Here is a 288,358-nt window from a genome sequence, read left to right on the forward strand (position 1 = left end):
AATCGTTGTTGGTTGTCGCTGCTCGCTTGCAGCGTCTTTCTCTCCTAGCTTATAAATTATTGTGCATGAATAATAATGGTTGTTTCATGACCTTCTTTGCCATTTCTGTGGTTTAGCCAAAGCTTGTTCGTGTAAAAAAGCGTTTGCTTTGGTAACAAAGAAAAGGTGGGAACGTTTCCCAAAAATAAATTTGTCGCGACACAAACAACAATACATAATAATTTGGTCCAGACAAACATTTCTTTTTAGTTTCTACGCATATATATGAACGTTTCAGCTCTTTTGAGTTCCTGGTCAACGGTGTGCTAGTGCTACCATCATATCACTACTACTTCCATTCTGTCACTGTATTGTGGCTTAAGCAAGCTTACGAAATGAATGGATAGTAGGTTTACGTTCATTCGTAGACTCAAATATAGTGGACATGTTGATTTGGGCAACATTACTTGAAGTGACAAGAGATAACCCTGGACGCAATAACAAGACGACGAGAGCTGGTTATCTTCTTTGACACAGCGCTGCCCTAACTTGCATGCTTAAACTGACACCCGCTCCACACTCGCCCTTTCAAAACCACTGAATATAATGATCGTTGAAACCTGTAGAAGTGCTGGCGTGGTAGTTCCTGGTCGCTCAGCAGAGCCAATCAAGATCGCGCATTTGAAAAGCCGATGGCTATGGACCTTATAAAAACACGGAGCCCTGCTTTGAAGCGTGCGTAACATGCACACTAAGTAGAAGAAGGTAAGCTTTAATTTTGGGAGTGCTGCAATCCCTTGCACGTGAACGTTATCTCACGTGGTATGGAGAAAAGTGTCGCAGGTATCAGTTTTTTTAAAGATAAAAACGCGAAAAAAGCCAAGTTTGCTTTTGACGCTGTTATCAATCATTTCGTGACATCGTATATAACTTTTTGATTTGCACCGTATCGATCATATGAGTAAATAAAGTTAGCTGAATAAACCTAAATTATTGTTATTATTATTGCTTTAAGAAATAAAAAAAAAAATATTCTTGGTAACGCTTAGTCGGGACAGGGACCACCGGCATGTGTGCGACTTGCATTCTGGAATGGTATACAATGATCCTTTGTCTGTGACAGAAAGCCAACTGAGCATGAGTGCCCTTTATGAGTTATAGAACGCGGTGACCTTATTGCAGAGGCCATAGTCAAATCACCAAGCGTTTACAGCAGTAGCTCTTAATACAAAGCAAGAAAGGGTACACACGTGCGCAATCATACTCAGGGTATCTGAGGTTGCAGAACAGGTTGCCATCGCTTTCGCTATCGCTTCTCCCAAATATAGATACATAATTAGCGACTGTCAATCGGCTATACGAACTTACGCCAGAGGACGGATATCAGCTGAGGCTGCGAGAATTGTAAACATTAAAGCCAAACTCATATCATCTGAGGAATTTCGTGACAAGAAAATCATCTGGTTCCCATCCCATGGAGCGTGCGAATCCACCACCACCCTCAACCTTAACGAGTCTGTCCATCGTGTTGCGCGAGGACTGATTAACCGGGACCTGATTGGGGGGGGGGGGGGGGGGGGGAGGGGCACTGATTGAGGAGGAGATGGAACGGAAGGATAGGGATAGACTCTTCTCATTCACTGACACAACTCAATTCTATAGAAAGTCGAGGGGTATATATTCACCTCCTAGCCCAATATTGGACAGGTCTCAGGTGGTTGACTAGAGGCGCCTTCAAACCAGAACTTACATGAACCCGGCACATCTTAACTGCATGTTTCCGGAATTATACCCCGATGCCAAATGTAAAAAAAGTGATGATAGAGGAGCCACCTTAGAGCGTATACTATGGGATTGCGCAATAGTTTAGAGGAGAATTGCAGTGCCCCTGGATGAACTAGAAGCGCGGTGAGGGGCTGTACTGACTACCTCAGGTCTTCAGGACCAAATTTGGGCCATCCAGCAAGCCCGCGAGACTACCGAGAGACAGGGTCTCTCTGCAACCCCCGACGTGGCTGAGACCCAGGCCATCAACTGCAGGTTAATTAATAAAGTTGTCACACACCCAAGAGCACCACTCGAAATAACCTTATCTGCAAGAGTGACAACAGCTACGCTAATTGGGCTCTGAGAATAGTAGGACCTAAATGCGGATTGAACGAATACCATACCAAAATTTCCACGACGATGCAGTAATTTCCTATCAGGTTGCTATGCCGAATTATCGCACAACTGAACCGGCATGCCTGCGGACATAATTTTTTCCTCCCTCATTCATTAGTAAAGAACGCAAACAGCATCGCACTGCCAGAGCCGCTTCTCGTTCTGACCTTATCCAGCACGTTGAAATGAGCACTCTCAGTTTTAGGTGCGGTGGATTTGTTAACAGGCAGTATTTGCAGCATAGCCCGAATTAGAGTAAAAGAAATGCACCAATCACAGGTACAAGGCAAGGTATTACGCAGAGTTCTGAAAGGAGGGATCTAGAAATTTTTCTGCAAGAGCAGCCTGCTTCAAAGTAACCTTTACGGTTGGAAATGTAAAGCCGCAGCGACAATGGAAATACAAAAAGTAAATCAATGGTCATTCAGGCACAATAATGAACGACGTGTATAACGACAAACTAACGATAGGCAGAACTGGTTGTAAGGCTGGTTGTGCAACAAACTAAACAGTGAGAAAGATGGTTGGTACTAATTTTGAATCTTGAATAATAGCGCTAGTGGACAGTAGACAAGAAGCGACCTCTTGTACTCATAGCTACTATGCGGGTCACCGGCTTTTAAACACTATTATGGCGGAAAGATGAACTTAGCCGTCGCCAAATTTTCTCTAACGTGTAGGTAATTGTGATTAGAAACGAACATTGTGAAGTTTGCTGGACGAGGAATTCTATAATTAGGATATTAGGTACTGGCACTTAACACACATGACGATAATGATATGGTGGACTCCAACTTGAAGGTGCTAACTTTCAAAGCACTACCGTATACATCACCGTCGCAACCCTTGTTACTCACTTCGGAAAGCCGTATTTTTTAGGCAAATGGCACGCACGAATAAGAATTCCATAATGAAAAGAAAGAAAGGGCAAGAAAGCACCGGCGGTAAGTTGTTTTTCAATTCCGTTTCAGTTCACTTTAATTTGACATTTCTACAATATAATTAATATATACAAATTGATTCCCCTATGCATTCCTTGGCTTCATAATCAGTTGGCTTCTTGGGACTGTGATAAAAAAAATCGGGACTACATTCCTCCTTCACAATATTTTCGTGGAAAGCAAGGCGTCTGTCCCAAAGCAGGCGATCACGTGGCCGACTACACACGAACTGGAGAAAGATTTTTGAGCTTGAGCGTACATTCATAAATTTCGCAGTATCTCGTCAATGTAAGATGCTAGCATGCCTTGTGGTCCACAGACGCTTGATATGATTAAATACCCGGGTGGCTGTCGACGTTGAATTTTAGATCCTCCACCTCTTCTCTTGTAGTTGCGGTGTTTGATGGCTCCACTTTGCGAAGATTACCGAAGTAACGTGAGGGGTCACTCACGTTGATAATAGGATAAGAGTGAGGGAAGGAAGGTTCTATAGATGGCTAGCCAGAAGATCTACGGGGAATAATTCGCCTTAACTATATGACAAAATACTCGGGAAAAAACACTGAACTTGGCACAGAGGTGCAAGGATTGAATGGCTTCTAACACCTTACTCTTTGCGCGGCAGAAATAGAATCGCAAGAAATGCCGTACTAATAATCGTATGCGAAATAAGGCATTTATTGGGACAAGCGGCCACGGAAACCGAGATAACTATAAATTAAGACAGAACAACGTGTAACTTTCAATTGTTTGTTATCAGATACTTCAAATATCCGCTGTCAAATAAGCAAGGTGGCAACGAAGGAAAAAATAATAATACCGAGAGATAGAGCTTGACGTCAGAGATTGTGGGGTGAGGGACAGATAGCGACAACAGTGATTAAACCACTGCTGACATAAATTTATGGGCTGTTTCTCTGTTCTTTTTTGGGATTTGAGGGAAACGAGATATCTGCAGCCTTTGAGACAATGCCACGTTCAAGCTTTGGACTGTCTTTGAGTTTAAGAACAACAACCGCAGTGTCTTCCGGCTCCAAACCTTCAGTGCATTAGCGTCAATTGCTTACGTTGCCTCTCGTGAGCGTGCCGACAAAAATTCTCCTATATCAGACAAAGTCGACTTGATACAGTCTCGTCGAGGCCAAGAAATAGTAGGCCGTAGTCTACTACGGCAGCAAACGTCGACTGAACGAAAGGGGCGGTGTATCTTTCTGCCATGAATTAAATCTTGTTTTGAAACATCCGTATTTGCAGTGCTTGTAAAACGGCTTCGCAATCTCATAACGTTAGCTTTCTACAAATATCTCGGATGTTTTCTAACTCAAAGTTTATGCGGAATTTACACAAGACATCCCAAGCAAATAATTTGCCATTTTATATGTGTGGGGCGTTTGGACAGTATTAAGCACACATGTGCGTGCGCGGAAAGTGAGGAAGATGACGCAACGTCACGGTCAGGAAAAAAATCCGCCGCAATACCATGCCTGGCCTACAAGACGCATTTCTGGACCGCTATATATTTAGTGTGCCGATCGCTTTCAAGATATCTACTTGCGAGCAACTCCACTCGAAGATGCATTTGGACACGAACCTTTCGAACGACTAAACTTGAAGCGCTTAGGCTACTCTCCATTCCAAGTTAAAGCTAGGCGAACACGACATCGTCCTCGCGTTTCGAGGTTCAAGTCGCAGGAAGTTGAAAGGCAGGATACACTCGTGTCGACAGTAGGGAACTCGTCGACTGCGTCGCCGTATTTCTTTTTTTTTTGTTTCTCTGGATGCATTTCGCAAGAGGAATGAAAGCCTCCGGGATTCAGTCGATTGGCTTCCTTTATTCCCAAGAGCCATTGAGAACATTGCATGCGGGTTGGATTTCCTTTCGTTGCTTTTAAAGTTGGAAGCACAGAATATGAAGGCCTAGAAGATCATTTGTGCTAGCTTTTGTGTGACGCATAGTTGCGTTTGTTGGTCGAGCAATGGGCAACATGCAGTTCAAGATGTTTGAGGTCGAGTGTAGAAAAATTTAACATTGCTTAAACCGAGAAGCAATACACTACGGAAGAAGGTCCTTACATGAAAACCAAAGCCTAAAAAGCAGAAAGAAGAAAGGCCTCCCCCGTCCGCTGCTTTTGTTTTTATTTAACGGCGTTTTCGACATAGTTGGTGCAGGGCATTCTAAGTGGCATGACCTCGTTTTCTAGTTCATTTTTTGACAGAACAAGACGCGTTTTAGGGGAAGCCCTACATCGGTGCCAACTGCAATTTCTCTATTCATAAAATGTCAAACGCAGAAAAGCTGTCATTAGTAAAGTGCGGAAGCGGTCTGAAAGAAATGCCTTGCATAATTTAATGAAGGCGAAGTATACCATCTGTTGAAGGCAGGCGTTTGATTTATAGCCTCATAATAATTATAGGAGGGGCAAAAATTTGTAAAAAAACGAATCACAAAGCTTAGAAATCAATGTCTGTGAACTGAAAGCTTGCGCATCAGTTTTATAAAATGCGCCTGCTAGACCACCTGAAAGAGTAATTTACGCTTATTCCGTGAAACTTTCTGTTAGTCAAGAGCTTGTGCAAACGTACTGATAACAAGTTATAGATGTTTAACAGCGCTAGGTAAGCTGTACGTAATTTTTTTCTTTTGCTGCTTGATCTGTCTGATCATAACTGTAACTGTAAGATTCCTTTTTTTATTTTCGAGTTGGAGTTGTAGCCTCAGTATTTCAGTTATTCAAGATGTGTTTCATTATTTTTTGGTTTTTTCAGTCATGTTTGCAAAGTTTTGATGGCAAGAAATAAACAATCTCCAAACATTACGTGGACATACATTTTATTTTAAGTATAAATAAAAAAATTGATGCAATGGGTGCCGAGAAAAGCAGCTTTAAAAATCTCGCGGGCACCCCACTCCAGAAAAATCGGTTTAAGGGAAGCTTTTATTGCCGTTTTTGAATGACGCTGCTCCTCCTTAGCGACAATCAGCTAGTCGTGATTACACTAATCAGCCGAACAGATTTTAACTGGGAGCCACCTTGATCTACATCAACTTGTTCCGTTCGATCTGTACATGCCACGTACGACGACGATGGACCGATCGCAGCGGTATCAAGATGACTATGACGACGGAACAATAACGATGATGGAAGGACAATGGCATGACTACACTGGAATCTCTAAGAATAACTGACAACGGTGAAATGACAACTACGCCATCACGACGACGTAATGGTGACAACGTGACGAGTACAGAATGGTCTCTACGTTATGAGAGCATTGGAATGACGACGATGTTACGATAACATTAGCGTTGCCGACGGTATGACAACGACGGAGAAAAATCAAACTACCACCCCGGCATGACAACTACATAGTGGCGATAAAATGACGAAAATGGAATAGCAACGACGGAATGAGGATGCGCTGCTGAAACTGGAATGATGCCGATCGCATGACGACAGAGGCATGGTGAAGATGGGTTGGCGACCAGACAACAGGTCTAGAATGATTATGACGGAATGACGACAATGAAATGACGATGCTAAAATGATTGCAATTGTATTTTGACAATAGTATGACGATGCTGCTATTTCAACGACTGTATGATGACGACGGCGTGACAGCGAAGGCATGGCAGACGGTGGGGCGCTTTCGCATTCACTTTTGTCCCCTGTGACACCCCTAATGCTAATGCATCAAAATTCGCTCGGCAGAAGCAGCGCTATTCATAACCAAAAAATATTCCTCAAGAAAGGCCGGTCTCTGGCCGGAACCTCGCTACAGTATATGGTTGTTTTTCTTAAGAAGTGCATCAACTTTGCTTATAAAATCTTGCAGCAACCATACATAAAACCCTGTGACGGGGCTCGGATACTCGCCAAAGAATGCTTCCGCATTGAAAACTATTTGTAAGTCATAACTTGTTTCCCGGAGAAATGAAATATGACGTAAATGGACTGGGAAATTTTGAGGACGCTTACTCTTCGCCTTTAATAGTGGAACGCGATAGCATTGAAAAAACTCTGACTGTTTTGAACGTTACCCGGCATCTCCAGCTTGTGTAAGCGTAATATTAACAAGGAAACGCTGGCGGCGAACGCTATGCCCGAAGGCGAGTTTTTTGGTAGAAGCGCGGCCTATTGCCTGGGTCGTTGATGCGCGGAAGCGAGCGCCTTCTGCATGGTGTTGCAAGGAATCGAGCGGGTCGACCTCTCTGTGAATGCTAGAAATGCCGGAAAAAGGTTTTATGTTAGATTTTTCGCGTAACAGAATTAAGTTTTCTGGCCTATTCAGGCCGCAATCCAGCGCTTTCATGCCTCTAGGTAGTTTGTAAATCGTACTCTACAATTTTTCTGACGCATTTTACTTTGGGAAAATTTAATTTTTTCAGTAACGCCTCTATTCTAATCGGAGGACGTGCGCGGTTCGGAATTATTTTTCGCTCACAAGATGGCCGGCGCCGGACGCTGACACCGTAATTTCTGTGAGACGGGGCCCTTTACGCTTTCGTGTTAATGCACATCGTAGCCTCTCAGAAACTGTCAGGAATTTTAGATTTGAATGACTCATAGCGTTTCTTAAGCTGAAATCAATCTGAAAAAGTGGGTGACTCAGAGGAGCTTCGCCGCGAATTGACTGCTCTGGAAAAAAATTGATGAATATCCCGTAGTTGGATGTGAACACTCTGAATGCGGCATTAGAAGACACGGTAAAGAAGTATCATGTGTCAATTTCTTTTCGCACCGGCTTTGATAAAAAAAGCTACTGCAGAATTATAGAGGGTGTTTCACTTAACTTGAACAGACTTTAAGAATATGCAAATGCTACGTAGCTGGACAGAACCAAGGTAATGTTTGCCGTTGCTTGGAAATACTCACAATAATTTTTTGCACTCCGCCTAATTAGATAGTTATTCTTACTTAAGTATTCACCATCTGAATTATTATAGTTAGATGAAAAGTGTTAATGAGGAAATCGTAAAGCGATATGAGAAACTCCCGATACACCTTTCTGTTGCTCAATACGTGCTGCGTTAAATTGTTTTGCGAGCGTCAAAATATTTTCCGAGCGTGACAGGTGTCCGAAAATTCGCGTAACGTGCCTCCGTGGCCCAGTCGCGCGGCAAATGTATTGCTTATAATTTTCCACCACAAACATTATTTGAAATTCGGCACTGACACTCGACATTTCGTGTAAGAGCAACGTCCACCATCTAGTCCTTGCCCGGAATTCATTCAGGCCATGAAAGGCAGTACTTCTAGTGCCCAGCACAAAAAGCGTGCCTCAACCGTTAACTGGCAGCTCAACGCGTTTTTTTACTGTCATCCTGCATTACCTAGAGTATATCTAACTATGAAAGCACTTTGACACGGTGAATGTGTGCTCCTGAGACGCAGATTTATGCAGGTGAAAATTAGTAGCTTGTTTAAACGAAGGAAAAAAATCACAATGACGAGAATGTGACGACCGTGTCTGCCAAGAAGAGAACGACGAACCCCGCAGATCTTGCGACAAATACATCTGCCGACAAAAACAAAGTGCCATCCAGCTCGGAGACAGCGGCCGGATTATACCGCAGAACTTCTTGGCGCCAGCCCTGGAGGCAGCAGCCCACGATACATGTTTTTTCTTAGTGCTCTGTTAATCTCCGACAAGCCGAAGATGCGCTGCCCAAGTCCAAAGACTTCGAGCCGCCATCTGAGGGCCCCACAACCAAAACTGCCACGGCATTTTTTTTTTCGTAAAGTTTATTTTCTTTTTTTTTTTTGCAACTATTGACGTAGCTAGGTTTAGAGACACGGCGCCGAAACGGGAAAGTGTGTCGACTTCTAACTAGTACATGGCGCCCCAGCATTGCACAGTGCATTGCATGGCAAAACCACAAATGAGGTGGTGCAGGGTGACATGGATTGGGCCCCGTTCGAAGCGAATGAAGCGGAGAGCAAGATTTTTTTTTTTTGTTCAAGAAAGGGTCAGGCAAATGGATTAAAGTTAATGGGCGGCTAAAGTGGAAAAGTATCTGTAATTGAAAAACATTGACTCAAAATGGAGGAAGAGGTCAAGTGAGTTGGCAACCAAGTACTGGGTAACTGAATATGTGAGTAGACAGCCAGGAGTCATCAGAAAGAAAGTGAGCGAAACAGAGGCAGTAAATTAGATGAAAATAATAGAAACAAAAGGACCATGACAATTCACAAGAAAGAAAAGCAAGGAAAATCTGTGCAATAACACGAAGGAACGTGCCTTGCTACTCGAGGCTTAAGCTTGTTGCCTAAGGACAAAACAGACCCGAGCTAATATTCGCAATTAGATGAGGCACGTGTATGCTGCAGCGAAAAGCGGGAGACCACTCAGTACTTTCTTATTAAATGTGAAACGATTCGCCCAGTGAGAGCCGTAGGTAACGTACACCTTCCAGAAGCACTTGGATATAAAGCCGATGCAAGCATCAACCGATCTTCAGGCGAGATAAGCAAGAGACGTTAAGAGTACACTTTTAAAAAAGTGTGCACCCTTTGGGTGGTATCATGTACCTCAATAACAGTCGCCATCTGTCTTGCCCGCATTCCCTTTCTTTACGCTGCGAGCCCGGTACTTCCAAGTCACGAACGGCTTGTGCGTTATCGGCGTGACACCGCATTAAGGCCAGAATACATGGAGCGAATCTGCGACGAATATTCGGCGATCGACGCCCGGCGGCGTACGCGCGACGCGCAGCGGCGGAGAAAACGTCGTTCGCCACCGATCTAGCTGGCGCAGAAAAGTTCGTCGGGCGTCGACGATACCGGAAGCGGCAAACGAGCGGCGCCCCAAAGCGAGCCAATCAGGTCTCACTATCCGCCCCGACTTCCGGCTAGGCTTCCCCGCTTGTCCGTGTATCCCGATCCCGCTCTATCGTTCACGCCGGTCTCCCGCTTTTCGTATTCATGGCATCCAAAGCGGCGCGGCTGGAATTTAACGACAAGTTAATAACAGCCATGGTTAGACAAGCTCACGTGCGCTACTTTCGGGTCTGCTTGCTTCAGCCGCGCGCGCGTTGAGCCACAGAACAGAGCCGCGGAGTTGGAGGAGCCGAAAGTTGTCTACCCGCCCAGTGTTGCCACAACGCATAGCATCAGCGCTTTCTTTAAACTACATCCGCACATCAATGTCTCAAACACATAAAAACACTAGAAATCATTTCTAAACAAAATTTTACGCGTTTTTAGAGTGTTCCGCAATTCAAAAGCGATAATAGTTGTCGTTAAAGTTATTTTTTGTGTCATGTGTTTCACTACAGCGCATTTGCCTCGTCTAGCCACACTGATAACAACGCAGAGAGCTGCCGGCAGCGGCCGCCGTGTCTTCGCTCCATGTAGCGCAGCCCGACGAACATTCGGCGTCGCGCCGCGGAAGATTTTCTGCCGCCGGAACTTCGTCGTGAAAGTTCGCTCCATTTATTCTGGACTTTATCGAGAGGAAAGTAGCGAGCGCGGAGTTTTCAAGTCCCATTTCAAAGGGGATGCCAATAAATCATCATCATCATCATCATCGTCGTCGGGGTAATTACTTTGGTCAGATTCTTACAGGCGGGATTTGTTTTGCCTTTTCACACTTTGTGTATTCCATTTCGCTGGTTGTTCCTCCTGACGATGGTGACCAAAATGATAGTGGTGCGTGCCAAACACGGAGTAATTAGCCAAGAATTTAACGGCGAAACCTTTGGAAATGAAGCTCAAGGCGGCTTTCATTTCTCCTCACATCTGGCACGTTTGCTGGCCTTTAGGTACGACTCCGCAGGTAATAGGTAAACAAACCACATTGCACAACGTCCCATCAAAGTACAGCAGTGAAATGTCAACGACCCCACTTGTAGCACAACGCAACTTCTTACTCGGGAACGCGAGTAAACCAGAGGGAACGCCGCAGTGCAGACAACAAACCGCTAAGTTGAAAATCACTAAGGAAGGTTGACGCGCGCGTCGGGGGGAACACGAACACGTTGGAAGAGCCTACATCTATACACCGACGGACATGTCCTTCGATGCTCAGCGAATACGGTGCGCAAACTGTAGGCGCGTGGGCTCACACAAAGAGCTTTCGGGGTGGTCCGGACGCGCATCGAGCCATAAACGTAAAGATTGGACAACGCGGGTTCGTACAAAGCTGTCACGGGTTGTTTGTCTTCCCAACATCGCTTCGTCGTCTCGTAACAACCGCGGTGCACTTATCGTGGGAACGCATCGCCATTTGTCGAGGTCGTATGGCACCGCACATAGGCAGGCATTACGGGACAGGGAGGAAAGACAATCCGTTGCCGGTCGTTCAACAATGCCCTGTCCAGCGCGTTGGTTGGCAATAAAAGGGGGCCGAATGACGAAGCGAGAGGCGGAGAATGACGGCCGCTAACGGTCGTACGATTCGCGACGCTTTGTTATCAGCGGTGATTCAGGCTTGGTGCACGTGCCCCGCACATAATTTGACGAGCCATTCCCACTGATATCCGAAGCCTTTGTCTCGTTTAGAACCGGAATAGGTATGCATTGATGTGGCGGATCTATTGCAGCCACATGTATATGGAATCGTCTCGGCATGCAAACGGTGTACCTGTCATCATACGAAGTGTTCGAGCCTTTTGAGTAGTCTGCAGGAGAACCTCCTGTTGTCATTACAACACAAAAGTCAGTTTCCGTTTTCACGGAAGGGAAGGTTGTGAAACTGTTCCCAACGCTTTTCTAAAGTATAATAAAAAGAAGAAAGTGAGCAGCCAACACTCCTGCGTAATCTGCAGGAGAGCCTCCTCCTTTATTACTTTTGTTTGGGCGTAATTACGTTCAGTGCAAATCTAGTGGCGACATTGGGCGCGTCGGCTGTGCCTTGCGCAATGGTTTTCCGACTCACAGACAGTAACATATCAAAATGTTTCAAGACACGCGACGTGCCAACTCAACTTATATTTTTAGAAATAAAGAAAGCGCTTATTTACAAGACTTAATATACATATTCTCGGTGCGTACTATCCTCTACGTAATGTATTTGTTGCATAGCCAGAGAGCAGGCATGTTCGCAGTCATCACTTGACTGTCGGATTCCCATAGTTTCGATGACTTCTCCTGTGAATTTGTCCTTGCTCCGCCCTATGATTGAAGCACCATTTGGATTTGGTTTCCAAAGGTGATTCCTGCAATGAATGGCAAGACGATTATCTTCTTTCATTGAACTTTGTAGTTGTGTTCTTTCATACATTTAGTACACCGCGCCGCTTGGCCGACGTACGTTTTCCCAGAAGAAACTGGAAACTGTGCGATGACAGCTTGCTTACATTGAGCACACTTTTATTTCTGTTATTTAAAACATTCTTAGCGCTTATTTTAACATTTACCTTTCATCTTGCCAAGATGTAAAAGTCTCATAGGCGCGGAAAACCGCATTATCTCCTGCTCGTTGCGCTGCATTTTTTTTTACATTTTGTGACAGCCCATGTACTCAGGATCAAATAACCGTGCCTTCCACATTTACCCGGTTGTGTTTCCATCTGAATTCCAGCGCGCGTGTTCCTAAGTTTGTTAATCACGCCTTTGATTACAGACAAAAGCACGTGTTCTTGAAAACCTGCTTGCTTGAGACAGTCTATTTGCTGCAAAAAAGAAACATTAGGCATACGGTCACATGATTTATTCTGAGTGTTTGTGCAAACTAAATTTGTAATGCTGAGCTTGCCGCATTTATAATAGGCTCTATTGTAAGGAAGGAGCGATTTATGAACTCTTGACTCATAACGCCAGCATACGTGATTACTGAAAAGAAATTCTTTATTATCTAAAAACTTCAACGACTCATTGACGGGTCGTTCGAATGCTAGTTTGTGGGGTGTTATAAACTCTTAAAATTTTAATTATCCTTGCTGAAAAGGGAGAGAAGTATTGTCTAAAATTACTAAAAGTCTTCGCTAAGCTTAAAAACATTTACAAGTTTAAAATCCCCTCATTGAAATAAAAGAAGTCAAGCAAACTAGCTTGTAAACAAGTCCTTAAGTATCTGTGCCACGCATGGGCGAATGCAGATTCCTCGTTTCCGCAAACATACGCGGTAGTCCTATACTGAACACATCTCAAGGTCAAATAAAAGGACAGCAGCTCCAAGAAACCGCAGCACCATTACCCTTTTGTAAAGCAACTGCCCCAAATAAATCAATGCTTGCATAAACACAATCTTGCCTGTCTTTTTACGGGCCAAGGAATAACAAAAGTCTTTAATATCTGTAAAAAAGCCTTCGGCTCTACGTTTCGTTGACGTCCAAGTAACAAAGCACCTTTATTTGAACATTTTGCGATATTACCCTGAAAGGATCATTTCTATCAAGGAAATATTTTTATTAACCATGCCCAAGCTTTCTTGCCGCCTGACGTTCGATTTGCCTACCATATCTAAACGTATGCTGAATCGCAGGACGGAGGGAGGCCAGGTGCACCATTGAAATCATCCAAGCTATGCCAATCAGAAAGTTAGGTTATCAATTAGTAGGCATGTCCTTCTTGCTATCTAACAAAAAAATTGATTAACCGTAGAATAGAGAGCACTGAAAAACCATGTCTTGCAGATTATCTCAGGTTCTTTCTTGAAATAAATGAGTAGTACGCAAGATTTCGCATGTAGTACACCGCTTTCTTGATGTCCGTGTCGGCCAGAGCAAGAGCTGGTAAGAATTGGCCAGACGAACATGAAAATTTCAATGGTGCTTTGTCCTTTTCCTGCTGCGAAGATAGTTTAGACCGACATTCAAGGACTGCCTGCTCCAAAGGCAGCCCGTCGTCGAGATTGGCCAACGCAGTTGCGAGCGAATGCCTGTGTGCGCTGTAGCGAAGAGAGTCACGAAGAATATGCTGTCTTTTGAGAAAATAGATGCAGGACTTTGGAATCTGGCATAAATTGCATCAACTATCGTAGAAGTACTCTGCTATCGATTTTCCTCACCCAGAATCGTTTGATAGAGCATGAGAATAAGTGTTGAAACGAGAATATGCAATAATACTCGAAACTATCTGGTCCTTTTTCTCGCTGGTGTTCTTGTCGTACATCCTCACTCTTCCAACTAAATATATATATATATATATATCTATATATATATATATATATATATATATATATATATATATATATATATATTGTACGCAAGGATTAGAACGATTTAGTAGGTCGTCCACTTCAGCGCTTTTTCCCGTGAATGCCGCTCGTTCTGGGAGTCCGCGCATTGCTCTAACAGTCGGTCCCAATCCCTGGTAACTAATGTAGGACTCACGTCGTTACAGTATATATATATATATATATATATATATATATATATTGCCGCCAGCATTGCGAGAAGAAACAGACGATCGACACATCTCAACTGCGTTTCAAAGAGCCGCCACACCGCGAGCGTCAGGCAAAGCACCGCAAGGCAACGCTGGGCCGGTGCTGACAGACCGGCGGCTCGTGCGCGGGAACCGGATGATTGGCACGCGACAGAAGGCGACGAAGAGGAGAGCGACGTTCGAAGAAGCGAAGCTCGAGGGACGTTTTTGTTGTTGTTGAGTATTCAGTCGCTTTTTGTTGACGGGCGCAGGTTCGCCCAGAATAAATTAGTTTTTGTAGAAACGGTTGTCGTAACTGTTGGTTACATATCTGGTGGAGGTGCGGGATGTGATTCCAAGCCCCACACGCGTCAGGGAACGTAGCCCGGATCCCCGAAGTTTGGAGCCAACGGAATTGACGCCTGTCCACCAATGCACGAGCCACCGCATACGAGGTGAGGCCCCCGAGTTTGGTCCTCTCACCGATTCACCAAGGGTAGCGGCGACAGTCAGCCTAGGTACCAGTGCAATGGCTACTCAAGTAACCCCTCCTCACGTCGACGTTGACTCATCCCGGACGCCACAATCCTTTCACGGAGACACATTCGAGGATGCCGAGGACTGGCTCGAAAACTTCGAGCGTGTCGCCAGGTGTAATGGCTGGGACGAGACAAAGAAACTCCGGTATGTGTACTTCGCGCTGGAGGAATCTGCACGCACGTGGTTTCAAAACCACGAAGCGCCGTTATCATCGTGGAACGACTTCCGACGAGAGCTGCTTGCTACGTACCCGAGCACGGACCGCAGAGAGCGCGCAGAAGCCGCTCTTCAGGCGAGGAACCAGCGGAACAACGAAAGCGTGACTATGTACATTGAAGACATGACCCACCTCTTCCACCGAGCCGACCCAAACATGGCTGAGGACAAGAAATTGCGGCACCTAATGCGCGTTGTCAAACAGGAAATCTTTGCCGGCCTGGTTCGTAATCCGCCCCGCACTGTAGCCGAATTTCGATCAGAGTCGGCGACGATGGAGAAGACGCTGCAGCAGCGTGCGAGGCAGTACAACAGAGATTTAAGCGTCGCATCATTTGACGTTGGGTCAGGAGCACCCCCCAACCACATGGACATCCTACGCGAAATGGTGAGGTCCGTCGTAAGGGAAGAGCTGCAGAAACTACAGCTGGCCCAAAGCCCTCCTACGGTGTTCTCACTTGCTGATGTCATACGCGAAGAAGTCCGGCAAGTAATTTGTGAGCCAGAGCCTCAGGTACGGCCCCGCGCACAGCCAGAGCGTCAGCCGCGGATATCGTACGCCCAAGCTTTACGTCAGGACTTAGGGCGCACCGACTTTGGACGAACGGCCGCATTATCCCAGGTACTTCCTCGCAATGGGCCGTACATGCCAGAAGAAAGTCCACGTAAAATCGATGTATGGCGCACTGCAGACCGGCGTCCCCTCTGCTACCACTGTGGAGAGGCTGGTCACCTATACCGGGAATGCCAGTATCGCCGAGTTGGACTGCGTGGCTTCACTGTCAATGCGCCTTGGCCTCGAAATGGTGAGCGGCTCTATGAAATTGAAGCTTTTTATCTACGCGCCAAACTATTCGGAACCCCCAGCAACATGAACCTCGATCGGCAGCGCCTATGCGTCATAAGTCGCCCAGTCCGCGACCCTCTTCCATTTCACCGAGGCGTCGCTCACAAAGTCCGCGACGGGAAAACTAGAGACAGCGACCTGTGGAGGCAAGGCCGCTGACGCCCGGAACACCGAAGGCCCTCCATCGCCAATCCGACAAGACGACGGCAGTGACGAAACGACAAACAAGTGCAGCGATGAAGCCGTTACTTCCGAGTTGCGCGTCATCATCAACGAGTTCGAAGTGACTGCGTTGATAGACACTGGTGCGGACTATTCAGTTATTAGCAGTGTACTCGCCAGAAAATTGAAAAAGGTATTGACCCATTGGACCGGATCTCCAATACGTAAAGCCGGGGGACACTTAGTCGACCCCGTAGGAATGGGCGCAGCAAGAATCAGAATTAGAGGCTTTACATACGTCAGCAGCTTTATTGTTCTCCCCGAGTGTTCCCGTGATCTGATACTGTGCATGAACTTTTTGCGAACGAATGGCGCAATTATCGACTTGCAAGAATCACGCGTGTTGTTTTCCACAGAAAATGCTGTTACCATTTCTGCTACAGAAGAGCCACATATTTCCTCTCTCAGTATTGTGGATGAACCCGTGACGGTGCCGGCACGGTGCAGTGTGACTGTCGTTGTAAGGAGCGACGGATTTCGTGACTATGAGGGATTTGCAGACGGAAATATCGGGCTGCTACTGGAAAAGCAAATATGTGTGGCAAGAGGCCTAGTTCACCTGCGTAACGGAAGTGCGGATGTCCTCTTGACTAACTTTGGCAATGAGGCACAAGTCGTAGCGAAGGGAACAGCCATAGCGTCTCTTCATGACTATGCACAACTTGGGGATGTGTCAACCCTCGATGCAGCATCACCAGCTTCTGTCACTTTAGACGGCGTCCTTACCTCTATCGACATTGACCGAGAGCTGTCATCACTACAAAGAGATAAGATTGTGAACTTGGTCACAGAGTTTGCAAATTGGTTTTCGACTTCATCAAAAGTACGTCGTACTCCCGTCGCAAAACACCGCATTGTGGTTGAAGAACCTGCAAGACCAGTGCGCCAACACCCGTACCGAGTGGCTCTTAAAGAAAGAGAAGCGATAAAAACTCAAGTACAGGAAATGCTCAAAGACGCTGTAATACAGCCATCCAATAGCCCGTGGGCATCTCCGGTAGTACTGGTCAAAAAGAAGGATAACACTACGATTTTGTGTTGATTACAGGAAACTCAACCTCGTCGCGAAGTGGGGTGTTTATCCACTCCCACACATCGACGACACCTTGGACAAACTACGCAATGCTTACTTCTTCTCCTCTTTGCATCTCAAAAGCGGATACTCGCAGATAGAAGTGGACGAGCGAGATCGCGAAAAAACGGCATTTGTGACACCGGATGGTTTATACGAGTTTAAGGTGCTTCCATTTGGTCTGTGTTCTGCGCCAGCCACATTCCAACGGATGATGGACACTGTTCTCTCGGGACTGAAATGGCAGTCGTGCCTCGTCTACCTTGATGATGTGGTAGTCTTCTCCACTGCATTCGAGCAGCACGTGCAGCGACTGAGAGCAGTTCTGGAAGCTATTCGTACGGCGGGATTGACCATAAAACCCGAAAAATGCCACTTCGGCTTTCACGAGCTCCGCTTTCTCGGACACATTGTCAGTGCCGAAGCCGTCCGCCCCGATCCTGAGAAGATCACTGCAGTAGAAATGTTTCCGAAGCCAAGAGACAAAAAAGCTATTAGACGTTTCCTGTAACTGTGTGCCTACTACAGGCGTTTCGTAGAAAATTTTTCTAAAATTGCCGAACCACTCACGCGACTGACAAAAGAAGATGTCCCTTTTGTGTGGGAGAAAGAACAAGAAGACGCCTTCTCCGAGCTACGACGGCGTTTGCAGAGTCCTCCTATACTTGCCCATTTTGAGGAAAACGTCGAAACGGACATCCACACCGACGCGAGTAACGTTGGTCTCGGTGCCATACTTCTTCAGTGGCAGAATGGAGAAGAAAAAGTCATTGCGTACGCAAGCTGTACCTTAGCGAAAGCCGAGACAAATTACTCAGCTACAGAAAAGGAATGCCAGGCGGTTATATGGGCCATCAGTAAGTTCCGGCCATCCTTATATGGCAGACCGTTTCGAGCCATAAGCGGCCATCACTCATTGTGCTGGCTGGCGAACCTTAAGGACCCTTCTGGAAGACAGTATGACATCACGGTCGTTTACAAGTCCGGTCTCAAGCACAATGATGCTGACTGCTTACACGCGCACCAAACGAAGCTACGTCACCTGAATACGAGCAAGATTTCCCATTTCTTGGGGCTGTGAATACGACGGAAATGGCTCGTCATCAGCGTACTGACCCGGAATTACTCCTGCTCATCGAGTACCTGGAGGGTCGACAAATGAAAGTGCCTCGAGTTTTCGCCCGTGGATTGGGTTCGTATGTCCTCCGGAACAACGTCCTCTACAAACGAAACTTCGAGCACAGTGGTGAGACGTTTCTACTTCTCGTACCATCATCGCTGCGAGCTGAGATCTTAGAAGCTTGCCATGATGACCCTGCAGCTGGCCACTTAGGCGTTAGTAGGACTCTGGCGAGAATCCGCCAGAAATATTACTGGGCGAAACTGATGAATTCAGTGCAGCACTATGTCAAATCGTGCCGAGATTGTCAAAGGCGCAAAACACCGCCACTCAAACCAGCAGGTTTTCTGCAACCGATACAGCCACCAGCAGCGCCATTTGAACAAATAGGAATGAATTTACTTGGACCATTTCCCGTTTCAAACTCAGGAAAGCGCTGGATTGTGGTTGCAACCGATTATCTGACCCGGTATGCTGAGACCTCTTCTCTTACAAAAGGAACCGCCATTGAAGTGGCTCAGTTTTTTGTCACACACATAGTGTTTCGACATGGCGCACCTAAGGTACTCATAACAGACCAAGGAACAGCTTTTGTGGCCCGTTTGATGCAGTCTGTTATGAAACTGACACACACTGCTCATAGAAAAACCACAGCGTACCATCCGCAAACAAACGGCCTGACTGAACGGCTCAATAGAACGCTCGCTGACATGATCTCAATGTACGTGGACGTCGAGCATCGGACATGGGACAGTATTCTACCATATGCCACATTTGCGTATAATACTGCAGTACCAGAGACAACACATTTCACGCCATTTGAACTTGTCTACGGTCGGACAGTAACAACGGCACTAGACGCGATGTTACCTGTAAACAAGAGCACCGAAGACGACCCTAATGTTAGTGAGTACATAGCAAGGGCAGAAGAAGCACGGCAGTTAGCAAGGCACCGTATCGTACAACAGCAATACGTCGACGCACACCGGTACAACCTAGGCCGACGAGAGGTACAGTACAACCCCGGAGACAAAGTGTGGGTACGGACGCCTATCCGTACGCCCGGTCTTTCGGAGAAGTTACTGCGCCGTTACTTTGGCCCCTACAGAGTACTTCGCCGGTTAAGTCCCTTAAATTACGAGGTAACTCCTGAAGGGCAAGTCTGCTCTATACGAAGCAGGACTCGCCCAGAGGTCGTACTCGTAGTACGACTGAAACCATATCATGAAAGGCATTAACAGAAGTCGCACGTACGGTCGAGCCTAGCACCGGTCATCATCTGACCACTCTCCTTTCAAAGCAGTTGGCCTCTCTAGGCATTTTCTATGCATCGGGACGATGCTTCTTCGGAGGGGGCTAATGTCGTCAGCATTGCGAGAAGAAACAGACGATCGACACATCTCAACTGCGTTTCAAAGAGCCGCCACACCGCGAGCGTCAGGCAAAGCACCGCAAGGCAACGCTGGGCCGGTGCTGACAGACCGGCGGCTCGTGCGCGGGAACCGGATGATTGGCACGCGACAGAAGGCGACGAAGAGGAGAGCGACGTTCGAAGAAGCGAAGCTCGAGGGACGTTTTTGTTGTTGTTGAGTATTCAGTCGCTTTTTGTTGACGGGCGCAGGTTCGCCCAGAATAAATTAGTTTTTGTAGAAACGGTTGTCGTAACTGTTGGTTACAATATATATATATATATATATATATATACATATATATACATATATATACACAAACACATATGGTGACTAGAAACACTATTCAGGTACTTATTTCTGGTATGCTCCTAACCGGATCACTTTCTAGAAGACGCTTTCCTTGTCTTGAAGCTGTCACGCGGTTGTCCAGCCCTTCTCTCTCAAATGCGTGATTAGCCCGCGATTGTTCTCTTATGCTAGCGTAAAGCACTTTATTGAATTCAGGCCCGTATTTCTGACTGAGATACTAAGTACACCATAACCTACCAATCCATATGCCCCAATAGGAAGGTTTAGGCTGAGACCAACTCGGACTTCCCTATTCGAACAAATGTAGCAAGCAGAATATGCAGATGAACGCTTTCGCCTTCATCCTCTTCAGCGTTTGCTAAAGTGACTCAACTTTTATGCCTAGTGCTTCAAGCTACACTCGGCTGAACAACCAACCACCAACGCAATTTAAATCACGTATGAAGTTCTGTGCTTACCGCCGTTATGTAAGTTCGGGTCGTGTTTCACGCGGGTGTGCGATGAGAAACGCGCAAGATTGCGCCGCCGCCGCGGCTCGGCTCGCCTGCTTGTCGTGCCTCTATGAACTCTGCCATTTCACTTCGCGCCACAGCACGGGAGCTATTGTTGCTGTTATTGTTGCCACAAAACATGGCTCGGTACCCACGAGGGAGATCGGCCATGCTGGATTGATTAAAAGGTGCACCCAACAACTTGCCAAAAGGGTTAAAGCTGGTAGTCTGTTGTGCATTTCACTGTGCGTTTCGCGCCATCTTTCTTCTCCACACTTAGAACGCTGTTAATGCCTTATCAATGTGATTTTACGGTGTTTTATTCGTAAGCTTTAGCAATACGATCGGCGCTGTTTTGAAAGCGCGTAAGGCCAGTTGTCTAAGAAGCCAGCGCGTCGGATCACACCGTTCACTGCATGAAAGGCTTTGGCGTGTTCGATTGTGTTCCGGGAATTTCTAAATTGCTGCAGGTCCAATAGCCATAGCGGCAAGGAAGACGACGCTATTCTCGCTGACACTGGCAAAGGCATAAGCAGTGACAAGGAGTATATTGCGCACGCGCTTGTCCTCTCACTTTATTTTGCGGTGACAGTTCCGAAAAACAGTGAATAAAGGCTAGCCGGTATCCGGTTCTTATGCGTCGTTTTCTGTTTCTTTATGACATCACTTCGTCTTATAATCGTAATACGTTTCGTTTCTTTTTCGAGACGCCAGAAGTCCCCTCCTAGCGTTATATTCGTGGTCACCTCATTTAAGTGCCAATACGATAATTCACACCTTACGCTTACACTATATCGTTACTTTTGCTTTTGAAAGCAACAAATCTCGGAAAAACCGACGTAGTGGTGGACGACGCAGTGGTGGATGATGTAAGCGAGTTCTCCGTTCCCAGGTGTTTAGATCGTAAGTCCTGAGGTAATGTTCCCTCTTAGAGAGAGAGAGAGAGAGAGAGAGAGAGAGAGAGAGAGATGGTAATGTACTGCGGAAGCGCAGTGAGGTCAGTATAAGGTTATACCCCACAGTATTGCAACTGTTCTCAGAAGGAAAAAAAATAAACCGAGGAGTGTAAGAAAAATTATGACGAGGATAGCAGTAGCATGTGATTACGTGCTTCAATAGCACAATGCAGCCAGCCTGCAACTTGCCTATGTGTATGCATTCGCGGACGTTAAATTCCCTGTAAATGATGCGGCTGTTTTTTGCTCAAGTATATTGAATTTGTATGTCGGCACGCAGATGAGAAAAATAAGAAAAACACTGAGGGATTTTTGTTTTTAAAAACTAAAACAAACATATGGGTATAAGTGCTTGTGCACATTCCATTATTCTTCTTATTGATAATGTGTTTTTCTCTATTTCTCTTGATTTTCGAAGAACCTTTTAAGATGCACCCCCTTTCTATTGACAGCTTTGTCGTGGAAATGCTAGTGCTATCGACAAAAAAAAGTGGGATGCTCTTATTTTTGTGTCGCCGCGTTATGCAATGTATATTTTCTTTATTATATACAACAAATGATTTTTTCCCAAGTTTGCCAACCCCTCCTTGAAGGATCTCATATGAATTAGAGCACGAACACTTATTTCCGCCCAAAAATCAAGCTATGTTGTGGTGGCCAACAAGAAAGGACACACAAAGATCACGCAGCGCCCCTTTACATTTAGACTCGGTGCAGTAACAATCCCTGAGGCTTCTGAGGTCCGCATACTGGGTCTCGATATTCACCACTCCGGCAGTGGTGCACGCTGGCTCCGTAAAACCAGACAGAGTTGGACAAAAACACTTCACCTTATTCGTCGCAGTGCAGCAAAAGCAGCTGGAGCTCGTACTGACGTAGCTCGACGGTTGGCGCGTGCAGTATTGCAGCCACAAATTATATATCAGGCACAATTTCAACGACTGGCTTTGGCCCAGCTGGCACAGTTGGAGACGATTAATCGCGATGCTATGCGCACAATCACAGCACTACCCCGCATCACTCCGATACCAACCGTGCGGGAACATGCCCAGCTCAACACAATTGCAGAGCTAATTTTTCAACGTGAAAAAGCACGTGAAATAACAAAGCAACTTATTCCGGCTGTCGCTGCGTTGCATGCTCATTTTCAACGCGGCTCTCGGACTGACAATCAGCCCTATCCAATGCCTTTCTGGGAATTCACCATCATCACAACTAATAAGCCAACGAAGTTACGACGCAGCAATACAACATGTATTATTGACGAACACAATATCGTCGATGCATCATGCGCTAACACCTGCAAAGTCTATACGGATGCGGCCATTCTCCCAGACGGCGGAAGGATATCATTCCTGAGTACTACGCATAATTTCATCAGCGGCCACCAGCGCTATTTATCTACGGAAGCCAGCGCTCTAGTAATGGAACTTCAAGCCATCCACGACGCTGTGCAAGATGCGACATCTAAGCTGCCTACCATCAAGCAACTAGATATCTTCACTGATTCTTTAGCGGCTATTCGGGAACTCAAGAAGGTTGATAAGGCGATGGAAATGTGCGAGACAATACACACTATGAATAGTAAAACAGCTACTTGCGTCAAGGTACACTGGATTCAAGGCCATTCAGCAAACCCTCACAACATTGCTGCTGACCAGCAGGCGCACTTCCCTCCTAATCCTGATCTTCCGCTTATCCCCCTCCCACCTCAACCCCTTAACTCGCTCCGAGCCCGTAAAAAGTTTCTCCGGCAGGACACACGCGCTCTTATCCCACCATGTGTCTGCTCCCTCCCCCTTCACCTTACTAGGGCGAAGGAAGTTGTGCTTACGAGGCTTCGGGCCGGGGTGGCCCTTACACCGGCTGTTATCTCAAGGTGGAACTGGTCGCATATACCACTGGGTGCTACGTGTCCATACTGCTCCGTTCCTGTGATGGAAGCAGATGCATACCACCTAATACGGACATGTACTGGTTTAAAATCTGAACGCTCGCGTCTCCTACTGCAAGCCGGCCTCCGCTACAGTGTGACCATCAGCTATGACCGCTGGATACATGACAACAGATTCCACAAAACACTGCTTCAATTCGTACAAAACACAGGCCTCACAGCACACATATAATACACATATACGCGCCAAAAATTATGCCTTAAGGGCAAGTCTTTATCGTGAAAAAAAAACCACTTATTTAATGGTTGGTTGAGTAACTGCGCTATTATCAAACCGTAGTCGTAACTACCTTGGGGGGACTAAGCCCGAATTCATTACTCAGCGGCAAACGCCCTAATAGCCTCCTTAGCCGCTGTGTTGCCATATCTCATATCTATGTCAACAGCCTGTCAGCCTTAGAAGCCTAGGTCGGTAATTAGAGCACGTTCCGAGATAAACAGACAACCACAGCCCTATGTTGTGTCGTAGCTATTGTATATAAGATGCGAGATTTGGCAGCTTGGCAATGCTGACCATGAAGCTATAGGTTGCCTTCAAACTTTGATCTTTATCCACACTTTGGAAATATCTTAGGCATATGCTCCACGTCCCTCCTACTCTGGTTACTTACAAAAAAAAAAACAGTTCGGTCATTCGTGACATGAGCAACTCTGTTTGCTTTTTCATTAGCTATTTGATTTTGTATCAGTATAAGGAAGATTAGGAATTCTGACGCTTTAAAAGGCAAGATGGTCCAGTGATGCGACGTGTATATTTATCGAAGATTGCGGTTATTATCTCTGTTGCCTTCTTTTTACTCTTTTTTTTTATTTATTGTAAACTTGCCTTCCTCTAATAAACTCAACTATACAGTCCGTAGCAGTCCCAACAACTACGGTAAATTACATCCAACTACGAGAAATTAACTGCACTAATAAGGTTTACATAAGCAACCGAGAGCTCGACGGAAGCCGATAAGTGCATCAGGGGATAGTTATCGATGTTTTACCACGTCTTAAAACGTGGATATTAGCGCAACCATGTGCTTTTCAGCATTGCATTTCTGATAGCAATGTTTATGTCGATAAAATTACTATAAACTGGTTCCGGACAAGTGAAGCCTACATGATTGGCTAGGATGGCACAAATCTGACACTGAAGTGTTTCAGCGTGCGGAGAAATTTTGACAAAGTGGCTAATAAGGTAACCCAGTACATAAGCGTTACCTGTACAATTTCTGACAGTGATCAGCCCGTCCACAAAAATTAAGACATCTCTCCCGATACGACGTCAAACATCCTAAGAAAGCCTTGTTTCAACTACGCTCACACAGAGCAGCAAGCCCCCACAAAAGGTGCTAGTTATTTTAGACCTTTTATGTGGCAGCCGAGAATTTACAGGTATAATAAGCACATTTGTAGTGCAGCAGTTCTTGAAGAATGTTTTCTGTTTCTTTTTTGGTAGAAAGTTGGTGCAGACGAAGTGTCCCATATAGACCCATATGCCCATATGTGTGAAAATGGTAGCAAACATTGTGGAATGTTCTTAAAAAAACTATTTTGTGGTAGGTATCCCTCAAATCCAGCTTGGTGAACTTCTCACTCACTGAAAGCATGGCCTACAGATCCTGAATTCTGTAAATAGGGTACTTTTCGAAAGTAGCACTGGATTAAGGCTCATCTATAAATCTCCAGAAATCCTGATGCGCCCATCTTTCTCAGTCACTGCAAAAATGGGTGCAGCCCAAGCTGAATGCCAGAATGCCCTCCTTCTGTAGGTGCTCAAGCTCTTGTGACACTCTATCTTTTACGGCAAAGGGCATGAGACGTGGTTTGAAAAAACTAGGGTATCGCATCTTGCGGAACATAAATTGTGGGTTTCGGGCCTTTTAACGTTGAGAGGCTCTATTGAAATGTCTCAGGAAATGCTTGAACAAGGTTCTTGACATCTGAAACAGCATGACCATCTGCTTCTCGGACAGCAATGTCAATAGGCAGCTTTCGAATCCAAGTGCGACCTAGGAGTGCTGGTGAACTTTCCCCAGTCAGGAACAAATGCAGTACAGGTTTCCTGTTGGAGAACTACAATGCGACATTTTCTTTGCCTTGAACTCCTATCAGCTCAACCGAATAGCTTATGTATGCTCCCTGCTTATGTAATACCCCGACAGGGGCTTTTAACTGCAAATAAATGATGATGATGATGATGATGATGATGACGGCGGTGGCGACGACGACGACGACGACAATGATGATGATGATGATGATGATGATGATAAAGCGTTTTCTTTCACAATGAAAGAAACGTTCGTTTCTTCATGCGGTTTCTTCACAATGAAGAAACCGCAAGCGCATTGGCGGTGAAGAAAGTTTCAAAGAGTTGAACGTTGCTGGGCTATGCATCTCCCTCTCCTCCGTTGAATGCTTCGAGATTGCCGAACATATACGAACGACGAACTCACGTGCGAAGAAGTGGGTGGAGGGACAACGACATGTTGTGCATGGTAGTGAGTGCTATCAGCATGTATACAGCAGTGCCGAGAGGTAGACCAGCTCTGCAGTCGCCACCAACGCTTACACCCAAGGAACCAACGCAACGTACAACATCTTCGGGCACCTGGCGATCAACATCGAAACTGTATGGCGTTTTTATTGAGGCGAAAGTCTTAAACGGCTCATCGGACGACGTTATGGCGTCCGGCCTTGTGGCACCAAAATTAAATGGCATCATGATTGAGGGTCGAACCCTCGGCCTTTGGTGGAACTCAAACTCCCGGCATTTGGCATTATTTACGGCAAAAGTAAATAAAGCACCGTTCAATAGGGTAGAGTTACTTAAAGCCCTCGAAACCACAGCCTTCGGGGGGAGTCAAGCTCGCGACCTTTAGTGTCAAATGAAGCGAGGTTAATTAATGCGCAGTTAAGTAAGGTAGAGTTAATTAAGGCAATCGGACCCACAGCCTTTGGTGGCAGAAAAGAAGTAATAGGAAGTAACAACGCATATCATGTAATGAATGTCTCGTGGTCGCGCAGGCTTTCGCCTTCCTTCTCTTTAGAGTATCCTAAAGTGACTGACTTTTCTACGCTTTTGAAAGGTGGCGCAGAGTGGCAGCGCTTAATGGATGACCATTTAAAACGAAACCATAACATTGGCCTCGTGCGCTGCTGTAATAATATAGCCCCTCCTCTGGAATATGCTTACAACGCATGGAAGCTATGAGGGCAATAGTAAAGAATAACTTAATAATTAAATAATGAGAAACAACCTAAAGTAAGCGCCTAAACTGGCTCTAACGCGTCAATTTGCTACACCCGGTCGTGCAAACAGACGTTTTCAACAAGCGTGCAATAAAAACTGTACAGAATATCCCGGCCTACACAAGTGAGCCGCGTAGAGCCTTACAGCAGTCCATTTAGTCCAGCTTGCTCCATACCGCTTTACTGTCATTGATGCAGACGCAGGCCTTGTAATAAATGTTACATCTGTGTTCGTGGCAATGCGATTACCATACGTAACCAGCTGGGCTAGCAGTACATCGTCATACAAATAATATGGTGTTAACGTTACTCCCAGCTCCTGACGCACGTTAGCCGCTGTGCAAGTTGAGCAACGTTAACGAGCAAGGACGTTAACATTGCGCAAGATGGTTCGCATTTGCCTTACTACGAGGCAGGCGTGCTAAGAAGGCGAAAAGAAACGAAAATGAGAACACATACACCGGCGTTTGTGCTGCGTGTTTCGTTCCTTCTTGTGCAGTAGTAGCATGATTCTCAGGGACGTGGCAACGCTCCTGCAGTGATAGAGCTTTTCCCTATTGATTTCCAGGTACAGGAGTAAAAAAAAAAAATGCGAAGCCGTCACCTGTGATTATTCGAATAATATTAGAGCAGCGAAAGTACGAAGCTGCATTATACGAAATACTGGCACGGTATAAAAAAAGATTTATGAAATCGCAGCAGCCACACACTGCCCGACGGTGTCTATGTCATTAAACACGTAGACTGCTCTGCTATTTCTCTGCTGTCCCACGCAGTATGCTTCGCCCATGGGGACTGCGATGTCCGCATAATGCGACCAACACGGCACTGACGTTGAACTGAGATACCTGAATCAATCGTGGAGCAAATTCAGTTGCCCACTATAAACGTGTCGCGCACCGTGTTTGCCGAGCTCAAGTAAGGCTGTAGTTTATTCAATCGTGGGGAACAAGGCAAATCTACATTTTTTCAAGAAAAAACGCAGAACTCACCTGCCCAATTCATACCACATTAGACGATATTAAGAAAACATATGGACTGGCGCATTTTACTAGAAGAATGAGTAATATATAAAATAAATGTTCCTACTAAACAGCATGATCAATCTTTCATTACCATAAACAAAGCGCATGCAATATTGGCCTACATAATCATTTAGAACACACTTTGACAGCTCTTGTGCATCTCCATTCGATCTAAAATTCTTTGGAAGTTCTGAAAAATGAGGAAATCCTGAAAGCACGTAGTTAAGCCATGTACTAAGTGCCATTGAAGCAATCGTCATTGTATAATGCGTGAAATGTGCGCGAAGGCTTACACGATGTGTTGAACGTCTGCACGTGCTTTGTAGCCACGAGAGCGGTAAAAAAATCTGCTCTAAACTTATGTGGCAGTGCTTTTGAGCGGCGACGTGCTGTTGGAGCACGGAGCAGCCTCACTAAGGCACATTTTGTCTACCTGTGGGACGTTGGCCAGAAGCAGACGTTCTAGATTCTTATTACTGTGTATACATGCTTGTTTTTGTTTTTCTTAATTGTCAATGGTGTGTGGCGTGTTAATAAGAAATTCCGAAAGCCGGTATCTCTTACCTTAACAAAAGCTGGTCGTCTTGCCGAGACGTGTGAAGAACATACTGCGCTTAACAACGCACATGTACATCGTACTCTGTTCTCTCAGTAGTATTGTACTGGCGCTGGTGTGCTTAGTTTGCCACAGTGTTATATAAATGCATACAAAAAAATAATATATAAGGTTTAAGATGCCAGAGCGACGGTATGATTATGAAGCAGGCCGTAGTGGCGGACTCCAAAATAATTTGAACCACCTAGAGTTATTTAACGTGCACCTAAATCTACGCACACGGGTGTTTTCGTATTTCGCCCCCATCGAAATGCGGCCGACGTGGCCAGGATTGGCTCCCGCGACCTCTTCCTTAGCAACCACGGCGGGCCTGTGTATTCTATATATAAATAGGATGCATGATGCGACATCAGTGCACGGTAATCAACACAACTACAAGACGAACTGGAACGAGAGCATGGGCTCACTTCCAGCAAAACTATATATATATATATATATATATATATATATATATATATATATATATATATATATATATATATATATATATATATATATATATATATATATATAGTTTTGCTGGAAGCTCATTCACATTCGTCTTGTATTGATTTCCGTGCTCTGATTTCGCGTCATACAATATGAACTGCCCCAGTCGTATACCTTGTTAGGTAATCGAACAGCATCAGCATGTCTTTCCACTAAGAAACAGTGCTGAAAAATCGGCAAGTTAGTGATTGGTAAAAAAAGCAATCCGAGGACACCTAAGCACTTATGAGTTGTGAACGCGAGAGGATTAACGTCCAATAGAACGTCCCCGAACGGTCTTTCGAGTTATGAACACGTCGCGAGCAAGCGAGCGCCATAAGGAGCTTGGCGCGTTCGTATTAGGCCTTATACCAAAGCGCAGTTAGAACGCAGGCGAGAGCCTGCACCGGCAAGGAAGGCGCGGATAACATTGGCTTCCGCGAGCGAGAGCGAGGGTGACGTGATGTCGCGGCGATGCACTCTCTCCTCACGCGACAGCTGGCCCCGTAATTGCAGCTGCAGCTGTTCCCTTCCAACCACTGCTGTGCTCCGTAAAATGGCGCTGGTGTCATGACGTCGCAGCCAATAGAAACTCCATCGAGGCGTCCTCGGGATGTAGCAGTGCGCTGCGACCTGGCGCACTGCTACAGACTCCGGCTTTGTCGCTGAATGAGCCCATTGACGCTTTCGCATCAAAAATGGCACTTAAAGGTATGAGAAATCAGAGCTTTCACGGGGGGACAGGGTTCGGAACCTTTCACGTATACGATGCAGAAAGCCAGAAAAATATAAAAGCATGTGCGCATTGACGTCTCACATGCTTTCATTTTTAAAATTTTCAGTAACGTGAACGAATGACCGCATAAAAACACGAGTGGCGTTAAACAAGAAGGCAAACGGCACGTGAGCTCAGCGTGACTCAGGAAGAGCTATAAAGCAGGAACGAATCATAAAAAGATTTAAACTTACGGTTACTCAAAAGCTCGGATGACCTTCATTCTTAATTAACTAAATGTTGTACGGTGTAATACTTCAGACACAATATTTACCCCAAACGGTGTAGCGCGCAAGTATAAAAGAAAAGAAAAATCTTTAATTTCAATACACGCAGCGTGGATGAATGTTGCAAAGACACGTGTAAGAGGAAGAGCTAAGCGCGTGTGATAATCGGCACGACGTGTTACAACGTGCACATGAAAGATAAAAACATTCTTTTTCGCCTTACGCTTAAACACGTCTCGAGGAAAGCATCGTAGACGTTTCGTATAAAACGGCTCATCCCATATTGTATCTCTTTAGGATGGGTGAGCGAAAGGCAGTGTATCCGGAAAAACAAAAAGAAGACACACACACCAAAAATTATCACATGGCAGTTGAGGAACACTAAACTGCATGCGCTAGAAAGTTCCGCATGCATTATGCATCGCAGAGACTTCACAGAACGTTCCTTTAATCCCGTCTCCGTTCCTCTTGAGAAGTGGTTTCCACTTGCGCTTTTACGACCACGCGCGCACCATTTCGAGAGTTGTCACGCAAATTTATGCGTTCATTTAGTGAAGCCCGCTCGGAACTCGTCACCGACACGTTCGTTGCATAGCGATAGCTTTGCCAGAGAAAAACTCAAAATACTTGTTCATGATTGTCGTAGCCTTGTACTAAATTGAAGTTATTATACGAGTGATTGCAGTTGGTAGCACATTCTGGGGAGACGACAACTCAACTGACAGGGAGCGATACGCTGTTTCAAAGAAATGTATTGCACCTAAACAGAGTGGTGTACGTGTCTGTCAAGCCATATACTTGTGGAGGAAATAAGATTGTGAAGTAGACGCAAAGCTATACGTCTTCCTAAAGTAAATAAATAAATGACGGAAGTCGGTTCTTATCAGAAAAAATGACATAGGGCTTCAGAAATCTTCCGACTCCCATTCTCATAACTCCAATACATGTAAAACTAAGAGCGAATGATATAATTCACTGTCACTGCATTTGCCTGTTCGCAATAAATGCGAACTATATGCGTTTCAACGCAACTCATGGTTTTTAAGCCACGATTTATTGGAATGTAAAACGAACTGCCCTCGTATATAAATCACTTTTGTTCCTACGAGCGTACACCATTTGGCATAATTATAGTTCGTGTTGCCTAACTCGTCGATCCGTTATCATTTGCGCCAGTTTATATGCAAATCTAACGAAAGCTTCCTTCATTCAATCTAAGGCATAGACTGAATGCGTCTTCACTTCTTCGCACGGTGTTACACGGTTTGATTTTATAATTAGGGAAAGTTGTTTTGAATAGAAGAAAAAAAACAGTCCGAGAAGATACTAAAAGAAAAGATTCTAACGCACGCGAACAGCGTAGGTGACTTTCATAAAACAGACAGCCCTGCGCTACGGCAAGGCGACGGCAATTTTCGGTTGCCACTGCGAGAAATATACCCGGGCAGGCCATAGTAGCTGGTTGCCTACATCGCGATGTTTTCGATCGTTTTGTGCCGTTTCGCCAGCGTTTCTTCAATGAAATTCCGCATAGCGACCTGCAGCTGCGTCCTGCTATACGAGCAGCGTGTCTACGAGTACCATCATCATCATCATCATCATCATCATCATCATGTTTTATGTCCACTGCAGGACGAAGGCATAGGAGTATAGTTCCGGCCATCAGGTATTAAAAAGCGCGAAATACCATAATGCGTTGCGGTGCACCGACTTCACCTGAGAAACAATTCATTACGAAGTGCGACACAAAATAAACGAGACTAAGTGTGTAGCTTGACAAAAGAGTGGAGTTGGCAGCAACTGTTTTGCTGACGTAATCCCACACACCTCCTCTATTCATGCGTCCAGTTTCGACGGAACCAATCACGCCAGTTGGGAGTGCTGCATCATTGAGTGAACATGGGCAACTGCATTCTGCCGGAAAAATGTCTGATGTAAAAACCGAACAGCGAATCAACATCAAGTTTCTTGTGAAAGTTAAGAAATAAGCCACGGAAACATTTGAAACAATAACCGAGGCTTATGGAGATGTAACTTTGTCTCGTGCACGTGTGTAAGGGACAGTGTGGAAGATGATGAACGTGCTGGGCGCCCAAGGTCAGCGATTACAGACCAAAACATTGCCAAAGTTCGTGATGTGATCAGTGGTGACCGAAGATTAAGTGTTCGTGTAGTGGCGGAGTTGGTTCACTTAGATAAGGAAGCTGTTTGACGCATTTTACGGACGAATTACATATGAAGAAGATTTGTACGAAGGTTGTTCCAAAAGCTCTTTCCGTTGACCAAAAACAGTGCCGTAAAGACGTGTGTGTGGACATGTTAGAACGCACTGCAAACGAGCCAAATTTGTTGGAATCTGTTGTAACATGTGATGAGACATGTATTTTTACCTATCAGCCAGAACGTAAGCGCCAGTCAATGCAGTGGGAGTCTCCAGGATCCCCAAGGCCCAAAAAAAGCACGCATGTCAAAATCAAAATTCGACGCAATGTTAATTGTCTTCTTCGACATTAATGGAATTGTAAAGATTGAGCGAGTTCCCAGTGGTCAGACTGTTAATCAACACTACTACATGGAAGTATTAAAAGGACTTCGTGAAAAAATTTGGAAAAAGAGTTCACAGTTGTGGAGTGAGCTGTTGCACCAGGACAATGCACCCGCTCACACGGCCCTATCTGTCAAGCAGTTTCTGACCACCAAAAACATTACTGTGATGGGGCATCCTCTTTATTCACCTGATTTTGCTCCGTGCGACTTTGTTTTACTTCAGAAAGTGAAATCTTGCTTAAAGGGAACCCATATTACCTCATTTGAAGAGGTTTAGGCAAAAACGGAGAATCTCCTGAAGGGCCTTCTAAAAACCTCGTTCTAAACTGTTACCAGCAATGGCAGCACCGAATAAAGAAGTGTGTGAATGCTGAGGGAGACTACTTTGAAGGTGATAATGTCACATGGAACTGTTTCAGTAAGTACAATAAGTTACAATAGTTACAATGAGCACAATTTTAGCAGTCAATCGCCACAGCTATCATTAATCAGTCGCGCAGTATATTTGGAGGAATGTGTACCGCTCACGTATATGGCTTCACATGGCTTATGAGTTTTTAACCCAGCTACAGCACCGTCTTAATGAACTGCGTCACTCACTTAAGGTAGTGTAGGCGACAACAATCACATTTCTTGAGCCAAGGCCCATATGCGAAGCATTTTTAGATGCGACAAGATGACCAGCACTGTATGACTGAGTATTATATAGCACTTGCAAGGCCACTTAGGCCGCGCAAAGTACCATGCTGGATTTCTGCAACGGTACACACACACACACAATCGTAGCATACTGTGCTTCTTCGTTTGATTCCGTTTTTTTTTTCGCATAATTTACTCTTTTAGAATCTCGAATGACAAAAGTATCGACAAAATTTGTAACTTCTCCAGTCAAGACACGTACCCGCTGCCGCTTTTGATTTCTCGAAGTCAACCATACTCGCGGACAACTTTCTGCCGCAATGAAGGGAAAGCTACGGAGGCGGAGCTTCTGCACGTGTGTTACCACGCCAAGTAGTCCGGCAGCGTTTGACAGTGCTTTTGATTGCTCGGAACAGACGCTGAATCAAAGCAGCGTCAGGTACTATTGCTATTCCTTCACGTACAATTCAATATTTCTTCAATACAATAAACTCTGGTATTTTCTTCACCTACAATTCCTCATGTTACTGTGAGATAAGCTAAACCTGGTTATTATTTGTAATGAATTCCGTATTTTCCTTGTTAACGTTCATTTCCTGTTGCTTGTATAATACCTTATTATATGCTACTGTTGCTTTGAGATGTCAATTATCATAACTATTCTTGTACAGGAGGTCCCGATACAGTCTTTGACTATGGGACCTCCTCCTGCATACTAAATACTTGTAATTTGACCCAACTTCTAACAATAAATTCTGACCATGATTCTGATACTGACTGTTTCGCGTTTGCCCAGATGCGGAAGTCAAAAGCCTCAAAATAAGTAAACTTTTACATTCAGTGGTGGGTTTTATTTTATTGAACTGTCGCTGACAAGCCACTTATGTTTTATCTTCCCCAGCTTAAACTGACGTAGATGAAAACACGGGCCTCCTTTCAGAAACGCTCTCACTTTTGCGCGCTTTGCCTCCGTAGCTTTCCCTTCATTGCCACAGAAAGTTGTCCGCAAGTATACGCTTTTGTGTTGCAAGCATGGGAGTGTGCGTACCGAGATATTTCACTAATCCTGTTGCGAGGAACCAAGTTTTTGTTCGCAAGGCCGTGGTCTGCGGCGACCAGGCTATGTGTGCTCCAGTACGCCAAAGCAAACTCGATTAGTGCTGTTGCAGAGCACGGACAGCTCGCAAGCTTTCTACGCACTTACGGTGCTTGCGCGCATCTGTATTCTTCTCGATGGTGGTGGAAACACTGTGTGCGCACAGGCTTGTCGAGATCTTGTAAAATGTATTTTTATCTTAGAACTTTTCCGGCAGCTTTTTAATACAGAGTGCGACACATTTATAGCACATGAATCATATTCCTGGTGCGCCACCAGTCAATATACTCACAAAAAAAAAAGGGGGAACGAGAAGAAACGGAGTCGTAATTTAGAGTAGTATGCTACGTACGTGCCTGATGCCCTCCGGGAAAGCTCATCCCTTGTTTACGAGCAACGTAAACCGGGATATACGAAATTACGAGGGCGCAGCATTCAGGAACCACCTATTAGTACGGCCACTATTTGCGAAAGCGACAACACGTGGATGTACGGTAGAAAACATGGTAAAATGCACGATGTTGTAAGTCAGATCCTTACACTTCTTTTTTTTTTTTTACTTTTTTGAACATGACATTTTGCAACCCGCTTTGTTACAATGGCTTTCAAATTATTCCTATGATGCATTTATGCACATGCAGCCATATTCAGGAAGCAGCCGCACAGTCTCAATCTACACTTCTGCCTCTTTGGTGCTCCAAGCGGCAACCGCGACAAAAGTACGTTTTCTCAAGCTCGCTACTGATTCTTAAGAAGGTTAACCTTTTATGATTTTTACATACCAGTTTTAAGCGATTTTCATGAAACCCGATGCGGAACGCGTCTAAACGAAACGCAGCGCAGAAGAGCACCAGGTAGAAATAGCACCGAATAGCAAAATGAAAGTGCACTAAATTGTGTCCTGACTAAATCTCCCTGGAAACATTTCCCATCCTTTGACGAAGCCACTTCCGTGAATACACAAGCAGAGGTAACCTAACAAAGCTCAACCTTTCCTGTTTGATATGCTGAATTGTACACTTCTAAATTGTATCTCAAAGCGAAAACTTAATGCGACGCCCACAGTACCTATTTTGAAGTGACGATTCAAGTTTTCAGTTGTGGCTAGTTCAAAATCTAAGAAATCATAAGGTATTTACAAGTGCAAGTGAGCCTTTTGTAGAAAAAGAAAATTTTTATAATTTTTATACGATTTCACTTTTCCTAAGCAGAAATAAATATGAATAAGTTGTCCTAATTCTTGCGTGCATGTGCGTGCCTGTGCGCGTGCGTGCGTGCGTGCGTGTGCGTGTGGTTGTGGGTGTGTGTGTGTGTGTGCGTGTGTGCGTGTGTGTGCGCGTGTGTGTGTGCGTGTGCGTGTGTGTGCATGTGTGTGCGTGTGCGTGCGTGTGCGCGCGTGTGTGTGTTAAGGTACTTAGGCTCGGTGGCGTGTACCAAAAACTATGTAATAAAGAATATGAGCTTGAATACGAGAAGGAACTGCTTGAAAATTTTATGATGTATGGCAATAATAAAACGATTAAACTGGCACTTTATAGCAATGAAACAATGAGACAAGTCCGTGTCGAAAGATCGTGCTCTCAGCCTCCGCGCACCACAAAGAATTGAGGAGCCATTTCAATCTGGGAAGGTGGATGACCAGCGAAGCTCTGGCACGTCCCACAGGGTTAGAGAAGGGTATATGCATTTATTTTGATACTTTGATACAGCTAGTTCTGATAGCTTCGTGATTATTGTGATATACACTTTTTGGTTCGGTTACGACCTTAGACGGAATCTTGGCCAAAGTTAAAGTTCCGTTGTTGAGTACTTGAGTGATTTGGATGGATGTGGTCCTTCAAACCAAGCTCTTCTTGCACACACTCAGTGTATTATTTTTCGTTTGGTTTTTGAATGCACACATTAATGTCTCCAACAATGATCACAGGAGTAGTGTCATGACGACTAACCCATAAAAAGTGCGTGCTGATGAACGTCTCCATTTCACACTTTGGTGTGCCTGGATATATATAAAGTAGATATGACAATCCTTCTTTCGTTGATACGGCACAGGGGCAGCTCCACAGTCGGTGGCATTGTCCTCTTGCGAGTCAAGGAACAGTCTCGCGACTCAAGGCCAGTGTTTCGGCACCCAGCAATGGCCTTTCGGCATTACAGAGGCTGCATTCCTGGCTACACCAGCTTCGACCTACACTCCCAGGAGCCACTGGCGGGCAGCCTGTGTTTAGTTTCCCAGCAACGGATACCACCACGCACGTCTCTCTGCAGCGCGACCATATCAAGCCACCATTGACTCCTTTCTATGAAGGCCCCTTTCGTGTGGCTTCGCGTTCAACTGTTGTTTAATAAATGATCCATGTCAAAAGGAATGCCACCCCCAGATTATCAGGCATACCCACCGTGAAGACCACCAGATGCATTCAATGAAGTTTATCTACCACGTCAAATTCCGTTTTATCAAATAAAACACGGGTGTCACTGATACACACATCACCATTTCGACAAAAAAAAATGTAAGCGTGCGGCCACTCGTGTGTGGCAATATTACCCTTTTTTCAAACACACCAATCGACCCGAAGAATGGCTTGCACGAGCGCTTCATACGATGCGCAAGCATGTGAGTAGGTGTTTTATTTCTTTCAGCTAAACCATCTTCTCGGGTCCTATCTCAAGTGCATCAGCCGGTCTGCCCGGTTTATTTTTTACTGAGATAACTTCAACAAATACTCTTCTACTAACAAATGTAGTTGATACGCACTTCTACTTTCTCGAAAGGCAAGTTGCAGACGACCGTCATTAAATAGATTGGATGGGACCTACTATTCTTAAAATTAAATTTTGCTATCTGATGTATTTCTTCAGTATTAAAACAAACGCAGAGCAAGCTTGAGAAGTAATCGCGGGGAAAGATTGAATTTCAGTTCTTTTTCAATCCCAGAACTTCGGAGTCATCAGCAGCCCTACGTTTCTTGCTTGTGTTTAAGGGGATCCGAAGAAATCCTACGTACCACAGTGTCTCTCGCCCTGATAAAACTTTTTTGTTCGGTCCGCCGATGGGCTGAGGAAGAAAATCACTCTCAATAGATAAAAACAACAGGGTCACGAGCATCCTACAAGATGTAACTTCATACAAAAAGTTTTCGAAGTTCCCCAACTGAAACTAGAAAAGAGAAAGCAAGAACTGAACAGTGTGGCATTCGGTGTTCGTTCTTAGGAAAAGTAAAAAAAAACAATGTAGACGCGAAACAGAAACAAGCGGAGCAGCAAAGCGATGAACTTGTGGTAATTTCAGCCGGACACTAAATTTTGGCAGTAGCAAAATTACCAGCATCGAAACAACTTAAGATGTCATCACCTACGGCAGTGTCGTGGGCGAACCGCGTATTACTATACTTTTGTGGTCTCTGCCTTTGAGGCAGAAACTATAAGTAGTTTTAAGGGGGCCTTATGTTGTCCGAGTGATCACCGTTTTACTCCGCCATTTTTGATGGCGACCTTTCTTTCAGGTTAAGAAAACTTTGCCATATTTCCGTCCATGTCCCTCTGACATAATCGGCACCAATGAACAAGATAAAAGACGGTGCACTGACAATATATCGCCAGCATCACTTTTGCCAAGCGTTTCCGCAAGGCAAAGTTTCCGCAATTTCCGCAAGTTTCCTTTATTGGGATTAGCATTTTTGTCTATTACAAGCTATTTCCGCCTTTCTTTTTATCTATCTATCTATCTATCTATCTATCTATCTATCTATCTATCTATCTATCTATCTATCTATCTATCTATCTATCTATCTATCTATCTATCTATCTATCTATCTATCTATCCATCCATCCATCCATCCATCTATCTATCTATCTATCTATCTATCTATCTATCTATCTATCTATCTATCTATCTATCTATCTATCTATCTATCTATTTCAATCCATCCATCCATCCATCCATCCTCTTACGCCAATCCATTGACCTAAGTTATGTACCAGCTTAGACCTCGTGGTCGGATGCTATCGTGGTCGTTCAATCGCCGTCATTACAGCTACGTGATTCCACTCTCGTCATGCCGTCGTCGCTATGCCTTCTACGCCTACTCGGTGACCGCAGTTGTCACTAGCTTGACCCACAAGGTCGTGATGCCGACGTGCTCGTTATATCGCAGTTCTAGCTTTGCCATAACACGTTCTTCATGCCGCCGTCGTCACAGCGTCGTCGCCAGGCCGTCTTCATCCTACAGGCTTTGTTATACGATTGACGCCCAACCAATGTCGTCACACTCTCGCCATCACACCACTGTCGTGACACCATTGCCATGCCATCGGCGTCATTGCGTCCTCGTCACACAGTTATCATGATGATATTGTTCTCAAGCCATCGTGTTCGTTGCATTGTCCTCGTTATAACTTCGTCACCCAATTCTTGTCAAGCAGTGGTCGACCCACCATTGTCGTCTCACAGACATCGTCATACCACTGCTGTCATGCCATCGGTGTCACGCCGTAATTTTACCACTGCTGTCATTTCAGTAACATCATCCGTTCGTCGTCTTACCACCGTCATCATTGTACCGCTGGCTTCATCGTTTCATCGATGCCATTACTTCTTTTTTATTCTACCGTAATCATGCTGTAATCAAGCAATAGTGATTATTATGCCCCCGTTATCTTGGCATTGTCGGCAGTTTTCAGTGTCAGGCAGTTGCTGTCATGCATCACTTGTCAAGACGTCATCGCCATGCCATCGTGGTCGGTCCATCGTTACCAATCCTGCTTCGTCATCCGGCTCCCGTTATATAACCGTCATTTCATTGTTCACGTGCCGTCGTCGTCACGCTGTCTTTACAAATCGGCATCATATCAGAATTGTCCTGTCATTGTCATGATGCCGTCGTCATGATAAATTCGTCGTCATACCGCGATGCTCATGGACGACCTTGGTAAGTCAGCGCCGTAGCAAAGTGGGACGATAGCGGAGTAGGTTGCGTATAACCGAAGGAGTGGAACTCTCCGGATGGCTACTACAGATGGTGAACCAATGTGGGATTTCCAATATGGCACTTCGCTACCTGGCTAGAATGCTAATCGCCTTACCGTCGACAGTCATCATGAGATGCGTTTTTATTATTTTAGCTCTCTTATGAAATCAGTTCCTCAGAAATTTAGAGAGTAGGTTATTCCTCTGTAAAGCTGGCGACAAATGTATTACTGTATCATCTCATTTCCTATAATACGAAGAAAAAGAAACGTTTTAGAAAGTTGTCAGTGACGTTTCTGGAGTAAGCCATCGCAACCATAGGAGTTGCTATGTTGAAATTGATCACACTTCATTCTCCTCGTTATCTGAAGTTTGCGCATGCATCGCTTCGGACTGGTGACACTTCTTGATATCTACTCCTGGTATTATTCTCCTGTACTTGCCAACGCTTACTTTAGACGGGCAGCGCCGACGCAGCTTGTCGTTGTCTTAACGAAAAAAAGGTATTCCTTCAAAACCAATCTTATCATGAATATCGAAGCTAATGCATATGGCATTGAAACACTGTAGTGACACATGGTATTGCCATGATCCTTTCATCTGTGACGCGAACATTTTCAATTTACTGTGGACGATATTTTTTACACTGCTATATAACACAACCATCTTCGCTCAATGCAAGCTGTGACCACATTCTGTTTATTTTAATAATGGCAGCTTGTGATGCAATGAAAGCTTCGCTTGAAAAGCCAGCCTCTTCTCCCGACTTTCCGGGCACCGTTGCTGCCGTGATCGCCTTGCCGCGCGTGCTGTTGGGTTTTTTTGCAACACCACTGGACGGCGCTCACCTACGCGCATCCCTGAAACTCATAGAAAAAAACTTTACGCATCGCGGCCGCCGCCGACGCCACGGCAGTGTTTAACAGTTTGTGCATAAGGCTGGTGCTGTGCTGTGCTGTTGGCGCAGCACCTGACAAAAATGCAGGTGCTGGGCTGTAGGGGTCGCGTGCTGCGCTATTATAGTGTTGACATTACGATCATCCATAGCCTGAAAAGAGCGCTTGGAGCGGGCGCGTCAACAGCGTACTGGCCGCATAGGGAGAAGGAGCACGTAAACACTCAGCATAAATGGTTCGAAAGCGTGCACTCCGCATCGAGAATGCCCCGGCCCGAAATAAGCTTCGCTGAGAACGGGAGCTTCTTCGCTACGCAGTGAAACGTGGTGTAGGCCACGGATGTATGCATACAATGTATACATACAAGTATAATAATTCGTTGAATTACGTACAGCCTCCTAATTGAATTGAAGTTTAACACTACACTTGATTTTTAACATTGAAGTTTAACACTACACTTGAACTACCCAGAAAAACCGCAGTGATGCACGCAAAGTAACGTTTAAAATAAGCTCACCAATCTCGTACTGCACTAAACGCTGAAAAAAAAATGCACATTCGTCGCCAACATCGCCACTTAGTATCGTCAATGATAGCAAACAGCATACAAGGCTTCCCTTACATCGATTCCAACAGTGCAAAGGATAAGCATTTTTTTTTTCACTTCTCTGTAGCTGAATTCTTGAAATTTCCGTTGAAGAATTCTTTCCTTCTTGGCTCTTTTCTTGCTTGTCGATCCGGGCACGTAATCAGTGGCACATGCCATTCTGGACGATTGGAGAGCAATGTCGACATAACTATTGTCGCATACTAAGTCGCCCATACCCATTGGTCAGCGCTTGTCCTCTTCCAACTTGTCCTTTGTCCTTACTGCTACGTTTTGCGTAGTACGATGGATAGCCAACGCGCCCAAGCCTATTCCTTCCTGAGGCCCAAGTTGTGTAATCAAGCGTGAAGCCGTTGGTAATCGAGCGTAAAGCCAACTAGACCCAGTGGGCCAAGTTAGCAGAGAGGTTAGATGCAGAATACATTTTACATACCGCAATGTCAGTGAAATTTCATAGCAATGATGATCGCCTTAACACAGTCATTAGTGCACGCTACTCCTGCTTGAGAGAGACAATGCTTTACCCCTCATGATCCTGCCTATCCTTTATGCAGCATTGTGTTTGAAGCCTCGAAATTCTGATTTGAGCACTGGAAACAACACATGACCTATGGAAACATTTTTATACGAAAACCTGAGTTCACAGTTGTGCACAGCATAACTAACTGATCACTCACTATTATTTCTCATACAAAAAAGTGAGCCTTAAGGAACGTTTCGTGTTTTATTTGCCATTAGTATTCATTGAAAACTTCCACCATTTTCGCGTATATAACTACTTCTACGCCTAACCTCGTGCACGTGAACCTTGATGTCCATGGTCAGTTAAATAGAGCTTCGAGCTGCTTTGTGAATGGAAGTGGGTTCAAAATTAAACATAAGATCAACTTGGTTACACTGGGTATGTAAGACTTGGGCATGTTCCGCAACTACAATGAACTTGTTTCACACTAACTTGTGTCACTGGTCCTACGGCACTTGGTCTGGGCTGCTCCTAAATGAACCGGTTTATGCCTACTTGGATCAATGGGCTTACGACACGAGGTACGTGCCGCACTTCTCTGTGCATGTTTCGCATCAGCTAAGGTCGCTGGGTATGAGTCCCTGGGTATGCGCCTCTCTTCAATGAACCTCTGTGCTGCGAAGTTTGGCAACAGAGTATGTGCCAATGAATATGTGCCACTCTTCATAAACGTCTCTGGTGTCAATTTGGGTCAGTGGGTATACGTTACTGGTTATGCGCCCCATTTCATGAACATAACACAAAACATATCGTCACCAAACACGCCCATTAGAAGATTGATTTCTAATCGCTTCAAAAACGCTAATTAGCAAAACAGGAGGAATGCGCCACCATTGAAACTTCTCAAGCTTATGCACTTTGAAACTTTTCACTTGGATACTAGGCAGAATACGGGAGGGAAGTTAGTGGCAAAAAAGGTTGCCCAAGAAATTACATCTTAGAGAAATTAGCAAGGAGCGAGAAATTAGAACACCAAGAAAACTACCGCACGTCGCATCTGCACTTCGGCAGTTTTCGCGGGAAAGACCCCCACCACGGCAGCAACATTCCAGATTCATCGCTGGGCCATTAGTGAGAGCACGGTGACAATGGTGGACGCGTTTCATTTCTGCTGCCGAGTAGTCTGAACAAGAATAGAATCGCACCTATGTACACCTTTCTGGAAACCACTTCACCAATGAAAATTAAATTCTCGGGTTTAATTTCAAAAAACATCGATATGATTACAAGGCACGCCGTAGTGGGGGACTGAAGATTATTTTTGACCTCCTAGGATTCATTTTGTGCGCTTCCTACTTTGTTGCGATAGTGATTATATTGACATTCAAGATGCATACCGCCCTCACCACTGCCGTCCCTGTGATGCTCTGTATAAAGGCCAAGCGCGATAAGATCACCCCTCACGCACCGTGTGCTGTGGGTGCGAGAGAAAGCGTGCGAGGGTGAGTGGGAAAGATGGGAGATTCATGGGTACCTTCTTCCCTGTCACTCAATGTTGGATGTCAAATAATCAAGCGTGTGTAAGGGCAGGAGCTAGGAGAGGATCAAGCGTTGCATGAGTTGAGTCGCCGACTCTGGTCATGGCTGCGCATCGCTCTCCACGCGGCTGAGTGTAAACGCGGCCTGCTCACCGCAGAGAGAGAGAGAGAGAGAAAGCAAGGACAGGAAAGGCAGGGAGGTCAACCAGAAGAGTATCCGGTTTGCTACCCTACACTGGGGGTGGGGAAAGCGGAATATAAAAAGGAGAAAGGGAGAGAGTGAGCACTGAGTAGGTGTGGGCGGGACACTATGCAGAGGGACACTATAAACGGTCTCTTAAACCGGTGTACCTCAAGTATTGCAGTAATGCACGATTCGCTTTTCGTGCCAGTGACGGGTGGGGCCACGGTCCAAGTATCTTTGACTCGGTGAAAGGTCGTAAGTCTAGTCAGTGCAAAGTTTCCCGCAGAGGGAGGCGTACATCGTAGCGGGGGCAGGTACACAATAGGTCGCATCTTGGAAGTAATCTACTGTGGGTGAAAAGCCTGATGGCGAGCCGAAATGGCTTGTTTCTTCGTGGCGCTGTCTTCCCGGGTACCTGGTGTTAGAGCTTACATAATCTCAAAGTTCAGAAACATGGTCGAATGAGAGGCAGTGGGAGACGTTCTATCACCGCGGCTGGCCCTCTTGATCACGCAACCATATTGAGAGCTTGCGCTCGCGGTCATGAAATGACATCAGATCATGTTTGCTTGTGCATGCATTATACCATGCTTGTTACTTTACATGGTAGGCGATTACTTACTTCAACTGATACGGCAGATAAAACTACGAAGCTGACCTCAAGTAGGTGTGAAATATTTTTTCATCATTATCAATGCTCGCCCATCAGGCAAAACTGCGACATTCATTTCCAACTGATGTCCCATAATTTATTTTACCGACATTATAGCTGGTTCTTTTTACAGCGAAGCTGTACATGCATAGTTTCTTGTGGATCGATGGCCGTAGAGCAAAAACCGTTGGCCGATCTTGAATATAGTACAATATCTTGGGTCCAAGTACAACCCATATCAGATATTACGCTGATAAGAACTTTGGCCTGCGTCCGCTGGCTGGATGGATGAGTGGATGTTATGAGCGTCCCCTTTGGACCTGGGTGGTTGGCTGCGCCACCAAACTCTTGCCTAATGTCCTACCTAAGTTAAAAAAGAAAGAAAAGAAAAAGAAAAAAAAACTGCACGATGAATTCCCATAACCAAATTTTCTGACCCCCTATTGTGAACCTTTTTTTTGTACATCTCTGTTTTTCGTCGTTTCTCTACTTTTCATCCACCAATCTTCCAATCGCCTCTTAATAATATCCTACTGCGGACACGTTTACTTTCCCCCTGCTCTCGCTGAACCGAAGGGCTTCAAGGAGGCCAGTGGTGCCTAAATCGACTGCTGGGCAGAAGTCTTCATACTCTAACCAAACATGCTCCATCGTTCCCCTAGCTTTACCGCAGCCAAGCGCATGCTTCTTCTTCCTTCTTATATCTCGCTTTATAGGTGCGTTTTCTAAGGCATCCCGACCTCGCTTCGAAAAGCAATGAGCTTCCCTTTGAGTTATCCTAATTGGCTTCTTTGTTGATTTCGTTCTTTCCTCTTGAGTAGTTACTCATGGCAGGTTTCTTTTCCATTGCCGCCACCTGTGAGATTATTTCAGCCTTTCTGACCTTCCGCTTGACGTTCTTTGTTGCTGTGTTGCCCACCCTCTAGGCCGCATACTTGCTGGTAAGCTCCCTAGTTCTTTTCCTTCCCTGTCTACTGGTCATGTCTACGTTCGCACCACCCTCTCTTTGTCGGCGTTCCAAGTGCTCGCGTATCTCCTTTCCTTTCCTTCTGCTCTCCCGTGGTGGCGGTCCCGTGGAAACGTCACTCATATCTTGTTCCCTCCGGCTTTTCGGGGCGGCGGTCCCGTCTTCCACGCAAATGTACATAAAAACCACGTTACATGAGTCCGTACATATGTTCAAAATTCTACTATAGCATCTGTGTCGTATGCTAAACAGCTTCGCTGGTCATGTACCTTCCCAGAGTGAAATGCATGATGATTTCTTGTCGATAAATAACAAAATGTGCAAACATGCAGCTTTCTCAGATCGCAAATTGTACCAGTGGACGCAGATGCCTAATTGAGGCGACCACACTATAAGCAAGCAATAATTTGCACGATTTGAAAGGCTTGTAGGGAACTGAAGTATGCCCAGTGTATGCTTTAACGGCGTAATCATAGCGAAGTGCCAAAACACCCGTGTACTTAGATTTAGGTGCACGGTCAAGAACCCCAGGTGGGCGAAATTTCTGGAGTTCCCCATAATCAGGAGTGCCTCATATTCAGATCGTGCTGTCGGCTTGTAAAACCCCTTAATTTAATTTTTTAATGGCATAACTAGAGAAATAATTTAGGAGTTGTGTTAACACTAATAACACAACTGTTACCTTTTAGCTTTCGTAATAAACACAATTATAGCTTTCTATTTGAATACCTATGTAAAATATATACAATTAAAGTTCATCAGCAGTGCTTGAACAGAGAGTCACAGTGTAGGCCCAACGCTTTGACAAGGGGATCAGTCTCACACACAAATTATGTTTTATCATTGGAATAAATGTATTGAGAAAGTAAAATTCTTTAGAGCAGGCGCACCAATTTTGATGCATTTTGCACTGGCAATCAAACGTTTATTGTGCTTCGGTGGTAATGCTAGAGCAGAGGCAGTCTTTCAAACATTTTCGTTATATGTTCGAAATAACATTAAGCATGACTTGAACACACCGTGTTGTGGTGCGAAATGTGCAGGGATTGTGGAATCACGCTTTTGCACGCTTTCATTACCTTCCTTATATTAGTTTCCAGAATGATACACCTAGAGTGGTGAGCGATTTTCTATGTTAACATTATTCAATGCCGTCAGGAATTCAAGAAATGCAAGAAGCAGTGTTATTAGTCTCATTCTTCTTCTTCTTCTTCTTATTATTATTATTATTATTATTATTGCTTGTGGAAACAAGAAGAAACAAAGGAAACGAGGGAGCAAGCTGACAACTTCCACCGAGAGGGGCACAACGTCTGCCTACTGTGTCGGGAGGAGGGAATCAAAAGAGGAGAAGAAAATAGGAAACGAAGGAATAAGAAAGAATATAGGAAATGAACCAATGGGGGGGACAGAGACGCGGACAAAAGAAAGTAGGAATACGGATAAAAATGCATAGAAATGGGAGGCCAAATCAGTTTTCAGCATGAAAGTTAGCAAGGCTCTATGGGCCTGGTCGCATTGAGCAGCACTCCCTCTCGGAAACAGGCAGTTGTCAACGGTTGCACACTTGAGTCCCATCATACCAACAATATAAATCATAGACGGACTTTTTGAAGAAATGACACATGTGCCAACCGCCCGATTACAAGTTATCAAGGCAACACACATATAAGAAAAACGCTTGTCTGAAAACTGCCAGGGAAGCACGGCAAGACAGGGTAGTTCAGACTCCGCGTACCTTCTAGCGCGAAGAGCACGAGATAATGGCCGGCGCTAGGAGAGGCTGCGCCATAACGTCACACTACAGAGCAAGATGAGTGGTTGTGGTAGAGGGTGGATAGGCGTAAATAAATGGCCCGTAGCGAAAGTACATGGAAAGTGGCCTAAAAAAAGTAGACAGGTGGTACTGGCGTCGTCAGGAATGAGTTTGGCGTCCGGGTTTAAAAGCGGAAAACGAAGCAACCAAGCTGTGCTCCAGCGGCGAGAAAATGCACCGAAGAAAAGGAGAGAGAAGAAAAAAAGGTACAGAGAGAGGCCAGGAATAATAGCCGGAAAAATGGGTCTGTTTGACTAAGGAAAGGAAGTACCTAGGTGTGTACGGAGGTGGAGGCTTGGAATCGTGAAGAGGTCTCGAAAAAGAAGCCCCTCCCGTTGTTGAGGAATAAAATTGGCCCCATCGTCCTGGCAGCAGCCTAGATATGCGCGTTTCGGGCCTCCATTCACTTATACTTATAGCAGACGACTGGCTGCACTTCAGTGTTGCTTGTCCTTCCCTGGTGGTGTGTGCCTGCACGAGGTCCTGTTGGATCGCACTTGAGCACAAAATTATATTCTCCGCGGTAGTTTATCGGGCGTGCCAGTGGTGCTGGTAACCATTAGCAAGCTTGGTACATTTCTTAATATTAATAAAAGGAAAATCAGACATCCACCCGTTCGTAGCAATCGCTACAAAGGAAACCCATACGGTTTCCTCGAAAAAAAAAAGCCTCATAGTTGAAGAAAAATTCGTCCTGATCCGGGACTCGAACCCGGGACCACCGCCTTTCCGGGGCAGCCGCTCTGCCATCTGAGCGAACCAGGCGGCTAGCAGATGGCAGGGCGAAGTCGAATATGTGGCTTCATACGTTTTCTCAGTGCCCTTAATATGTGGCGAATATGGTTTTAATATGTGGCGTCGGCCGCTTCCGGTGCATCTTGATGTAAGTTGCAGCCCTTCCACGTAAAGAATTAGGTTCCTTCCTCAAGACACCGATCAATAACGAGCTTGAGGACGGCCCAAATAATTTACTATAGTGTACGTTTCTGCGAAATGCTCATGATTTCAAGATACACCAGCTCGCTTCATTCTTGCGCTTGATGCGGCTGCCACTCGAAAGTGCAGTCGAATCAAATGCAGCACTCTTGATTTTTCTTTCAAAATAAAGCCATTATCATACCGATTTCCTTATGTGCCACAGAACGTCAGCCAATTTTGTGTCCATGACCCCCTGATAAAGACAAACACGCCACGTCTGGCATCTCGTGACCCACTTTAATATAAGATTAAGGCGTCTTAAGACCCTTTGCCAACGTTTATATTTGGTTTTTATATATAATAAGCAAATGCTGAATTTGAAATGCTGAAGAAAATCTTAGAAGCTTGTGATTGAGCTTCTACAACTTGTAAAATATGCCTCAGTGTTATTTGAATCAGCCGGCAATGACGACTGAGCAAACCTTTCCGTATTTTCTACTTGGCGAGATGATTATGCATACCACTTTAAGCGTTTAAACGGTGAGCATTCTTGCGGCTGGCACATTTGCGTACTTATTGCATGCATATGTGCACGAAACGGGGTTCCTTTTTCATGAATATAAAATTGTAGAGAAAATAAAATTGGCAGGTTTCCCCACCCATAGCAACACGTTTGCTGCGCGGGACTCCATGGTTTACACCTCTGGACTATCCTTAACAAGTTGGAGTTCCTTAAAGTACACGATTATGTTTGCGGGACGCCCCATCGTAACTCAGACTCCAAGGCCTTGAATGGAACCCACGACGTTCCGCGGAGCAGATCGGCGGCTCAACATAATAGTCACTGTGCCACCATCCGAGTAGCTCGTATTTCGATCTGTGTGTTTCTGAGCATGTTTTAAACATGCGCTGCAATGTCGTTAAGCAATATGCGCTTGTCTCCCGTACGCCTAGTTTGTGTTTTGCCGATCGAAGCTTCGTCCAAGAGCGCTGCGCACATCCGCCAACAGTTTGCCGGTCGTTTCGAGGCCTATCGAAGCGCATGTTCCGAGCAGACGGGTGTCCGCTGTCTCTTTGTTTCCGCTGCTTCCTCGACAGCCCGTTAATATTGATTTCCGGCTTAGTGCGGGAGCGGCGTCTGACGCACCCCCTTTCCTTCGGGCCGTAAGCTGACATTGTATGGCATGCTGCTCCTTCATCAGCTTTGATTTGATGGCCCACTGGCGCTCGGGCCTGGCTTTTATGACGCGGCCGTAGCTACTCCGGGCTCAGCACTGTTAGACTTTGGCATTAGTGGCTGCTGGTGCCGGCACATAAAAGCGTGAGAGAGTGATATTAACTGTAGTGGGTGGCATCATGTCGCTGCCATGAATCAAACATGTGCATTTTTGTCTCTATTTGGTTGTTGTGGGGATTGAGCTACGCTGTGGGTTATGATTGGCTGCATAGTGTAGCGCTCCTATATCTTTATCTATGTTTACTCTTATTCTAAGTAGACCAAGGCGTGTGAGGGTATTACACACGCAACACATTTATTTACGATTGCGGCTTGCTTTGAACACTGTCAGTGCCGCTTTGCAGTTCACAGCTACGGAGGTACGATGAGAATCCATTCCTAACCGATGTGTCCGATTCTTTGCTTCCTTCTGTTCGCACTTCGTATTATTCACAAGGATGAGAATGAGCTGTGACGACACTTGAATTGTTTCAAATATTTTCGTGACAGAAATACATTAATGGTTCTGCCTCACACCCCAGCCTAGCCCTTCTGTGTCATTATAAATTTCCCGAATTGTGACAAATAAATCTAAGCAGCGAGACACTTGAAGGAAAGCCACCTACTCCACCTGTAACAGAGAGCATAAAGGCAGCAGGCTAGCGTACCGCACCTCCAACCGAGCTCACTAGCGCTCCTTGCATTTACCCTTCCCTTCTCGTGAATTTCCCGAATATTTCAGCTCATTACGGCAGGATAAAAACCCCGATGAGTTCGTGGTGCAGTCGCACAATCGTCAATCATGAATGCACAATGACCAAAAGAAGTGATTACTTATGGTAATATCGAAGACAAAAGCGGCCAGAACGTCCGAGCCTCGACCAAATTTAATCGCAGCGCCATCTGCCGGGATCAGTCACGCAATTTTCTGTGTTCGAGACGGCCGGAAAGCGCATGCGTAGCCCAAGCTTACAGGTGACCACGAACGAGATGATAGCGCGACTGATCGCGGCAGATAGCGCTGCAATTCAATTTGGTCGACGCTCGGACGTCATGAGCATTTCGGTTCGCGATATAGTACACCGGACTGTTCCTTACCGGTTTCAAGCGTGCTTTTCAGCGTAGCGGAGCCGTCTCGAGAATGCAGCCAGAGAAGGCCTGGCAGAGATGAACGTGGTAACTGCTCCAAAAGCAGAGTAGCCCCGTGATTGAGCTCCTGTCGGATCTTAGTTCAAGGTTGGCGTGCCTTCGAATACTCTGAGATGGAGCACTGCGTTCTGAATGAACGAGGCCGAATTTGAAACCGCATTGTGAGAGTCTTCTAGGCAGCTCTAAAAGAAGCACTCGTTCGTATCATTAGAAAGCATAAACAATGTATTTCAGTGTATTTCTTTGGCTGTTAGCATACCAAATTGGTAAAAACCCACGCATTTCAATATCTGCAGCGTCTGCTTTGGGTGTTTATTACAGTTGTTCAAAATCAACTGTGGCGAGTCAGTTTTTAATGGAACTGGGCAACATTGTTGTTTCGAGGCATTAGAATGTCGAGAAGTAAGGAAGCACCAGTACCATTAAACGTTTTATTATAGATATGTTATGTAGCACTCACGCCGAATTTAAAGCCTCTACTTCGCCCCCTAGGAGAAGCAAAACGACAAACGCCTAACCTTAAAATAGGGAAAGAAAATAACATCCCTTACTGCTCATGTACAGAAAAATCAAGCGAGCTACATAAAAACTGAATGCGCTGTACAAACACAATTTATAATAAATAACTACGTGATAGCCTACTGCGCCTCCTAAACCCATAGGGAAGAAAATTGAGGATGTCTTTATTTTAAAAATTTAGAGTAGCAACATTTAGAAAAGGTGTGAGTCAACATCGCGTAATAACTCTTTTGCTTAGTAAGAAAAATACGGAATCATAGAAGACAATCTAGTAGACGCTTTATGCCTCCCGTGGTAAAAAAAAAAACAATTTCGATTTGTGAATCAATGTTTGATGTTTAATGGCGCAGGGCCCAGGTATGGCCAAAGAGCGCCATGCTAGTGTTAATGAGTTCGCAGTGAACTGATGGGTTCTGTGAATTTATGTGACGTGCCTGTAAAGGGGCCTAAAAGAGTTGATGTAAATTGCATGAAGTCTACGTTTAATATAACTATGCCAATGACTAATCACGTGTACTGTGAACATTAAAACGCAATGTGAAAGAATGATGCAATATGCAAAATATGAGATGCAAAAATTGGCTAGAGCACAACTTCCTCACCAGATCCCTTGAAGCACAAGGGCCTAGAGGCATGTGCTATACAAAGAAAACTACCACAGTGGCCTCCTCTTGAAAGAGGATGCGCTACGAATTTAATGGGCTTATAACCTGTAGCAGATCATTCAAAAAAGCAAGGACTGCTTTGGTCTTAAAAAGCGGTTGTTCACCAAGAAACATAGCCGGATGTAGATGCGTAGGTGTAGATGAATTTTGATTTGTATGTGCGTCTGAGCAAAGCCTTTATTCACAGAAGATTACGTCATGCAAAATAAAATAAACACAATTCTGGGCATGCAAGCCGAAGAGGTGTAAGTGCGCATTTTGTTCATCATTATGTGTAAATTGTTCTCATTTTGACGTTTAATTTTTTTCTCTTCATTAGATTACCAGTGAACAAGTCGTTTCACTCGAATGCACTGTTTTAATACATTACAGACAAAGAAAGAACCATTCGAATAAAGCGGGTAGTTCTTGATTGTTCTATTATTATGGCTCGTTTACTGTACTACATAGTGTAAAATACTACCAAGTAAAATAAAAACAACGGCAGCATTCGATAACTTCAGAAACGGACGAAGATTTAGTCAATGACCTTGATTGACTTACTGCTACTTATAAATTATGTACGAAATCTTAGGTTGTTTACGTAAGCAATGGAAGTCTATTCATATAGTATTCGTAAGAGTTCTTTGCAAACAAAAGGCACCAGTTCATTTGTTAGGACTGTGGACGTAATGCGATTTCGTTAAAACTTATCTTGCTGAGGTGTTTAAACAAACTGCCTGCTTATTTGCATGATCGAGTATTCAGTTTTTAATAATAATTGAAAACTTGTCTTGAGAAACGGAGATGCTTATATTGTGTTCTTTTAACTTCGAGAGAGTTTAGAAGCAAGCAAGCTAATCTTGTTCGTATGTGCTAAGATATGACACAAAAATAACTTGCCAATGTTGAAATATAATACTGTATACAGTTAGTCGTGTGCTTCAATTATTTACAAATCATAGCCTGGATAACAGTTCACTTTTTAAAAAAAACTTTGACCTTGCACAAAAGGGACATGAACGACAGTGATGTAACACTTTCCTTCACCGTATAGATATGGCAAAGAGCTGAAGCAAATTGAATGCTTCAAACAAATATTACAACAGTGCTCGCAATAATAGCGGGATGTTTGCTGCCAGTACATCATAGGACGGCCATCGAGTGGTGAAAGCTCGGGGGTAGTAAGTGAATTGTGATGTATACTTTAGAGAAGCGGTAACCAGATAAAATTATCATTTCGGTAAAAACGAAATGATGTTCGCTTCTTTAAATATTTTAAAACGCTAAAAAGCAACAGACTATAGCAATCTACAAGATGGTGAATTGATATGCTGCGACATAAACCCGTTTTCACAAGCGACACAGCCATCTTTCTAAGAGGAAACTTAAGCTCGTTGACTCCTATCAAAATTCATCGGAACGAAGTAACGACTCCACCAATATTGATTAGGTTGTTGCCTTAAAAATAAAATGTTATAGTGAAATGACTGTAGCAAGTAATTGTTCTTAATTAGGCCATTGATTTTTTTTAAATAAAAGTTGTCAATAATTGCAATGTCTCCTAAGATACAACGGTAAAATAAAACTGTATCTCTATTTCAACCATTAGGCTGTTCACGGACGATCAATCACAAAATAACTAACATTAGTGATTCCGGTACAGGACGACCTGGATAACTCATTCAGCTGGTGCAACAAATGGCTAATGCAGCTTAACACAACTAAATGTAAAAGTATGCGCACCTCCTCTAGCTCTACCCTTTGTGATGTATTCCCATATTCCATTAATGGTGCTATCTTGTCAGTTGTTAACTCCTATAAGTGTCTTGACCTGTATAATATTACTACCAACCTTTCATGAAATATGCACGTTCAATACATCATTAACAATGCTAACCGAGCGTTAGGCTATTTGAGACGAAACTTTGCATCAGCACCCATCTTACTAAAGCTTACTCTTTACAAAACACTCGTCCGTCCAGATTATAATATGCTTGTGCCATATGGGACCCTGCTCATGCCATCCTTGCCGTCTCTCTTGAAACCATTCAGAACCGCGCTGCCCACTTTATTCACGTCATTCTAGCGTCACGTCCATGAAAAGATTTCTAGACCTACCTGACCTCTCGCTACGTCGCAAGTACTCCCGTGTCTGTTTTTTTTTTTTTATAGAATATACTAGTTTAACCCTTCTCTTAAAGAAAATGTTTTCACTACAGCAAGTTACAGCTTCTCTCGCATCGACCATCAACACAAAATTTGAGGCGTCATCTTGCCGAACAAATTTGTACCATTCTTACATTTTTGCTATCAACAACCAATGAATGTAACAGCCTTCTAGCATCCACAGTCTCAATTTGTCACGCCATTAACTTCAAGAACGCCGTTCAAAGTGCTTTACAGCTTGATTTTTAATTCCTGACCGGTATTGCAAATATTGTATATTTTCACCACTCCTTTCTGTTATGCCTATTCGGCCTTGAATGTATGTGCAATGATATAAATAAACTATCAAGTTCACAATTCGGGAACTCGGCAATGAAATGCAATCTCACATTTCTGCGAAATTCGCCGGATGATTCATCTGAAGCGGACCAGCATGCTGCTAATTTTAGGTGAGATACTTGCGAAGCTCTTCTAATACTTTTAAATTCACCTAAGCTGTGAATTCATCGTCAAAACCTTCCCGGTCTAGAAACTCCAACGGTTGCAGTTGACAGAGCTCTAATATTTGTTCTTGGTGCAGGCTTGCGGATATGTAAGCTTAGTGCGCGTATATTTATTAAGAGGAAGGTTTAGCTCGGGCCCAACTCCGACGCGGCCTATTCAAATACATGTAAAATGCGAGAACACTTTTCTGAGATAACCCTTGGACCGATTTTAGACACGTTTCTTGCATTTGAGAGAGAAAGTTGAATTCTATTGACGGTTGGAAGCGAAATTTTCATTTAGGAGTTGAATTTTGTTAAAACAATTTTAAAGAATTCGCAAGTTTGACAACTATAGATGCTCGAAGTTCATAAATTAATAAATCTGCATCAAGAACAGATATAGTTGTTCTGTAAACGGCATCCATTAGATTATTCAAAGCAGACAAATTCAATATCTCAATTTATACCTTGCGTGAATTTGTTACGTTGTGTACAAGGGTTCTGCCAAAGCTATATTTCTATATTACTAATTTTTTTTAGATTCATGTGTAACATATCAATTTTGTCCGCTTTAGATGTGCTATTAGATGTAATTTATGGAATTGTGATATCAGTTTTTCGCTGAATTACACAGTCATAAACTTGATAGTTTTGTTTTCTAAACATTTTTTATTTTTGCCAAAAATCGACACAAACAGTCACTATATATTAAGTTTATCTCTTAAATATAACAAACGTCGTAAAATTTATTGCGGTGGTTGCCGAGAAAAACGAATTCTCCTTTTACATGTATTTAGAAAGCAGTACCCGAGCTAAAGCTTCCTCTTCACAATATTTGGCAAGCTTTGTATTGCCTTTCAGGTTCTAAATTAAGATTTTGGTTCTTAGGTTCCTCAGAACTTGAATTTTGGTCTTATATGCAACAAATGTATTTCGAAACTATCAAGTGGTGGCCTCACGAAAGCATTTGTGCATTTGAGGTATATTTTGAATTGGTGGCATCGGAGTTTACTGCGAGCTAACACTTCGTTTTCAGAAGATTTTTGCCACGCGCATAACGTCATCGGCTGAAATAAATTTGCAGACTCCACCTTTCAAAGTTGTTTCAGTATGCAGAGGCAGTGCTTCAGATGTCACGTCAACTCCCCGCGACTATTTATTGGCTATGGTGCTGATATGTTCAGCTAATGGTTGCGGGTTCGATCCCGCCCACAGCCATGTTTCAACGAGCGCGGAATGTAAAAGCGCTAAGCGAGAGGAACTGGGATGCTCGTATGCGACTCGACGGAGACCTGCGTTCTTGCATTTAAAAATATGAAAACATTGTGCTGGCGAATGCTTTATTATGCTCCGGCTTTGCGAGAATACGGCCAAGTTATGGTTTCTCGTGGTTATACCTAACAAATGACACTGTGGCTCTTTGTAAAGCAATAAGAAAAGCAGCTTGCTTTAGTCGTCGAGCCTCGCAATGTCCGCATTCCATGCCCCCGTCGAATACCTGGAATAACTCTTTAAGGCTGTGATTTGGCATTCTTTCAAACGCCGGAAGTGACAGGCGGCTAGTTGCCATTCCTTAGACGCCATCTATTGTAAAATGTTCTTCTTTTGGGGGGGGAGGTAATTTCGGTCATGTTTTCTTTTTTTTCATTTCTTGAAAATTTTCCTCAAGAATGAGAAGTGTGATACTAAACAATTGGAACCATTAAATGCAACCAGCTTCAAAACCTTACTAGAAAGCAATAAATCGTATAGCTTGAAGATGTTTTAAAATATTTGAAAGAGAAGTACGCAGAGAGCACACATTTGGATTTCTTTATTCATGCTGAATTGCGCCATGATGTGGTCGTACATATAAACATAGCACTCACATTCCATATGGGAGTTGTCAGAACATCGTATAGCGATGTATGTTTGCTAGGGAAGTATAGCAGTAAAACAAAATGCTTAACAGCATGTGTTCATAAGGCCCTGTTTCCTGTTATTTACTAGACTGCAATAATACCCAATTTAAGTTCCTAAGAGTGCCATCACTCTTGAGTTACGCTCTCAACGTTGCATGCACCTCTGAGAGTAAAAAAAAAAAAATTGTTGCTTCGACGCACGTGTATTCTGTGTCTCCCCTTTAGAAGAACACAACATAAAAATGAAAAATTGCAAACCCAACGAGAACAGCATTCAAAAGCTTAGTGAAATCAGTCGAAAACGTCCTCTAAAGGAAAGCGACAAATATTTACTTTGTTTATTTTTGCAAACAAGATACAGGATGTCTCATTCAGAAAGGCAGCGGTACTCGAGAATTTTTCTGGGATTTACAAATTTACATATAATTTCATTGATGTATATTGATTGCATAACTGATTGATTGAGCGTCGGCATTAAATTCCACAAAACAATACGGAGCAGCTAAGACACGTAAAAAAATGGGGAAGAATTATTTTTCAAACCTACTGCGGAAGTATAGTTGCTATGGCGTTTCGCTGCTGAGGTGAAGGTCGAGGGGTCACTCCCGGATTCCGGTTGGGGCAGACTACAAAAAATTCTTATATGTTTCACATTGTGTGTCCCTTGAAGAACTTCAAGCGGGGGAAATCGTTCCGGAGTCCCTTCACTTCGGCGTGCCTCATAAACAGGCCGTTGTTCTGGCTAAGAAAACCCACGAATTTAATGAATAAATAATGAATCTTCATTACCAGGCAGTACTTGCCATGCACCCACAGCTTAGGTGACGCGTTTTTTTGTTATTGCTCCCTTATCAAAATGTGCCATCCGTAGCAGCTACTTCAACCCGGGAACTCGTTCTAGGCAGCAAAACTCCACAGTCACTGTAATAACGTGGTGAACGATATTCATATAAGCGTAAATGTCATATAATCCGTAACAATATTTCATTTATAAATACTGCAATCACCCAAGGTGACTCGAGCAGCGCGGTACAGCTAAGTAATCCATAAATGGCAGGCATGTTGCACAATGCATGTTAACAACAGGAAGAAACGGCTCACAATAGTAACATAACACCCTAGAATGTTGTAGCACGTGCACACAACTTGTTCACTCTAATGCGAGAGAAAATGAACATCCAATAATCCCTGTAAGCAATACAACAGTAACAGTATGTATATTTACGTAGCTGCAGTATACAAAAATTGACAGTAACTTTAGCATAAACCAGAGGGTAAAAGCGAAAGCCTACGTGCTCAAGAGACATTCAATAAATTACTTCACGTTCTCATTCTAATGCGATGTTACTCCTTATTACTTGTTTTGTCCCACCAAAGGTCATGGGTCCTAGTTCCCTTATTAAGTCGATAATAATTAATACAGCCTCAGTTAACTCCGCCTTAAGACCGAAGGTAGAGGGTTCGATTTGAACATAAGCTCGAGGATTCAACTCCCACCGAAGGTCGTGGGTTCGAGTGCCGGAATTAACTGTATCTCAATTAACTGAGCATTTTCTTTTTGGTACGATGAGCGGCATCGGAGCCAGTTCTGGCAGAAGACAACGACGAACGCGCGAGCAGTGGCACGAGCGCGTGCCTGCACCAGGCGAGCTGATGATGATGATCAAAAACATTATTTATCCCTTTTTAAGGGAAGGGGGCAATGGAATAGAGGGTGGGGGGAGGAACTACTTGAAGCTGACAATGACTTTCTATGCCGCAGGTCGCGTTTTCCAGACCATGAGGGTATGAGACACTTAAGGCTTTCGCCTTAATAAATACAGTATGAGATAACTACAGTCCACCAAGACTACGGTGCAGTAACTCAGTAGATCAAAACTAAAGAGGCAATAGAAGAATATTTAGTTCACAAACTTCAAACTTTAATAAGCGCAAATATCTTCAGAGTACAAAATATTCATAAAGAAAGCGGTTCCTTAAAAGAAAAACATTTCTGGGGTTTTTACGTGCCAAAACGACGATCTGGTTATGAGGTCTTCTTTAGTGGGGGGCTCTGGAAATTTGGACCAGGTGGCGTTCTTTAACATGCACCTAAACGTAAGTACGCGTGTGTTTTCGCCTGTCACCTACACGTTTCAAGATAGCAAGAAAAAGCAAATCCTGACTCTGTTCTGACTGTTTTATTGCTAAGCTGATTCCAGTTCACAGTCCAGGGTTTCGTCAGAGAGTGTGCGCGATCATCGAGTCAGAGGTGTTCATGTTTGTTTGTGTGTCCGTGACACCATACTTGTTAATTTAACTAGTAGGCGAATGATTCAAAATTTTATGCGGCCGATAAAACGTATATCCTTACTTCATATAGCTGTCTACTAAATTGCTGACGCAATCAATGCTTCGCCTTTCCGACGAAACTGCGACTTTCTTCTAAAGGCTGAAAATTCGCTTCTGTTTAACAGATTCGTCACTGATGCGTCGGAGAAATTAATAAAGGCAGAGCGTGCAGCCCTTCTTTGTACTTTTTGTAGCTCTTTTTTGTTTCTCTTGGTGAAAGAAATTATGACAATATAATTAACCTGCTTATTCCAACTCAGATCGTTCGAGGTTCAAATACCTAAGTATCTACAAATATTTACTTCGGATAGTATATTGTTTCGGGTGACATATTGAAAGTACAGTGGTTATTTCTGCCGAGTTTATTTCACAAACACTGCTTTCTCGTGATTGATCATCATTTACCATTCCGCCCACTATAAATCAACTTTCTCCAAAGTTTGACTTAACGGCAACTGGTCGCCCTTGCTACCAATTATCTGCATATAGTTTTATTTTGATCGAAATGATTACCGTTATATCCTTAATATATAGACTAAAACACACGTGCCCGGGAAAAGCACATTGGGGAACACCCGATAGGGCTTTCACTGGCCTCGAACCGTGATCACGGTAATATACATACTGCTGTCTTCGTGTCAGGCATGCCGAAATCCATTTTATTAACTTGTTGTTTTGAAATACATTGTGCAATTTAAAAATAATCTATCGTGGCAATCTTTAGCAAAGTCCTACCTAATATCCAAAAAATTACACCATCCTGTTTACCATTATTGATTTCTATTGCCAGATCATGCACCGTTTCCACGAGCTCATTGCTGGCTGACAGGCCTTTTCTAAACCCATGTTGGTATTTATCGAGAAAAAGATAACTGTCCGTTAAGCCTACCATATAATTACGATTTGTGTGCTCAAGAATTTTACAGGTTTTGATGTAAGAGAAATACGTCGGTTACTCGTAACGGCATCTTTCTTGCACGCCTTGCGCATTGGTCAATTTTCACTCTTTACCTATCATTTAGGAGTTCACCTTTATTTATTGGCTAAGTAAAGATAAATTAAAGATACTTGGGTACCAACTCAGCACATCGTTTCAGAATCACATTGGAAATCCCGTCTGGGTCAGGGGTGTCTTTAACCTCTATTTTCAACAGCATGGTGGGGTTCAATATAGGTGGTAAAAAGGCAAAAACTGAGCGAGTGTAAAACAAATACGAAGGGTGACGAGGAGTGATCTCATCGAAGAGGTACAGTGTTTCTAGCTGACGCGGGAAATTCGGGAAAGGGCCGAACGTGCCTTGATTTCCAATCGTGCTGCTTGTGCCCCGTCGTAGAGAACATTGGTCAAGCTACCGAAATGGAATTTCTTTTTGTCTGCTCAACTAGGAATCTCACAAATGTTGGCCAGCAGTCTAAACATAAATTCCGCACATTCCTCGCGTGTACTCAATTTCTGACGCGGAAATTAAAATAAAAAAATATTGGCTTTGTGCAGGGGTCATGTAAGGCAAGTTCTACACAAACATAGAGTTTTCTTTTTTAATTTTTCAAATGGCTTGGTGTTAGTATTTGTTTTCAGAGTAGTATGGCAGCATACGCCTGAGCCTGATTGAGGCAGTGCACGTTGGCAAGAGTGAACTTAGCCCATGCGGTTAGAAAGAAATCGAGAAAGTAGCTTTTCAGACGTCATTCACGTAAACATAGCAAAAAAAAAAAAAACACCACACGCCTTACGCGGAATCCAGTGTCTTCGCAATTTTGTAGTCGTCGTCGATACTTTTATTTCTTGTTTCCTTCTGAACAGCTAAAGTGCCGTACTCAAGATTCCTGTCATGCGCTGCTGTACTGGGGTGTTGTTGGGGAATGCTTGTAGGTTAAACTCTTATGGCAACAACAAAAAATAAAGCTTGTCCTTTAGATTGTAAAGCTGCAACTTCAAGTTTACCTAAACCTGATATGGACGAATTGTACGCCGAGCAACTCGATATACGTATATATTATATGCCGTAAAAGACGGTTAAAAGGTACACAAACACGTGGCTTTTGAATTGAGTTGGTTGAAGACGACGGCAGCAAGACAGAATGCACAAGGCAGTGCTAGATCGAGCTCTCGACCGTGTCTAAGACGTGAGAAGCATAAAAACCCATTGTGAGGAAGTCGTACGGGTTGAAGTTGAGAATTCGCGCCCAAGGGAAAATTCCACCACTATTGGGAAGACATCCAACATTTTGCAGGAACTTTTAGGATAATATTTGATTTTATCGTTTTCAGTAGCGTTCTCCTTCCCTTTTGAAACGGTTTTACAATTTCGTTTTTTTGTGGTTACGAGGTATATGCCTCTACTTGCCCGCGAGTTCTATGTGCCGTCCCACTTTTGTTCTTCAACATCTCTAAAACTCTCATGCTAGAATATCTCTGGATCTTATTATTGGGCAATGATGTCTACTTTTCCTAACCATAATCACTTTGGTATTCTTCAGCTTCATTAATATAAATGAGCCTGGTGAAACGAGTTAACAGAAATTCTATGAACGAGATATTCCACACGTATTTGCATTAAGGGTGAACACTAATAAACATTTGAACAGTTATTTCTGGCTTTCTGCAAGCGCGGATTGCAGAACTTTGATTGGACTCTGCCGTTCACATGGCAGAATCAAAGTGGTTTCTTTTTGAACTATTTCATACTAGCTTAATAAACTGCTGCAGGTTCTTACTGATATTGCGAGAGATACAACAAATGGAGGGCATAATATGTCTGAAATCAACAAATGCCCATACAGTGCCCAGGCTGGTCTCCACAGGAAGTGTATTTTGCGAGAAACACGTGGATACAGTGTGTTAAACGACGCTCAATGTGTAATGGCTCATGTCAAAGTAAACAAAAGCAACCGCAAACGCAAACTTGCGCGAAAAAAAAAAAACAACGAGAACAAACTTGAAGGAAAGAGAAACTGGTAAGTAATTTGTGAATGACAAACGCTTCAATAGGTGCATATTCCGTCGTGTACAGAAGGGAAACTGACAGATGTAGCCAGTGGAATATAGCGAGGGGTGACAGGTGTGACAAGGGTTGCAGCTGTTGGGACCTTGAATATGTTCATTTCCCCCACCTAGTTAGAAGGCACCTGTAGTGTGACCTCCACTGACCCTTGAGATGAACGAAACTACGTTCCATTGCCCTCTTTGCAGACGTGGCATCATTTGTGTATGCGGGCAAGCTGTTTTTTATACAGTCTATGAACGTGTGAATAATAAAACAAAATAAAAAATTACGAGTGCGTTGCGTAATGCGAAGACGTGGGATCGTTCCCCACTTGCGGCAAGTGGTTTTCCATCCACTTTCATGGCCATTATTTTTATTATTTTTTAAGTTCACTTAATAAATACAATTTTCCCTATGTTGTCCGTGGTGTCTTTGGTTGCTGGTATGTTCTGATACGATACATATATGTATATATACCCAAGACGGGTATCCCACAAATCACGTACACTTTTTCCATTTTGACATTCCTAATGCTAAGGCATTAAAATGCACTAGCCTATGCAGCATCTGTCAAGTTAAAGAATGCGCACTCAGATGGAAGGCAATATTGCGTATGGATCGAATCGAGAGTAGTGAATAGACAGTCGGCATGCGAGAACAGAAGACGCACAAGGAGAATGAAGCTACAGAGGCTTGAAGATGGCAATTTTCGTATAACAATATCACTTACGATACTCTAAAATGTTATTCTCTTATCTTAGAGGACCAGAGATGGCAGACGAGCTCATTTCTTATAGTTTATTTTTTATTAAATAAAAGTATGCCGCTACTGAGAAATACAATACAATACGCTCTTTATTGTGCATAAGGAAAACAAAGTACATATAGCAGGCCTACCAAAGCCTCAGAGGGCTTGACTGGCAGTGCCTGACAGTCAGGTCACAGAAAATTGCACAGGGTTAATAGCGGAGTTAGCTATTAGCGGGTCGGAGCAAAATGTTGAACAGTTATACAAAATGTTACATCAAACATCGACAATTCTAAGTTGTTTCTTAATCTCACGTCTTGTGTGTGCTTCTAACACAGGCGCTAGATGGGCGAACATTTGTCAGTGTGCAATTCGTTTTCTGTTTTTCATGTTATTGCTGATGCCAGTAAATGGAGCAGAGCCAAAGATGAAGTGATCGCGAACCTTCCTGAGCCCGGAAAGAATCACCCCTCACGAAAGCAAACGGCGATCAACCTCGAACCGCGCATGGTCCCTGCAGCAAAGAAAGGCATCAGAACACTACCCGGTGGGCACATGTTTCGTCCATGGTGCCGAAGTGAATGGGGTGGTTGCACGTTGCTTTAATGGTAACCATTTCTTTACTAAAAACATTTATTACACGGCAGGAATCAACACCTACGTCTCGCTTCCACTGTTTGCGTCCTAATCTTTCGTGTCCTCCTCATTTCGCTTCTTTTTGAGAACAAATGGCCCCAGCTTTTAGTTCGCGCCCGTCCTTTTTAACTTAACGTTAAAGAGTGTCAATCAATAATCTCACAAAAAGGATATCGCGTAGGGTACTTGTTGCACTGCTATATTTTACTATGTAGACAGATCTTCTCCGCCCCATTGATGACCCGAAAGTGAAAGATTCCTCGTGGCCAAAGACATTGCAGCATGGAGTGTTCTTCGGGCACCCTTAAACTAAAGAAAAGAGACAAAATAAAACGGCAAAAGAACATAGGCATTTCACGATTATGAAGTTCTCCAACAGGACGAGGAATGACATTCCATCTTTTGACTCGATTACCTCTTGAGCTCGCTCCGAGTTTTTTGTAATGCTGCCGAAAGCCCCCTATCGGCTATCATAATTCATGTTTAAAGCAAGTAGCTCGATCCGATGCAACATTTCTTAGTGACCATCGCCTTCTATTGGCTTTTCGAGAAAACAGAAGTGACTGTCAACGACATTCGATAAGCAGTACTCCCTGATTCCATACATATGTCGGTCGCATGAAGTTCAGTGTACAGAAGTTCTTGGTGAAGGAATGACTGCAGGAAACGATAAACGAAAGGGCACTAAGTGGAGTTTCAATTACTTAGATACAGCAAGCGCGTTTACGAGCCAAGGGTGCGGGAAAAAACAATCCTAATTCTTTCTATGCGAGGCATAAAAGTTTGTTTGTACGGTGAGCCGGATAGTATGTTTTGATTTTAACCGACTAAGTAGTGCAACTCAGTGCATCTTTGTTACTCGTAATCAAACAGTAAAGCATGGCATAAACCGTATCATGCTGTATGTTCTTTTAGACTGTACATATTTTTAAAAAATTTATGAGCGTAGCAAACGGGGCACTTTTGCATAGCAGTTGCCAGGTGAAGAGACGAAACTTTTCTGAGAGGGATGTAAATTTCCGAACACTAATGAAAAGAATGATTCGCCGAGCTTTTTCGAAAGCGATGAGCGTTATGGACTTACTCCTCCCGACAATTCGATGTCCATTCATACTCAACACTCAAGCCCCAACCTTCTGCGAGAAAAACATAAAGAAAATAAAAAAAATTGTCATTGTGCCTCGAGTATTTAAACTTGCGACAAACAGATGGGTAGCCTAGGAGTGTGCCTCTCTGCCACTCTGTCGACAGCAGTTGAGCGTACTGATTCTGGAGAGTGCGATAGCGCCAGTAGCTACCGCGGTTCGATCTCTCCGGCTCCATATTTTTGTGCCCAATGGAGCTGGCAGCCAGGCCTTATTCGTGTTTTAGCACGTTACCTTCCCAGTTGCAGAGGCGGGCTTAAACTAATTTCATACCGATAGCAATTATGTGGACAGTCCAAGCGCATTTCTGCCGTTACCGTGAGGTTCCGTGTAAAGTCCAAGGGCGATAACACCGTCGCCGCGTGCCCTACGCTGTACGTGCGAATGAAAGCGCGCGAGGGGAGCCAACGATCACGGCTCAATCTCGTCCGCGCAAAAGGGAGGAAAGCGAAGAGGAAGCGCGCAGTCCACCGTCGCGCGCGAGGCACCCAACGTTGCGAGGTGCCAGGAGGAAGGGATGGAGGGGGGCGGCGTTCTACTCCGGCTGTAGCTGCGCATGTCGTAGCTGCACGCGGTCACGCGGCCGTACCTTGAGAGCGAGTTTCGTTGGTGCGTCGGCGGCTCGTGGCTTTGTGCGTACTGTGCCTTCTCGGCACTGGCTTTGCGTTGAAGCGATAGAGAGCACGAAGGTCACTTCGCTCGCTACAGCTGCCGCACTCGCTCGAGCCAGCGTTTCGACAGCGAGTGTCCACGGTCATCGATTGTGATGTGTTCATGTTTGCTGTGCGCGCTGAGACTATGCTTGTGAATTTTTTTAGCAAGCGAATTTTCAAATGTTGGTTCGGCTGATAAAAGTACTATCCTTAATTTGTATGGGTGTTTGCTAATTTGCTATCGCAATCGATGTTTCGCCTATCCGGTGAAACTGCTTCGTTTTCTTCTTCTACGTGTAACAACAATGTGTGAGTGCGTCTGCTTCGTCTTCACGAGTCTTCTTGAGCTCGGTTTCTTATCATGTTTGCTGTATAGCACTGACGTTGCCTTGTTTCCTTCGAAGATAGTGTGCGGCGTTATAATGAGGCTGCTCAAAAATAAATTTGAGGCAAACCGAACGTGCTGCAGTAAAAAAGCTCCAAAGTTCTTTTTAATAAAAATCACTGGCCAAGTTAGAAAACGTAAATGGAGGAAGAAAAACCGAATCTTTGCACTTTACCGCGGTGAAGTGCAACTTTAACAAAGTAGTAAGACTAACTCGTCGATTACGTTCAAGAGAAGAAGATCGCTTGTCCGCACTCGCAAAATTTTACTTCAAAGAAAACAGCATGTAAGGAGTTTATATTACAGCGCATTATGTTCTGCCGCAAATATTGAGGAAGCTGTAAAAATAGACGCACCCTGACATCAGTGAGAAGAAAACTTGGCGTAAAGCATGGCAAGATGTATGCAATGAAAGATGGGCATAGGAGTCTAATCAGCTATTTGGATGAAATAGCGAAAGCAGCAGAAGAATTTTGTACTGTCCTGTACAGTACTCAGAGAAGTCACGCTACCTTGATTCGAAGTAGTGATGAACAGGATAGAGATGCTACTTCTATAACTAAGTATGAAGTTAGAAGGCCACTGCAAGACATGTACAGGGGCAAACATGGAATAACAGACGATTTATTCAAAGATGGAGGAGATATTACGCTTGAAAACGTTGAGGCAATTTATATGCAATGCCTCACGACTTGAAGTGTATGAGAGAGCTGTAAAAATGCCACCATTAAACTGATCGATAAAAAGGGAGACATAAAGAATTGAAGAATTATAGACCGATTAGCTTTCTCTCACTATTGTGCAAGATATTCAGGAAGATAATGTCTAACATAGTCAGGGCAACACTTCAATCATCTAAGGGATCAGACTCGCTTAAGGAAGGGATATATCTTACAATAATCTAGGTCCATGCCATCGGTCAGGTAATGAAGAAACCTACGACGCACACTCAACCTCTCTATATTGCTTTTAGAGATTATGAAAAGGCATTTCATTAAGTAGAGATACCAGCAGTCATGGAGGCATTGCGCAACCAAGGAGTTCAGGGGCCCTATAACGTGAAACTATTCCAACATGTTCTTATTCCAATGTCCTGACGTCCAATTTGGGTAACCGGCGACGCAAGGATCGGGCGGTCACCCGCAAGGTTATCTGAAGAGACCAATCAAACGCTCATCTCAATCATAGGAGGTCACTTTTGTTTGCTTTAAAAACGAACATTACCTGCACTGAGTGGCTTGTCTATGTAATTGGCTGACGAGAGGCGAGGACCACGCTCAAGTGGAGAGGGATTCGATGGGGCCGAGCCAGTGCACTGAAAATTTACAACCGGATGAAGAGGGCGGTGCCGGCGTCCGCGATTGGTCCGCTTTCCCTTATATAGCTTACGGTGGCTGGTCGAAAATCGCGGCGGCATGCAACGCAAGGTTAAAAATGCTGCTAAAACGCATCCTCAGCAAAAAGAGAGTTGGTAGAGCGAGGACGTAAACGCGCGGAAAGTTCTCAAAAACGTTACACGGCCACGCAAAAAGTTTTATTGTACGAAAATAAACCCATGCTCTCCGGCAGATGTGCATAGCCAGTGCCTCAGCAATTGGCGGCAGCCATCTTTTATTCCTTTCGGAACGGGGCAGCCTGCGGCTATTCAGAAGAAAATTCAGTTTTGTTCGGCATCTTAATGCATCTTTAACACGTAAACGTCACTTTGACGCGGTGAGTTCTCTCGGTTTTTTGACGTCGCGTGACAGGCAGATGAAGTGGGTGCAGCCATAAAACTTTAGACCAATAGCCAAGGTCTAACGACATCAAATCATCATCAAATCATCAAAGACATCAAATCAGAAATAACTGTTTTTTTGTTCGGTCCAATCATGCATAATCAGTGAGTACAAGTTATGTTAGATGGGGAGTTATCGCGGTTTTCGTGACGTCGCGTGACAGAAAGATGAAGGGGGGGTTGTTCAAAGAAGTTTTTGAGCAACGCGGAGGGCTGATTTCAGAATTGGAATACAAAGTTGGGAATTGCTTTACGTTAGGGCACCCCAGGAAGCTCCTCACCATGCTCCTCCACATTAAAAATAGAAAAGCACCTATCAACAAGAGGTTAGAGAGGGAGACAAAATTTCTTTAATGCTTCACTGCGTGCTTAGAAGAATTCAATCCATTAGACTGGCAAGGCTTAGGAATGAGGATCAACGGCGAATATCTCGACAAACGTCGGTTTGTAGATGACATTGTCCTGTTCAGCAACACTGTGTACAAGTTAAAACAAATTATTCAGGCCCTTGACAGAGAGGGTGTACGAGTGGGGTTGAAAATTAATATGCAGCACATTCACAGGGCTCGTTACGTGTGACCATCAGCCATCTACTGTGCGCGCCGACATACGCTCTCCTGTGGAGCATTGCTCACTTTTGCACTGCATCCGTCACCCTACACTGCTCTGCGCCCCTCAGGACCATATATAAGATGCCTGCAGTGCGCAGCGTTTGTCCGATTATTATTCACAGCAGCCCCTAATTTCTCATCCTTCTGCATGGCTTCATTGAGTGCCTTAAATGCATTGTCCCCTGTAAAAAAGCAAGAAGACTTCACAACCCTCAATGACCTGCAAGACTCCGGAAAGAAGCGTGGTTTTGGTCTATGATGCCACCTTAGCATGAGTCCTCCGAGACGGCAACGATGCTCCATGATCGTCCTTCGTTTGTTGTGTGGTACATGCATAGTGCACATCGTTGAATTCGTGCTTGTTTCGTATTTTTTAGTTCTTCGGGTCCCAACCAACCACAACAACAGCCGGGAGAGAGCACGGTCTAGTCAGCGCGGCGGTACAAAACACGGGGACTACACGCAAACCTGCATGTACGACGCCTTTACAACGCTACGAAATGTACGGTGCAGCACGCTTATAAGCACACAACACCATCAAAAAACCGCCACTGTGCCTTGACAACATGGCCGCTACAACGAAAAATACCACGTGACTTCTTCCACACTTTCTTTAGCGCGCGGACTCGGTATAACCTCTCCTCAATTTCTTCCTTGCTCCGTGCTTGATCGCCACTTTAAGTTTTAGCGATGCCTTTACTAAAGCAACCGTTCACAATATTCTATTGTAGAGCACCTATAATGTTTCTACTGTGTCTGAAAGTCCCAACTACTGTGTAGTTGGGACTTTCTTAGGCGTATGACATGTTTATAGTCACAAACGGATGAATAAGTTGGCTAGTTAGTAATGCATTGTTATAAAAACTTAGAGCGCTAAAAAACACACAGGACGTAGACAAAGAAAAACGCAGCACATGTCACAGACATCAGTAGTGAATGAGCGCGTGTGGTGTGCCTTTCTTTGTCTACGTCCTGTGGGTTTTTAGCGCTCTAAGTATTTATAATTATGCCTATCGTTCCCGCGTAGTTTACGTTTCCACATCCGAGCCCCATATGGCGCTCCATGCGGTTGTTGTTTTCTGAAGATGTCGCGTGCGTTAGCTCCGGGGTTAATGACCTGGCTGCTTCTCCTAATACAAGATCGTTTTAATGCAGCATGTTGGATAAACCTTTTAATTGTGATTTTTACAAAAACTGCAAACACAGTCCATTTCACGCGTAAAATGGCTGCGGAGGCGAATGGCAAGTTAGATGTTGGCCTCCGCATTCGCTTAAAAATGTGTTAGGTAACTCATGCACTGCTCGGCCTAGTTACTATAGCGTTGTGTGCCTGCTTTTCTGGTGAATACTTACATACTACTATTAGGTCATACCTGCTCGACATGAGGGTGTTCTGTATCATTCTCACAAGGAAAATATAATGGTTAAATACTATGCTTCTCCAAATTTTCGATGATTGTGCTAGCGAAACATGGTAACCGGGCATCAAAAACACATTGTATAGGCGTTCTTGTAGTAGCATGCTGTTTCGACCTTCCCGTCGTTTCCTGTATAGCTAGTGTCGCCAAACAGACGATGAGCAGGTTAGGTTTTCCTCTGTGGCCCTTCGGGTTTGCCTGTCACATTTATTTACAAATATAATTAGATGTTTTTGTTCATGTGTATAACTATAGTGGAGGTGAATACAGCAGCATTTCATTGCTATGCAGGTTTTCATCACACCAGTGAAAAAAGTAATCAAGTTCGGGTAATTTTTTTTCACATAAGAGAGGCCGTAAGACAGGCACTGGAAATGGGCATTAAAGCTGGGGTGGCAAAACCAACATCATTTACAAAGTTGGTGCCTAGAGCTGTGCTTCTGCTGTTTCGATGTGTCGAAAAAATTTTCATAAATTTTCTAAATATGTGGCGTGGAGTTGCGGGGTATCCTCGAAAGCTGGAACTCCGAAGCTAGGCGCTGTCCAAACCGCTCCCTCTGTTTTCGCTACAATGCTTTTTTTTATGTTGTACATCAACGGTGGCAATTGGTGGTACAGTGCCTTGCTTTCTTTTAGGTTTTCTTGACATTACCTTCCTTGTATTCGATTTACTGCATATGAGGATTACGGGTACAGAAAATTGCCCTTCTAGACAGGACAATTCCGTAGTTTCAAAGGACGATTTATGACTTTCTTGTTTTGGCCTAGTGCGGCGGATATTAGAGACAATACAGGACCGTTTTCGGTGAGTTCTGCGGTCTTCGTCGATGTTTCGAGTCTGCTTCAATATCTTCGTATTGTTTTGAGAAATTTAGGTTAAAAACGGTTATTATAGTTTTTGTGCTACATGGGTATCCACAGCCTCACTATGTTTACTGCGATGAATCAATCGTCTTCACGAATATCACAAACGTGCGGATGGGATGTTTTTGAGTGTTAAATTCAAATCCTAATGTGAAAAAGCCACGTAAGGCTGGATGGGCCCGGATTCGTTTATGCCATTCGCCGAACACTAAAATGCCCTTCGCGGAACACCGTTTGGGAATCCCTGGTATAGTGTAACGTTTCCACTTAATCTGCACCTACAGTGGTTATTGTGTTTATTCTGCATTGCTTCTCTCTTATTTAAAAAAATATTTATATCCTTTACGATTTAGCATTCGTAATGCGTTACATGTGTTACGTTTGTTTCAACGTTGTAGAGCATTGACGCCGATGTGTTAGATGCACTGCTGGTCAGCAAAGGAACAGGCTTCGTCGGGCAATCAGCCTTTAGTCTACTCCCTGACGTGGCTGATGTATGCTGCTTGTGATAATTAACGCAAAGGTTAGTTCAATGTAACTATTCCCGCATTTCATTCCTCTATTGTTTTGTTGATGAAGCGTTCAACAGTGTAATTTATGTTTACGAGAGAAATGTATGTGATTTAAAGCTACGTATTCCGTAGAAATAAGCATATGCGACATATGCCGGCGGCTGCATAGGTTGCTGGAGACTTGTCAACATACGAGAGAATGGCTTTTTCTTTTTGACACATACGCTTGTTCCACAGCGCATTTTGCTGCAATAGAAAGGACTGACTGATCGGTTAATCAATTTATTGACCCATCAGTTTACTTATTCATCCATTAAATGATCATTTTTTTCCAACAGGCATCACTTGATGCGTGAACCTGGGAGAAAGCAACGGGCGATTAAACAGCAAACGATAGGAATCACAGGTTTAATTTAATCGAAATGTAGAAATAATAAAGTATACAGGAAGATGAGAGTTTTCTTACCCAATGCTCTCCTTTCTTTATCATTATTCGTTGTCTTCATTTGATTATGAAAAACAAAAATCGGGCCCTTCTTTTACCTTTCTCGTTCATTAATATCGCTAGAGTGCAATAAACACAACCTCCACGTTTTCCTAAAGGCTGAGGAAAAGATCTGAGACAATGCTGTTTCCATGTGTAAGGTTGTGCTTTTTATTCTTAGGATTCGTAATGAACGTTCTTTTTTTATTTTGTTCAAAAGGGAATTTTGCTGCTTTTGAATTCCAATCCGAAAGGGAGTATACTGAAGCAGAAATGTACTCAGATCATTCGACGCATTAAAGTTGTATTCTCTTTGGATATACATTCGCACGAAGAATAAATCTTCGACTGCTAGTGCACCACCGAACGTAACGACTCGGAATTGTATATGCTCGTACGAACGAAAGTGTTTTGCGAGTGACAGCAGTTCATTTTACGTTCCATTAAATCTGGTTTTCCAAAGCAGTGAATCGCATTCAAACGCTGATAGAGTCGCACTTATTGCGAACACGGAAGCATGGAAAACAGTGAATTATGAAGTTTTGTGCTTAGTCTTGAACTTATTGAATCAATGGCAGTAAAATGAAGTCCGACCTTAGCGGAACGTTGTCTCATTCTATGCTATCTTAACAAAGCTTTATGTTTTTGAGGTAGGCATTCTATAAATTATAAAATCTTGCTGCTTCCACAAATATGCGGTTTAAGAAACACGTATTTGATTTAGCTTAGCACAATATTTTTGCCAGAAACTGCGAATAGCTTCCTTTCGGTTGAGCAGTAATCTTACTGTTTGTATATCTAGCCAGCTGCCCTTAACTCCCTAAATTTATTAGAAATAAAGTTAAACACGAAAGAGTTCCAAATGGAGCTTTCTAGGATATGCATGGGAACGCGCTGGCGAGGCAACGCTGAAAGGTCGCATAAAATTTCGTGACAAGTTTCGAAGCAGTGCGAACTTGCTCGTCGAATCACAAGTGGAAACCACTTTCCATGGGGATGAAGATGGGAGGAAGGGAATTTTCTATGAAGCCTGTGGGATGCATTATGCATGCGGAACTTGACAGCAAATCCAATTTGAGGCGTCTAAGCGGCAATGTGATAATTTCGTGTCTCAGCGGTCGTGTAAGAGTTTTCCTTACTTTTTTCTTACTTTTGCATGAGCAGACTGACCTACGAGGTGAGTTGCTTTTGAGCACAGTCCTTACGAAACTGCCCTTTATATGTGTGCCACCACCTTAAGTAACAGGGAGGGTGCAAATGAGCTTTATTCTTTTTTTATTTTCCTTCGCGTTATAACACTTCGTACTGGTGATTGTATCTGCTTAGTTGCCGATAAAGCGTGGACTCGTACTCCACTTCTGTCTAATAAAGTTATTTCACTCACTCCCTCACTCACTCATCCTCACGGCATGGTTGTGAAGCAGTGCTTTCTTTGTTCTTCTTCTTAATCAGTCTTGCAGATTAGGCTTAAGGGCAAAAAAATTGTTAAAAGGATGGAACGGTGCGATAGCCTGCCGAAATCAGAGTGACGCTTATCCAAGCTTTCCCGTGATGATCAGCACCAAGCGTTTTGTGGTTAGCAGGTGGTTTAGTTCTCTCCGAGTAATGACGAGGTCATTAGTGGCTTGCCCTCTTGTTTCGCTTAAGTCACTCACGTTCTTGACAGTGGTGGTTCCTGCTTGGCATCGTGGAACAAGTTTTGTCTCGGACTGATGTTGGCCGCCGAAAAAAATAATTTATCCTGCACATCTGGTGACTATGGTTCAAATTGTCTCTACTTGGGCCAATGACAAAAAATTGAGACTTCTGCTTTAGTAGCTGCACACATGGTCAGCCGTAGCACAACCGCTGCCAATGTAGCGAGGCCTGCGAAGCGGCTAGAGGCATACTTGGCGCATTACAGCCACTGTATGGTGCCTTCCGACAAGAAATGTGGACTCACTGACCTAACTGTAGCAGCTTTCTTAACAATACTCAAGCCGTCATTCACTCTGCATTATAAAGAAACATGTACCTGTTTTTAAACGCGAGAACGCGACATCAGAAGGGTCATGCTGTGAACCTCATTTAAGAAAGGTAGCTCCGTCTGGCGGGTTAGAAAAAACGTGGTGTTAAACATTTTCTATAACACGAAATCGTTAAGGAGCCCGCGTCACAGGAAATTGAATGTCGACGTCGGACGTTGCTTTGGCGAAGATTTTCGAATTACCTATGCCCAGGCCCTCCACGTGACGCAAGGAACTTACCGAAATAATTGAATTTCTCAAGCTAAAGCACGTAGAAAAATCGTAGGCTGTGACTTACACACAAGCTACAGACATGATAGCTCTCGGATTGTATTTCGACTATACGAGAAAACATAATTCTGCTACACGAAAACTCAAAGAAATCCTTTTTCCAGCGTTTCTACCATTCAGAAACCAGCCGCTGCGTGCGCCATTTGCGCGTGCCGGTGCGCGGGTGTCTCGGGGGCCAAGGAACGGCGCGCCCGGTTCCTTGCAATACCTGCAGTTGGCGCTCACCTTCGTCGCATCACGGCCCACGCAAGAGGTCGTGTTTCTACCACAAAGCCCGTATTCGTGCATAGCGTTCGCGGTGAGCGTTTCCTGGTAACCATTACGTTTACATACGCTCCAGTTGACAGGAAGCGTGAGAAGCAGTCGGCGGCCTTTGAATGATACCGCGTTCCGCTCTTAAGAGGAAGCTTTAGCTCGGGCCCAACTCCGACGCGGCCTATTCAAATACATGTAAAAACGCAAAAACGTTTTTCTGAGATAACCCTTGGACCGATTTTAATGAAATTTGTTGCATTTGAGAGAGAACGTGAAATCCTAGTGACTGTTGGAAGTGGAATTTCGATTTAGGGTTTGAATTTTGGTAAAAGGATTTTCAAAAATTCAGACGTTTGAAAAAAACAGAAGCACTAAGTTTACAAACTAATAGCTCTGCATCAAGAACAGCTATCGCGATTCGGTAAACGGCATCCATTAGACCATTCAAAGCAGAGAAATTTGTATGTCAGTTTACATCTTACGTGAATTTTTTACGTTGTTTACAAAGGTTCTGCAAAAGTTATAATTACACATCACTCCATTTTTCCAAGTTCATGTGTAACATATCAATTTTGTCCGCTTTAGATGTGCTATCAGGTACAATTCACAGAATTGCGATATCATTTTTTCTTGCTGAGTTACAGAGTTGTAAACTTGATAGTTTCGTTTTCTGAACATTGGCGATTTTTGCCAAATTTTTATAAAAAATTGACGGCCTAAATCGGAAATTCGAAACAAACAGACACTAGATTTTACGTTTTTCTTGTAAATGCAGCAAACCCCGTCAAATTTGGTGCAGTGGTTGCCGAGAAAAACGAATTCTACTTTTACATGTATTTAGATAGGAGCACCCGAGCTAAAGCTTCCTCTTAAAGGCGAAGCTTAAGCGTCCTTCAAATTTTTTCGTCATTGAAAACCCATATGAATGACATCTCATTTTGTGTCAGACTTTCAAAGAGGGAGCATGACAAAGAGCTTTGATTTATATTTGCCAGATACTGACAGGGCTTCAGGTTGGTGACCCAAATTCTTTCCAGAATACTCCATCGTTTCTTGTTACCATATAAAAAATAATATTTACAACTGAATTAAAACAGCATTTTCTTTTTTATCAAAGCTGTAGATACTCCCCTTAAATACTAGAGTGTAGGGAAGAGAATATTTCTAAATATGGCGGAGTGGCGTTTAGGAATTCATATGTACCAATGTACGCATTCTTCTGCTTGTTGCACTTGTACCTGACGCGGAAGTTTGTTGGATCTATTGGCCATGTGCTTTTACAGAAGACAGCAATTCGTATTAGGTCATGTATCACGCTTTTTTCGAGTTACCTGTTGCGTATGGGCACAAATATAAAGCCAGTGTTCTTAATTGACATTCCATATATTTGAACAGACGAAGTGGCTTCGATATATATACATATATATACATATATATACATATATATATATATATATATATATATATATATATATATATATATATATATATATATATATTCATTCATTTTATTACCACCTTTGCATTGTAAATGAAGGACGATGCTCTTCCACGAATGCTCAAATATTATTGCAGAGTCTACCGGATGCATTCATTTCACGTGCCTTTCACCTAAATACTACACCCGTCAGTACTACCTTCATCATGAAGTGGTTAACGAAGTCCTAAAACAGTCTTTAAATGAATGTCCCTTCCACCTACTGTTGAGGTGCACTGTTAGGAACTAGACAAAACAACTAACTAAATACAGGAGTGCAGATTTCTCGGTTAGTTGGTTTGTTGCATTACTTGAAGACATAGCGCTGTATTGGCAGGGAGATGAATAAAGATAGGACGTGTGCTATAGTGCACGTCCTATCTTTATATAGCGCACGTCCTGTCTTTTTTCATGTCCCTGTCAATCCAGCGCTATGACTTCAATTGATGTAACTAAATACGTTTTCTTCTGCGCCTGCGATTTCCCTTCGGGCACACTTTTCGTCGTTCTCAGTGATCAAAACTGTGACGTGTAGCAAGCGTAATCTGCGAGACACTTGAAGCCATGACAAATATATCTCAAAGGACATGAATACGAAATAGTTGCTTTACTCCCTTTCAAAGTCGAATATTTCCTAAAACTCTACTTCTTTGACGGCAGCCCGCTTGTTCTGACGATATCATTGTGTTTTAATGTTTACCTTACCCAAAGTAAAGACAATCTTTGAAAAGACAAGGTAAGACAATCATTGCTTTGCTAAAAAGTAAAGACAATGTTCGTCATCAGTTTATGCACAGCCCCCGTGCGTGCAGAACACATGCGAGACATTTAGCTTTAATATTTATTTTCCCATCTTGTTCAAGTCAAAGGACGTTTGCAAACGAACAGGAAGCGTTGCATTATATGCCTAAAGTGTGTAATACAAATGAATACATTGTATTACTAGAAAACGAATAACGGGTCAGCAGCGGCTGCAGCGTTTTGACACAGTCGGTCTAGGATTAAGAAACACGAGCTCCACTCGTGTGGAGGGACGGTGGTCTGGTCGCAGAGCAAGACATTCGTTTTCACTGCAACTGCCTCTCGTGGAAAAATTAGAGAGAGGAAGAAAGCTCTTTATTGATAATGGAAAGTGTTTAGTCAGCGTATTTCCGCCTAGACGCTAATTTAAAGGTAATTCGCTAATTTAAGCGCATCTGTAGCGCTTTCTCTTTCTTTGCGGCACACAACGCGCCGTGTCAAGTTCAATGTAGCGTCCGCGGCCGTGTTCGCACCGTTTCCGTTTGTGCTTCGACGCCGTGGTGCTCGCTGTGCGTGTACGCGGCGTCCACACGCTTGTGCGTAAGCTGCGTTTCACTAAGTGAAACGTCACTGTAACTTCTTTGTTACTTTCATGCCAGATTAAAATGGCTAGGCAAGATACTAGTATGTCACATCCATGAGCATGCTACAAGGGTAATTGTGTTGCCTTTAGAATGTGCCTCTGTTAGACTTCCTTGTTCGTGCTGCAAAAATCACGAAAGAACACAAACTCGCCTGAATTGCAGTACGTCACAATGTTAATGTAAAGGGTTATTTACGGTAGCGTGCATAACATTTTCTAGACATGCTGCTGCTAGAAATTATTGTATGCACTCTCTTTTCCATAGTGCGTATTTCTTCGCACCCTACTGTAAAGAATTTCATTGCATACTTCTCTTTGTCCTAACAGGAAATATGCGCTGGCACCATATTATGCGGGCTGTGACAGAGCGTACTTCACCGTTTGCAGGACTAAACATATGTATCAGCTCTGGAGTGTAGGTTCACAAGGTACATTTCGATTATGAGACAGAGTTCTGAGGGACTCCTGGTGAATGCTGACGACCTAGAGTTTTTTACGTGCATGTATATTTACTATTGAACAATCGAGGTATGCTGTGCTTCCCAAGAATAAATGTACTAAAGCATCATTGGCGCTAGGTAAACACGTATATTGACGTATATATGCAGAGCAAATGAAGTTGCTCCATGATCGATTCCGCCTACCGAGCTGAACGTCACCGGCGCGCTGAACGCATTAAGCTGACACCGCTCCCACCCGGGGCAAGGCACATTGCGTGCGACAGCACAAAAATTGCTGCCTCAGCAGGAACTCGTCGATATAACATCGCGTCGTACAGGCTCTAGAACCTGATGCATTAGTGAGAAACTACATGTTCCACCGTTTTACCGTAGAAAGCACTTTTGTACTTTTGCTGTTGTAAAGTAGTTTTTTTCTTTTTGCATTTTAATGTGACGGAGTAGGTATCCTTGCAGTATTACAACCTAATGAATATAGAGCTCATCAAGGAAGTCTTGTGATGCTTCCGCGTCCCCTAAAGCTTCTTTAAGGTGTCCGGTTGCATCACATTGAACTAGCGTATACAATTCTTGTCGATACCGCAGTGCTTTCTTCGCACTACCTGGCCTCCTTACGCCTTTACCTTTATGATTATTACGTAGCACGGAGCACAGTCACCTTTCCAAAGGAATATGGCGAGTCATATGAACTCGGTTGCTTTATGGACGACTTGAAGCTTTTCGAGATTTGTCAAGTTGTTACATTAGCAAAGATTCGCCTACCTCACTTCAAAGCAAGAAGAACGTGAATATTTTGCTCATTATAAGCTGAAATATTTTTATTATGCAGGCTTTACAACAACACATATGGGGAATAAAAAGAAAGTATAAAAAAAGCTTTCAACTCTACATCCTACAGGAATAGCTGCAACAAAACGTCTTTAGATGCGTACCCAGACATAGCCAAGAGTAATTCAAATTACCTGGTAGATCGATTCCTGATTACATGTCCGTCATTCGTTCATTGTGATGTGTGGGATCAACACGGTTACGCCCCGCAAAGTGAGATTGAGCGATTAATATTCTGGTAAATATTTCTTGATATTTATGCATACTAGCATTCATCGCATACTAGCATTCCTCCAGTGCGTATGATCCGCCGATATTTTTAGATAAGACACATTGGGTGATGAGACCACAGTGGCCATAAACATTCTATCCAATAAAAAAACCTGGTAAATAGGACATATCATCAAAGCTCTTCCTTAAACTAGTAAGACATATGAAGAAACCCCCGCGCCATGTCTTTAACTCCTGCTGGTATGGGGTCATATTAATTTGAGTAGCCAAAGCACTGGGTAGCGTCCCTGTCTCGTAGCACTCACCCCCTCCCCTCGCGTCATTGTAGAAGCAAGTACAAAATATGAGTACGAGCATACGCAAGAATGTATGGCGGAGCACCACCCTGGATTACCTTGATAAGCGTGGTGGCATCGCAACGCATTTCAATGTTAGTTGCTTCGGGAAAAGGAGGACTGACAGGATGGTTACGAGTGAGTACCGCGAATTCTGACGGATAGCTGGAGTGTGGGCTAGGTGTTCTGGCTCTTGCCCATTTGCAAGCCGAATCGCTCGGGCTTCCTGTATGACATTTCAGTGTAAAGGGTGTTTTATAGCGTTCTCGTTTAAATAACAACGCCCTCTCAGACGTTAGACTGCTTGCCGGCTTTCTAAGTGCACACGGGTGCAGCCGTAGGCGGTCTAAGGACAACGGTATGACCACAATATAATGAAGATTATAAAATGATGACAAGCGTAAAACAGTGACAGCGTGACGGCGACGGCGTGAGCACAGCGGGATGACGACGAGTGTCTACAGGAAAGCAGGAACACAACTGTACGACGATGATTGCACGACGATTACGCACGACTACTGTGAAGAGTGAAGTGCCAAGTGCCGTGTTTAGAGAAAAAAAAAAACGCAGTGGTCAACCAAGACAGCGCGCGCGTACGTATTGCATTTATTTATTTATTTATTACAGAACCCACAGCGCCAGTGTGGCATTACAGTGGGGGGGGGGGGGGGGTAAAGTAGTTTACACAGCAAACAGTACAAGTCATTTCATAATAAATGCAAAATAATTTACGTCACAACACCTACATGCTGAGAAACACAACTTCAGAATATGTTATCTTAATGAAGAAAAAGAAAGATACATCGTCAGACAGCATTGGTCCTGAGAGCACAACTTCATTCATCAAAAGAACATGTTATAACAAGGAAGAAAAAAATGCATCATTAGACAGAATTGTTACAGAGTCCTGCGGTAACCCATCCCAGTTTGATATCGTCCTGTGGAAGAAAGACATTCTTAGCATTTCGGTTTTGCATTTTATTTCTCTTACCTTATTCACTTGATAAAAGAGGACGGTGGTGAAGAGCCAGGCACGAGGGAACTTCGCAGAAGAAACTAATATGAATAAAGGAAAACGAGCCAAACGCGGCCAACCAAAAAGCTCAACGAAATCAATAAGTGAAACGACGATGCCCCGAAAGTAGAAAAGGGTGAAGCGCATTAGACAATGCGGCGGTCTTCTAGGAAGTGTTCTATAGGTCAGTCGTAGGACTGGGAGTTCAAAATGTGCCTCCGGGTTCCAGACCTGAGCTACCAGCGGAGCCATTCTGCAAGAGTCCACATAGTGCACATGGCCATTTCGTCTGCTGCTGAATTTCTGATTGGCTGCGCTTGGATGCGCGTCCACAGCAGCCCAGGCGCCGCAGCCAATCAGAACTTCAGCAGCAGAGGAAATGCACGTGTCCACTAGGTGGACTCTTACAGAATACCTCCCATGGACTCCACACGTCCGGAGCTACCAGTCAAGGTCAAGTCAGTGCCTTCCTATGCTTTGTAACTTCGCCAGCCTATGGACACGAGGGCGTCCGGCCTCGAATGCGCCCGCAGACCTCGGGGCCTGTCGACGCTAGGGCCCATTGGCAGGACCTCAGCAATCGGGCAGCGTGTTCGAGCTGGCATGCAGGTGCCTGGCCAGGGTGCCGCGTTTTCCTGCCTCTTCCTCCTGAAGGTTTGCAATGCAGCGCCTGCTTTATCACAACCGGCTGGACACTACATCGAGGCAGTCAACCACAACCGGTCGCCCCGCTACATCTCTGCATGGTGAGATTTTGACCTTTTCCACAATGGCCTTGGCCCATTCGTTGTACAGCGTTGAGTTGTTCTTGATTTGACAGATCTGCATGTTTTGGGTTGCTTTGCTTCTTACCGTTTTTTTTTTTCTTGTAGTCATTGGCTAATGTTTCTTAAATACGCGTACTGTTGTTATATTTTGTTAGTTGATTGCTTTTCAACAATGCAATCAAAAACAAAAATGTAAATAAGAGAATATCGAGATCGTAGCCGGAAGCTTCGGATGAGATCTACGAGGCAGCAGTACGCGGCATATTACACAAGGTATGTCACAATGCGATAAGTGTACCACTTGATATTAATCATGCTCGTAGTCACTAAAAATGATCTTGGTAACAACAAAGTTGACTGGTGTTTATGGAACGTGCTTGGACTGATTTTAGCAGATAACTAACATGACGCCGAGTGCTACTAAAGTATATTGAGAGGGTTCGGAAAGACGAAGGTCTGAAATTAATTTTTTAGACCAGTCAGCATTTTCATATTGCCAAATCTCTCGCTACGATGTCAAATAGAGCAACGGTTGCCTGTTTATCTGAATTCGCACACCAAATTATTGCTAACCGAGACCTCTGACGCTTCGGATTCCTGACATGGAACTTATGTTGGGAAAATCTGTTAACTTAGAGGCAGAAGGTGATGTACACAACGTGGCACGTATCCATAGTGCGTACTATGCGTATCCAGGTATGTAACTACTTCTTGCGGATCCTATCCACAAAAGCACCGCTTTCCATAATTTTTTCTGTTCCTCCAGGAAAGCGCCTGTTGCACGCTGGATTTAGACATCACCTATTAGGACATCGCAGCTGAGTAATGAGTTGGCACTTACTCCTCTCGCAATAGTTCTATTAACTGCGCGATAATAGTGCGATGGACTTTACTACTGTGTACGAACAGAAGTGTTGCTACATGAGCGCGCGCACGAAACTTCCTTTTATAGAGATGCTGGCCGAGTTGAGAGACAGTGCTTCAGCATATAGGAAATGATGTTCCATTTGTACTGCTCCAGATTTGTAGACATGCACTACCCACGCACCTCCCTTTGGTATTTTTTGTGTAGAGGAAAAAAAAAACATTACTCAATTATGCATTGGTCGCACGCACAGAGGGCGCCACTCGCCACCCCTGAGGCAATTTGACCTAAATTTAGCCTCTCGCTCGGTGTCCGAAGAGGTATGTATATCTCGGCACTACGTCTGCCGATCCAAGTTGATGAGATCACCTTTGGAAGAGTGCACTCGGAATAGCTATAATTCATTCAACTCCTCAGTATCCAAGCTGGTGAGATCGCATTTGCAAAGTTCACTCGGAAGATTTATGATCCATCAAACTCAAAACTCAGCTCCTCAGGAGTTATAGGACTTACAGCTATGCAGCTTCTTGCAGAACTTTGACCTTTACTCGGTTATGGCGCCTCCGCGCTCAACACGTAGGGTCTAGAAATAGCATGAATGTACTGTCTAACGTAATGTAATAGCAGAAATAGCATGAAGAAACTCGCGAATCGAGACAGAGCGATGACAATTCGCGCCCACCACTTTTGACCACGCCGGGCCCACTTCTCATATGGAGCGAGCACTGTTGCACTAGACCGTATGCTCCCGGTGCTGTAGCATATATTTAGCAAGTAAGCTTTGCAATGCCAGAATTAATGTCACTTGTATACTTGGTTACAATATTTCAGTACCCTACGGCCCGTACACCCTCGGAAGCACACAGAAGATGTTTCATATACTCTACTGCTACTGCGTCCCAGATACAGCCTACCCGATAAACGTTTGAGGCTCCCACAGGTGCACCATTACCCAACAACCAGATTGACTAAAATCAAAGAGACAGCAAACTTATAAAGTCTGGCAACAAATGTGTTCAAGTCAATAGTGCCTTCTGTGTTGTGGGTGTGGTTCACCTAGTCGTAATTCAGCTGTACGAAAGTACGTTTATCACTCATCATTGCCACGCTTACTTTGTCCAGCCCCTACCACTCGACGTATCTGCTTAGCTATGCCTTCATTTTTAGATGGACATTGAAAAGAGCTCAATACGACGTCATGCCACAGCTCTGAATTTCTTCGAATTTTTTCTGCTAAACCTGGAAGCAGTGCATGCACTGAAGTGCTTCGGACCATTTCAAAATGCTTGATTTCATTGTGTAAGCAGCCATATTCCTTGTCTAAAGAGCATATAAAACTATAATACTTGTCAGAGAGAGTTTCAGTTAATGAAGATATCTGTGCAATATAACATGATGTCACCACAAAGGGAACTACAACATGTGCTGTGAACTGTTATTGCACGCGCAGCAACGACAAAAGATCGCTTCCACTCGGCTACCACCACTGCATTTTTTTTCGCTCTCAAAATCACTAACTTGTTTGCTCATACAGTGCATACGTTGTGTTTTTCTCTCCCCTTAGACAGCAAAAATGATCGGTAGTTCTGAAATGAAGAGTTAGTTTTTAAACCACAGTAAATTATCTAAAGACTGGGCGCAGAACCTAGCCAACAAAGAGAAACTATAGTTTAGCGATCACTTCAGCTTTAAAAATACATTATAGGCCTTAGCGTTTGCGTAACTGTGCAGCGTCTCATGAGAGACGCCGCAGAGAAAGATGGCAGATATTTCTGTCCACCTGGGACATTTTAACACGCACGCAAAGCACAGTACAGGAGCGTTTTCTTGCTTTCCGGCTCCATCCAAGCGCTCCGATCAAGGCCGTCAATTAAATCCGCATCCTGTTTCTAGGCTACACAGCACCACAGCCCCTCAGATACTGTGGTGGGTGACTACTGCTTCACTGTACAATAAAATATGCGTTATTTAACACATCCAATGAAACTGTTCTCTCTAATTTCTTGAATGGAAATGAACCATTGTATGTGTCGGTGTGCAAGAGGAGCCCGACGACGAAGTTCACCTTCCTGATAACAGTGGAGACTGCAGTTGCATTAGAGTGCTAACTCTGCTAGAGTTCAATAAGGATGTGTGCGACATCAGGGGAGGGCTACATGAGCTTGAGCTCAGTCATTGAATTAAGACAATGAACTCTGTCCAGGAAACTACACGAGGAAGCACAGTGCGCGCGCGGACAAATGCACGTGACAGCACTACAGCTGAAAAAAATACTTGAAAATGCTTGTAGAATTGCCGCCGAGGAGTGTCATGTTGACGAAGAGTGCCCAACAGATCCAATAGGTTCGTTTGAATATCCGCTATTCACCGTAAAGTAGAGCAGCTTTGTTCATACATCTTTGAATTGATTTCTCTTTGCAATTTAGGTCATTGCGACGTCATTAGAATAACTTTCTTCTACAAACTGCTCTGCTAAGGCTGGTTTTTGTGGGTTTGTATAGTCAAATCGCATCCTGTGCATCTTCTACATGGCCGGGCACCTGGTCTTATACTACGCAAATTGAATGCGAATTGTGGATGTATCGACGCTACGTGGCGCGCACGTCACATCGTGTGTCTCATCACGCGCTAGGGCGCGCTTATAGGGCATTTTTTTCACTGCGGTCACGCACAAAAATCGAAACGTTCCATAAACACACACACACTCTGCCTAAAAGAGCGGTTTGTACAACCAGGAAATGCAACGTTTACGGCAGCTCACAGGAAGGTTATGAGTATGTAACTCGAGCACTAGTTGTGGTGCGGAATAGACGCCTTCGCTCCTTATCTCCAGTTCACAAAAGTGCTTGGGATTCTGAATGTAAAACGACCACGAAATGTTGGCGGAATTACGATGATCAAATAAACAACAACGATAAAATAGTAACGACGTTGCAAACCTTTCTTGAACATTGCAGGATTTCCAATAATTTCCCCATAAACATATAATTTACAAAAGTGTGCGCTTGAGAAGTTCTACCAAATTCTTTTTAACGAACAACTGCTTGTTTAACGTAGAGGTAGTGACCTTAATGACTCCTGCAATCAATGAGACAAATTTTATTTTCGCCGTTGACAATGCACTGTTACTGCGAAAATAGGACGCCAGAGAAAAAAAAAGCTGCATCTGCGTAGCTTCACTAAGCTCTAGCTACCCGTACAGCAGCCGCTGCATGACGATTTGCTATGGTTCTGCTATACAAACATGTTAGCAAATTTAGAAAGAATCATACAACACTATTAGATATGGGTAATTACAAAACCTTATTTACAGCCATTGCGTTTTAATTATTTAATACTATGAGGTCGCGAATCAAACTTATGCTTTAAAAAAAAGTTAGAATTCAGTCGTATAACGAGAACGTTTCTGCGTTTCAGGCGTACATGAATAAGCAAATTGTAGTTGGCTGCGAGTTATAGCTACCCCTTAACGCCTGAAGCGTCTTTAGTGTATTCAAGATGACTCCCTCTTCATCTTTTTCATACATTTCCTTGTTTTTATTTTTCCTCTTTCCGCAGTCCAAATGTGAAGTAGCCAACCGGCCACGTCCTTGGTTAGCGTCGTTACCTTGCCCTCGTAATTTTTTCACTATCTTTCGTTACAGCAAAGCTAGCAGTGGAAATGCTGTGAGGGCGTTATGAATTCCATCCGCCAGCGACACCGAAGGCAGAGTTATGATTACAGAAATTACGCAGATTGCACGTACTGTGGCAATCGATGCAAGCGAAGCTTTCCGTGCTTTTTGTGTTCATTGACGCTATTACTCGGTGATTTTGACGGTATATGACAGGCATGATGTGGTGTTTAATGTTATCTTGCATGCACGACTTGGCGTTTGTCTACGTAGTGCACAGCGTGCACAGCAAGACGTGTTCGAGGCGCTGTTCGTCATTGTCCGCAGCCCGCGAGAACGTTTGCACGGTCATTCCGTCACACGGCGCATCGCATTGTGGCTCAGAGAGAGAGAGAAAGAGAGAAAGAGAGAAAGATAGATAGATAGATAGATAGATAGATAGATAGATAGATAGATAGATAGATAGATAGATAGATAGATAGATAGATAGATAGATAGATAGATAGATAGATAGATAGATAGATAGATAGATAGATAGATAGATAGATAACTCATTTTATTGGACCACGGCCGTCACGTCGCGTCCCCGACGGTCCAGAGCCGGCCACCCCAGATTCCGTCCCGCAGCAAAACCACCCAGTGTTAAAGGGTGGGGACATCGTGACTGCAGTGTTGATTTACTGGACCGCCTCCCGGCATATAGTCGTTTTGAAGCCGCGGTGCTGCAATGCGGCTTTCAATGTGCACGCCCTGCGTCAGTTGTCCGCACGGAAAAATTTGCGTGCTGTACATTTTTTTATAAAAAGCAAGAACATGGCGTAGCATACCTACAATTATTATTATTATTATTATTAATATTATTTTATCTCTTATTATCTTATTTTGTATTTTTGTGGCAATAAATATTATTATTATTATTATTATTATTACTTATTATTATTATTATTATTATTATTGCTATTATTATTATTATCATCATCATCATCATCAGTGACGTGTGCACTGATAAACCACTTACGCGGTAAAGACATTACCAATTCTAAGCTATCCGACGCTTTCCCATATGATCTTGCACAGACAGCCACAGTCTTCAATCAACAATTTGTAAGCCTTTCGGGAGCGACCTTAACGGTGCCAGCTGGCTGCTCTGGAAAAGAAAAAAATCATATCAGCCTCCGCGTTCTTACCGACGATAACAATTGACGCACTCGCAGGAATAGTTGCTGGGTTTAGGCGGCATAGGCCAGCTGGTATAGACGGTATATCGCTGTGTTTGCTCCAACGAAACTTAAACGCACTATCGGGTATCCTTCTTGTCATACTTGATGGATTCCTAGAGACCGCTACTATGCCGGGGGTATTAAAAGCAGCCATTGTAACGCAATTATTTAAAGGAGGAAAGAAAGGTATCGTGGACAGTTACCGACCTATCTTGAACTTGCCTATCATGTCACAAATAATAGAATATATTCTTTTAGAAACCATGACGTTATTTCTAGATAAGTTTTTAGTCATATCGAGCAGTTAGTTTGGTTTTGTCGCGAGACGGGGCACCATTGCTCTGCTCTAGGAATTTTCAGACGAATTAAACAGATGTTTAAAACAAAACCTGTTTGCTTGTGTATTGTTTCTCGATAGTTCTAAAGCATTCGATACTGTAAATCACGAACTCTTGCTTGACAAACTGTACCTGCTCGGTTTCAGGGTGCCATTTTACCAGTTCCTAAACAACTATTTGCCCAGCCGCTCGCAGGTTATATCTTTAGACTACCAGTTATTCATCAATAGCAAACTACCTTTGAAAGTTCGAGTGCCTCAGGGCTCTATTTTGTCTGCTCTTCTTTTTAACTTATTTATAAATGATTTTCTTCAGCTGTATCGAAGTGTATGATATTACAGTATGCAGATGATACTGTCCTTTTAAATTAATTTTTTAGCTTTTCAAAGCAGTTGCGTTACTTCAAGAGAGTGTGTACGATGCAATGACCTGATCTGCTAACAACTGTTTTTCAATAAACAAAAAAAGAGAAATGCTGTTTTAGAAATCCACTTAAAACAACTGTTACAAATTTGCCCCAGTTTCTGCACTGTCCTACTTGCCAATCACGTCACTGTGCTCCCGTAGAATATGTAAACTCCATTAAATAGCTTGGTGTTTTCTTTGACAGTGACCTCTCTTGAAATGATCACATGACATATATTTGCGGCAGGCTCAGAAGTGTTTCATCCCTGCTTTTTAACATTAAGTGCATTGTTCCGATGCCTGTAAAAATCACTATTACGCATGCCTTAGCATAGAGTGTGTTACGTAATGACATTACATTGTTTGAGTTTAGCTCTTCTCGACGGCAGTGCCGAATTGACAGAATTCTAAAAAGTATGTTGAAGTCCACTGCGTATAACTCTTCCTCGGCCGACAATGTGAACTTGTTTATACGTTTCTTTCTTCCGTCTTTTAAAACTTTGTTGACTCAAACGGTTGTGGCAAGAGATTTTTGGAACCGCGATTTCAAACAGGAATATATTGCTACCCGTTCCCTGCGGAAAACATTGCGTTTTATAGTACCGCACTGCTACACAAGATTTGGTAAAGCTGGTAGGTATGCTTATGTCCCAAGAACATTCAGTGACCTACCTGATCATACATTTTCTGCAACAACGAAACTAAACTTGAAAAAATTGTTGAGAGCACTTTAAGATATGTATATGCCAAATAATGTTCTTTTTTTTTTCTCGTTTCTTGTATTTCTATTGTCACTGGTTTCAGCTGAGTTTCTGCTTAATTTTTTTGTGATGAGTTTCACCAGCTTTTTCATTTCTGTACACGTTGCCATGTTGTCTTTGTTTGCCGACGTGCCGGGCCAAGTCACGCAAGCCACTTCCTAGGCTTTGACGGGCCTGCCGTCTGATGTACGAATATTGTAAGATGGCACCAATAATAATAATAATAATAATAATAATAATAATAATATTTATTGCCACTTTGTAGAGGATACAGAGAGGTTCAGGCCCGTCAAAGCCAACAGGAGGCTTGAAGGACTGGGCCCGGCAGTTTGCGGCAGAGGTTACAAAATGGCAACAACAAGCAAAACATTGAAAGGAACAATAGGTTCAGCTGAAGAAATAGAAAAACAAGGCAATCACAAAGCCAGTACCAAGGACATCCGTACTAACTCCAAGGAAGCAAAGCTTATAATACATAATCTCATACGTCTAAGCATCAACTGCAAAAGAACAAAAGAATCAACTCAATGTTCTCAAGTGGGTTTTTAGGTTCCGCATAGAGTTTATAGCAAAAAGTTCTTCTGGTAGCCCATTAAAAATGTCCGGCACATAAGCACACCGTCGTGCCTTTCCATACCTTGTTACACTCCGTTGTACAACATATCGAATGGTATTTCGCAACTTCCGGTTAGGATCATATTTAATTAAAAATTCTGAATTCCAAAAGTGGCGATGAACAACTGTTTGTACAAAAAGAGAATGGAATGAAGGAAGACGCAAGAAGCTGAAAATGTCGGCCCCGGAAGGGATATGACAATTATATGCAATGCTCTTTGACATGTTTTTTAAGATGCTATCAATTCGGCAATGCCAACGGGAAGGACATGACGCAAATAAGGTAATTCCGTATCTAAGAACACTATACGCAAGTCCATAAATTACAGTTTTTTTTACATACATTGGAGCCAAAGATCTGATATTAAAGAGTAACCATGAAACCTTCCGCAGCCTGGTACAAACGTAAGCCAAGTGATCATGCCATGATAAACTGCTATCGAAAATCACCCCGAGGTATTTGAACGAATTTACATATTCAACGGGTTCGCAACGACAAGAGAGAGAATCATGATCATGTAAAAACACTTGTTTGTCTATAAGGGCTGTCTTTAGCGGATTTCTGAAACATATTATTTTGGTTTTCTGTGTGTTAACTGAAATTCCGTTATCAGCGAACCATTTCATTACATGAATCCCGTTTTCCTGCAACGTATTAACTGCAGTCTCGTAGTTTATATGTCTTGTGAGCAAAACAGTGTCGTCTGCGTACTGAAATATGGAACACTTGGAAGTTATTAAGCTCAAGTCATTTGTGAATATATTAAAGAGTAGTGGGGACAGAATGGATCCTTGTGGTACACCAGCCTTCACAGGCAGCTTGCTACTATATTCTGATTGGTTGTTTAAACTAACAATTTGAGAACGACCACTCAAAAAATTCTTGAGAATGGCATAAAAGGGACCTCGAAAGCCTAGTAAGTACAGTTTTTCTAAAAGAATAGTATGGTTAACAGTATCAAAAGCTTTCTTTACGTCTAGAAAGAGGGCGCAGCTAAACGAGTTTTCCTCAAATGCTGCGTACAATTGGTCTGCAAATTCCTCTAGAAGATGTATGGTGCCCCTTCCTGGGATAAAACCATATTGACAGTTTGAAAGGACAGCAAATTTGTTTAAGAAGGACATCATGCGTTCAAATAGAAATTTCTCCAGTATTTGGGAAAGGATCGGCAAAACAGAGATCGGTCGATAGTTCTCAACTGCGTTCTTTTGACCTCCCTTGAACAGTGGTCTTACAATAGCGGTCTTCAGCTTTTCTGGCAAGACGGCATGTTCTAAGAAGTCGTTAAACAGAAAGAGCATAATGTCCGAAAGAGCGTCAAAATTTCGTTGCAATAGTGCTGCCGATATGCCATCTATTCCAGCAGCCTTACTCCGCTTGAAGCTAAACACTAATCTGGCAAGATCTTCCTTTGATAACTGAGGAAGATATGCAGAAGCTGACAAAGATTCTTTTAAAGTGCATTTAACGCCTTGTCGAGCTGCTGCCGTTTCTGCTGCGAGCGTGAAATACTTATTGAAAGTATCAGCTTTTGAGACAGGCTCTTCTACTGAAATATTAAAACTAGGCGCATTCCCGTCTTGCCCACGAAGATGGTTAATCAGAGACCACATCTTTGCAGGATTTTTAAATGCTCGTTTGAATTGCTGTTGAAAGTACAGGCGTCGAGCTGATCGAATAAGTGCTACAACTTTGTTTCTGGCGGCTCGGTAATCTGAGCGAAGGTCTGCGTTTTTAGGAGCCTGCTTGGAACGTCTCCAAAGCCAGTCTCTGTTCGCGATGGCCCGTAAAATTTCAGGACTAAGCCAATCATGATTCCGCCTTTTTTTACGCGTAATTTGTCGCGTAAAAGCCAACAGGAGGCTTGAAGGACTGGGCCCGGCAGTTTGCGGCAGAGGTTACAAAATGGCAACAACAAGCAAAACATTGAAAGGAACAATAGGTTCAGCTGAAGAAATAGAAAAACAAGGCAATCACAAAGCCAGTACCAAGGACATCCGTACTAACTCCAAGGAAGCAAAGCTTATAATACATAATCTCATACGTCTAAGCATCAACTGCAAAAGAACAAAAGAATCAACTCAATGTTCTCAATAATAATAATAATAATATTAATAATAATAGGAATAATAATATTAATATTATTATTATTATTATTATTATTATTATTATTATTATTATTATTATTATTATTATTATTATTATTATTATTATTATCACTAAAGTTTATAGATTGTCCGCAACTGCCACTATGTCTAGCAGTAGCGTTTCGTTCATTGAAGAGACCTCAAACGAAGCAAGCTTTCTGACCGCGCCTTCCCTTTCTCCCGCGATCCTTCCATGTATGCAGGCTGCCACAAGCGAAGAGTCGTTGTTCATTCGTTTCGTCCCGGCGATGGCTTTACGCAATACCTGTCTCCTTCGTCTACCACACTGTCTCCCCCCTTTGCGTTTGCACGTGAGTACAAAGGTAAGCACTGCAGTCTCTGCAGTTCTGTTGTGGGGCCCTCACGCATAATTACAGCCTAACATCATGTCGACTAACAGGGAACTTCTCACGCATAAAACATCCTTTCGTAGGGCATTGTGTCGACTACCAGAGAACTCCAGAAGGCAGTGTTGCGATGCCCCAGCAGTTCGTTGGAAATGTCTCTTAGGCACGCCTCCCGCGCCCCTACTATGTAAATTACACACGTTCTCAACTAGCCCGCGACGCGGTGCGCAAGACAGCAACAGCAGTAGCAGCCGCAGTGGAAAAGTCGAACTCAGAGGCAAAGAAAGCACAGGGTTCTTAGACGTCTGTTGTCATGAGCGGAAATTTTCTACATACAATGCTCCTTTCTTACTTGCAGAAGTTTCCTGTCTTTCTTTTTTTTTTTATTTGCACTCGGCCTCAAGCCTGTGTTGCTACATGTTGCGAGTTCTTCAACGAAAAAAAAAAAGACACCTGCATTGTACACTGCGAAACTGGATGCACAGCGAAGCTGGTGTGAACTCACGACAAGTGCCACCACCCGCACTGACGCTAGACGACGTTACACGTGCACCGCCACCACAAGCGGTGTACTTCACGCGCGCACGCACGTGTGTGGAAGGGCAGCATGCATCCTTATTCTTCTAGGCCGTCCGCCAAGCGCAAGTGCCTTATTAAACTAAGTGTTTAAAATTAACTTGTGTAAGGAAATGCCTAAAGTGCGACTACCACGCAAGCTGCAGAGCCTCGGATTGTTCTCCGAATATACGAGAAAACAGAAATCTGCTACACAGAAAGTGAAAGATAAAGCCGCTTTTTTTTTTACTTAAAAATTGTAACAGTGCAATTACATGCAACCACAAAGTAACAAGGACGAGACACAAGCGCTGTGTTTCGTCCTTGTTACTTTGTGGTTGCATGTGTTTTCGCTGTTACAATTTTTAAGTCAGTTATGCACCAACTCGCCCAGAAAGAAGTTTTTAAAAGGCCGCTTTTCCAGCTTCCATTTGAGGTCTCTTTTAGTGGCTGCGGCCGCTAGGTTGCGGTATCGTTAGCGCAGCAGATACCGTGTCCTTGTACGCCCTCCGCATAGCGCAAGCGAGGTATTGAAGTAACTGAATTTCTCCGAGTAAAATGTATCGGAAAATTCATAAAGTAGGACTTACATATAACCTACAGACATGATAACAACGGATTGTAATTCTAGTACACGAGAAAACATAATTCTGTTGCGCGGAAATTCAAACACAAACCCCTTTTCCAGCTGCCCTTTTTTGGGTGAGCACGCCACAAAAATTCCGACCAGATATACGCTAACAGCTTCACTGTAACAACAACCACACATTATTACAAGGCTAGCAAAAATCATCGTCGTTATTTCGTATTCCGTGCAAGAAAGTATGGATGCAACGAAAGCAAATCCAACCTACGTGGAATGTTCTGAATGGTAGTTCAGGTAAAGAAAGACGATCGATTGATTCCTAGAGGATTTCATTCTCGTCGCGTGATGGTTGCAGATCCAGTCGCAACGACACCCCGCCAGTTCCCGAATGTCGGCACGCATATCTTCCGCCTTTCGACTCTCTGCGACTCTAAAGTAGAACAGAAAATACGGTGTCGTACCCGTTTATTTTTTACTTGGAATGGAACGCAGCCCGCACGTTTCTTCATTTGCCACTCGATACGCACGGTCGGGTAGAGGTCCTTGCATTCTCTGTGCGAGGTAAGGCAGCAGGGGGAAACGCAGCTTGTTAGGTAAGCCAATTTCTAAGGCCACGTTTCATCGTGCACGTGACGTGGCGTGATCTGCCTTCCTCACTACGCACGCAAAAGCCACCCAGACATCGTCTACGCTGTCGTAGGCTTGCTTGATGTCCCGAAATGCTGTCCATAAGGGTATATTGTGAGCTACTGAAATCTCTGTGCAGTGAATTAGTACAAACACGATGTTCTCTAGGTTTCTGTCTGGCCCGGGCCCCTTCTGTAGTTCCCTCAGTACCACGGTTCTTTCCACCCACTTCGACAGTTCTAATTTTACGGCTTGCATTGCCTTTCTGTATATCACCGACGTTACTGTAACAGGCCTATACGAGCTCATGCTATCCTCATCACATTTACCTTTGTCGATGAAGTTCATCTTGCTAGGCAAGCCATTCAACCGGAATTTTATTATTATAAATGACTTGCTCGATGGCATTAGACAGGATGACTCCTGTCAGGATGCGGAGTCGAGCGCCATCTTGTGGTGGTGCAAGGAACCCAGCGGCGGTGTCACGCAAGTCATCCGCTGTGATTGGTCACCCTGTTCGGCTAGAGAACAGCCACGCAGCACCCACGGTCATGAAAACCGCCAAGCTTCGCAACGAAAGCATCACTTTTAAAACAATAGGTGCGGTGAGTTTCGAGTCCATGACCTCGCGCTCAGAAGCCACGTGCCTTACCCACTGGGCTTAACACCCACCCTTGCAGAAGGTCAATGTGTCTGAACCATATGAATGTGTTGTACCCGAACTCCAAAACAAATATCGAAGAACAGTTTCTGTGGAGGCTTACTTGAAAGAATTGGTGATGGTGGAATAAAATTCATATGTAGGACCACATGTGCAGTCGACTTAGAGCCTCGTAGACATCAGGAGTGTTCGGGTTTTGCCAAAATTTAATGGCAAACACGCGATATCCGCAATGCATTTCGGCAGTCGCGGGAAGGGCCTTGCGTTAGGGCTTTCTTTCACAGACAGAAATGCCACGACCTCTGAGGCCTCAGGCACTTCGCGTCGCACAACACAGAAAGATAAGCAGTCAATGGGATAATAAACATGCTAAGCAGTCATGGCGGTTATATGCGTCTCATAACGGTTGATAATGCTTCGACGCGATTGGATGACGGGCTAATGAGCGGGTAAGGGCTTATAATCGTCGGAACAATTCAACTAAGCTTGATAAGGATCGATAAGGCTTGATAAGGGTCGGTTCTTGTCCGATAACGTTAATAAGGACAGATAAATGTTTATACAAATTTGATCAATAGCGATAAGGTTGATAACGACAGATAAGATTTTGTAAGAGACGGATTGAGTCAGGCAAAGTGGATAACAACCGATAAGTGTTGATAATGGTCGGATCGAGTCCGATAACGTTGATAACGAGCGATAAGGGTTGATAACAGTTTAAGTCGGTCGGTTCAAGTTCGATAAGTTTGATAATGAGACCAGGCTGCGCGGAGATGGGCAACTGGCACAATCCTTACGCACATTTAGACAACTCCAAAGGGCATCTGCACATTTTGTTTTACGCTCCACAAATCGCACACAGCATACTGTCCGATGCCTACAAAGTATCTACTAAGGTAATCGCAAATAGAATCAGGAACACCTTAGACTTCTGTCAACAAAAGGACCAGGCAGGATTCCGTAAAGGCTACTAAACAATGCACCATATTCACACTATCAATCGGGTGATAGAGAAATGTGCGGAATATAACCAACCCTTATATAAAGCTTTCATTGATTACGAGAAAGCGTTTGGTTCAGTCGGAACCTCAGCAGTCATGGAGGCATTACGGAATCAGGATGTAGACGAACCGTGCGTAAAAATACTGAAAGATATCTATAGTGACTCCAGAGCCACCGTCATCATCATCTATCAGCCTGGTTACGCCCACTGCAGGGCAAAGGCCTCTCCCATACTTCTCCAACAACCCCGGTCATGTACTAATTGTGGCCATGTCATCCCTGCAAACTTCTTAATCTCGTCCGCCCACCTAACTTTCTGCCGCCCCCTGCTACGCTTCCCTTCCCTTGGAATCCAGTCCGTAACCCTTAATGACCATCGGTTATCTTCCCTCCTCATTACATGTCCTGCCCATGCCCATTTCTTTTTCTTGATTTTAACTAAGATGTCATTAACTCGCGTTTGTTCCCTCACCCAATCTGCTCTTTTCTTATCCCTTAACGTTACACCCATCATTCGTCTTTCCATTGCTCGTTGCATCGTCCTCAATTTAAGTGGAACCCTCTTCGTAAGCTTCCAGGTTTCTGCCCCGTAGGTGAATACTGGTAAGACACAGCTACTATACACTTTTCGCTTGATGGATAATGGCAACCTCCTGTTCATGATCTGAGAATGCCTTTCAAACGCGCCCCAGCCCATTCTTATTCTTCTGATTATTTCCGTCTCACGATCCGGATCCGCCATCACTTCCTGCCCTAAGTAGATGTATTCCCTTACCACTTCCAGTGCCTCACTACCTATTCTAAATTGCTGTTCCCTTCCGAGACTGTTAAAAATTACTTTAGTTTTCTGCAGATTAATTTTTAGACCCACTCTTCTGCTTTGTCCCTCCAGGTCAGCGATCATGCATTGCAATTGGTCTCCTGAGTTACTAAGCAAGGCAATATCATCCGCGAATCGCAAGTTACTGAGGTATTCTCCCTTAACACTTATCCCCAGTTCTTCCCAATCCAGGTCTCTGAAGACCTCCTGTAAACACGCTGTGAATAGCGTTGGAAAGACCTTATCTCCCTGCCTGACACTTTCTTTATTGAGGGGAGGAAGAAGAAGTGCCTCGGAAGAAGAACGCCTATAGCTGTGGTCTCTTCATTTTCCTGTGTCTCGGACGTTTTTCAACATCAGAGGCTGTACAAAGGGCACAACGACATCCTCCAGGATGGGGGATAGGAATCCCAGCCAAGCGTTTGACCCTGGTCGTCCACCACTGGCTGCATCGAAGACAAGGGACCGTACTGGCCCTTCCGCTGTCGCCCTTGAATCTTCCGACAGCTCAACGGTTGAAGAAATGGAATCGGACAACGATTTCACACTTGCCGTGGGTCGCCGTTTGAAGATAAAACTTAGGAGGACATCAACAGACAGTGAATCGTTGCCCAGGCAGGACAGTGGTAAGCAATCATTCACTGTTGCTTACGTTCCTACCACAGCTACCGACGATCTGAATACTTTGAACAGGCAAAGCTTAACGGAGTATTTTGAGCGAATTGCGCCCGGCCAAGTCAGCGAGATCAGAATTAACGCACGGAGGAACATCCTTTCGGTGGACGTGAACAACAAGTCAATTCTGGATACGCTAAAGGCTGCCACACTACTAGGAAACATCCCAGTGCGCTCCTTCTTTGCGTATGGAAAAGGAACCTCGACTGGCGTTATCTCTGATGTGGACAAAGAAATCGCAGACACTGACCTCCAGAAGCTTTTGAATTCCACCGCACCAATAGTGCAGATTCACCGCTTCGGTCAATCCCGGTGTATTAAAATAGTCTTTGACTCTGAAACATTACCTGACTACGTAAAAGTAGGATACGTAAGACACCGTGTGCGCCCTTACGTGCCAAAACTGGTGTAGTGTCGGAAGTGTTTCAAAATAGGACACGTAAGCGCAGCTTGCAAGGGCGGCGTAACATGCCAACGGTGTGGAGGGGCCCATCAAAATGACAGCTGCGATGCTACTGCCCTAAAATGTCCCAATTGCGCCGGTCCACATGAAGCGACATCAAAAGACTGCCAGAAAATCAAGGACGAAATGTCAGTACTTCGAAAGATGGTGCGGGACAACTCCACTCACAGACAGGCTGCTACATCGATACGCCGCCGCAGACGTCGATCGCGACACAGACGACAGCAAGACAAGAGTACTTCCCGTACAGATGGACCATCGGCCGCATGGCAAACTCCTCGCTTGCCAAGTTTGCTTGTGCGATCAAGATGCGGGCCTGACGTACCTTCTTCGGCAGCAGCACGTGGAACACATGCGCTGCATAAAACGACGCCTCCGCCGACCGACTCTGACATTGACTGGCCGTCGCACCCACCCAAACAAACAGGCTTAAACACGTCGGGTGATGTGTCTGCAAAGGTGGTTGAGAATGATAAGACAGAAAATGAAAATGTACGAAGTATGCTGAAACACCTGATAACAACGATGCGCTCACTTCTCTGCGGACTACAGACGCCGGTTGCTAAGACCGCGCTACATGTTCTAGATGCTTTGGAACCGCTCCTCGCGGCTCTACAATAAGGCATCATGGCGCTATCTTTTGAAAACCAATTACGAAGATCTGCAATAATGCAGTGGAATGCCAGAGGCCTACGAGGCCGCCTCGCAGACTTTCGGCAATGGATGTTCAAATACCAGTTTCCCGTGGCTGTAATATGTGAACCAAACATGACGTCTTCACTACGTGTATCTGGATATGTGCCACTGTGGTCAAAGATTGATCACAATTCAAGCAAAGTGCTCACTTTTGTTCGTCGGATTTTAACGTGCCTTCGTAAAGACATTCCTGCACACGCTTCCAACGAGTACGTTTGCATAACGTTGAAGTACAAGCGGCGCACACTCTCAGTAATTGGCGGGTATATACCCCCAACATCGAGCATAGACTGTTCATATTTGCTGTCCATACTGAAAGCTTGTCCGGGTCCCCACATAGTCATCGGTGACTTTAATGCCCACCATCCCATGTGGGGCTCTGCTTCGACGAACGCCCGCGGTAGAGACTTGGCTGACTTTATGCTTAGTCAAGGCTTGATGGTGATCAATGATGGCTCCCCAACATACCTTCGAGGCTCTTACTACAGCAGTTGTCTTGATATTGCGTTTGTTTCAAAAAGCCTGCTGTCTGCTACACGATGGTGTACTGATCTCGACACCCATGGAAGTGACCATCTACCAACATATGTTCAGTTGAAATGGTTACATCCCCCAGCTCCTCACACTGTGCGTTCTATCGATTGGCCAACATTTCGAGAATCTGTGACCAATGCATGTCAAGCCATCCAAGCACCATCCAATATTGAAGATGTCATCGCGGCAACTTTACGTGACACAACAAAACACCTCAGCGCACCCTCACCGAGATCATCTATTGATGACCAATACGAGCGACTTCGCGCGATACGGCGTCGAGCAGAACGGAAATACAGAAGGACCAAATCACCATTAGACGTCACTGCATCACGCCGGGCTCAGCGTCATGTCCTGCGCCACCTTGACAAGCTTGACAAACAACGCTGGAGATCATTCTGCGGCTCTCTGGATCCGAGAAAACCTCTCTCTAGAATTTGGAAAATTGTACGAAGCCTTCGCTCGCCTCCACAACAGCTTCACCCGTTCAGCGCTGTGGCCATACGGCAAGGCCGACGTGAAGTTGAGGTCGCCGATAACTTCTGCAAATTACTCGTGAGCTCCTCGAACGATATACCAACCCATTCACGACTGACTTTCCCGTCATCTAGTGATCACAGTCTGGACGCACCTTTTACTATGCACGAGCTCGACGCTGCGATATCTTCTTCCCGCCGGTCAACTTGTCCAGGACCAGACGGAATTACATACTCCGCGATCTGTCATCTTGGAGCAGAAGCTCGAGAAATTCTCCTGGCGCTCTACAACTCTACGTGGGACACAGCAACTGTGCCTAATCACTGGAAGTGCAGTCGTCTTGTGGCTTTACTAAAACCTGGGAAATGCCCACATGATCTCTCACATTATCGGCCAATAGCCTTGGCAAGCTGTGTCGGTAAAGTGATGGAGCGGATGGTACTGAGCAGACTGGAATGGCTACTCGAGACAAGTGGTGGACTTCCTGATTTCATCAATGGATTCAGAAGAGGCCGATCATCAATTGACGGTGTGATCGACCTAGTATCTTCTGTTCAACAGGAAAAGAGACGCCGTCGTCTGGTATGCGCAATATTTCTGGACATCAAAAGTGCCTACGACAACGTCTTCCACCATTCGATTCTTCAGGCGCTTGAGGATATTGGTGTTGGTGGCCGGATGTATGCATGGCTGCAGAGTTACCTCAGTGGCCGCACCATTTTCATGTCCACTTCGGATGGCGAGACTGATCGACATGACGTTCGCAGGGGTGTTCCGCAGGGTGGTGTCCTTAGCCCAACATTGTTCAATATCATACTGGTGGGCCTTGCAGACGAGCTACCTGAAACAGCGCGTATCAGTACGTACGCGGATGATATCTGTATTTGGTCATCTGGGGTCACACGTCCACAAGTGCGTGCAAGGCTCCAACGTGCGGCTACCATAACGGCGAAGTACTTGCGCCGTAGAGGCCTGCAACTATCAGCAACTAAGTGTGCAGTCATGGCATTCACGCGCAAATCAATGTCACATTATCCAATCGTTGTCGACGGAACAGCGCTCCCTTTAGTCACCCATCAGAGATATCTTGGCGTGATAATAGACCGCAGCCTTTCCTGGTCCAAACATGTTACTGCTCTTAGGGCTAAACTGACCAACTTTATACACGTTCTTCGTGTAATATCAGGACTGAGATGGGGCCCCTCTGAGCGAAGTTTGCTCCAAGTGTACCAGGCACTTTTTGTGGGCTACATACGCTACAGCATGCCTGTGTTATCTAACATGGGGTCATCTTGTATACGCACGCTGGAGAGCTTTCAGGCACAAGCACTACGAATATGTCTTGGCTTGCCACGCTGCACGTCAACTAAGGGCACAATAGCGGAAGCACGGGCTTGTCCTATCGACATATACAGGTCCTGTGAACCTGTGCGAACCTATCTTCGCCTGCTAACCAGACACTCACACCATCCACTGTCAACACTTCCAAGCACCAACCTTGACTGTGCTTTTTCTAAAGCTATTGCATGTCACGCAAGCATTGTACCTGCAAGATTCCAGGCCACCGACATCCCCGTGACACCTCCATGGACATTGCCAAGACCACTAGTGAGGCTTCAGATACCCGGAATTCGGAAGAAATCTCACGTTTCCTCCATTGGCTTGAAGCAGCTCACCATGTCCCATATATTTACATCATATAGTGGGACTGTACAAGTATATACCGATGGTTCGGTCACGCCATCTGCCACAACGGCCGCATTTGTCATCCCACAACTTGGAATTACTCAACGATTTCGATTAGACCACAAATCGACATCTACGGCTGCAGAACTTGCGGGAATACGAGAGGCTGTCCGTTTTATGAGAACGCAGACACCCCATAAATGGACGATATTGTGCGATGCCAAATCAGCGCTACAGGCACTAAAATACTTTTTAAAGAAAGGACCACACTATCTGCTCGTGCTGGAAATCGTCGAACTTCATCAGAGTGCCGAGTTAAGTGGCCACGTGATCACCTTTCAATGGATACCTAGCCATTGTGGTGTCTTTGGTAATGAACTCGCTGACAGTGAGGCAAGATCGGCCTCCTCTTCCTCTAATGAAGTACGGATTGCCTACTCGCGACCGGTCAGGTCAGGTCAGCCATAATGGATAGATTCAAAGAGAGTTTTCGCATTTGGCAATGGAACTGCAGGGGGTATTCTAACAAAAAAGCCCCTCTGCAGCAGTTTTTCAGGTCTTTCTCTGCGAAACCTCAGGTCATTGCTCTCCAGGAAACATTAATCTCCGCAGCCTCGCTCCAGGGATACAGGGCCGTGTCGGGCCGGCCCGGGGGGCGAGGGATTTGCACCTTGATCGATAAACGGCTAACTCATATCACTCACGACCTCAAGCTGGCGAGTGGTAGAATCGAATATGTCATGGTTGAGATCCTGCACGACGTTCCGCAGCGGAATCAGCGCAGAAACAACGTGTTCATCCTCAATGTATATAGCAAACCCAGAGACTCGCGCCAGCAGTTCAAGACCATTCTCAAGAAGGCGACCGACTTGGCCGGCCCTCGACCCTTCGTCGTCGTCGGCGACTTCAACGCACCATATGGCATCTGGGGTTACGTCTACGACACTACCAAGGGGCGAAACCTGTGGCAAGACGCCAACGAGATGGACCTCACTCTGCTCACTGACAAGAATTTCCCTACGCGCATTGGCAACTCCATCACCCGGGACTCGACACCCGACCTCGCCTTCGTGAGGAACGTCGAGGACGTGGGTTGGGAAAACACCGCTATGGAGTTCGGCAGCGACCACTACATTCTCGAGACCAACTTCAAGTTGTCTCGGAGTAGGGTGAGGGAATTCACGTTCATCGATTGGGACCATTTTCGCGAGATTCGTGACGAACCCGGGAGAGCCAGGGCACCCGCCACTCTCGAAGAATGGTGTGAAGGCATCCGGAACGACGCTTCCGCGGTCACCAAGAAAGTGGAAACAGATCTCGACGTCGAGCGGATGGATAGCAGACTCGCCCACCTGATCGAGGCCAAAACCGCCATGCTCCGCCAATGGAAGGGTCAAAGGCTCAATCGCAGACTCCGAAAGAAGATTTCGGAGCTCAACAAGGTCATCGAAGACCACTGCAAGGCGCTATGCCAGCAGCAGTGGGACGAGCTCTGCGAATCCATCGACGGACAGATGCGCAACGGCAAATCCTGGGGTATGCTGAAGCACCTTCTCGATGAAAGTGGCTCGAAGTCAAATCAAAGGCATACGTTGGCCCGGGCCCTTCACGAAGCTACCAGGTCTAACACGGTCGATGAACTAGTCGCAAAACTCATACAGAAGTACCTGCCTGTCCGTCGCGACGGAGATCCGTCGACACAACTCCCGGACTACCGAGGCCCGCCACGCCCCGAGCTGGATGAAGACTTCTCCATTGCCGAGGAGACAGGCCATTTTCGCGCTCAAACGCAAATCTGCGCCGGGTCCGGACGGAGTCACCAACAGAATGTTGAGAAACCTCGACGACACCTCGATTGTCTTTCTGACCGACAAGATAAACGAGTCCTGGAAGAGCGGCATTGTACCTGCAGAATGGAAGACGGCCTGCACAATGCTCATTCCTAAGCCCGGCAAGGCCCCGAACATCGAAAACTTGAGGCCGATTTCTCTGACCTCCTGCGTCGGCAAGGTCATGGAGCGCGTCGTCCTCAACAGGCTTAACGGGTACCTCGAAGACAACGAGGTTTACACGTACAACATGATCGGCTTCCGCGCCGGACTCTCAACGCACGATGCCATGAAACTAATCAAGCATCAGATTGTGGATGGCCGTTCCAGAGACATCAAGGCTCTGCTCGATCTGGACCTCGATAAGGCTTTCGACAACGTGCTCCACACCTTCATCGTCAAGACCATTTCAGACCTGGGTCTCGGTTCCAGATTCCACAACTACGTCAGCTCTTTTCTAACTGACAGGAAGGCCAAGCTTCGCATTGAAGACTTCCGCTATGAAGATGTGCCCCTCGGAGGGCGGGGGACTCCTCAGGGCGCCGTCATCTCCCCCACATTGTTTACCATCTGTATGATTGGTCTTTCCGAGAGGATGGCGCGCGTGGAGGACGTCAAGCACACCATTTACGCCGATGACATCACCATATGGTGCTCTCGCGGCTGCGAGGGCAGAGTCGAAGAAGCCATGCAGGAGGCGATTGACGTGATCGAGGAGTATCTCCGCCCCACCGGACTTCGATGCTCCCCCGCCAAGTCGGAGCTCCTACTTTACAGAAAAGAGAAGGGAGGCAGACCCAAAGATTGAAAGGCAGTCTCTGAAAGCAGCATCAGACTTCGCACTTTTGACGGGGGGAGGGGGTGATACCCAGGGTCGACGTTATTCGGGTCCTGGGCATGTTTGTCGAATTCAACGGCGGAAACGGAGCTGCTCTCCGCAAGATTATCGCAAAGACGGACAACGCTTTCCGCCTCGTTCGCAGAATCGCAAACCGGCATCGAGGCATGAAGGAAAGCAATCTTCTCAGGCTGATCAATGCCTTCGTACTCTGCCACGTCACGTACACGATTTCTATGCACAACTGGCTCAGCGCAGAGCGAGACAAGCTCAACGTTCTTATCCTCAAAATAGCCAAGAGGGCTCTCGGGCTACCCATCAGGACCCATACCGAGGATCACTTGTAGCTGGGGGTACATAACGCCGCCGAGGAGATTGCCGAAGCCCAAGAACGCACGCAACTCAGTCGCCTGGCCACCACAGCGGCAGGTAAACGCATCCTCGAAGAGCTGGGTTACCACCCTGCGGAATTCTCGATGGACAGTACCCCGATCCCTAGGTGCATTTGAGACAAGTTCGTAGTGGCCCCTGTGCGCCGAAACGTCCATCGCGTCCACAACGAGGGCAGACGCAAGGCCAGAGCAGCAGCCATCCTCAAACAGATCAAGCGACACGACATTAGCGCTAGCTTCGTCGACGCAGCGGAGTACAGTGACGGGAAGACCTTTGCCGTCGTTGTGGTCGACTCGAGTGGAAACATTTCCAATAGCGCCTCGATTCGCACTTCAGACCCCGGAGTCGCCGAGCAAGTCGCCATCGCCCTCGTCCTGCTAGACGGTCGTGGGTCCGAAATCTATAGTGATTCCAAAACGGCAGTTAGGGCTTTTCAAAAGGGTTGCATCGCCAAGGAAGCTGTTCGTCTTCTTAGCCGCTCGAGTCCACATGCTCTCACAAACCATTCAATTCACTGGCTTCCCGCTCATGTAGGATCGGTCGAGGGTGCTCCCCCGAACCTCAATGAGTCTGCCCACGAGGCTGCGCGTAACCTCACCGACCGCGCTTCCTCTATAAGGAGCACTGACTCCCCTCCTCTCTGCGGTCACAGGGACGCTCCCGCTACTCACAACGAAATTATTTAATATTTCTACATGTCCAGAAGGGTCTTTCCACCCCCTCACCCCAAGTTGAATAGGGCGCAAGCCGTTTCGCTTAGGCTCCTACAGACCGGCACATATCCGCGTCTGTCCGCTCTCCACGAGGCTTACCCCGACGTGTATCGCGACGACGCCTGGCCGTCCTGCGGCCAGACCTCCACTCTACCTCACATGCTATGGGAGTGCGGGTCGACATACCCCAAGTTCATCAAGGAGGAGTGGGACTCGCTTTTGCGTAGCCCCGCTCTAGAAAAGCAAATCCTGGCCGTCCGGCGTGCCCGCGACCGGGCCGGTGGGCTAGACCTGCCGGTCCCGACGCGGGACTAGCCAGGTGCGCGACGAGTTCGCGTCCTCACCGGACCTACAATAAAGTTTATTCACTCACTCACTCACTAGGACTCGTGATCAAGAGCTACCTGTGATCTCTCGAACGACCTGCAATAAACCCCATTTCAATAAACCCCATAACTGTGAGACGGTGCTTGTTGCAATAATAATTTTTTTTTTTATTATAGTTTACTTGAAACAATAAGGCAACTTTCAATATTTTTCAATATTATATCAAAGTCTTATGATATTTCTGTTTCCTTGTATTACATGTAATATTACATAATATTTATTTGTTCAAATGTATTTTAATTATGTGTACCGGCTACGTCTCGCACAGAGTTCGATTGTGGGTATGTGCCATATATTTTACATCATGGAAACTGTTGGCTGGCCACGTCACCTAGACCAGCTATGGCGGATGCCGTGAGGGCTTCCGTGGGCGAGGCCATCACCAACACCCGCAACCGCGCAGCGAGAACCTGCATCGAAGCCACGAAGGCGCGGGCGTTGCGTCTTACCGCCACAACTGCAGTAATTACGGTCGTTAATGTTGTCGTGGGCCTATACGAGGGACGCTTTTGTGGAGCAAGAAGCAGGACCCCTGTGAGCAACAACACCCGCGTAGCCTCCACCGTAGCCAGACCAAGTGGGCGTGAGTGGAAATCGACGATAGAATTTGGCCCCGCAGAAGAGCAGGTGTTGCAGCTCAGCCAGTCACTCAATATGCCTCCCAGTCACCCGGGTAATCTTTCGGCCAGTCATCCTACCATTAAACTGCCCGATAAATGGCTCAGTAAGGCGGCCAATCAACCACCCAGTCAACCGCCCAATCGAACATGCACTAAACTGCCAAACCAAGCGCACATCCAACTGCCCAATGAACCGCCAAATCAAACGCTCGCGGACGGGCAATAAAATGCGGATGAACCGGAAAAGGCTGGTGTCGACGAGCTGCAAGCACCAAGGTATCCAGAAAAAGCATGATCAAAGGCCCCAGGGGCAACGCACACCAAACTTCAAAAACGAGCGCGAAGCGATACATAGCTCTCGCTCAATACATATACCGTGCTAGCTCACCGGCAGTGTCCATGCTACTTGTATCTCCTTTCGGATGTGTACGCAATACGAGCAAGTCGGATAATAAGAAAATGTTCAAGCCTTATATTTAGAGGACATAGCCTACAGGATTGGAAAGGGAAGTTCTCGAAGGCCAACCTTTTTGCCGCCTAGTTAATACGCTAGGTAGGAGACCTAGTGTTGTTACGAGTGCAGCTAACAGGGTTTTGCGCAGGGAGAAAGTATCAGGGAGATATTGCTGGAATCATTTTACTCTAACATCAAACCTCCATTAGCTCAATACATTTTGGTGACTATTCACTCCGTTTCTAAGGGGATACCACTGGAAGCCATCATCATTATGGAGCCTCCAACATTCGTCTTCAATAGCGCTTGTCTTCCCTTACAAAAGCCACTACATCCGTAGATCGTGTTTCGGCACTGCTGTTTTGTGGCCCGTGGCCTCGGTGACGGCGGCAACTCTACAGTAGAGCGAGATTACCAAGCCATAGCCGGTCAGCATTACACGGGGAGCAGAGCTTGGATGAAAATCTGTAAAACTCCTAATGCAATGGAAATGGTTCCCTTGCTGTGTCGTGAAAAATGTGCTTAACATTTTATGGCGCAGATAAAACGCGATGTAACGTGACTTAGGCGATGCTGGTTACTCTGAGTGGCTATGGGATCGTGAAACTCACAAATAATATTGATGGACACAGGTGCATATGCATATGTTGTATACGACTTTACCCTGGTGATTCGTGCGCTGACCTGGGCGCGACGTATGGAATGCTCCGACAAGAGCTTTGAAAACAAGTTTATTGAGCCCAATATCTCAGGAAATTATCATATAAAGAATTGCCGCGTAAAACTAATGTTGCAGTGCCCATCTCACGATTACTGTCGACAGCAATGCCTTAGCATTGAATCAGCATGGCGAAGCAACGCATTGCCACCATGGGAACGAGTTATTCACCAGGAATGCACTGCAGCAGGACCACTCTTCTCTGGTGCCCTAAATAAACTCGGTGTCATCTACAGCTGCAACAGCGAAGCCTGACAACGGCCGTTGAAATGGTTGCCATGGTGGTGGGTGCGACCCTCTGAAACTCGTCGTACGGCATCGGTACTCTTATGCTTATTTCTCGATACGCTGCGCCAGCTAGTAGCACTGCTTCGAAGTCGATGCGTGTCCTCCTGAACGAGAATCACCGCTCGCCGGTGCCTGCGAATGCTATAATGCGTGCGCTTGGTTGACCACAGACTAAGTTTCACATACTCAGTTGTACAACTTGGCGAGAGGCTTGCTGAAGAGTGTCACGTGCCCAGTGCTACTGTGCCGCAGCTGCCTGAAGCCTTGGCATAAAAGGCGTTCACTGAAAAGCGGCACATAGCAAATTCATTTCTGGCGCAGCCTGCTAATGCATCGGGCTGCTGTCCTTCAGGAACCCTCAGGACGTGTGCTTGTTTCCTCTCACCATCGCAGAAATATAAGCGATATTTTTTTTTTATCTTTGTAGAGTAGCACATTCTCAGTAGCGCATACCTGGATATCCAACTTGGAGTCAAAGACGTTCGTTGAACCGCGCCAGACACCTACTGGCCCGTACACAATAGTGCACGATGGTTTAACAGGTTCAGATGAGTTCAGCAAACGAGTGACACATATCCAGTACTCCAATTATCAGCGTCGAAGAATTTCTTCAAACAGAACTACCTACCCTGTTCTCCATCTACAGTGGCCCATGTCGGCGGGAAAGAGGTCCGTTCAAGAGCGACACGTGTGTTTACATTGCCACAATCTGTAACCAGAGTTGGTCTGACTGTTAATTTCCAAAACAGTTACGTCAGCACAGCAGCCCAATGTGCTACTCAGTTGATTATTGACTGCCCGGTGACCCTGGTAGGAGCAAAAGTTGTAAGCTACAAACGTGCAAAAATAGAAACCAGATAAGCCGTGAAAATCGCGTTAAGTACCAAATGATTGCTAACACATTTAAAAACTACAGCAGAGCCCATCTTACAACAAGCGTCGATAGTAATGTGAATACCATTTGGGCAATCTAGGGACACTTTTTGATAGTCCACATGTGTAACATCAGTCGTGGCCATTCTGGTACTTCCGTTGCTTTTACCTTATGCGAAATGCACTTTTCCTGCTACCGGCCCACTTTGCTGGCGCATTCGCCAGCCAACGTCAGCCGTGAGCATCATGGTATTACGACTACTGTGCTACGATGACGGAGTGATGGAGACGGAAAGGACGTGAACGCAACGACGAAGGCGATATGACAACTTGGCGATGACATCTCACGTCGATTCTGAATTGAAGACAATGATATAACGAGGACTGGGTAATAACTATATGAAGACCATTATATGATGATGAATGTTTAATAAGGGTGGTATGAAGAAAAGCAGATGACGATGCTGGAATAACGACAAGATCACAGCCACCTTGGTATGATAACGGCGGCAGTGGAAAGGTTTCATAATAGCGATTGCCATACCATCACATAATGACGACGATGGCATGACCACATCCCCATAATTACGATTGAATGACGACAGCATGGTGCAATAGAATGACGAAGGAGCGAAGTGGACGTGAGGTGAAAGGAGGTATGATAATACGACAATGTGGCCACCACAGCTTGGCTAGCTTAATGATCGCGTGACGATGGTGTCATCACGATTGTCCGTTGACCAAGTTCGACTGATGGAGACGTAACCATGGCGAAGAAATCACGACTAAGTATGATAACGGGCGCAGGAAGACGATGTAGTACGACCACACAATGACGGCTTATCTTTGCTTCCAGGCGTAAACATGCCAATATTCCTTTTTGCGATAGCTTTCCCTCCCAGCGGTACTTTTCATTTCACACCAGCCTTCTCACACAACATGGCAATAAATACGACGCATGAAATTATTGCATTCATCCGTTCCCTTCGACGCCAACTGGCGTCCGTCACTCTGTTAGACGTTATGACTGTTACAATCCTCAGTACTTATACATGGTTTATTAACTGTGATAACATCTCGCTGCCAAATACTCGGCCAAGAGCCTAGTTCTTTTTCTATCTTAGAATACTGTTGCTTTGTGTCTGTCAGACCTCTCGACGCGTAAGCTACTGCCCTCCAGCCATCCTTGTAACTCTGCAATAGAGCGGATGCAGTATTGCTTTCGCAGGCGTCTGACGTTATTTTTGTTTGCTTGCCTGGATCAAAAACTGCAAGTAGTGGTTTCTCGGCTAGAGCTTTGCATGTATCTCCACTCTTCTTCATGATTATGCATTCAGTCAAATACTCAGCCCTGACTAAAGAGAGAACGCAAAGCCGCCGTTTTCTGGGATACCGATGGCATGTATTTGCTGAAGTTATTAACCACGCCCAGCAACCTATCAACTTCAAACCTGCTATTGAGCTTGGCATCTGCACTAGACTGGCAACTAAGGTAGGGTTTTCATCGACTCCTTTGTCGCTAGTCATATCGCCCATAAATTCCATCTCTTGAACACCGAACTGGCGTTTTTGTGCATTGAACATGAAGCCTACTGACTGCACTTGTCTCAGCGCGCTACCAAGCCGCCGCTCATGCTCCGCCTTATCACTTCCCTAAATCAGCACCTCAGTCACGAGCACGCGTACGGCCCTGGCCGGCCATCAAAGATATTGTTTAACACTTTCTGAAATACTTCGCTCTCGCATCCAATGCCAAACGGCACTCAGAGTAAATGGTAGCGAACAAAAGATGGTGTAAACGTGCACACTTTTAATAAAGGAAGATATAACGGAACTTGATGTATGCCAGCGTTGGCACAGAGAAGACCGAAAGCCTTCACGCCTAGCAGTTCAGCGTCGATGCCTTCTCGGCGGGGCATTTCATAATTCTCCCTCTCTAGAGATGTATATATACTTCAAGGTTTCCTGCTAACCAGTAGTTTGGCATCTTTCTTCCGAACAGTAACGAGGGTACCTACTCAGTCTGTTCGCTCGCTGACGTTTTGAATGACGTCGTCTCGATCAAAACGCATTAACTTGTTCTAGAAGAGCCCCATCCGTTGCAAGTACGACAAATTTTTCCAAACGCTGAGTACCGTCAAGATGCATGCGATCTTCCACACCAGCAACACCTTAGTGCCTGCTGAGGTGGGCGTCATTTTGTCCGGCTTGTAGTGATAGCTTCAGCTTGGGCGCCATCTATTTTTCCCACGACACGCTCTGGCGCGAAGAAGTGCCCGATCGCTTGCACGTCGAAGTCGCTTTTACAAGAGTTAACTTCTCCTTCAGCAGTTTTTCCCTAACTTCGCCAAGTAGGCGGCAATCACCATGTCGTCCATGAAGCTGCCAGGGTTGTAGTACTCAGCTTCCTTTTCTAGATTCCACAAGACATTCTTCAAGGGCTTTGCTTCAGTCTACTCCGGTACGGAACGCGTCCCCCTTATGAAGCAGGTTTTTTCGCTCAACGTAGTATTGAGCAAACTTGTCGACGACGATGCAGAACTCCTCGTTGTTCTCTCCCTGTGTGAATATGAAGGTAATGAAAACTTCCGTGACGACCTCGTCTGCCATGCTCAAGAACAAAGCTGTATTTGTCGCTTCTCGTCATGGCTTTTTGATGCATTCCGTTGCTTTCAGGTACAGTTCAAACCGCTGCCTGAAAATCTTCAACATTTTTTTTGTCTGCTCCGGTTATGCATACCGACTCAGGTGGCTTGGCACTTTCCACGGCGTTTTGCGTAGTGCGCACTGTCGATGCAATGCCTAAAGGAGACGCCCACTTCTTACACAATCTATCAGTCGTTATTGCCAAAGGAATTCTAAAGAAAATATCTCGGGCTGACGCAGACTTGTGGCTTGGTGTTATGGCTTTCAGGGCAAACCCCCTGGACGACAGTCAGCACCTGGGAGAGCTTCTTTAAAGAGGCGGCCTGCATACCCCACTGCCTGACCTACGAGAAGAGAAAATTGTGGAGGTGAAGAAGCACTAGAACACTAGAAAACTACCTTTCACAAATCCGTGCCGCGCCTCCACAACGATGATGGGGAGCACGGAAAGATGGGCTCATATGGTTATGCAATGCCAGAGCAGCAGAAGCAGCAAGGCCGAGGTCCTAGTATGTTCTTAGAGAAGACGATTGAATGCTACGGCAAAAGCGCGAACTATTTCAGAGTAAGAAAGAATAGTTCCACCACGAGTCATCGGATGATGACTCGAGTGACAACTCTGATGGTGAGGCAAGCACATCGCCTGAACCACACCTGGGCATGAACAAACTTGCTACTGCAGTGATCGCACCCAGCCAATGTCCGCCGATCTTAGGCCACCCCAATGTTTGGGCTACATGGGAAAGTTTCTAGAGTTCAGCAAATGACGGCAAAAGTGTTTTTCAAGTGAACTATTTATTGAGGAAGGAGATGAAGCCTATCTGCTTGTGCGCTGATTTATCTTTGCTTCCGAGCACAAACATGCCAACCTTTTCTTTTGAGATAACCTTCCCTCCATGTGGTACTTTTCTTTCACACTAACCTTCTCGCCTAGCCTGGCTTTAAATACGATGCAATAAACGATTGTTGTCATTTGTTCGCTCCATACGAACTGGCGTCTGTCGCTCTTTCAGTGGCCATGACTGATACAATCGTCATGACGACAAAAGGATAGTGACAAGGCTTGACGGCGACGGGACCACGGAAACGAAGTCACGAAGTATGTATGACAACGAGCGCATGACGGCGATTCTACAAAGACCGCACAATGAAAGCAAGGTTTTGACATCGGTATGAAGGGAATGGGATTAGGATAAGTGGATAGTGTCAAGCCATGATGGTGACTGCATCACGAAGCTTAGATGGCGATGAATGCCTGACGAGGATGTAATTTTGATATGACTGCGACTGCATGACAACTGCAGTATATCAACGGATGGATGATGGCAGCTGTTTGAAGACAACGATATGACCACGATGGCCTGCAAACTGTGGCATCATCATGATTGAATAAGGACAACATGAATTCGATAGAATAATGACTGACTGACGTCGATGGAACGACGGAGTTGGAATCGCCACGACAGCATGACGACAAAGGGATGACACTGTCGGGAACCAACGAGTTGCCGCGGAGCGTCCGACCAAGAAAACCGTCACAGCAGGCTTCTCAAACAAGGCTGCGCGTGCCTGCATGCGCATCGAGCACTCGCCGCCCATCTTTATCCTCCTCGTCTTTCGCATTCGGCAGCAAGGCGCCGGCTATGAGCACCAACCTTTGCTTCCACGCACTGCGGCGTCGGTGAGCGCTACAACGCTATCGAAGTAATGGAAATGGAAAATCATCACCTTGACAATGACGGCATGACGGCAACGGTATGTCTTCCTGACGACGATGAGTGGACGGCCACGATAGGATGAGAGTCCAATGACGTCGTTATAATAAAAATGATCGAGTCATAGCGAGGGCGTCATGACGGCGATGTGACAAGAAAAGTACAGCGAGGACTCCAAGACGACGACGCAATGAAGACGATGGAATGACGCCGGTAGCAGTACAATCGGATGACGAAGAGAATATAATGAGAATGGTGCGACTAGGACTTTATTGTGAAGCTTATCTGCGACGATGGCATGAAGACGACCAAGCGACTAGAGCGCAATGACAAAGCTAAAATGTCAGGGCAACTCGCACAATGGCATTATGACAACGATCATATGCCTAGTAGCCCATGTTATTAAACAACGTGGGCTACTAAGTTGGCGTAGAATACATGACGGCGGTGGCCTCATGAAAATCAGACACGAAGCTACGCGTTTCGTATTTGGAAAGGATCGTTTGGTAGCAGTCATATGCACGAGGTCCTGTCGACAACAAATAAACCCGCACACGGAACACTAAAATCCGACCCTGAAATGAGTTGGTGGTAACACGCATCGATTACTGCAAATGATGAAGTGCCGGACAATGCCATCGCTAGAAACACGCAATGCGCACTCCGCAGTTGGAGAAATGGTGACCCCGTTTCCTCCATGGATGGGAGGAAGAATGTATGGCGCGGATACTTTTTCCAGGCTGAACAAAAGTCGGTGGTAATAGTCAAGATAGAGTAGGTCGAGCTAGTTCCGAAGTGTAATAATATAGCGGTATACGCGCCGGCGGTTATTGTGAAGCAAGAGCTGGCAGGTTTTCTGCTGTTGGCCCAGAGTTGCTCATGGCAGGAGAAAGGGCGGCAATGTCAGTAAGCATAGCAGCGGCAGCGCGCCGGAAACATCTTAACAAGTAGGAGGCGAGGGACAGAGGATCCCATCTTTGATGCTCTCACGCAAGCCACTTTAAGAAGGAGACGTTGTAGTTAGGCGCATATGAAGAGTATTTCCCGTCAAGCTTTGCCTAAACGGTGTCGCGGACTTGTTCTTGACAATCCGGGGCCGAATTGAGAGGAATATGAAAGTCGATGGCACTGGAGTTAATCAAGTCGCTGGCAAAATGTGATAACATCCTGAAAGGTAGGGGGGTTCTGCGCAGCAAAGGTGTTAAATGCGACTGTGTTGATGCGTCTGATGAGATGGAGTATCCGGTCGTTTTGGGACACGATGGAATTGATGAACTCGCAAAGTGCAATCATATTGACACGTGTACTTATCTTTATCGGGCGACCACGTTTCGCCGCTTAAACTGTAATCGCACAGCGAGGGACGTGCCTGCATGTATCCGACGTTTCTGGAAACTTATCGATGCTTCTACCCGGCTGTCTGTTGTCGCCGAACCTTGTGTTATCTGATTTCATCGCGTAACGCGAATGGTGTAGAACTTTGTGGAAGGCACGCGGGTCCGAACGATTAGTCTGGAACATTCGACGACTGCTCTATAAAAGCCGACGCGCTTGACCCGCTGATCAGATTTACGACGATCGCCGACTGTGTTCGCTGCTGTCGTTGTGCTTTAAGTGTAGCCTGTTTTGTGGGCACAGGTTCGCCCAATAAAAGCTAGTTTTTGTCTTTCACAGTAATGCTACTGTGTTCTTTGACGTTACGACCACGTGACAATATTCTAAAATTACAAGGCGTGTGATTGGCCAGTATATTAGATATGCTCAACGAACTTTTCGTTGCCTCGTTAATTCAGCGTGAATTAGGGGCCACCAAAAATTGATGCAGCTTTATCAAAAATGTCGTGCAGGCATGACGATCTGAGTCATTGTTTGAGAACAAGTTTTTCATGACGTCAAAGAATTATAAGGGGGCGTTCCGCAGTTTATGCAAACTCTTCCACCGGTCCAAATTGCTGACTCGGTCGCTGTTGTCAACCAATGCAGGACTTATTGCCCGCGTAGACCAGTGAACTTTAGTGGGTCATGTCGATGACTGACAATGGTCACTCCAGAAGTCAAACAGAACGTAGGAGCTGTAGCATCGGGCACGGCAGATTTATCTTGTATGGCCAGGACAGGTTGTGTTAAGCACTGACCCGAGAGAAGCTCAAGCCAGAAATTTGCTGGACTTGGACGAAAGAGAAACAAACTTTTGCGATGTTTGAGGTACTGCTTTACATTCGCAGAGCTTGACATACGCAAACAAAAAAGAGATGACATACGGAGATGATGATCTCTCAGAGGAAAAAAATTGATGCCTGATGATGATGTTCACAAGTGAGGAAGGAGGAAGTCAGTTGCACATTTCACCTGCAATGCATTATTTTGATAAGTAAAGCTAGTCAAGGCTAGAGCTGTTTCTCGATAGGTTAAGACAAATCTCTCGTTTTTTACCATTATTCTGCAAAATAAGTTTCCTGGTAGTCCACCTAACGTTGCGAACAAATGAATCTTATTTGCCAAACAAGCCTGGCTGTCTGCTCGAAGAATCGAGAAACTTTCAAAGAAAATATTTGTTGCGGCTCTACCTGTGTGGTCGTAATCTGTTTTTTTAGTAAGGTCAATGTTGCAAATTTGCTTCCCAAATGCTGTAGCGTCATCTGAATGGGAGTGAAATGCAAAACACACCAGGCAGCCAATTTACAGAAGAGAAAACTAACGAACCTCTTGTTAATAATTTGTTGTACGTACACCTGCAATGATCTCTCAAAGATCAGCGTACTGTAGCATTAAACAAGACAATAACAAGGATGTAAATATTAAATTAACCATAAAAATGCAGCGTCCGTTATGGTTACTACCTTATCTTTCCCTTATTTTGCGTTACCATACCACACTTCCCTTACCCGCAAAGAAAGGAATTACCCGCAAAGCAGAGGGCTTTGGCTTTTGTGTTTTGCTTGCGCTGCCCTTTCGCACTATTTCGATTCCCGAGTGTACGAGCTACACTGCGTCAATGCTCTATTTCAGCGTATTGTTCTGGCTCGGTGTGCTGTCCAGCAATCAAGGGCGCTCGCATCGCGCTGGGTTTAGAGGAAAGACCACATTTCACGGACGAGCACGCTGTTTCGTGCCTCTTCCGTTTGCGCAAAAATTAGCGCATTTACTCGGCACAAAACGGGTTTATTCAGAAGACACACCGTACTTGACGTTCCAGCAACGCGCCGCGCTGCTATCATGCGATAAGAGGCGCCTATTATTTTCTTGTCCTTGCCGAAACCTAGCACAAAGCCACTTCGGAAGTCGCAAAGAAGGGGCCATTTTACGACTGTTCACACTGATATTGTGACTGAAAGTATACTCAGCGTATCGGAAAGTGTTTCGGGAAAGAACCCGTTCATAAGCTGTATTGTTCATTAGCGTTTGGAAAATGAGTGAGCTTACTTTTTATAAGTGAGTGAGGTATAAAAACGGAATAAGCAAAAAGGAAGCGCGATTTTCATGGCATCAGCGCCTAGGCACGAAAGCCTTTAAGCAAGTTAATTGAAATGTTGCTATGGGACGCGGCCCAACTGCCGCTTACGCGGGTTGATTCTACTACTTAACGGGTGCCTCTTGGTCATAGCTTAGTGAATCAGGCTTCCGTACTGCATTAGCAGGGTTCAAGGCTGGTCGTCAAATATGTGATTTAATTAATCCAGGCGGTGCGTGGAAACTCTTCCAACGTGGAGCTGCGCTTCGAGCTTTGCTTCCTGCAAAAACAGGTCGGCATCCAGCAGAGGGCACTTGCATGCTGCATGGTACAGCACATGGGCCACGGAGATGCCTGCCTCAAGGTCTCCCGTGAGCGGGCCAAGGTAAGCCAAAAAACAACGAAGAATTAACACGAAAACAAACAATTCACAAAAGTGTTACAGACAAAGCGCGTAACACGTACACCCAAGTAAGGTACATGGAAAAAGAGAAGCGCCAAACGAAATATTAATGAAGACATTATTACTCAACTACTCTGAAGTATGTGGCCCCTAACGGCAACCTTCAAAATCATTATGACTTCTAGGCCGGCGATAGACTCAGGAAGGTGGTTTCACTCGGCAATTGTCTTGGGCAAAAAATACTCCAATAATGCATTTGGTTGACTAAAGGGAACGAAGACTTTTTGCGGGTGATTGTTTCTGGAAGACACATAAGCTGTATCTTTCGAAAGTGCTTACTTTAACAGTTGGTCCTGAAAAACAATATTGTGGAATAAACAGAGGCGCAATATTTTCCGTCAAATTTGTAAGTTATCAAGGACTAGGCTTGCATATAAAACTAGCACTCCACGAATCATTAGAAACAATGAAACAATCTGAGCGGTCTTGTACTGATTCGATGCCACACAGATGACGCATATTCTAGATTCGGTCTAATGAGCGTTTTATACAGAAGCTGTTTCAAGTGTTGTGAGACCTGTGAAAAGTTCCTGCATATGTAGCCTACCAATGAATTCACGTTACTGCTGATTTTCGAGATATGTGCATGCCAGGAGAGCTTATTGGCCACATGGGTACCGAGATACTTATGCGAGGGAATTGTTTCAAGAGTAACGTCGTTATTTTGTACTGGAAAGTGTTGGATAGGCTACACTGCCGAGAAACTGCCATTACTTTGCATTTTGTTAGGTTAACCAAGATTAGCCACTTGTAATTTGCCATTTGCCAATTGCCAGGCCGCCACTTTAATCTGCAGCAACGTTTAACGTTAGAACGTTATCTGGTGAGGCGAGACTGGCAGTGTTATAGGAGGAATTATTGGGTAGTAAATGGGATATAATAGGGCTCACTGAGGTTAGGAGGACAAAGGAAGCATATACAGTGCTAAAAAGCGGGCATGTACTGTGTTACCGGGGCTTAACGGAGAGACGAGAACTAGGAGTCGGTTTCCTGATTAATAAGGAAATAGCTGGTAACATACAGGAATTCTATAGCATTAACGAGAGGGTGGCATGTCTTGTTGTGAAACTTAATAAGAGGTACAAAATGAAGGTTGTACAGGTCTACGCTCCTACATCTAGTCATGATGACCAGGAAGTCGAAAGCTTTTATGAAGACGTAGAATCGGCGATGGGTAAAGTCAAAACAAAATACACTATACTGATGGGCGACTTCAATGCCAGGGTAGGCAAGAAGCAGGCTGGAGACAAGTCAGTGGGGGAATATGGCATAGGCTCTAGGAATAGGAGAGGAGAATTATTAGTAGAGTTTGCAGAACAGAATAATATGCGGATAATGAATACCTTTTTCCGCAAGCGGGTTAGCCGAAAGTGGACGTGGAGGAGCCCGAATGGTGAGACTAGAAATGAAATCGACTTCATACTCTGCGTGAACCCTGGCATCATTCAAGATGTAGACGTGCTCGGCAAGGTACGCTGCAGTGACCACAGGATGGTAAGAACTCGAATTAGCCTAGACTTGAGGAGGGAACGGAAGAAACTGGTATATAAGACGCCAAGCAATGAGTTAGCGGTAAAAGGGAAACTAGATGAATTCCCGATCCAGCTACAGAACAGGTATTCGGCTTTAACTCAGGAAGGGGACCTTAGTTTAAAGCAATGAACAACAATCTTATGGGCATCATTAAGGAGTCTGCAACAGAAGTCGGTGGTAACTCCGTTAGACAGGGTACCGGATAGCTATCGCAGGAGACGAAAGATCTGATCAAGAAACGCCAGTGTATGAAACCTTCTAACTCTACAGCTAGAATAGAACTGGCAGAACTTTCTAAGTTAATCAACAAGCGTAAGACAGCTGAATTAAAGAAGTATATTATGGACAGAATTGAATATGCCCTTAGGAACGGAGGAAGCGTAAAAGCAGTGAAGAAGAAACTAGGAATTGGCAAGAATCAGACGTATGCGTTAAGAGAGAAAGCCGGCAATCTCATTACTAATATAGATGAGATAGTTCAAGCGGCTGACGAGTTCTATAGAGATTTATACACTACCAGTGGCACCCCACGACGATAATGGAAGAGAGAATAGTCTAGAGGAATTCGAAATCCCACAGATAACGCCGGAAGAAGTAAAGAAAGCCTTGGGAGCTATGCAAAGGGGGAAGACAGCTGGGGAGGCTCAGGAAACAGCAGATTTGTTGTTGGATGGTGGGCACATTGTTCTAGAGAAAGTGGCCACCCTGTATACACAATGCATCATGACCTCGAGCGTACCGGAATCTTGGAAGAACGCTAAAATAATCCTCATCCATCAGAAAGGGGACGCCAAAGACATGAAAAATTATAGTACGATCAGCTTACTGTCAGTTGCCTACAAACAATTTACTAAGGTAATCGGAAATAGAATCAGGAACACCTTAGACATCTCTTAAGCAAAAGACCAGGCAGGGTTGCGTAAAGGCTCCTCAACAATAGACCATACTCACACCAGGTGATAGGTGATAGAGAAATGTGCGGAATGTAACCAATCCTTATATATAGCTTTAATTTATTGCAAGAAAGCGTTTGATTCTGTCGAAACCTCAGCAGTCATATAGGCCTTACGGAATCAGGGTGTAGACAAGCCGTATGTAAAAATACTGAAAGGTATCTGTAGAGGCTCCACAGCCACCGTCATCATCATCATCAGCCTAGTTACGCCCACTGCAGGGCAAAGGCCTGTCATCCGCCCACCTAACTTTCTGCCGCCCCCTGCTACGCTTCCCTTCCCTTGGAATCCAGTCCGTAACTCTTAGTGACCATCGGTTATCTTCCCTCCTCATTACATGTCCGGCACATGCCCATTTCTTTTTCTTGATTTCAACTAAGATGTCGTTTACCCGCGTTTGTTGCCTCACCCAATCTGCTCTTTTCTTATCCCTTAACGTTACACCCATCATTCTTCTTTCCATAGCTCGTTGCGTCGTCCTCAATTTCAGCAGAACCCTTTTCGTAAGCCTCCAGGTTTCTGCCCCATATGTGAGTACTGGTAACACACACCTGTTGTACACTTTCCTTTTGAGGGATAGTGGCAACCTGCTGTTCATGATTTGAGAATGCCTGCCAAACGCACCCCAACCCATTCTTATTCTTCTGGTTATTTCAGTCTCATGATCCGGATCCGTGGTCACTACCTGCCCTAAGTAGATGTATTCCCTTACCACATCCAGTGCTTCGCTACCTATCGTAAATTGCTGTTCTCTTCCGAGACTGTTAAACAATACTTTAGTTTTCGGCAGGTTAATTTTCAGACCCACCCTTCTGCTTTGCCTCTCCATGTCAGTGAGCGTGCATTGCAATTGGTCTCCTGAGTTACTAAGCAAGGCAATATCATTAGCGAATCGCAAGTTGCTAAGGTATTCTCCATCAACTTTTATCCCCAATTCTTCCCACTCCAGGCCTCTGAATACCTCCTGTAAACATGCTGTGAATAGCATTGGAGATATCGTATCTCCCTGTCTGACGCCTTTCTTTATAGGGATTTTGTTGCTTTCTTTGTGGAGGACTACGGTGGCTGTGGAGCCGCTATAGATATCTTCCAGTATTTTTACATATGGCTCATCTACACCCTGAATCCGTAATGCCTCCATGACTGCTGAGGTTTCGACTTAATCAAACGCTTCCTCGTAATCAATGAAAGCTATATATAATGGTTGGTTATATTCTGCACATTTCTCTATCACTTGATTGATAGTGTGAATATGGTCTATTGTTGAGTAGCCTTTACGGAATCCTGCCTGGTCCTTTGGTTGACAGAAGTCTAAGGTGTTCCTGATTCTATTTGCGGTTACCTTAGTAAATACTTTGTAGGCAACAGACAGTAAGCTGATCGGTCTATAATTTTTCAAGTCTTTGGCGTCCCCTTTCTTATGGATTAGGATTGCGTTAGCGTTCTTCCAAGATTCCGGTACGCTCGAGGTTATGAGGCATTGCGTATACAGGGTGGCCAGTTTCTCTAGAACAATCTGACCACCATCCTTCAATAAATCTGCTGTTACCTGATCCTCCCCAGCTGCCTTCCCCCTTTGCATAGCTCCTAAGGCTTTCTTTACTTCTTCTGGCCTTACCTGTGGGATTTCGAATTCCTCTAGGCTATTCTCTCTTCCACTATCATCGTGGGTGCCAATGGTACTGTATAAATCTCTATAGAACTCCTCAGCCACTTGAACTATCTCATCCATATTAGTAACGATATTGCCGGCTTTGTCTCTTAACGCACACATCTGATTCTTGCCTATTCCTAGTTTCTTCTTCACTGTTTTTTGGCTTCCTCCGTTCCTGAGAGCCTGTTCAATTCTATCCATATTATAGTTCCTGATGTCCGCTGTCTTACGCTTGTTGATTAACTTAGAAAGTTCTGCCAGTTCTATTCTAGCTGTAGGATTAGAGGCTTTCATACATTGGCGTTTCTTGATCAGATCTTTCGTCTCCTGCGATAGCTTACTGGTTTCCTGTCTAACGGCATTACCACCGACTTCTATTGCGCACTCCTTAATGATGCCCATGAGATTGTCGTTCATTGCTTCAACACTAAGGTCCTCTTCCTGAGTTAAAGCCGAATACCTGTTCTGTAGTTTGATCCGGAATTCCTCTAGTTTCCCTCTTAACGCTAACTCATTGATTGGCTTCTTGTGTACCAGTTTCTTTCGTTCCCTCCTCAAGTCTAGGCTAATTCGAGTTCTTACCATCCTGTGGTCACTGCAGCGTACCTTGCCGAGCATGTCTACATCTGGAATGATGCCAGGGTTCGCGCAGAGTATGAAGTCGATTTCATTTCTAGTCTCACCATTCGGGCTCCTCCACGTCCACTTTCGACTAACCCGCTTGCGGAAAAAGGTATTCATTATCCACATATTATTCTGTTCTGCAAACTCTACTAATAATTCTCCTCTGCTATTCCTAGAGCCTATGCCATATTCCTCCACTGACTTGTCTCCAGCCTGCTTCTTGCCTACCCTGGCATTGAAGTCGCCCATCAGTATAGTGTATTTTGTTTTGACTTTACCCATCGCCGATTCTACGTCTTCATAAAAGCTTTCGACTTCCTGGTCATCATGACTAGATGTAGAAGTGTAGACCTGTACAACCTTCATTTTGTACCTCTTATTAAGTTTCACAACAAGACATGCCACCCTCTCGTTAATGCTATAGAATTCCTGTATGTTACCAGCTATTTTTTTATTAATCAGGAATCCGACTCCTAGTTTTCGTCTCTCCGCTAAGCCCCGGTAACACAGTACATGCCCGCTTTTTAGCACTGTATATGCTTCTTTTGTCCTCCTAACCTCACTGAGCCCTATTATATCCCATTTACTACCCTCTAATTCCTCCAATAACACTGCTAGACTCGCCTCACTAGATAGCGTTCTAACGTTAAATGTTGCCAGGTTCAGATTCCAATGGCGGCCTGTCCGGAGCCAGGTATTCTTAGCACCCTCTGCAGCGTCACAGATCTGACCGCCGCCGTGGTCAGTTGCTTCGCGGCTGCTGGGGACTGAGGGCCGGGGTTCGATTGTTGTATTCATATAGGAGGTTGTGGCCAAGTACTGCACCAGGGTGGCCAATCCTGCTCTGGTGAGAGAGTGCGTTACCAGTTCTGGTCACCGGGATCAGGCCGCACTCCAGGCCTGTTTGTGCAATTTTCTCAACACACCGTTTTTTTTTGTATTTTGCGGTGGAGAATAGCGCGGCACCGGGATCGGATACTCTACCGTCCCCGTAGGAGTTAAATTAAAAATTAATTTATGGGGTTTTACGTGACAAAACCACTTTCTGATTATGCACGCCGTAGTGGAGGACTCCGAAAATTTCGACCACCTGGGGTTCTTTAACGTGCACCTAATTCTAAGTACACGGGTGTTTTCGCATTTCGCCCCCATCGAAATGCGGCCGCCGTGGTCGGGGTCCGATCCCGCGACCTCGTGCTCAGGAGTCTAACACCATAACCACGGAGCAACCACGGCGGGTCCCGCAGGAGTTGTACGCCTCATTTAACCTACAGTGGTGCCCTATTTGATCAGTCAAGGTGGACCAATCTGAGCTCGGTTATACCGCATGGATGGCACTCGGCTAGAGAACCTGGTATTTATGACCTGCACATGTGAGGCCATACATATTTGAAGATATATATCTTTCTTTTTTTTTTTAGGATGGTTCCCGTACAGTGATAAAATAAAGGAAAAGACATTAAAAGAAAGAAAAAGAAAGAAAGAAAACATAACAGGTGATTTGAACTCGTGACCCTTCGATGTTGCCCGGAAAGATAGCTCAGTCCGTTGGTTCGTAAGGCCCCAAGCTACTTTCAAGCGCCACAGCTCCTGCTCCGAGCCTCACACTTACGTGGAAAGAGACTCATGATGTCCGCGATAGTCGGTTTTTGGTTGGATAGTGGTTGGAAGGCATACTTTCTAGGAAAAATGGCCGCTCGAGGAGAAGAGCGAACTCGAGCGGCTTTAGAGGCTAGGAAAACTGCCTTAAAATATTTAGACTTGAGGGAAAGCTTCGTTAACAAACTATAACACGGCAATCAGCACTCGAATACGACGAGAGAAATTACTGAGACGTGGAAAATTCCCTTGAAAAAAATCTGGTTTGCGAGACAAATGCTTGTATGTATTGAACCTCTTAAAAGATGAGGGGGGAAATATGCGCTCACCGAGAGGGCATCGTCAGCACGAGACCACCACAAGGCACCTTACAGAGATGTGGAGAGCTTCGCGGCCGGAACGAAGCCTCCCCTCTCCGCCGGCCAAGAGGGGAAAACGCGCTTTCCGATCGCTCAAGGTTGCGCGGACAAAGCATAACTCTAGCGTCTAGGAAAAGCTTAACCAGGTGCGATGGCGGCACGCATAGCGTGGGAAGCTAGCCGCCAGAATAACTATACCAAGGACTGCTGCTGACGAGGGCGAAATACCTTCGTGTAATTATAATAACCCTAATAGGACTACTTTCGAAAGAACAAAAAAGGAAACGGCCCAGAGGGCTATACTACGAGAGCTATGGCTGATAGTTTTCTATATATATATATATATATATATATATATATATATTCATCTCATCTATGGGATCGCATGCGCGCGCTGTTGCTTTGTCTCTGCGTGTAGTAGTTAAGAGAGCCAGTTTAAGGGCGGAGAAGAAGAAAGGAAAGAAAAGCAAAAACTGCAGCGCCGTGGTTTTAAAGCGCACCCGTGGTAGAGAAGCGGAATGCGATATAAGCGTGCGTAGCCATGATACGCACACGACAAACTGCCTTAAAATATTTAGACTTGAGGGAAAGCTTCGGTAACAAACGATAGCACAGCAATCAGCACTCGAATATAATTATAACCCTAATACTAATTGTAAATATTCATCTCATCTATAGGATCTAATGCGCGCGCTGTTGCTTTGTTCTGTGTGTAGTAGTTAAGAGAGCCAGTTTAAGGGCGGAGAAGAGGGAAGAAAAGGAAAGTCTCTGAAGCAAAATTACAGCGCCGTGGTTTTAAAGCGCACCCGTGGTAGAGAAACGGAAGGCGATATAAGCGTGCGTGGCCATGATACGCACACGACAAACTGCCTTAAAATATTTAGACTTGAGGGAAAGCTTCGTTAGCAAACGATAGCACGGCATTCAGCACTCGAATATAATTATAACCCTAATAATAATTGTAAATATTCATCTCATCTATGGGATCTAATGCGCGCGCTGTTGCTTTGTCTCTGCGTGTAGTAGTTGAGAGAGCCAGTTTAAGGGCGGAGAAGTGGGAAGGAAAGGAATGTCTCTGAAGCAAACTTGCAGCGCCGTGGTTTTAAAGCGCAACCGTGGTAGAGAAACGGAAGGCGATATAAGCGTGCGTGGCCATGATACGCACACGACAAACTGCCTTAAAATATTTAGACTTGAGGGAAAGCTTCGTAAACAAACCATAACACGGCAATCAGCACTCGAATACGACGAGAGAAATTACTGAGACGTGGAAAATTCCCTTGAAAAAAATCTTGTTTGCGAGACAAATGCTTGTATGTATTGAACCTCTTAAAAGATGAGGGGGGAAATATGCGCTTACCGAGAGGGCATCGCCAGCACGAGACCACCCCAAGGCACCTTACAGAGATGTTACAGAGGCACCTTACAGCCACCGTAGTCCTCCATAAAGAAAGCAAAAAAAAATCCAAATTAAGAATGGCCTCAGGCAGCGAGATACGATGTCTCCAATGCTATTGACAGCGTGTTTACAGGAGGTATTCAGAGACCTGGATTGGGAAGAATTTGGGATAAAAGGTAATCTAGAATACCTTAGTAACTTGCAATTCACTGATAATATTGCCTCGCTTAGTAACACAGGGGACCAATTGCAATGCATGCTCACTGATCAGGAGGGGCAAAGCAGAAGAATGGGTCTAAAAATTAATCTGCAGAAAACTAAATAATGTTTAACAATCTCGGAAGAGAACAGCAATTTACAATAGGTACCGAGGCACTAGAAGTGGTGAGGGAATACATCTACTTAGTGCAGGTAGTGATGGCGGATCCGGATCATGAGACGGAAATATTCAGAAGAATAACAATCGGCTTGGGTGCGTTTGGCAGGCATTCTCAGAACATGAACAGCAGGTTTGCATTGTCCGTCAAGAGAAAAGTGTATAATAGCTATGTCTTACCAGTACTCACGTACAGGGCAGAATCCTGGAGGCTTACGAATAGGGTTCTACTTAAATTGAGGACGACGCAACGAGCTATGGAAAGAAGAATGATGGGCGTAACGTTAATGGATAAGAAAAAAGCAGATTTGGTGAGGGAACAAACGCGAGTTAATGACATCTTAGTTGAAATCAAGAAAAAAGATATGGGCATGGGCAGGACATGTAATCAGGAGGGAAGGTAACCTATGGTCTATTAAGGGTTACAGAGTGGATTCCAAGGGAAGGCAAACGTAGCAGGGGGCGGCAGAAAGTTTAGTGGGCGGATGAGATTAAGAAGTTCTCAGGGATGACATGGCCACAATTGGTACGTAACCGGGGTTGTTGGAGAAGTATGGGAGAGGCCTTTGCCCTGCAGTGGGCGTAACCAATCTGATGATCATGATGATGGTGTTTATCAAACGTGGACGATTTTCAGTTATCATTTTCATCGGGACATTGTGTCCATCCTAGGACCACAAGGCTCGGAATTTGTTTTCCAAATGAAAAAAGAGAGATTATTGCGATAAGAAAAGGATAGTGTTTGTTATACTTTACTTGAAACTGTGAAGCAACTTTTCCTTTTTTGCAGTAATATTTAGGCCGTTGTACAAGGCTTCTGATTCTTTACATTGCCCATATTATGGCCTAAGATTTGTACGTTTATTTTTTTATTTTATTTCAAATGTATAGAGTGATTCTTGCCTTCTGTCCAATTGTGGGTATATGCCATATATTGAAATGTTCGCAACAGCTGCGCGGCCACGTCGCTGAGACCAACCATGGAGGACGACTGCCACTGCAGATTTTTCCAGAAGCCGGGTGAAGTTCTTTGTGATATTCTTATAGCCATTGTGGCCTCTATGTTACTCTATTACTTATTTAAGCTTCCGATTTGCCATTAAATCTTGCGTCAACCATAGCCACGTCAGTTGCACGTGAGAAGAAATCGATGTCCGCATTAGGCCCGCCCGCAAGCCCAATAGCTCAGCCCAACCAGTTACCCAATATGCCGCCTAATCTGTGAACCAATCAAGCGTCATGCTCTGGACTGATCACCCTACCACCGAACTGCACAATGAACTTCGTTGCAAAACGCCCAATCAACCACCCAGAACTCCGCCCAAAGCACCTAATCAGCCGCCCGTGGAAGTGCCACAAAATGTCCGTGGACACGTAAAGGCTGGTGTCGACTTGCAGCGCCAAGTTTTCCGGAAGATGCGTGAAGATAGATGACCGCAGTAAAGCATGGCTGACCTCGGAACCGGGGAATCGAGAAGCACGGCTCTCGGTGAATAAATGAACAGCTGTAGTTCAGCGGCACCGTGCTGGCCACTTGTTTCTACTTTCGGATGCGTATGCAGTACTAGCAAAACGCCTTAACCTAAAGTATACTAGCCCCCTGTTTTGAGAAAACGGCGTCCTGTACTGGAAGGAACCTTACACCTAGGCCAACCTCTTTGAAATCTCCTTTATACGTAAGGTACAAAATAGAGCTTCAGGCATGCCGAAATGAGAAACACTGGGGATGTTACGAACATAGGTAAGGCGAATTAACAGAGGGACAAAATATCAAGGACATTGAATCCTTTATCGCAAGAGCAATCGCGTATTACCTCGAGAAATCCACAAGGGTATTGGCATAGTTTCTAATGGGATAGTATTAGAAATGAACATGTTTATCCCTCTTACCTTCGCTATCAACAGCAACTTCTACTGCGAAGACCGAGCCCCCAAGTGTTCGAGACTAGACTTCTTCACTTCACTTCACTTTATTACCATAAAGGCCCCCGGGAATGGGGGTGTTACATAAGGGGTGGGTTACATGTATAAATCATAATAAACAAAGAAAAAACGTAATGAACATAAATTATTCGCTGTTAAATATAGTAGTTATACAATTCAGAAATTTGGATGTAGAGATGATTGCGGCGATGTCGTGTGGAAGGCCGTTCCAGTCCGGGGCTGAGCGTGGAAAGAATGAAGATGCGAAAGTAGCAGTGCGCGTACGAAGCCGTGCAACTTGAAGGGGATGACCAATGCGGGGGGAGATACGTGCCGGCGGATTGATGTAGGGCGGATGACGAAGTGAGCTGTAATAAAGTTTATGAAACAAGCACATACTAGTAATACGACGTCTACAAGCTAGAGATGTTCATAAAGCCACTGGAAACGTAGATCCAACTTGGGCCCTGGCCTAAGCAGCGGAAGGAACGCTAGAGTATAAAAAGGTGGCGCCGCCATAGGCGGGCGGCAGAAAACTTGAAAGAAATCATCTTTGAAAAAAGAAAGCTCGCAGCGACACTAATCCCAATGTAATGAGTTTTCCAGAAAAAATGAGTGAACATCTGTACATAATGGTTTTCAACCCTCCGAATTCGTATATCGTATCGAAATTGAGCGAAAGAAAGCGCAAATATATTTTATTTCGACGAAAAATGCAGCAGCGGACACGCCCAGCTCGCGCGTCTCGTTTCCGCCTGCGATTGGTCGGGCGCCTCGTGACGTCAACACTAGTAACCGACTGCTGCCGCTACACATGAAGCGCGGTGCCAGGTAGTTTGGTGCTGTTTTTCTGAGACGGTAATAGAAAATCTAGAGAGACTGCGTTTTTCTGAGCAGTTCGGCGTTACTCCCTACATGTACGAGCCGATTGTGAAGAGCCGGCCTCTCGAAGAAGCAAACGATGTTGGTGCGAGCAGTGCTTTCGACGCGAACGAAAGCAAAGTCTTGGGATCTCCTCGTGTTGGAAATGCTCTTTAGTGAGTATGTTTTTTGCAAAGTGATCTAGTGATGTCGCCGATCTTTCGCCGATCTTGTGAGCTCGTTTCCAGTCAAACAATTGTAGTGTTGTGTTCCTGCATGCCCCCTCGTGGAACGTAAGCGGGGATGCAATCGTCGGCATTTGTGCGCTGGCCAAAGCTGTCGGCAATCTACAAAGACGGTTTAAACGCGTGAAAAGCTTCTGGGTTCATGCAGTACGTGTAGTGACCTTCATCTGTTGACTACCACGTTGACTACCACTCACGTTGATTACCACTCACGTTGACAACCACGCACGTTGACTACCACTCTACATACACGCAGACGCACCAACAAAAGAATGCAGGGTCGATCGAAGCAGATTATGATGGCACGCACGCAGAAACAAGCGCGGTCAGGCACGGCTGCGAAGGAACGAAACACTAGAGTTGACGTCACAACACCGCGGTTTCCGGTCTCCGCTCGCATCGTCAGCGTCAGCAGCAGCGCGCGGCATTCGACGGGGGGGCGGAGCTACAGCGCAATTTCAACCGACGATTACGTCGCTTGTAACTGAAAAAAAAACCCCAAATTTTACCTACATGGTTTATAAGGTTCCCGCATCCGTATATGAGCGTCTTATTGAATTCGACAGACTCTTCAGCTTCCCTTTAAAGCAACATTAAATTTAGGCTCAACAACTTATAGCGCAGATGGTAACCGTAGCTATTTCCCCTGTGTTGTCTTTGGTATCAGTGTTTGTGGGCTTTTTATTGTATCACAAATAAGAATAAGGCCACTCGACTAAACCCCTTTCTTCTCGGTTATTACATAACGAGGGGCTCGAATCCGGCAACATTGTTGCCTTCTGTCATATGTAAGTGCCGCGAGTCGCCCCTAGAAGATCGGAGCGGCCGCCAAGCTCCGTGAACGACGAGGAAGACAACGGGTGCACGAGCACAGCAGCACGAGGGCGCGCTCGCGGTGTTCGATCCAGGCGGGCAGCAGCTCCGAGCTCCTGGGCGGAACGAGGCGAGGGTTCCTGCCAGGCGAGACGTCCGTGGCAAGGCGCGGAGGACCGCGGAGCCGAGCGTGGACGTCCCAGGGCCCCTGCTGCCGGTGCTCGAGACGCTGGCTGACCCGAGGGCCGCCGGTCCCTGAGCTGTCGCACCTGAGCTGTGCTGAGCAGCGTTTCAGTCTGGCACAGATGCTGCTGTGCTAGACGAGGCCCTCACGTGGGACCGCTGTACGTGGATTGCGAGCGGCGCACGAGCTGGGCACCGAGGTCGTGCTGGACGTGCGACTTAGCGCGTCGGTCGCGAGCGGCGTCCGAGCCGGACATCGAGGACGTGTATAACAAGGCGTCCCCTGGCTGCTGCCGCTGCGGCTCCGGAGCGTGCCGAGTCCGAGAACCGTGCTGAACGGGGCCCGAGCATGTGGTCGTCGCGGCCAGCTCCAGCACGGGAGACCGCACAGTGCCGTGACCGGCGAACTGTGAGCCGCGCAACCCGGGACTGTTTCAGCCCGTGGACACACTGACTGCAGTTTCTGTATATATTCTGACTGCAACTCTCTGTATATATTCATATTTTATAGGTTGCCTTGAGTTTTATAAACGCACATAAATGACTCTGTCTTTCTTCCGCATCACTGCGCACTAGCGAAAGTGCCGAACAGTCCTAATCACCACACCTTCTTATAGCATGCGTGGGCTTATTGACCAGTTGCCTTCCACCTCTCCCCGCCCCCCCCCCCCCCCCGAAAAAAAAAGATAACGTTTTCGTGACAGCTCAGAAAGTATGTTCCACATCCGCCGCCATCGTTTGTAAGGGGTTGCGCTGACTAACACTCCGAGCGGTGGCGCTGACTAACACTAGGAATAACATATACCCAAGAAAGTAGATGGGGAAATGGCGCCACGGTAGCTCATTTCGTGGAGCATCGCACGCGTAATGCGAAGGTTGTGGGATCGTTTCCCACCTACGGCAAGTTGTTTTTTCATCCACTTCCATTTTCCAATAACTTGTCGTTTCTTCATTTCATTTATTAGGCGCAAGTAATTTTCCCTGTGTTTTCCTTGGTGTCAGGGTTTGTTGGCTTCTTATGATATGACTAATAAGAAACGGGCCCTCCGGTTAAACCCCTTTCTTCTAGTTTGTTACAAAAGGAGGGTCGCGAATCCAGCATCATTGATGCCTTCAGGTAGCAGGTGTGGGTTTATTGACCGGTTGCCTTCACCGAAAAAGATCACGTTCTGTGTGATGTGATGGGACGTCAGTGCTGACATTTTTCGCGTGATTTTACTCTTTGCAGTGCTGGCCGTTTTTTGTCACGCCGCAGTTTCGCCGACGTCAGCCGCCAACATTGACTCCTAAGGCTTTTGCCGTAATATCTGCTAACCGCTGCGAGAGTCCGGGGGAAGCCGGAACTTCCGGACCGCAAGAAAACCAACGCACTTCTGCCAACTTTCGGACTACTGAGCGGAGCTTTCGAAACTGTCCCAAGAAAACCGAATATAGAACAGCAGACCTAAGCTGTCGGAGGTTCTAAGGGACTAATTATCGAAAAGGCGCAATGCATCACACGCTAGCTTGTGCTCGGTGGTTGGCAGCATGTCGGCCTACAGTTAGGGTGCAACGACCGGAGCGGGCTGAGTTAGGACCTTCCCCAGAAGGAAAAGCGTTCGCTCTCCGCTCACAAGAGTGTACGCTCTGCGGCAGCACAAATAGTGGGGTCTAATCTCCGGTGATTCTGGCCTCACCGGCGTTACGTGTCCGTGCCTGCGGCTACTGCCTTGTACGCTGAATGCACCAGAATATAGATTGACCTTGAGGAATTCACAACAGCAACATCTCGTTTCTAACATCAGTCGACGGTTAAGTGAGGAAATACGAGCGCCCAGGGGTTGCACGCGTTCGACGGGCCACTGAGAATACGGACACGCGTTAGAAGTACGTGCCAGCCACGCCAACCAGACGGCCGAAGTTCGCGAGGCCCGTCTCGGCCAAATACATGATTCGTATCGTTTCCGCCAGGAGCCGTACAACGTCAAGAAGCCTTTGGAGGCGCAAGCGGACAGCCACCTAACAAGCATGCGTGGCTGCCGGGATTTCTAAACAATAAAACGAGCGTATTCTGCATTGTAAGGATGGTCAAGGAGACCCGATGGGCACCATCGTAATTGCAAGTGCAATGCGATGCGATTAGGGCACGAATTAAATGAAAAATTAAGTAAAAAATCAAACATACCATAGACATGTTATCAACATTAAATCATTTAATCATTTTAACATCCATGCACGTCGACCTAATCTCGTTTAGGCTCGACATTTGGTTGGCACTTGCCTTTTTTTATAATCTTTCGGTCAATGCAGATGTGCTTATCTGGCATGTATGTGCTCGGATGGTGACGTTCAGTCTTTTTAAGAATGGGGCACTCAAGTTTTAATCTTAACCGTCGTGGTTGCTTAGTGCCTTTGGAAACGCTAAGCTAAGCGCGAAGTACGCGGAATCCAATGCTGACCATGGCGGCCGCATTTCGTTGGGGACGAAATGGGAAAGCACCCGTGCACATAGATTTAGGTGCAGGTCAAAAAACCCCAAGCGGTCGAAATTAGTCCGGCGCCCCCACTACGGCTTGCCTCATGATCAAATTGTGGTTTTTGTACGCAGGTAAGACTGCAATTTTTATTAAACATTTAGTTTTATTCTTAAGTATTGCACTGAAAGCAAATCCAGGATGTATGTGTTCAGACGGCAGTGCTTATTGTTGCTTGTAACAACCGTGCATCCCGGTTTTATTCTTGAATCATTCAATTATAGGTGTTAAAGGGGATGTACATATGCAGCTTTTCAAGACACATACCAACTAGCGCCCCAAGCGGCCGCGGCAGGAAGTTAGCGCGTTTTCACTGAAACCAACGGATTTTTCGCGAATAATGAAAGCTTCAAGTCGATTATTGAAGAAGGCAGGTGACCCGCATGCTCTAGAGGGCGATCCACATGAGCCAAATGCCGTGATCACGCTGTGGCAAGTTACAATGTGGTTGCTGGAGCTGCTAAATATTCTGCACTGGTAGCCTATGAAAAGGACGGAAATTCGTACTAGATTTGTGAGACAAAAACGGTAGCTAGGATAAAACTAAGGCTCATATCGTACTAGCCGCTACAGCGTGTGTAGTCCAGCGACTGAGCCTTCGATCGATGCCAATCTGAAATCTCTACAAATGGCTTAACACTGTTCCTAGCGTACCTCAGCGTATCAGTCCGGAAGCGTTGGAAGCCGTAGCCGAGTGACTTAATCGCCCGCACCAATAATTGTGCGTCATTCTAGCAGCGCTTCGATACTGTGCTACGTGATATCCTTTTCAACACCACATAGGGTTGAGTTCCACAGTCTCCCCGCAGATGGCAAAAACACAAAACTCAAGTTTAGTTTTCTTTCTTCAAGACCGCTGTTCACATGTCATATTATTTTTACTTCCTACAACGTAGCAATGGGTTGCTCACTTGTTCAATCTTCGCTTTTATTATCACATTTTATTCCTTGCAATACACAAAAAGCACGCGCATGTCTGTATTTCGTTGAAGAAAACAAAAGCTGTCGTGCCCTGTAGCATGGAAGTGGTGTAGACAAAACCGATTGACACTCCATTATCATTCTCTCTTTCTGAAAGCAACATAATACAAAAAATTCAGCGCCTTTGCATTCTTTCCGGCGATGATGTATAGGTGGGCCCGTTATTGGCGAACTCTACCTCCGCCTCGAGGCTGTCCGGAATTGCGCTTTCCTCGAGATCGGCCAACGTATGGGGAGTGCTTAACGCCTACTTCGCCTCCGCCGCAGGTCAGTCCGGTATTGCACTACCCTCGGGAAAGGCTCACGTATCGGGAGTGCTTAACGCCTGCTTCACCTTCGCCGCTTATTGGCGCGGTATTGCACTATCTTCGGGACCGGCCCACGTTTGGGGAGTGCTTAACTTCTCCATCACCACCGCCGCAGGTCGGCCCAGCGTTCGGCCATCTTCGGGATGTGCCTATATATGGGGAGTGCTTAACGCTAGATTCACCTGCACCACGGGTGGGCTAAGCATTGCACATCTTCGGAATCAGCCCCCGTATATGGAGTGCTTAGCGCCTGCTTCACCTACCGCTTGTCGGCCTGGTATTGCACTATCTTTGGGATCGGCCCACGCTTGAAAGATGTCTAACGCCTGAGTGAGTGAGTGAGTCAGTCAGTGAGTGAGTGAGTGAGTGAGTGAGTGAGTGAGTGAGTGAGTGAGTGAGTGAGTGAGTGAGTGAGTGAGTGAGTGAGTGAGTGAGTGAGTGAGTGAGTGAGTGAGTGAGTGAGTGAAATAACTGTAATAGGTCCAGAGAAGACGCAGGGGAGAGCCCGCGCAACCCGGCTAGTCCCACGTAGGCACCGCCAAGCCGAGCTTGACGGCCCGATCACGAGCACTCTGGACGGCCAGGGTTTGGTCGTTGAGTTCGGGGCTGCCCAACAGCGCAGTCCACCTATCCTCGCTGAAGGAGGAGCGATGGATTCGCCCTCCCACAACACATGGCCCAAAGTTGCCGTTAGTCCACAGGCAGGGCAGTCCGCACTGGGATACCTTTCAAGGTATATTGCATGAAGAACCGCAAGGTTAGGATACGCACGGGCTTGTAAATGTCGAAGGGTCACCGCCCGCGCCCTGCATAAGGAGGGGTGTGGGAGGGGGAATGCCCGTCTTGACAGGTAGTAGTGTGAGGTAACCGCATAGAACGTGAGCAAGGGTTCCTCGCAGGGCAGGGTGACTGTGGAGGTGGCGCGGTCAGTGAGTCCTCACGCTACCTAATGCTCACCCTCGTTAGGGTTAGAAGGAGAGCCCTCAGTCGACCACATGTGAACGGGAAACCAAGTGACAATGCGCAGATATACTTTTGGCGCTTTGGAGAATGCGGAGGGACTGGGGGACACCATCCCGGTTTGGTAGGCCTTAATGGCTCCCTTTGAATCACTATATATTGCCTCTCCTCGACCATCAAGCACAGCCAGAGCAATTGCAACCTGTTTGGCTACCACGGGCCTCGAAGTGCGTACCGTAGCGCAGCAAGTGAGCCTGGAATCTGAGTCGACGATGGAGACGGCGAATGCATCTTGATGGGCATATGCCGCAGCATGCACGAAGCTTGCCTCAATGTGGTTGTCGCGGATATGCTGGAGTATTGATGTACTCCTGGCCCGACGTCTGCCGACGTTCTTTGCAGGGTGCATATTGCGGGGAAAGGGCGCGATGTGCAGTTGAGACCTGATGTCGCTGGGAATCCGCATGGCGTCGGGGCACTGGTCGACAAGGTTGAGGCACATCTCGTCGAGTATCTTGCGGCCCGCCGGGGTTCTAGATAGCCTGAGCAGCTGTGAGCGCTCTTGTGCCTCGACCATTTCATCGAGCGTGTTGTGGACTCCGAGCTTGAACAGGTTTTCGGTATGGGTGCTGCCAGGTAAGCCGAAGGCAAGCTTAAAGACCTTTCTGTTGAGAGAATTGAGCTTGTTCCTCTCTGCAACATGCCAATTATGCATGGCCGCCGAGTATGAAAGGTGGCAGAGAAGAAAAGCATGTATAATGCGGATCGTATTCTCTTCCTTGATTCCTCAGTACATGTTGGCGATCCTCCGGATGAGACCGAGAGCACTCTCAGTCTTGGAGATGATCTTTCTGAGTGTGGATTCCATTGGCTCCGTTACACTCGATATACATCGCCAATATTCGTAGCGAGTACACTCTGAGCACCGTGGAACCGTCAATAGTGAAAAGCCGTATTTCACTTTCGGGCGCCGGTTTCCAATCACGATGGCCACCGCCTCTGGTTCTTTTCTTGTAGAGAAGTAGTTCACCTCCACCGCTGATTGGCCCGGTTTTGCACTATCTTCGGGATCGAACCACGTATGGGGAGTGCTTAACGCCTGCTTCACCTCCGCCGCGAGTCGGGCCCGTTTTGCGCTATTTTCGGGATCGGCGAACGTATGAGGAGAGCTTAACGCTTGGTTCACCTCCGCCGCGTGTCGGCCCAGCATCGCACTATTTTCGGGATCCGTCCAGGTATGCAGAGTGCTTAACGGCTGCTTCACATCCACCGCAGATCGGCCCGGTGTTGCACAATCATCGGGGTCGGCCCAGATATTGAGAGTGCTTACCGTTAGATTCACCTCCACCGTGGGTAGAGTGAGCATTGTATATATTCGAGATCCGCCCACGTATGGGTAGTGCATAACGCCTGCTTCCCCTCCGGCGCGGGTCGGCCCGGCATTGGACTATCTTCGGTATAGGCCCACGTATGGGGAGTGCTTAACGCCTGCTTCACTTCCACCGTGGATCTGCCCTGTATTGCACTATCGTCGGGTTCGGTCCACGTATGGGGATCGCTTAACGTCAGATTCATCTCCACCGCGGGTGGACTTAGCAATGCATATCTTCGGGATCCGCCCATGTATGGGTAGTGCATAACGCCTCCTTCACCTCCATCGCGGCTCGGGCCGGTATTTCGCTAACTTCTGGATCCGCCCACGTTTGGAGAGTGCTTAACGCGTGCGTACGCTTCGCCGCTAATCGGCTCGGTATTTCACTATCTTCCGGATCGGCCCACGTATAGGGAGGGCCCAACACCTGCTTAACTTCCACCGCGTATCGGCCCGATATTGCACTATCGGTGGAATCGGCCCAGGTATGGGGAGTGCTTAACGCCTGCTTCACCTCAATAGCGGGTCGGGCCGGTATGTCACTATTTTAGGGATTACCCGCCCCGTATGGGGAGTGCTGAACGCGTGTTTCAACTCCGCCGTGGGCCGGCTGCCATTGCACTATCTTCGGTATCGGCGCACGTAGGGGAGTACTTGACGCTTGCTTCACGTCCGCCGCAGGTTGGCAGCTCATTTCACCATATTGGGGATAGGCCCACATATGGGGAGTTTTTGCTTCGCATGCCAACGGCACGAAAATGTCCTTCGACGGCAGTGGTATACAGCTTCCCTGTAAAAAAGCAAGGAAAACATCTCAGTCGTCAATATCGCCGCCCCAGATTTCGTCACGATGGTACCATCACCGTCGGCAAGGCTCTGTGAGCAGCGGCCTAGCTGTTTACCTTCGTTATCTTCCTTTCCTCGGCGGCAGCTCATTTTCTTGAAGCCAGCCATTCTCTAAACCGCACCATCATTGCCTCATGCATCGCCTCTACGACCAAGCGGTGTTTGGACGACACACGTTCCCTGCTATATCGATATTAAAGGTTTGAACTGCTCTCCTGCCATACGTAGACATCACAAAGGCTAGGTGTGGTTAGGTTGACTTTGCAAAAGTTCGTTTTATGCATCACTTACGCTTACCAAGAACACTTATAATAGAAAATATGGAAAAAGAAGCATGCTTAATCAAAATGTCTTCGCTGAGCTAGATAATCTCGAGGACCGGCTCCAAGCTACAGGTTTTCGTTGGCCATGTAGGATAAGTAATCGAAAATAAAACAACGTACCTGGGTTACTTACGCACAGAATGACTTACTTCGTATCTAGAAGTTACCAATAAGAACATTAGAATGATAAAATGATGTTACCAAGATTGATACTGGCTTAATATTTTATTTGGAGCAGTTACATACAGCCGGCCTATTGATAGTGGCTTCTCATGTACCGAATGTGAAAGCTTGGACATGTTTCCTTGGCGCCAATCAAATTATCGAGCTCAAACGCGCGTGCCTAGCCGTGCAATTCTGCGTTTACAATAGATTCTCTTACAATGTATAAGAAGCACCTTAGCCCTACCGTACATTACAGAAGGTGTGCAGTAACATTGTGCGCGCTCCCAATTAGATTTCTCGAGCGTTCCGGCGTCAGGCTTGATTTCCTGGCGTCAGTAGGAATAAAAAGTCGGGGAACGCTAAAGCTTTGCCTTTAAGAGTGGAACGCGATAGCCTTTAAAGGCCCCTGACTGCTTCTCACGCTTCCCGGACAACTTCTGTAACCGTAATGTTTCATGGAAAACGCTGGCGTCGAATGCTATACACGAAGGCCAGTGTTCTGATAGAAGCGGGGCATCTTGCGCTGGTCGATCCCGCAAGTATGCGCAGCAGAACGAAAAAATTACAACATTGTCAGGTTTCTGTTGTTTAGCACTTTTAATATTTGTGTCTTTGAAGATTAAGCATAAAAGGCATGCACGGTCGGTATTTTGTTTCGCGACGTTTCTTTGTGCGCTGTCAGTCTCGAAATAATGAGGAATAACTTCGTCAAGAATGAAAGACACAGCTTCAGCAACATAGGTGGTAGAATTGTGTGGCAAGATAACCTGCATATATCGTATGTCATCTAGCAAGGAATGGCGCTTACTTATGCCTTACTTACTTAAGTAGCTTCATTAGTTCAAACCTATGGGCTGCGGTAACTCATCTCCGCTCTATCGCTGTCATTTTATTTATTATTTATTTATTTATTTTATTTACGCAATACTGCTGACAAGAAGTCGAAACACGGTGAGCAAAATACAAAAGATTACATACAAAGAAGAGCAAGATAAGACATGGATACGAAATTTAGATTTTAAATTGACGCATCATGAATAAAAAAAGTGCTGCCCGAGACTAGTGCTGCAAGGATCCTTTCATATTGTACTTCGTCATGTGACAGATGAGGCAGGACACCCACAAAAGAAAGTGGAACATGCTAAACGAAAGCACAGGTAATGGAAGAGCGAAAGGCAAGCAATTTAACCGTGTGTGTGACCGATATACATATATTTGTATAATCTTCTGAAGTGTTCGGCAGGCCCGGTACATAGGTAGTTGGAGAAACGAAGGGCCAGACTTACGAAAATTGCATGATTAGTAGTTTAACGTTTTGGTCGTGTTTTCTATGCGAAGGCCATGCGCGACTTCGTTTGGTCAAATATATATATGTATATATATATATCATCATCATCATCATCAGCCTAGTTACGCCCACTGCAGGGCAAAGGCCTCTCCCATACTTCTCCAACTGCCCCGGTCATGTACTAATTGTGGCCATGTTGTCCCTGCAAACGTCTTAATGTCATCTGCCCATCTAACTTTCTGCCGCCCCCTGCTACGCTTCCCTTCTCTTGGAATCCAGTCCGTAGCTCTTAGTGACCATCGGTTATCTTCCCTCCTCATTACATGTCCGGCCCATGCCCATTTCTTTTTCTTGATTTCAACTAAGATGTCGTTTACCCGCGTTTGTTGCCTCACCCAATCTGCTCTTTTCTTATCCCTTAACGTTACACCCATCATTCTTCTTTCCATAGCTCGTTGCGTCGTTCTCAATTTCAGCAGAACCCTTTTCGTAAGCCTCCAGGTTTCTGCCCCATATGTGAGTACTGGTAACACACAGCTGTTGTACACTTTCCTTTTGAGGGATAGTGGCAACCTACTGTTCATGATTTGAGAATGCCTGCCAAACGCACCCCAACCCATTCTTATTCTTCTGGTTATTTCAGTCTCATGATCCGGATCCGTGGTCACTACCTGCCCTAAGTAGATGTATTCCCTTACCACTTCCAGTGTTTCGCTACCTATCGTAAACTGCTGTTCTCTTCCGAGACTGTTAAACAGTACTTTAGTTTTCTGCAGATTAATTTTCAGACCCACCCTTCTGCTTTGTCTCTCCAGGTCAGTGAGCATGCATTGCAATTGGTCTCCTGAGTTACTAAGCAAGGCAATATCATCAGCGAATCGCAAGTTGCTAAGGTATTCTCCATCAACTTTTATCCCCAATTCTTCCCACTCCAGGCCTCTGAATACCTCCTGTAAACATGCTGTGAATAGCATTGGAGATATCGTATCTCCCTGTCTGACGCCTTTCTTTATAGGGATTTTGTTGCTTTCTTTGTGGAGGACTACGGTGGCTGTGGAGCCGCTATAGATATCTTCCAGTATTTTTACATATGGCTCATCTACACCCTGATTCCGTAATGCCTCCATGACTGCTGAGGTTTCGACTGAATCAAACGCTTTCTCGTAATCAATGAAAGCTATATATAAGGGTTGGTTATATTCTGCACATTTCTCTATCACTTGATTGATAGTGTGAATATGGTCTATTGTTGAGTAGCCTTTACGGAATCCTGCCTGGTCCTTTGGTTGACAGAAGTCTAAGGTGTTCCTGATTCTATTTGCGATTACCTTAGTAAATACTTTGTAGGCAACGGACAGTAAGCTGATCGGTCTATAATTTTTCAAGTCTTTGGCGTCCCCTTTCTTATGGATTAGGATTATGTTAGCGTTCTTCCAAGATTCCGGTACGCTCGAGGTTATGAGGCATTGCGTATACAGGGTGGCCAGTTTCTCTAGAACAATCTGACCACCATCCTTCAACAAATCTGCTGTTACCTGATCCTCCCCGGCTGCCTTCCCCCTTTGCATAGCTCCTAAGGCTTTCTTTACTTCTTCTGGCGTTACCTGTGGGATTTCGAATTCCTCTAGGCTATTCTCTCTTCCACTATCGTCGTGGGTGCCACTGGTACTGTATAAATCTCTATAGAACTCCTCAGCCACTTGAACTATCTCGTCCATATTAGTAACGATATTGCCGGCTTTGTCTCTTAACGCACACATCTGATTCTTGCCTATTCCTAGTTTCTTCTTCACTGTTTTTAGGCTTCCTCCTTTCCTGAGAGCCTGTTCAATTCTATCCATATTATAGTTCCTGATGTCCGCTGTCTTACGCTTGTTGATTAACTTAGAAAGTTCTGCCAGTTCTATTCTAGCTGTAGGATTAGAGGCTTTCATACATTGGCGTTTCTTGATCAGATCTTTCGTCTCCTGCGATAGCTTACTGGTTTCCTGCCTAACGGCGTTACCACCGACTTCTATTGCGCACTCCTTGATGATGCCCATGAGATTGTCGTTCATTGCTTCAACACTAAGGTCCTCTTCCTGAGTTAAAGCCGAATACCTGTTCTGTAGTTTGATCCGGAATTCCTCTAGTTTCCCTCTTACCGCTAACTCATTGATTGGCTTCTTGTGTACCAGTTTCTTTCGTTCCCTCCTCAAGTCTAGGCTAATTCGAGTTCTTACCATCCTGTGGTCACTGCAGCGTACCTTGCCGAGCACGTCTACATCTTGAATGATGCCAGGGTTCGCGCAGAGTATGAAGTCGATTTCATTTCTAGTCTCACCATTCGGGCTCCTCCACGTCCACTTTCGGCTAACCCGCTTGCGGAAAAAGGTATTCATTATACGCATATTATTCTGTTCTGCAAACTCTACTAATAATTCTCCTCTGCTATTCCTAGAGCCTATGCCATATTCCCCCACTGACTTGTCTCCAGCCTGCTTCTTGCCTACCCTGGCATTGAAGTCGCCCATCAGTATAGTGTATTTTGTTTTGACTTTACCCATCGCCGATTCTACGTCTTCATAAAAGCTTTCGACTTCCTGGTCATCATGACTAGATGTAGGAGCGTAGACCTGTACAACCTTCATTTTGCACCTCTTATTAAGTTTCACAACAAGACATGCCACCCTCTCGTTAATGCTATAGAATTCCTGTATGTTACCAGCTATTTCCTTATTAATCAGGAATCCGACTCCTAGTTCTCGTCTCTCCGCTAAGCCCCGGTAACACAGTACATGCCCGCTTTTTAGCACTGTATATGCTTCTTTTGTCCTCCTAACCTCACTGAGTCCTATTATATCCCATTTACTACCCTCTAATTCCTCCAATAACACTGCTAGACTCGCCTCACTAGATAGCGTTCTAACGTTAAACGTTGCCAGGTTCAGATTCCAATGGCGGCCTGTCCGGAGCCAGGTATTCTTAGCACCCTCTGCAGCGTCACAGATCTGACCGCCGCCGTGGTCAGTTGCTTCGCGGCTGCTGGGGACTGAGGGCCGGGGTTCGATTGTTGTATTCATATAGGAGGTTGTGGCCAAGTACTGCACCAGGGTGGCCAATCCTGCTCTGGTGAGAGAGTGCGTTACCGGTTCTGGTCACCGGGATCAGGCCGCACTCCAGGCCTGTTTGTGCAATTTTCTCAACACACGGTTTTTTTTTTTTTTGTATTTTCCGGTGGAGAATAGCGCGGCACCGGGATTTGAATCACGGTCCTCTTGCACTGGAGACGGATACTCTACCGTCCCCGTAGGAGTTAAATTAAAAATTAATTTATGGGGTTTTACGTGACAAAACCACTTTCTGATTATGCACGCCGTAGTGGAGGACTCCGAAAATTTCGACCACCTGGGGTTCTTTAACGTGCACTTAATTCTAAGTACACGGGTGTTTTCGCATTTCGCCCCCATCGAAATGCGGCCGCCGTGGTCGGGGTCCGATCCCGCGACCTCGTGCTCAGCAGTCTAACACCATAACCACTGAGCAACCACGGCGGGTCCCGCAGGAGTTGTACGCCTCATTTATATATATATATATATATATATATATATATATATATATATATATATATATATATATATATATATATATATATATATATATATATATATATATATATTGCCACAGTCGGTAATGTGGAAAGAAGACGACGCTGATGATGGTCTTGGAGACGACGACGAAGTGTTTAGCAGGATCGATGCTCTACGCTTGTTGGCTCATCCATTAAAAGCCACCTGTGAATAGACGAACGCTTCTTCCTTCCCGTAACATCATTGGTGGACGTGCGGGGTGATCACTTGAGCCAGACGGAGCACCGCAGCGGGCGTAACATGGCCGCCATGTCATCCGAAGGAGAGAGTTCAACCGCGGCCCCGCAGTCACCACCGACGGTCATCCTGGCCCAGCCTCGCGACCCTGGCATGTTTTCCGGGATTGACAACGTTAATGTCGATGACTGGTTACAGAATTATGAACGTGTCAGCGCACACAACAGGAGGGATAACACGCCTATGCTGGCTAATATAATATTCTACCGCAAGAAAACAGCACGGGTTTGGTTTTAAACACATGAAGAAGAGATTACGAGTTGGCACCACTGCAAACAAAAGCTTAGAGGCTTGTTCGGCAAACCCGTCGGCCGCCAACGTGCTGCGAAGAAAGACCTTGGGACCCGTATACAGACGTTCACAGAATATTACGTGGCGTATATCCAGGACGTCGTCCCTCCTTGCCGCAAAGTAGATAACAATATAGCAGAGGCAGACAAGGTCAGCCACGTCTTAAAGGGCATCGCGGACGACGCGTTAAACCTGCTTGTTTATAGGAACATCACAACGGTCAATGAGATCATTAACGAGTGTCGCCGCTTTGAAGACGCGAAGAGTCGCCGCATAGTTCGATAGTTTACTCGTTTACCTAATACCGCAGCTTTGTCGACGTGCGAAGTCATTTGTCCACCGCGTGAGTCCACCTCTTGCGAGAACGTCGTACGTATCGTTCGGCGAGAAATCGAAGCAGCGTCTCCTTCCACGCCAGTCACGCAGTATTTTGACGATTCCCGGCCGCTTGTGTCCCTCATTCAGTCGGTCATTCGCCAAGAACTTGCCAATGTAGGTCTTCCATCCATCTGCTCCGCCAGCCGTCCTGATTTTGCTTCGTCTGCTGCCTCTGCCCCTGTTCACCGGAGCCAATACGTTCCACATCGGAGCTATCATAACCCGGCCGAATGGCGCACCCACGACTATAGACCCATCTGCTTTTACTGTGGACGTGTGGGCCACATCTCTCGCCACTGTCGAAGTTCATGGCCAGCCCACTCTCGACCAAGCTTTCCCGCCTACCGCCGCTCCCCACTGGATACTCGCCCGCCATCACTCTCCACCGAGGTTGAAGACGCACCTGACAACGCTCGAGCCACCGCCACCAGACGATCGCCATCACCACATAGTCGCCGCTCCCGTTCGCCGCAGCTGCGTTGCTCTCCATCCCCAGCTTACCGTCCCCGCTCTCCTACGTGAAAATACCTGGGGCACCTCCTGAAGGTGACGCTGCTCTAGAACACCGGCCTGAAATTCCTCTGCTCACCCTGCCTACTAATCGGAACCTCCTGGACGTGGACGTAGATGGTTTGTCCGTTACAGCACTCATCGACACTGGAGCCCAAATTTCCATCATGAGTGCGCAGCTTCGAACGCGCTTCACAAAAGTACTTACTCCTGGTCGCCGATGGTGGAACTCCGGCTGTGCTTGGAATGTGTACAGCTCGTGTCAGTGTCGCCGGTCGCCAGACGTCCGTTTTGTTTAGTGTGCTTGAACGTTGCCCTCACAATGTGATCCTCGGACTCGACTTTTTGTCCGCGCATTCGGCTCTGATTCACGGTTCCGCCAGTGTTGTACAACTTGACCTACCCCTACCTGTTCCCATTGACCTTCCTGCTCAAGCTCCAGATCCGCTTTGTTCCACGGATTTTATACGCCTGTCATCTCTTTCAGCAACGTTCATCCCTGTTTTAGCCAGCCCACCTGTACCTGACGGAGACTATATCCTTACTCCCGCGACGTCAGTCTTCTTTCTCAAAATGTCTCCTTCCCACACACCATCGTTTCTGTTGCGGAAAATCAGACATGTCGTCCCATCCTAAATTTCGGACGGTGCCCGCAAGTGCTTCCTCGAGGCATGTCTCTTGCCACGTTGTCCCCAACACACGAGTTCCACATTTCTGCTATATCTGTTGCGCCGTCTTCAAACACTGCTCATTCTGCGCCTTCTACATCAGTCCCGTCCGACAACATTACAAAAATGATTGCACCGGACCTCTCAACCCAACAAGCCGCACAGCTCCGGGGCCTCCTCGAGTCCTACTCCAACATTTTCGATCTGAACGATCGCCCTTTGCGTCAAACTACGGTCGTAACGCATCGGATAAATACCGGCGATGCAGCACCTGTTCGCAGACGCCCATACCGGGTGTAGCCCTCTGAGCGACAAATTATCCAGAGCGAGGTTGAAAAGATGCTTGCCAAAGGGATTATTGAATACTCTTCCAGCCCGTGGGCGTCCCCTGTTGTTCTCGTCAAAATGAAGGATAACAGCTGGCGATTCTGCATGGACTATCATCATCTAAATACGATCACCAAGAAAGATGTATATCCACTTTCCCGCATTGACGATGCTCTGGATTGTCTACACGTACCAGTTAGTTTTCATCTATAGACCTTCGCTCTGGATAATGGCAAATTGCGGTGGAAGAAATGGACCGTGAAAAGACCGCATTCGTCACACCAGATGGCCTATATCAGTTCCGAGTAATCCCATTTTGCTTGTGCAATGCCCCGGTGACCTTTGAACGGATGATGGACATGCTCTTACGTGATTTGAAATGGACCATCTGTTTGTGCTACTTCGATGACGTCATCGTATTCTCTTCAACTTTTGCGACTCATCTTGAAAGACGTTCACTTGTTCTTTCTGTTTTTCGCACTGCTGGCTTGCAGCTCAACTCATCCAAGTGCCACTTGGATGATTGATTGTTACGGAACTAGTTGGTTCATAATTATTACAGTACGAAAGGCACAAGACCATATGAAGAAACGGCCCACCCAAAAATACGCTCTTATCCGGCCGTTTCTTTGCATGGTTTGGCGTCTTTTTCTCCGGTTTACACCACAGCTCCCTAAATGTGACTGAGCTTCTTTTTGTCCCTTCACGAACGCGTAAATGCTTACCTCGCGCCTTGCTTAGCATTTCCTCCAGGTTTAGTTTTTTTTTTTTTTTACGTGAGTGAACGTGCGTAGGAAAGTCTGCTACACATGAGGGTCGAACAAAAAAAAAAACTGGAACACACTCAAACACTGCTCCAGGCTCAGCTGGCACGTCGGGCAGCAGCTCGCAGTTCTTTTGTTCTCTGTGATTGAAGAGCTTTTTATCAAGTAAGACGAAGCCTTCTACTATGTGAGTGGCTCTCTCAGCAAGTAAACTGTCATTTTCTTGCATGTATTTGGGAATGGATTATGCGCTTTCTCTGTAGTAAGCAAGTGAGACTATATAAGAACCGCAGAAAGGTTGTTTCTCCCAGTCATGGAAAAAAAAGACATCATGAAAAAGTGTGAAACGTTATAGGAAGACTTGTGAGACAGCCGCAAAGATAATATTCGACGACTGCAAGAGCAGCTACAGCAATCCGTTCAAGAACACGTGGATACCTCCGAGCGCACTTCTCGGTACTTTGCAAAATACTCTAGTAGTCCTAATAATAAAGAATTCCTATAAATCAAATCAACAAAAATAAGAGCTTATTGCGTGAATCCTGGCTGTTCATTGATTAGTAGCGACATATTCTAAAGCGCAAGTTTAGCACTCATACATCGCATACATATAAAAAGCTGCGTATGTATGCTGTTTCAAAGTGTATGGTCATAGCTATGCAGCCACCACAAGACAACGTCTTTTGAGCAGGACAGAAAGGAAAACACAAGGAAGCAATGCACAAGTCTAACAGTTGCCAGAACATAGTCTAGAAATCGCGAGCGACACCGACATTAAAACTGTAAGCGGGAGAAATACTGCCTCCTAAAATGCCATTAGAAGCTGCGGCGGTGCATAATGTAAGAAGATTTTTGCCCAAGCACATCATTCCGGTCCTAGCTTTCCTATTGGCTCTATGGTCTAACATGTGAGTTGCTTTCTTCTTAGACGTTCGTTGTTGACAGGTCTAGGAGATTCACGAAAACGGTTTACGACGGGGCGCAAGAGATGCAGACTAACTTCGTTTTTCGACCAGATATGCGGCTGAACTGTTTTCATGAATCATAGATGATGTGAGAAAGAAGCGTAGACGGCAACAAAGCGGGAGGTCACAGAGTATTCGTTTGCGTTAAACTTCTTGACTACACGAAAACTGCCTGAGCATATACAGGCAATGGAGGAAAACATATATGAAATCTTAGGGTTATCAAATAAAGGATATATCCTAGTTTTTTTTTTCAAATATGGATCGAACGTTCTTTTCTTTCTTAGTACGTTTTTTTTTTTTCGAATATGAGCTATCGACCTATATTCATCATCATCAACAACAACAGTAGCCTATTTTATGTCTCCTGCCGGACGAAGGCCTCCACCCTGCGATCTCCAAAGACTCCTGTCCTGCGCCATCGATCCCAACTAGAGCCCGCGAATTTCATAATCTCACTACCCCACCCAGTCTTCTGCCGTCATCGACTGCGCTTCCCTTCTCTCGGCACCCATTCTGTAACCCTAGTGGTCGACCGGTTATCTAGCCTACTCATTACATGGCCTGTCCAGCTCTATCTTTTTCTTTGTATGCAAGTTAGAATATCGGCTTTCCCTGTTTGCTCTCTGAACTACACCGCTCTCTTTGTTTCTTAACGTTATGCTTAACATTCTTCGTTCCATCGCTCTTTGCGCGGTCCTTAACTTGCTCCCGAGCTACTTTGTCAATCTCAAAGTTTCTGCCTCATATGGTAGCACCGGTAGAATGCATTGATCGTACGGATTTCTTTTCAATGATAATGGTAAGCTTCCCGTTAGGATCTCACAATGCCGGCCGTATGCACTCCAGCTTATCTTATTCTATAATCGTTAGCAAACAGTGTCGACCTATAATTGTGAACATAGCTAGCAAACGGACCCAGCTAATGAAGGTCCTCCATCGCGCCCACCGTAAATCCAGCCGGGAGATTAGACAGCTTGAAAAAATGGTGCACATTGAAATACGTCGACTGCACTGAGGACAACATCGTTTGGTGCGCTGAGTAGGACTGCCGAGCATCGGACGAGGACGACTTATGTGACAGTTTCGACAGCCACGTCGCTTATGGCGTCGACTAGCATGATTTAGAGTCCCAGCTTGGTGTAAGCAAAGGCGTGTCCTGTGCGAAGTCTTTCGTTTTTTCCAAAACGACAGGGGTTGAGATATATTTCTCTAAGAATTAAATATGTAGAGGTTGACCTATATTCGTGTTCGACCTATTTTCTAGTAAACACTGTAGCTACGCCGAACCAGCAGTGCTTCGCTCTTATGCATTTTTGTCATCAAACAGTCCACTACTGTAAATCTAACCGAGTATTGGATGTGTTTAGAACGAAGGTGTATTGTGATTTTTGCTGAGTGGGCCTGATAGGTTAACGTTATAACGTAAACATTTACATAAGTGCTTCTCGCTGCGCGGTTTCCATTATCTCTGTCGTATTTCTGCTACCGAGTGTTTTTCGAGCAGTAGTAAAAATGTGAGGAAATGTTCAACGGTCTGTATAATAAGTTCTTGATAATAGGAGGACAAAAAATGTTTAATGCTTTATTGGACCACGGCACACACCGATGTCCCGCTCGTGGGCAACGAGGCGGCCCACGCCACGGCTCGAGGTCTCACACGCCGAGCCGCCGCACATTATGTGGCCACCGCCCCCGCCCCCGAGAGCGGGGCATCGGATCTGCCTGATCGGGACACTACAACAGAAATGCGGCAACAAGAATCACAACGGTCGTGGGGCGATCGCCTGACCACGTTCAGAGACCTCACCCAATACTACAGATTCCAAAGACGCACATTCCCGCCACCACACGACAAGTTAAACAGGAATGAGGCCGTAACTTTACGCTTGCTCCAGACACACAGCTATATCACTTCTACCGGTCCTACATCACTTCTACCCAGGTTTATATCCAACAGATGCCTGTAAAGCTTGCGGACAACGAGCAACGCTGCGACACATGCTCTCGGAATGTGCCGGCAACCACGGTAATGGGACCACATCCGTTCGCGACGCGTCCGTAATCGCGGCTGTTACCACAGTTCGGGAAGCCTCGAGCTCGCTTCTCCCCGACGCCGCCTCAGCTGCAGGGGCCGCCGGGGACCTTCTCCATCGGCGTCGCCGCCGCTGGGAGGCGGCTCTCAAAAGTTCCGTGTTGGCAGACCAGCTCTGGGCCGTCCGGCAAGCCAAAGGGGCCGCCCGAGTCCAAGGACTTCGAGCCGCCACCTGAGGCCACCACAACGAAACTGCCGGCCATTCATTAATAAAGTTTCTTCTCTCTCTCTCTCCCCCCAGTGTCATCGATGGCTACAGTGGCTACATCTACGTACTAGGTGCGCGAGTAAAAATTGGCATCCTCACGTTGCTTAGTGGCTATGGTGTTCGGCTGCTAAGCACGAGGTCGCTGGATCGAATCCCGGCCACAGCGGCCGCATTTCGAGGGGGGCGAAATGCGAAAACACCCGTGTACTTAGATTTAGGTGCATGTTAAAGAACCCCAGGCGGTCCTAATTTCCGGAGTCCCCCGCTACGGTGTGCCTCATAACCACATCGTGGTTTTGGCACGCAAAACCGCATAATTTTAATTCGCATCATCACTGGCATCCTATAAATTTAAATTCAGAGCTTCTGTTCTCTTTAAACGAAAGTGAAAAAGTTACGTTAGGCATTTACTGTAAGTTAGTGTATACAAACATGATAAATGCACGGCTAGATAAAAGTGAAAAGCGATCTAATGTATGCTTCTTCATGTGTATTCAATAAGACATGCGCATACGCAAGTTGGGCAAGCATATTACTTTTTGTCCATGGGTATAGCACTGGGTCAATGTGATGAATTTTTTTTGCTTTCAGAAATAAATCCGAAATAATCCGAAAAATAAGTTGACTATATTTTTATTTCACTATATATTGAAGAAGAGAGCCTTAAAGTCGCTGCTGACGCTTTGCTCATATGTAATGAAAATGAAGACTCAAGGTTCGCTGTTGGTACCTTCCTCAATTCATATCTGATCTCCCGTTGTGGGGGACCAATTCCCGAGCTTGAGATAAGTTAGGAGGGTAACTCTGGTTCCACCTTTTGTATGATGATGATGATGATGATACCTCTAACTACAGGACAAGCCAACTGTGGAGAATAGGCCACAAACTGGTTGGCATTCTCAAAAGCTAAATATAAATTAGCACATGTGTAAACAAATATAGGGAAGCAATTAGTCACAAATCCCATAATGCTGCGTATAATATAGACTAGTCATCCTCGCATAAACAGAAAGCAATAACCGTAGCTTGTAAAGGAAAGGGTTGAGGTGAAGGACAGCCAAATTTTTCATTAATGAAAAAAATTGTAGCAGGAATCAGCTCACGATGACTGCCGACGTTAATGTGAAAAGCAATGAGGAGATGTAGCCACAGATTATATTCACACAGTCACGTTTACCTAACAAATGTAGCGGTATTCCGGGACATTGCTTTCTTGGCTAGACCCAACTCATTACGATATTGTCCCACTTTGCTATGGCATTCAATTGCGAATGTCGCACATGAGCATGAACGTTCAAAGACTACTGCCTGACGTCAGCTGAATGACGAAGAATAATATCGACGGAGCAACAACGGCGCTTGCCGCCGCCGGCATGACAAGAATGAGATGTGAATTCTAAAGTTTATGCGACGGTATAAGGATGACAACGTGATGAGGAAGACGTGAGCACAGCGAGGTAACGATGACTGTATGACGACGATGGCGGGATGACGACGGTAGGACGTCCACCGGATGAACCACGAACGACGACGATGACGACACCACGAAAGTTGCGTGGTGATGACGGTGCGACAACGAATATATAATAGTCTGTGGGACGATGACGCTATGACAACAGCGGCGTAATCAATCGTGAGTGAATGACGACAGCATGATTTCGATAGAAGAATGAATGAGGATTTACGTCGGTGGATCGAGAAAGGTGATATGATGACGAGGCATAATGAAATTAAACGAGGACACTGAAGTGATGACAGTGGTGAAACGACAGTGTGATGACGCTGGCATGACGATAACGCTATGACGACATATTAAGCGGAAGGCTTATCTCAGAGGCCACTCCGTTTTTTTCTTCTACTCAAAATTATTTTAAACACAGAAATTCACTTATGAGACAACCGCGGGACCAACTTAAATAAGATTTCTTGCATTTCAAAGAGAACGTTCATTCTAGTGACCGCATAAAGACGAATTTCAGGCAACTTTTGAAAATTGAAGCGTGAAGTTTACAAACTTGTAACTCTGCATGAATAACATCGGGTACATAATCAAAAGTGGACAGATTTGTTCTGTAAATTTTCAGTTGAAGCAAAATGCGTACATTGTTTATGAGGCCTTTACAAAACTCCTACTCACAAATTAGTGGTATATGTTACAGGTGTGCGTAAAGTTTTGTCTCTTTATGCATGTATTACTAGGTTCAGTTCACAGAACTACGATGTCACTTTTTTTTTAATTTCGGGTGAGATCTTCAAACTGTAGACATGACATTTCTTTTTAAAGTATTCATAACTTTTTCCACACATATAAAGGTCAGCATGAAATATCTACTGTCACAGTGATTTCATGTCAACTCCCGTTTTTGTAAATGCAAGAAACCCCACACAATTCAGTGGAGTGGTTCTTGAGAAAGACAAATTCTTCACACCTCGTGTTTATTTGGGATGGCCACTCCGCGAAAACTTTCTTCATTTGATCGATTTTCTTTTTTTTTTTATTCGTAACACGATGTATTTGCTAAAACTATTTTGCCTGCGCGTCGATGACACGGACCAAGAGAATACGACACGACACACCAACGAAGTGTGGTGTCTTGGTTTGTGTGTGTTCCACGCGCTGACTTCCAAGGACACCTATGTTCTAAATGAATAGAAAGCGGAGGGAAACACCTATCCTCCATTTAGGTATGTATCTGTCTCTGGCCAGCGCTAGCATGGGCATTAGACTTTTCTAAAGAGGCAGGATCAAGCCAGAACTTCTGATCGTACGTCCTGCCAGACACTCAAGCACAGCAAAGATTCTAGTATTCTGTGCTAATGTCTGTGAGTAATCTTTGATCAAATACCCGATATAAAGTACGAGGATCGGGGTTTTTTTCGATTCCACACAACGCAACTACAGGTGCTCTAAGATATTTACCTTTTTGTGAGCCAACTAAAGATGGTCAACTGAGTTGTAATCTTGACCATAGCACTAGATGGTATTACAATCAAGGACACTGATCATTTGAAGTCCAGTTCTTACATGCCCAGGTTCACAGGAAAAAGATCTATGTTAGGGCTGAATAAAAATAAAATAAAGTATTAAGAAACCTCGCAAGAAGAGCGCGAAATGACAAATCAATATTCACTCTTCGATAAGTCTTGCTCTCATGTAAAAAGACACAAGATGCACAAACAGACGTTCACGCCTCGTACATATAGGTCTTCTAGCTCATTGCGCATGCAAAAATTATGAGGCAAAAAAAAATACAAAGCAGTGAATGCATGTGACCACTCACCACCTAATATCTCCGGGAGAGAACAGCGCTTTTTTTTTTCGGTGGTTTGCGTGTGTCCCTCCCTATCTTTCTCTTTCTGAAGACAAAAACTGCCCCATTTATCAATTCCTCCGGGGAATCGCCTTCCTCGGATGGGTACCTTCGTTGCCGGGTGGCCTTGCCCTCTCTTTGGCGTCTCAGCCTAACGGCCCGTTGGCGGTGCGGCTCTCGGACCTCGTGGCCGAAGGAAAGCGGGAGATGAACGGCCCACTGTTTATTGGGCAGCGGCCGCGCCTAATGGCCGCCGTCCATCTTTGCCTCTAAGGCGGGCCAGCGTCTGTTGCGAAAGGTCAGTTATGAGCAGCACCGCTCCGCCGTGCGAATTCACGCGTGTTACGAAATAACCGCATTCCCGAATTCACAGACTCTCTGTTACGAAAGTGCATCCCTGATTACCTGACCATCCGCGGTGGGGATTTCGTCATTATTCCAACGACTGCTTCCTTGAGTGGCAGACGTGCGAAGATTGGTCGATGTGAAAGCGTTGTTAGGTTGAGAAGTTTGTTGAATAAAGGTTGAATTGCGAACGAATAAAAGAGACAGACAAGCAGAATTTCCGCTGTAAACCAGTAGTTCCGCTGCAAACGGGTGAACATGCATGCTTAAATTTTCAGTTCGCCTTTTCTAAGACTTGATTTTTCTACAAAAATTTCCGTTTGCCGAAATTCAGAATAAAAGACAGCAGGCAGTTAGCCCACAAAGCGAAGGAATGACGCGCCAGATGGGGCGATATTACTCCTACTCACTCTTGCTCTGTTTTGCGGTTGGTGTTAACATTCGCAGATTTGCGCGAGCGATCTTGCTTCGATACAAAAAAAAAATCACCGACGATTATGATACTCCTTAATGAGAGATTTGAGCTCAGCTGTGTACGTGTTTTCACTTCGCGATATATTGGCTGTTCCGGACAATCTGTGTGCTGCGACACGTACGGAGGCAAGTGTTGGGCGACTGCCTCGCTCATTGGGAGATCACGAGAGGCAGCACGTGGGTGACGCGCGGGCGCGACTCACAGCTGCCGCCGCAGACAGACTTCCACTCGTGCAGAGCTTTGTTTCCATACAGACGGCGAGCGCTACTCCGGTGCAACGTAGTAGCCATCGTCACCGCAGAGCACGCGTCTTACGCGGCACTAGGCTTTTTCTTCTCACGCCTTTCGCCATACCCTCTTCCTCCCCTCTCCGCCTCATGATTTCGTTGCACGTTCCTCCTCCGCTTTCCTTCTCGCGCTCTTTTCGCTATCACCTCCTTTCATCTCCCGCTGCGCTCCGCGTTCGCTTCCATCTTACGCTGTGCTCGTTCGCTCAATTACGAGGGACAACGATGACACTCGCTGCAGGAACGGGCGCCTAGGAGCTGCGCTCTAAATGAAAGCTTTAATCACCGGTGCCTGAGTCGTCTTCGGTTGTGCAGGTGGCACGAAAAGCGGAAAAATGTTAATATAGCCAGGATAAAACATGAATAAGCTGCCTATCACCAGGCAAAAAATAAACAAAAAAACCGAGCACAAAAACCAAATCAGAATAGAAGACCGGCTACCAAAAATATAGCGTTCTGCTAGCCTTTTCGGGCTGATAATTTCACGTATCTTCTCATACATAATATAAAGAAGTAACAGCATAGCAGACTACTCTTGTAAGTAGCCAACGGTCAAGAAAGAATACATGAAGTTCTAAATTGACTGTGGAAGTGGCAAATAGAAAATGGGAAGGGGACAAAGTGCTCGGAAGCAGAAGTATTAGTTACCGAGATACAAACTTCTTCCTCCGGCTAGCCCGAATTTCGACTTTACTACGGTACATTCTGGGACTCTTTTGTGTAATCTGATTCATTTTTTTTGTTTCCTATAATATTGAAAATGTTCGCTACAAATATGTATCTGGATTCTCTGCCTAATTAAATTGTTGCATGAATGAAATGAATAAAACAATGCTGTTAACAGAAATAAGTGCAGACACTTATCAAATTCTAGATCAAACTCACAGCCAAGGAAGTCCCTTGCGGTGGAAAACGGGACACGTAGAGCCTAAAAAAAGAAAAGTCTGTAAAGGAATGGATGCTCTTCAAGTGCGCCTTGTTGTCTTAAGCAACCAAGAGATGAATATTATGAGACTCGTTTTTCGTGCATGATCATCTGTCTGTTTGGCGGGCATACTGCTCTTTGTAATGTTTTTTTTAAGAATATTAAAATGCTGGGTTGCTATTTTTGTTGTTCTTGTAGAAGGGGGACGGCAAGCTACAGTACTACCTGCTATCGCAAGACAAGGGCGATGAACTGACGCTATCTCTTTTCTCTATATAATGCGCCACACGCATACAACCGTCACACTAACATATCAAGTGCCCCAGAAAACGGAACATTGAACATGACAAAAAATTGAGAAAAAGTGACTCATGTGCGTCCACGTTACTAGTAGATGCTAATTCTAAGTGTGCAATGAAAACAATATGCGTGCACATACGAATGTAAAATTTTATCGAGGTAATAAGGTAATGTGATATCAGCTCCGAATGTATGACGTTAAAGGTTATGAACTATGCGAGTGCCTTTCGGGTTTGCGAGACGTGTTATTTTCATACCGTCAAATGTTGCATACGGCTTCTTGTTGCAAAGACCAAGTGTTTCCGTGTATTTTTGTTCTTTATTTTTGTCAATCTGGTGATCTCTACATATTGTAGCAAGCATACTAATTGATAAACTTACGACACAGATCATGGGTGAGCCATATTGCTGTAGCCCAATTGTAATGGTCTGGCACATAGAGCGTTGCGGGTCCTCGCTGGTGAAAGAGAGGGTATGCCGCAGATGACCACACGCTAGGCTGGGAATCAGTAATGAAGACTGGGCAGTGCATTCTGGGCAACAAAAAAAAAGGGGGGGGAGCAACATAAGAGCCGACGTCTATTCGACGACGTGACCGTGGATGCACTGCTATGTACCATGCCGCGCCATCTCTCCGCCAGCCAGCTCACGCAAACAGCTTTCGGGGCATCATGACATTCAATGTGCCGTAAATATGCCTCTGGCGCAGCGTTGCCTTGTACGCAGCTGTCACGCGCTGTTTGTCCTCAGAGATCCTCGCTGTCGTCGCGTAACGGCGGGTTGCACTTATCGTGGAGGCACGTCGCCATTTAGCTAGGAGATATGCCTCCGTGCGCGGAGAGCCATTACGATTTCCTTCGGTAAGAAGATCCACCGTCGATCGTACGCTGCACAACGAGCGAGTTGCACAATGCCCTCTTCGGCTTGTCTAGCCGTACTGCAAAAATGGGGAGCGCCGAAGTGAGAGTTGACAGTTATGCAGACCTACGATTGCAGGGCCCGCAGCGGTTCCCTCTCTTATCAGCGGCGAACTTAAAAAACAAAATTAACTATGGGGTTTTACGTGCCAAAACTACTTTCTGATTATGAGGCACGCCGTAGTGGAAGACTCCGGAAATTTTGAGCACCTGGGGTTCTTTAACGTGCACCAAATCTCAGTACACAGGTGTTTTCGCATTTCGCCCCCATCGAAATGCACCCGCCATGGCCGGGATTCAATCCCGTGACCTCGTGCTCACCTGCCCAACACCATAGACACTGAGCAACCACGGCGTATTCAGCGGCGAATGATGTTCGCAGTAAGTTCCGTCGCAGGTCTGCTCAGATTCGCTTGCGCATAGGCGGTATATTTCATTTCATTCATTTCATTTATTGATACTGTGAATCCCATCAGGGATTGTAACAGGAAGGGCTCTATGTGATACATAGGAAGATGCTATAAGGTGTTACATACTAAATCTTACACAATAAAAAATTTGGGCATATAACTATTTGATTACGTGATTATACAAGAGAATAACTAGAACGAAGAGGATATGACAACAATAATTGCAGTTGCAGAAACCAGTTACAGGGTCAGTATTGACGTAATAACAGTCACGCAACAATCAAGGTTACAATAATGCCAACAAGAAAAGAAATGTATTGCATCATTGCAGTAATTATAGTCAAACACAAACACCGTTGAAATAACAAGGCTACAAGGAACTACGTAAATAATGAGAAGAATTACTGCTGCAATGCGTATAGTTGATCCGCAATCAGCGTGCCGAACGTATGTAAGGATGAGCTGTCAGTGATACCTGTGTTAAGATTATTCTATTCGCGAGTCGCCCTTGGAAAAAATGAGTATTTGAAGATATTAGTGCGGAATGAAAATTCGCTTAATGTGTGTGTGAGTTTATGACGAGGTAATCTATTCGAGGACGTTGATATGTATTTCATAATAGGCAGTTTAAGTTGATTGTGTATTAACTGGTACAAGATTTTCAGTCTAGCAAGCTTGGCTCTGTTATCCATGGTTAGAAGTTCTGCCCGTTTCAGTAATGCTGTTGGTGAGTCTGTGATGGAGTGTTTATTATATATGTATCTCAGCGCTTTTCGCTGTACCCCTTCAAGATATTTAATCAGCTTGTTAGTAAACGGGAACCAAACGGTGTTGGCGTACTCTAGAAACGGCCTTATAAGTGTTTTATATGCGAGTAATTTTGTTTCAGATGGTGCTAGTTTAAGGCGTCTGTTAATGAAGAATGGCTGTCTTATTGCGGTTGATGTGATATTATTAACGTGAGAATCCGAACTGAAATCAGATGTTAGTGTCACACCAAGGTACTTATGCTCATGAGCAGATGCAAGAGTAATGTTGTTAAGGGTGTACTGGAAGGCTGACGTATGTTTTTTTCTGGTTATAGATAATAGAACGGAGTTTTTTTAGATTGATATCCATCTGCCAGTTCTTGCACCACTGGGAAACTGCTGTTATGGCGTTATTTAAAGTTCTATGGTCATCAAGGCAGTTAATTTGCTGGAATAGAACGCAGTCGTCTGCAAAAAGTTTGATATTCTGTGAAGCATATGCTGGTAAGTCATTAATAAAGATTAAGAATTATAAAGGGGAAGTAAAGACGGAAAGAAGAGCGTGACAAAAATAAAAGCGTGAGAAAAAATATGAAAAAGGACGGCATATAGGGTCATTATAGTATTTCCAATAGGCCACTGTCACGTAAAACGATCAACCGACTTTCGCTGCGACGACGGTTCATGTCGGCATTCCAAAACTGACTGTTCTGAAAGTGGCCTGTCGTCAAGGCGTGCCAACGCAGTCGCTAGTGACAGACGGTGCGCGCTGTATTGAGGACAGTGGCAAGGCACGTGTTCGATAGTCTCTTCGCCGCCGCAGTGACTGCAAGCCGCGCTGTCATGCATACCGACTCAGAAGACGAAAGATCTTGTGTAGGCGACGCCAAGCCACAGTCGGCAAAGTACTGCTGTTTCGAGTCGAGAGAGTCCAGATGGGGGTCGAAGTCGAAAGAATGGATCCAGTCGGTGTAGACGTGTATGCTTTAAGCTTGGTATGTTCCATAAAGTTTTGATGGCTTCATTTGCAAGCACATGAATTTTCGTTGCAGCGTCTGTTCTTGAGAGTGGAATGGAGTCTTGCAAGCCCTCCTCATGTGCAGATCGTGCTGCTGCGTCGGCATGTTCATTGCCCATTATGCCACAGTGGCTTGGAATTCACTGTAACGTGACGTCCTGTCCTTGCTCGACTAGGTGGTGAAGCAACAGTCTGATTTCTAGAATTGGTGTTCGTGGGGTCCTCGGCGTAAGGCAGAAACCAAACAATAAAGAGCAGCCTTGGAGTCACTGAACACGTTCGATTTCTTGGATCGTTCTTCAGAAATTACACGAAGTGCACAACGAATAGCAGCAAGCTCCGCGGCAGTCGATGTAGTCTGGTTAGTTAGTCGAACCTCTATGGTGGAGGGTTTTGCAGGAAAGATCACCGATCCGGAAGACCCATTCACCGTCGTTGAAGCATCAGTATATAGATGATAATGCTCGTTGTACGTCTCATACAGCAAGAACAATGAAAGCTGCTTGAGTGCTGGAGACGAGAGTTGGGGTTTTGTTCGTATTCCTGGTACCATTAGTGGAACCTTTGCTTGAGCCAAGCACCATGGTGGAAACGGAACTTTCGCTGGAGCTCTATAACCTGATGGAAGGTATGCACGATATGGCAGGACTGTTCCACAAAAGGAAGCACGTGGTCGATCCTCTGGCAGCGAGGCTAGATGATGGGCAGGGGCTCGAGCAAGGTGTCTTACATGTGCTCTGAGCGCTCCCATCACTATATGGGTCTTGGCTGGGAAATCGTGTGCAATGGCAATTGTTTCAGCCGTTGACGAGCACCGCGGCAATCCAAGACACACTCTAAGTGCCTGGGCCTGGACGCATTCGAGTGTACGGATATTACTTCTGCAGGTGTTGGTCAGCACAGGAGAGCTGTATCGCAAATACCCAAGAAAGAGCGTCCCGTACAGTTGCATCATTGGATGTACTGAAGTACCCCAGACTTTTCCTCCAAGAAACTTAAACACAGAAATGTCCGCCAGGCGCTTCTTTAGGTAGGCCACATGAGGACCCTAGCAGAGGTCACGATCAATGATTACGCCTAAGAATCGGTGCGTCCTTACATAATCTATGCTTTGACCGTCGATGGAGACATCGTATGATCTCATTGGCTTTCGGCTAAACGCGACCGGTGCGCATGTTTCTGGCGAGATCTTGAGGCCTTGTTCATTTAAGTACGCCGATGTTGACGTGGCTGCTTTTTGAAGCCTGGCGCGTACTTGCGGCCGTGTCACACCAGATGCCCCGACGCAGATGTCGGCATACATTGATATTTTAACTGCGTTCGGAAGTCGTTCCACGAGACCAATGAGTACAAGACAGAAAAGCGTGGGACTCAAGACACCCCCTTGTGGAACTCCATGGTGCGTATAATATTGCGAGGTTGGGCCAGCTTCACTGTTAAGAAATAGAGTCCACCTTTGCGAATAACTGCGTGTCCAACGATATAATGGGCCGCCTAGGCACATCGATTCCAATGCTTCAAGTATGGCGTCATGAAGAACGTTGTCGTAGGCTCCCTTTATATCTAAGAACATTGCGACAGATAACCTCTTACACGTCTTTTGGTGTTGAACATAGGTTACGAGATCGATAACGTTGTCGATAGAACATCGGTGACGTCGAAAACCAGCCATTGCATCCGCATAGATTTCGTAATGTTCACGGTTCCACTTATGTCTGGCGAGGATCATTCGCTCCATTACCTTCCCAACACAACTTGCCAGCGCAATTGGTCAGTATGAAGTAATCTGGGAGACTTGCCAGGCTTAAGAAGCGGTACCATGCGGCTGATCTTCCAATCTTGAGGAACTTTGCCCTCCTGCCAGGACTCATCATAGATATTAATGTAAGCGAACATGTGCGAGTTGGTTGAGCCGCAATCATAGCACAGAAGTCTTCCGCCACATCAATGTCTTGTCGGCGCTGGAATAGTGCTAGGGCCTTAAACGGGAAACACTGTTCCGGAACAGAACGTAGACCTTGCACAGTTCTCCATATTTGAGATAGCAGTTTGCGGGGATCTAGCGGCACACAAAATTTCGACCACCACTGAGCCTGTAGTTTATCCATGCGGCGTTGTATCTTCTTTTGCATTCGCCGGGCTGCTCTTAGAGCCTGAATTGACTTAGTGCGTCGATATCATTTTTCAGCATGACGGCAAATCGCACGAAGCCGCTTCAATTCCAGGTCAAATTCAGAATACCTTGGAGAACACGTGAGAGTGCGCGTGGCTGTCTGTGCCGTTTTCTTGATCGCTTGTTGGAGTCCACAAGAGAGACCTTTGTGACAAGCGTCCTCAATCTGGGATTTAAGGACAGTCCAATCTATTCTTCGTATCGTGGTGGACGTATACGGGTGAGACATTCCCTTGATCTTGAGGTAAGTGGGGATGTGGTCACTTCCGTGCGTTTCAACGTCCAAAAACCACTTAACATGTGTGGCGAGGCGGTGAGAGGCGAAAGTCAAATCGAGGCAGCTGCTGTACGTTATTCCCCGCAGAAATGTTGGACTCGTGTCACTCAGCAGGTAGAGACCATTGTTGGAGACTAATGAAGCTACTTCCCCAAATGGTATAGTGTGCGTTTAAGTCCACGGTGATAATCCATGGACGAGGTTGTGTTTTTAAGATGTCTTTTGGTGTCAAATCGAGTTGATAGAGACAGGTACACCCCCAAGAGTGCAAAGGTGACTTTCCTATTTTTAACAGTCATGCACACATAGTAATTGTCGTCATTAGGTTGCACCGGTTGAACGACGTGAGTTCACGGCGAATAATCACGACGACCTTGCTACTTTTGATGTCGCTTGATGAGAATATTGTCTCGTAGCCGGATAGTCTTATTGAATGTGATAATCTTGGTTCACAGATGACAATGATTGGAAATCGGTTACTGAGAACAAATGGACGAAAATCGGCGATGCGAGATCTTAGACCTGTCATGTTCCACTGAAGGATCAACGCTTCTCTGACCTCCTTGCGAAGTGACTGGTGATTGCCAGTCATGGCTTCACTCAAGGCTTGCTAAAACGGGCTCAGCGCGTCGAGCACTTGTAGCCCACTTCGAGCCGATGGAGTGTCAATGGTTGTCAGCATAGCCCTGATGGCATTCACTAATGGATCGCAGCACCGGAATCATTTGGCAGTCGACTGTTGAAGCCTCACCAACAGAAGTTGGCTTTGATGGCAGCATCAACCATGGAGGCTCTTTGGAAGACTGAAAGCTTGCCAGCGCCGGCCACTCTTTCACGGGGGCAGCCTTTTCCGTCTGAGGCCTCCTTGTGCTCTCGGGCATTCTATTTGAAGATGATGGCGTTGGCGCAAGCCTGATTTGGGTATTAGGAAACGTTTGAAGTACGAATTATTTGTAGCCTCGCGGAGGAACAGTAGCTGGCGGTTATGAGGGTGTGTGCAGGGTTTCACTGCAGACTTGAGTTGTGTCCGATTATAGCAGCGTTCTTTGAATTAGCTCTGGAAGAAATATAGAGGAATATACAGTTGCGGATAGTTCTTTTGGATACCTCGTTTACTGCTCCACCAAGATAAGTGTCACAACGGACTCGTATTGTTATTTGGGAAGTTACGTAACGATGCGTGGTCACCAGTCTCGTACAACCATGTAGAGCGCAGGACGCTGCAGTTCTAGACATACTGCACCCACCGCGGAAGTTTAGAAAAACACCTATACACAAGCACAGCAGAGAAGTGGCTACGTCACTCGGCTCCACTGATAACTGTAGAAGTGTCATTCAAAACCCACAGAATTGTTCTCCAGTTCCGGTGGCGTTTTCTCTACTTCCTTTTTAAATGAAGAGGTGTTGATCCATAAATATTTTCATAAACAATCGCTAAATTTGTTATTATTCGCTTTTTCTTCCGATTTGGCTGTTGCCTTGGCTCTCTCCCTTAGTAGATCGCTCAACTTCTCAGCTCCTCGCGACTCTTATTTCCAGTCACCAATTTTCCAATAAAAATGCTGTACAATTAGGAAAAAACCAGACGAGGTAACGGGTGAGAGGAAGCTTTAGCTCGGTTGCTCCTATCTAAACACATGTAAAAGGAAAGTCCTGTTTTCTCGGCAACCACTGCACCAAATTTGACGAGGTTTGTTGCATTCAAAAGAAAAACTTATGGTCTACTCACTGTTGGCTTCCAATTTTCATTTTGATAGACAATCTTTTATTGAAAAACTGGCAAAAGATATAAAATTTTCTAAAAACGAAACTATCATGTTTAAAACTCTGTCACTCAGCAAGGAAAAATAATATCAGAATAGTGTCAATTGCATCTGATGTTACATCTAAAGGGGACAACATTGACATGACACACATAAATCTGAAAAAATTCAGTAATATGGAAATACAGCGTTTGCAGAACCTTTGTACAGAACGTAAAAAAATTGCTTAAGATATAAATTGACGTAAGGAATTCGTCCACTCTGCATTATCTAATGGATGCCGTTACAGAACCACGGTATCTGTTTTTTGAAGCAGAGCTATTAATTTAGAAACTTCCTGCGTCTATTCTTAACGAACTTTCCAATTTTTGAGTCTTTTCCGACAACTCAGGCTATAAGTAGAAATTCCGCTTCCATTAGTCACTAGAATTTAATTTCCTCCCTCAAATTCAACAAATTTCATTAATATTGGTCCAGGGGTTATCTCAGAAAAGCGTTTTTATGTTTTACATGTGTTTAAATAGGCTGCATCAGAGTTGGGCCCGAGCTAACGCTTCCGCTTCAGGGTTATTGCAGTATTTGATTATGGACGCTGTTTCGCGTATGGTTCCGAGGATCTGCCACCGTCGCGGCGAAATGTCACTCGAGGAAATAATGAATCAAAAGCAAAAGTTAAACGCAACTGGTGTTTTGTCCGGCCGCAACTCGTTTCTCGTCCATACAGACCAGCTGAATACAAACGGAATCCCCTTCGTGGTCCCTGGATCAGTCTAAACAAAGAAGGTTGAACTAACGAAGCAACAGCAATTCGCGTGACCGTTCAGTGGGTGGTGACAACTGAACGCATCTCTAGTTAATCGCACGGGCACCGAATCTATGGGAAAAGTGGCCTTCACACCGCAGGAGATGCCGATATCTACCGCCATCCAAAAGGTGTGAAAAAGACAGCAAAATGTTGACCGCCAAATAGCTGTCAAGTCGCAACATTGATTTGGCGGAGCTTTAGGAATGTGTGTAAGGAATGATGGTGTGGGGTGGAGAATAGGGGGGGGGGGGCATGGCGCCTACTCTAGGGGGTGGGGTGCCCCCCCACACCTGACGCGAGCCCACGTACAACACTCTCGTCGTACGTGCGACGAGAGTGTCGCACCTCTCGTCACGTTCACAGACGCTGCTATCATATTAAGTGCACAAGTAAATTGCAAAGCTGGTGGAAGACACCAACACTAAGCAAAGCCTGCTATGTGCGAAGTTCTAATGTCCCTTCTACGTATTTTTAACACCGAAGTAGCTGCAAACTCAATGAAATTACGCCTTCCAAAAACGATTCCTACCTAATGTGTAACATGAAGCACCTAGAAAGCGATCAGTCAACTGAGATTTCAGCCTCTCTCTTTCGAACAGGATTGCATTCCCTTGTTTTTCCAATGACGAAAATGTAATGATGGTATAACGCTGAAAGCGGCAACGACAGCAATGCTATCATGAGAATAATGATGATCCATACCGATCAAAAACAGCAGTAACTGCGATGGCAGCACCACGAAAATGTCACCGTCATCACTGCAATGCGACCAATATACACCTTCCATGCGTTGAACTGAAAATAAAATCTACGCAGGATAAGCAGAAGCAGCTGCGGTCTGTCACTTCTTCGCTCTTCTTCCATCGTGGCATGATGGTAACGTCGTTTAGAACCAAACCTTTGCATAATTACCTGGAAAAACTCACAAATAAGCTACCTTATTTAGGTATACTGTACGGTTTTGTCACAAGGTATAAACACGTGATTCATTGTTCCGAATAGAACCTTCGTTTCTTTTGCCTCCACAATTATTCATTGCGTTGTCAGATTTTCTTTTTTGCAACATATTGTTGCGTAGGAAGACACCGACGAAAAGCTATTTACAAGTATATTTACAAGGCAATACGCCGCAGTTGGCCAAGAGGCAACAGCTCGCGCTAGCTTCCAATCGTCGTCGTCGTCTTCTTACTGCTCGGCTCTTCGTCATTGGAAATACTATCCCGAAGCACTACCCCCGGCGGCAAAAGCGCCGTCCCGGAGCGACTAAAGGCCGGACTCTGAAGCAGTGTAGTAGGTCTTGAGCCTACTGACGTGCACGATATCACTAGATGCCCGAGTAGATGACGAGCTTGAGCTCACAGGAGCAATTTCGTACGTCACAGGCGCCACCTGGTGCAGCACGTCGTAGGGCCCTGTGTATCGCGAAAGGAGCTTTTCTGAAAGTCCGACATGACGAGAGGGCGACCACAGAAGCACGAGTGCACCAGGCGAAAACTGTACGTCATGATGGCGGGCGTTGTACTGAGGCTGCTGCGTGGTTTGCGAGTCCGTCAGTCGAGCACGGGCTAGCTGGCGTGCATGGTCAACGAGGGCGATGGCGTCGCGCGCATACTCGGTTGTTCAGATCGCAGCAGGAGGAAGTACCGTGTCAAGGGGCAAGGTCGGTTCGCCACCGTAGAGTAGATAAAATGGAGAAAATCCGGCGGTGTCGTCCCGCGAAGAATTATAAGCAAATGTGACGTAAGGAAGGGCAACGTCCCAGTCGTGGTGGTGCTTCGAAACTTACTTGGACAGCATGTCGGTAAGAGTACGGTTTAACCGCTCAGTCAGGCCATTGGTTTGAGGATGGTATGAGATAGTCAGCTTGTGTTGAATAGAGCCAGAACGCACAATGTCGGCGATAACTTTCGAGAGGAAGTTACGACCACGGTCAGTAGGCAGCTGTCGCGGAGCGCCATGCACTAAGATAATGTCCCGCAAGAGAAAGTCCGCGACGTCAGTGGCGCAACTGGTAGGGAGAGCCCGCGGGATAGCGTATCGGGTGGCGTAATCAGTTGCGACGGCTACCCATTTGTTCCCAGAGGATGACGTGGGAAAGGGACCGAGGAGGTCTAATCCAACACGAAAGAACGGTTCCACAGGGACGGTGATCGGCTGGACATGACAAGAAGGTAGCACCTGAGGTGTTTTCCGACGCTGGCAGGGAACACAGGCAGCAACATAGCGTCGGACGGAGCGAGCGAGACCAGGCCAAGAGAAGCGGCGGCGGACGCGGTCGTACGTGCGGATTACCCCAAGATGTCCTGCAGTGGGTGCGTCATGCATCTCAAAGAGCACAGTCTGTCGTAGTTGTTTTGGCACGGCAAGAAGAAGATCAGGGCCATCAGGGAGGAAGTTCCTTCGGTACAGAATGCCGCCCTGGAAGACATATCGGCGAACGGATGCGTCGGTAGGTGTAGAGCGCAGACGCTCGATGAGTACTCGCAGCGATAGGTCTCGGTACTGCTCATCGGCGATGTTAGCGAAGGCAGACACAGAGAAAATGCCGTCGGCGGTACTACTGTCGGCGTCGTCAGGCTCGTCTACCGGGGAGCGAGGCAGGCAGTCAGCGTCCTTGTGTACTCGGCCAGATTTGTAGGTGACAGAGAACGAATATTCTTGGAGGCGTAAGGCCCAGCGACCAAGTCTTCCGGTAGGGTCTTTCAATGAGCCTAACCAGGAAAGCGCGTGATGGTCTGTGACAACGGAAAAGGGTCGGCCATATAAGTATGGGCGGAACTTCGCAACGGCCCAAACTAGGGTCAGACACCCACGCTCAGTGCCGGAATAGTTTCGCTCCGCGGGCGAGAGGAGCCTGCTGGCGTAAGCGATAACACGGTGGTGGCCACGCTGGCGTTGTGCCAGTACTGCGCCAATTCCGTGACCGCTGGCATCAGTACGGACTTCGGTAGGCGCAGAAGGATCGAAATGGGCCATAACGGGAGGCGTTGTGAGAAGGTCGATTAGAAGCGAGAATGCAGAGGCTTCGTTATCGCCCCACTGGAAAGGGGCGTCTTTATTCAAAAGCTCGGTTAGTGGTCGTGCTATGGCCGCGAAATTTTTCACGAAACGGCGGAAGTACGAGCAAAGGCCGATGAAGCTGCGAACATCCTTGACACACTTGGGAGCAGGGAAGTGCCTAACAGCATGGATCTTGCCTGGGTCCGGTTGCACTCCGTTCGCATCAACGAGATGTCCGAGCACGGTAATCTGGCGACGGCCGAATTGGCACTTCGATGCGTTGAGTTGCAGACCGGCTCGCCTAAAAACGTCCAGGACTGCTGAGAGGCGCTCGAAGTGCGTAGCGAATGTTGGGGAGAATACTATAACGTCGTCCAAGTAGCCCAGGCACGTGGACCATTTGAAACCGTGAAGAAGGGAGTCCATCATGCGTTCAAAAGTGGCAGGAGCGTTACAGACCGAACGGCATCACTTTGAATTGATAAAGATCGTCGGGTGTTACAAAGGCAGTCTTCTCGCGGTCGAGATCCTCCACGGCAATCTGCCAATAGCCGGAGCGAAGGTAAATAGAGGAGAAATAGCGAGCACCGTGGAGGCAGTCAAGGGGCTCATCAATCCGAGGTAGGAGATACACGTCCTTTCTGGTAACCCTGTTAAGGTGCCGATAATCCACGCAAAAGCGCCATGAGCCATCCTTCTTTTTTACCAGCACAACAGATGACGCCCATGGACTACATGACGGTTCAATAATGATCTTGGCAAGCATTTTGCGAACTTCGTTGTGAATAACTTGACGCTCAGCCGGTGATACTCGATACGGGCGGCGATGAATAGGAGGGGCATAGCCGGTAATAATGCGATGTTTAACAGCTCTTTTTTGGGCCAAAGGACGATCGTTAAAGTCAAAAATATCTTGGTAGGAAATGAGAACGCGGTAGAGCGCACGAGCGTGCTCGGACGGCATGTCGGGGGCAATCATTTTCTGTAAGTTGGCGATGGTACAAGTTGCCGACTGCGACGGTAGAGGAGGATCGGCTGAATTGTCGTCTACTGAAATCGATGCTACAGAGTGATCCTCGAATGAGCAAAGTTGGGCCAGACACATCCCGCGTGGCAGCACTTGTGTCGTCAAGCCAAAATTGACCACTGGCAGGCAGACAGAATTCGCCGTAATAGATAAAACTGTATGAGGTACTGTGATCCCGTGTGTAAGGAGGACGTCTTGCATAGGAGCCGCGATGTAGTGACCGTCGGGGACTGGTGGGGATGACACGAAGTCAACGTAAGTCAGTGCCGAAGGTGGCAAGCGAACGAAGTCGACGGAACTGAGGCGAGTAGGGTGTTGTTTAGCGGGATCCAGAACAGGCAGGTCGAAGCGGACAGTACTGGCGGAGCAATCGATGAGAGCAGAATGTGCAGAGAGGAAGTCTAAGCCGAGGATGATGTCGTGGGGACAGTGAGCGATGACTGCGAATAGCACGGTAGTGGAGCGATCGGCGAAGGAGACGCGGGCGGCACACATACCAATTACAGGGGCTGTTCCGCCATCGGCGACACTGACAACAGGCGTCGTGGCAGGCGTGATTATTTTCCTCAGCCGGTTATGAAGGTCAGCGCTCATTACCGACAAATGCGCCCCAGTGTCTATGAGAGCAGATACAGAAACACCGTCGACTTGCATGTCAAGAAGGTTCAGATGAGTGGGCAACGTCAGTAGAGGATTTGGCAGCGTAGGGAACAATGCAGCGTCACGTCGAGGCGCTGCATCGTCTAGTTTTCCGGCTGGGAACGGCGTCCGAAGGGACTCGGCGAATAGGAGCGACGGGGCTGAGGGGAGCGAGATTGTCGTCGTTGGGGCGAAGGCGAACGAGAATAGAGGCGGTTCGGCGCAGGAGAATTGGTGGCGGCATTGTCTGAGCGGGCAGCATAGGGACGAGAAAGGCCACCTGGGGGGCGAGAGTAGGCAGTATATGTAGACTGGTTCAGGGAACTCCAGCGACTGCGACAGTGCCGAGAAATGTGCCCAATTCGATGGCAGTGAAAACAAATTGGCTTGTCGTCTGCAGTGCGCCATTCAGAGGGGTTGCGGAAACGTGGTGGGTAAGAAGGTGCGGGACGGGGCGGAATCGAAGAAGCCGGCTGGGTATCAGGGCGATGGGCCGAGCAGATGGTGTGAATACCCATGTTGGCGAACTCCTGGCGGACAACTGCTTGGATCAGGGAAACAGTGACTGCAGGTGCATTGGAGGGGCTGGAGTCGAAGGCAGCCAGATAGGCGGCCTCGATCTGACGCCGGACAATCCTGGTAACATCGCCAGTGTTGTTGGGACGAAGAGCGTCGGCACAGGAAGATGTCGCCGGGGTGTTGCGCAGACGGGCAAACTGTTGGTTGATACGTCGGCTTTTAGCGAGTTCCAGGCGGCGGCACTCTTTTATAACTGCATCCACCGTCGCCACGTTGTTAAATACGAGCAAGCTGAAGGCGTCATCGGCAATGCCTTTGAGGATGTGGGAGACCTTGTCGGATTCAGTCATGTGTGCGTCAACTTTGGGGCACAGAGCCAAGACGTCCTGAATGTATGTGACGTAGGGCTCCGTTGCCGTCTGCGCACGACCGGAAAGCGCCTTCTGCACGGCAAGTTGGTGACCGTAGGGGTTGCCGAACAAGTCTCGGAGCTTTTGCTGAAGCGAATCCCAACTGGTGAGCTCATCTTCGTGCGTCCAATACCAAACTCGAGGTGTGCCACCGAGGTAAAAGACTACGTTGGCGAGCATGATAGTAGGGTCCCACCGGTTATTGCGGCTGACGTGTTCGTACAGGCTGATCCAGTCGTCGACGTCTTCCCCATCTTTTCCCGAGAATACGCCAGGATCACGGGGAGCGGGGAGAGTGATGTAGGTCGTCGAAGTGGCAGCAGGTGTCGGAGCCGGCGGAGTCGAGTTGTCGTCGGGAGCCATGAAGGAAGGCTCGACGTACCATCCACTGCGAAGCTCCGTGATGAGGTACAGGGAACGTCCACCTCCACCAGATATGTTACGTAGGAAGACACCGACGAAAAGCTATTTACAAGTATATTTACAAGGCAATACGCCGCAGTTGGCCAATAGGCAACAGCTCGCGCTAGCTTCCAATCGTCGTCATCGTCTTCTTACTGCTCGGCTCTTGTGATTGGAAATACTATCCCGTAGCAATATGAAGTGGACGAAAGGCATAGGATGCAGCCCGCTATCGCAAAACACGGGATAGTGAGGATCCCAGGAATAAGCTGCAGTCCCGTTGCGTAGAGCGGGGGGGGGGGGGAGGGGTTGAGAGCTTTCCCAATCCACTACTTTCATCTCGACCGGCCTTCTTCTGTAGATCCCCCTTCCGAATCATCCCTCAAAAATTTTAAAACGAACACGTGAGTGCGCGCGCGAGAGACGGCTATTGCGCCTGGGATATTCATACGGAGCTGACGAGTTGAAAGCGGCGTGGACAACAGGTTCCACGTGCTGCTCTATGCAAAAGCTGATTACAAGGCGTGCTAATGAGAAGGCTGGTAACTCGCATTAGTATAAAGCCGCATCGAGGTGTTTCGACGGAACAATGGACCTACGCATTATCACCAACCAGCAGTTTCCTTTTTCTCTTAGAATCGGACGACGCCTGACAAGCTGCCGATAGTTGCCTATTTAGGCTCGATGTTTTGATGACTTCTTTAAACGCGATAGTCGATGGAACTTGAGTATTATGTATATTTGCGGTCAATGCGAAGAATCGAGTATAAGTCGGCCATGCGGTGCAACTTTTTACGTCGAATCGCATTTGTGGGCTTTGAATTCAGCCAGCATGACTAACATCGTGCTCGGCGAACAAAAAATATGGAGTGTCCGAAGAAAATCCTCACTTCGGCAAAGCTGGCTTGAAGTAAACTTTCTATCAGAAAATGGAAGAATCGACATTTGGGCGAGTTGGTACTGGTTGAACAACTTGAAGGGGCAGCGCAATACGACATTCAAAAGACACAGGAGATCGCTGAACTCGCCACTGTTGTGAGTTGTGAGTTCGGCGCTCTCCTGTGTGTTTGCTGCCTTTTGTCTTCGTCGTATTACGCTGCTCCTTCAAGTTAGAAAACGTAATTTTAATTTTCAAGGCTGTCAGCTGTTAGAGCTCGCTAGAAAAAAATCTGGAGATTTGACGCACTTTATGATTCTATTTGTTCAGCACCTAACACAGTTTCTGAAAAAAAAAAAAAGGATGGAAGAGGCGTTCGTCGTGTATTTCACTGCACTGCACATGGACAAACAACGATGATGATGCTGACGATGACGATTACCCTGAAGCTGTCTTTAATCTGACTTCGGACTCAATTCAAATAACCCCCAGATGTTCGCCTAACGGGCGATAGACGTCATTTCGTCATATTTTGAATGCAACATCGTGCTGGCGAGCTCTCGGTACTGCTTGCCGATTTGTATTAGTTTATGCAGAATAAACACTACTCATGTTCTATATTTTTCCAGTTTTGGCATTTTACGTGCGTTTTCAAACATATCAGGCAGGCGTGTAAATCGTAACGCAAGGAAAAAAGAGAAGATTTGATAAAAAATCACCCTGAGAGCTCCCATCCAACCCCTCGGCTCCTCGCAAATTTTCGAAGGTTCCCCTCATTATCATCCCCCATTGTGACGCCTTTTCTTCCCCTCTTCCCCTTCCCTTACGTAGAGTAGCAGGCCATATGCACCACTTTCCGGCCGACCTCTCTACATTTTCCAATCATTAAACTACTTCTTCTTCGAAGCAATGACAAGTAGACAGCACAAGAGAAATTTTATAATAGTTAATCAGACTGGGCGACACAGCCGATCCCTCACGTCCTGAGGATAGTCGCGTTACACCATGTACAAAATAGCGCTCGCCGACTGTCTGAAGCAAGCCAGCCACTGCGCTTTGCGGGGAAGTGCTATCACAGAACTATGCTGAGCATGGCGCAGGGGCCAAGTAAAAAAAAAATTCACATCTTACTTAAAACGTAAATGAAAATGAGATAGTGACAAAACTCGAACGCCGCCAACGCTGACGCACAAACTAACCTTGCTTCGTCATGTCTGCCCCCTCTATTTTACAGTGCTTAGTACGACTGCAAAACGAAATTTTTCGTTAGGAACCAACTCTGCATATTCTTGCTGTGTAGTGGCAACCAAAGATAGCGCATGCTTCTAAGTCAAAGAAGAGCTAACAGTATTTTTTTTTCTGCACACAAACACTGGCGGTCAGAGCACATGCATTAGGTGTGCCTTTCCAGGGAACCTTTGTCTAACCTCAATGCAGTCATTTTTCACTACGAGACCAATACCACGGCTAAATATAGCTGCATTTGTTGTACTGCATATCCCCTTGTATGGTTGCCATAGAGGAGGCTACAAGGTCAGTTAGGGCTACAGCTTGACTTTGTATAAAAGTTTATCCAGTAAAATGGCCAAAATAAATGTGCAGTTGGGAGGACGAATAAATTCGGTGAAATTTAATATAGGACCAAGCAGAAAACGTGTAGCAAGCATTTGGTTCAGGGCATTGCGGACAAAGCACAAAACGCGGCGTCATAGGAGGCAGCTGGGGAAGTTGTTCACGACGCAAAAGACAGCTGTTTGATTATAACATATCCTCATTTTCTTTTATTCATACGTATAAAAAATAGCGCTCATCTCGGAGACTGTGGCCATTCACTCAGTTTACGCCCGCACAGAATTTTGGAAGATCACGTCGGCTCACCGTGCAGCATCAAAACCGCTGTACGCTACGGTTTGAAAGCACAAAATCTGGATGTCGGCTCTTAGGTAGGTCCAGTAGTAAAATCACTCAAGAGGTATAGTGCCACAGATGTATGACTGCACCTCCTATTTCTGCTCTTGACGGGAACGTCTTTCGTGGCTTATACCTGATTTTAAAAGACAAATGACCCATCTACACGTCGCCATGACCCGTTGAAAACATTAAACGTCCGCAATCTCATATTTTTGTGGCGATAATTGGAGCATTACAAACAGCCCTCTTATATGCGACGAACTGTAGTCTCCCAACTCCACCGGCCAATATCATAGGGACCAAGATTTGCATGCACGAGCACAAGGAACCTCCGCTGTGGAACAATGCACTCTGCGATCCTATTACCGCACAGTGTAAATAGTCCGACATGTCACGGCAGGACCAACCCCGTGGTCATTACTCAGGCGTAGCGGTTTGGGTCACTACTAACTAGGAACATGCTACAGCACTGTCAGCAACCTGTCGGGGCTCGAGTTCTGGCTCGTTAATCATTCAACTCGCGGGTCCCAACAAGCAGCCCGCCACGAGCTCATTTAGGTTGCACAGATCATAAGCACAATACGAGATTTCAAAAGCTAGAAATGTCCAGGGAAATGTTCAGTGGCGAATTAGCTGTAAATGCGGGAGAAATGTGTTGGGATTACGCCGCAGCTGTGAATTTGAATTGGTGTAAGTTCAATTTGGAGTTGGTGCATGCACAGACCGCATCGTTTACCCGCCTTTACTGAAATGTCGCAAGCGCAAACGGTGGCTGATTTTCCGTGTGTACAAAATAGCATCTCTCACTCATTATTTTTAAATGCCCCACTTTATATAGGAACGAGGAGAATTAGAGCGGGGCGGCAATCAAGCGCCCAAATTTTTTTTTTATTGCCTACCATATGAGGCCAACAGAAGATATAACCAAGCAAAGCTTAGCGACAAACATTTGTAGTTCTTCCTTGAAACAGAAAAATCAAATGTAAAAAAATTCAAGTAACTATCGTTGGTACTATGGTACTGCTATATGTGTGTGTGTGTGTGTGTGTGTCCAGGAGGATGAGATATAAGTCTCGCCCGTAGTTACGCCTGTGGAAGGGGTTCCGGTTCGGCAACAGAGCGAATGACTACTGGGGGCGACATTTGGACGCAGTCGTATATAAATCGGAGGTATGATGTTTTCTCTCAGGCGCATAATTGGCGAAGCTGTAATAGGTGATTTATGAAAACAATAAATGAATAATGTGGTAGTGAGATGAAAATGTGTTCTTATCGCTGTCATTTCCTGGACGAAAATTTACGGAGCTCAAGTTTGCCGGAATAACCTCTCTATCGGTAATATACGTTGAGAGAAATGCAACTAAAGATATCAATCTTCTTTTTTATAATAATGCCAAACACCGCTTTCTTTTTCTATATGTACACAAAATTCTGTCTTCTCACGAAGCATTCCTCTAAGCAAAGAAAAATTACGCCAATATAGGTTGCTAGGAAACTGGTGCCGGATCTCAATATTGAACAGGATGTCACCGTACAGATGTCGCACCAAAATATCACCAATTGCTTAGAACGCTGTCGATTTGCTTGCGAAGCCTTTCTAGAATACAGACATGGCGCGTAGAATTTACTTATATGAAATGTAGTATTCTTTAACGCCTGCCACTGATGTCAGCATTTTTGTGTAACCTAGCTTCGTCGCGTGGTCGATTCATTTCCCAGAAGACGGCGAATGCAATCACTTTTGTATGTACCTGAGAAAGGGGAAAAGAAAGCTTTTGCAGCGTAGGCTGCTATGGGCTCATTTCAGTAGCGGCTTCGGTTGGCGATCTTGCCCGCCGCCACCACCACTGATGTCCGTCGTAGCTATTGCCAGAAATGAGAAAAAATATACCCATTGCCTGCCGGGGTCTAACCCTGGCCCTGTGCGTGGGTTTCAGCTATTCTACCACTGCGCCACACGAGCGTTTGCAGGCTGGAGTGCTTGCCAGTTGCCAAAACTGCGAGGAAGAAAATGCCTCCCAAACAAATGAGGCCGGTAGAGATAAAACCAGCAGCAGCCGGAACCATCTTACGAGATGGTATTTTTGGAAAAATATCGATCAGAGCTCTCGAACTACGAAGCCTAGCGACCTGAAACGGTGAGCAGTCAACTAACCACCAGTGGATCCGTGCGTTGTCCCCAGCTTAAAAGTAATGACAAAGCTTGCAAACATGAAAAAGCAAAGGAGAAAAACAAAACCGGCTCGCTAATTCCTGATGGGTAATAAATATTGGGAGCGAGGAAGTAACAAGCAAAATAATATTTGTTGCGCCAGCCACACCTGCAGTGGGGCAAAACGAAACATATGGTGTTTGGTTGTTTTCTGCTGCGATTTCTTGCCACAGTAGAGATGACCATTTGTATGCGAAGGTGGATGGTGCTGTATATCGTCATTTCTCTACGCTCTCATGACGTTCCGTCATAATTCCGTCCTGCACCCTGTGCCATCATCGGAAACAAAGACAGGACTGGCACATAAGTGTGCCAAATATGTATATATAGAGAGAAAGGTCTTTGATGAAAAAGCAGAGTGATTAGCCAGCGCATTCTTGCTTACGTGCTACTGTGTAGCGATATCTACGAAGGAGAAAAGAAATGGCGCTAGAAGAAGGTGGGCAGAAAAAAACTTTTAAAAATGCAGGTCTTGTGCTGTTATCCGCAGTAGAGTAGCTGTCCTATGCGATAAAGGTAGACAATATTGGTAAAACTCAACGGCCAATACAGACGAAAATAAAACCACAGTATTGGTGTGACGACGCGCATGGGTCACAGTTAAGATATCGAACGAATTGTCTCGATATATAAAAAGCAAGAAGTCCAGCGCTTTGCGCTGTTTTCTTGGGCAAGGCCAGGGACTCAGCAACCTGGTCAATGTCAAGGGGCGTTGCCCAAGCTTTTCCGTGTTCATCTTATATCCGTGTCGCCCTTGTCTGTAAGCTGGGCACTCGAGCAAGATGTACTCTAGGGATTCCACGCCACCGCAGTCATCATAAAAAATGGATATGCGGAGATCGCTAGTGATGCACTGCCCGTAGTTTATTTGCGCCGGTGGTATTTCAAAACGAAGCGCGAAACTAGGTATTCGTACTGGTGGCAGGCTTTGCACAGCCAGACAGCATGCGCTTACCCCAGTACACAAAAGGAGTGGGACTGATGACGATAGCTAAGACACAATCGAGTTATGCTGCGGAGAACATGGTTGCGGGTTCGATACCCGACGGCGGCGGATGCATTTCAATAGAGGCGAAATGCAAGAATGCTGGTGTACTTAGATTTAGATGCGCAATAAAGAACCCCGTGTTTTCAAAATATTGCGGAGCCCTCCACTACAGCCGCTCTCATAGCCGCAGAGTTGCTTTGGCTCGTCGAACCCTTGAATGAATCATTGGTTGAAATCAATCAGTTCAAAGGAATGTAATAAAAGAGTGAGATACGGAATTGTTATCTGTGAGAGCCTAATCACAGCAATAAAACTTTTCTTTCATGTCATCATAAAGTTGGTTAAATAGGTAAACGAAGCAAAAGTACACAAAGCGGACAAATCACTACGCTTTGCTATGTTTAGCGTTATGATAGCGTCCGCGCATCTGCGTACTTTGAGACGTGACTTGGCTTCAATAACGCACTACGGGAAAAATATCAAGAAAAAGAAAAGCGCTACACTGTATAGCTAATTATTCCTTCAGTGCGCATAAACACCAGTAATTTGTACGTCTCAAATACAGTTGCTCAGTTAACGTATGCTTACTCGTTACGAAAATTGCGCATTCTTTTACTTACCCGCCAATAAACAGCAGGATTGTCTTTTAGCTTGTAAGCAACTTCGTTGGTGAGGGGCGCCTGCTGGCGTTCGAGAAAACACGGCATTTCTTAAAGAAAAAAATTTCTGCGTAAGCCTTCCCAAATTGACCTGGTCGCGACTACTGGGTTCTCATGCCATCTTGCCGAATATAGCTCGAACTTCAAGAAAAAAATTAACTGCGTGCCCCATGGTGCGATTGGACATCCGTCTCGCAGAAGAGCCGCTCAAGCTATTCGGCCACAATAGCACGCATACTTCTATCGTGCCAACGCTGACTAGCTGGCTCATGTGACCACCGCGTGTGTCACGCTTTGTAACACGGGCGCGCGAGAGCACATTCCCGCATGCCAGTTCCCGCTTCGTGAAAGATTCCTTTCAAATGCGCTTCCAAGACGTGCGTTGTACATGCATCGCTTTGTACGCGACAATGCAGCCAGCTATTCTCCGATTTACAGCAAACACGGTAGGAAACATTTTCCTCATACTATATATTGCATTGGTCTTAAGCGCTTGGCAGTTCTCCGGTAGAGGTTGAATAATGGGTGCGTTATGTCTACAACTTCCGACGGCTGCGCTAAGCTTGACCGAATGAACACCTCTCCTATCGAGAACATAATGTGTGCAGAGAAGGTGCGTGCGTATTTAAGTTTAACTTCGCGCCTGGCCGATCTGACATAGTCGCGGCCTATCGCTGCATTTTTTTTCACTCACTATAAACACATCGAAGTGGGCTTGATTTTTTAGCACGATCATCTAATACGTTTCGCTTCACGCAGTAGAAAGTGGTTCCTAATAGGCTTGCTTGATTTCTTTTTTTTTCATCTTGAACTGATTCTGCTGTCTGTTTTCATGTTGAACTGATTCTGAAGGCCTCAGCATGCAATTTCCGAGCACTCCTGTCCTGCGCCATGGATTCCAACTAGCGCCCACGAATTTCCTAATTACACCACCCCACCCAGTCTTCTACCTTCATCGACTGCGCTTCCCTTCTCTTGGCACCAATTCCGTAACCCTAATGGTCCACGGGGAATCTAAGCTACTCATTGCATGACATATCCAGCTCTATCTTTTTCTCTTAATACCAGTTAGAATATCGGCTATCCCCATTTGCTCCTTGAGCTACACCGCTCTATTCCTGTTTCTTGACGTTATGCCTAACATTCTTCGTACCATCGCTCTTTGCGCGGTCCCGAACTTGTTCTAGAGGTTCTTTGTAAATCTTCAAGTTTCTGCCTCATATGGTAACACCGGTAGAATGCGTTGATTGTACACCTATCTTTTCAAAGATAATGGTTACCTTCCAGTTAGAATCTGACAATATCTGCCATGTGCAGTCTAGCTTATTTTATTCTATATTCGTTAGCAAAGAATGTCAACCTATAATTGTGAACAAAGCTAGCAAAATTACCTAGGTAACGAAAACCCTCCATCGCGCCCGCCGTAAATCGAGCCGGGATATTATGCAGCTTCACTTACAAAAAAATGGTGCACATCAATATCCCTCCACCGCACTGAGGACAATGTCGTTTGGTGCGCGGAGTATGACTCTGAAGCATCCGACGAGAACGAATTCTCTGGAACTTTCGACGGCGATGGCGCTCATGGCATCGACTAGCGAGATTTAGTATCCGAGCTTGGGTTAAGCAAAGGCGGGTGACGTGCAAAGCTTTTCGTTTTTTCTCAAGCGATAGGGGTAGAGATATATTCGAATATTACTATTTTATTTCTCGAATAATTCATGAATAAATTATTTACTAGAAAATAGGCCTAACATGAATATAGGTCAACGTCCCATACTTACAGGTTGACTGATATTTATGTTGGACCTATTTTCTAGTAAATACTTTATTTACGATGAATCATAAGTGCTCCGCTTTTATGTACCGTCGTCATCGAACCCTCCACTGCTTTAAATCTAACCGAGTACTGGGCGTACTTTGAACGAAGGTGTATATTGATTTTTTTGGCGAGCGGCCCTGATACGTTAACGTTATAGCGTAAATATTTACGTAAGTGGTTATCGCTGCGTGGTTTCCAAGATCTCTGTCGTATTTCTGCTGCCGAATGCACTTCGAGCAGTAGTAAAAAATGTGAGGAAATGCTGAACGTCTGGTCAATAAGTTATTGATTGTAGGAGGACAAAAAATTTTAATGCGTTATTGGGCCATGAATATAAATAAATCATCCCCGTTGTCACTGATGTAGGGGCTACCTCTACATACTAAGTACACGTATAAGAATTGGCATCCTCACGTTGCTTAGAGGGCTATGGTGTTCTGCTGCTAATCACGAGGTCGAGGCATTGAATCCCGGCCACGGCGGCGCATTTAGATGGGCGCGAAATGCGAAAACACCCATGTACTTAGATTTAGGTGAACGTTGAAGAACCACAGGTGGTTCAAAGTTCCAGAGTGCCCCACTACGGCGTGCCTCATAACCAGATCATGGTTGTGGCACGTAAAACTTTATAATTTTAGTTGGCATCATCACTAGCGTCCTGTAAAGTTTCTGTTCTCTTTTAAACGAATGTGAAACAGTGACGGTAGTCATTTAGTGATAGTTAGTATGTACACACACGAGAAATGCACGGCTAGATAAAAGTGAAACTCGGTGTAACTCATATTTCTTCATGTGTATTCAATAGAGAGTTTTAGCCCAGCGGGTTTACGGCCAGCGGAGCGGAGCGGGCGAGCGGAGACGCGACTGCGCATGCGCTCCACGCTGAGGCGGCCAGCGGTTTTACGGAGCAGCGTTTACGCCCGCTGGAAAGCACTCCCCAGCGGAGGGTATACGCAGCGCGCGAGCGTGCGTAAGCGCGCGCGGGCGTGTATGGGAAATGCAAGATGGCAGCCGCGAACATGAACGCCGGCAGTTCTGTATCGACGACGGCGACTGCGGCGCTGACCAGTACAGTAGTACTCAGTATAATATTAACAAATAATGTACTGAGAACATGTAATATATCTTTATTCAACATTTCTTGCATAATAAAGCAAGCGTAATTCAAATTCATTTCTCAGTAACTCCTATTCGGACCACTAGGTGGGGCAGCAGAGCGCCCCGCTCTTTACCCCGCTCGAGTGGGTGAGTGATCCGCCGGGCTAAAACTCTTTTTTTCGCGAGCCGCTCCGCTGGCGCAACGGTGGAGACCGTGAGCGGAGCGAAACGTAAACCCGCTGAGCTAAAAGTCTCTAATAAGAAATGCGCATACGCATCGCTAACGTCGCAGCAGGTACATTCTTGCAACTATTCAGATAAAAGAAACATACTTCAATTCTTCAGTAGTGTATATGTTTTTGGCACAAAAGGTTAATTAGATGTTGCATTAGAACATAGAGAAATGTTGCGGCACTGCCACAGCCAGCTTCTCACAATAGAACAGTGCAAACAAATATTGCCCAAATATCAATACAAATGAACTCAGCACATGTACACATGCAATTCATTCATAACAAGTACACTGTGGTCGTAGCCACAAGGAGGTGCACTGTTACCGCACCTGGTTAACGAAATGGAGGCTTGTGATGTTTTCGCTTCATGGCAAAACATAGAAGAAGCACTAAAAAACGAGAACTCCACGAATTCTCAAACAAACTGTGTGAGTTTACGTATCGCATTTGACAGAATAGCTTGGCGCAGTTCGTTCGTTGTCGAATTTTAAGAAATTCTCACAGCATATGCAGGAACAATAAGATGCTAGGGGATCTATGTTTGTTTCAGGTAAAAACAATGAAGAAAGCTTCGTGACTCGCCAGCGATAATGTGAGATCTCTGAGATGGTACGGTATAATGCTCGTTCACTTAAAGTTACGTGCGCGTTACAGAACCCAGGACGCTCAATATCATTCAGACGCTATCTTTTACGGCGTCTCTCAAGGACCCAATGCTGTTGTGGGACGTTAATCTTTAGCACCAACCAACCTCAAGAAGTGGCTAGATACACGCTGCTCTAATGAACATGTTTCACCTAACTTTAGATAATTAGTCAAGGTTAATTAAGCAACTTCAGAAGCAACAAAGCTAGGGAAAAAATTCGTGCAATGAGAACGCTGCAGAGCTGCTTTCAACACGTCCGAATAAACAGTTTCTGTCTTTCTGTCTATTAAGTATTAGTGTTTTTCAGCTTACTGCGAATGCACACGAAATACAAAAAAAAGCACGACGTCACATGACCGCTGGCGCATCGTAATTGCACTGGTCTCACGCGTTCCGCGCACAAACAAACATAACATATAGCCGGGTGTGCTGCCGCTGCCTCTGCTTATCCCCATCATCAACCCCCGTGAGGGAAGCACATCGCTGGCGTAAACCGCATAGCCAACGCCTTCGTCACTGCCCTGTCGCCTTTTAAGTGGCAGCACGCTCTGCTAGATGCTATGTTCGTTTGTACGCGGACAGTTTGGGAGCGCTGCAATCACGGCGCGAGCGGGTATGTCCCGTGGTATTTGTTTTGTATTTCGCGGGCATCCGCAGTAAGCTCAAAAACACTAATACTTGATAGATAGAAGGTTAGAAACTGTCCAGTCGGACGTCTTGTAAAGCGCTCTAAAACTTCTTAATTTTATGTCTTTCGCTAAGTTTGTTGCTTCAGAAGCTGGGTAATTATTCTTGACTAATCATTTATTTAGGCAAAACAGAATTAATAGCGTGAAACACTACATGCAAAGTGGGCAACATACATTTGGTCACGCCGTCTTTGAGTGCATCGGCATACTTTTAAACTTTGGCTACATTTAGCTGAAATACCCTGTATAGTCACCAACATTGCCTATAAAGCATAAAGCATGTCGGTTATTTTGCTGCTTCCACGGCGTTTCAGAGTTTCACCTAAACAAAAACCATCGACCCCTCCGGTAAGTTGCTGACACAGCAAAATTTTATTTGCGCACAGCATTGTCATCATTTAAGCACCTAAAATGATTAGGTGAGGTTGGGCAAATACATTACTTCTTGTCCACGGGCATAGCACAGGGATAATGTGACGAGTTTGTTGCTTCCACAAAAATATTCCAAATGTAATTGAATCCAATATACTTTTATTTCACTGTGTAACGAAGAAGAGAGCCATAGAGTCGCTGCTAGCGCTTGGCTCCTAAGTATCGAAGATGAAGACCCAAGGCTCACTGTTGCTGCCGTCCTCGATTCATACCTGATCCCCCGTTGTGGCGGCTCAATTCTCGAGCTTGAGCTAGGTAAGGAAGGTAAGCGCTGGTCCCACTTCTTGTATGATGATGATGATACCTTTAACAACAGGACAAACCAACTGTGGGGTATAGGCCATGAACCGGTTGGCACATGCGTAAACAAAAATATGGAAGAAATTATACAGAAATCGCATTATACTGTGTCTAATATATACTAATCATCCGCGCATAAACACGAAGAAATAACCGGTACTTGTGAAGCAAATGGTTGAGGTGAGGGTTAACCAAATTTTTCAATAATGAAATAAAAAAATTACGGCAGGACTCAGCTCATGATGAGCGCCGGCGTTAATGTGAATAGCAATCAAGCAATGTAGCCACAGACCGTATTCCCGAAGTCACGACCTAACAAGTGTGGTGGTAATTCTGGGACTTTTATTTCTTGATTTTGCTTTCCCGCCACACATTTCGATATTGTCCCAATTTGCTTTTAGCATTCACTTGCCAATGTCGCCCATGAGCATGAAGGTTTAACGACTACTGCCTGACGTCAGCTGAATGACGAAGGAATGACGAAGAATAATATCGACGGAACAACAACGAGGTATGCCGCCGACGGCATGACAAGAATGAGATGTGAATTCTAAAATTATGGTGGCGGGATAAGGATGACAACGTGACGAGGACGAAGACATGAGCACAATGAGATAACGACGACTGTATCACGACGACGGCGTGATGACGACAGTATAACGTCTACCGGATGAAGCGCGAATGACGACTATGACGACGACACCACGAAAGTTGGATGATGATGACAGTGTGACAACGGATGCATGAGAGCCTGTGGGACGACGCCGCTATGACAACAGCAGCGTAATCAATCTATATTGAATGGTGACAGCACGATTACGATAGAATGATAAGGAGTGACGTCGGTGGATCGCTTGAGGTGATATGATGACTAAGTATAAACTAGGCATAATGACATTGGACGAGGACACAGAAGTGATGACAGTGGTGAAACGACATTGTGATGACGCTCGTATGACGATAATGGTATGACGACAACGGTATCACGAGAACCGGTTGACGAAGTTACAATGATGACAATGAAACGACCGTGACGGCATCCCGGCGACGGTATGACAACGAACACTTGACGACTGCTCTATGACGACGATGCAGTTGACGACGATCACATGACAACGGCTCCTGGACAATGGCAGGCTGAAGAGTGTGTGATGACAATGACGTGACGATGACTGTATCACGAAAACTGCATGACAACGATGTCATAGAGACAGTCGGATAACGAACCTGTAGTGACGATGATAGCACGACCACGACGGCATTACGACGACATTCCGAAAACGAAGGCATGGTAGCGCGGTTCTTATGATGACCGCATGACAAGGGCGGCATAATCACAACTGAATAACGACAGTATGACTACAACACAATCGCGAGGAAAGATTGGCATCGACGGAACGACGAAGGCTGTATTACGAAGATGGCATGGCGTCGATGGTATGGCGTAACTGAAGTGATGACAATGACAACGGTGGCATGATGAATGCTGGCTGACGACTAAGGCATGAATACGATGCAATAACGAGTGTTATACGACAAAGCTGGAATGACGGCGATGCAACGACCTCGACGGCATCATGATCAAGAGCTCACAGGTAGGCGTCCATGCTACTATACAACAATGCCCACTGGGTCGCGGTAGAAGGCTTAGCGATGAGGGCATGACCGAAAGACCACGAAGCTGGAATGACGACAGTGGAACAACCGCAATGGCTTTACAACCAGGAGCACGTACCTAGTGGCCCAAGCAGGTGGACAACTTGGGCAACTGGGTGATAGATAGCTAGATAGATAGATAGAAGCTAGATAGAATGATCGATAGATAAATGGACAGATAGGCTCAATACGGCGAATGTAGGCAAAGAACGCTATTCTAAATAAAAAAAATGTTATGAGTTGTATAAATTAATAACCGTCGCTTCTTTTGTCATTTTTCGGATGGAAAATACAAATAGCTTTATTTTTTTTTAATGCCAGCATTTTTTTCTTTTATATAATTTTAGGGATGAAATGCTTGTATAACTTTATTATCATTTCCGAGTGAGCATAATACTACTTCAATATGTCTGTAACGGAGTTCGTGCAGAACAGATGTACATCCTAACTGGAAGCTCTATATCCAAAGCATTTCTATTTCGACTAAAGATTATTTTAAACGCAGAAATCTATTTATGAGACAACCGCGGGACCAATGTGAATATGTTGCATTTCAGAGAGAGTGTTCATTCTAGTGACTGCAGAATGCCGAATTTCAGGCAACTTTTGAAAACTGAAGCATGAAGTTTACAAACCATCAACTCTGCATAGAAAACAGATATCGGGCAGATAATCGAAAGCGGACAGATTTGACTACAAATTTACAGTTGAGGCAAAATGTGTACTTCGTTTCGGAGGGCTTAACAAAACTCCTACTCACAAATTACTGGTACCTTAGAGGTATGCGTTATGTTTTGTCACCTTTATGTATGTATCATTAGGTTCAGTTTCCAGACGTGTGATGTCATTTTTTATTTAAGGTTAGATCTGCCAACGTTAGACAATACTTTTTTTATTTTGCAGTTTTCAACACTTTTCCCACACATCTGAAGGTGAAAATAAAATATCTACTGTGACAGTGGCTCGACGTCAACTTTTGTTTTTAAATGCAACAAAACCCATACAGTTTAGTGAAGTGGTTTTTGAGAAAGGCAATTTCTCCGCACTGCGTGTTTATATGGGATGGCTACCTCGCAAAAACTTTATTCCATTTGAGCGAATGTCTATTTTCGATTCGTAACACCGTGTACTTACTAATACTACTTTGCCTGCGCACGGATGACACGGACCAAGAGAAGACGACACGACAGCAGTGAAGTGTGGTGTCTTGGTTTGAGTGTTCCACGCACTGACATCCCTAGGACAGCGATATTCTAAATGAATAGAAAGCTGATGGGAATACCCAGCCACCAATAAGGGATGTATCTGTCTCTTGCAAGCGCTACTGTAGGCATTAGACTTTTTTAAAGAGGCAGGATCAAGCAAGAACTTCCGATCGTCCGCCCTGTCATACTAGAATCAAGCAGAGCAAATATTCTGCTATTTTGTGCTAACCTCCATAGAGAGACCCTTGATGAAAGCCCAGATATAAAGTACGAGGACGGGAGATCTTTTCGATTCCACACAACACAACTAGAGGTGCTCCAAATTTTGACCTTTCTCTGAGGCAATTAAAGATGCCAATTGAGGTCTAATCTCGAACACAGAGCTAGATGTTTTTAGAATCAAGGACACTGATCAATTGAAGTCCGGTCCTTACATTGTCCCGCTCACAGGAAAAATATTTATGTTAAGGCTAAATAAAAATAAAATATTAAGAAGCCTCGCAAGAAACACGCGAAATGATAAATCAATATTCACGTTTCGAGAAGTCTTGCTCTCATGTGAAAACACACAAGGTGTTCAAACACACGTTTACGCCTCGTAGAGATAGGTCTTATAGCTAAACGCGCATGCAAAAATTATAAGGCAAGAAAATACAATAGAGTGAATACATGTAACCACTCACTACTTAATATCTCTGGGTGAGAACAGCGCTTTCCTTCAAGGGCTACCGCGTGTGCCTCTATCTTTCTGTTCTTAAAGGCATAAGCTGCCCCATTTATCAATGCCTCTGGAGAGTCGCCTTTTTCGCATGGGTACCTTCGTTGCTGGGAGGCCTTGCCCTCTCTTTGGCGTTTCAGCGTAACGGCCCGTTGGCGGTGGGGCTGTCGGACCTTGTGGCCCCCGGAAAGCGGGAGATGAACGGCCCACTGTTTATTGGGCAGCGGCCGCGCCTAATGGCCGCCGTCCATCTTTGCCTCTAAGGCGGGCCAGCGTCTGTTGCGAAAGGTCAGTTATGAGCAGCACCGCTCCGCCGTGCGAATTCACGCGTGTTACTAAATAACCGCATTCCCGAATTCACAGACTCTCTGTTACGAAAGTGCATCCCTGATTACCTGACCATCCGCGGTGGGGATTTCGTCATTATTGCGACGACGGCTTCCTTGAATGGCAGACGTGCGAAGGTTGGTCGATGCGAAAGCGTTTTTAGGTAGAGAAATTTGTTGAATAAAGGTTGAATTACAAACAAATAAAAACAAACACAACCAGAATGCCCGCTGTACACCAGTAGTCCAGCTGTAGACGTGTGAACATGCATGCTTAAATTTTCAGTTCGCCCTTTGCAACAGTTGAATTCTCTACAGAAATATCCGTGTGTCGAAATTTAGAATAAGAAACAGCCGGCAATTAACGCAGAAAGCGAAGAAACGGCGCGCCAATTAGGGCGAAATTACGCGCACTCACTCTTGTTTTGTTTTGCCGTTGGTGTAAACATTCGCAGATGTGCGCGAGCGATCTTCCTTTGATAAAAAAGAATATTCACCGACAATTACAATACTCCTTAATGAGGAATTTGAGCTCAGCTCTATAGGTGTTTTCACTTCGCGATATATTGGCTGCTGCGGACAATCTGTGTGCTGCGACACGTACGGACGCAAGTGTTGGGCGACTGCCTCGCTAATTGGGAGATCACGAGAGGCAGCACGTGGGTGACGCGCCGACGCGAATCACAGCAGCCGCCGCAGACAGACTTCCACTCGTGCAGAGCTTTGTTTCCATACAGACGGCGAGCGCTACTCCGGTGCAACCTAGTAGCCATCGTCACCGCAGAGCACGCGTCTTACGCGGCACTAGGCGTTTTCTTCTCACGCCTTTCGCCATACCCTCTTCCTCCCCTCTCCGCCTCATGATTCCGTTGTACCCTCCTCCTCCGATTTTCTCCTCGCGCTCTCTTCACTATCACCTCCTTTCATCTCCCGCTGCGCTCCGCGTTCGCTTCCATCTTACGCTGTGCTCGTTCGCTCAGTTACGAGGGACAACGATGACGCTTACTGCAGGAACGGGCGCCTAGGAGCTGCGCTCTAAAAGAAAGCTTTAATCACCGGTGCCTGAGTCGTCTTCGGTTGTGCAGGTGGCACGAAAAGCGTTTGGAAAATGTTAATATAGCCAGCATAACACATGAATAAGCTGCCTATCACCCGGCAAAAAATAAACAGGAAACCGAGCACAAAAACCAATTCCGAATAGAAGAGCGGATACCAACAATATAGCGTTCTGCTAGCCTTTTCGGGGTGATGATTTCACGTATCTTCTCATACATAAGATAAAGAAGTAACAACATAGCAGACTACTTTTGTAAGTAGCCAACGGTCAAGAAAGAATACATGAAGTTCTAAATTTACTGTGGAAGTGGCAAATAGAAAATGGAAAGGGGACGAACTGCTCGAAAGCAGAACAAGTGTTAGCTACCGAGATACCAGCTTCCTCAACCGGCTAGTCCAAATTTCGACTTTACTACAGTACATTCTGGGAATCCTTTTTCTAATCTGATTAATGTCATTTGCTTCCTATGATAGTGAAAATATTGGCAACAAATATGTGTCTGGATTCTCTGCTAAATTAAGTTGTTGCATGAATGAAATGAATGAAACAGTACTGTTAACAGAAATAAGTGCTCACACTTATTAACCTCATCAAATTCGCACGCAAGGAAGTCACTTGCGATAGAAAACGGCACAATTAGTGCCTAAAAAGGAAAAGTCTGTTAAGGAAGGAATAACCTTCAAGTGCGCCAGGTTGCCTTAAGCAACCAAGAGAGGAAGAAAATGAGGCTCTTTTATCGTTCGTGATCACCTGTCTCTTCGGCGGGAACATTGGTCTTTGTAACGCTTTTTTGTTAGATTATTAAAAGTTTGCTTGTTATTTTTGTTGTTCTTGTAGAAATGGGATGGCACGCTGCAGTGCAACCTGCTACCGCAATACAAGGGCAATCAAGTGAGGCTATCTCTTTTCACCATATAATGCGCCACATGCATACAACAATTCCACTAACACATCAAGTGCCCCAGAAAGCGGAAAATTAAACATGAAAAAGAATGGAGGAACAGTGACTCGTGTGCGTCCACGTTACATAGTAGATGCTAATGTTCAATGTGCAATGAAAACAATATACGTGCACATAAGAATGTAAAGTTGTCTGAACGGACAAATAAGCGAGATTTCAATCTAACTAAAGCTTACGATACACAACAAGTCAGATAAGGTGAATTAGCATCTGCGGCTACTAGAAATACAAGAAATTGCTTGTACGCGCACATTGTTCCCTAGCTGCTCCACTACCTACTAAAGCTATGCATTCGCTCGAGTTCCCAGGAACCCGGTATTACACTGCTGCCACACAGTTGTTTGGGGGATATTGTTGCTAAAGGATATTGATGAAATAGTGCGAAAGTGCGCAGAGGATTCTGCTGGTCGGACAACAAACTTCCCTACAAGAGTGCACCTTCTCAAACAGCCATCCATCTCGCTACATTCCACTCAGGCGCTGCCTGTCGACACTGCGGCTACGAAGCCCATCAGCGAACTCCTTCTCCAGTGGCAGGAATATCGACTCCTGTATAGCAGCGGCTGCTGGTGTCCTACGATTTTATCTTGTAGGTTTATGGTCTATTCTCCTGCTCCACGTATCTTAATGCGGATTCTTACGCTCTCATTGTTTCTTTTGTTCAATTTTCTGCCTGACCAACGACAAAGGCGTAACGTTGCTGCATGCTGAGCTGAAGCCTCGTTCACCGGTGTTATAACCATGATAAGCAGCATATCGATATCTTGCTTGAAGTACCGCCCATTAAGAAACTTGTTGGCAGTCCCTTCTTTCACTTGTGCCGTTATTACACCAGAACAAGCCCTTACTTGGAATATTTCAGCCGAAGAAATTAAAAAGTTTGAATAAGATTACCACGACCTCTACAATATGGACAATTGGCTTTTCAGTAGAAAAAGAAGTGCTGCAAAATTTGTAAGGTCTCCGAAGTCTCGTGCAAGGAATCAGACGAAAGTTGTTCGTTGCCTTTTCGAGCTCCACAACCGTGTTCTGTGTGCATATTACACGTAAAAAATATAAAATAGGGGCACTTCGTTTCTGCAAAGACTGACACAAATCGAATGGGCATCAAAAAACATTGCGGCCCTTTAGTCACCGAAGACGTCAAATTTTCTCATAGGAAATGTTTGTGTTCAGTGACTTGACTTAGCGGAAATATTTTAAACTCTGTAAAAGCTCTACAACATCTGAAGGTCTAGAAAATTTCGAATAAATGCTTAGACGCCACGGATGACTTCTTTATGAGGATCTAAAATACAGATATTGCGCACGATAGTTGGATATTACTTTACCCTCGTAATGTTATATGAGCTCCGATTGCATAACATCACAGGTTAGGAACTATGCGTGTTTTTCTTTAAATAAATAACTGTCTGCCTTTCGGGTTTGCGAGACGTGTTATTTTCATACCGTCATATGTTTTGTGCGGCACGCTGCAAAGAGCAAGTATTACCGTGTCTTTTTTTCTGTTATTTATTTTGGGCATTCTGGGGATCTCTACCTATTGCAGGAAGCATACTAATTAATAAACTTACGTCACAGACCACGGGTCAATCACATTGCTGTAGCTCAATTATGATGGTCTGGCTCGTAGAGCGTCGCCGATTCTCGCTGGTGAAAAAGAGGGAATGCCGCAGATATACGCTAGGCTGGGAACCAGTAATGAAGACTGGGCAGTGCATCCTAGGCAAAAAAAAGAAAAAGAATAGGGGAGCGGCAACATAAGACCCGGCGTCTATTCGACGACGTGACCGTGGATGCAGCGCTATGTACCGTGCCGCGCCATCTCTCCGCAAGCCGGCTCACGCAAACAGCTTTCGGGGCATCGTGACGCTCAATGTGCCATAAACATGCCTGTGGCGCAGCGTTTCCCTGTACGCAGTTGTCACGCGCTGTTTGTCCTCAGAGCTCCGCGCAGTCGTCGCGTAACGACCGTGTGCACTTATCGCGGAGGCACATCGCCATTTGGCGAAGAGACATGCCTCAGTGCGCGGAGGGCCATTACGAACTCTTTCGGTAAGAAGATCCACCGTCGATCGTGCGCTGCACAACGAGCAAGGTGCACTATGCCCTGCTCGGTTTGTGTGACCGTAATGTGCGAATGGCGAGTGCCGAAGTGAGAGTCTACAGTTAAGCAGACCTACGTTTGCAGAACGCGCCACCGTTCGCTCTCTTATCAGCGGCGAGTGGCATTTGCAGTAAGTTCCGTCACACGACGGCTCGGAAGCGCTTGCGCGTAGGCGGTAAATTTATTGCGGATTTCCCAGCAAGGATTCCTGCACAGTAACCTTGGTGCTATAATGCAAGCGCACGTACGACACTCCCGTCGTGCTCACAGACGCGCTCCTAACATATTAAGTGCGCAAGTAGTTTGCAAAGCTGGTGGAAGACACCAACACTAGGCAAAGCCTGCTATGTGCGAAGTTCAATGTCTCTTCTACGTAACTTCTAACACTGACGTATCGGCAAACACAATGCAATTATGCCATCCAAAAACGATTCCTGCCTAATGTGTTATATGAAGCACATACAAATCGATCACAGCCAACTGAGATTTCAGCCTCTCTCTCTCGAACGGGATTGCATTCACTTGTCTTTCTAATGATGAAAATGGAATGATGGTATAACGCTGATAGCGGCAACGACAGCAATGTTATCACGAGGATAATGATGATCCATAACGATCAAAAACAGCGATAACTGATAAGGCGGCACAACGAAAACGACATCGTCATCACGGCAGTGCGAGCGATATACACCTTCCAAGCATTCAGCCAAAAATAAATTCTGTGCAGGATCAGCAGAACGATCTCTAGTCTCTGACTTCCTCGCTCTTATTCCATCATGGCATGATGGTGGCGTCGTTTAGAAGCAAGCCTTTCCATAATCTCCATGCAAAACCCGCAAATAAGCTACCTTAGTTAGGTGTATTGCAGGGTCCTGTCACAAGGTAGCCACGTGATTCACAGTTACGAAAAGAACCTTCGCCTCGTTTTTGCTTCCACACTTATCCATTTTGCTGTCCGATTTTCTTTTCTGCAACACGTCAAGCGGACGAAGGGCATAGGATGCAGCCCGCTAATGCAAAACGCGGGATAGCGAGGATCACAGGGGCAAGCTGCAGTCTCACTGCGTAGAGAGGTGGGGTGGTAGCTCACCGAAATCACTACTTTTATTTCGACCGGCCTCTTTCTGTAGATCCCCCTTCAGAAACCTCCTTCAAAAATTTCAAAACGAACACGTGAGTACGCCTGAGATATTCATACAGAGCTGACCAGTTGAAAGCGACGTGGGCCACAGGTTCCACGTGCTGCTTTATACAAAAGCTGATTATAAGGCTTGCTAATGAGCGGGCCAGTAAATCTCATTAGTATTAAGCCACATCGAGGTGTTTCGACGGAAAAATGGACCTATGCATTATCAGCAACCAGCGGTCCTCTTTTAGAATCGGACGACGCCTGACAGGCTGCCGATAGTGCCTATTTAGGCTCAATGTTTTGATGACAACTACTTTAAGCGAGATAGTCGATGCAAACTGAGTATCATGTATACTTGCTGTCGATGGGAAGAATCTAGTATAAGTCGGCTGTGCAGCGAAACTTCTTGCGCCGTATCGCATTTGTGGGCTTTGAACTCAGCTGGCATGACTAACATCGTGCTCCGGGAACAAAAACATATGGAGTGTCCGAAGAAAATCCTCACTTCGGTAAAGCTCTCTATTAGAACATGGAAGAATCGACATTTGGGCGAGTTGGTACTGGTTGAACAACTTGAAGGGGCAGCGCAAGACGACAGACAAAAGGCAGGAAACACACAGGACAACATCGCTGAACTCACAACTGTTGTGAGTTGTGAGTTCGGCGCTCTCCTGTGCGTTTCCTGTCTTTTGTCTTGGTCGTATTGCGCTACCCCTTCAAAATAGACTATAGAATTTTAATTTTCAAGCCTGTCAGTTGTTGTTCGAGCTGACTAGAAAAAAAATAAGGAAATTTTAGGCACTGCATCATTGCGTTCGTTCAGTACCTAACATAGTTTCTGAGAAAAAAAGCTGGAAGAGGTCTTCGTCGTGCATTTCACTGCACGGCCAACAAAGACAAACAATGATGATGATGCTGACAATGACGATGATCCTGAAGCTGTCTTCAATCTGACTTTGGACTCAATTGAACTAACCCCCAGATGTTTGTCTAACTGGCGACACACGTCATTTCGTCTCATTTTGAATGCAGAATCGTGCTGACGAGCTGACGGCACTGCTTCGTCACTTTCTATTAGTTTATGCAGAATAAACACTACATATGTTCTATATTTTCTTGGTTATGCGCTCTTAAATGCGTTTTCAAACTTCTCAGACAGGCGTGTAAATCGCAACATAGAAAACAAAAGACAAGATATGATAACAGAAATGTCCTGAGGGCTCCCATCCAACCTCGCGGCTCCTTGCAAATTTTCAAAAGGAATGACAATGAGACAGCACAAGCAGAAATTTTATACTAGTTAATGAGTCTGGGCAACACAGCTGATCATTGACGTCTTGGGGATGTTCGCGTTACACTATATACAATATAGCGTGCGCATACTGTCTGAACCAAGCCAGCCACTGCGCTTTGCGGTGAAGTGATAGCACAGAACTATGCTGAGCATGGCCAAGGGGCCAAATTAAAAAATGCACATCCTGTCTAAAACATGAATGCAAATGAGATAGTGACAGAAAACGAACGCCACTAACGCTGGCGCTCTTCGTCATGTCTGCCACCTATATTTATAGTATTTATATTGCTTAGTACGACTTCAAAACAAACTTTTTCTTCAGGAACCTACTCTGCATATTCTTACTGTCTCGTGGCAACCAAAGAAAGCGCATGATTTTCAGTGAAAGAAGAGATAACAGTACTTTTTTTTTCCTTTGCACACACAAACTGGCACTCAGAGCACATGCAACAAGTCTGCTTTTTTAGGGTCTCTTTTTCTAACCTCAGTGCGGTAATTTGACACCACGAGGCCAATAACACGGCTACCTATAGTTGTATTCGTTGTACTGTATTTCCCCTTGTATGGTTGCCATAGCGGAGGCTAAAAGCTCCATTAGAGGTACAGCTCGACTTCGTATAAAAGTTTATGCAGTAATGTGCCCAAAATAAATGGTCATTTGGGATGACAGATGAAATCGATGAAATTGATGATAAGACAAAACAGAAAACGTGTAGCAAACATTTGGTTCAGTGCACTGCGGAAAGTGCACAAAACGCGGCGTTGGAAGAGGTAGATGGCGAAGTTGATCACGATGCAAAAGGCGGCTGTTTTATTATCTCATATCCTCATTTCCTACAATTCATATGCATAAAAAATAGCGCTCATTTCGGACACTGTGGCCGTTCACTTGGTTTACGCCTGCGCAAATTTTGCAAGATCGCGTCGGCTCGCCGTGCAGCATCAAAACCACTTTCCGCTACTGTTTGAGAGCGCAAAATCTGGAGGTCGGCTCTTTGATAGACCAAATAGCAAAATCACTCACGAGATATAGCGCCACGAATGTATCACTGCACCTCCTATTTCTGCTCTTGACGGGAACGTCTTTCCTGGCTTGTACATGATTTTAAAAGATAAATGGCCCATCTGCACCTCGCCGTGTCTCTCCACCATTGTGCCCGTTCAAAACAGTAAACGTCTGCAATCCCACGTTTCCATGGCAATAATTAGAGCATTACAAACAGCCCTCTTATATGCGACGAACTGTTGTCTCCCAACTCAGCCGGCCAATTTTATAAGGAGCCAGATTTGCGCGCACGAGCCCAAGGAACCTCTGCTGTGGAACAATGCATTCTGCGATCCTATTACCGCTCAGTGTAAATAGTCAGGCGTCTCACGGCAGGACCATCCCCGTAGTCATTACTCAGGCGTAGCGGTTTAAGGCACTCCTAACTAGGAACCTGCTACAGCACTGTCAGCAAGCTGTCGGGGCTCGAGGCCTGGCTCGTTAATCATTCAGCTCGCGGGTTCCAACAAGCAGCCCGCCACGAGCTCATTTAGGTTGCATAGATCATAAGCAGAATACGAGATCTGAAAAGCTAGAAATGTTGAGGAAAGCGTCCAGTGGCGACTTGGCGGTATATGCGTGAGAAATGTGTTACCATTACGTCGCACCTGTGAATTCGAATTGACGTAAGTTCAGTTAGGATTTGTTGCATGTAAAAAGCGCATCGTTTAAGCGCCTTACTGAAATATCGCAAACGCATACGGTGGCGGATTTTACGTGTGTTCAAAATAGTAAGCATATTTAACTCGTTATATTTAGAGACCCCAGTCTATAGAGGAACGAAGAGAATGGGGGTGGGGCGGCAACCAAGCGCCTGAATTTTTTTATTCACAACCATACGAGGCCAGCAGAAAACATAACCAAGGAAACCTTAGTGGCAATCATTTGTTGTTCTTAATTGATATTGAAAAATCAAATGGAAAGAAGAGTTTAAGTAACTATGGTCATGGCCTTGGTTAGCACATAGCCAAGGCCACGACTATGGTCACTCGCACTTATCGTTGACTTATCATTGCCACATTTCAATTAGGAAAGACAAGTCATATTTCCTACGATTTTCTTCGTTTCAGTATTGATTAGAGTCACGTGACTGCCAATTGTGAGATATACATTAAAGGTTGCTGTTAAATGAGTATGTCCGGTCGTCCTCCTTCGTACATCGAAAGGGAATGTCATTTATCTATAGTAAATTTCATAAATCGGTCATAGATGCAGTGTCGTTCTGGTCTACTTCTGGATGATCATCGCCTGTACAGCAGTGCGTGAAAAAAATTTAAGAGAGGTTGAGACAAAAGCGCCCCTGAAACAAAAACGCAATCGGTACAGGCACACGCGCAGTGCGAAGACGCGGACTTGGATAACACCTGTGACAAGGTTGTTTTTGTTTTCGTACAATTTTATCGACCTTTATTTCTCATTTCTTCTTTTTAACTAAACCAAGTAATTTACCCAGCGCTACACTTGGTGTTGTCTGTTGGTTTCTTATAAAGTTTACTATATATATATATATATATATATATATATATATATATATATATATATATATATGTGAGTTCTTTTAAAGTTAACATAATTTGTAAACAAATAGCCCTTGGCATTTAGCACAAATCACTTATTTAGCTGGAATACTCAAAGAGGTATACTTTACTGACACTGCCAATCAATACGCATAATCAAATATCTATAAAAATTCCGGAATTGAACTTTTCAACTAGTTACTCTAGCGTACATATCGCAATACGCGAATTGCAGCCAATGATTTTGAAGGTACATCCACGTGGGCGGAATTTTTAAAGTCACATCAGTTTTGAGATAAGCGCAGTGAAACTCGCCATGAAAGTTCAGTGTCGCTGTACTTACATTTTTTTTCTACAAAACACATTTTAGGCGCTCAGGCTTAAAAGTTCCTGGAACCCCGATGCATTTCAACGCAAATTGTGGGAATGTTTATTTCGAAACTGGTGTTATTGTGATCATATGAATTCGTCCCAAGTGGATATGACATTAAAGTTCCCCGGCTACAACTCGTAGGTTACAATATGTGACTTTAAGTAATTAGTAGTAAATTTATTTTGCGAAATTTGTTAATCAAATATTGTGTTTCATTTTCGTACAAATAACCTGTGCCTCTGAGCGCAATATAGCTCAACCTGTAGAACTCTAAGTGTCGTTTATACAGCCTCGACCCATCACTGAAACTTAAATTTCGCGAACCTTTCACGACGTGACGCTACACTGCTTTGTCGGCTGTGTGTAGGAGTAGCATTCACCAACTCCTACAGCTATCGTATTCGTATGGCGGACTCACCAATGTGCGCTAAGTGCAAGTGTGAAGAGACCATCAGTCACCTTCTGTGCCACTGCTCTCGCTTCGATACTCAACGTCAAACTCTCCAGTGTGCCTTGAATAGAGTGGATGACAGGCCATTTACGGAAGCGAAGATCTTGGGTGCCTGGCCTCACAGTTCATTAGCCCAGAAAGAAGTTCGAGCGCTTTTTCACTACCTGAAGGCAACAGACTTTAGTGCCTGGCTATAGACACCCTACGCCTAACTTTTCTCTCTCTCTCTCTTTCACTCTCCATTCCCCTCCCCACGTGTAGGGTAGCAAACTGGACTCGGTCTGGTTAACCTCCTTGTCTTTCCTTCTTCCCTTCTCTCTCTCTCTCTCTCTCTCAAGCCGTAGAATTGTGCTACATAAGACACGCATATACTGCTACATAAGTGCGTATGTCCAGGAAGCTCGGACATAAGTCCCGCCCGTAGTCGATGCCTGTGGAAGGGGCTCCGGTTAGGCAACAGAGGGAGGGACTCCTGGGGCGACGTCCAGACGCAGTTGCATACAAATCGGAGGCATGATGTTTCCTCTCAGGTACATAATTCACAAAGCTTTGCCGTTTGCCGTATGAAAATGGGCGAAGCTCAAGTTTGTCGGAACGCCTCTATCGGTAACCAGCGTTGACGACTATGCAATAAAACATATTCATTTTTTATAATGACCCGAAACACCACTTTTTTCCATTTGTGCACAAGATTATGTCTTTTAAGGTTGTATTTCCCTAACCAAAAAAAATTAAAAAAAAATTACGCCAATGTATGTTGCTGGGAAACTGGTGCCGGATCTCGATATTGAACAGCATGTCACGGTACAGATGTGGCACGAAAATGTCACCAATTGCTTAGGACGCTGTCAAATTGCTTGCGAAGGCTTTTTAGAATACAGCCATGGCGTGTAGAATTCACTGATATTAAACGCAGTATTCTTTAACGCGTGTCGTTGACGCCAGCATTTCTGTATAACCTTGCTTCGTCGCGTGGTCGACTCACTTCTCCCAAGACGGCGAATGCAATCACTTTAGTATGTGACTGAAAAAGGGGAAAAGAAAGTTTTCCAGAGTAGGGTGCTATGGGTTCATTTCAGTAGCGGCTTCGGTTGGCGATCTTGTCCGCCGCCACCACCACTGATGTCCGTCGCAGCTATTGCCAGAAATGAGAAAAAATATACCCATTGCCTGCCGGGGTCTAACCCTGGCCCTCTGCGTGGGATCCAGCTATTCTACCACTGCGCCGCACCAGCGTTTGCTAGCTGGAGGACTTGCCAGCTGCCAAAACTGCGAGGAAGAAAATGCCTCCCAAACAAATGAGGCCGGTAGAGATAAAACCAGCAGCAGCCGGAACCTTCTTACGAGATGGTATTTTTGGAAAAAATATCGATCGGAGCTCTCCAGCAAAGAAGCTAAATGGCCTGAAAAACGGAAGGAGTGAACTAAACACCGGTGCATTCGTGCGTCCTTCCCAGCTTAAAAGTAATGACGAAGCTTGCAAAGATAAAAAAGCAAAGGAGGAAAACAAAACCGGCTCGCTAATTCTTGCCGGGTATTAAATCTTGGGAGCGAGGAAATAACAAGCAAAATGAAATTTGTTGCGCCAGCCACACCTGCAGTGTGGCAAAGTGAAACACATGGTGTTTGGTTGTTTTCTGCTGCGATTTCTTGCTACAGTAGAGATGATCATTTATATGCGAAGTTGGATGGTGTTGTATATAATGCTTTCCCTGCGCTCTAATTACGTTCCGTCATATTTCCATCCTGCACACTCTGCCGTCACCAGGAATAAAGGCGCGACTGGTACGCTTTGTGCCAAATATGTATATATAGAGAGAAAGCTCTTTATTGAAAAAGCAGGCGATTAGCCAGCGTATTTTCGCTTACAGGCTACTCTACAGCGAATGGAACGAAGGATAAAAAGGCCCTAAAAGAAGGTGGGCAGATGAAAACTGATAGATGGATGAAAAGATGGACGATGAATGATGGAGATGAAAAGATGGACAGGTCTTGTGATGTTATCGGCTGCACAGGCTAAGTGTCCTATGCGATAAAGTTATATATTATTGGTAAAACTCAACGGTTAATGGAGAAGAAAATAAAACCACCGTATTGATGTGACTACGCGCATGAGTCACAGTTTAGACAATGAACCAAATTATTTGACGTATAAAAACAAGAAGTCCAGTGCTTTGCGCTAATTTCATGGGCAAGGCCAGAGACCCAGCATCGGTGTTAAGGTCGAGGGGCCTTGGCCGACCTTTTCCGTGTTCATTTTATATCCATGTCGCTCGTCTCTGTAAGCCGGACACTGGAGCAAGATGTGCTCTAAGGATTCCATGACGCCGCAGTTGTCACAAAGATGGATTTGTGGATATCACTAGTGATCGACTGCCCGTAGTTTATTTGCACCGGTGGTGTTTCAAAACGAAGCGTGAAACTAGGTATTCGTACTGGTGGTAGGCTTTGCACAGCCAGACAGGATGCGCTTTCCCCAGTATACAAAAGGAATTAAGCCGGTCATGGTAGCTCAGAGACAATCGAGTTATGCTGCGAAGAAGAAGGTTGCGGGTTCGTTACTCTACGGTGGCATTTGAGTATAGGTGAAATGCAAGAACGCTTGTGTACTTAGATTTAGATGCGCTTCAAAGAACCCGATGTGGTCAGAATAATGCGGAGCCCTGCACTACAGCCTCTTTCATAACCGCAAAGTTGCTTTGGCTCGTCGAACCCCCTCAATTATTTATTGAATGAAATCAATCAATTCAGAGGGACGTAAAAAAAGAGTGAGACGTCGAATTGTTATCTATGAGAGCCTAATCGTAGCAATAAAATTTTTGTTTCATGACATAGTAAAGTTGGCAAAGAGAAACACTTAAACAGGCATATGAAGCAAAACTGCACAAAGTGGACAAATCATAGGCTTTGCTATGTTTAGCCTAACCTAAGAGCACCCACGCATGTGTGTACTTTAAGGCATGACTTGCATTCAATAAAATGTCACGGGGACAACGACAAGAAAAAAGAAAGCGCAACACTAAAGAGCCAATTATTCCTTCAAAGCACACATACACCTGGAATTTCTAGGTTTTAAATTCCGTTTCTCAGCTGACTTATACTGACTCGTCACGAAAATTCCCATTTTTATCGTACCCGCCCATGAATAACAGGATTGTCTTTCAACTTGTAATTAAACTTAGTAGGCGGGTGGTCCCGCCTGGTACTCCAGAACAAGGCGTGCTTTAGATCAACACTTGCCATGAAAACCCTCCCAAAATTTTCTGGCTATGGCTGCTGGCTTCTGCTGCCATCTTGCCGAATATAGCTTGTAGCTTAAAGAACGAATTGCCTTGCCCGATGGTATGATGGAACCTCTGTCTCACAGAAGAACAGCTCAAGCTATTCGGCCACAACAGCACGCATACTTCTACGGTGCCACTGCGTACTAGGTCGCTGATGTGGTCGCCGCGTATGTCACATTTGGTAGCACGATTTGCGCGAGAGCGCATCCGTGTGCTAAAATTTCCTTTACACCAAGACACCAGAATTAAACGGGCTAGTTTACACACTCTGATTACCCGCTTCCTGAAGGAATCGTTTCAAACACGGTTCCAAGACGTGCGTCGGGCGTGCATCATTTTATACGCGACAATGCAAGCAGCACTTTTCCAATTTCGAGAAAACGCGGTAGGAAACTTTGGCCTTAAAGAATATACAGTGCTGGGGTCTTAAGCGGTTGGCAGTTCTCCGGTGGGAGCTGAGTAATGGACGCTTTATTTTAACAGCATCTGATGGCTGCGCTGAGCTTTACCGAAGAACACTTCTTCTATCCAGAACATAATGTGTGCAGAGAAAGTGTGTGCGTATGTATGTTTGAGTTCGCGCTTCGGCGATCTGAAATAGTCGAGGCCGCTTGCTGCATTTTCTTTTCACTCATAATAAACACAATGAAGCGGGCTGGACTTTTTGGCGTGGTCATCTTATATGTTTCGTGGTACACGGTAGAAAATACTTTCGATAGGCTTGCTTGATTCTTTTATTTTTCCTATTGAACTGTTACTGCGGGCAACGTAAAAAAGTTTATGTACCTTTGTTGTTGTTTGAATAGATTGCTTATAGCGTGGAATATATTAAGTTTTGCTGCACTGTGCCTCTGTACGGAAGCGCTCTAACTTATTGCGTTTGTAAACAGTCTAGAGCGGCACCACAGCGAACATATTATGGACAAGTCGCGACGCGCTATAGTTCTGTATAACAAATTAAGTTCTACAGTATCTTCATGATGCGATTTATTAAGTGCTAATAACTATGGTGAACGCCAATTTTGAAAGACGACAATGACTGAACGTACTCAGTCCATCACGCGACAACTGCATTACTATACAAAGCAGTAATCGCACGGTACTGGATAATAAGCGCCAAGCAGTGACGCTAGAGTGCCCAGCAGGGAGTATACAGGGTAGTCATTTTTGTAAAATTTATGGAATATGTAAAAATTGACTGTGGCAGATAGCATAGTTCTTGCCTTGAGCTGGATAATTAGTAGCACAGAAATCGAAACACGTATTCATCTAATTAACGAAAATGCACTAATTCACTTCTTCAATAATTACTTTAGGGCACCTCGTCAATTACGAATTGTACCCGGTGAGCTTGCAAGACATATCCAGTTGAAATCAATTTCCAGAATAACATCAGTTTCTAAATAATATTTGCCAAGTGTGGAACAAAATACATGGGTGTTCCTGTTACTTTTGTGCTTCAATGCATAAAAGAGCGTCTTGTTAAAAAAAAGTAAGCAGAATAACAGTGAGTTTTTGCGACAAGTTTGATGGCCCATACCTCCAAACTGGTGTCATTGTGGAAATTCATTCCATGCGGATACGCCTTACAAACTCACCGGATACTTTAGAAGAGTTAACTGCTGGGCTAGTTGGTGATCTTGCATAGTGAAAAGATTTTGCGCCAAAAAACAACACACAGAAGAAAGACGACGACACCACGGGCGCTACAGCCGATAAAATACCGGACACACCGGATACCGGATACAATATTTAAATAGCAATATGCGCCGTAAAGTAGCCAATTGAAAAGATAATTAGAATATTTTTCCTAATTAGATGAATATGTGTTTCGATTTCTTGTGCAACTAATGTCCACCTCCCTAAATAGTACAGCTCAAGGACTACAATTATGTTAGCTGCAACAGGGGACTTTTCAAAATTCCGCACAATTTAAAAAATATCACCTTGTATATCATCACGGACCGAGCCATGTGTTTGAAAACAACAAACGAGCCCGATTCAAAAGGCAGTTTCACATGGCCCAATTCGCGTGGCAATTCACATGAGATTCAAAGATTGAAATGTTTCTCGCGAGCACATGGAAGTAGGGTGCACACGCGTGTACATCTGAAGCTGTGTCATTTTCCCCAACCGTCCATTTTTGTCGCTAATCACACGCAATTCTATGGACAATTTTCACATCCAATGAGACTGTATGACCATTAAGCTTCTTTGACATACTATTGGTGGCCTTTATGTTCAGGAAATTGACTACATTGAATCGCTGAGGCAATGGCGAACAATTAAAGAATTTCGCAGTACACGAAACGCTTCGCGTCACCTTTGCTGAAGATTGGTATGAGCAATGTTTATTAGGTCAAAATGAAAAGTTCTTTGGGAAATTTTTCGAATACTACCTGCTTGGCAGTATTTTGGTGTCCGTGTTCAAATAACTTTGTATTACATACAAATCAAATTGCACATTCAAAAAGTGCATATTACACACGCATTACTGTTTCGGAGACATACGAGTAGTTTTATGACCTTGATTTGCATACTTCTGTTCCGACCTTCAGCTTCAAGGTGTACTAAGCTGCGCTGCTTTTGAGATTAGTTTAGCTTGCATGGGCAAGTTTCGAAATTTATGTTAGTCTGCTCATCTACAAGAACTGTTGAACTACTAAATACGTTGAATTCGCACTGCTGATAGCTCTGGTAGTTCACACGTCTCATTACCACATCAAGTAACGTTACTTTTAGGATTTGTCACATATAGAATAAATTGATTAGTTGATCCATCGCGTTCATTTTGCGGTTATGCTTCTGATATCTCACGTACACTAAGTAATTACTTAAATGATATTGCGCGACAAAAAAAACGACACGGACGTGAGAGAAGACGACACACCAAGCGCAAACTTTTAACTGAGTTTATTGTACCACTGAATCGATTTCTTATACATGGGAAGCAGTGTAGACTGTGCATGCGCTTACAAGAAAATGAAGTGCGAATTCATGTAACATAGTTATGAATCATGTGATGCCGCCTCCAAGAAACTTAGTTCTTTTTTCTGTGAGAGCCAGAGAAGGGAAGCTAACACACTTATCACCCAATTTCGCGATCATGTGCGCTTCAGATATTTCACGGATGAGCTGCGTGCTGCCACGGGAAACAATCCTTCATTGATCCTCAAGAGGTTTGCATCCATGATCGCGACAAAGAATCGCCAAGAAACCACCGGAGTCGTTTTTTTACATTGTTGCTGTGTTCGCGAAGCCGATCATTGAGGCAACGCCCAGTTTGTCCGATATATTTCTTCCCACATGAAAGCGGGAAGTTGTACACCACCCGGTGGACACACTCGACAAACTTTTTGCGGTGATGGTTTCTGCACCTATCGGAAAGGACGGCATTTGGATCCGTCAACCTGCAAAGCCTGCCGAGCTTGTTGGGAGCAGAAAAAACAACTCTTACATTCGCCCTTTGGGCCGTCTTTTTCAAATTATGGGATATCCCGTGCATGTAAGGTATAACACTTACTTTAGGGCGTATGCCGGGAGGAGCATCGGCAACTGACTTCTGCGGGATGGATCACGCTTCTCTTAAAATGCGTTCCCCGACAGACGCTAGCACCACCCTAGGATATCCAGCCAAGGACAAACGTCGAGTTTGCTTTTCAAAGCTTACGTCCAGTAGATGACAGCAAGACTTGCTAAGGGCATTCTTGAAGCACAAACTGATAATGGCCCGCTTAACAAGCATAGAATGTGCGGACGTATACGGCAGCAGTGGCTTGTTGGCTCGCGGCTCATACGACCAGCACGTGTGGCTGTCCTGAAAGCTCAGGCGAAGATCAAGGAAACGAAGAGACCTATCTACCGGCATCTCATGAGTAGTTTGAAGGGGAACTAAGCACTTCTGAAACGTTTCTAACGCTTTCTTAGCTTCCAGAATTAAGGCATCAGAAGAACAGTCAATGAAAATTAAAAAGTCGTCAACGTATCTAGATATTTTAAAGACTGCAATGTCTTGCACTTGTAGTGAAATGTTACGATCTAAACAGGATCAAAACAAGTCACTAAGAACGGGAGCAATGCAAGAGCCAATACAAACTCCGCTATTCTGTTACATGTTACATGAATGCACACTTCATTTTCTTGTAAGCGCATGCATCGTATACACTGCTTCCCATGTATAAAAAATCAATTCGTGTTACAATAAACTCAGTTGAAAGATTGCGCTTGGTGTGTCGTCTTCTCTCACGTCCGTGTCATTTTCTTTATTTTTTTTTTTGTCGCCCAATACCATTTAAGTAATGGATTGCCAGCTTGCCCGGAATGCTGCTCTCATTACTAAGTAAACTGTACTTCAAGTGACTGGTAGTTTCTTTCGCAGGTTCCTGTACCCTGGACTCCGGAATAATTTTTTTATATTGTGTGTTAAAATACAGCAGTGGTTAGCATTGTGGCCCTAAGCACTTTCCCATATCTGCAGATCCTTTCGAGCTGCGATTACGTTTTTCTCGGTGAGTTTGTCTTGAATATTCCTAGAAAGCCGAGATCATCATCATTCCGGAATAATCAAGCTAGATGAAGTATTTTACGTCCACTGCTCTTTGTTATAATTAGTTAATAAAATCAACAGAGAAATTTAAAACAAAAAGGAACGCCTTACTTATAAAGCTCATAATTCGCATGAGTGACAGAAAAACTTCAGCAATCAATGCTCTAAACTCAGGCGCGGTTTAACAAGAAGGGCGGCACTGAGTTGGGAAAACAGGAGGATAGGGCGAAGGTAGTTCAGTATTTTACAAGGTGTCAGATGTTTTCAAGCACAACAAGTACAGCGTCGCCTTGAAGGCGTCGCTCGCTGACGAACCAACGCGTAAAAGAAAGGCACGATGTACAATAAAGAAAACTGAGCCGAATTCCATGGTTCGGGAGCCTCAAATTGCTTTGTCCGGAAACTTTCACATGCATAATGCATTGCACTCACTTCACAAAACACTCCAGTTGTATGCTTCTACCTTGTCGTCGCCCCGCCCCCTCTCCCTGTCCCAAATGCATTTAGCTTGGCTGCGAGGCGTCATTTTTACGCGAAAGTGCATTCCCCTGCAGCAGTGCTTCTTTGCGTTGCTTGCTGTCTCGTCGACAGACATGCTAACATGCTGGCGCCTTGTTCTTTGCGCTGTGATACCTGCGCGAGATAAAGTGCAGCAACTCTTCATGTTTCCGTTCTTTAACGACCATGCTACCACAAAACTGCGTCTCATGCAGTGATGAGAGGGACAGGCGTTCCCGAATTGGGTTCCCTAAGTTAGTCCTTTTTTGTTGTTGTCGTTAGACTTTTACCTTGTACTCGTTTCATGTTTTTACCCCGCATGCTGAAAAAGACGTTGCTATTTTCATTGCAGGTGGTTTCCACGGAGAACACAATGCGGCAACTCTCTCTAACACTCTGCCAAAGGATGACAGCCTGGCACTAACGGAGATTAAAAAAAAATGCAAGCAGCTATGTTTCCACGGGGATGAAAACATAGAAACAGGTTACACAAAAGGACGGGCCACCAAATGTGTCACAACACACTCACTGTTCTTTGTGCACTATATAGTGCATTCGCTGATTGTAGTAAAAATTGCAATCCATGGTTGACCCTTTCTTTAAGCGACGCTTTATTTCTCTACTTTTTATGGTTCAACGTGGCTGCCTAGGTGCTGGGTGCTGCCAGGTAAATTGGCAGCTTAGCGGTTATATATATATATATATGTGTGTGTGTGTGTGTGGGGGGGGGGGGGGGGGGGTCTGTGTGTAAAGGGTATATATTTGCACAATGGAAGTACCAACCAGCCAACTGGGTGATATATCCCTTGTGTGCTGACTAAGTATGTGCGTCTCTGTTTTGCGTAACAACAACAAAAACGTTTACTGCATAAAACCTGAACATACATATTGCCGACTTACAGGCATCGCTAAGGCACACCCATTTCATAATGCAACGGTAAACCAGATTTATCAAATCCACTTATTTACTTTATACGCTTCAGTTTAGACTCTATACATGTGCCAGAGCCTGTCTGCCCGTTCTTGGCGAATTTTTCAGTGTGGGTATGTCAAACAATGATAAACTACATAAAATCTATACACGCAATGTCGACTCGCAGGTGTCTCCAAGCACGCCGATGTGTTAATAGAACGGTAACTTATATTTGCGAGTTGTTTGATTTATGTTCTTAGCCTTGGCGCCCTTTGGCCACTACTGGAACTTGAGCCAATAAACTCCAATCATCATCATCATCATTATGAGTTTATGTTCTCTAATTAATCGATTTGGTATCTACCCATGGGGGTTGCCCGTTATTGGCGAATCCTCCCAAATGGTTATGCCACACTATGACAAAAAAAGGTGCGTAATCCTGAAATGTTACTTCATATGCGTCGTACCTTCTTGTGCATGCGCCTATCACCGCCATTCTTCCGTCGATAAGCATCATACATCGCCTTCGTCCTTGTGCAATCACGGCGTGTACGCCTCCCAAACTGAAACCACCTAATGTGGAGTTTGAATCGCGGTATAGCTTGCAAACGATGCAGTGGATAAGCATAAATTTCCTAAAGTGGCGACCTTTGTTGCGGACACACCTAAACTTTCTGTGAGTACACTTTGCATAGAATCAAAGTGAACAAAATTGTACGCATTACAGTTAGCGACAAAGCATTCATTAACAGCTTCATTAAGATTTTCGCTTCAAATTGATTCGAACATGTACGTTGTATCTGCATATATTTACAAAAAAAGTTGCTCGTCTTTCCCTGGTTGAACAACGAGTAAAATCAATGAGAACAAGAGGGATCGGAAGGGCTCAATTTTTCGTTAGTTGCAAGCATATTAAGAAAATAAATATCGAAATAGCTGGGTGTGGCTCAATTGGTCCAATCATCAAGGCAGGCAATGTATTGTATAATATCTATATAATGAAGAATTTACACACGACGTTTAGTAACGTGATGCAACGACTCTCTCTTGCGCCGTTACAAGAAGCTAACCTCTTAATCATAGTTTGCTAGTGTATGCGAGCACAGAATGCATCTTTTGGGCTTTATTATCAGTTTTCTTCATACTCTACAATATACTATATACATCAACGTATATAACTGCAGCGAAAAAATATATAATTACATCAAAGCTTTTGTAAAACAACGGACAGCCACAGTGGGGATAGGCAACTTTCTTTCTAAGAAATTTGACATACCGCGAAAGGGAACGCCACAAGGTTCCGTTATTTCGCCGATGCTATTCAATCTGGCGATAAGCTCGCTACCCAAGCAACTGAAGCAAATAGAAGGGACTGGTCACGCATTAAGCACTGACGACCTCACCCTCCGGACTACGGGAGGATCGACAGGTAAACAGCAAAACGCTCTGCAAGAAGTGGTAGACACAACGGAAAAGGTCCTGGACGCATGTGGAATGACGTGCTCACCTGAAACGTCGCAGCTTTTGGTGCTAAGAAAGCGCAGAAGAGGTCGACAACCGCAGCAGATACCAGACCCGGTAGTAAAGGTGGGAGGCATCAAGATTCCGCAGGTTAAGATGCTCCGCATCCTCGGACTCCTGATTTAAAATGACGGGGCCGGGGGGGCAGAGTTGGACAAAATTCAGAGAACAGTGCAACAAATAACCCACCTTATCAATAGAGTGACCAGCAAAAGTCACGGACTCAAGGAAGAAGACTGCACGAGAATGATACAAGCGCTGTTCACGAGCATTGTGACGTACGGGACCCCATACGTTGAAATGAAGAACAGTCAACGAGACAAAGTAAGCGCCCTCATCAGAGAATCCTCCAAAATTGCCTTGCGCCTGTCCCCGTGCACGTCCACAGCGAAACTGCTCAAAATTGGAGTTCACGACATGTGGGAAGAGCTCGTGGAAGCACACAACGTCAACCAACTGGAGAGAGTAAAGCTGACAAAGACGTGAAGAGCCCTGCTCCAAGATCGGGGCTACCAAGTCGAGGATGAGAGCCACCTACCTCAGCGTATCCCACACGAGATCAGAGATAAGCTACGCAAATGTACCATTCCCAGAAGCATGCATCCTGAGTACGACAAAGAAAGGAGAAAGGCGAGAATACAGGCACACAAGCACATACTCGAACGCACCAACAGCAAATAAGAAAATGTGAGATGCACGGACGCAGCTGCGTACAGAAGGAATGACCGCTTTGCTATCAGCGTGGTCGACGAGAAGGGCGAACAACTTAGAGCCACATCCATACGTGCCAAAGACCCGAGCACAGCGGAAGAGCTGGGCGTAGCCCTGGCCATCGCAACGTGCAAAAAGACCCTGGTTACCGTGGTGACGGACTCGCAAGAAGCATGCTGAAGGTACATGAACGGAATGATCGGAAAGGCAGCACTTCAGGTCTTGACCAACACCGAGATAGAAGCAGCAGAAATCCTCTGGACGCCGGGACACGAGTCTCTCGCCGGGAACCAGGCGGCGCATGCCGCGGCTTAAGATCATGCACGCCGAGCCATCTCCGACACGCAGAGAACATGGACCAATGACTGTGACGAGGATGATGATTGGATATCCAAGAAGTACTCGGTTATCCTGGCGCACTACAGGAAGCAGAGGCATCGCTACCCGCCCGCGCATAACACGATGAGTAGCGCACAAGCGGTAACCTGGAGAAGACTCCAGGCTGGAAGCTACCCGCATGGAACACTGCTGCACACCACGTATGCGGGCACCTACGGGCGAGACCGCAAGTTCTGCCCGCCGGACACGCCCAACACCTTGCCCCATATGGTGCTGGGGTGAAGGAAAAATCGAGAAGTACCACCGTCATCATCACCACCAGGTGATAACATGTAGAAAGAAGCGGATTCAAAGGAAGAATTGGAGGACCAGTAAGAGGCTCTGCTGGTGACGCAAGACCCTGACAACCAGCTACGGTTGTTGAACAGGGCTCGGGCGGCGGTAGCGAGCCGTGGCTGCGTGGACTGAGGAGGCCACCCACCTTTCGGCTCAAGAATCCTGCATAACAATAAAGTTTATTTTTCTTATTCTCTCTTCATACTCTTGTAACTAAATTAAATGTGCCATTGAACTCCAGAATTAAATTGCTGTGCACCGATAGGTTGCTTATCCTCAAAGCGTTTTTATATTTCTCATGAAACCGTACTGCACGTCTCTAAAGACATTTTAACCTTTTAACCCCCTGCACGCAGCCCGCGGATGTTCCTTCGACACCAGGACGACATGGTGGCCCTACAACCCCTCAAGGCTTTCTATAAGTTCTATCGCAATAATATTTGGTAATCGGTGCTCGGTGTTCGCCAATAAACTATCATTTAGACGCGATCTTCGTCGAAAGCACACTACAGCATTACTGAATATCCTCCTTAACATTGCATTATTTACACACTAAACAAGCACAACCTTATTCCCGATTCTACGAATTCGTCTACTTCTGTCTTCTTCGCGTTGAATAAGTAGAATCTCCAAGATGGCCCTTTCAGGGTATTTGACGATGTGTTCAAGTTACCCTGTAAAGCATGCACCACCACAACTACTTGCCAATGCGACGAAGCCACTCCGCCTAAAGAAGGTATACAATAATGGGTGTTAGTCAAGTGCTGCGCTATAATTATTTGTTTTAGATTTGGCGGTATAAATATAAATGTAAAAAGCGCGAGACACGTCTCCTTTACCTAATGAAATCTTGGAACACTGGAACTAAAGAAAAATGTTTCAGGACACCTAAGCACTTCTTATCAGTTGTGAATGCGAAATCATTATTCTCTAATTGAACATCGCCGAGCGGTCCTTCGAGTTAATGAGCTCGCGGGAAAGTGAACGCGTTGAGACGCTTGGAGCGTTTTGATTTGGCCTTACCGAAGCGCAGTTGGAACGCTGAAGAAACTTTGCGCGTGACAAGGAAACCCGCCGTGGTTGCTCAGTGGCTATGGTGTTGGGCTGCTGAGCACGAGGTCGCGGGATCGAATCCCGGCTACGGCGGCCGCATTCCGATGGGGGTGAAATGCGAAAACACCCGTGTACTTAGACTTAGGCGCACGTTAAAGAACCCCAGGTGGTCAAAATTTCCGGAGTCCTCTACTACGGCGTGCGTCATAATCAGAAAGTGGTTTTGGCACGTAAAACCCCATGATTTAATAGTGGCAAGGAATACGCCGAGTGTGTGTGTGATTGTGAAGACGAAGAGGCGCTATTTTCTGCAGCTCTTTAGAAACCACGACTCAGTGCCGTAGGGAAGGGGAAGGTGACACAAAGATGAAATAAAAAAGAGACGCGAGAAGGTCGAGGTGATTGCAAAGCGAAACACAGGCTTCGGGGAGCGAGAGCGAGGGTGACGAGACGTCGCGGCGATGCCCTCTCTCCTGACACAACATGGGGCGCGCTGGTGTTCCGTTCCACCAAATGGTTTCGCCCGCTCTCCTTCGCCGAGGCACGCTCATGGCGTAATGCCGAAGCCAACGAGAAATCCGTCGATGCACGCTCACGGCTTGGCATCGCGGCCAATGGGAATTTAGGCTCATACAGACGCCAGACGCCCGCTATAGCGGCTCACTGCGCCTTTTGACACTTTCGCCTAAAACCAAATAGTGTTAGCTGTTTGAAACCACCATGTATATATATATATTGAAATACCACGGTCGAGACGACGCTTTATTCCAAAAAGGAAAAATGGCGCCGATCCCAAAACGAACACGAGCCGATGATTGATGATGAATTTGTACAGATGAAGATGAAGTCCGCATAAATGCTTACACTAATTTCCCCCGTGGACGGAAGCGGCCAGCCTGGCCGCACATTAGACAGTGGAACGGAGATGAAAGGGCTTCAGGCGAGAAACGTGCACGATCTCCGTTCCGCGGCAGCGTCGGTCAGTTGGGGCCTCAACAGGTGTAACGCGATAGTTCACCGGCGAGGTCTGCTCTACGACTTTGTAGGGGCCAATATATCGAGACTCAAGCTTCTCACATAAACCGGGTGTTCGTGCAGGTGTCCATAGGAGTACATCGTCACCAGGGCGGTAGGAAACGACGCGATGAGAGGCATCGTACCGATGTTTGCGATCGTCTTGGCTGGCTACAGTGTTCATACGGGCGCGACGACGACATTGGGCAAGACGAGACACAAACTGGTCGCAAATGAATGGTGAAGCGTTGACGGGGCCAGAGAAGAAAGAAACGTCGAGTGATGAGGTTGGGTGGCGGCCGTATACTAAGAAAAACGGAGAGTATCCGGTGGTCCGTTGAACAGACGTGTTGTACGCAAACGTTACAAATGGGAGAATCGCATCCCAGTTACGATGATCAGGTTGAATATACATGGATAGCATGTCACACAGCGTGCGATGAAATCGCTCTGTTAGGCCGTTGGTTTGAGGGTGGTAGCTAGACGTTGTCTTGTGCACGGTGTTGGACGCTTGCAGCACTTGATTAAGAGTGCTTGAAAGAAATGCCTTGCCTCGGTCGCTCAAAAGAACGTGAGGCGCCCCGTGACGTAGGTAGACAGCCTGCAAGAAGAAGGCCGCTACTTCTGAGGCAGCTCCTGAGCGTATTGAGGCTGTTTCAGCGTACCGGGTCAAATGGTCAACAGCAGTGACGATCCATCTGTTGCCGTCTGGAGTAGGTGGGAGAGGCCCGAAAAGGTCAATGCCGACGACAGAGAAGGGTTGTGCTGGACAAGGAAGTGGTTGTAGGGTCCCGACCGGAGCAGTAGTAGGTCGCTTACGGTGTTGGCAAAGCGTGCACGAGGCAACATATCTAGCTATGCTCGTGGAAAGGCCTGGCCAATAGAATCGGCTGCGTATGCGCTCGTGTGTTTTGTGGTAACCCAAGTGGCCTGACGTAGGGTCATCGTGTGAGGCCTGCAGAACTGCAGCGCGAAGAGAGCGCGGTAGAACGGGAACCCATCGATGGCCTTCCGGGTGAAACATGTACCGGGAGAGCACGTCGTCTTCAAACTTGAACAGTTTCAGCTGTTTCCGTAGCCTGGCATTGGGTGGAGATGAAACACCGCTAAGGCGATTGATGATACCATGGCAGTAGGAATCGGCGTGCTGGTGAGAGGAAAGCACTGAAGGGCGGTTTGATGGAGTCAAGGAAGAAATCGGTGTAATAGACGAAGCGTCCTCCGTGCGGCCAATTTGACACGGTGATGTGATGTGCTCCGATGATGGTAGTAATGGGCATCGTGAAAGAGCATCGGCATCTTTGTGCTTCCGTCCGGACTTATATATGACATCGAAATCATATGCTTGTAATCGGAGTATCCAGCGGCCAAGGCGCCCAGACAAGTTTTTGATCGTCGACAACCAACATAGGGCATGGTGGTCGGTCACAACCGTGAAATGTCGACCGTGGAGATATGGACGAAATTTCTGAATTGACCAGACAACAGCCAAACACTCTTGCTCGGTTATCGAGTACTTCTTTTCCGCGGAAGTGAGAGTGCGGCTTGCATATGCAACAACCTTTTCGCGAAATTCGTGGTCGCGCTGCAGCAGTACGGCACCAATTCCGTGGCCGCTGGCGTCAGTATGCAGTAATGTGGGCGCCTTGTCATCAAAATGACAAAGAACAGGTGGGGATGTTAGTGCGCGCTTGAGTTCTTGGAACGCCTCTTCACATTGATCGTTCCAATCGAAGGAACTGGAACTAGCAAGGAGCTTGTGAAGGGGCGAGGCAATGCTGGCAAAGTTCCGAATAAAACGTCGAAAGTATGAGGCGAGTCCAATGAAGCTGCGCAGTTCTTTTGCACGAAGTGGTCGTGGAAAGTTGAGCACCGCGGCAATTTTATCCGGATCGGGCTGGATGCCGTCTTTGCTAACGAGATGACCCAGGACTTTAATCGTTGTGCTAGCGAAACGGCACTTCTTCGTGTTTAGTTGAAGTCCGGCAGTAGAAAGGCACGTGAGCACTTCATCTAAGCGTTGCAGATGGTCAGTGAAAGTCGAGGAAAACACGACGATGTCGTCGAGGTAACATAGACAAGTTTTCCACTTGAGGCCGCGAAGAACAGTGTCGATCATTCTTTCAAATGTGGCGGGAGCATTGCATAGACCGAAGGGCATTACATTAAACTCGTAAAGACCATCCGGAGTAGAAAAGGCGGTCTTTTCTTTGTCCGCTTCGTGCATTGGAATTTGCCAATATCCGGAGCGAAGATCAAGGCTGGAAAAGTATTGCGCGCCTTGCAACGAATCAAGGGCGTCATCGATACGGGGCATCGGATAGACATCCTTACGGGTGATCTTGTTTAGCGCACGGTAGTCAACACAAAATCGTACCGATCCATCCTTCTTCTGCACTAAAACGACGGGTGATGACCAAGCACTGGCGGAGGGACGTATGACGTTTCGTTTCAGCATATCGGCGACGTTCTCCTCGATGATTTTGCGTTCGGCCAAAGAGACTCGGTAGGGACGACGGCGTGCAATAGTCTGGCCATCGGTGTCGATACGATGGAAGGCAACGGATGTCTGTCCGAGTGACGAAGTATCGATATCAAAGGAGGCCTGGTGCTTCGTAAGCAATTTTAGCAACGCTTCATGTTGAGCAGCAGTAAGGTCAGGACTTATCACAGAAGCAAGGGCAGATGAAGCAGATTTGTCCTGTTGAGGAAAAGCTTGCGAGGCGGCAAGAGGAAGCAGGGAGACTGGTTGCGTATCCACATAACAGGTCACTGCGGAGCCTTGAGGTAGGAGGATTGTTTCATTGGTCGCGTTTAAAGCGATGATTAACGCGGAGCTTTCCTTGAACCGCAGCAGGCAGGAAGCGAAGACAATCCCACGGGCAACACAGCGACCGTAAGGAGTGATGAACACGTCGCCATCGGTGATGTCCGTAGAAGAGAGACTTATGACTTGCTCGTGGCCGGGAGGCAGTACAGAATCGGCAGCAATGAGAAAACGCAGTCGTGGCTCATCGGCACTCCCGCTGCAATGAACTGTCTCGGTCATATGGACTACACGTTGACGGCAAGAGATTAAAGCGGACGCTGACGAGAGAAAGTCCCAACCTAAAATTAATTGATGAGCGCACGGGAATAAAATCGCGAACTTAATGTGATGACGGATACCATCAATGAAGACGCGTGCTGTACATTGGGCTGATGGTCGAATGATTGCTCCATTAGCCCCAATCAGGGATGATCCAGTATAAGGCGTCTTCACTTTCCGCAGACGAGAGCACAGGTCGGCACGCATAACAGATATAGTAGCTCCCGTGTCAATCAGAGCTAACAAAGGCACACCCTCCACAGACACCAATAACATGTTCGAAGGACGTTCAGGAGGACTTGGAGCACTTCGCGGCGATGCAGTTTTCCCTCCAAAAACTTCACTGATTAGTTTTCCGGTCGCTGGACATGGAGTTGGGAGACAGGTCGAAGTGGTGAAACAGAACGTCGGAGCGGCGATGGGGAGCGGCGTCTCGAAGCACGTGTGTTGAGTGCGGTGTTGGAGAAGTCGGCCGGAGATGGAGATCGGCGAACGGGGAGATTATCCTCATAAGTGCGGTAAACGCGAGAAGGTGGCTCATCGCGTTCAAAGGCCGCGTAACCACGACGTTCGTCTTGTTGGCGGCGTCGGCAAAACCGGGATATATGTCCTCGAAAGCCGCAGTAGTAGCAGATAGGTCGCGATGAACGTCAGGCAGAGTAGTAAGGCGGGTTCGGAGCTCGGGTGACTAAAGGTGCCAGGTGATCGTGAACAGGCGCAGGCGGTGTGATTGGAGACGGCGCGGCTGGCATTGCAGCAATCTGGGCGTAAGAAGCCGGTTGTGGGCAAGGAGAAGCGTTGGTATGCTGGGCGTTCTGCAGGGAGGCCAATTCTTCCTTAATAATGCCGCGCAGGTCAGTAGAAGCAGGTTGGACGTGAGCGCTGCTGCAAGGGGGTGAGCCATGCGCTTGCAATTCCTCGCGAATTATGGCTCGTATGATGGACCGGAGCTCAATACTGTTTGCCAGGGGGTTGTCAGAAAAGTCCGGTTGCAAGCGGACTGATTGCAGGGCGTCGAGGCGCTGACAGACGGAGACGACGTCCGACACCGTCGAAGGGTTTTGAGCGGCGAGTGCGTTGAAGGCAGTAGATCCGATGCCCTTAAGAAGGTGTCGCACGCGATCAGGTTCTGGCATGGCACTGTCGACACGGCGGCAAAGCGCGAGGATGTCCTCAATGTACGAGGTATACGACTCGCCATAATGCTGGACGCGCTCAGACAGCCTCTTTTTCGCAACTTCCGAACGAACCGTGGGTGTGCCGAAAATCCGCCGTAGCTGCTCCCTGAAAGACGCCCAATCACGGAAGTCTCTCTCATGATTCAGGAACCATGTCTTGGCTACTTGAGAGACGTAAAATGGCACGTTGGTTAACCTCGATGTCTCGTTCCAGTTGTTGTATTCGCTGACACGATCGTAGTTCTCGAGCCAGTCTTCAACGTCCTTCCCAGGCAACCCAGAGAAGATTTCAGGATCGCGATACCGGTTGTTGGCAGGGCTCGGAGTGGGGGTGGTTGGCACTTGAACCGAGATGGTGGACGCTGCGGTCTGGTCTTGCGACATGGCGGCCTCTTGGCGCAAGCGGCGTCCCGAACGTAGCTCCAGGAGAGATGTTGAAGTAGATTGAGGTCGAAGGGATCTTAAAGCGCCTCCACCACTTGAAATACCACGGTCGAGACGACGCTTTATTCCAAAAAGGAAAAATGGCGCCGATCCCAAAACGAACACGAGCCGATGATTGATGATGAATTTGTACAGATGAAGATGAAGTCCGCATAAATGCTTACAATATATATATGTATATATATATATCAACATCGTCTTCATCTTCAGACATCATAATCTTCCCTGTTCTTCTACTGCTGCGCGCATGAGCTGGGGCGTTTCCTTTTTGGAATAAAAAGCGCTTGACAGCCTAGTCGTTCTCGGTCTTGTAAAGTGGTGGAAATTGTGGTTCCAAGTAGCTCACGACGGACGGACGGACGGATGGATGGACGGATGGATGGACGGACGGACGGATGGATGGATGGATGGATGGATGGATGGATGGATGGATGGATGGATGGATGGATGGACGGACGGACGGACGGATGGACGGACGGACGGACGGACGGACGGACGGACGGACGGACGGTCGGTCGGATGGATGGATGGATGGATGGATGGATGGATGGATGGACGGACGGACGGACGGACGGACGGACGGACGGACGGACGGACGGATGGATGGATGGATGGATGGATGGATGGATGGATGGATGGATGGATGGATGGATGGATGGATGGACGGATGGATGGATGGATGGACGGATAGATGGACGGACGGACGGACGGACGGACGGACGGATGGATGGATGGATGGGAGAGAAACCGAAAAGCGATAAGCGTTAGTAGCGTATTTTGAGAGCATTTTTCACCTAAATATAGTTTGTGTGCGACTGTAATTTTGTTCCGATGCACGGTTAAACATACCACAAGTCCGGGATGGGCGAAGATGCTTTGCAATGCTATCATGATACGATACAAGATACTCGGGGAAGAAGTATTTGAGATACATATCGAAGATACTAGTGTCAACAAGATGAGCCCTCTATTTTGAGCGCGCTGACTAAAAATTGAGCAGATCAAAGTTTTGTAATGTATAAACGAGTGCTAGTCCATGCGTAATGTGCAGCTTTCGTCGCTTATTCATATCTCCCAGACTTCTTATCACGTAACGTAGTTCAAAAAAATTATTTTGTGCTTGCAAGCAACAATCGCGTGCACCCGTGAGCAAAGATATACGGACCACAGGGTCGCCGAAGAAAACTGAATTTCTTCGTAATTAACACGCATAAACGGAAACTGACCATTGCACTTGAAAACTCGTAATGCCAAGTTTGGATTGCAGCCTTTCATTTCAAGTGACATTCACTGGCTGAGGAGAAAGTTAGTTTTATCGCGCAATGCCTGGCCCGTGTAATTTCGCTCAGGTATACTTTTGCTCACTCAAATAGCCGCCTGATGCACAAGCCTCCCGGAAGCAGCGTCATCCACGCTTGATTCGCAACATTCAAACTCACATCCACGGGATCCTTCAGATCGCTGATGTGTCAAAGCAACCAGACGCAAGGCAACCTCATTCTTGCATTCTTCAGACTTTGTAAGAAAGCACCACGCAGGAGAAACTATGATAACGGCCCTATAGCGGCGTCAGAATTCACGCGGAAAACGCCGCACGGATTGGCGTGCTCAGTACAGTACGGTGGCTACGAGCAAGTGTCACGGCACAAATGCAACTAAAGACAAAAAAAGATCAAGAAAAGGTCCGCTGCACGCAAAAGTTCGCGCGCTTGTTTTTTTAGAGATGGCACTAGCTCCACCACGTGACTCTGCTCCACCAATGAGGACGCGCAGACCTCATCGCCTGCCCTCACTTGAGGGCTCTGGCAGAAACGTAAAAAAGTGTCGTAGCCTTTAGTTTTCTTTTTTTATTCAGGTGGCTTAGTGGCAACAGTATCAGTTTGAGAAGAGCGGAGTTCAGCTAACGTTTATAGCTTCGCGCGGTTATACTGAGATAGCAGTATCTTGTATGTTAAGATACACGATATATTCTTTTAGGTATCGCAAATACAGATACTGATACCCATCTTGCCAGACGTATCATGACGCAGATACAAGATACCAAAATAGTATCTAAAATAGAATCTAGGATACATGTGACTTCGATACTGTCCAGCACCTCCACAGGTATCCCCACCAAGTTTATAAATTTTCGAGTAGGACATCTCAATTACCAGGTACTTGGAATGCTTGTTTTTCTCTTGCGATTTGAAACAGGTTTTTACAATTGCCACCTGCGTAATGGCACTGGTTAATTTTTTATACGGCAAAAGTTCAAAAATGGTGTTTGAGTTTTTATGCTCGTGATGGCGTCTCAGATAAAAAAGGACAATTTATTTCATTTGATCAACATGTTACACAATATCCTTATGGACACAAGAGGTGTATTTTTATTATATGTAATGTAGGCGTTACTGAAAGGCCTAATGCCTCCTACATTTGTTTCAGTCATTTCAATCCTGCATATAATTGAAAGTTTTGGTACATATGGTCTGGCCACGATTTGGAGCACTGTATTGACTAAAAGAATCCCACCTTTTTATTACAATGACAGAGATTTCACTTCTATGTTTGCAAAATTTTGCAAACTGATATCACTTCTTGTTTCAAGTGCTTGAGTTTTTCGCACGCACAATATCTTTTTCTAGCTTCATCCCACTCATCTACTGATATATGTAAGAATGAAAACATTGTATCATGGCTTTGTTGGCGCCGCAATAACAAGTTAGGTCACTAAACCAACCATACGAATTGACCTCATCCCGTTATGCGTTGATCATTTTTGTTTGTATCAACGTATGTTTAATAATACTGACTTAGGCTTGTATATATACTGCACGGGCCCTTCTATAAGATCTCGTAATTTATTTCTAAGCTGAAGACGCCTTACATAGAACAAGCCTTACATAGAACCAGCCTTTAAACAGCAAGTCGCTGAGCAAACAAAACAGTTCTAACGAAGGAATGATTATGGATACATTTTGCAATGCACGCCTGTGCGACTTGAAAGACGAGCACACCGTTTCATTTATGAAAAACCTTCGTGATTTGAAATCATAGCTAAAAGCCAAACTGTGACCTCGTGTTTTTCTGCACATGTGCACATGTATCGTAGGTTTCCTTACTTATTCAAATTTATGTCGTTATTTCATTTGCCGCTGTATTACTTCGTTATTTGCTCAATCGCAACTTCGAAGCAGTTGCTTTAAAAAAGGCTAAAGAAAGATAATAGCTGTTATATTGACTTATTTGAGAAATACCTCCCCTTCATCTACTGTACTAAAAATAAGCGTGGGAAAATATGCTTGTTTGTGACTCAAACTTTGAACATTGGACCGATTGAAATGCCTGTTGCAAACGCTGCGTTAATGTTTTATTGCCCCGGCCTAGCGCTTCCCTTATGCAAAACTAATGGTCAATCAAATGTTGGATCTCGCGGAAATGCGGTAGCATGACCCAATCGTAAGCGGCTCGTTGACAATGCCGCCTTCTGTGTTATACTGTGCCTGAAACGTGGACCTCCACAAGTCATACCTGAACCTGTCAAACGCCACATGCAATTTGCTAAGTCCGCCGCAGTACCCCACAGCACGGTTCCCTGCTCTCTCCTTGCACTCTGTCAGCTGTGAGAGCCGAAGAACGACTTCACGCGGCACCTGCATTCCTATTTGCTCCTACGGTGTGTCTGGCGTCCAGATACCCTCTTCTTGTATAGTCACTAACAAATGTCCACCTTCTTTTCCAATGGTGTTTTAAAGCTATCGTACCTATGTTCGATAGAATGGCAACATGGTGTACCCTTCGAGTGTTGTGAGTGCCGCACGCCTGTCACGGTGCAGGTAAATTTTCATTTTCCGCGCTTCACAGAATCGTTTTACCAAAGGTCGACAAAACGCTCCTGAACGCAGTTCCCGCGCTACGGTCAGAGATTCTACATCTTCTCAGAAACTCATAAAATGAAAATGTTAGGTAAAAGTCTTCTTCCAAGTACATCAAGGCCAAAATAAATATGATAAGTGTAGGTACTTACCAGCTCTAGGTAATAGAAATCCTTGAAATAGCAACCGTTATGTTATTCTGACGTACGCAGCTCTGAGCTAAACATTTCGCTACTCACACTGAATTCTATAAAAATGTGGAAAAGGACGAAAAGGAAAACGATGCCCGCTAGGTGTCCATATAACCTTGCAGAGTCCTACCAGGAATCGCTCCGCGGAGCGCCTCCTTGATACCGTGCAGAGATAAACTTGCATATGAATAAGTAGTTCATTGCAGCATTCAGCTCAATCTGCCTCGAATGAGGCTATCAGATACGTTACGCGAATCATAAGGTTCAGCAGTAATTGGTAAAATTCTCCACTCGTTGATAGGAAGGCAGTTTTAATAAAAAGAAATTTCAGTGGGAGGGAAGACACCTCTTTTGTGAATATCCTGTGCACTTTCGGGAAGATGAGTTGCTCCACGGTAGCATACGGAGACGCGTTATGTTTCAATCTGTCGAGTAGAATCTAGCGATCTTCCACAAAGACTGGAAATCCCAGCTAGCAATGTTTTATACATCACTATGGGCGTCGAAAAACGGACACATTGGCGAGGATGACAGTCCTGTTTTGTCTCACCGCACCAGCGTTCTCATTGAGCGGGTGCAAACAGGGTGCAATGAGGGATTCTCTTTGTCACCCAGGACTCATTAGGGGGTGGGTAGTGGGGTGGAGGAATTCAGAGGAGTTATAGTGGTTCATAATGGTCGCCTTTCACGTTTGCCTGGTGTTTCTGGCGCTGTCACCGTCGGCTGTACGACAGAACTTGTCGTGCAAGACGGCCAGCATCTTCATTCCTGGACACGCCGATGTTTGTTGGAAGTCACTGAGAACACATGGGAAATGGGAAAACTGCATAGATGCTGGGTGTCACGTAAAGACCGCTGTAGGCAAATTTCATGTGAAAATGCTCGTGGGAGTACGCGAAGTGATAGTAGTGATATTAGGGATAATATAAGAATGCCTACTCGCAGTCCTATGACAATATTACAGATTCAATTAAGCAAAATATAAGTTTCCGCAAGGCTGCTAAAATCTGGGAATATATACGTAGAATCCTCTACCAAACGAGATTATATTAACTAAGCTCAGTGAACTTGAGCGTGTTACGATGTGTATTCACGTAGATGTTCTGTGCCATAGGGGTCTGCTGTTAGCTTTCTTACGATTTTGATGTATACCACTTCGGTGTTTGTACGTTGTGTTGTCCTCCATTTTATGACCCTCAGTCGAGGGTCACTAAACGATTGTTAAAAATTTTTTTAATGTTAAAAGAAGTAAATGAAAACCCTTACGCCATATGCACCAATCTTCGCTGGCATCTTAGTGCCCTTCTCGATGTCTTCCTGTCGAAGCTGTCGCAATACCTTCGTAGAAAATTCACAACTTCATAGCGTACGGCTTCAGGATGAGGAGGCTTATTTTCCTCACGTCCCAGATTATCTTCAGTGTTCACCTTAGCACTAGGGTGCGCGTCGTCTCACGGTGTTTTCAACCATATCAGTCGTAGTATGTAAACTTTTGTTTTATTTCTAAGCGTATTTGCCCTGCGCTTGATATATGTACGTATATTTCCACCAACAGCTCTCGCTTTGTGCGTCTACGTTTAAAATTCAAATCAGATGCCTAAATTCAAATTTTCAGAGAGAGCTTTATTTTTGGTGTCGCCGTAACGACCAAGCCGTTTTATATTCCCAGCAAGGAACATCAGACTTGGGTCCGTAGTGATCGACAAGGATGTTAAGTCCTACATTCGCTCAGTTTCTGGAGGAAAAGTGAGCTAAGAAAAAGTTGCAGGATTTTGAACAAACGGGCTTCCTAAAAATGCTCGACCTAAATCGCTCGATATTTTCATTCGATCATCATGTGTAACTAAAATAGATTATGACAGTACACGTGTTTAATTCTTTGTTATCTTTCGTGGATCTATTTAGACACAGCGGCTCTGGCGAGCTCAGTCAAGCTGACTCTTTAAAGCTTCTTTAAACTCGCTTTGTTCATTCATTGGCTTCTTTAGAATACAATGCTGTCAGTTTCGACCAATAAAACATTACCTATGCCGGAAACGTCGCGGTCAAATACCTTGAAGTAGCCGCTAGTTGGTGCAAAAACTTCAAGGCGGCGGCACCACCCGTCTTTCGTTCTTGCGGTTTTCATGCCTCTTCTCATGGTTAACCATGAATGTATCGCTATTATGGAACGGTAAATGATTAATGTAGTTAAAGATACCTGTCTTTCTCTTTTAGAGTCCCTTTATTGCACATATAGGAGTTTCCTTGGCTTTCATCTTCACTAATACGCGGCCGCCACTGCTGAGAATGCCACCGACCACGATGTTCTTGTATGCCAAGACGCGACAGATGCCGAACTACACCGCTGGATGAAATTTCGGTTTCAAGAACTTGCACCAAGCGTAAGCAGAACTCGAGAAGAGGAGGAGGAGCTGTAACCGAAGGAGCCATCTGAGGCACGCGTAATAAACGAGGGCATGTGTACCTCTGCTGCTGCGAACAGCCAGGGCAGATTTCTTCCCGCGAAAGCGCACGTCCTCTATCCAAAGCTCTTTTCCCAACTTCCAAGGACACATCTCGCCTAATCATCTGCCTCCTATCTTTGTCGCTTTTCATTTATTTGAATTTTCTTTCTGCTTTTTGTGTGTTTTTCTTTTTCCTTGCAGTTTTTTTCTCGGCAGCACATCTCTAATGGGAGCTCTAGAAATTCAGCGCAGCTTGCTTTTGCCGCTGGCGGCTTTAATAGTTTGGAGAACGAAATGTCTCCACGTTTGCTTTTGACGAAGCCCGTACAATCTTTCTTTTTTCTTCCTTGTCTAGCCTTTGCTAACTTTACTGCATGAAATCTTTTGCTCTATGCCACTTGTTTACCCGCCTCCATACCCTCCCTCGAACGCTCGTGTCTGCCACACTCTCTCTCTCTCTCTCTCTCTCTACAGGGCAAAGCGTCTGCTGCACGTCCGAGCTACACGGTCCCTGTTATCGCGCTTCGTTGGCAGTTAAACAAGAAATAGAAATGTGTGGGTGCTGAGGCAGTGCGTACGGAAAAAAATGAAAATAAAGGAATAAAATTTGTATTGGACGAACCGTGATGCATGCAGGTAGTCACGTGAGGCGCTGGAATTCCTTGACGACCCGGAAGGGTGGGAAAAGTTATCCATTTCCTTTTTCTTTCTTTCTTTTAAAGAATCAAGCGCGCTTGTTTTTTTATTTTATGATTGTCGAAGCGTCTGCTATGCGCAATACTTTTGCCGTGTTTTACATCAGTGAAAAACAGGGCATCATGCGAAGTTACCTTTGTTTGTTGCTCGCAAGCACCAGGGAAGTGAAGTGTGCGACTAAGGTGCTCTAATTGCGTACACCCTGTACGGGATTAGCACAAGTGATCGTATGCGAGCGTAAGTGTTTGTAGCGTGTGCACTGTAATGTCCCGCCTCTCACTGCTAGTCTGCACGTCAAGACACAAATGATTATTGAAAAACACTGAGTACAGTTCTACTAGTTCATCGTTGTTAAGTCAGACAACCACAAAATAACTGGTCTTCTTTATTTTATACACCTTATTCAAATGCATAATGTACTCTTATGATAACAAGGCTTTGACATCTAGCGACTTGGCTTCCTTTCAAGCTCGTCATACAGCGGAATTGATACTTTTCCTGCAGTTAGTAAGTTGAACTAACAGCTTTTTGTTGAAATAACACTTTCTGATATGTTCATATTCTCAGTAATGAATGCGATAAATCGTAATACATTCCAAGTAATGCAATTAATTGTACATCGCATCTTGTGTCGCATCACAGATAATCTTGCAAACGTTACCACTGTATTTCTAGGAACGTGACGACGTCGACTGCGCGCAAAGTCAGCCTTACAGATACGCACCGGCAACTGTTCTGACCTAGTGCCCCATTTCAACCTCTTCTAGCCTGTTGCCTGGCTTTCGCGGCACACCAAATTTGTGCACAGACATTCAAAACAGGACGCTTAAGTGAAAGAAATTCTGATTTTCAGTTCATTTGTGCGCCTTCAGCAGGTACGTGTGAGCGTGTCGCCATATCTGGTCCCTATAAAACAACTCTTTGCACGCTTTGACTGTAATCAGTCAGGTGCACTAATTCAAGACGTCATCTCTGCAAGGCAAACTACTTTACAGTATGACCCAAGATGCGAAAAGGTAGACCTGTAAAGCCTGAACTTGTCCAGTGCAAGAATGTGCGACAAGAAACGCATTGTATGTGCCCGGTGCCCGTTTAATTATTTTTTTCTTTAACTCAATTATCTACAATTTTTTGCCGGGTATCGAACGGTCTGAAAGTAATCGTGAATGTGCTTACGTTCAGTAGAGGTACTTCCAACTGTAATTCGAAAGCCTTTCTTTGGGCTGGAACCGGGTATCGAACGGTCTGAGAGTAATCGTGAATGTGCTTACGTCCAGTAGAGGTACTTCCAACCCTAATTAGAATGTGTTTCTTTGGGCAGGTAAATTCTGGCTACAATAGAAGACATATCTTGCGCTAAGAATTCCACTTCGTTAAAGGTACCACGAAGTGGGTCCGCTTCAGTGAAGTCACCAAGAGAGCTTCACAAGACAACTACACAAAACAGAGGTATGATTGGTGACGTTCACCGAATAGTGATAAACACGTCTACATGCTGAACATACCTGTTTTTTGAAAAACTTCAAGAACAGGGGCAAATACATCCCTTTTAATTTTCTAGAATCCCCGTGTGTTCATTCTCACGCGCCGCTACAAATTTATGCCAACATTTTCGAGAGTCGCCCTTCGCACATCTCGCAGCTCTTCGTCATGTGTCCAACCGTATTTTATAAAGTTGCTTTCCAATTTATTTCGTTCGCAGTACTTTTCTTGCTCTTATAGGCTTTGCGCATTGAATCGTATTCCGAGTAAAACAACTTTACGCTGTTGGAGTTACTTTCATCACCCTGAAGTTGGTACTTCTCTTGGTCACCTCTCTAATTTTTGTAAAACAATGTTGCAGTCACTGAAGAAGACAGAGAAAGTACGACATGAAAGGCCGAGAGGTTAGAGATTGACTTCCGGATTGGATATTCTGAATTGAGGGAAGCAACGAGTTGAAGGCATGATTGGGGAAAGAAGGCGGGGAGTGAGGAAGATCTACTCCCGGCAGTTCCATTTCACTTTCTGTCGAATCAAAAGTTTGATGGTAATGCAAACACAACGCAGGCTACACCTTGGCAATGCGGGCGGTAAGGTTTCATGAATAATTACAGTGACCAGATACACAAGAGCACACCTACTGTAGGGTAAATAAGCAATCAAAATAAAAAAGAACACTTTGATGAGCACTTCCACTTTCTTTCCTTTGAGGGCTATCATCTCGCCTATTAGATAGCTGCTGGTGGCCGTTACTGCGTAAAGCTCAAATGCTCTCAGAGCCACGTGGCCCCTTCAAGTGCAAATTAACATTTTCACACTTAGTGGCAGTTGCACGCAGACTTTAAAGTCTTAACTGCGATCGAAGTTAACAACTCGGATATAAATTGCTTTTGTGTGTGCCTTTTGTTTTCTCAGTATTTTTTGTGAGCCACATCCATAAGGTCAACATCACTAAGAAAATAGGGTGAAAAAATATTTGAGACAACAGCTTTGCGTCTGACCTCCGACAACAGGTGCATAGACCTTTGCGTGGGCGGCTCCTGTATTTCGATAGAGTAATGGGAGTTTGCATATTCGTTCGAGTTGTGCTGCCCAGCGTCCCCGACCCCCCAAAAGAAATAAACAAAAAGTCGGGCGATTACGATACTCCTTAATGCGAAATTTGAGCGCAGTTTCATGAGTGTTTTCCTCTCGCGATTTGTTGAGGCGAAGAGTGTGAGACTGAAATCACAGCACCAACTGGCAGAGTGTGCCAAGGACGTCAGCACCTTCGCAGAAGGACGGTCAATATAGAAACGCTGGCATGATGAGCGGCATCGGAGCCAGTTCTGGAAGAAGACGACGACCAAGGCGGGAGCAGTTGCACGAGCGCGAGGAGCAGTATGGGAACGCGGGCATGATAAGCCGCATCGGAGCCAGTTGTTGAAGACGACGACCAGCAGAGGTGCAGTGACACGAGTGCATTCGCGTGGTTACGCCGAGGGGCACTGTAGCAAGCATGTGACGGCCCCCAGGCATAATTTTCGTTCGCCGCCAGGCTCGGTGGCCTGCTAAAGCTCGGCAGGCAACATTGGCCACTGCACCGCAATAACACCGACGAGCACGGCTGCTCGCCGGGCAGTCATCGTTCAGCACCACCACGCTGCGGAGCGTCCGTCTAACGGAGGGCGCCTCGAGCCCTCCCATGTTCACGAACCCGGGTGGATCGTGACAGGCACCAACTAGCCAGCTCGGGTACAAGATGGGAATTTTTGCAGTGGGACGGAAATAAAACGAGAAAGAACAACATTCCGTTCCGGCGTCCTGATTTTGACTAGCTGGGGCTCTTTAATGCTCCCTTAAATTTAAGGACGCAGGCTATCTTGCATTTTGCCCCCGTAGAAATGCAGCCACCACAGCCGGAATTGTGCCCAAAACCTCGAGTTCAGCAGCCCAAAGCAGTAGTAGCCCGACTGCATGGTTATATAACTAAGTTCAACAGTAACTTCAATATTCCAGTCTACTGGGGCACTAAGAAAACGGAATAAATGAACTTAATTTGATAAAGCAGTCACTCAAAACTATATTTACATCAATTTTGTGGCGAGACTTTGCTTACTAGAAACGCAAATCAATGCTCAACTTTCCTTTTCTTGAGTGTTGCGTTTACAGACTAGATCGCCTCTATGTCAGTGTGATGACACATACATTTCTATCACATTTTGGGCTTTACTGTCCCAATTTATATTCTTGGAACTCATTAAAAACCCTGTCTTTGGCTCTGTCAGAATGCAACGCAGTCCATCCTGTGGTACAGAAAATTACCAAGGCCGGAGGAAACGCCGTCAAAATAACATGGCGTCACGCCGAGTTGCCTTGCAGATTTCAAGGCGGCGTCGGCACCAGTCTTTCGTTTTTGCGCCTTTTCTGGCTTACAAGCCTGCTCTCACAATATAAGTTGTTTTTTTTTTATTGTAAAAACCTATTTTATAAATTTATCTAAAACACTTTGTCTCTTTAAGTCTCCCTCTAATAACCAGTTTTTGTTATCGTGAACACGACATTATATAGAGGACAATGATTGTAAGTTGTGGCTCCGCCACATGGGAATTGTAGTACGATATAAGAAATTAAAAAAAAAGATGACACGGCAGTGCATAATTAACGCCGAGCTATGACGTACCAAGCCAAACTAAAGCGGGGAGTACAAATACCGCCGTGCTGCGACGTGTGTTTAATCTGCCAGAGCATAAAGGTCCTTAACGTTCATTAAAAGTTGCACGACATCTAAAAGTCTGTTACGTTGTCGAACCGTCATTTCTTACGGTCCAATCATTGCCAGTCTAATGAAAAATTTTCCCATGTCACAAGACTAAATGGCTACTAAGCTTCATTAACATATAAGCAGCCGTCATTAGCGATCGATACATCGACTGCACGAAATAGGCTACACTTTTTGCAACGCTTTAAGAAAAATTGGCAACAGACTGTGTTCGGGCAATGTCTCATTTCCAGTGATTTGTGCTAGCCCGCGTAAGAAGCGCAGTGTCACAAGAATCCGCCCTCAAAGCATTGCTCTGCGATCGAACTACTTCAAGATGAATGCGAAACTACACAAGAATAAAATGCTTGGAACGCAAGAGCGGATCAGGAGCCTCAGGTCGCTTTGGCTTGAAACCTTCACATGCAAATGCATCGCAACCACTTCAAAGAGCACTTTTTTTGTACAATGCTACCTTCCTCTCTTCCCCCAACCTTTCTAGGTTGGCTCCTCGGGTGGCATTTTACGAGGAAGTGCACTTGTCTGCAAGTGTTATTGTTTGCATTGCTTCCTTTCGCTGGAGGGCTGTCTACACGGTCATCTTGTTTTCAGCTTAGCGATACCTAAGCCGAACAAACTGCTCTTACTCCGTTTTCGTTTCCTTCCATATTCACCACGCTATGTTAAATTTGCGAGTCGTAGAACAACGGGAGGGATAGGATATCCATATTGAGGTGTATTTGGTGGGGTATTTGTTTAGTTCGTTTACTTCAGTCGACGTTGACATATAGCAGATGATAATCACTCGGAAAACGAGTTTTCACAAGACATGAAATGCAACAGCTCGTTCTCACGTTCTGCCAAGAAGGTTATCTCGGCGGATGCATAGATCTGTGTTTACACTGCCACGGACAAATATAAGCAGTTTGAGAAAATAACCGACCCAACGAACATGCCATAACGCGCTCACATTGTTGTGCATATTGCATTCACTGGTAGTTTTAAAGTATTTCAATTCAAGGATTTATTTTTATAGTTTTAAACGAAATGCTTTATTTATTTTATTTTATGTTGAATGCCAATTTAGGGAAATGAAAAGTTTAAGAAGAAAACGGCCTTTCATCGAACGGGCCTTCAAAGATGCTTAGGTGCTGATTGTTTCAAGGAGACATCAAGCAGATTAAAATATATCTAAACAAACGTAACAGAAATTAAAAGGCACCTTTCCAAGCTTCAAGACAAGCTGCAAGTTGTGGACAACTTGTACTGAGATGCCAAAAGTGTGAACGCTACCCTGCAGGTACCACATGCCCAGCTCAAGAGCATTGAATGAAAACAGTTTGAACAAGCCCACATAGTCGTTTATGGTTTAGATATTCAAATGCGTCACAACTAGTTGATGTTTAAAGGTGTCCCAGAGCAGCAGACACAAAATTGAGATGCGGACAAATTGATTGGCGATTTTGCGGCAAAAAAAACTTGGCATTCAAGCGGGCAACATAGAAAGAGTGCGCCGAATGGAATATTGCAATATTGAATATTGAAGACGGAGTCTTACAAAATAGACGCTTCCGTTTAATGGCGGGCCAGGAGAAGAACGTGCAGCTCACGTACTTCGTCGTCTTTCATGGCACCTACCTTTGCGCGCACCGTCCAGCGGTGCGGGAGCCCCACATCATTGTGTCAATTGCCCCCCCCCCCCCCTCCTATGCGAAAAGCGACCGTCTCTGTCGCGTCAAAAAGTTCTTTCGGTGACAAGAAATGGAGCTCCTCCGGTGCATCTCGGCGTTCACGCACGCGCATAGCAGGGTTTCATGCGCACTACATGAACATCTTCCGCGCCAGGACGACGACGGAGCGAACCGAGTTCAGAACTGAAAGGGGTGACTTCGTAGGTCACGTCACTGAGGCGGCGTGTAACCTTGTAGGGACCAAAGTACCGGCGGAGCAACTTTTCCGAGAGTCCACGGCGACGGATGGGCGTCCAGACCCACACGAAGGCGCCGGTATTGTAATGGACGTCGCGTCGACCCTGCTTGTAGCGAAGGGTGTCGGTATGCTGTTGGCTCCGGATACGATGCTGAGCAAGCTGGCGTGCTTCTTCGGCTCTTTGTACGAATTCTTCCACGTGTTCGCTGGACGGGCTATTATCAACCAGAGGTAGCATGGCGTCAAGTGTTGACGTGACGTGGCGCCCGTATACAAGTTCGAACGGCATAAACTGTGTAGTCTCCTGCACAGCAGTGTTATACGCGAAGGTTACATAGGGTAACATCTCATCCCACGTCTTATGCTCTACGTCGATATACATGGAGAGCATATCAGCTAGCGCTCTGTTCAGACGTTCAGTTAATCCATTGGTTTGAGGGTGATACGCAGTGCTCTTGCGGTGAGAGCAATGGGTCAGCTGGATTACGTCCTCCATAAGTTCGGCTGTAAATGCTGCACCGCGGTGGGTGATGAGAACAGACGGTGCACCATGTCGTAGGACGATGTGGCGTTTTTTCTGGTGGAGGTGCTGGGTGCGTGCTACCACTCCCAGATCGAACACCGCCTAAAAGCCCAGTACGAAGTCCGGTCGAGCTGACTCCAGTTCACGTACGGACAAGCCGTCGACTTCAAGGACTGCCACCTGTGCACGAGGCTCTACCCAATCGAGTCATAAGAAAGAGTACCTCGGTTCCGTCTTCTTTCTCAACCGCATCGACCGAGGTCGTCCTTAACCTGCCGCGAATACCCACATCCTTCCATGGGGACACCTGCGAAGATATTGAGGACTGGCTTGATCACTTTGAGCATGTCGCAGAATTCAACGGGTGGACTCCAGAGCGCAAGCTACGCAACGCCTACTTTGCCCTCGAGGATTATGCGCGGACATGGTTTGAGAACCGTGAGGCGGCCATATCGACATGAGACGAATTCCGTTGGCAGCTAATCAGCACATACGCCAGCCTTGATCGCGAGGAACGAGCTGAATCTGCAATTCAGGTGAGAGTGCAGCGGTCGAACGAAAGCGTCGCAATGTTTGTTGAAGATATGTGCTGCCTTTTCCGACGCGCGGATCCATCCACGCCGGAAAAAAAGAAACTCAGCAACTTGATGTGTGGCGTCAAGCAAGAGTTATTCGGTGGCCTAATACGCAACCCACCAAAGACCTTTGCACAGTTTCTCGCGGAAGCCATATTAATGGAAAAGGCACTGCAGCAGCGAACAAGGCAGTACAACCGTGACTTCTCGACCCTATCGCGTGACCCCCTCGCTATACTCTTGGACAATACCGACGCCTTCCGGGAGCTCATTAGGCTTGTTGTTCGAGAAGAGCTTCAAAAGCTTCAGGTGGCTCCAGCATCGGTACCGCGACTCGCTCTGGCTGAGGTCGTCCGGGAAGAAATCACACAGGCAGTACAAGTCCCGGAGCGAAGCGAGACACCACAGCACGAGGTACGGCAGCCACGGCCTCGCATGTCGTATGCGAAAGCTGCGAGAAGTTGGTTGTCTCCGACTTTTTACGATGTGCGCGACGTCCCGGACTTTCATGGTGTGCGCGCCGTTAAACAAGCAACTGGCGACTTCAGGACTCGCCGCACGCCATTTATGTGTGAAACACGACCACCCCGCAAGAGCGACGTGTGGCGCACTGCAGACCGGAGGCCCTTGTGTTTTCAATATAAAAAGTAAGGCTATGACCGCCCTACCATTGTTAAATTTGTAAGCTTCAAGGACATGATCAACATTTTGAAAAGGGCATTTAAGGTAAAAGACCTAGAATCACCTCGTGTCTGGATCGAGGAAAACTTGTCACGTCGAATTGAACTGTTTAGAAATAAACTCCGAGATTTCGTACGCAGTCAACGGAAACCTGGGGAGAACAATAAACTACTCTGAGAAATGTGTCAATTGGTAGTAAATTCTATACGTTTGATGGTTCAACTGAAGGGGTCGTGTCACTTTCAGTTCGTGAGGGTATCAATAATTCAAATTGACGCACGTAACATTTTACCAATACGAAACTATCATTCAGCGTGTCTAATTTTTTGTAGCTTGCTAAACAAGCAGGACAGCCTTTCCGCGTTCATCGAATGCTGTGAAGCAGACATTGTTCTGGGAACTGAAACATGGTCGCCTCCCAATATCTACAATAGCAAACTTTCTATGTCTCGGAACTTTTCTGTATTTAGGAAGGATAGGTGCACCTCACGAGGCGACGGCGTCATTATAGCTATGAAAAACAGCTACAAGCTAGACTACTTGCCAATTCGCCACGCATAGAAATTATTTGGATTTCATTGCAGCTGCCCTATCTTGTAACCTATATCATCAGCGTCTGTTATTGTCCGCCGAATTTGCGTGGTGAATTAATCGAAAACCTGAACGAATCCCTCAGTTTCTTTCACGATAAGTATCCAGCCTGAGTAAAAATTCCCGCTGGCGACTTTAACTACCCAGGCACAAATTGGCAGACGCGATCAGAAGGCGATACTAAGAAAAATGAACCGATAGAGTTCGTCGATATGCTTTCCCAGTTTGGTTTGTCGCAAATACTTTCTGCTCAGATGCGTGGAAAGTTAAATTTAGACCTCGTGTTCCCACAACCCATCCTGAAAATATTACTGCGCACATTTTAGGTTGTCTTAGTGACCACAGTGATCTACGTCTCGAATAAGTGGTAAATAGTAACAAACCAGAAGCACAAAGAAAAATATTTACAACTACGCACGTGATAATATAGGTCGACTAAACAGTGAATTGTCATCGTTCTGTGAGCAGTTCTTATAACCGTTATCAAGCCGCTGTAAGAACTGTAGCTTGACTCTACTTATTGCCAAACTGACGGAGTTAAAAGAAATAAAAATTCCAAAAATCACACTCACGACGTCATTTCAAGACGCGTGGTTTAGAAGACAGGAAAGCATTACATCAACGAAAAGAAGAGCCTTTGCGCTAAAGGCAAAACGATCAGCCTCCGATGGTGATTGGAATAGTTACTGCGAAAAGTCACAACTATATCAAGCAGAAATTTAAACAGCTAAAGAGAAATTCCTTAACCATAATATTTCAGAGGTTACTGAGAACCGATTCTCAAAAGTTCTGGAAAGTAATCAACCCTAAGTCCTCTACAGATAGTCTTATATCTATAGCAAAGAATGGCGAGATTCTTTCGCCCTCACAGATCACCACAGAATAGAAGCTATCTTTTAGCTCATTGTTTACCGACGAAATCCCATTACACCCAAGTGCACATAGTTGTTCTGGAAGTGTCGTCATGGACGACATTCTGGTTACGCAAGGAGGAATAGAACAAGCTATTGACCGTTTGACAAACAATTCGAGTCCTGCTCCGGCCGGTGTTTGCCCCAAACTACTCAAACTAGCTAAAGCGAGAATAGCCCGCACTTGCACTAGATTATTTCAGCAGTCTATTGACATAGGTCGCGTGCCTGATGCATGGAAATTTGCTCGTGTTATACCTATATCTAAAGAGGGAGACCATTCTGCCCTCACAAAATACAGACTAATTTCGTAAAAAGCATACCCAGCAAGTTACTTTGACTCATGATTTCATCTGGAATAATGAAGTACAAAGATCGGCACTTTTTTTTCCTAACCAGCTTTGGTTCTTGCGTAGACGTTCCTGCGAACCACAGTTATTTGAACTGACGGTTGACCTTCATGACGCTGTACACAACCTAATTATAATAGACGCCGTATTCATCGACTTCGCAAAAACACTTGGTAAGGTGGCGCATAATCATCTGACAATGAAAATGAATAACCTTAAGATAACCAGCAAAGTGATAACTGGATCTTCAGTTTTTTAGATAACCAACAGCACTTTCCTTCCGCAAATGCGTCTTTATCCGCACTAATACCTGTGAAATCTGGTCTGCCTCCGGGATTGGTGCTTGGGCCAGTTCTGTTCCTTATTTAGTGGGCAGTGGAGCAGCGCTTGTGGCAGTATGCTTCATATGCATAATTTCTTCCCTCCTCAGGTGTTGCTGATCCTGGCGATTGTTTCGCCGTTTGCGCCCCTGCATATCTGCCCTCAAGCCGGCGCTTGCACGGTTGCTGATCATGACCATCGTGGTTCTGTTGACAGCACACGTGCTGAGACCTACATGCCGCCTTCATGCACTTGGCTGAAGCTCATCGCTTCCGGGACATCAGCACCGCAAAAAAACGCCAATGCGCGGCTTCTCCATGAGCAACGCGCGGATGGTATACCATTTTAGTGGGCAGTGGAGCAGCGCTTGTGGCTGTATGCTTCATGTGCATCAGTTCTTCGCTCCTCAGGTGCGTAACAATTTGGCTTTGTACATTAGACGGAGTGACAATTGCTCCCTATTGCTGCTTCCCTGCCCACTTGTTTTCTTCGATAGTGTGTGTGACTGCATTGATATGAGTCTGCTGTTGTTACAATGTGGCGATATCGAGGAAAACCTAGGGCCTCCAAAACCTCAAAAATCAATCCAAGATGTCGTTGCTTCTAATAGTGTCAATTAGCTTCAGTGCGAAGAAATTAGTCCTGTCCTACAAATGCTAAAAGACATCAAAAGAACACATGAGCTTGCCAAAGGCCAGGCTCAGGTAAAGAATCGCGTAAAGGACGTCAAAGCAAGCCAACAGGCTATTGAAAGTAAGCTAACTGACATTTACCACCCCCCCCCCCCCCACCTCGAATCACTCGAAAAAAAAATGCGAAACACTTGACAATGTCTCTAGTGATTTGGCCAAAGTGCAACAGTCAGCGGAAAGCTTGGAAAAACAGCAAGTCACCCTTACAGCGCGTCCAGATGATCTGGAAGATGGGAAAAGGCGTAAAAATCTAATTTTGTATGGAATACCTGACTCCCGTGAATCATGGCTACAGACTGAAAAGAAAACAACCACTGCCTTGTCGTCTGCGATGGAACGTGATCTGCCACCGAACCCGGCTGAACGCACGCATCGTATCGGAGACTTTTCAGACGGGAAGTGCCGCCCCCTCCCAATGAAATTAACGAACTTTAAGGTCAAGGAAGCCATACTTCCCTCGCGCAGCAAGCTGAAAGCTAACAACGCTTCTGTGTCTGAGGACTTCTCGCCCGCTACAAGGCACGCATGGAAAAAGCTTATCGAATTTGGTAAGCGTCAGCCCAATTCTCCCCCGTTTCAGATAAGATTTAATAAGATTTTTATTGGTAGGCAATCCTTCCTGTACGGCCCAACGAATGAAAGCATCAAGCAAATCCAGCACGCACTCCCTGATGGCGCAGCCACAGCTGTCAGGTCAGGCAGTCCCTTTGCTACGTAGGAACACTCGAGGGGTACTGGCGTTGCTTCAGCAGCACATGTCCCAGTGCTTCTTGCTAACGTAAGAAGTGTGATAAACAAGCGCGAAACACTTAACTCTCTCGTCGACAACTGCGGTGCCGGTATTATCGCTCTAACTGCAACGTGGTTGCGTCCTGAGGTGTACGACTGCGAAATGTTTGACATATCCCGCTTTCATATCTTCCGTTGTGATCGCATGGCTGGCCATGGCGGAGGCGCACTGCTTCGCATTTCGAAATCTTTGCCTTGTCATCACGCTACCTTTCACAGCAACCTAAAAATGGTGTGCACCTGCGTAGACTTAGGCCATCGAAAATTTATTTTCGCTGTTGTTACCTCGATCCCTCTTACCCGTCTTCTTTCACTGCCGAACTTCATGACGCACTCAACAACCTTTTTGTGCTGCATCCAAAAGCACCCGTTATATTTATGGGGGACTTTAACTTCCGGAATATAATTTGGAACGCTGATCCATCTGCTTGTTATGCATATTCTTCAATGTGTAATGAATTTCTTGATCTTTGTTCTTTATTTTCTTCAACTCAAATAGTATCTGAACCAACAAGAATTTCAAAGGATACTGCCAATATCTTAGACTACATATTATGCTCTCATCCCGACATTGTTACAGATGTTTCATGTATACCTGGTGTAAGCGACCATCTAGTTCTTTCATCTAACGTTACATCTCCTATGTCAAAGCCAGCTGTGAAACAAAGTTAATATATGACTACAACAAGGCAAACTTTAATGATATAAACTTGGAACTTTTTAACTTCCTTGACCTCTTTTTAAGCAACTTTGATGATCGCACGGTAAACGATCACAGGATCACATTCAGAATCAAAGTACATGAACTAACTGGTAAGTTTATTCCGTCGCGCATAATATCACCGAATTCTAAGGCGCCTTGGTTTAATTCCCACCTAAAGAGGCTTTGCTATCTGAAAAAGCGCCTGTACCGCATCGCAAAAAAAGTCATAGGGCATTTAAGTGCGACGCTTACAAGGACGCCAACGAAGCTTGCATAGCTTCTAAAAAACTCGCTAAAAGTATATTTCACGAACACACTTTGCCTACAATACTTACATAAGACCCGAAAAAGTTTTGGCACATCATAAACCCTTCCAAAAATGATACAATAACCTTAGCTGTTTCTAGTGGATCCAAAATGCCCGACGCTGAATGTCCCCGAATCCTGAACTCCGTATTCTGCAGTAATTTCATTCTATGTCCTGATCCTGTGTTTCCCACCCTGGATAGCTGCAATTACCCGGCTATGGATTTTATTATGATCGAGCCACTTGGGGTAGAAAATGTAATTAAAATCTAAAGGTGTTGTCAAGCCCTGGCCCAGACCTGGTTACCGCAAAGTTTTTTTAAAAACACTTCTGTTTACTCATCTTTAATACTCTCAAAAATATTCCAGCAATCGTTGGACACCCATCAGCTCCCTGCAGACTGGAAAATTTGGAAGGTGGTTCCACTTCACAAGTCCAGCGACAAATGCTCACCTCATAACTACCGCTCCATTTCCCTCACAAGCATTCCTTGTAAAGTACTCGAACATATCTTGTTCTCTCATTTAGTTAAGCACTTAGACGATAACTCATTCTTCACACGCGCACACCACGGCTTCCACAAAAGTTTGTCCTGTGAAAGATAGCTGCTTTCGTTCCCTCACGATCTTCATCTTATTCTTGATAAAGGTTCCTGCCCAGACTGTGTCTTCTTCGACATTGCAGAGGCTTTCGACTAGGTATGTCACAAACTACTCAATTTTAAAGGGACACTAAAGCGAAACAATAAATCAGTTTAGACTAATGAAGCATTGTTTGAGAACTCTGCATGCAGTCATTTCAAAAAAATAGTTTGATTGTTAGATGAGAAAATGACGGTTCAAGTATCAGTATTTGAATTTCGCGCCGAAACCCCAGCGCCGGTACGTCAGCGTGACGTCAGGGATACCAAAGTATGTTTTCGCAGTTGGGCCACGTCGGCTGAATAAAGGTTCCCGAAACTTGCTATGTTTAATATCTGGTTCCTTTAGAACACAATGTGGTCAATCTGTGCCGCTATATATATTTAGTAGGCCCTAGAAGATGCCATCAAAATCCCAGACGTCACAGCCCCCAGGTGCGGGAACTTAAGTAGGCGTCGCGCCCCGTATTTCGTTCTTGCGCTTTTTCTGGCTTACCAAACATCTTATCGTTGTAAGAGCGGTGTATTTGTTGTTGTAGAACGGTAATTTGCTGATGCAGAAGAAATTATTTTTCACTTTAGTGTCCCTTTAAGCTTGGTAAACTAAATCTTGACCCTAATCTGTTTGCATGGCTAGAACACTCTCTTCTTAATCGATACCAGTTCGTTGCATTTAATAACCACTTCCGTACATTTAGTCCTGTTGAATCTGGCGTTCCTCAAGGATCAGTGTTAGGCCCTCTCCTTTTTTTTATTTATAGTAACGACATACCCAATGGAATTTCTTCTAACATTTATCTCTTTGCCGACGATTGCGTTATTCTTCATGAAATTTCTGACACCGCTGATACTAACATTCTGCAAAACGACATTAACGCTGTCAGTAACTGGTGCGACTTGTGGTTAATGACACTAAACCCATCTAAGTGCAAAACCATGCGTGTAACTCACCGTGAACTTCCTCTTCCGACCTATTACGTTAATAATACTGCCATGGAAGCAGTCGCATCTTACCAATACCTAGGTGTCCATTTAACCTCTACTCTTTCCTGGTCTTTACACATCGACAGCGTTATCAATAAAAGTCTTCGCATGTTAGGTTATATCCGTCAAGCATACATTATATTCGAGCAAATTAGTTAATTTTGTACAAGACGCTAATTAGGAGTAAAATGGAATAGGCTTCATCAATTTGGGACCCATATGCTCAAACGCTAACCCTCTCTAGAACGTGTACAAAATAATGCCTCGCGTTTCATCCTAAGTAATTATAACCGTACGGCAAGCGCAACGTCTATGAAAAACATCTTGCAACTTCCACAGCTTTGTGATCGTCGCAAATGCGGTCGCCTAGCTCTGTTTTATAAAATATACTTCCATAATGCATATCTGCGCGATAATCTTGTTTCATCCCCCACCTACATATTTCCTCGCATTGATCATCATCACAAAGTTGGAGTTTTGCAGTGCCGCACTAGACCTTGTCATGAGTCTTTTCTTCCTACGACGTGTCAACAATGGAACCACCTTCCTGGCGCGTCGATTGCTATTTAAGACCACGCACAATTTCGTACAGCCATAATCGACACCATCGCTTCGGGCTTCACATGTCTATGACTATGTCACTTGCTGCCTTCTCTGTTTTCTTTGTTTTTGTACAGTGCCAGCTACTTTTCAGATGTCTAATGTACACCGCACTTTCAGGCCTTAAGGGGCGAACGTGCTTGGTATACCTGGACTACGTGATCCTGTTTTCGGCTACATTTGAAGAGCTTGTAACCCGGCTACTGGCTGTTCTCCAAGCCGTACTCTCGGCTGGTCTCTCGGAAAAGTAACAAAAATGCCTTTTTGGCTCTACTCAACTACAAATCCTAGGCTACGTCGTCAGTAACGAAAGTGTCAGCCCCGACCAGAATTATATTGGCTCTGTCACAAAGTTCCTCACACCATCTGACAAGAAGGCAGCGAGACGCTTCGCGGGCCTCTGCGCGTATTACCGACGATTTATTGCACACATTTCATGTACTGCCTCACCATTGACGTGACTAACACGAGATGATTTTCCCTTGAGTGGGTTGAAAGAGCGCAAATGGCATTAAACGGGTCACGTCGTCTGCGAGCGTCCCCCGTTCTTGCACACTTTGACCCGGACTCCCCGACAGCACTTCATGCCGACGCTACCAATGCAGGTCTGGGCGCCGTACCGATGCAGTGGCAAGACGGCTCCAAAAAAGTGATAGCCTACGTCAGTAGAACTCTCTCACGCACTGAGGAAAGCTACTACAATACTGAGAAGGAATACTTTGCCGTAGTGCGGGCTGTTATCAAATTTCGCCTTTAGTTGTACAGCTCCACATGTACGGTCATCAGCGACCATCATGCTGTCTGTTGCCTTACTAACTTAAAAGACCCATCTGGCCGATTGGCGCGCTGGAGCGTTAAAATGTCGACATGACCGTCGCGCACATGTCAGGAAAAAAGCACACTGGCCCTGACTGCTTCTCTCGGCAACGAATAGAACCCTCAGTCACCGAGGGTAAGAACACGGAAGCTGCATTCATGGTAGTCGGCGTTCAATTTACCATTTCACGGCAGAAGCACGATTACCTAGAACCGCTTCGACGTACAGATTATTTATTTTATTTATTCTTTATTTACAATACTGTAAGCCCTTACGGGCTGTTAGAGGGTGGGAACAAACAGAACAATAAGTTCAGAGGAGTAGTTTAAAAATGCACGTCATGCAAGGCTGGAATAACAACAATACATAGACAATTACCATTGAAATGACACGTATACAGGGAAGCACAATTCTTATTTAACACAAGTTTCCAATTTACGCAGAAAATTATCTGCTGATGTAGTGTCAACAAATAATTGCGGTAAAGGTTATTCCAATCTAATTGGAGTTTGGAATTCTTGGAAGGCCAAGCTAAAGACGTACCGTGAGTGTTTTCAAGAACACTGGCGCCATTTCCATTGAAGGACAGTGTTTTAAGAACTTTTCTCCGACGGGCAGTACCTACTTGCTGCTTGTGCCTGCTTCATTTAGCAACAAAATTCTCACAGCGCGTCATGATGAGGTCACCTCAGGTTCAAGGCTACATACGAACATTGACCCGACTTTGGTGCAAGTATTACTGGCCGACGCTCCCAGCCGCTCATAAACATCACGTATACACTTGTCTTGACTGTCAAAGATGCAAAGCGCCAGCCGGCAAGCCGGCTAGTTTCCTACCTCCCGTAGAGGAGCCGGGAATGCCATTCTCTAAAATTGGCATAGATTTTCTTCGACCATTTCCAACTTCTACTACAGGCAAAAGGCGGATCATTGTCGCCACCGATTACCTTACATTTTATGCGGAGACAAAAGCTACCCAGCGTAGCACAGCAATTGAAGCGGCTCAATTTTTCTCTTTTTGAAAACATCGTCCTTAGGCAAGGTGCCGCCGCGCTAGTAATTACTGGCAGAACCGCGTTCGCAGCCGAACTTCTAGACGCAGTTCTCAAACTCAGCGGCACAGCTCACCAGAAAGCGACAGCCTGCCATCCCCAGACGAATGGACTAACGGAGCGTTTGATCACGACACTCGTAGACATGCTTTGTAAGTATGCCGACGTGTAACGTGAGAACTGGGGCGAGATTTTGCCTTATGTAGCCTTTGCATGTAACACTGCTCGACAGGAGACGACTCGTGTGACACCATTCAGCTTGGTACATGGTCGTGGAGCCAGGACGACGTTGCATGAAATGTTTCCTCGCGACTATGAAAACATCTATGCGGATGCTAAAAAGTTCGCTCACCGTGCCCTATTTGCCAGACAGCCTGCATGTGTGCACATCCACCACCAGCAAGACAAGAATGCAACTCGGTAAAATCATCACCACAAATCTCTCGCCTACGCACCCGGCGAGGGAGTGCTGGTTTGTATACCCATACGGCGTCGGGGACTCTCTGAAAAACTGCCAAAGCGACATTTTGGGCCATACATGGTGGTCCGACGCCTTAACGAAGTGAACTACGACGTTGTGCCAGATCGTGAAACTTCTTCGCGGCGCCGCACGCACCTGCCGGAAGTGGTGCATGTGGTGCGCATGAAGCCGTACTTATCAAACTGACTCACATTTTAAGGTTTCGTCCGTGCACACGCTTAAGTTAACATCGGGACGATGCTTGCTTTGGAAGGGAAGCAAATGCCACGTCTATAGTGGGGCAAGGACAATGTCGATAAGAAGACTTATCGGTATTTAAAGGCAGTTCATGTCTAGGGCAGCACATGCTGTTGGCATGATAAGCAAACTTAGCCGACTCTGGGCTACGCAGGAAAACCCTAATAATGATTTACCGCACGTACCTTCAACCGATACTGCAATTTGGGTGCGTGCAATTCTCTGGTGGGCCAGCATACAAGATTAAAGCTCTGGTTCTTCTAGTGCGGGAGGCTCTTCGCTATTGTCTTTGTTTAGAAAATATTGCTGCTAACAATGTTCTATATAAAGAAGCCCGACTGCCTACTCTTCCCTGCTGATTCCGCACTCTAACAGTAACAACGTATTCAAAGATTTATGACTTTTTTGAGACGATCACAATTTGTATTTCTTAGTTAAATGAGGGAATTTTTCGGTGAGCATTGGTCCCGGTGTTGCAGCGCAAGATTGTTAATGCAAGAAACCCGCTGGCTCTGGCAGCCAAGAGGATCAAGGACACCGGCAGCGTCATAATTGCCTTCGGCAGATACCGGGTTCCCAACTACGTCAGGTATGATAATGCATTGGTCAGATGCACTTTATATCGTAAGCAGGTCGGCATCTGCTACGTTTGCGGAATGCTCGGCCATCGTTCCAACGTAGGTCCGACGCCCAGCGAAGCCGTATGCAGAGGATGTGGAGCATCGAACCCAAAACGAGCAGCATCAGTGCATGTCTAAGTGCAAGTTGTGCGGCGAGAGCCATCTCACAGCAAGAAAGGAATGCAGACAACGCTTTAAAGTTCCATACGTCGTTCGACGTCGTCGAAGAGAACGAGCCATAGCCGAAAGTAGCCAGATGAGAAGCCCTACCCCGGATTACCGCAGTGCCGAGCTCCGATGCCCGGAGCTCGACCAGCATCGGCCCCGGCAAACAGCCTCCGAGGGAGGTCGCCGTCGCTCCAGATCGTGGTATGGGGGTCGCCACCGCTACAGAAATTTATCCCGGAGCCGTTCCCATGGTCGCTCCAGGGGACGATCTGCTTCCATCGTTTGCTTCGAGCCCACAAGCCGATCGAGGTCAAGATCCAGAGCCAGGGGACATCATCAGCAGCAACAGGTCGTCCACATGGAGGGCCGCCCCACTTGGGCAGACCGGTTCGTGGAGGACCATAGGAGGTGATGTCGCGGTAGCTGCCAGAGCATGTTGATAGTTTGGAAAAAAACACGTGATTAGAGCGTGAGAACACGCCATGAAAAAGAACATTAATAGGCTGAGGTAGCAGAGATTCTGGGCGCTAGGAACTCGCAACTCACCGCTACCGTCAAAGCGTAAATTGTGGAAGCCCCGATGGCCAAGGGTAGCGACGGGTCACGACCCCCGAAGAAGAGGGAAATAGCTGCGATCAGGAGAACGTGCCACGTAAAGTTCAATCAGAGGTGCGCGAGATGTTAACCGCTCTCAGCGAAAGTATGAAACAGTTAGGTGATAGGATCACTGAGACACAAAGCAAGATGACGACGTTAGAAGCAAACACCAACCAGCGGTTGGCCAAAATGGAATCCTTTCTCGAGTTTGTTGTGGACCCGGTAGCGCCACCGAACCCACTGATACGTCTTTCTGACCCAGCAGCTAGCAATGTAGCGACGATTATAGCCCCTCCTAGGGTCGGTGTCCAGGTCGTAAGAGATGGCTCCGCCCCTTGAGACATTCCGAGCTTGGCAGTGGAACTGTAGGGGCTGCTCTAGGAAGAAGGCGCCCCTACAGCAATATCTACGCAGTTGTGAAAAGATGCCCAAGGTTATCTTATTACAAGAAACCTTCTCGCCTGGCATCTCGATGACTGGGTTTTGCTCAGTCGCCGTGCAGTCGGCGGGAGGGGGGTATGTGCTCTCGTTAATAAGAAACTCACTCATGTGACAGATGATCTCAAATTGGCTGGAAGTAATATTGAGTATGTCATGGTAGAGATCATACCTGGTCGGGTCAACCAAGGCAACATATATGTTTTTAACATTTATAGTAGACCCAATGAAAAAAGGCAACAATTTAAGACCCTGCTCCGCAAGGCCGTAGACCTGGCTGGCTCTAGGCCTCTTATTGTCGCAGGGGACTTTAATGCCCCGCTTCATGTCTCGGGTTAAAAATATGATACAAATAAGGGTAAGCATCTCTGGCAGAATACCATGGATCTGGACCTGACGCTGATCATTGGCCCTAAATTTCCAACCCGAATCGGGCCATCCACGTGCAGAGACTATACCTCTGATCCCATATTTGTCAAGACCGTGACTGGGGCCAAATGGAATAACTTGGCTGAGAACCTTGGTAGTGACCACTATATTTCTGAGGCGCTGCTTCCTATCGTGGGTAAAGAACAGCGCGAATTCTCGTACACGGACTGGGATAAATTCCGCAAGCTTCGGGAGGAGGAGTGGCCTCCCTCAGATTCCCGACCTACCATAGAGCAATGGATGGTTCAGGCCAAAGAGGACGTTCGTTGTGCAACCTCTAAGGTCTGCACCAACCTTCCTGTTGAGAAAATGAACAGCAGGTTAGCCCATCTGCCCAAACAGTCCATTCTCAACAGATTGAAGTGTCAACGACTTAATCGTAGGCTACGCAAAAAGATATCGTAGCTTCACAAGCACATTGAGCTACATTGTGTAACCCTCTCTAAAAAGCAGTGGGACGAGGTTTGCAATTCGATAGACGGCCAAATGCGCAACTATAAAACTTGGAGCTTGCTTAAGCATCTGTTTAACAAGAGCAATACTAATTATAATCATAGGCATGTCATTGGTAGAACCATACATAAGGCCGCACGAATGACCTCTGAGGATGAGGTAATCCGCACGCTTGTTGACAAATATCTCCCAGTCGGCTCAGGGCGGTCCCCTGTACATGTCGATTACCAGGGCCAGGCTAATTCGTACCTGGATGCGGAGTTTGGTGATTGAGGAGGTTCGTAGGATTCTACATGGACTCAATAGTAGAACCGCACCAGGGCCGGATGGCATCTCCAACAAGGCGTTGCGAAATCTGGATGAAAATCAATCGCATACCTCACAGAGGGAATTAATGAAATTCGGAGGAATAGAACCGTCCCATTACCTTGGAAGACTTCTCTAGCAGTACTCGTCCCCTAATTTGGCGAAGCACCTGGCGTTGACAGCTTGAGGCCCATCTCGCTTACATACTGTGTGGGTAAGGTAGCGGAGCACGCGGTCCTGAATCGACTCTCCCGGTTCGCGGAGAGTAACGACATTTACCCCCATAGTATGATAGTATTCAGACCATGCCTATCCACACAAGATACCATGAAACTGATTAAGCATCAAATCATAGACAACGACTCTAGCGACACTCGGGCAGTTTTAGGACTTGATCTTGAGAAGGCCTTCGACAACGTTCTACATTCGCATATCCTAGCCTCAATATGTCGGCTCAATCTGGGTGAGAGATTTCACAACTATGTTAGATGGTTCCTCTCGGATAGGAAGGCTACCCTCCGGGTGGCCGATCACGAATCACAACTGCGGGAACTTGGCGAGAGGGGCACCCCACAGGGATCAGTCATTTCCCCCTGTTTATTCAATAAAGCCATGGTCGACCTAAGCAGAAGGTTTCTCGAGATTGAAGGCATCAAACACACTATGTATTCTGATGATATAAGTATATGGTGCACAGGAGGCAATGACGGTCAGGGCAAGGGTAAGAAGAAGGCGACTTTAAACTGGAGTACCACAACATGCGTTAAATGTTCCAGTATTCTCTTATTTAACTGCATATCTTATGTCACAACCATGTGTGTTTCTGAAAATAATTATTTCCCTAAGCAGAAAACTTCTCGAGATTGAAGGCATCAAACATACTATGTATGCTGACGATATAACTATATGGTGCACAGGAGGCAATGACGGTCAGGTTGAGGGCGCCTTACAGGAGGCCATAGACACTGTCGAAACCTATCTCGAACCCACTTGTCTCAGATGCTTCCCCTTGAAGTCGGAACTCTTATTGTACAGTCCCTAGAAACGTGGTCCAAGGCCCAAGGCCCATCGTTAGAAGACAGAGACATTAACCTATATACAAGAAACGGTTGCCGCATACGCAGAGTCGATTCAATCAAGGTCTAGGGCATGGTCGTTGAGTCAGAGGGTACAAATAGCAAGACTATTCGCAAGCTAATTGCTAAAACTGAAAGTGCTGTTCGTTTAGTTCGGAGAGTATCAAATCGGCATTATGGATTTGAGGAGGATAACCTCATTCGACTCATGCATGCTTTCGTTCTGTGCCACTTTACATACGTGGCAGCCATGCATCGATGGAAACTAGCAGAGCGGGATAGATTGAATGCACAGCTTAGGAAGATTACTAAGCGGGTTCTCGGGTTACCCGTACATACTTGTACAGAGCGCTTAATGGAGCTTGGCATTCGTAATACTCTCGAAGAGAATGCCGAGGCCCAGGAGCGCGCACAGCTAACTCGCCTCACTACAACGAAGGTAGGGAGATCCATCTTGCAGGAACTCGGATATCACTCCAATAGAGTAGCGGAGGTGCTTTCGTCGATTCGTGAGAACACTGCGGTCGCGCCCATGCCTAGGAACATGCACCCCGATCACAAGCGCGGTAAAAGGAGGGCAAGGGGGCCAACCTCCTTAGGCAAATACAGTGATCAGTGACAGATCAGCTTTGTGCATGCCGCTTCTTGTAAGGGACGTCGGGCGTTCACCATCGTCACTTTTGATGGTCGGCAAAGAATCACCAATGCTGCCTCGGTTCGGACGAGGGACTCCGAAATAGCTGAACAAATGGCTATTGCACGAGCCCTGCTGGATAGCTCACGGTATGTCATCTATAGTGATTCAAGATCTGCAGTCAGAGCATTTCAATAAGACACCGTTTCCAAACAGGCCCTCAGACTTCTTGGGGGCAAGACAATCACGCACCACTTTATTTCTTGGTATCCCGCACATCAGGGTCAGATAAAGGGTGCTCCTCCCAACCTCCATGGGTCGGCTCACGGGGCTGCACGTGAACTTGCCCACCACGCTACCATCGACCAATCGGAAGCCGACTCCCCAGAGAACAGGGACACACCCTCCACCTACAACGAGATTACTAAACACTACTATCTCAGCCGTAGAACCTACTTTGTTCTTCATCCGCAGCTCAATAGAGCTCAAGCATTAACGCTCCGTCTACTACAAAGAAATATGTAGCCCAATCCGTCACTCTTACATAAAATCTATCCGGATACTTACACCAATGCTACCTGCCACGATTGTGGAGAAATAGCCACGTTAGACCACATGCTCTGGCGGTGTGCCCGGTCACGCTCTATCATCGATAACAGCTCGGCCAGATGGGAGGCGGTTCTCCGCAGACCTCTTCAGGTTGACCAACTCTGGGCTGTCCAGCGGGCCCACAATGCGGCCGAGAGGCTCGGCCTTCCAGTTTCCACGTGGGAGCGGCCCGCTTCGTGAAGACTCACGATCTGCAGGACTTCATTAAAGTTTTGCCATACCATGTCATTGGTCCCGCTTACATAGACCTCAGGCTTTGTTTTTACAAGCTGAGCCAGATCCATTAAGCGCTAATGTACGCGAGATCATTTGTTCAGACAAGCCCTTGCCTAATAAAGATTGAAGTCAATGATATATTTTTACCGAATGCCGAACTCCTGCCTACCCTAGACATTTAAATGGCATGCTGCAAGATCATTTATCGCAATTAGGAAACGATCATCTGATCGCGACTGTTGCGTCAATGAGCGAGGAGAAAGTGGTTGTGGGCCATCCTGGTCATATGCATAACGCCTTTCGGATTTCACACCCATATTCCTGGCTGAACTCTCAGCTCTTAGCTCTTCGAAAACGTCCTTTAAATTATTCAACAGTGGTTACAGTGACTGATTCACTGTCAGTTTGCACTTCACTTACTTGATCTTAAGGCACTACTGCAGCCAATACAGTTAAATAATTAAGTCCTCCAAACTTAAGCCTAGTGCGGTTGTTATGGGTTCCAGGCCATCGCGGCATATCCTTAAATAAAATGGCAGACACGCTTGCGCGGATATCTCTTGATGGTCCAGCTATGTTCGTTATGCCTACTTCGGCTTATGTCAATGCGGATAGGTTTAGAAAATTTTCTCTTTTCCCGAATTCTACAAAACTGAAAATCTAAAGAGAGGAATTTAATCATACGTCCTTTTCATCAGACAATAAATGGTGTCCCACACGTAAATTAGAAATGGTAATAACAAAGTTACACTGCGGCATGCCACCATAAATTTTTTGCCTATACAGGTCCGGCCTCGCACCTTCCCCTCTGTGTCCTATCAACCAGGAATCTAAGAACGCTGATCAATTTCTACTTGCATGCCGTCGATTTAGAAATCAGAGGAAGAAATTCAGAATATTGTTCCGTAAATTTGGTATTTGTGTAAGTACTCGAAATATCTTCTCCTTCGGGTCTTGTTCATTGCGCTTTAGCCTCAGGAACATATGCGTGGCCATTTTCGACTATCTCTGTGGCACAAGAAGGCTACCTTGTTAATTCTCTGAATCAATATTGGATAGCTCATTTTGCGTGTTCGAAATTATTTTAACACCACCAAAAAGCAACACAAATTTTGATGCTTACATATAATTGCAAATATTTTTATTTCTGTGTTTCGTTAGGGACGAACCTCGCTCGGCTTGCTTCGTAGAAGCCGCCCAGTATGGCCGCTCGACCAGCTTCGCTGCCGTTGTCATCAATCACAACGGTTCAATCCTCAATTTCACATCTTTCAATGATTCTACTCTCTCGAGGGCCGAGCAGGTGGTCATAGCTCTCGTCCTCCTGGACGATAGTAGGTCGCAAATCTATACAGACGCTAGATCGGCAGCCATGGCCTTTGTTTCTGGCTCCATTTTCATCGAAGCCACTAAAATTCTCGGCAATAAGATTATATCCCCGCACACCATTACTTGGTTTCCAGCACATCTCGGTTCTCAGTTAGACTCCCTCACTAGCCTCAATGATATTACTCACTCTCGGGCGCGTGCTCTAACCCTCCGCACCGGGGAGGACGCAGGTCTGCAGGATGGTTCTACGGGGAAATTAAAGACATTTTATTTACTTTCAACGAAGTCACCAAGCACTATCAAATGGGCAGGCGGGCTTTTCCACCTCCGCACGGTAAAATCCCTAGTTCTCAGGCAATGACATTCAGAGTGTTGCAGACTCGGTCATATCCCACTTAGCTTTCCTCAGCATTATTGTCCCGGATGCCTTCGAGTCTACCTGCCGGGACTGCGGGCTGGTTACCAGCTTAGAACACATTCCCTGGCGGTGATCCTGTATACGCGGACCCAATAAAGTCACCGAGGAGGAGTGGAGCTCTGTGTTTAAGAGTTCCGAGCTTCTCCCAGAACTCCGGGCTGTCCAGAGAGCCCACGGTGCGGTGGTGAGGCTAGGCCTCCCCGTCCTCACGTGGTACTGCTCTAAGTGCGGCGCTTCTCATCACCCTATTCAAGTTCTTTGGTCGTCCGTCCGTCTGTCCATCCGTCTGTCAGTCCGTCCGTCCGTCCGTCCGTCCGTCCGTCCGTCCGTCCGTCCGTCCGTCCGTCCGTCCGTCCGTCCGTCCGTCCTTCCGTGTCTGTCACGTAAATCGATTTACTAATTATCATAAAAGGCAATGTATCTATTTAGACAATTTCCCTGAATATATATTTACACAAGCGCCACGCGCGGATATTCCGGCGACGCCTTCAAACGACGCTGCGTCTCTAGAGTTATATACGACAGAGGAGCCCTTTTCTATATACGCCTCGCACATGGCGCGTTTCGACGTTGGCAACACAGTGCGTCGGAACATTTCTTTAATTTTCTCGTATGGCAATGGCGATCCCGAAACTTCAGTATGTCTCCATAGTTTGGGACCCTCACATAAAAATAAACTCAAGAACCTAGAAAGAATTCAAAGAAAAGCAGTACGATTTATTTACAGTAAATTTAAGGCTACTGACTCCCCCACTGCATTAGTAACCGATAACGGTATTGAACTATTACAAATACGAAGAAAAGTCGGCTAGAGTCTCTTTCAACTTAATTAATCATAGGATAGCCTTAGACACCGCAAAATACGTATCCCCCTTGACAAGCAGACCCACTCGGCACCACTACCCTCATTCTCTAACGCCTATTTTCGCAAGGACTGACACTTCTCGGTACTCTTTTTTTCCACAAACATTAGATGACTGGAATAAACTAACTGAAGCATACCCCCAGCGCCCGTGAGCTGTATATCATTTGTGTAAATCTTCTTATTTCGTGTAATAACTATAGTTGTGTTGTAATCCAGTTAAAATTTTTCTTAATCGTCTACCTTACGACCAAACAATTTGTGTGAAAAACGTGTTACACACTTGTTTCATCTTGTTCTTCTCTGTATATCATCTTTATTTTTTGCTCACCCTGCTTGGACTTCCTGTCCCCAGTATTGTATAAATAAAATAAATAAATAAATAACGTCGACACTCATCTTGAGATGTGCACGCGCGGTATTTTACACCGAAGCTGGCAATACCGCGAGAAGGGCCAGGAAACGTAGCGTATATGTTTGAAGAAACCTGATTACTTCAAATGTTTATATTTTGGGGGAAATGCCGCGAAATAAATTAAGTATGAGTGGTCCACTTGAAACTTTTTTTGTATATAGTGATCTCGAGCACTGGATGATAAATTTTTAATTCTAGAACATCTAGAAATTTTAGGAATATTAGAAAGGCCAGTGCATCCAAACGAGCTTTACTTCGCAACAGCATACTACTTACGTCGTATGAAACATGAAAGTAAGGAAGTACCGAAGGTTCAGTAAACGTTTCTGAAGCTTCTTATCAAGTCATGAACGTAAATGTTTTGCGACACGTTTGAACATGCCCCTATGTTCGCCATATTTGGACTTGCTGTCATGTATTTAGTTGCTTTAGGTCTATTGGAAACAATGCGTATAACAGCAGCATGATGTTCTGGAAAGCTTGATTAATTACGTTACTCTAAAGGCTGTAAATAAGCTACGCAAATTAAATATCTGTCCTTCGGCACTCACAATGCAGTCTTCATCAACTAAATAAACAACGTTACTTTCATAGTTGATTGAGGAGGCCGAGAAAAGACACACGTCTCGTATGACGCATAAAAGCTGGTAGTAGACGCGTCGTCAGCAAATATCTTAAAGCACGCATTTAGCCGACACTTTTAACTTGCGGCACAAGTTACCAACACAGTGACCTTTAGTTATGCCGAACTATTAGATCTCTTCCGTTCTAGATCCACCCCGAGACGCTGAAAAGCATTGAAAGCGTTATTTCATAACGCCGCTTAACGGGCTTTAGCAATTTTCATTTACCTAAGATAATCAAACGCACTTCAAAATTTCCCGAATATTGACACTAACATTTGCCGCATTTTTTTCAGAGGCTAGCTTCGTGAGTTATGAAGTTTCTTTTCTTTCTTTTTTTTCGAAAAATTCATAGAAGTGGCAGATAATATTTTTGGCGCTTGTATTCGCAGTGAGAGATTGTTAACTTTGAAAAGTGATCGGAATATGGAGGCAGAGTAAATGAAAAATGAAAGAAACGTCAAATCCGCGGGAAACGCTATGAGTGGTTGTGCCAGGAAATGGAAGCCTGTGGGTGCCGTTCCAGAGGCTTGGATTCTCGACTCGGCAACCTCTCTTTGAATCGCAAATGATCTGGCCCGTCTCTACGGACGCCGAGAGCGTCGATATGCGTGTTTTCTGCTTGCTCCTTCCCATAGACAAGATACAGGAAAACGCTAAAGGAAGCAGCTTTGGTCTCGTATTTTTTCTTCAACTCAGGCACACCCTGTGAACTTCATGCTGGGTGTTTCGAAACCATCTAACGAAAAGTGTTTGGCAATATTGAAGAGAGTGGCATGCCCGAAGTTCGGAAAGAGCTCAGGAATTGAAAAGAGGCAAAGAAAGCACGTGTTGTTGCAATATTTTAGAGTCGCAGTTCCTGCAAGCGAGTTTTATTGCGTCAAATGCAAAACGTTTTCAAAAAGGCATTCACGCTTCCGAACGTCGCAGCGTCTAAATGCGTTGACATGCTTTTTTTTTTTTTCTTGCTGTCAACCAGCGCTATCATTCCGCTTATGTGTGGTTTGAGAAGCCAAATTTGGTGACATGAGCGTGGGGACTCAGTCAACTTTTGCAAAATAAATACGATGATCCACCAAAGTACATTTTCATGTCTGGGCAGACAGTGGTTTTTGAAAAATTTAACACGACTTTCTCGAACCGACTATATTTTCATATGTACGCGTCCTTTTCTTCATTTTCTTTGTTTGTGCAGCTCTTGAGTTTAACTCGTGTGCCATTTATGCAGATGTGCTCTTATGCATGTAAGTCACGAAATTGTTGTTGTTTATTACAGTGCACAAGGGAGAGGGAACGAATGAATTCGAGCGGGACGAATGAACGTATTTACATTCATTGGCGCGTACTTACGTAAATTTTCTTGAAATGTTAGCTTCAATATTCCTCCTAATATGTCCGAGTAGGGGAGGTTCCTTTCAAAGGGCCTTTAATGATGTTCATGCATGTCTTCAGATGTCTTGTAGGGTGACTTTTGAGAAGAGGTTTTAATGCTTGCGAAAACGAGACACCGCTTGCGCGCATCGTTTAATGAGCCATAAAGCACTCAGAATCGTAAAAAGACTTTGTCTTCTGCTGCATTATCTGAACTGCCAGCATGGTGTTGAGGCCACAACAACAAGCGTTTGCATAAATAAGACATTAAAAAAGGCAGGTTGAAATAGTTGACTTTGTAAGGCACTGAGAGGAACGCTGAATCAACTACTGACCGAGCTCACAGACTTCAATGACGCCTCGAAGAAAGCGAGGCAGTTTATGGGCGGCAATAACTTGTAGAAAAGCAAATTCCTTCTCGATCTCTAGCTTGTATAGCAAGGCAGGCCCTGGCGTTGCTTTTCATGTGGGCTGGCACGCGGAGCCTAACGAAACCCGACCCGAGAGCCACTGGGCCATCAAATCACACCCGATGATGTTCAGCGTGCCATGCAATGCGAGCTTACGGATGCATCGAAAGGCTCGTGCATCGCGCATGCCTTCGCACTAACGCGTAGATCGATATTAGGAGGCTGTGGATGAGGCAGCAGAAACAAAAGAACAGCAGCAATCTCTCTGCTCGTAAGGTCCGCTTCAATGGGCGTCCACAAGTCCGGGCAAGCGGGGAACACACGCGCACAGCGTTCTTGAACAAAGTTTCGATCAGGCAGACACAAACCAGCCATAGGGGCTACAAACACACACTGCTTGCCGAAATTACACTGCAGCTGTGAAACTTGCTCATAAGGGCAGACAGCAAAGTACAAACCATATCCAGGATAGTAATGTGGCTATGGTCTTGAGCTACTGAGTACGAGATCATGGGTCGAATTCGAAGAACCAATGCCTGCGTTCCGATGGGGCGAAATGCAAACGTTTCTTATACACATTGCTTCGACTGGGTTGTAAAAAACCTCAGGAATTTAAGAATAATTAGGAGCTGCGGCATCTCTTACAGCCCGTGTGTGTGCTTATGAGGAGAAACCCTTTACAATTTTACTACCAACCTTTTGCTTCGGAAAAAAAAGCTCACGCACATAAGCGTGAAGTCCGTGCATCTTCGAATCGCAAATACGCTCAACAGAGAATCATTTAAATGAGTAGGCTTAAGCATCTGGTTATCTAACTTAGCATAAAGTTCTGATACGCGCCGAATCTTGCTGATCCATCACTACTAATTAAAAGAGCACTGAAACATACTTTCGGAGTCGTAGAAACCGTACCGCTAGCTCCTCGCACGTTGAGGGATAATTAGCAAGCAGGAAGGTTGTGACAAACTCGTGTGCTGCAGCGATGATAACGAGAGCACTGACTCAAACTAACAAAGCCATAAGTACAGGACTGAAAAACAAACAGAAACTAACTTCAGCTGCCGCTGGTTGAACTGCATTTGAGGGAAGCAGCAATGACAACGACAACACAAAAGGAACAACTGCACGTCTATCTTTTCCCAATTTAGGCGTCTGCGCCTAGTCCTTTTCAGAAACGAAATCTAAATCTCATCTAACGTGGGACTCGAAATGCGGGAATTGGCGTAATTTCATCAGAAGTGTATCGTGGCGTGACAACACAGAGCAAATTTTCTTGATAGCCAGTAGCAACAAGGCCAGGTATAATGACGTCTTTCTTCAAACTCTAAGCAACCTCGCGGCGCTCGTTTCTTCGAGCTGCACTCTCAGGTGGTGGCAGCATCAATTGCGAAAACGAAGCGTGCCTGCGCATCATGACGTCCTGCGTAGCGAAACCAAAACTAGTTTCTGGAAAGGAGTACTATTAGAGTAAACAATTCAGAGCGTCTCGATGCAGGCTAGTGAGTGGTGCCTCACAGAATTACCCTAATTGGTTCCGTGAGCGCGCATATTCTGAGAGAAGTTCCTACGTGGGGATATCTTTTCCTGCTGTTTCGTACGGAAAACCTGAGAATTTGTTGATTCCTGCAGTCTACGGGACTTGACGACACGCTTTAAGAACACCACCCCCTACCGCTCTATAGCATACACGGTTTATTTGTCCTCGCCTCTCTTTCTATTTCTCTATATCTCTGTCTCCCTTGCGTTCTCTTTCTCTTTTTATCCCTTTACTCTTTCCCATCGTCCAGGATGCTGGATAGTCTGCAGGATCTTCCTCTGGTTAACCTCGCTGCCTTTCTAAACATGCTTTATCTCGCGCTGAGAATTCGTCCCGCAACTTTCGTAATGACGTCTAAACGGAAAATTTATTACTACACATTAAGAAAAGGAGAATTTTGGACATTGATGGGCGTGTGCAAATCAAGGCAGCAAATGGAGACCAAAAGATGACAGCCTCGGTCTCTATTTGTTCTTGTTCTGCCCCCTCCGCCCCCCCCCCCCCCGCTTCAATAAAAAAAGGGAGAAAGAATTTAGCCTAACATTTGTGCAGTGGCTACAAGGTACCTCCCGTTTCTATTGGAGATGCAGTGAGTAGCGAGGTGCAGAAAGGTTCCAATGTCCACTAAAAGCTTGAACCCTGGCTCGCACATCATCTCCTACGGAGGCATCATGGCTGATACGTGTGGTGAAGTTATACTGATACAAATACTTAGCGCTTTCTCCTTACGCCCCTGCTACCACCAAATATCGGTTTTATTAAAGCGAAGCATTCTTTGCCTCTTCTCCCAACTTTCCGGGCTCTGCTGCTGTGGTCTTGATGGCACGAGCCGCTGGGTTTCTTGCAACACCACCAGATGGCGCTCGCCTCCACGCATCCCGGCCGGTGCCGCCACGGCAGCGTTTCACAGCTTGCGCGTATGACACGTGCCGTGCTTGCTTTCCTACACGACAAAAATGCAGGTGCTGGGCTTTGGATATACTGTGCTGGGCTGTGATAGTGAAAACATTGCAATCGTCCCTAGCCTGAAGAAAGCGCTTGGAGCTGGCGTCTGAACGAGCATGCTGGTCACGTGTGCAGAAGGAACACGTAAACGCGCGCCAGCGAAATGGATCCAAAGCTTGCACTCAGCGTCGAGGACACCGAAGCTCGAAATTAGCGTCGCGCAGAACAGGAGAGCCTTCGCTGCGGAGCGAAACGTGGAGCATACTGCGAATGTATGTATACAATGTATACATACAAGTATAAAATTAATTCATATACGTATAGTCCCATAATACAATTACACACAAACAGTACATACACAGCTTCGCTAACATCGATTCCCACCATGCGTGGGATCCGCAATGCTTATTTACCTTGTCTAGTAGGCATTGACGTCCGAAAGTTTCATATAGGCTATCACGGACTTTCTTCCCGTTTCGTATTTCTGTCGGGCGCCTCATAATGCATGCAGCCGAGCGTCTTCACATTGAGTTAAATTGAAAGCGGCCGCCACCACAGGTTATACGACCCACGTCCATACTACCAGCAACGACACACGCCAGCTAAAATAACACAGTAAATGAAACTTCGTGTTCATTCGTGATGCGAGAAAAACTCGCACACGAAGCACTGCAATTAACCCAACCGCCTGTTATGCGTATGAGTGCATATAGAGACCGAAAACACGCATATCTCGGCTGCTGGCAGGACTCTGTGGTCAATTTTGCCCAGCAAGAACACGCACCTTTTGTTGCGATAGCAATTTTATCGACACTCAGGCACATTTTTGCCGTCGCCGTAATGTTCCGTATAAATTCCAAAGGAGATAACGCCGTCGCTGCGCACCGTGTGCTGTATGTGCGAGTAAAAGCACGCGAGGAAAGCTGACGATCGCGGCTCAATGTGGCGCGCGCGCACGAAGAAAGCAGACAGCAAACGCGCCGTTTTCTGTCGTGCGAGAAGCCGTGAGGAGATGGGAGGGAGGGGGAGGTGGCATTGTACTCTGGCAGCAACTGTTCATTTCGCGATCGGGTGCAAGGGCAACTGACGATCGCAGCTCAATCTCGCGCCCCATATATAGAGGCGAGCGGGGAGGCAGCACCTTGGTGCGCGCTGTGTTCTCGCCACTCTTGAGTTGAAGCGCTAGACGGCACGGATGTCACTTTGCTGGCTGCTGCTGACGCGCTTGCTCACAACGGTGTTTTGACAGAGAGCCTCCGCGCTCATCGAGTGTGGTGTGTTGATATTTGCTCATGCGCACTGACACCGTGCTTGTTAATTCAGCTAGTAAGCGAGTGTTTCCAGGTATATACGGCCGGTAAAAGTACAATCCTTAGCGCCCAGCATACATATTTAATTTTGTCCACTGCACTTTCTCGGAATCGAATCACTCAATGGCCGCTGCTGAGCATCATGTTTGCTCCGCTGCTCGCTTTTTAACTCGAACACCACACTCGATTATTACGACGCCAGCACCATCTTTCAATTCTATGTGGTTTCATTCTATTTCAAAGCCATTTTGCATGGGCTTTCACTCTGCACAGTTTGATTACTTCTTTTGCAGCCTTTCCCTCGAGTGCTCTTTCCCGTTTTAGAGCGCGACGAGTTTGCACAGCTTTGCACCCCACCCCACAATATCTCGCTGTTCACATTCTTCTTCACCCGACGCGCCTGTGAATGCTTAAGCTGTTTAAAATTGAAGAACTTATGTAATCGTGCGGTGTGAGCAGTAGAACAGGCCATTACATAGACATCCGAGGCCGCTGCTGAACCAGGGCGACTGGACCAGAATTCCTTCCTTTTTTCTTGAAAAAGTTCATGCCTGCTTTGCATGTGTGAGAACCGAAGTATGCGAAGTGGATCAGCGTTGCTCGCAGCTTTTATACACGTTGAAATTTGGATATCTTGTGCAGCTGTGGACTTTAACAAATGGAAGCAAATATAAAGCAGATAACGAAAGCACGTCATGTTTTTTGTAAGATATATTCTCTACATCTCGCTCCACGTGGTCGTGCGTTATTTATTTCGACAATTCCGGCGTGCCGACCAGCGGCGAATGAAATCAGATACGTCCCGTCGGCGAAGTCAGGATTCGCTAAACTTTGTCCCCTGTATATATAACACGCTGAGCCGAGCATGGCCCGTAGAAGCATGCCGATTAGCGCATGCACCCGGCCATCGAGTTTCATGCAATAATTGCTAGAGGGAAATGCTGCAAGCTGGGAATATCACCATGGGGGAATGATCGGTATAGCACATAAATTTTTCGTGCTTGTGGATTCATACGGTCTTGCGGCTTTGTTGCTTGCACTATATCTGCCTTCATTAGGCTAAGTGTCAAAGCAGTCTATAATTTTCTAAATGCAGAAGGCAATAAGTCTCTGCGAACACGCATAATCGCTACTAACTTCAGCGGCTCAGCCTGTCGAGGTGGCCAAATCAAACCGCTCCAAGCATCTAAACGCCCTGGTTTTCCCGCAAGAAATCCTAAAGAATGATCGATGCCGCTTGTCAACGCATGTGTCAAAGACCGAATGGCTTGAAGATAGGGCTAATGTGCTAGAGAACCTGCGGTCGAAACCTGCTGTTTTATAATTGTACTGATGTTTATTTACTCATTTATAACGTCGTACTTTCTTGAAAACGAGCAGTTTGCAAAGTCATGAAGCCCGTTTGTAACCAGGACAAAATTAAGGCAGATCTCTGTACTAACCACTATTCCGATGCTGGCTGAACCACCCTGCTTGCAGCTCCCATGAATACTTGCGCCGAAATCACCTCTAGTGACTATTGTTGCAAGCTCTAGGCACCCGCCGCGGTTACCTGGTGGCTGTATGGTGTTGCTCTGTTGAACTCGAGATCCGGCGCTTTATCCCGGCCACGGCGGCCACATTTAGATTGGGGCGAAAGTGCTTGTGGTACTTAAAGTTAGGTACACGCTAGGAATCCCAAGTGGTCCAATGAATTCGGAATCTGTTGACTACTTGAGAGGGCAGCTGATTGGTCTAGTTGGTATAGGTCATGTTTTACTTTATGGAGAATGTAATGGCGAAGGAATACCGGGCCACGAAGATGTATGCAACGGTAGTGCTCTTCTTTGTCTGACGCGTTGTCCTATATTCCTTTGCTTCGCCATACTATTTTCCCACTAGAAGTGCCTTAACAACCAGCGCGTGGTTTTAACCAATGAAACAACAGGATATAATTTCATTTTTACGTCATCTGTTGCAGCGGCCAATAAGCACAATTGCGCGGCAAGCGAACGCTTTTTCGATAGCGAATGCGACAACTCAGCGCACTCTCTTCCCTGCACCCTGACTGTAGCCACGCTGACGCGACACCCATTCCAGTGCTGTGCTTCTGACGGGAGCGATCACATAAGTAAATGGCACGCAGGCGGCATCGAATCGCACCGTACGCTGTCGTTCATGCTGGAGCACGCCTCGACGGAGCCGAGTAGGCGAATCAGATTGCCTGCTGCCGCGCTAGCACGGCAGGCGATGCGTGAGGGAGAGGGCATCGCCGCGGCGCCACGTCAGTAGCGCGCCCGTCGGAGCAGATACGGCGACGCAACGCCATGTGGCGAGACGGGCTGTCGTCGGCGAGGCAGACGCACGACGCGCTTCCTCGGTGTCTCGTCGCGCAGGTCATCGATGGCATGCGGCGTTGGCATCGCAGGCTCGGGCAGCACCGTACCGCTACGGCACATTACTCGCAGCGCGAAACTGGAAGCGACGCAGCCCTGATTTACGACGTGGCGCAGTTTCGATCCCTATTCAGGGCTGCGACTTGGTTTTCCAGTGGGTCCCCGCGCACATTGGCCTGCCCGGAAACGAAGCAGCCGACGCCCTTGCGAAGCAAGCTCTCGCGGCTCGCTTCCCCCTCGCCATTTCCGTCACTCGCTTCGACGTGGCCAAGACGGCCATACTGCGCACCCTCCGCGCGCATCATCCTGACTCACGTGTTGCTAAGTCCTGGTCTTCTGCGCCTTGCCTTTACCTACTTCAAGCATGAACCAACTAGCCCAAGCAAGAGTTTTACTTGAAAAAGGGGAATGTTTGGGGTAGAAAAACTTAGTGCTCTGGTCAGCCGTAAGTAGGGGAGGCCAATCACAACCGGCTTGTTCTTTTCTCGAACGTTGATTTCAACTTCTTGCTTTCTACTTCCCAGCAATCAAAGAACTGCTTCCACTGAACCATGACAGCCGCAAAGAAACCATGTGTCCCAAAGAGCTCAGCGCTTGTTTGGCGATTCTGAGGCTTCGTATTTTGTTTCTCGAGTAAAACTCTTGCTTGTGCTACTTGGTTCAGAGCAGGGCGTAAAGATCAGGACAGAAGAGGAACACATATAGGATATATCCGGATAGTTTGTTAGTGAAGCGCAGTTGGTACTTGCTATCTCTCGTTTTTCTCCTCGTTGGCTTGGTAATGACTGTGCTCGATGAATTGCTGCCTGTGCTGCTCCACGTGTGGCTCTTGTTTGCTGATTTGACCTATTGTGCTAGATATGATTCCTGAGTAGTCGAAGGAGTCTTGTATTTTACTTCTAATGTTTCGTGCGTGTTTCGGTTTGGCTGACCTATAGGCTTGCTGTAGGAATAAACTTAGTTGTGAGTGGCGCCGGTCCTGTCGTTTGTGTTCTTCTTCTGTCCTCATCTTAGCGCCCTCCTCTTTGCCAATTGTTTCTCGAACTGCTGTTGAAAGCGCAGTTTCATTTGCTTGAATTTAAACCAAACTTCAGTTGTCCCATAATGAAAATAATTTTCACGAATTCCAGCTGTAGAGTAAATACAGCCGCCCATGTCGGCGCGAACGGGTTTGTAATGCTGGTACCGCATGTTTGTAGAGATTGGGTCGCATTGATTTAACCCGCGCGATTGCGTAAACTGCAGTAGTTGCAATTGTATGAGGTGATCACAAACAAGTACAAGAAGTTTGTACACCGCCGAAAATACAGAGGGAGAAATGAACTATCGATAAAAAGTTAGAAAAACGAAATGTCCAAAGCGAAATACATGAGAAGCATTGTCACAGTTCCGCAATCCGTTCATCACCAGAGAAACTTCACTTTCGCGTCCATGCTTCCATGTTACTGAGGTTCGGAAGTGCTGAATAATGTGAGCTAAATTTTGTAGTTGTACTTGTCTCATTGAGATGTTATTATGATAAGTATGCTTATTATGATTATTGATATGCTTACTGCTAAGATCTTATTTTGGGGAACGTCGAAGTGCGGGAGTCCGGATTACTTTTGCCCACTTTGGTCTCTTAAACGTGCACCCAACTCTGAGTACACGAGCCCACTTTTGTTTTTTGCTTGATTTGTTCATTTTGCATTTAGCCCCATAGAACTGCGGCTTCCACGGTCGCATATCGAACCCGGGACCTGGCGGTCACAAGCGCGACGCGATGGCCACCGCTTATACCATCGTTGTTGGTCCGGAGGTTTCTTTTCAATGGAAACAATGGCGTCCCATTGTATTCGATAGCGCCATGCTTTATCACACGAGTGAGACAAAGAGATGAAAGGATACTACGTATTATCCGTACCCTTTCTTCATCCGATCCATCACGAAACGTACAGAGAAAACACAAAGACTACAACTGTTGCGTCTGGCATTTTGGCTGAAAGTGAAGCGTGGGCTATAACGCTACCCCCACTTGTCAGGCCTGTCACCGTAAAGGATTACCCGCCTATCTTTGTTTCGCCACTGTTTTCCTACAGAAAAACTGAAGCTACCGAGACATAGTGCGCTGGCTTCGCTTATCGCCGCTGCCATTCATAAGAACTCCCTCGTCTATTCTTCCGAGCGCTCTTGTTTTCTTTTTCTTATTACTTTCTTTCCTTTCTTTGTTTCTTTTTCTCTTTTTTTTTGTTCCCCCTTTTCACCTTCTACCCCCCCAATACTCTGGTTTAAAAAGTGGCCCTTTCATCACACTCGGCAGGCAAAATGATCTGTCGCTTTCGCTATTTCTTCTTATTACTTTCTCTATAACTTTTACAGTCGTCTAAAATGAAACCTCCTCGAACACCAAACAAACTTGGGGCATAAATTGAAGGGACGCAAAAGAAAAAGACTAAATCAGTATGAATTCATCAATTGATAACGCGGATGTATATTTCTCATAATCTTTGATAGTTCGGCGCACTACATATACACAGATATAAAGGTCGAAATTTCATTTTCCGGATATCTCACCGAAACTCCACCGCCGGTGCATCATCGTACTATCGCGAATTTAAGTGTATGCTTGCATTTATTAGGAGCATAGTGTCTCAGCAACAGTCTTTGTCAGTTAGTAAATTCTCCGTTCTTTAGTTTATCTAATATCAAATGCATCGAAAGATTACCTATCGAAAATCAGCCAGGCCTCAGCACATGCTGTCCAAATACAGGAACCCACGGTGACCTCCAGGTACAGTAACTTCTAGGACGGCAACGACACCTGTATTTCCTCCCTTCATTTTTTTTTCTGAATCGCGAAGCCACTTATCACTTCAAGACTGGCTTTTATTGTATTATGAAAGCTAATTTACTAATGCACATAAAATGATTTCTCTCGTTGTTGTTCCTTTACCACGCGTTCACAATATTCACGACACGGCAAGAACTTACTATCGAGATCATTTCATCTATGTTTTAGTTTTCAGCACAGCACCCCGTGCAATTTTAAACGTGGCTGAAAGAGCTTGGATCACATTTCTCGTTAACGTCCTTTCTGTCTTGCGTAAACTGCACTTTGAAAGAACCACTATTTGAGCGATCGGGCTTTATCCGCGCTTCCTGTTCTTTCAAACACTTTCATCGCTTCCTATCCAGGTGATTTCTCTCCTGATTACACCGCAAAACAGCTGCTTTAGTAGTCATCCAATTTATCATATGTACTTGCAAAATGACTGTATAGCAGTCAGAGCACTTTTCCTAATTCAATGCGGAAATTTTATCGACCTCAGAACTACCATAAATACGTTACGGGGCGTACAATTTATCTTAAGTACGGCACAAATTTGAATTAATGACCCGCCGTGGTTGCTCAGTGGCTATTGTGTTGGGCTGCAGAGCACGAGGTCGCGGGATCGAATCCCTGCCACGGCGGCTACATTTCGATGGGGGCGAAATGCGAAAACACCCGTGTACTTAGATTTAGGTGCACGTTAAAGAACCCCAGGTGGTCGAAATTTCCGAAGTCCTCCACTACGGCGTGCCTCATAATCAGAAAGTGGTTTTGGCACGTAAAACTTCATAATCCAAATTTGAATTAATGTTTATATAGAAACCATAAATGCTTCAGTGGAACATGATACGAATATACAAGAAGTTTACCTGCTTTCGGTGCCCGTGAGCGCTGCTGTTTCCGAAAGTTGCTGTCGTCATCGCAAAGTACGCCAACTTAAACTGTGCCTACGTCCGCTCTATGAGACCACATCATAAAATTTATATAGCTCTTCGCTATACTGAAGACGATGGGGTCATGCGTTCCGCATAAATCGCACTCAGTTTCAAGCAGATCCAAGTGACTGATATTTTGCAACGCTGTGGCGGCAGCTCTATTGCATTTTTGTGGTGAACAAAGTATGGTTAACTTTTACGTAGTGATAAGTTTAAATTACCATACGACATTTTGATTACCACGAGCACTGAAATATAGCGTTCGAAATTATCGAAATACACTTGTTATTTTTTAAATATAATTAGTGATGGACACCTTTTGCGAAAAGCACATCTAACTGGTGGGTGCACATGTCGATCGCAGATGCGTCATAAACCTAGTAGGTAAGCTCGCAGCTGTCCCAAAATGGAATAGGCTCATCATAATAAATTACAAAAGATGTGACAGCTCAACACAAGGTGCGCTCGTCATAAGGAGTTAGACAGCTAGAACGCAACAAAAATGAAATGCGTGCTTAATAAAGTCGAATCCCTAGAAATGTAAACTCATCAAGAAATGTTGCCAAATGAATCGGCGGACATGCGCTGACCAACAATAAGCCGTAGTCACTGAATCATCTCGACTGGCCAGCTGTCGTTGCCAATTAGACGTCGAACTAGCTCGCTCTTACACTCACGCAAACACGTGCACACGCTCGCGGCCTCAGACTACTCGGAAACATTAAGTAACAGGAGATCGATGCTGAAGACGGCGCAAAACATGCATTTAAGCAACGTATCACTATACAGCAGCCGATGGGAGCCGATTTCACCACCACTAAAACAGTATTCCTAACCCTTCAGAGTGCAGCACCCACCAAGAAACTCGCATCTTCTCGCCCCCTTTCCTCTCTGCTGTCCTCCATGTTCCCGCCTCGGTTCTAATCGTATCAGAGCGGAAGGCACCTGTAAAGCAAGCCACCTCCCTCGCAACCGACAGCGCCCTGCATCCATTTCACGCAGACTTTATTGTGCTACCCTTTTCAAAAAAGCAAATTCGGTCGAGGCTAGTTTCTTAAGAGCTCGAGTATCGCACGGTTCTTTATTTGTTTCACAGCCCTAGCGAGGCTGTTCGCCTAGCCTGCTCGAGGTCGAACATCTCCTTCTTGGCCTTCTTTCGCATCCTCCGTGTTATCGAGTGTTGCTGCTGTCGGTCGAACACCCGAAAGCTATATGTAAGAAAAGCAAGTGTCATATTTCTCTGTGCCGGTACTATAGGCGGAAATTAACGGCGGCTGCGTAGATTGCCGAAGGTGGCAGAATTTAATGCAGGCTCCCTGCATTTCTTAAGTATTGTTCATTGTTATTTTTTAGTCACTGAGTTTCTATTTGTAATGGGTGCCCCAGCTAACGTTAGCGAAACTCTCAGAAAACGCGTTCCAAGATACGATTACAAGACCTACGGTCAAGGGTAAAACGGACGCCCACCAAAAACACTAAAAGAAAAAAAACAAGACGTTCCCGCTCCCATACGGCAGCCTTGTTCACAATTTCATTGTGAACAATCCCGACCAGACGAGTTTTCGTCGAACTCTTGATTTCAAGACATTCGGTGCTCGCTCATTAGAGGTCTGGCATCGAACATCAGAGGGTTTGTTATCGTACATTTTATTTATTTTTTCTCCTTGTGCTGCTATTCTAGGCTTGTACCCACGTAGCGAAGTAACACAATGTACAAATGTTGGATGCACCAATGATGGTAACGGATTAAAAGTGAAACCGCGCTGGAAGTGCCATTTCACGAATAAATTTCGTGCGTTCGATATTATTTCCACCAACATGGTTTACACAGATGTCTTAACTACTTGGTTTAGCTTAAATCAAGAGTAAGGACACTGCTTCTCTTATAGGCACATTCGTGGTAACCCCTTGAAAGTTCAACGTTTTTAATGTCGCAGCATATTTATCCTATCGAACCTTTGCAAGTGCAGAAGCTTGACTTTTGGTATGAATTTGGTTTGCTGGTGTTTTGTCTAATTGAATACAGTTGGCCAAGCAATAATTTGCGTTTGCACTCCACTAGGTTCCGCTATTATAAAATACTTCATTGGGCGGTGCTTTGCAGCGTACGTTAGCGTTAATATTGCGTCCAACCCTAATGTGTGAGGCAACGGACTCCTCCTGGCGACGAAAGTTTCTCTACCGGCTTCAAACAAAAAGGTGACAAACCAAGTTGAGTCTATTCCTCTCTATGTACCGATCTCCCAAGGCTTGTCGATTCAAGTCCTACAGCTTCAGCTCTCCTTCGCTGGCAAGGTCTTCCTCGACCACTGTGTACAAGTTGCTCTCATTTTCACGCGGCGCTGAAGGGAATTCTTCGATTGTCGGGTTTCAAACGCCCGTAAGCATGTAGCCAGCACACATCATGGTCCTTTCAGGACGTTACCGGCAGCGTCACTGTAACGCATGCTAGTTGTAAAAGGCACTATTCCAAAAAGCGAAATAAGCTTTTTTTTAATACTAGCCACTTAATTTCATTGCACCAAATTATCTTGCAAGCCTCCGTAGACAGCCCACCATACGTAGATGCGAATGGCGGCGTGGCAGTATGCTCCACACATTTCTTTGGCGTGTCGTTATCCGGCCAGTTGGATCACGCAGTTTTTGTACAACTCTGGAAAGCACTGCAATACCCATCGAAAATTGAGCGCCCATTCTGCAGGAAGTGCCGTACTGACAGACGTAAAGTCAGCGCTAGAAAGAATAAATCGTGGGCGGCCTCGTGATAACATTACGCAGCAATATCTGTCGGTGCTCGAAAACCTGAGAAGCAGGGATTTTAAGGTGAAATTTCAGTGGGACATAGCTCAGGTTACAATCGAAGCCACTGAGCAAGATTATATTGTGGCGCACGACCCCAAAAAACATGCACCACGTGAAAATGTAGTCCGCAACCATTTGCTGGTATTCCACAAACTTCCCCATCAACGTACTGGGACGAAAAGACGTATTCGTGACTGACGCGGTCACTTTTCTCTATTAAATTTCAACTCGCTCCGTGTACAAACAGCAGGCTTGGTTTTAGGTTATGCAATCCCCTTGCGTTATTGTGCGTTAGGTGGCGGAACTAGTAATCTGGGACACTTCGTCTTGGTGTGGTCGCAGTTCCGTGTGGGTAAAAAAATGGTGTTGCTCAATAGCCTACAGAATAGAGATCTCCCACGCGCGAGCATTCAAGCTTTTTGATTACGGGCCCAGATCAATCACGATATGAGTCTTACACCCGTTCACTGCCTTCCTCCGAGAAACCAAGTTGATAAACGCTTGGCGTAACACACATGCTACAAGCCTGAGACATGATAACGTGGAACGATTGCTGGCCAAACACGTCAAGCTAACAAAGCCTGCTACAGCAGAAGCAACTATGGGCACTCGGCGGCCGCCGTAAGGCGCCAGCGGCGTGCTGGCGAACAGCGCCGCGAACGAAAGCATGTGGAAGCTCTGGCCTGTGAAGCAGACGACCGCGCGAAGGTGCACACGGCGCTTCCAGTGATTTCTCACAATGGTTTTAGGGCCTGACGTACCGGAAATTGATTTTTCATACGTGTGCTTCTGAGAAACGTTACCGCTTGTGAGAAGCAGGTCACACTCATGGCATCAAGTAGCATTTCAAGCAGAAAACGAGCGCGAAATGCGATGACAATGAACTTCCCACACAGAGCACACCGCGGCAAGTTACGATTCGGAACTTCTGCAATTATTTTACAGAGCTCACTTTGGTGTACTCGTTAACATCGTCGCGTATTTAATCATGTAAATAGGTGAAGCAGCACACAAATCACGGACAGAAAATTGAGACGTACCTCTCCTTTTTATTTTTATTTTTTTGGTTCATACGCTGCTTCGCCGATGCCCGTGCGTCGGTAATATCCCGTTCTCTGTTAGTTGTAATTCTTTTTCTCTTCTTTCTGATGCGTCGCCGACCTTAACGTCTTGGTGAATTGTTCGCAGCTTAGATTGACGAGATCTGTCGTCGACGGCAAGTGTGAACCCGCCGCTGCGTTTGCGTTCGTTGCCGTCGATGCACAGCAAACAGCCATGTACCAGACGCAACTGAAGTAGGGAATCGTGCGGCAGGAAAATATACCCTTGAAAGAAAACTGAGCCTCTGAGAGGACGGCATTATGGTGAAAAACCTGAGTGCTCATCTTCGGTGCCTAAACTCCGGAGCCGCCGCGCCTGCGGTGGCGAAGACATTCAATTCGCATGGAACACGGCGCTCTTGCATAGGAACGGCTTCTTTATTAAAATTTGGAGGAATCTTAAGCTTCGCCTTGAAGAGTGGAATTTGATAGCATTAACAGATCCCTGACTGCTTCTGACGCTTCCCAGGAAATGCAGCTTACGTAACCTTAATATTTACCGGGAAACGCTGAAGGCGAACGCTATACGGGAAGGCGAGCTTTCTGTTAGAAACTCGGTCTATTGCGTGGTTCATACCCACAGGTATTACAGAGCCGCGCCAAAAAATGACATCATTTAAAGGTTTCTCTAGCTGTTTCGCCATTTTAATATTTCAGTCTGAGGAGTTTCAACACAAAAGGCATGCGCAGTAGGTGCTTTGTTTTATGACATTTGTTTAAAAATTAACTTATGGCGTTTTACGTGCTAAAACCACTTTCTGATTATGAGGCACGCCGTAGTGGATGACCCCGGATATTTCGACCACCTGGGGTTCTTTAACGTGCACCTAAATCTAAGTACCACGGGTGTCTTCGCATTTCGCCCCCATCAAAATGCGGCCGCCGTCGGCGGGATTCGATCCCGCGATCTCGAGGTCAGCAGCCCAACACCATAGCCACTGAGCAACCACGGCCGTTAATGACATTTGTTTCTGGCTGTCATTCTCAAAATTCCAAGGAACAACTTTGCCAAGAGTGTAAGACAAGGTATTAGCAACTTTAGCGATAGAATGGTGTGGCAGTATAAACCGCGCATATACCGCATGTCATACGGGAAGGCGTGGCATATACATATACCTAAATAAACAAATAAATTTTCGATCACAGGAATGGCGGCGGTGAACGCCGACACCAGATTTTCTTTGACACATGGCCCGCTATCGCGGTAATATTAGACCTAAGGGAAAACAAAGCAGCGTACGAAAGGCACAGTGCTCAGGAAGTGAAACGCGATACTCGGGCGGCGCGGCTGCCATGACTTTCTTGCGCCACGATTGGGTGATCGCCGTTGGACCAATCGCAGTCGCAGCTCGTCATGAAGGTTCGCGCCTTCATCGTATTCCACGATACATGAGCTCGGTGTCTGCAGCGCTCACAGTGGCCGAAAAAATCGCCGGCGGCCATACGCTCTGAGTAGTGCGTTTCATTTGCCGAGCACTGTATACATACAGGTTGCATACTGACCGCGCATATCCAGGCTTTCCGTCGTTCCACCTGGTGAGGCGGCGATGGCAATTACCAGATTGAACTAAATGGTCTCACCAGCTTCAGTTACGTTCCAGTAACTGTTTGCGCACCCAAAACAGCAGAACCGCTGTTCAGATTTGGTTTCACGGGGCAGTGTTAAAAACGCAAAACTGAAGAAACGAGGGAGCACATTGAACGAACGTAGCTGGCGCCATCTGCGCCCGGCCCGGCCGTCCCGTGCCACTACGTTCGTAGCGCCACCGCATGAAGCCGCCACCATTCCAAACTCATGGCGCACCCGGTACCTGTACCCAAACCAGACGCTCACTGAAAAAACTGCAGCGCCGCTAAATCAATCAACTACATAACAAGTTTCCTCTCAATGAGCCGCAAATACTGAAAGTTATTACATGTTGTGTTCACACACTGGAGCTGAGCTTGAAGCTTTGGGAAGTGTTCGCCATAACTAGCCTAGTTGCCTCATGGCTTTCTTGTGTATTACAGAAGAAACCTTTTTAAGGGTTACACCTTTAAAAGTGAAAAAGGGTGTACATTTGTGCATAGCTCGCACCCCGAAAGTGTCCGTTGTATACATCGCACTCTAAAGGTGTAAGTTATAGACACATTTACACCCTTTTTTCACTTTTAAGAATGGTAATTATTTTACAGTGCACCAGCAGAATGGGAGTCGGAACTTGATTACTTTTATACAATTATGCTTTTCCTGCGAGAGCAGTGGTGTGGACGATCAGGCCCTAGGGCATTCTGCTGTACTTTGTGAATATGAATTAGTTACCTGCAATACGTTCTAGTACATGTTATGTTTATGCATAATAGGCGGCATTGCCCATTCTGATGAAGTCTGAGTCCTGAAAGCAGCCACTTTGTAACTGAAAAGGCCTCCACATTTGCAAGCCTGCGAATGAGACTTTTTAATGCCTAGCGTAATGTAACCAGATACCAGGAGCAATTTCCTGCTCCGTTGTGTTCGTCCTTCCGTTTCGTGTCCCAGGATACCCGTGGTGCCATAAAGGCTTGAATACGTGCATTTATGTTCATTCAGAAATAGATGGATGGATGCTACGGGCGTCCTCTTTGAGACCGGGCGGAGGGTTGCGCCACCAGGCTAATGTCCAACCTACTAAATTAAAGGAAACGCAATGTTCTGTACGCTTGCCGCCTCCTCCTTGTAGGCGCAGGAACTTATGCCGCATTTTTTTTGAGATAAATATATTTGCGTAAACTTCGTCCGTCTGGCTTCAACCGGATTCGTGACATTGAAAGTCGATCATTGAAGCAATGTACTATTTCATAAATAATTAAAACACGACGTGTAGTACAGAAGTCCCTTATTGAAACCATACGGCCGATGTCTCTTCTTTTTTCTGCCTTTATTGCCCGTAAAACGCGATGCACCTAAATACACTATAGTGCTGCGACATCTGACAGCACTTAGTCATGCATTTGTGGAACGTTGCTTTATTCCACGTTAGATCGCAACCTCCTCAAACACAGGGTCGCTCATAGCACGCACGTCGCGAGCCCAGCGAGGTCAGCATCTTCCTGGTCATGATGATACCACATATTCTCCCTCCACTGTAAGTTCAAATATTCCGGAGGATGGCGCTGTCTCGTTGTTCAAAGGTTCAGTTGACGGAGTCGGAGTAGTAGTAGTAGTGAAACTGTATTAAGAAAGGGAGTGGGAGAAAAGGGGTCAAAGAGTGATGGGTGGCTCCCTTAGTCCACGGCTCCACTGGCCTTGGCTGCCCGCTGGACTTGCTGGAGCAGAGTCCTCTGCACCCAGTCTTTTATACTTCGGCCTGAAAGTACCCTGTCGGTGTCGCACGATTCCGTGGCCGAAGCTTCCCGACGTCCCACTTGGTCAAGATGCCGCCGTTCCGTTCCTTGAGCCGTGTCCACTGTGACCGTACGCTTTCTTTCTTTATCACGCACAATACCAGGTATCAATTTTCCTTTTTTCGTGGCCGGCACGTTCGAGTCCACAAACGCTGTACAACTTTCCATCGCTCCTGACGTTCGGTTCACGGCTATGTGTTTGCGGCCTCGGTGGCCGGCATGCTGCAGCCGCGCTTTGTCCTAATTTGATATCCAGCGAAAGTTTGGCTGAGGACATGCCTTACTTCACTGGCGTGTGACGATAACGGAACAACAATCTTGCGATCCCTGTTTGTAGCTGGATTCCCTTGTTTTTCTTCATCGCTTTCATCAGGGTTCTTACGGCCGTCTCCGCCAAACCATTTGATTTCGGATGATAGGGCGCGGTAATCATGAGTTGTACTTGGTTCTGAGCCAGGAAATAACGAAAGTGGAAACCTGTGAACTGAGGTCCATTATCCGTCATAAGTGTGCGAGGTAGGCCGAACCTCGCAAACATAGACCTGAGGGCCTCCACTGTCGTTTCTGTTGTCGCTGATTTAAATGGAAGTACTTCCGTCAACTTTGTTTCTGAACCCACGACAACCGATATATTGTCCTTCGATGGGACCTGCATAATAAGCGTGTACCGGCTCCATTTTTCTCTTGCTGTGGGCCTTGGAACAAGAGTTTTCCCTGGAGGCATTACCGTAGCTTGTACACAAGCAGGAGGTGCTTGCACCAATCGCTCAACTTTCCCATCCACACTTGGAAGCCAGAACAGGGATCTTGCTATGTTCTTCATGGCCACCATGCCTGGATGTGTCTCGTGGAGCAAGTTCAATATGCGCCAGTTTAGAGCTGCGGGAAGCCCGATACGATGTCTCCGGTATACCAAATCTTGACAGTATCTGAACTCAGCCTTCTTGCTGAAGTACGGCCGGAATCGAATTCGCCCTTCCGACAAGAACTTGGGCCAGCATCTTTTATTCCAATATTTCATTGCTGCAGCGTCAGGTCCGTTTCTGTGAAATCTGCCACTTCTTTGACGCCAAAGGCCTTCCTTTCCAGACACTTAGAGTATAGAATATGCTCTGGCAGGTGCTCTGTGCTGTTATTTTGCAGCTTGTTCGGTAACGGCAAGTGACTTAAGGCATCAGTATTCGAGTTTTACGTACCCATGCGATACTGCAACGTGTGCGGAGAGTTGTCTATGAGAAGCGCCCACCGCTGAATTCTAGCCGCTTCCATGGGAGGAATTACTTTTCCTGGGTTGAACACACCCATCAGGCAAAAAAGTGAGGTGTGCAGACAGGACACAAGAGAAGAGAAGTGGACAACACTTCTGGCGTTCGTGTTGTCCACTTATCTTCTCTTGTGTCCTGTCTGCACGCCTCACCTTTTTTTGCATAATGAATCCTTACAACTAGCTCTGCTTTCTGTCGTTCTAAACCCATCAGGGGTTTGTGGTCCGTGACCCAAACAAACTTGTTGCCACATAAGTACTTCCTAAATCACTTTGCAGCAAATAGAAGCGCAAACGCTTGCTTTTCTAGCTGAGAATAGTTGCGTTCTGCTTTGGACAGTGTCCTGGAGTTGAATACAATAGGATAATCTGTGCCATTTATGCGGTGCAAAAGTACAGCTTCTACTGCTACAGGTGATGCATCACATTCCATCTGCAAATGTCTGTTAGGGTCATAATTGTTCAGAAATACTGACGCTCATAGGGCTTGTTTCAGCTTCTGCACCCCTTCCCCCTGCTTTTGTTGCCATTTGCACGTAGTTCCCTTCGTTAGTGGACTCTACAATGGTGCCAGTACTGTGCACATACGGTAAAAATTTGGCATAATTGTTGATTAAATCCAAGTAGGCTTTAAACTCGCTCACCGACTTCGTGGGCGGTACTTAGAGAGCTGCTTCAATGTTGTCATCCTTTGGTTTAAGCCTATTAGCATACACTCGATGTCCAAGGAACTTGACTTCTTTTTGTTTGAATTTGCATTCCTTGACGTTTAGACTGAGACCGTAGTCACGTAAACGTTCCAGGACTTGCCTTAGCAATGGAGTACCATTGCGCTTTTCGGCCACTATGATATTGTTCAGGTTGGCTTGCACCCCCGAGAGATCCTTGAACAACGAATCCATATGTCACTGGAAGATAGCCGGTGCTGACTTAACTCCAAAAAGGAGGCCTGTTAAAACAAATGAGGCACTTGTGGGTGATTATGACTGTCAGCTTCTTGGCCTCGTAGTACAGGGGCAGTTGCTTGTGTCCTTCAGTCAAGTCCAGTGTGCTGAATAGTTCACAGCTACTCAATGTTGCTAACATGTCCTCCACACGAGTCAGTGGGTACTGCACGATCACCGTGGCCACGTTCACTGTTCGACGGAAATCCCCACAAAGTCGAAGCGTGGCATCAGCTTTCACAATGGGAACCACTGGCGTAGCCCATTCTGCTGCTATAACCCACGATATGACGCCGTCTGCGACTAATAGGTCCAAAGCATCAGACAATTTGGTGGCCAAAGCATACGGCACCGTACGTGCTTTACACGTTTTCTTTCAATAATAATTTCACAGCCGGGCCATTGTAGAGTAATAAACCTGGTGAAAACACGAATTAAAGCTCAGTAGGCAAAGTCTGATGTTCCTCGCTAGTGCGGTCTCCCGTGCACGTGTTGAAGTTGGCCACGACACTTGGCTTCATCATGGCTACTCAGCAGTCGTTGGACGCCTTGATGGTATCTCTTCTGCATAGAACCGATCCGGGTCTGTTGACGATCACCAAGGTACCATGTACGTCATGTCTTTCAGATTTAACTTTCGTGTGCAGTTTTCATTCCACTGGTAGTTCCCCCCAAAACAAAGATAATCTGAGAGTAGTGCTGCTTAGCAGCGTCCACCTGATTTGATGCTCCTTGAACGTGCTCATTGAGATGACACTAACAGGTGACCCAGTGTCGACTAGCATAGTCACAGGCAATCCATCCCAAGTGATCTTTTTGAAAACTGCCTTAACAGTGCGGCCATTTTCGGTTTGATGAGCTGCTATAGTGTAGAGGGTTGTCTCATCACTCTCCGAGCTCTCACTGGGATCTGCCGACAGGATGTACGTGCCTCAGGCCTTCCATACAGTTCGTAATCGAGACATTCGAGCTAGATGTTCTGGCTTACCGCATCGGCGTGGTACTGTGCGGATATGGTAGCACTGTTCCTCCGTGAGAGCTTCACTGCCACACCTATAACAAGGTGTCGTCTTTTCGGGATTCGGTTGTGGTTTTCCTGGCCGCGTCCGCTGTCCCATGAAGTGGATGCTACTTTGATCCAATGGCTGCATGCTTCGGGCGTAAGCGGCAGCGTTATTAGGGGAAATGACAAAATCATCTGCTTCCGTTAGCGTTAGCTTCCGTAATGTCAGTAAGTACTGTTTTAAGTCTAACTGATACGTCACACACGATTCGGTCTCGAAGCATGCGTTCGAGAGACGTTCCAAAATTGCAATTTTCTGCCAGACGTCTTATTTCGGCAATACATTTCTGTACGCTCTCTCCTTTTCGTGATTGCACGAAAAAAAGGAAACATACAGTGCCGCTATTTCATTGACTTCCGGGGCGTAGTATTCACCGAAGTACTCTACGGCTTTGTCGTAGTTGAGTACGTTGATCTGCCTAGGGTGACAACGTCCCTTGACAACTCGAATCGCACTGTCCATTAGCGAGGCCACTAACACCGCTCGTCGCTTCGTCGCGCCCGTTATGTCTTGAGCTTCAAAGTAAGCTTCGAGGCGAATAAGGTACGTTGACCAGGCTCCTTCAAACACTGGTGACCGTCCCACGCCCGTGGCTTTGCTGGTCCGGGAGTCGTTCAGATCCTCGTTGTCCTCGTCGCCACTGCTCCGACGCGTGCCACCAGTCATTCATACACCCGTGGAACGTTCCTTTATTCCGCTTTCGCTCGGAAGCTGCTCAAATCCAGGGTCTTGTCTTGTCTTGTATCCTAAGCAGTGGTTCATATCCACTATCGGGTAATTGGCCAAGAAGCAGGCGGTTCTCCCTACGTTTAGAAGTAAAGCGAAACTGGATTTGAATAGTGGAGAGTGGGACTATAGAACTGTAATTTAGAAGTGTAATGAAAATATTGTTAAGAATATTGATAACATAAGTTAACGCAAAGAAATGAAATATTAGAAATTATTGATAGTTTTAGAAATTCAGCAAGGTGCTCTTTTTGTCTCTCTAATATAATTGTAAAATGCAAGAAAAGCATACCTGTGGCTGCATCCCAGTGAAGTCGCCCCAAAAGAAAGAATGGTTGGCGAGGTTAGCGATAGCCCAAGTTTAATAAATGAGTATTCTAATAGTTTTCTTTGGTTTAGAAAGCGGTGGCCCGAGAGAAAATAATGTTGAATACTTTCAGGTGCACTTCAGAAAGAAGAGAGAAGGGACATAGCGAGACCAGACTTCTGCAAGTAAAATTTTAGAGGAGGTATACGCCATCTCAATTTTGCAAAAGAAAGTTTCAATTGCCTTGAAGGACACCAAATACTCCATGGGAAGCCAAGGTGGTGGAATTCAGAAGCAGGTGTTAGCATGGATATTACAGAGCTTGAAGATATAGAGAAGTTTGTGTACCTAGCCGCGGTGACATAAGCTGATGTCGGCAAAACAGATATCATGGGGTCGTTGAGGGATGCTCATGCATAGCATGAGCAGTGCGAGTCGCGCGAGGTCCGCTTCTTGCTGGTGAAGATGTTACCACAGTTAAAATGCAAAAAGAATTAGAGCATACTTCGCTTGCCAGCCCAACATGAGTTCAACTTGTTGAAATTAGGAACGTTTCATATGTAGTACTCACTATATACACGCGGCGGCCACTCTGGAGCACAACTCTGCGTTTTATGCACTTCGAGAACAATTATAACAGCCTCGCGAAAATACTCGCGCACACGGTTTTGCATCAACATCATTGTGCCGAAAAGCCAACCGAGATCTCCATATACTGTGCAGGCCTAGTAACGTTAATACACCAAAAGGTGCACCATCATAATTTTTTTACTGCTAGAAACCGTATTCATTGAGAATGTAAGGGCAGGTCCTTGTTTCATGTACGTTGGAATCTATCTAAAAAATATGCAGATCCCACACACTGTGGGAATCGATGTAAGCGCAGCTTTTCCTGCCGTTTGCGTTCATTGACGTTATTTGGCGGTGATATATCGACGGCAAACGACAGTCGTGACGTGTAGTGAAATGTCACCGTGCCTGCACCGCTCGACGCTTTATGCGAGACTTCGTCTCCTCGGCACTAAGTGCATGCTTTGGCGCCATTCTGAGTTGTAGCGTTGTAGCTCGCAAAACTGCCTCCTCTCTCTCTCTCTCTATTCTATAGTTAACATTCTCGCACCCTCCTCCCTCTACTGTCATTGCTGTTGCGGGTGAGCACGGCGACCAGCGCGGCAGCGCCTGCACTGCATTTGTGGGGGGTCACGCGTTAACGGCGTCCACAGAGCATGCTGCACACACTACGCTGCGCATATGTTGACGCGAGCTTCTCGCGTCGTCGTTCCCTTGTGCCACATTCATGTCGTATACTAACGCAACAGCGTTAAGGGCCCCGTGTCGCAAAAGATCCGTCGTTAACGCCGCGGGCGTCGCTTCGCGAATAGGCCTTCTGAACCACGACCACGCAGGCCCTGAACGTTGCGCATACATTGTCTCACATTCTTTACAAAGGTATTCCTCGGAATTTTGAGAATGACAGCTCGTAAACGGAAGTCATGAAACAAAACATTGGCAGCGCATGCCTTTTATGTTTTTATGACATGGCCACGTCTCGACCACGTAGTGGCCTGCGTCTCTACTACGTTCCGACGTGGCCGGCGTTAGCGGCGTGCAGGACCACAGCAGCAGCAACATCAACGGATAGTCGAAAAAAAGAGGTAAAATAATAGCTTCCCAAGAGGACGCGTTGCAACGCAGGTGAGTGTGTCGACGGTCAAATTGTGCAAGACGCTCTAAAACAACATTTCTTTGATTTACCAAACGCAGTATTGGCAGTAAAAAATGAGTTTACGAGGAAGAATCGTCACAGTGTGCGTGATATTAATTGCAGCCGCTGATCTTTTAATATACGGCAGTCTTGGTTACAACGATAGGGTATAGACCCTTTCGCTGTTTACAAACACGGGCCTTGGACGACTTCCGGTTTTAGTCACTGACGTAGCCCGCTAAATGTGGCGAGCGAGAACCACATTTGCAGCGATATCGATTAGCAGGAGCGCGTTAAAATCTAAGTACGCAGATTTTCAACATTTTTACCCTGTACATAATGACAATTTTACAAGTCAAGGTTGCCGTAAGTTATATAAAAAGATTTATGTATTAGCAATGAGGCGTAAGGCCTGCATGTCTTTTATGTCAAAACTAAAAAATGGACTTTCCGCACGGTGAAGCAACTGCAAAACGCGCTTTGTGTCCTGGCGCAGTAGACTAATAAGGCCCGTGACCGGAAGTTGCTTGGAGCCGCACTCTCGTTGCTGTTATCGCGCGGGCGAAACCGTCTATAGACATAATAATTACACAGAATGCCACGGAATGCTAGACAATTCATTAGTGTTTAGTTTCTGACCTAACTTTTTTGAAATCTGAAACCAGGAAATGAAGTAACATAACAATTAATATAAAAGTTGGTTTCAGGTGGAAATACTCAAGCAAGTAAACAAGGATTGAAAATTAGTTGCTTTTTATTACATGATAAACTGAATTGCTCGCAAGAATAATACTAGAACTAATTTGGCAGGCCTCCAATAAGACACCCAAAGCTTTTCACGAGTACAGGCAACTAATGATCATTTCACCGCTGAGTAAAAGCTATTATCACTTCTATACTTAGCCGGCAACGTTGTGGAACCTACGCAAGTAGTGCGGTATTACAAGTGTCTTGGGACAAATAATCGCCACAAATGAATGCTTTCTTCTTCATCTTACCCTGCATACGCAATTTGATTTTCCGACGCTTTCAACAGAATAATAACTACTTCATATGTCACACGCTCAACTTGTGAACCTAACTTCATCTCAAATCAACTATTTTTGTGCATCTGTTTGCTGCCTGTATGCGACTCCTTATGATTTAGTTGCAAGAGCAAATGGTTGACCGTGGAACGCTGCGGGCTGAAACGTGTCATTCCGCTCTTTCCGGCGTAAATAGGTTTAGATCAGCATTGTTTTTTCACGTGGTAAACACATTTTAGTTTGCGATATAGAAGTAAGGTGTTAATGTTACGGCTTAATACGTCACGCTATAGGTTTTGTTTCTTATGTGACGCACTATTTTTGTAGTCCTAAATGCGCGCGTGCGTGTGTGTGTGTGGGGGGGGGGGGGGGGGGGGAGGGCGTGTGCGCCAGTGTGCCTGCGTGCGTGTGCGTGTGTGCGTGCGTGTATGCGCTTGTGTGTGCATGCGTGTGTGTTATTGTGTCTGTGTCCGTGCGCCGGTATGCGTGCGTGTCGTTGTACGTGCGTGTGTGCGTGTATGTGTGGTGTGCTTGCGTTGCTTGCGTTTGTGCGCATGTGTGTATATGTGCATACGTGCGTGTGTATGTGCATGAGTGCGTGTATATGTGTGCGTGTGTTCATAGGAGTCTGCTCGCTGTATCAAAACCATCGAGGAAGGAAGAAATATAGGAGGGAGCATTAGGTCGCGCCTTGGCAAGCGAACGCTCCGTGAAGCCACAGCGGTGGTCCAGTACGTTACCTCATGCGTCGAGATCACGGAGCAAGAATCGATATTTGCCGAGACGTTTGGTTCCCAGTTGCCAGTAGTTTTTATTCAGTGTGTCCTTGCTCGGCTGCCTCGCCCGATGTCTGCCTGAAGAGCGGGAACAGTAAAACCAACCGCGCACTTTGACGTGCGATCACGTGTTGGGCCATCAGGTTTGGTTTCAATCGCGTTGAGGTACGCTCCCTCTTATCTTTCTCCTTTCGCCATGATCAACACTACAAGTGAAATTATCAGGAGATGTACACCGTCTATTAAAAGCGATCATAAATTCTGAATATAGTTAAGGAATGACGCATGCGTAAACAAACAGCTAGAATTGTTAGTGGAGCTCTTCTCGCGAACACATTACTTTAAGGTATTTTCTGATTTAACGCTTAGCCGAGCGGTAATCAACTACACGTAAAACGGGCGCAGGGCCCTGCACTTATTCCCATCTTATGGCAAGCTGTACAATGCTTTGTATAGCGAACGAGCACCGGAAGTATATTCTCATTGAACAAAGGATTTTGAATTTTTAAAGACAACCACAGAACACGCAGGAACTCCGCAATTAGAACTCCTACGTAAGGGAAACAAATCATTTCATAATTCCTTTGACATACAAGGCCGGCACACTTGCTTGTCATTTTAGGGAATACAATAACTTTTTGCACGATTTCGAGTGCCGGACACGAGACGCGTCGGTTTCTATGAGCACCAGCATACCTGACGTGCTGCTTTCCTGAACCTTGTCAACCGGAACGCTGTCGAGCGTATAGTAGACATCGATGCGTCTGGCGCAGGATGCAAATCTTCCCGCAGATGATTGCATCCCCGTGTACGTGTGATGACCATCTTGATAAACTATATTTACGAAGCAAAATTTGGTGGGCTCAAATGGGAACTACTTCACCTGACATCCTTACACTGCACCAAGGTGTCGCGTAAGGTTAAATATTAGGTACATTGCTGTTGATAATTTACGTAAATGACATAAGTAAAACGGCGCTATCGCAATGTGCCCGAAGCAGCATCGCCCGTACACGCTGACAGGTCCACTGCTGCACGCAACATCTTGTGTCAAAGTGATTAGGTGCGCGAACGTGAACAACGTCAAAACACCGACCCTGTACATCATGAAATTTATGAAATGCGCGGTTTCTATTAGTTACTGTTTGCAACCGAAGACGGTCACGTTGCCACCGTCAAGGTGGCTGGCCATCGCGACCAGTGACGCATTTGCGCTGGTAGTATCACTCGCACGCAATACAGCTGCTTTCTCCGTAATCCTATGCAGCCAACGATATATTCGGTAACACTCGACTTGCTCCTGATAGACATCAGCTGACGAAAAGACACTCATGCTTGTTGCAGCCACGGCGACGCCATCTTTGTTTAAAGAAACAGCAATACCAGACATCAACACCAGAAAGCCACAAAACGAGAACCAGCAAGCAAGGAAAATCCTTCACGCAGGAAGCTTTCTTCTCAGTTATTGCAAAAATATGAATATTTAAGAAGAACGAAACGAATAATTGCTATGCTTTGTTTTACGCTACGCAGTCCAGAGACGTTCACATTCGCGGACTACATGCAGGCACGTAGCAAGAAAAAATGCGCGTCAGCTCCGTGGCTTTGGATATGCTGCCAGAAAAAGTTGTCGAAGGCAGGATATAGTATAAGGCTACAAAAAAGTACTCAAGTGGCAGTGAGGAATAGAAGGATCAGTTGACCTTATGGCGCAACAGTTTCTTAATATCATGCATAATTTGAAGATATTGCCAAAAAAGTCGCCCGCACTATGAAAAAAAAATGACAAGTTTGCTGTTTCCCCATAAGTGAAAGAAAAAGAAGGAAAGGAAAGCAACAATGATTATGCAGATTTCACAAACCAAGGAGTGTTTCGCTATTGTTACTTTACCCGAGACCAATCTTTGAAGCTGTCCAGAATGCAGAATACTTATTTCAATCTCTATTCATATGTGCTGGCGTTATGTATGTTACGTGTGTCATATTTTAAAGGCTTTCCACTGGTCTACAGTTTATGTCCATGCTGACTTCTGATTAGCGCCGTTACAGTATGCCTCAAAGCAGGCTTCTGAAATACATAAAATACGAATATCCCCATTTCTTGTTTGCAGTACTTTACGGGAGCGCCTGTATCACAACACCAATGCCTTCCATAATGGCATCAATGAACTTTTCCGCCCATCGAGCTATTCTGAAGCCCCACAACGATGCAGAATAAAAACCTTCGTAGGTAAGTGCCTTTACGATCAACCTTCTCACCAAAGAGACGGTAGCTGTATGCCTTTTTGCACTCTATGAATGTCCATTTGGTTTGTTTTACCAGTGACCGAAATTCACTCAAGACTTCGCAAACACTTCACTATATCACATATGATTGTCTCGATATACTACAGTTTCGTTATATCGATGCATAACACACATGTAAGCATGGGCATTACATTTACACGAGGGTTGTTACTTTGCACGATACTTTTAACGTATGGTATTTTCATACGACGCATCAAGCGTGATAACGCATGATACCATTATACCATGCACGCTCCTTCATGCAGCACCGGTTCCACCGACACTCCGTCATCAGCTGCGTCCGGGTTGCGTCCGGCTGCGCGCTCTCACCGGTGCCCTGTTCAGCTGCACAGCGGGTACCTTTTGTAAGCGTACGAAATTGGTGCGGCTGCTGTTGTTGTACACATCTCGCTTCTCTCCTATAACTAGGGATGTACAAAAAGTTGTGATGGCCAACAAAAGTTTTTGACGCGACTTGCTAATCAACTCCTGCTCAGGAATGACGGCTCGCATGGTAAGGTTAGTCTAGAACCATTGTATAGCGTTGTCGCTGTACGTTAGAGCTATGAACGAATATTGGTTTTATTTCACTTTATTTTTCGGCGTTAACGTGCGAAAGTTTGATTTCAGCCATGACAGCTTTATTTCCGAAGCTGGGTTTATATAAAACCCGTCTTAATGGCATTTACAACCCGCCGTGGCTGCTTAGTGGCTATTGTGCTGGTCGGCTGAGCACTTGACCACGGGACCGAATCCCCGCCATGGAGGCCGCATTTCGATGCGGATGAAGTGCGAAAACACCCGTATACTCAGATTTAAGTGCACGTTAACGAACCCCAGGTGGTCCAAATAATTCCAGAGACATGCGGCGTAAATCTACGGCGTAAATCAATCAGATCGCGGTTTTGGCATATCAAATCTCAAAATATAATTTTAATAATGCCATATGCACCTTAGTGTTTTATTGGGAAAGCAATTATATGGACTCTCCAGGCGCATCTCTGCCGTCGCCGTTGCCTTCGGCGTCGACGTTGTCGCTGTCGCCGTGAGGTTCCGCATGAGTGAAAGCGTGCGACGGTGAGCCGGCGAATGCCGTTGAGTCTCTCGTGCGCGTGCCAGGAACGCAGGCCGGATGCGTGCCCTCTCCTTTGGCGCGGGAGGCAGGGGAGTGAGGCAAGAAGAAAGGGCAGTCTCCGGTGACTGCTACGGTGCCTCGATGCCCTCCTCGCGCCGCTTCGCACAGAGTGGGCACAACCACGGTGTCTACTACGGGTGAATCGCGGACACCATAGTAGACACCTTTGGCGGATGCCATAGGGACGCGTTGTCGGCGCTCGTGTGTCTTGCAAGCGGTCTGCGACGTGGCTAAAATGCGGCCTCATCTTCAAAGCGATCTGTGATGTTTGCAGAGTGCGCGTGGTGGCCGGTAGCTTCGTATGCGCTGTGCTTTCGACGTTTCGCACGCGTTGAAGCGACAGATGCGCGGAGGTCAATTGGTTGTCGCCTGTTGCCGTGATTCCTAACTCCAGCGTTTTCACAGACAAGCTCCGCTGTCATCGAACGATGTGTGTTCATGTTTACTTGTGCGCGGGCGTGACAGCGTGCTGGTTAATTCAGTTAGAACACGTTGACGGGCTAGTTGGTTTGAATGTATGATAGAATGTGTAAGCACGACTGAACAAGGCCGTAGAAAGAAGCGCACAAACAAAGACAGCGCTGTCTCTGTGTGTCTGTTTCTTTCTACGTCGTCGATGAGTCACGCCTACACATTCTATCATTGCTAATTTAGTTAGTAAGCGAATGTTTAGAAGTTTATACGGCCGCTATAACTGCTATCTTTACTAATTTCCTATCTCAATCGGTGCTTCACCTTTCTGGCGCAACAGCTAATTATCGCATTCGACCTACATCGCAAGCGCTCACCACCATAAGGTATATTCCAGCCACGGCCATGTTACCAGCAACAACAACACGCTTGCTAAATTAGCACGGTTAATGAAAAGATGTGTTCATGCGCGATCCCAGAAAACTTCGCGCAGGCGCACAGCACTCGAGTAGGACACGCGGTACAATAACGAAGCCAGTCACCCGCTCTACGTATAAAAGCCGAGGGCATGCGCGTATCAGCCACCGCCACAACCCAGGGGCCCATTTCTTGCCTTAATTAACGCGCCGCCTTCATTCTCAAATTCTCTCTACGCTTCCAAGCCTCGATCTGGGCAGGCATCTAGGCAATTTCTTCGCTGCAATTTTTCTCCGCCGCATTTCTCGATGGTAGCCGTGGCACAGCTTCTTTTCTCCGGTATACCCGCTTAAAGCCTCGCCACCGCCACTTGCTCCTAACGAAACCAGCACCCTCTGTTCACTTATTTTCGAGATCTATATTTTTCTTAAAGCCATTTCGCATGAACCCTCGCTCTTCAGAGTTTCATTACGCCTCTCCGCGCTTTCTCTCGACCGCTCGCCTCGTTTTAAAGCGCTGCTCGCGATGCCTCGCCCAGCGCAGCCTCTTCCTTATCACTTTCCTCGGTATAGCAGCTCCTGCAGGCTTCGCTCTGCCTTATCGCGTTTCGCTGGCTGGTTTTAAACGCGTGGGAATGGAATATCTATTTAAACAACGCATATATTTGTGCATGAAGAGAGGAACCGGAAATTGTGTGCACCTCCGTTATCGCTTGTCACCCCAGTTGGCTGGTGAATTTAGCACGCGTGGTATTCGATTACTGTGCTATGTGAAGTGGCTCTTGCGATCTTTGCGGCTTTTGCGTTTCTAAAAAAAAAAAAAAAAATAGGTCATTGCCTGCAGTTTTAGCCAGAAATTTGTGGCAAAAAAAATAAAGGGAAGTTTACCCAAGCACACGTCATACGTCTTGATGCCATAAACCTCGTTTATTTCGCGCCAGATAACGGTGTATTGCGGGGAAACTTTTAGTTTTGAGTCTGATGTAACGAGATTACTCGTAAGCCTGTTTCTGTTTTTGCATTACTCCCGTAGTGGGAACGTTTCACGGTTGAATTCATAACGCATCTGACGGCCGCTCTAGATCTAAAACAACTTTTTTCTGGAGATTTTCTGCTAATCTTAAATTCTAATTTGTGTCGAAGCGTTCGCCTCTGGCTTAGGTTCTCTTTGTTCGACCGCTGATAATTAACTTTAAATACATTTGTATTAGATAACGCACATCACTTTAAAGGTAAAATTACACCAATAATGAAAGCAGTGCGTTACAATTTCTAATAGTAATCATAAATTGGACTCCTGAATTTATGTTTATAATAACATCTCTAAAATGTACGATGTACATCATCGTACTTCATTTCGTTACCAGCTTTTCATCCACATAATTGCTTGTATTTGACGCATAGTCGCTTGCATTCTGCATCTCTGCCCACAATACCATCTTGTGGTCTGCGCGCTAGATGAAGTTCGCAGGGATTTTACGTAATTTTACTTATATATTATACATCGCATAGCATAATTTTTGTTTATGTGGTCACAAGTTTCTAGTACATAAATAAAACGTAGAATTCTGTACAGCTTTTTATATGATAAATCATGGTGACAGTTGCGGAAGGCACCTTATGGTGACGACACACACGCATCTCGATATATATATATATATATATATATATATATATATATATATATATATATATAGACCAAGAAATAAATGCAGCACGACACACTGAAATACAGAAAAAAGATTGTGTACCACCAGCGATGACAACTGCAAACACAGGCACTGAATACAAATTGAATACATGTATATTTATACATATTCAAACTTAATTGAGCCAAACGGATTCTATGGCCTTATTGACCAGCTTCCTAACCTTATCTGGTCGTCGAGGACTTTAATGACTCGCGGTGTGACATGAGGGCTCGACTAATCTTTAACTTTCTCGTGACCTCTTATGTGTGCTTACTTAACAAGATCACCTACCACAATCTTGCACGTAATTCCTTTTCTTCAGTCAATCTAGTGCTTCGATTTTTCACGCTTTTTTCTGTACTGAAATGGAGTGTATTCGAAAATTCGTTTGATAGCGAGTACTTCCCGATCGCACTGTACTTAAAACAGCAACAGGACTCTCCTCCACATGTCTCACGATAGAGACTAGGCTCCGCTGATCGGAATAATTTTAAACAATATACATACTTATCACGCGATTTTATCAGGGTCTTTAGCATTGACGATGCAGTAGCCTATTTTACTACGATCATTATCGACGATGCATGAACGTTCATTCAGCAGACAAATTGGCAGTCATGCAAGAGACGTGTTTCCTCGCGAAACGATGAGGGCAGAAATGTGCAAAGGAAACAAAACAAAGCTTGGGGCACACGGCGTCGTTGCCCAAATACGGAGAACCTTGGCTTTAAACACGTTCAATCAATGGGAAGGTGGAAGCGATGGCAGGCTAGGCAAGGAAAATGCGAGAGGTTTCTCTGGGGAATTAATTCCAGTGCACAAGAAGCAAAAGTACGGAATGAGCTCAGAAGGCTAAAGCGGCAACAAATCGACCCGTTTCCACTGGTAAATGAGCAAGGGAAGAGTTTAGAAGGTCAAGCAGATGTTCTTGGGGAACATTTCGAACATGTGGCTAACTCCACACACTGCGATCGACCAGTCCTGAAATATAAAGAAATAGCAGAACACAAGACATTCCACCGCTAATGTGGAAAAGCGAACATGTCACGTGACGCTGACTGCCCTCCCCGGTTTGCTTGAATGTCAGAAATTACAGGCCCGCAGAAGAAATAAAAACATGTTCGTTTACCACAGCATCAACAAGTTCCGCTCCAGTGAGCAATGCTCCTAGGCACTAACCCACTCTTTGGCAACAAACTAGCCCTAGTGTTTTTAAACGATGGTATAGTTCACAGTATACACACAAGCGTACCGTAGCGCAGCCTCTTATTAGGGGTTGCTGCTGCGATGGTATTCCGAGCACGTGCTTCCCGGTCCTTGCACTCAATGATTCGGGTGAGGTATCAGTGCTACTTGCATACGCTTACAGTTTTATCCTATGATCACTTCGCGACATGTTGCCACGGGGATTCACGAGTACACGGGGAAGAGACAAAACCGTATGTTACAACATTTGCAGGCTGCTGCTACCGCAGAATAGTAGACAGCATATCACGTGGCATGTACCATCTTTCTCTTCGCGGAGCGAAGCGGTCCTTTAACAGCCTGCTCATACGCGATGCCTTGTAACAATATATATTATGGTCATAGCACACCTCACTTGTCATTGTCATATTTTAGCACACATATCTTTTGTGCATTTATACAGCGACTGATTTTAGGCTCCTTTAGAGCTATGTTTCATCCTTGACTCCTCAAACCATTGTTAACACATTGCATCATGTATTTGTCACTGTTTGGCCAGAACTTGCCCTTGTGCCACAAAGCCTAGCAATCGATCAATCTATCAATCAATCACCTCTGGATATATTAAACAGAATGTCATCCTATTCTAGATCGTAGTGTAATGCTTTTTGATACCGCTGCTACGATGGCATGCACATTATCGCCACCTTTTCGTCAACCGATCCATGACAGAGCTTAGAAAAGATCGAAAGACCACTGTAGTTTCGTCTGCCATTTCAGTTGAAAGTAAAGTGGTCGGCCGACGCAACTCCCACTTCTCAGATCCGTCACCGTAAAGGATGGCTCGTTTATCTCTTTTTCCGCACTGTGTTCGCCAGACCGACTTCAGCTACCAAGACTCAGACCGCGGGTTGCGCTTTATCGCACAGCGCTGCTGTCATTCGTAGCATTTTTTTTTTTTTTACATTTTGCTTCTACCCTGGTACTGCAAAACGCCGCTTTCGAAATGGTTCCTTTTAGAGCTTACTGAAGAGAAAATGCTCTGTCAAGTGTTTTTTTTTTTCTTTTAACCAGTCGTCTGAAGTGAAACCTTCGAAAAGGCCAAAAGAGCTGTGGGCGATACCAAAAGGGACACCAAATAGAAAAATAAATTAGATTTAAATGATTAGTATTTTTTACCCTATGGATTTCTTAATTTTCCGGTGATCTGCTGAGTGGTTAGTAACAGAAAATGAACTCAAAGTTCATTTTCTAAGTTTGACACCGAAACCCGAGCGTCGGGCCATACAATTCAAACTCAAGAATTTCATATTTTTAGTTGCTGTTTTTTTCGTTTGCGGAATGCTGCACCTCCGCAAAAGTTACCTCGCCTTTCGATGCTCAGTCTTTTGTTCTTTTGTAATAAAAAGTGGCATTATTGTTTGAAAGCTGAAGCACTGAGACCGATAAAAGTGTTAGAACCGTACACGAAGGGTAGTAGCTTTATCGGCCACCTAAGCTGCGGTAAGCATACACTTACCGATAAAATTATCAACCGCTGTGTCGTTCGCACACAGGCAAACTGAGCAGATCTCACTCGATGACAGCGGACACTCGCTGTCACAGCGCTGTTGGGACGAGGAGCGGCAGCAGCAGCGAGCGAACGCTTCGTGCTTCCTCTCACTTCTACGCGTCTTCGAAATTTGACGACGCGTCCACCAACACTAGGCGTGCAGAGACACAGTATAGGAACGAAACAATCAGCCATTTGTGCTTGCCTCTTTTATCTTTCCATGCTAGTTTTCATTTCTTCTTCTTTTTTTAAGGTAATATCTTTTTTTTTTCTCTAGTGTCCAAATCTTCTTTATTTTGCAGCAATGCAGGTTTTTTTTTCTTCTGCATATGCATTTGCTGCCATTATTACGATGCACAATGACATACTTATTTAAAATGCAGTCATGGCTATCATGTTTCTGATTGTGCACAAACCCACAACAGTGTTCTGATCATGTGCCAAGTTGACGGTGCCATGCAAATTCTCTTGGGCCCCGCCAAGGTACTATGGTAGCTTTTAGCCCAATATTACCGTCCGGTTCTGTTTCTTTTACTGGGAAATAAAGATTGATTTGATTTCATCTGATAAGCCGTTTTTTTTTTATTTTGCACCCGCCGAAGATTACTTCAAATGCACTGTGTTCGGAGCCGCGCCATGGGCAGCAACGGCTGGATGCCTTTTAACGTGGTGGTATGTTTACACAGTTTAGCTAACTTGTAGAGAGGAGAAAAAAACAACTGACATTGGCGTGTTGCATTGGAGGTTCTTCGGCGAGGGCGTGCAAGAATCACTTCTCATCTTTATGCTGTGAATAAATGAAGATATTTTTTCTATTGTTTGCCTTCAACTACCGATAATGGGGTCACGTTTACTTGCAATGGTCCTTTGAGGACGTTATCTACAGCGTCAGTGTACCCGGCTACCTGCAACATGCACCATTGCAAATGCAGATGCACAGTATTTTGTACTGCATCAATTGAGTTCGTCGTACCAAAATCAGCTGCAATCCTACGCAGACAGTGCTTCGTGTGGAGATTCAAACAGCTGCCCTGTTGAATTCTTCACACAATTCCATGCTGCGTCATACTCTGGGCAGCTGGACCCCCTAGTTTCTTCAACAACAAATTTTGAGGCAAATTATACTAGTTTTAACGCAGGAGGTATTGAGACTGAATGCTCGCATATTGCACGCTGCTAATCCCAGTGGTTCTTCTAGCCTATGCGTCCGTGGCGTAATGGTTTCAATATCGGGCTTCTGTTCCAGAGATCCTGTGTTCGAAACCGGTCGTCCGACAATCTTGATAATCTTCATTTCATTATTTATGGAGCAGCACTTTCTTAAAAAGGATCACTTAATTTGCAAAGTCACGAAGCCATTTAAAGGGCAGACGGATGAAGTTTAGGCGAATCCATCATTCCCCCGCTGGTGGAACTGCCCCACTTGCGGCTCCCGTGGACACTAGCGTCACAGTTCCATCGGGTAATTGAATGAAGCTATGCCAGGGACATTGTTGAGCATCGCAAGGCTGCGCAGGCCTGCGCCGCATGGGCGTTAATGCATTTTTAATGCCCGTGATTTGTTTTGTGACTGTTCTCTAGCCAAATGGAACAAAGCCAGGATACGCCATCTTTCTTGTTTTTACCCCTTTCTTTTTTTTACAGATTTTGTCTGGCGAAAGGCACCAACGGGTGAAAAATAAAAAATAAAATCGCGAGCCATGCGCAGCACGCATGCACTGTACGAGGTCACTCTGACGATCTTTCGCGCGACACCGGCGTCATCTGGTGCTATCGAGAGAAAGCTGAAAATCCTTGGGACTGGAGAGGAAAGCGCTTGGAAGGCAACACCCACAAGAAAAACACTGCATACGCCAGAAGGCCTTCCGTCGGCCTGTGTATGATCAGTTTCATTATTCTTTTCTTCGTTTTTTTTAAATTTCATTTCTACACATTTCATTATGCTTTTTCCCCCTGTTTGTGTTAAAGTTATCCTCTACTGCACTTTAAACACAAAGGTTCGAGATGTGGTCGTGATGTCAAATGGACTTCTGTAGGAGCTGCGTGAAAGCTTGTAATTTATTTAGTTGTGAAAACTCCAGATATACGTATGTGTTATACAAGCTCTTTTTCGCGGTTGATTTTCTTTAGTATTTTGTGTGTCTTTTTACGCTTTCTAACTCCTCTACAGCTTTCCAAAGGCTCTAAGTATCGCCTCATCAAAAAGAGCCTTCTCAAAGAAGCATATAATATTTGATGTGTGATTTCATTTGAAGGTTCCACAGAAATACTATCTTCGTAGAGGACAGGAGCACTTTCCTTATAGTCGATATTGTAATAGCACCTGGGTTTAGATTTTCGCTGAGAAGCGAAGGGCTTAAAAAAAAGAGTAATGTAGTAAAAAATACTGCGAAAGGACGGAGTTAAGCAATTTTACGACATAAGCTCTTAATTCCTCTTTTTATTTCGAACTAACTGCACATTGTCTGTGCAAATGCTTACAGTTGCCCGCTCCTAATATCATGTAATGCGTGACGCCTGCGGTTAAAAGAGGGCGCTTTATAGCAAGGCTATTCCAATCAGCTTATGTCCCATTTCATCACCTAGCCGGGCCACTCCCACTTCGCCTGTCTGTCACACGACTTTACAAAAAAAGTAAAACATTACGTACATGGCGTATACACACTGATTATCCATGATTAGGCCAGACAAGAGAAAAGTAAGTCTTTCCGGCTATACGCCCTTTTTCACAATTTGACGTCCATTAGGGGTAAAAAATTTGCACTGGCTTAGCTCGGCTATGCCAGGATATACGTAGCGAAAGCTAAGGCATAGCATGGTTAGCCTTGGTTAATCTTGATTGCAAGTCCAGGTTTGTCTGATTGTCTAGCTATGTTGCGGCGTTTAGCCAGTCGTTCGCCGCGCTGCTCGTCTGTTTCCTGGGGGATTCGTTTCCTCTTCATCCCGTTCCGATGTCGATTCCAGGCCTCCGCCTGCTTATCCGAATTGTTGCCGTCCGTACTGCCATCTCAACTGTGGTTGCAGCGCACGCGAGCTCTCCTTTTCAATCCTCCGACATGTTATCAGGCGTGCGACGCAGCTGGCGAAGCGAGCGGAGGCGAGCGCAACGGTGAGGAACGCAATGTGACGTCATGTGCCTCCTCGGAGCACGGCCACAGCGAGATCGCAAGTTCGCGGCCAGTAAAGCTTTCGCTTTAAAAATTGTCCCACTGCGGCCATTTCGCTTGTCCCACAAGGTCACAAAACCGCGAGAACTCGCCGCTACCAAGGATCATGTAAGTACTAAAGGTGCAGTGACATTCCAAACCGAACTGATTTTATTTAATACCCAGAGAATGCCTCGATCCGAAAGAAATAAAAGATGGCTGCTTGCCGATAGCTCCGACACTGACTACTCGTAGATGGCGAGGAGAACGAATTTTTATACGTATAATAAACATTTTCCGGGGCAGTATAACGTTGTCTAGCGTTTTCGGCACGTATACGATATCCCTCTACCACTTCTTAGCTGAGGATCCGTTTCAGTGGCACTTTTTAACCTTCCGTTGCACGTCCAGGCGGCTTTCGACCAGCCACCGCAAGGTAAGCAAGGGTAAGCGTAAAAATCACGCACGCTGGCACCGCCTTCCTCATCCGGTTATGTACTTTCGCTGTGACGGCTTAGACCCACCGAAGCACTCTCCGAATCTACGTACTCCTCGCCTGTTGTCGGCCAACTTCATAGCGAAAATCTTTAAAGGCAGGTAATGCTATTTGCGTTCAAAGCAAACAAGAGGGACCTCACGTAAACGAGGAGAGTGCTTCATTCGGCATTTCAAACAACGCCGCGGGTCACCGCTCGATGCTTGCGTCGCCGGTTACGTAAGGTTTACGTCAGGAGATTGGAGTAAGATCGGAATGGAATAGTTCTACGTTATGTGGCCGAGAATATTTTACATCGGCGCCGCGCTGCTAAGCCCGTAGTCGCGGCATCACATCCTAGCCGCGGCAAACACACTTCGATAGGGGTGAAATGAAGAAACCCCTGTTTAGCTTGTATTGGATGCACGTTATATAATACCACGTGGCCTTAATTATTCAGGAGTCCCCCACTACAGGGTGCCCCCTAACCATATCGTTGTTTGGGTTCGTAAAAACCCAAGCTTTATTTCTTTTTACATCCGTGCCGTGGCCGTCAATGCATGAGGCCGGTTAGCACCATCAGGGCTAATATTTGCGCATGCACAAGCACCACAGAAGGTGTACCGGAGAACAACCACCACGGTAGTGTAAATGGTAAAGCACCACACGTGTAACACGGAAGATACGGGATGGAGTCGCAGCTGCGGCACATTATCTATCTATTCGCATCATGTACCTTTTCCTTATTTCTACATTTCAATAAAACATGACAAATAACTTTCCCGGTGAGCTCTCTGGTTTCAACGACCCTTTTATTCATATGTACACTCGCAACTAACAAAACATTAGCCCCTCGGATCTCTTCAGTCTTTTCGCTAAATACTCCCTAGGTATTGTAATGCAGACACTTTCCAGTGGAAATATTCCTTTTCGACTAATACGACGGCCAGCTTTCCCGTTCTAGGTTCGCACCATAAAACTTGTTGCCGGACTATTTGTATCATTATGCCCCTCTTGTGCGTTCACATGTAGATAAACATGAATCTCCCCCCCCCCCCCCTTCAGGATACGTCATCTCCAATAGCTTCCAGGAACGTCACCTTACATCATGTGCCTTAGACAGACGCAAATGTTTTGTTAAGGGAGCCCTGAACCCTTTTCTATCGAAGTTGCGAAATGCACTTGAGGTTAAATTACTCTATTTCAGAAATATTTTCCCGCAAAAAGTTGTTCAATGCGTTCAGCAGAAGCGGAGTTATTGGCAATCAAACATACCGTTCGCGGTACTTCCGCTTCTTCTTCAATGATTTGCACTGCGAAGGCTACGGTCGAGCGGGGTGTGCCCACAACGCGCCGCCCAAACTTGACTTTCGTTGTTCACGCAGACGTCACTATTTCCGATTTTGGCGCCTACGACTCGCCAAACGCAAATAATTGAGGGGCTTCAGCCAAACGCGGTTGTCCTCAGTGAGCCGCAATGCGCTCAGTCAGCGGACTCGTCGCAACACCCCGCGGCAGCCGCGGTAACTACGGCGCTGTAGCAATCGGCAGCTACATGCAACTGCAGGGCATGCTTTGTGAATGACAGCGCTAGAACACATGAGCACGCTCGTGATCATATGCTCCTGCGTCGCCTTGCTACGTGGTGTGGATCGGCTTTGTCCTGCACCAGCTGGACCGACAGATAGTAGCCACATCCAACTTGAGCATTGTGAAGCGTCATGAATAGCTCATTACAAAGCGAAGTCTGCCAAGGCGTCTAAACAGGAGCAGCCAATAGTGAGCGCGCGCTGGCAAGTGTACGTGCGGTCTGACGTTAAGTTCCGTGCGGTTCGAAGCTTGTTGAGTGTTTAAGACTAATCAATATTAGCGAGACCCGAGGGCTAGGACACTGATATGAAGGATAGCCAAAGTTTAATACCTACGCGCGCGGCCACGGCCCAGCGTGAGAAGACGCTAGTCGGCGTCTTCCGGGGGTACATAATTATTATCGAAATTCGAAACCAGGTTTTTGTATCATCCAGCCTGTTTATTAAACTGCGTCAATAAATATACACAGTAACAGTAAGAAGCCGCGCACTCATAATAACAGGCTTCCTGATTGATGCCAGCTATTGGCCAATAGTTGCCGCGAATGGGAACCTGCTATATTATGAAATAAAGCGTCCAAAAAAGAGCAAGGAGCAATGCTTCTGTTGACAAGTGAGCGTTTGAGAGAAAGGTGACTTCGCGCTCTACTTGAGAGATCGACGTGCCGGGCACAACTGCAAAATTTGGCTTAGATGTTCACAGCGGCATATGCTATCCACGGGCTGTGTTTTCTCACCAAGTACGAGGGTTGGTTCGAGCCCCTTCAGGTTATTGCTTCTAAAATTCTGTATAGCTAAAATTTTTGGGAGCTTCCGGCATCACCATTTAAGCAATTCAAATTTTCTTTCAGCGTAACAAATCTTAATCTTTAAATATTGTTCACATTTAGCTTTTTCGCTCCAACCTTGGCACTGTGTTGAATGCATATATATATATATATATATATATATATATATATATATATATATATATATATATATATATATATATAGAGAGAGAGAGAGAGAGAGAGAGAGAGAGAGAGAGTTTACTGGTAGACCGGCTCCATTTTACTATTCGTGACTTTTTGGCATTTTTCTCTATGCTTATATATCATGCGAATATAATGTGTCGTCAATAGCGCAGTACTGGTGGAAAATATTTTGTGCATAAGCTAATTTTCAGCTAAGAAGAGAAACTGGCTGTCCACGACCTTCAGTCAGCCCACGCAGTTACGCGCTTGCGATGTGTGTACACCAACTTGGCATGTGCCAACTGCGCCAGTTTGCCTTGCTACGTGCACCAACTAGCCGTCCTGTCAATCATACCAAATGGCAGATATCGATGTGGTGAAGAAGTTTGAGAGAAGAAAAAAAAGATAACACCTGTGCATTTTTCGGGCACAGAATGGTGTATTTATTTATTTATTTATTTATTTATTTATTTATTTATTTATTTATTTATTTATTTATACATACTGCAGCCTCAATGAGGCTATCGCAGGAGTGGGATGAACAACAAGCATACAACATTTATAAACAAGATTGCGTGAATTGTTTCAGTGGTAGTGAACGGATATTACGGTGATGAATTCCAGACTTTAATTGTTGATGGAAAAAAACTGTGTTTAATGTAATCAGTGCGGGCAAAAAAGGTTGAGATATTTAGAGCATAGCGACTCCTCATGCCTGAGGGTTTGTAAAAAGTGATGTAGTTATCTAGAGAGGAGAGGCGAGGAGAATCGATTAACGGGTGAAAGAATTTTAGGCATTCAAGTTTGCGACGCTCTACAAGAGGAGTGAGACCAACTAGGGAAAGAGAGTTAGGCGGCGAAAGTTCCTTGTCATATCTCCTACAAACAAAATGCACTGCTTCTTTTTGCACTGATTCTAGTTTTTTTGACGTCACAGTGTCTGTATGGTTTCCATACAACGCAGCCATATTCGAGGATGGGGCGAATAAAGGTTTTATATGTGAGTAGTTTAGTTTCTTGAGCAGCAACACGCAGCGTACGATGTAAGTAACCTAGTCAATACACGCAAGTCAACAAACTTAAATAAGAAAAAAAAGAGTCACCTAATCCAAATGATGGAAAGGATAAGATATTTGACAAGTGTCTCCACTTGAGCTCCTTTGACAATCCACATTAGTTTTAATTCAACGCAATATTTACATATGACAGTCTCCGCACATCTTGGGGAATTAAAAAAAATAATTTATGGGGTTTTACGTGCCAAAACAACGATTTGATAACGAGGCACTCCGTAGCTGGGGACTTCGGAAATTCGGACCCCCTGGGGATATTTAACGTTCACCTAAATCTAAGTGTACGGGCGTTTTCGCATTTCGCCCCCATCGAAATGTCGCAGCCGTGGCCTGGAATAACTTGGCGGATAAGGCGACCACGGCACTCGTGTTGTGGACGCATGCGTTATTAATCAATGTTTTATCCAGCATTTGCACTTCGTATGCATACTCTTCAAAACTCTGTGGGTGGACCTCTTCGTCGTTTCCTCTCCTCACATCATCAGTTCAGTCCGAGTAGGCCAGGGGTTCTCATAAGTGGACTCTCGAATTTCGTCGTATTGTCACATTCGCCATCCTGTCTGCTCTGATTCACCCACGGATTTCCTACGGCCTTCCTCGTTGTCTCCAAATCGGCACCATTCGATATTCTACAATAGTTACTCATTTTTGTTTATTTGGTTCCGTATTTTCAGGAATCGAAGGCGTTACTGAGATGAGCGGGATTGGTCGGCCACTGCTTCTTTGAAACGCGTGGCATCGGATATGGCAAATATGGAGTCAGGAAGGCGAATCCACTCGTAAGCTGTTCTTTCGATGAAAGAGTTAAAATAAATATTGGAACGACATGATGGAACGCCAACTCTGAATGGATGATCTGTACGAGGTGGCACGCAATACGAGCGTAGTAATAATTGGTATCTGAGAAGGCAGTTTAAGAAATAAACTTTCTTAAGGAGACCAAGGCGGTGAATCTTACGGTCAAAACGTCTTCTAAGTCTCATAATGTACAGGGTTTTGGGGCGCGAGGACCAACGCTTGTCAAAGCGCGTCAAGAAATAAAAGTCTTGTAAGTCGACGTTCTGTTTCAGTATGGACACACTAGGGTGAAAACTTTGATAGAATAAAGCCGGTAGCTTGTTTCTACATCGATTCTATAGCATCTTAGAGTTGACTGACGCGGATCCGAAATCGCACGTGCATACTCAAGTTTTGTTCAAACTAAAGTATATTGAAGTTGTAGTTGTCACACGCAGTCACAGGAGAAAAGTTAGGGCGCAGGAAAGCAACCCTGCGATTGGCATTATTAGTGACGTATAGTTACCATGCTTGCTCCCATAGAGGTTGTTAGCAATGTGAATGCCGAGACACCTGTAATAGGGACCAAAATTTAGTGGCCTACCATTAAGGTTTTACGAAAAGAAGCCACCAAAAATAGCAAGACACGAAACACGCGTGCGTTTGCTCTTGTCATTGCTTGGCGTCATAAATTATCGGCAGTACCAAAAAAAGGAAATAGTATTTAAATCGCACTGTAGCGCCAGGTGGTCATAATACTTAGTGATAGCACGCTAAATAATGCACTTATCAGCGAAATATTTGATACAGGATGATAAATTAGTACTAAGGTCTTTAATATATAATAGTAAAAGTCGTGGATATCGAGGTACGCCTGAAGTTACTGCAGTTGAGGAATTATGATTGTTAGCAGAAACATGCCTGGACCTATTTAACAATAAGAATTTCATCAAATCCAAGACGTCGGGGTCGTTATTACATATAGAATGTTTAAAAATAGGGACCTCGTGCGAGACTTAATCGAACACCTTGGAAAAATCAAAGAAAAATTGAATTCAATTGCTAATTTGGCATCAATGCTGCGGAAAAGATTATCTGTAAAGATAAACGATGGATTTTTCAGGAAAATAATGTTTCTAGACCACGTTGACTTATTGTGAAGAACGAGTTTGATTGTAGAAAACTTATCAGATTAGAATAAGAGACGCATTCCATGAGTCGGTATAGTACACAGGTCAGTGATATGGGCCTGTAATTCGAGGGAGAGTGAGCGTCACCTGATTAGTATGCAGGAACTACATTTCCCCCTTTGCAATCGCACAGCATGGTATAGCACTACAGGCACTGCAAAAACAGCTCAAACACAATAGCAGAAGAGTATACAGATGTGCTTTTTGCCAACTGCTAATTATTACCATCGATACTTCATGAAGTCGATAATTTCCACTTTCTAATGCAATAATGAATACCTACAGAATAAAAAAACATGAGAGAGATTAAATCAGGTAGCAGGTATCAATATCTTCGCTTCAGGAATATCTAGATGCACCGTGATAGAGGTACGCAAAAGGAAGGGAGCAATAGCTACGTTTACTGGCTCACAGCAATTTTCAAGACTAACAGTCGCATTCATGTAAGACGCAGCTTTCGACGGTTTCCCAGAATAGCACCCCGTGGTCTCCCCCCTATGTCTTGCCTGTCTCTACTATTCCTGGGCAGCAACATTTACCGAGAGAGGTTGACCACTTACGCGACGTTCAAAGATTGAGTATGAAAGTTTTCATATTCACGGCACGTTGTATAACTGGCACCGCGCCAGCCGATGACAAAACCAATTTTGCACTTCATCAATTCTGTTACGTAGGCAGCGGTCCGTGAGAGCACTGGCGTAACTGGGCTCGCTAAGGCGAACCTCGTTATGTGGAGGTTCCTAGAAGAACGACACTTGCGTGCCCACTTGCGTGCCCACTTATTACGTCTTGCGGAGAGCACGGAACACGCCAAGGAAAACGGCTAGCGCAATATATCAGAGCCACACATTGTG

This window comes from Dermacentor andersoni, chromosome 11 (assembly GCF_023375885.2).
Source record: "Dermacentor andersoni chromosome 11, qqDerAnde1_hic_scaffold, whole genome shotgun sequence".
In the NCBI taxonomy this organism is placed as follows: Eukaryota; Metazoa; Arthropoda; class Arachnida; order Ixodida; family Ixodidae; genus Dermacentor; species Dermacentor andersoni.